At 39.3% G+C, this 288,358-nt stretch overlaps 5 protein-coding genes across 17 annotated transcripts; 1 reads left to right on the top strand and 4 right to left on the bottom strand.

Moving 5' to 3' along the window:
- Nucleotides 1-34,533: 34,533 nt before the first annotated feature.
- On the bottom strand, nt 34,534-66,677 carry LOC149312251 (glucoside xylosyltransferase 1-like). 4 transcript variants are annotated; one of them, XR_016281237.1, is made up of 9 exons: nt 65,827-66,279; nt 57,055-57,147; nt 49,959-50,133; nt 47,739-47,864; nt 46,091-46,342; nt 42,635-42,758; nt 40,238-40,410; nt 39,090-39,203; nt 38,239-38,322 (listed from the first exon to the last, which is right to left on the bottom strand). XR_016281237.1 is itself a non-coding variant. In XM_089524285.1 (8 exons), exons 2-8 carry the CDS (start codon nt 57,105-57,107, stop codon nt 38,161-38,163), a joined length of 1,065 nt encoding a protein of 354 aa, XP_089380411.1. In that variant the 5' UTR covers nt 57,108-57,147; nt 66,372-66,677; the 3' UTR covers nt 34,534-38,160. The 4 variants fall into 4 exon arrangements, 3 of the variants coding, with proteins under 3 accessions (XP_089380411.1, XP_089380409.1, XP_089380410.1); XM_089524285.1 differs by lacking the exons at nt 39,090-39,203; nt 65,827-66,279 and adding an exon at nt 66,372-66,677 and having other exon boundaries at nt 34,534-38,322; XM_089524283.1 differs by lacking the exon at nt 39,090-39,203 and having other exon boundaries at nt 34,534-38,322; nt 65,827-66,278.
- An 8,452-nt stretch (nt 66,678-75,129) lies between these two features.
- On the bottom strand, nt 75,130-108,691 carry YAF2 (YY1 associated factor 2). 3 transcript variants are annotated; one of them, XM_089524279.1, is made up of 4 exons: nt 108,252-108,691; nt 107,784-107,909; nt 83,155-83,307; nt 75,130-76,824 (listed from the first exon to the last, which is right to left on the bottom strand). In XM_089524279.1, exons 1-4 carry the CDS (start codon nt 108,275-108,277, stop codon nt 76,587-76,589), a joined length of 543 nt encoding a protein of 180 aa, XP_089380405.1. In that variant the 5' UTR covers nt 108,278-108,691; the 3' UTR covers nt 75,130-76,586. The 3 variants fall into 3 exon arrangements, with proteins under 3 accessions (XP_089380405.1, XP_089380407.1, XP_089380408.1); XM_089524281.1 differs by lacking the exons at nt 107,784-107,909; nt 108,252-108,691 and adding exons at nt 101,773-101,914; nt 105,615-105,734; XM_089524282.1 differs by lacking the exons at nt 107,784-107,909; nt 108,252-108,691 and adding an exon at nt 105,615-105,734.
- A 29,590-nt stretch (nt 108,692-138,281) lies between these two features.
- ZCRB1 (zinc finger CCHC-type and RNA binding motif containing 1) lies at nt 138,282-146,004 on the bottom strand. Of its 2 annotated transcripts, none has more exons than XM_089524277.1 (8): nt 145,877-146,004; nt 143,885-143,975; nt 143,693-143,721; nt 141,862-141,973; nt 141,665-141,772; nt 139,874-139,986; nt 139,695-139,770; nt 138,282-138,683 (listed from the first exon to the last, which is right to left on the bottom strand). In XM_089524277.1, exons 2-8 carry the CDS (start codon nt 143,966-143,968, stop codon nt 138,555-138,557), a joined length of 651 nt encoding a protein of 216 aa, XP_089380403.1. In that variant the 5' UTR covers nt 143,969-143,975; nt 145,877-146,004; the 3' UTR covers nt 138,282-138,554. The 2 variants fall into 2 exon arrangements, with proteins under 2 accessions (XP_089380403.1, XP_089380404.1); XM_089524278.1 differs by lacking the exon at nt 145,877-146,004 and adding an exon at nt 145,230-145,558.
- A 1,618-nt stretch (nt 146,005-147,622) lies between these two features.
- PPHLN1 (periphilin 1) lies at nt 147,623-194,821 on the top strand. 4 transcript variants are annotated; one of them, XM_089524274.1, is made up of 12 exons: nt 147,623-147,705; nt 149,835-149,880; nt 155,783-155,868; nt 158,255-158,290; nt 158,850-158,906; nt 161,426-161,584; nt 162,770-162,831; nt 176,201-176,412; nt 178,265-178,347; nt 185,135-185,254; nt 186,476-186,616; nt 194,264-194,821. In XM_089524274.1, coding segments are annotated over exons 2-12 (1,149 nt in total). In that variant the 5' UTR covers nt 147,623-147,705; nt 149,835-149,879; the 3' UTR covers nt 194,456-194,821. The 4 variants fall into 4 exon arrangements, with proteins under 4 accessions (XP_089380400.1, XP_089380399.1, XP_089380401.1 ...); XM_089524273.1 differs by having other exon boundaries at nt 176,201-176,451; XM_089524275.1 differs by lacking the exon at nt 158,850-158,906 and having other exon boundaries at nt 176,201-176,451; nt 194,264-194,819.
- A 172-nt stretch (nt 194,822-194,993) lies between these two features.
- PRICKLE1 (prickle planar cell polarity protein 1) lies at nt 194,994-279,977 on the bottom strand. 4 transcript variants are annotated; one of them, XM_089524268.1, is made up of 9 exons: nt 279,898-279,977; nt 230,806-230,871; nt 206,936-207,121; nt 204,617-204,730; nt 202,741-202,878; nt 202,208-202,411; nt 201,787-201,973; nt 200,112-200,972; nt 194,995-199,563 (listed from the first exon to the last, which is right to left on the bottom strand). In XM_089524268.1, exons 3-9 carry the CDS (start codon nt 207,053-207,055, stop codon nt 198,722-198,724), a joined length of 2,466 nt encoding a protein of 821 aa, XP_089380394.1. In that variant the 5' UTR covers nt 207,056-207,121; nt 230,806-230,871; nt 279,898-279,977; the 3' UTR covers nt 194,995-198,721. The 4 variants fall into 4 exon arrangements, with proteins under 4 accessions (XP_089380398.1, XP_089380396.1, XP_089380394.1 ...); XM_089524269.1 differs by lacking the exon at nt 279,898-279,977 and adding an exon at nt 233,040-233,114; XM_089524272.1 differs by lacking the exon at nt 230,806-230,871 and having other exon boundaries at nt 194,994-199,563; nt 279,898-279,966.
- Between the last annotated feature and the right edge of the window lie 8,381 nt (nt 279,978-288,358).

Here is a 288,358-nt window from a genome sequence, read left to right as displayed (position 1 = left end):
GGACTGAAATTCTGTGCCTGCTTGTGCGTATGCATGCACACACACACATACATACACACAGGGTGAGACAGAAAGGGCGGAATAATTGTTGTAAACTTTTATCTAAAATAGGAACTTGTTCTTTCTGTTGGTTTTTAAATGTTGTTACATTTTAAATACATTTACAAATACAGTTAAGTTAAGCACATTTAAAATAAATTTTAAATCCTAAATACCCTAAAGGCACCAGATTCAGTCTGATCTTAGAAGTGAAACAGGGCTGGTACTTGGATGGGAAACCACCAACAAATACCAGGTGCTTTAGGCTCTTTTTCAGAGTAAAGGACTGGCAAAACCACTTCTAAGGATTCCTTGTTTAAAGCAATCCTATGAGATTCATGAGGTCACCATTAGTCAACAATTTGAAACTGTATCCAATGGGGTTAATCCATTCTAGGCCTTAGTGTGACCTTTAAAGGGGTTATCCAAAGTGCTGAACTCTAGCCCCAAAATAGGTTCAGCACTTTTGATACCTCCATTAAATACAGATTCCCATCCCAATGGCATGGAAGCCACCAACCCTTACTGAATGTGTCTCCACTCCCACTAATTGCAACTCAACAGGTAGTCACAATCCTAAGTATTCATATCAGGACATAAATCCTGTTTAATACAATACACATCCCTTAGGTGTATTGTACAAAGGAAGTGCTACAGTAGATAAATCTGGAAAGTGAGTTATTAACAGAATGTTTTTTGTTGTTCTTAACTGCCCTTGAGTTGATCTTGACCCATGGCAACCCTGCTGATGAGACGTCTCCAAGACCTTCTGTCCTCCACTGCTCTGCTCAACTCCTGCAAACTCATACTTGTGTCCATCCATCTTGCATGTGGCCTTCCTCTCTTTCTACTTCCCTGTACCTTTCCTAGCATTACTGCTTTTTCCAATGATTCATGCCTTCTCATGATGTGCCAAAGTACAACAACCTGAGTGTTGTCATCTTGGCTTCTAAAGAGATTTCTTGCTTGATCTGCTCCAGGACCCATTTGTTGTTGGGTTTTTTGTTTTGTTTTGTTTTGTTTTTTGGTTGTCCATGGAATCCTTAGCACTCTTCTCCAGCACCACATTTCAAATGAGTTGATTTTCCTTTTTTCCTCCTTCTTAACTGTCCAGTTCTCACACCCGTACATTCTAACTTTTGTGTTCAGTTGTATATCCTTGCATTTTAGGATCTTCTCTAGTTCTTTCATAGCTGTCCTTCTTAATCTTCTTCTGATTTCTTGGCTGCAATCTCCATTTCTATCAATATTTGATCCCAGGCATGAGAAGTCTTTCACTATTTCTATTTCTTCGTTGTCTAATTCAAATTTGGGCTGGTTCTCTGTAGTCATTATTTTCGTTTTCCTTATGTTCAGCAATAGACCTGCCTTTGCACTTTCTTCCATGAACTTTCTAAGTAGTTGTTCCAAGTCCTTGAGGTTTTCTGCTAGAATTATGGTATCATCTGCATATCTCAGATTGTTGATATTCCTTCCTCCTGTTTTCACTCCTCCTTCTTCTGTATCCAAGCCTGCTTTTCTTACAATATGTTCTGCATATAAGTTGAACAAGTAGGGTGATAAGATGCAGCCTTGTCTGACTCTTTGCCAATTGGGAACCATCCTGTTTCTCCATGTTCTCTTGTGACAGTAGCCTCTTGTACTGAGTACATATTCCTCATCAAGACTATCAGATGTGTTGGCACTCCCATGTCTTTAAGGGCATTCCATAGCCTTTCATGATCTGTGTAAGCAAAGACTTTGCTATAGTCTATAAAGCACATGCTGGTTTTCTTTTGGAACTCCCTACTGCACTCCATTATGTATGTTTGCAATGTGGTCTCTAGTGCCTCTTCCTTTCCTGAACCCTGCTTAGACTCCTATGTTGTAGAATTTAGAGCATAGTTTTGCTTGCATGGGATATTAGTGCTAAGGTCCTATAGCTGCTGCAATCTTTTGTGTCTCCTTTTTTGTGGAAACTTAGTACAGAATGTACTAAATCTTATGATGCTATTGTTTCTACTAAAAAGTTATTGTGGTGATACTGGTTGGTCTAAACAGTGTGGGAAATGAAAAAAGACAACGATTTGTTAGGAATAAGTCTAGACCAGACAACTCAGTAGGTACGAATGACCAATAGTCCTTGATGCTAGACATGTAAAAATCTCAATACATATTAGGAACCATATCCAGGGAGAGGGGGGGAGAGATCTAAGGAGGCCCAACATAAAACATACAACTCACTATGTATTGACTACTCATTGTGTCAGAGGTAACAGGAAATGTTTAATACATGGTAATTACCAGTGGACACTGTTGTCATCAAGTGTTACAGTATCACTTCTCCTCAGAATAAAAGAAGCAAGCAAGAAGAGGTAAAATAAATTGAATTACTTCAGCTGTCACCTACAGAAAGCACAATGGACTCAATATATCTTCCCTTTGACTAGAAATAAAAGGGATGGAAGAACATTTTCAACATGTGATTCTGCATTCAGCCAGTTACTTGATCTCAGGCAAACTTTCAAGGTAAGCTGATTGAAATTGCAATTGATAAAAGTATTAAAACCCTTTCTCATATTGATTAAACATATCCATAGTTGGATTGTGATGAATATTAAAAGTTGTGTAATTTTAATAAACTTTGCAGTCTGATTTCATTTTAGCCACAGATCCACTAACCACATACTCCTGTATTAACTTACCAATATATTCTACAGTGTTCAGTGGGATTTACTTACATTTCAGTGTATATAGGGTTGCAAGTTTATAATGCAGACCTATCCAAGACCTGGTGTGGTGTAGTGGTTTAAATGTTAGAATAGGACTTTGGAACATGAGGGTCTGAATTTTCACTCAGCCACAGAAACTCACCTTGGGCAAGTCACACTCTCTCACAGGATGGCAAGGACAAACATTCCCTGAATAAATAAATAAGGCTTACTGAACTAGATGGTCCATGGGCTCTCTTTGCAGTAAGGTTTTTGACAGGGTCTCTCATGATATCCTTGCAGACAAGCTAGTAAAATATGGATGTGACAATGTGACTGTTAGGTGAATTTTATTGACTGGCTGAGGGATCAAACCAAAAGCTTCAACTTCCTCCTGGAGAGAAATGACTAATGTGGATCTGTCCTGGGACTCCTGTCATTCAACATCTTTATAAATGACTTGGATGACAAAAATGAAGGTATATCTATCAAATTTGCAGATATCAAATACTGCACAGAACCAGAATTCAAAATGACCATAACAGATTGAATAGCTAGGACCTAACTAACAAAATGAATGCTGAGTGACACTTGGCTTTCTAACAAACATGAATCAACAGGTTGATAGGATCACCGAAAAAGACATGCATATGGAGTTCAGATAAAGGAAAATAGTAGTACCATTCAATTCTGCTTTCTTTAGACCTTGCCTGTAATACTGTCTTCAGTTCTGGGCACCACAATCAAGGAGGATATTAACAAGCTAGAATGTGTCCAGAAGAGGGCGATAAAGAAGGTAAAAGCTCTGGAAACCAAGAAACAGTTTAGGGAGCTGGGTATGTTTAGCTTAGAGAAAAGAAAATTGAAAGATGGCTCAGTAGTTAACTTTAAATATCCAAAGGGATTTCATGTAGAAGATTGAGTGAGAGCCAAAACAGATGGCCCTGAAAGGGCAGCTTCAAGCCCTCTTGGAGAAAGCTGGATTGGGGCCGTGGCAACCACACGCTGTGGCCTCAATCCAGCCAAGAGGCAGCAAAATGCTGTTCCTTTTTGAGCTGGCAAAAAGCCAGCTTTTCTCATGCTGCCATAGCTTTGCCGCTCCCGGGCAGTGTGCAGCATCTAAACGCCATGCCACCAGAGCACTGTGAAGCCAGCTTACATATGGGCAGGCGAGTGGCTTCCAGGTAGCGTCAGGGCAGCATCAGGGTGTGTGTCATGCATATGCCATGCCCCCACACTGCCCACAAGGCAACTCTTAGTCTGTACTGGCCCTGAGTTTGTTTTCTGCTGCTCCAGAAACTAGGACACTAATCATTAGATTCACAAGAAAGCAGATTCCACTTGGAAGAACTTCCTTATACTAAGAGTTTTTCAATGGTGGAATGGACTGCCATGGAAAGATGTATGCTCTCCCGCTTTGAAAGTCTTTAAGCAGATGTTGCATGGCCACCTCTCAAGAGTGCTTTAGCTGTGTATTTCTGCACAATGTAGGTTTTCACTAGTATTCAGAAAATATTACAGATTTTTTTTCATTTTTTGCATAAAATCCTCCAAGATAATAATGGCTATTCCCAAAGTGAAAGTTTAGAAATTGTGTACTCCTTCAGCTAGTAAATTCATCCTTAAAGGCCCAGCTCAAATTGATGATGGCACATCCCTGTCTCTGCCTCAACTCCTCCTGCCCATTAATCAGGGCATTCACCAATATCCTTTGAGGTAGGTTTCACCCCCAGGATAGATCCAAGTGCCTCTTTGAAGAAATGTCTATAATGAAAAATTCAAGTACATTCTAAAATGATAATAAATAAAACATAGTATTCTTCAGCTGGTTTATAAAATACCAAAACACAGCTCTATTTTACAAGAATATTGCTTCTTCCTTAATGTATTCACAGAGATTTCTAGTTGTTTTCAAATGCCACTTAGCGATCTCAATAAATAAAGGCAGTCTTTTGGGGGGTGGAGTGAGATCATACAGGAGAGACAATACAAGCTGGTTCCCTTCCCTTGTGCCATCTCCAAAGATTTTAGTTAAGAACATAAAAAAAGACCTGCCAGATCAGACAAAGGGTGTATCTAGCCCAGCAGTCTGTTAGCACAGTGGTTAACCAATTATATATGGGAAACCCACACAAGCAGGATGCAAATGCAACAGCATCTTTGTGTTCCCCAGCAGCTAGTATTCAAAGGGATAATGCTTATGATGCCAGAGGTAATATACAACCATGATGATTCTGATTACTAGTAACCACTTCCTCCTTGCTAATTAGCATTATTGTTTATTTAAATGTGTGGTTATTTATTCAATTTAAAGTCCACACCTTGACTTAAAATGGTGCTCAAGGAAGCTAATAAGAGTATAAGTAAAAACAAAGTCTCAGTTAAGATGATCAAGGAGATCAGTCAAAAATGCAGCAGTTTTCAGCCTTCTCTAGATAACAATATATGTATCTTCTAGTGGAAGGACAACAATGACAGAGACAACCTACCAGTAACTTCCTTTGTGAGGGAGCATTGGAGTAACTTCTCTTCATTCCCATCAAACATGAGACTGATGAGAAGGGCCTCCTCCAAAGATCATAACACCTAAGGATTATTAATCCATTATTTGTATGAAATGATGTACTCTTTCACACAAGTTTGACCCCAAACACAATAAAGAACATGATATGTCATAACTAACATTTTGGCAAGAAACAGGTCCAACAGGAGAATCAAATGCTCCCTGTAAGCAAGCCCAGTCACCAGTGTGGTGGTAGCATTCTAAATTAGTCAGATTCCAAACACTTTGAAGGAACAACACATGGAGTGGTTACATTAGCCCAAACAGAACGAAAACATGTTTCACCAGAGCCAAATCAGCCATGTCCAGAAATAAATGCCACTTGAGCACTAGTGCCATATTTCATAATCTTGACATTGACTAATAATGGTACTGGGGAGCCAATGTAGTGTAGTGGTTTGAACTTTGGACCATGACTTGGAGATCAGAGTTCAGTTCCCCACTCAGCCATAGAAACCCACTGGGTGACCTTGGGCAAGTCGCACACTCTATTTTGGGGCCTAAATTAGTTTAATTTATAATGTCTTATACACATTTGTTTCTCTACACTGGTAGCTGGATTGCAAATGTGGTTTCCATGAAAGCTAGGTCTTCCTCCTTTTGCTAGAAGAAATGAGTTCTATTGGAGGAAAAAGGGAAAGCAAGTTTTGATCATTCCTTGTTCCAAGCCATGCCACTTCCCATAATGCTTGTAGATTTACCTAACCCTATAGAGCACTTTTATACAGAGGGCTGAAGAGCCTAACCAGTGAAGAGGTGGGAATTGAGTAGCATATGGATTGCACAAGAGCCTCCAAAATCACTAATGTGTCCCCAGGACCAGAGTCCCTGCACAAAAAAATTGTGGAGAAAACTGTCATCATTTAGAGAATCACATTTCTAGAAACCTCCAAGGGGTATAATTCTCTATTTTAAACCTATTTATCTTCCTTTTTTTCAAGGCATAAGACAGCTTTTTCTTTCAGGACTGTGACAGTCTATAACAGATTATTAATGCAAAGGCACCTTGTTCAGTTTCCACATCTAAAAACAAAATATTAAATCAATATTTCAGCCACAGTATATAAAAAACATGAAAAACAGTGTGAACAATACTGCCTGAAACCCTTGATGAGGAACTGTTGTTAATAGTATTTGTCAGGAATTTCCTGAATGAAGTAATAGAAAATATCAGTTTTGTTCTTTACGTTGATATTTCAGATCTCACCAGGACATGTCAACAATGTTTTTTTTCATCCAGAGATAACCAGAAATTCCTTTAAAATAATTGACAGTATTCTACCTCTCATCCAAGCACAGACATATTCATTTTTTGTCCACCACTTCTGGCTTTTGTTTGTCTTTTTCACAACCAAAGCCTGTAAGGCATGTTAAAAAATGGTCTGTCTGGTATTTTAAAACCTCCATTTCACTTCTCATGGTTTTCAGGCTATTGGGGAATTTTCAAAGCAACATATTAGCTGGCTTATATTGAGCATAAACTATGGGAAATAGGTGGCAAAACACTGCAAATGGCTTTATTCGACTACCTAAACAATCACCAATGGAAAATTTGCATATTCTGATTGCCAAGCTACCATTACAGCTTTTTAATGAAGTCATAAGCCAGTTAAGCTTTGCTCTTCTGGTTTATTACATCATAAGAACAGACGATTTAAATTCTAATTGCATAAACCATGGGTATTAATAATATCCATGCTAGATAATAATGCCATTTCCTAGTTGAGGCAAAATTTATAGGCTTCAGCTCTTCATGATAATTGTTGTTGGTCATATTTCGCCCTACTATTTATATGATGGAGATGGATGAAGGAGCCTATTTTCAGTTGGTTTCATGTGCTTTCATTTATAGGTCTGTTATGCCCAATTTCCATATCAATCTGCAAAGTGAGCAAAATGTACAAAATGTATAAAACTGCATATGTATTTTGTGTAGTAATTTCTCGTAAAGTACACATTTCGCATTCCATTTTGTACAAGACTCTGCTTTCTTTCATACAGGGCTGGGAGCCATGGAAGGTCTAGAAACTACACTCTTTCTCCATACTCATACATTTTCCAAAAATCGGACATGACCAGATTGATTTTTCTAAAGTCTAAATTAAATTCAAAAGAAAAGTACCAGGAACCAAACTATCCTTTAAAAAGAGAACTGCACAGACATGCACACAAACACCCCAAGACTTCTGGGGATGCTATTCTCCATTTGGGAACTGGTTATTTAAAATTGGGGGCGGTGGGGATCTGAACACTGCAGTAGGGGCCTTGACCAATTTCACATACAGTTTCCATCCATCAATGTACACAGTATAGCACATATTTTCTTAGGAGTGGAATGAATATTCATTCCAATGTTGTTATTTTTTAAGGGGTTTCCTAACAGTTGGGAAACCATCTCAGGAAGAATAATAGATCAGCAAGAATATTGTCCATTTGTTCCTTGTATTCAAAGTCCCAAATTGTCGTGAAAGAATTGTTCTGTGGAGAAAAACATGTGGGTTTCTGATGCAAGAAAAAAGTGTAAAAAACAGGGTTTTGCAACAAAATCCTGTATTTTTATCCACAAAAAAATTCTTCTACAACAATTTGAGATGTTCAAATATGGAGAAAATACTATGGAATATTTGTTTTTTCTTGTACATAGTGATTCTCAGATGTGAGGACCTAATAGTGGAGGATTTATACCTCAGCTGACCTTCTTTATGTATATTAATTTCTGCAATTTTCCATAAAATAAACATCTTACAAGATCTCAAAATTCAGACATATGTGCACTCTAAAGTATAAACGTGTTCTCATTTTCATATTAGCTTGAGAAGTACAAAATACATGGGTCTATTTAAGCAGCAAGGCAAACAAATTTTTTCTGCATCCACTGGCACATTGTGCTCCAGTGGTACATCACAGTCCTAATATATAAATGCTATTGACAATATTCTGTCTCAGCTTCTTAGCTACGTAGCTGTGTGTGTGTGTGTGTGTGTGTGTGTGTGTGTGTGTGTGTGTATAACTCATATACGTTTCAGAGCATACGTGTTATGAATCCACACCACAATACATATATATAACTAGGGCCTGATCCAGACACGTGCTTTGCGCCAGCCTGGACATGTAGTAGAGTTGCCCGGGGGCAGAGTGACCACACTCCCTGCAACCCTACTACGTGGCGGCGGCATAACAATGGCAGCACCCCATGTACACAGACACCACCATTGTGATATAAGTGCCACACGTCATCCGCACAGCGCCGCCAGGTGCTTACATCGCAAGTGCACCAATGGCGCACTCGCAACATCACTGCAGCATCGCACAAAGAACCCAGAAATTCTGGGTTCTTTTTGCTCCACAGTGGCAGTGCACCATTTGGGGGCTGCACCATACCTGAGGAGCAAAAACGGGTGCCAGCAGACCACTGTTTTTTGGCAGTCTTCCCGAGCATTAGTAGCCTTAGTGAATATGGAGCAGCTGTGTATCTATAACTCAGGGTTATGATTCTGTAACTGTAATGCATATATGTAACTAAGTAATATCTCTTGGCCCAACCCCTCAAGCCCACCTTAACAGTCAGCAGCAACACTGAGAGAAGGAGGTCTCTTCAGTTGCTGACTGGGGTGCAAGGAGGAGGATATTTTAAGCCCTCTTCCATCAGCAAGTGAGGCTGTGACAAGGAATTGCAAGAGGGATCTGGCTTCTTATTGTCATAGCCTTGTTCATCAATCCTCTTCCTTACATCACAGTGGACTGCTGAAAAGACTTCCTTTGCTAGATGTGGCTGCTGGCTGTTAAGGTAGGCAGGGATACATTTATGTAGGGTAAGCTATATTTGAGAAGAAAACCTAATGAAATTCATGGGATCACCATAAGTCAACAGGCAACTTAATGGCTACAGTGCCTAGCTATAGTAAGACTATGTAGTCTTTCTGAATATGGAGCAGTTACAGATCCATAATTCTAATCCACAACTGCAGTGCGGAATGTCAAGCTATATTTTTAATGGGTGAAGAAAAAGACACACGATGATTGTCAGCATCTCCATTAAAAAGAATCAGGAAGCAGGTAATGTGACAGATTTCTGTGAAAAGCCAAAAAATCACTGCCACTCCAATGTACATATACATTGATGTGACTAAAGGAGCTTCCTCTTCTCATGTGATAAAAAGAGTTGGCTATACTTAGTTCTACATGATAAAGAAATTCTCAGGTTATTAGATTTCACATTGTTATTCAGAGTGAAATCCAAAAGGCTTTCCTTCAAACAGCTTTTTAGCCTTCTTGGGTGTCTCTCTCACAGAGAAAGGCAGGGAAGGTGTTTCTGTATCCAAGGAATTACAATCTGCACATGACCTCTTATCTGATAACACCCACTACAGTCATCCTAAAAGCCTGAAATGTTTCCATGCTTTCAGCAATTTCTTTGGTAGAGCAAGGGCAGTGAATATCTAGCTCAAGGGACTAATTTATCCCATGAGTGCTCTCAGTTTGAACTATGAAGAGTCCGTGGGATACCCTCCTTGCTCCCCAAACCCTACTCCTTCCTTGAAGCACCATTCTCTGGTGATTGCAACCTGCCCCATTCATCTTCTCAATTGAAAACATGGGTGGGGAGAAGGGAAATCCCATGGTCCTCTTCTGTCAGTGCTCAGAAAAATGAATGATGGTTGTCTCTCCCTCTCATATTACTTGTCTTGGTTTAGAAGGCCAGCTTGTTATTTTTGTCATTGCTGTTATGTGCCTCCAAGTCATTTTTGAATTATGGCAACCCTAAGATATCACAGGGTTTTCTTGGTAAATTTCTGCAGAGAGGGTTTCCATTGTCATCTTCTGAGGCTGAGCATGTGTGACTTGCCCAAGGTCACCCAGTGGAATATTATGCTCAAGGATGGAATCAAACCCTGATCTCCATAGCTGCAGGCCAACACTTAAACCACTATGTCATGCTGGCTCTCAGAAGGCCAGTAGCTACAGGGAAATCTGAAATATTATCTCTATCTCTGATCAGAAATAAAGATGACTTCTGTTGAATCCGGGCTTGGAAGTGGCTTCTCACATGGGTGTGAGACAGATTAAATCTTCATGACCCAGGCACTGACTTTAGAAACATTCTTACAGATAATGCCTCAATCTGGGAGCCAGCTTTGTCAACTCCATATCATTACTGAGGAGGAAAGGCATGGGGCAAGCAATGGGACATAGGCAAAAGCTGCATGAATTTGAGTCAGTTTCATTGGGCGCTGCTCTCCCAATTAGGGGGAAATCTGACTGTATAAGAGGTGTGTAAGAGGTGTGTAAGAGGTGTCTCATCCACAGAGTCACCATGAATTGAAGTTGATTCAAAGGCAGTTAACAACAATCTAATAGAAACAAATCTCTTAAATATGAAGTTGGGTGTAAGGCTAGTAACACTATCATGCAAAATCTGTGCCTGATATGAAGTTGAAATCTATAAATGACCATCTCCAGCTAAATGAAATTGGTTATCCATTGAAGTCAGCTAGCGATTCTCATGAACATCTCTTAGAATCTGGATCTAGGATGATGTATATACAGGATCCTGGATCTTGGATCCTGGGTGGCAATTATTGAACTAGAATGTAATAATTAATTCAAAAATAACTGATTCAGAATGATAAATAAATAACCCTAGTCAATTAAAGGTTGAGAAGCTAGTGTTCCCGAACAAAAGATTAATATGCTAAAACCCAAAACTATGAGTCACCAACACAGTCTGGAAGTTATTTTTTCAACTGCAGTTTCCAGAACTGTATTTTGTCCTTGCAAAGTAGAGGACTCTGGAGTTTAGCTCCTCAAAATAACTTTTCCAAGAACGGAGTTTGCCCATAGCCCAATTATTTAAATAGGAGAAGGACCACCATTACATGATTGCGAAGTCAAATATTTAACTTGCAACAGAAACAGGGAGCCCTTCATCAAAGGAAGGTGCTCATCATTGCAACTTTGTGGTGGTCTAGAAAGGAATCCAGTACATAAACTATGGCATAGGCTTGGAGTGATGTAATATTTTCAGTCACTTTTAGAATTTGAAATATATTAATCTGAAAAGTGCAGGTTTAAGACTTTTCTTCTGGATTCTAAATCCTGGTTTTGACACAGAGGTCTGAGTATTTTTGTACTACGCCATCATATTATATTAGGGAAATGAGCTTTGCTGGTGCAGAATAAAAACCGCTGCTATTAAAAAAAAATCCTATTATCAAGTCATCCCTTAATCATATTAGTATCTTTGTATCCTATTACCAATCCTCTTACAAAATACAATTTTCTAATGACAGGGATTTGACTAATATAGTGAGAATGCTGTTAATATAATTTAAAGGTTGCTATGAAGCGTGTGTGTTCGTAGATTACAAAATCATTTCTGTATGCTTATATATATAAAAAAGGAAATACTTGCAATCCGACCTAAGTGAAGATTAACTCTGACACTCTGCAGAGCTATTGCTCATGAAGAATTTCTCAAATAACTTTAAAAAGAAGAAAATTGGGGAGGCACAGGGATGTGTCAACAGGGGGAAATGGGGACATTGCTGCCTCAGTAAGAATTCTGTCCCTTATGAAATTTTCCTCCATTCCCAAAATTTCTAGCATTGCCATAACTTAAAACTTCAGCAAAGCATTTAGAAATACAATTTAGCCATCCAAAGAAAAAATGGTGGCAAAGTTACAAAGAGAGTGCAGGAAATATAAGAGTCCTAGGTATGAATCATTTTCAGTGTCTCACTCTCTGCAATTGGAGAATGTTGAAAAATTTCATGGAGGTGCAAAATTCTTGTTGGGTGACATACTCTCATTTTACTATACCCCTGGGTGGGACAGACAGAAAGGGTGATGAGCTGAGCCAGAAATGGGGAATCACTTTTGGCCTAAAGACTTCTTAGGGCCACATGACAAAGACTGGGAGGAAGTGGTGATGTGAGAAATGGGTGGGGGAGGAAGCAAAAGTGAGTGTGGCAACAACAGATATGGCCACCCTGCACACTTTTTCTCATATACATATTAATCCATACATAACACCCACTCTGAGACATAAGAGACATTACATATTAATATACAGATTCATTCATTTACGTCTTGTCTTTTTTCCAGTAATGAGACTCAAGGGTGCTTTCATTGATTAAAATAGTAAAAAGCATTTACAGAAACCTAAGTAAAATTGCATAAAAAGTTGTTGTCAAAATACAGTTAAAACAAAACTAAACCACAGAATTAAGCAATAGAATTAAAACCCTTTGAAACAAATCCCTCAAAAGCAGAAGAAAAAGATCTGTAAGACAGTACCCTATTAAAGCAAAATGCCAATAAAAAGGGTTGGTACTCAGTTCCTAAAATCTATTGGAAGAGGAAAGTTTTCACTTGCAAACAGAAAAACAACAAGGTGGAGCCATCCTAGCCACTTAGGGAGGAAGTCTCAAAATCTGGGAACATTCACTGATCCCCTTGTTTCCATCAAACAAGCCTAAGAAGGTGGTGGGACAGACAGAAGGACCTCTCTTGAAGTTCTTAAAACCTGAACAGGCTCATAGTTAGATAATGGTATTCCATATAGCCTGGACCCTGGACTTTAAAGCTCATAACTAGCTTTTTGAATTAAACATACTCATTCATTGACATTCATACACATGCATGTGCACAGACAGAGAGGCACACACATTTGCAAAAACAATGTGGATATTTCCACAATTTTCCTGAACAATGTCTAACCTAGAGTCACATATCCATAACAGATTCATATTCACAGTCCTAAGGTATTCATGATCGTGGTATTATTGCATGATCCTAAAAATCCCTCAACCCTGCTTTACTGGCAGTAGCTGCTACAAGTGATGGATGTGTGTTCTCCTATTAATCCAGGCATAGCATACTGATGTTTCCACTGATCTCTGGTGCAAGAAGAACCTGTAACAGCAAATATATTTCTGATTGTCATATTGGAGATCACTGGAGAGAAGATATTGAAATATAAGTCTGTGGCATGTCAATGAACAAGAGAACAGACCCTCATCATTCACAGCATCTGCTGCCCAGTAAAGGCCCTTACTAAAGGGTTTAGGGGGATGAATATATGCCATGTCTATTTTTCAAGACTTTTCTGGGAATTTTGGTTACTGTAATGGCATTTTACTTATGATATTTTAGTGGGAACTGTATCGTCAGTATTTCATAAAGGGAGTATTGATAATTGGGGATGATTTTTCTAACCTAGGCCAGTACTTCCCTCACTTGTCCCATATGCATCCTTCCCAATGCCGAGTGCTGTTCCAGTCCAAATGTTGCTATTATTATGTTTTGGTTAGATTAGTACTGACTTTAAATGTACCTGGAATATTCTTTGTATTATCTTAAACGTGTTTGTAAAAGATCTTATTCTTATTAAATAAATACAGAAACAAAGTTTCAAAAAGTTACTTTTGGAGAATAGAGTTCCCAGAATCGCCCAGTCAGCATGGCCACCATTAAAACCAAGCCTTGTAAACAGTATGGTACACAATGAAATGTCAGTCTATTTCTATATGGGAGTCCACACTTCTTTCCAAGTCAATGGAACTGAGTTGTAGGCTTACTGGGTTTTATTTTCCTTATGTGGAAATTTTCTTTCTTCTCTTTTGGACAGATATCTCCATCCCTTGCTGAAACACCAATTCTCAGAGGGCTGATGCACCTTTCAAATCCCATTATTATTATTATTTCTCCCAGTTCACTGAAAATTTTGGGTCAAATAATTATCAGCTGGAAATGTATTGTTAGCATCTAATCAGAAGTTAGAATTAGTAAAGATTTAAAAAATAATTTTGTGCAGGATAATCAACTTTCAACATGTTTGGGAATTAAAGATTCCAGTATCATATTAGGCCTGATTCAGTGTTTACAATTAATTAACTAATGACTGTGAGTAATTTGCAACTTAGTTTGATGTTGTAGATCAAACAGATTATAATGGATAATGATACTATGTAATTTATGTTTCTTTAGGGTTTTTCTCCCATGAAATATTTCAGTAGCTATATATTATTTATGCATGCAATGTTTTATATATTTATGGGGTTTGGGGAGGTTGGTGGAGTTTTTTAATTGTTTTTTTAAAGTTGGATATCTTCAAAACTCCTGGAATATGGCTTACTTTGTTTTTAAAGTCAGAGGCCTGAGGAGGAGAGTCAAGATCTGATCAGGAAAGCGATGATCATCCCTAAGGCTACACATAGATTTGGTGTTGACAGTAACTGGAGGCTTACACATTTTTATTGTGGACATGTTTTATTTCACAACACCACTAGCAATCAACACAAAGAGATTATGGAGAGTTCTCTGTGTTAAACCTATGAAAATTCTGTTCCTCTGAAACTGAAAATGGTTTATTCTATCAGTTTGGAATTTTAGTTTGGTGTGAAAGGCCTCCTAAGAAAAGAGTACAAGAGAGCCAAGTTCAAGCAAACATAGTTAAAAATTAACAGCCTGCAGAATTAAAATGTAATTGAACTAGCAAAAAATACAAAACCAATTAAAACAAACTATTAAAATACAAAAACAACACAAATGACCCGTTTCCTTTTTTAAACAATCAATTTTCAAAGGCCTGCCAGAATAAAAAGTTCTTCACCTGCCTGTGGAAAGACAGAAAGGGGGTGTCAATCTAGTCTCTCTGGAATTATGCGCTAGGATTGGCAGGTGTCCCTTGTGATAAGGGATGTCCCTTTTCTGAGGGTTGGAAAGCTTTTATATAGACTGAACAAGAAGCCAAAAAATCCCATATTTGGGGGTATGGGGCCTTCATAAAGACAGAAATGTGTGCATCGTGTGATTTATGAATGTGAACAATAAGTTAATTGAAATCAATAATTTAATTTAGCATCTATATAGATTACACACTTGGTAATTGCTACTTTCTGAATGTCAAACCTGCATTTCATGAATTCTGACTGTCCCTTATCACTATTTTGAAAATCTGGCAACACTACTATGTATTCTGTTATCTCCAGATGTTAGAGGTTCTGTACAACATCCCTGCCAAGCTGTACATGTATATGTTCTAAACTGGAACCACTCAGTAGCCAAGGACATAGAAGGGTTAGCTGAAAAGGTCTCTGGTCAAATCCTCTAGCCAGCATCCTTGCTGAACTCCCTCATCAAGTTTCTGATCAAACTATTGATATACTGAATATCTTCCAGACAAGGTTCTGTCCCTTCCAGCATGCAGCCCACAGTTAGTAAGTAGTGCATCATTGACCGGGGGGGGGGGGGGGCTGATGGGAAATGTCATCTGTGGGGTAATGGGACAACACTTCTGTGATGTCTTATGTGGGTGCATGTCTGAAACACTGCTAGAGTCATAGACTTATAAAGTTGAAAGGGGCCTCATTGATTATCAAACCCAGCCCGCTGCTCAGTGCAGAATCTTCAGCTAAAGCATCCCCACCAATCCAGCCTCTTTTTGAAGACTTCCAGAGAAGAGGATCCCACCACCTCTCTAGGCAATTGATTCTATTGCTGAACAACTCTTATTGGCAAGAAGTTTCTTCTAATGTTCAATCAAAATCTAGTCTTCTGTAACTTCAGACCATTAGAACTGGTCCTACCCTTTGAGGCAGCAGAGAACAGGCCTGTCCCCTCCTCTCTGTGACAGGATATAAAGTGATTGATTGATTGATTGATTGCCACCACTGACAAGCTGCAGTTGGGCATTCAGAGACTCTATTCCAATGTGATCTGCAAATGATGGAGTTCTGTGTAAAATGTACATAAATATTAAGGTCATAAGATTGGATCAGGGAAAAGAGTGCTATTCCCACATTTGTATTGTTGAGCAGTAGTGAAGGAAAGACAGTGCTTGCAAGGTTGCAGTGCTTGCTGAAACATTTTGATTAGTAGGGACAATCCCTTGATCCCTCAGAGATACCACAATGATAGTGGCACAATGAAGCATATGATTTTTTTTTTATTGGCTCTACAGTTATATCCATTCAATAAAAAAAATATTTTTTCACTTCATAACCAAAATATTTTTAAAACAACTATGCAGCACTGATGCCAACTTCAGAGTTGCTGCTGTCTTTCAAATAAAGAGGACAGTGAAGGAACAATGCAAAATACAAGACCATGGCACCTAAGCTGATGCAATTGTTGCCAGATGAGACGCTGCATATTACCTTTGTTTTTCAAAGCATGCATATTATGGCTGAGGACTTAAATTACAATTTCTATCATATATCCCAATATTGGTTTTCAAATGTATGTGACTTTATATGCTTATGGTAAAGGTGATGGTTGCATCCTACAATTATTCTTACTGCTCCAAAAGGAAAATTATAAATTTAAAAAAATCAATATTCAATTTACCGAGATTCTAGCTGTATTGAAAAAGTCACCTTCATTTGCAGAAGGATTGTGCAGATTTTATGTTCCATAAAGCAAACGAGAACACTTACAGTATTATTCCAAATGTATAACTTCAATTGTTCCACTAGCTTAGGCAGCACTGCTGAAGACTCTATAGGGTTGCTCTGAAAAGCTCTGCTAAGAATACCTTATTTCCACACTTTAAAAAGGGGAGGAATGGCGCCCTCTGCTGCTCATGTTCCATCACTAATCTTGACAGAGAACAGCACATTTATGGCTGAAATAAAATAATCAGTGATTATATCTATTGTGCTGTCGGTTGTACAAAACTAATTGCCTAATTTTCATTTTAATATAAAAAAGCCAAGTGATGCATAAAATGAAGAGTCAAAGCTGCAGTATGTTCCCCCAAAAAACAAAACAAATCCCAGCTTTGAAATTATCAGCATTATGTGCGTTGAGTTTGCATGCATCTCAAGGAACAAAACAAAATGATGACACAGTTAAAGAAAGGGGTATGTAAAAGGTAAGCCTCCATCTGCTGTTGGACTACAAATCTCTGAATCTTGAACATTCATTATGCTTGCAAGGATGATGTGATTTGCAGTCCAGTAACAACTAAAGAATTCTACTTTGTTTACTTTTTCTTTAGGACTGAGTTGGCAAGAATGTGGCCTCTGAAACCTCCCAGCAAAACCTCCACAATCGTCACACACCACAAAACTAAGAAAATTTAGGTGTGATTTGTTGGTAAAAACCACACTCCAGATGCTTCCAAATAGATGCAAACACCTACATACAGAAACCTACCCAATTCTCTCATCAAGTAGCTTCTTTTCCATTCATTTCTCCTTAAAAATACCAACAGGAAATGATGTGGAAATGAAGGAGAAACAGGGGCAAAGAAAGGTATTCTGGCACATGGGAAGGAGAGTGGCCTGTGGGATGGGAAAATTGGCCCTTGGCGACAAGCAATGCCTACCCCTCTTTAAATGACATTCTGTGATGACCATCCATGTTCAAAAGAAAATTGTTTTAAACATATATATTGTGGTGCATAATCTGCAGTTTAGAAATGCATTTTTCTGTAGTTCATATCCCCAAACACTCAAAAGTGAAAGACTAAATACTGAAACAGCTTTGTTACTTCCTAGACTTTCACTTGGTTCACCTCCTAACAACTGATGCTAATTAAAAGACAATCGATCTATTGGGGTAACCCCAGCAAATCCTTTCAGATCTCACAGATGATCTTAAACTTCACGAAGATGGAAACAAATGAGACAATTTACTATAGTGCAGAAAACATAATGTGGAGTTTTCCCTTGTGACTATTCAACCTTCATTTTATTCCAGGGGTAAATTTGCACCAGGCAAATATATCTATTAGGAAAACTCACGAATTAGTGACTTTCCAATTATACTTTGTTTCAGAAACTTGTCCACTGGATACAAGGATGCAATTAGAAAAAGAAGAGAGTGAATCAATTGATATGAGAGGGGGGGAAAAGTTTAATGTGGGAAAAGAAGGGCATGGGGTTAGAATAAAAGCTTGCATTTGAAATACTTGACAACATTTTAAACTTCCATTTGCAAATGGCAATGGAGAGGATAAATAGTTGACCAGTATTTGAGATTTCATTTGAATTAACATGTTATTTGTATACAGTGGCACACTACATTATTTTAGATTATTTAGGTATGTGGAATCTGTCAAACAAAATTGCCCATTTTAACAAGAAAGAACTTTGGCCTGTTACAGACTGCCAAAATAAAGCTGCTTTGGGTCTCTTTGGAGGTATGCTATTTAAATGATGCATGCATCCTAGGAATCTGGAAGCTGCACCAAAAGCTGCACTCCGGTGCTTAGGAATGGAGTGTGGCTTTGGTGCGACCTCCGGACTCTTAGGACCCATGCATCATTTAAATAGCATACCTCCAAAGAGACCTGAAGCAGCTTTATTTTGGCAGTCTGTAACAGGCCTTAGTTCCTCCCATTGTTCTGACACAGCCCTTTTAGGAAAAAGATATAAATTGTATAATAAAATTAAAATGTATAAAACCAGGAATCCAAAAAGTCTGCAAGAACCTATCTGGCAGATTCTACAGAAGGGGAATTAAAAACAAGAAACACACTAAGCAACCTCTTTTAATACTGTAATATTGTAGAACTGGAAAGTAACTGGAAGCCAGTAGAGTGATTTTAATATTGGTGTAATATGTTCACTCCTAGATGTCCCAGTAATCTACCTGGCTGCTATGTTTTGAACTAGCTGAAGTTTCTGAATTGGGTAAAGAGGTAGACCATTATACGGCACAGTGCAGAAATCCAGCCTTGAGGTTACAATTGCATGCACTACTATATTTAAGCCCTTCAACTCAAGGTAGGGGCACAGCTGGCCTAATAGCTGAAGCTGATAGTAAGCAGTCCTCACTGTCATATCTATCTGAGCTATCTTTGGAGCAATGGATCCAGAAGCACCCTCAAGCTGTGAACACAGTTATTCATGGGTTGCATAACCCGCCCAAGACTGATAGACAAATCTCCTAACCCAGTTTAGGACCCTTCACCTTTGTCCACCTTTGTCCACTTGACCTTTGTCTTGTCTGGATTCAGCTTCACTTTTCCTTCTGCTGCAGTTCTTCTCAGGTAATCACATGGTAGGACTGGCCATGCTTCTATTCCTCTCCCACTCCTCTCCCTTAACACATTTACACAGCAGCTGGCTTTCATAGGTATTTCACAGCCCCAATTACTTGTGCCTCCCTCCCTGCTTTGGGAGGAGAGAGAAGCAGTGATCACAACTGCCAACATCTTCCCAAAGCACAGCTGCCAACACACAGCAGTTGGCTTCAGGAGGAGGTTGGGAGCCCCAATAGCTCATTTCCCACCTTCCTCCCAGAAGAAAGAGTTTGGTAGTGTGGAAAGCAGATCACACGACAATGAATTGCCAAAGTACTATCATGAGGGAAAGTGTGATAAGAAATTATTCAAACTGGTATGTTTCAGTTCTTAAATGAGTGCAGTTGTGATGGGACAGCAGGTTAGTGTGATAAAGTCCTTGGTGTCTCCCTGGTAGACATCATCTCAAGATCTCAGAGCTGAGTGGGGAAACACACTCTGTTCTCTTCCTGAAAGCAAATCTGACCTAATGCCAAACAATGTTCTTACAAAGAGGATAATGCAGCAAATAGGGTGCAGATCCAACAACCATACTCTCAAATGTGATATTGCTATCTAGCTAGGATCAAACCGAAGGGAGTGGGGAAAGCCCACCAAAATCCAATGTAGATGGCATGGTGAGATGCATTTAAAATAGGGGTGCAGCATGTTTGGGAGACAACTGGGCCTTCCAGGGTCTGCATAGACCCAAAATACTGAAAACTAGAAAAAGAACTGTAAGTGGCTGGAATTTTGTTTCTTATTTGGAAAAACAAGCATTCAAATGACTTGTTTATTAAAGCTATAAATACAACATTAAAACAATTTGACAATACAAACTAGGGTAATGCACCTTTACAAAATAGGTATTTTTTAATGTCAAACAATAGCGGGAGTTGAAAACTACTTAAAAGACGAATTGACACTCTTGGAGAATTCCAGGTTAGGCAATTCAGCCTCTTTATAGCCAGAAACAGACAGTTAATCTGGAAATCTGCAGGGGTGAGAATTACAGAAATAAGTTTGACTGTCATGTGCAGCCACAGGGCCACACTACTCAACCCTGGTTTAAATGCTCTGTAACAGTGGTTCTCAAATTGTGTGGCAGAATTCCCAGGGGGAAGGGGAGAGACTTGGAGGCTCCATCCTTCTCCTCTTTCCATACTTTTTATGTGTGACATTTACACATGAATTGAGTTGAATATTGATTTTACTTAAATAAAACTGTTCTAGTTTGAATGATGTTATTTCCTTATAAAATGTTAAAATATGAATATACATAAATATGTAAATGAAAATATGCACACAAAATAAAGAAAATATTTTTATTCATATTCTACATCTAGAAGGGGGTGTGACATCTGCCTGTAGATGTAAAAAGGGGTCCTAAGAGTAAAGTATGAATCATAAAATCATAGAATCGTAGAATTGGAAGAGACCACAAGGGCCATCCAGTCCAACCCCATTCTGCCATGCAGGAACTCTCAGTCAAAGCATCCCCGACAGATGGCCATCCAGCCTCTGTTTAAAGACCTCCAGGAAGGAGACTCCACTACACTCCAAGGGAGTTTGTTCCACTGTCGAACAGCCCTTACTATCAGGAAGTTCCTCCTAATGTTGAGGTGGAATCTCTTTTCCTGTAGTTTGCATCCATTGTTCCAGGTCCTGTTCTCTGGAGCAGCAGAAAACAAGCTTGCTCCCTCCTTCAAATATTTAAACAGGGCTATCATATCATCTCTTAACCTTCTTTTCTCCAGGCTAAACATCCCCAGCTCCCTGAGTCTTTCCTCATAGGACATGATTTCCAGACCCTTCACCATTTTAGTAGCCCTCCTTTGGACACGCTCCAGTTTCTCAATGTCCTTTTTTGAATTGTCGTGACCAGAACTGGACACAATATTCCAAGTGGGGCCTGATCAGAGCAGAATATAGTGGCATTATTGTTTCTCTTGATCTAGACACTATACTTTTATTGATGCAGCCTAAAATTGCATTGGCCTTTTTAGCTGTTGCATCGCACTGTTGACTCCTAGATCACCTTCACATGTAGTCTTGTTCAGCCAGGTGTCACCCATCCTATATTTGTGCATTTCATTTTTCCACCCTAAGTGCAGGACCTTACATTTCTCCCTGTTGAAGTTCATTTTGTTAGCTTTGGCTCAGCATTCTAGTCTATTCAGGTCATTTTGAATTTTGATCCTGTCCTCTGAAGTATTAGCTACTCCTCCTAATTTGGTGTCATCTGCAAATTTGATAAGTATGCCCCCAATTCTGTCATCCAAGTCATTGATAAAAATGTTGAATAGCACTGGTCCCAGGACAGAGCCCTGTGGGACCCCACTGGTCACTTCTCTCCAGGATGAAAAGGAGACATTGTTGAGCACCGTTTGGGTTCGGCTGGTCAACCAATTACAAATCCATATAACAGTTACGTTTTCTAGCCCACATTTTACAAGCTTGTTTGCAAGAATGCCATGGGAAATTACAAATCCATGTAACAGTTACATTGTCTGGCCCACATTTTACAAGCTTGTTTGCAAGAATGTCATGGGAAACCTTGTCAAAGGCCTTACTGAAATCAAGATATACTATATCCACAGCATTCCCTTCATCTACCAAACTGGTAATTTTATGAAAGAAAGAGATAAGATTTGTTTGACATGACTTGTTTCTCTGAAACCCATGTTGACTTTTTGTGATTATGGCATTGCCTTCAGGATGTTCACAGACTCTCTGTTTAATGATCTGCTCCAGAGTCTTTCCTGGTATAGATGTCAGACTAACTGGACGATAATTGTTGGGATCCTCTTTTTTTCCTTTTTTGAAGATGGAGACAACATTTGCCCTCCTCCAGTCTGCTGGGACTTCTCCTGTTCTCCAGGAGTTCTCAAAGATTATTGAGTCCCACTGCACAATAGACAAACCAAATGGAAGACTGGGCTTCCTAGGTCTCTCCATGGACTTCCACTGAAAAACCCCAACTGCCTCCCCCTAATTGTATGAAGCTGGAGGAAGAAAGGTGAGTCATTCTGCAGCCAAGAAATCATGCCAGCACGGAGAAAATGGTAGGCTCCACTTCACTTTGGTCCTCCACTTGAAGACATCAAATGGGGACCACCAGTAAATATGGGGATCCATGCTACACCTTACACTAGAACTGCAGTGCTAAGAGGCACTGGAATCTGGATATATCATCACCGAACAATATATATATATTAACTTAGTCATAGGAGGAGCTGGAGCTTCTTGATTTAAATTGTACAGTGGGTGTCTGCTATACGAATCTGCTAAATTTCTCTAGAACTGCTGCTGTGATTTTAAAAATGAAAATAAGCAATGCCTGTATTTTAGTTTCCAAATTGTATGAGGTAACCAACATACCCTTCGCTTTGTGGGAAGTGCGCTGGGGGCTGTTGCTGCTGATGTATTCAGAACAGTCAGTTATGGGTCAAGAAATTGTTTCTAATATACTGGAGGCAAGTCAAGAATAATGTTTTAAGTAAAGGCTCAAAATGAAAGTGGAAGGTGGTTTCTAATCTACTGGTGTTTTCCAAGATGGTGGCTCAAAAGTGCACTTTTTCTAGTAGACATTTAAATGCCAGGTAAGTAACAAGGGTGCCCAAAAATGAAGGCCAGAATTATAAAGAACTAGACCACATTTGGGGTATTATGTTATTTACTTTACAAGCAACTTCTACAAAGTCCAAACCAGAACAGATGCTCACCCAGCAAGATCCAAGAATATTAAGACATCCTTCTTTTCCAGACAAGAATGTTTTCAGAAAACTGTTTTTCTGGCGAAGAGATAGCCCTTTATTTAAAGCAATGTAGTTACCAAGGGCTTTCTAGAGAAAAACACCTTATTGCTTCAGTTACAGAATCTCTGTCTACTTCCAAGTTTCTGTAAAGTTCACAGATGTACCTTATTGATTTTCAGTCCTCCGTGTTTTGCTTTCCAGCCCACAATATGCAGAGCAAAGAGAAACAATAACTATATATATATATATATATATATATATATATATATATATATACACACAGAGAGAGAGAGAGAGAGAGAGAGTTAATTGATGACCATTGATTCAAATCCCAAGCTATCAACAGATTAGTTACTTTAAAATAAAATATTCTTCTTGGCTGGATAAATGTTTTTGGTTTTTTTAAAAAATATGTTTAGTACAAACTGAATGATAGGCAGTATGAATGGCTTGCAAAAAGAAATAAAAGATTTGGTTTCATACACAAGGGATTCTGAGTTTTGAAGAAACCTGTACTGACTCATGTACATAGTTATAATAATGAATGAGATGGCAACTATGCCCTTTCCATTTTCTTTTCAGGAGTTTTGGTTCTTTTTATAACAACAGATTAAGCCAGCACAAAGAGAGAATGAAATGGAACTTTTGTCTGGTGTTCAAGAAGAAGAAAAAGAATGTAATCTAACAACCATCTTGAATTGTACACTACAGGCTGCATTACGTTACAATGCAATTACTCATTGGAATAAGATGAAAAATGTTGGAATGTTTGGGTTCATGGAACTGAAGAAAGTGGTTCAGCAGAATCACGCAATCCCAGGATATTTTGCTGTATGAAACCAAAGATAAGGTGGTGCCATCATTTTCCCTCCACTGATTCCATATACAGAAACCAGCAGACTGGCCAACATCTGTGATGGGAATGGCACTTTACCATACCTAAGGAATGCATGCTATCTTAACAGATGCAGGGCACATTGTATGACAAACACAATTCTGTCTTCCAGCAACTCACCATTACAGCAGGCAGTGAAGAACTCTTTATATATAGCCAGAGCAGGAAGCAATCCAGGGAGGCAGTCTAAAAGGGCAAAAGATGCAAATTAGTCCCAAAGGGGGTTAAGTAGAATACAGAGAATCTGAATGAATGGCTTTTATCTGGCTTCACTGCAGGAGATACAGAACAAGTACCATGCCTCAACTGATGTTTCTAAGTTGGGAGAATAAGCAGCTGTGGCAAATAGTAATGACAAGTGAGGTTTCCAGGTGAAAAATAGGACAAGGCTCCTGTTCAATGGTTGTGCAGAAGAGGAAATTTTAGGAGGTGGAACTTCTGTGACAAGCAGTTGTTGTTGTTGTTGTTGTTGTGTGCCTTCATGTGTTGTCCAAATTACAATGATCCTATCACAGGAATAATGAGAAAAGGAACCAAAATAAATGTTGCCCCCCCAATGCTGCTTAATAATCTAGCACAGCATTTCCTAATTTAGTGCCTTATAGTCCCTATAAACCTTATCACTAGATATATTATGTAAGATATGTGCTGGCCAAATGGCTGTAATAGTTTGTTGTTGTTATGTAAAATGTATTGGAGATGTACATTGTAATATCTGGGGAGCACCAGAGAGAGAAGCTGATCTAGCATTTCTGGACAGTTCAATGCAAAACAGCATGTTTAAACTCATTGACTGTATCTTTAACTTGTTTAAATCTACGTTGAATTTTCTGAGTCCAGAAGCACTTAAATAAGAACTTGATTAGGGAAAAAAACCTGTTTGCTCATTAAACATTAAGGCTCTAATCCTTACATAGGAGAAATCCCTATTGAACTAAATGCAACTTATGCCTAAATAAATATACACAAGATTATGTTTCATGTGGCTGTAATCCTATGCATATTTAACTAAAATTAGTGTTACTGAAAATAAAATTTTCTGAGCAGAGTTCAGCAGTAATTTGCTCCTTTTTTCCAATAATGAAGATGTAACAAAATTGGATTACAAATGTATTTTAATGAGGATAACACCACTTTCTATATGGTGCAACTGTAACTTCTAGTTATTTTTATTTATTCATTTATCAAAATATTTCTACTCCAACATATATTAAAAATATCTGGGTAGATATATTAAATACATGAAACAATTTAAAATAGTTTAGAGTGGTTGTTACCCCACTAAGGACATAACCTTTTGTGTGGCATGGTTAGTCTCTGCTTCCAGCAGAAACCATTTATGCCAAAACTGATAATCCCACAATTGGGGGTCCCTTTGATGGTGAATGTAAAACTTAGTAACGTTATGTCACAAGTAGAGTAGTTAGCATTTGCAAGCAAGTGGTGAGCAAATTCTACATCAGTCACCCAGTCCTTCTTCCCAGGTGATTGATGGCTCCCTCTGACCAGTGGCTGATGAAAATGTGGAAGAGGTGGGATGGAGGCAGCCCAGCAGGCCCTGAGTTAACTTTTTGTGTTCTTGGCAAGGCTTCTCTAACTTTCTGAGCCCTTGGCAGGGAGACAGGTAAGAAGCCCTGCTGTTCAAGGACTGACTGTACTTACCTGCGTTTTCCTATCTTCCTTTGAGCAGATGGCAGAGGGGGAGGAGGTGGGGAAGATGAGGAAGAGCAGTGGTGGTGGAGGGGGTAAGAGGAGGAGGAGGAAGGAAGGAAGGAAGGAAGGAAGGAACAAGAGAGGGAGGAGGAATAGTGGAGGTGAAGGCAGCGGTGGCAGCAGGAGGAAGAGGAGGCAGCCCACTGCTGCTCACCATTGTGAGTGTGGTGAGGCTGGCTTCAAGGAGCCCAGGGGGCAAAGTCCCATTGTCTCCAATGGTATCACGGCCGCATGAAAGCACAATAAAAACACTGGTAAACTGGACAAAAAGGACCTACAAACCCCACTTCCCAGAAGATGAATTGAAGCACCTGAACTGGGCTCTACAGGCTAATGGATACGCCAACTCAGACTTCAGAAAGGCTGCTAGACCTAGAAAAACCCATTGGTGTGAAGACAGACAACAACCCAACGGGAAGGGTTAAGGTTAGGGTTATTAGGGTTATGAAAGGTGTCACAGACAGAATAGGGAAACTGGTGAGGAAACACAACCTCAAAACAACCTATAAACTGACCAAGAAAATCCACCGAATGCTGTGCTTAGCAAAGGACAGGAGAGACCCTCTTATGTCCACAGGAGTTTACTGCATACCATGCAGCTGTGGACAAGTCTACATAGGGACCACCAAACACAGTGTTCAAACATGGATCAAGGAACATGAGAGACACTGCAGACTGGGTCAGCCAGAAAAATCAGCAGTAGCAGAACATGTTATAAACTATCGTGAGCATAAAATGCTATTTGAAAAATTCTGGACCATGCCAAAAACTATCAAATCAGAATGCACAGGGAAGCCATTGAAATCCATAAAAACCCGGACAACTTCAATAGGAAAGAAGAAACCCTTAAAGTAAACAAGGGCCTGGTATATTCGGGCCCTTTGTGATGTGCTAGGGTTGCCTGGGGGCGGAACATCCACAAGCCCACAACCCTAGCATGTGACGAGGGTGTAACAATGGTGCCACCATTGTTATGTAAGCACTTCACAGCATCCGCACAGTGCTGCGCGGCTATTATGTAACCAGTGTGCCACTGGCACACTCATTATGCCATGGCTTTAGAAGAACCCTTCGGCAGAAAAACAGGTACCTGGAGGCCTCCCTTTTGGGGTGGTCTGTACCACACCAAAGTTTGGCTACCAGTCCTGAAAAATGCCAAAATCAAGACTGAGCCCATGCAAATGAAAACCACCTAGAGTGAGGGGGATTTCCCAGCAGACAATGGATTATTAATTAAATTGACACCCTGAGGCCTTGTCATTCAACAACAGACCAACACAGAGATTAACATGTAAATCACTTCCTCTCAACCAAGGTTCACACAGTGGCCTGTTACAGACAGGCCAAAATAAAGCTGCTTCGAGTCACTTTGGAGGTATGGTATTTCAATGATGCATGTGTCCTAAGAGTCCAAAAGCCGCACCAAAGCCATGCTCCAGTCCTAAGGACTGGAATGCAGCTTTGGTGTGGCTTTTGGACTCTTAGGACTCATGCATCATTGAAATACCATACCTCCAAAGTGACTCGAAGCAGCTTTATTTTGGCCTGTCTGTAACAGGCCAGTGTGTGCGTGTGTGTCCGTCCCACTCTCTGAAGATGCCAGTCATAGATACTGTCGAAACATCAGAAATAAACTCTTTCAGAACACGGCCACATAGCCTGAAAAACCCACAAAAACTATAAACTATGCAATATTTGTGTGGATATTGTTACCTTAGCATTTGATTTCCATACACAATGGTGCAAAACACTATATGCATGGAAATTTACTAGCCAGAGCATTAATAAGAAAATATTCCTCCCTCTTCAAAAATATTCCCTCTTGCCATATTCCCGGCTAATGATATATATCCTTGTAAAAATGCTCTCTTGCCCCAAGCTGTGATGTAATTTTTAAAGTCATTCTCCATGTTAGTATGTTGAGAGCTGCTATGTATTCTACAGTACTTTTTCACAGCTAAATGCATTATTCATTGATGAAGAAACTTTGCTTAATGCATGTTCATGTTGAAAAGTATTCACAGCCTCTTTCATCAGACACCAACAAGAATAAATTATCCAGTTACAAGCTAGGCTAAATTGCCTATCCAACACTCCTAGATTTATGCTTGCTTTCCCAAACAATATACTAAGTAACATAAATCTTACCATCAAAGTCATAAAAACATGTGTGATCAAATATTAGCCTAAAGCCCTTTCCATCATTAGGCAGAGTATGAGCCAGGCCCCCAAAATCTCTAGCACGTTCCTTCCCACTGTCTATACCCCTTCCTCTAAGCTTACACTGGCTCCTGCAACCAAAAGACCTGATTGTTTTATGTACTGCCTGATGAAAGGGTGTGTATCATCAAAAACAATTCAACAAAACAACCTTTGCAAGCAGAACAGGTGACAGCCTTGTTATAGCTGAATCTAGAGTGTGAAAAATAGACCTTTGCCAGGAATGTAAGACAAGCAATGGGACTTTCATCCTAACAGGGCCTCCATTATTATTTTGCATGTGGCTGTTGCCTAAATACCCAGCAAAATTTTAACAGTATCTTGTTTTATTGTTATAATCCGCTTGGATTCCAAGTGATTAAGCAGATTATTATTATTATTATTATTATTAGATTTCTCGGAAGCTAAGCAGGATCTTGGAAGATACAGAACAACTGGACAGAATGAGAATATAAGGAGAAATACTTTTTCTCATTCTGATCATTTAATGCGCTGGTTCTTTCTTGAATCTATAAGAGAATAGTGGGGGGAGACTGTAAATTAGAGGATATTTTTTTAAAAAAAAATCAATAAAACTAGGGTGCTAAATTGCTGGTGCTCACCAATTTTGGTTGTATCCACAATGCAGTAGTAATCCAGTTTGATACCACTTTAACTGCCATGGCTCAATGCTATGGCATTCTGGAAAATGTAGGTTTGAGACATTTAGCCTTCTCTGTCAGAGAGCTCTGTGCCACAACAAACTACAGTTCCCAGAATTCCATAGCATGGAGCCATCAAATTAAAGTGATGTCAAAGTGAATTATTTCTGCAGCATGGATGCAGCCTTAGTGGAATGTACAAACTTTACCAGTGCTTTCACATAAGAGGAGACCAACTCAGCATTTGACCAGATGCCTTTGCACCCTTACACCCAGGTTCAATCACTGGCAAGTGAGATAATGGTTTTAAAAATTCCTGTCATTTCGTTAGCAGGATCAGATACAAGGGATGTCAAATATTGCCCCCAAATACTAGAGACAGATCTTCAATCTGCCAGATGAAATAAGAATTAGGAACAGCAGGACAAATGGCTGTCCCATACAACACTGCATCCTATGCTCTTATGAGCTTGAAAACTACATGCAATATTGAAATTACAGTAGCATTGCTGGATGTATGGATTTGCTGCATTTATTTGCCTATTAAGGTCCACTTCCAAAGTTTTGGGTACTAATGTTCTGTACTCAGAATCAACCTGTTTCCAGTAAGCTGAAATTTCAGGTTCTTTATGTTTCAGAATCTTCTACAATCATTGATTCTTAACTTTTTCTTCACCTTGGACCTTGGATATTTAATCTTTTGTTGCTGTGGACCGCCAAGACTTAAGTCAAGATTTAAAACCCTAAAGTGCATCACATTTTTATTTAAAGTTGCTCATCAAACTTGGAGAGAAGGGAGAAATAAGTAAATGCACACACTCCTATTATACTCTTTATTAGAATGATCATTGCAGAAACCATGATTTTATTTGCAGCAGGTAAAAACATTGCATTTTCATTCTTACAACCAGTTGCAGTCTCTTTCTCTCTCTCTCCATTTTTCTCTTTCACAAAGCTTCTGCTTCTTACTTTTGAAAAAAAAACCCACAATGTTTCTTGTGGCATGTTCTTTATGTTTAGTATTGAGATATTTTCACAGTTTTGATGGTTTTGTGGCTTTGTTTGACAATACATCATAATATAACATACACTGTAGTAGTTATTGGTTTTCTGGACCTGTATACATGAAGCCAAGAGACAGATACTCCTTGCTAGATATTCCTTCCAAGAATGTGGTGGCACAGTGTTGAAAACACTAGTTTTGTGCAGCTAGGAAGGCAGCTTCTGGATGTATGGATGGTAGCAAGAAATGTCACATGCTTTTTCAGTCTCTCAGCATCATCATTCTATATGCTTGTTCTCCTTGAAAGATACTTCAGTTATAATACGAGGAGATTCTGTCAGCAACCTATTATAGTTCTTTCACACCAAGCTATTTTCTGTTGGGTGGAATCCACTGAGCTGCTTTAGATATATCTGAGAAATATAATTGATTTTATGTTTTTAATCTGTGCATTTTCAATTGTTTCTAAAAACTTTATTAAGGCTTTAAAAATTTTCTTTCTTTGGGTGCTGCCTTGGGTTGCACTCTGGGAGAAAGCCAGTGAGAAAGCCAGCATATAAACAGAATAGAATAGAACAATCTTGTAAAGTATATTGTTTTCAATCACTTAACTAGAAGCATGTGGCTGAGCATGTTTTGATTCATTTACCACCCCTTGATTTTCTCAAGAAAGAATGAAGGCTGACTTTGAGGTGAAACAGATTGACCCTTTGAGCGTCAAATCAGGGGCGTGGTAACCGCATGCCACAGCCTCGATCCAGCATTTTCCCAGAGCAAAAAAAGTGGCAGAAAGCTGCTCCTTTTTGTGCTGGGAAAAAGGTGTGTTTGCCACCGCAGAAGTGGTTTCCCCACATTTTTGAGGTGTACAGCATCTATACGCTATGCCGCCATAATGTCACCTGCCTTATGATAGGGCGTGTGGCATGATGCTGGCTTGGGGGCAAAGTCAGGGCATGCAGGATGCAGATACCATGCTCCTAAGACGCAGGGAAGCTAGTTATTTTTGCCCATGTGTTTAGCCCCTTTGCTCCTTTCCTGCTTCTGTCAACTTCCTTGTTCACAGTAGACCTCTTTTCTTTATTTTTGTCCCCCTTTTTTCTTTACTTTTGAAAGTATGACCACAGATTGGTCAGCATTTTTTCTGCTTCTCCACTTGCAGCTTTGGCTACTTTGGAGGTGTGCTTAGATCCAAATCACTATCAGTGGGTCAAATTAATATCCTTTTAAATATTTTTTCATTATTAATCTCAAAGGTGCACTGTCTGCAGCCAACAATTTCATTGAATTTATTTTTTCTGGCCATAATCTACTGGGCAGCAGTCAATGGAGCTGTGTCTCTCACCACTTCTGCATCTTCTTTCTTTTTTCTAATGGAGGAATCGCTTCAGTATTAACTACTGTAATTCCTATTCCATTGGCTTTTCCCTCTTCTGCATGTTCTCCATTATTTAAATTTTTTAATCTGACTATGTGCATATGGGCAAAACATCATCTAGGCAGGAAATTTTAAAATGGATGTGAAGGCAAAGGAGTCAACTGTCATAACAGAAAATAACTTTGGACTTAAGGACTTGTGCTATATAAATTGGCATGGAGGGAATATCCAAACTGTTTGTGGATTTCTCCTTAATGCCATCCAGAGAATTACAGAATATTCACAGCTTTGGATGGGGATACAAGGAAGGGCCTACAATGCAATCCTCCTCAATGTTTAGCTTATTGCAGTTTTGAAATCTACAATGAGCACTTAATCTTTTACGATACTGTGTAGTTTTATGAATAAGAATTGTGCCACTTAACAAAACTGACCATGAATACACCTTCTGTCTTAGAACCACTTTTAGCTCTCTCCTCAAATGCTAGTACACTCATCCCTCCACGTTTGCTGCAGTTAGGGGCACAGGACCCCTGTGAATGTGGAAAAACAGCAAATAACAAACTACTAGATTTTTACCTGAGAGAAAGGTCAATGTCTGGCAGATGTCTAGGAATCTCTAGGTCCTCCAGTGCAACTCTGTGGTCAACATCTGCCAGACATTGACCATAGAAATGAACTGGAGGAGCTACAAATGCCTAGTGGAGTGTTCTCTTTAGGAATCTCTAGGTCCTTCAGTGCAACTTGTGGTTAAAGTTGACCACAGAGTTGTGCTGGAAGACTTAGATATCCCTAGAGAGAACATGTTAATAAAATGTTAATAATCAAATCTGCAAAAGTCAAAGCCGCAAATATGGAGGGACGAGTATAATAATAATAATAGTTGTGATTTTTCTATAACCATTCAAATGGATATTTACTACTGTAGTTTCAAATGTCATTAGCTACGCATTCCTTAGAAACAATTAAAAAGTCTACACAATTTACATGCCTAAACCCCTATTGAATGCTTTAAGCAGGAAGAGACATCAGTTTCTATCTCCTGTTCCATATGCAATCAGTTCTGATTCAGCATACTGCAATACTTGTGGGGACAGGGGAGACACACAGATGGGAAACATTTTGAATATGCAAAAGAAATATGAAGTCAAGGGATCTGCTATCTTTTACGCAGGAGTTCTAGTTTTCTGAGATTAGAACATTCAAGCAGCATGGGTCTCTAGATACAACTGCTCAGTAAGACATAGCAATATAGATAGCAATGTAAAGATAAAACATCCAGCTTAATTAATTTTTAATTTCCTACATTCCCAAATTAAGAGTAAAAACTGATTTAATATCTTCTACTTTCTTCAAAGATTAAAAAGTACCCTAAAGACCTGCGGTTTCAACCAGCTTTTGTAATTTAGAGGGATTTCTGCATACTTTTAGAGGTTTTATATATATATATATATATATATATATATATATATGCTTGAGTAAAATATAAATTGATTTACTGTGAATTGCTCTGTTAAGATGTGTATATGAATGGCTGACTGAATATTAAGATTCATAAGAGATGAACATAAAAGAAAAAAATGAATCCTTTGTAGCCAAGTCAGTAATTATGTGAATGAGATGATGTTAATGAACCAAAGGAAGAATGAGGAACAAACTGACCTCTGCAGAAATGAACATGAAGTGAAAATGCAATGGGCCAACCTCAAAAAGTGCAAACTTCAGCTTTCTAATTTTAATAATATGAAAAAACTAAGAATGTTACAAATAAGTAGAAACTCTGAGGAGGGGTGTGGCCAAGAAAGCTTTTATTTTCATTAAATATTGCTATGTCAGACCCAACAACATTTATTTGCTGGCATGAAAAAGCAGACCCATAATTTAGGGAAAGAAAGGCAGTTAATTGAGATTTTAAAGGCAGTTAAAGGCAGTTAATCCAAATATATACTGTATTCTCTGAGCCATGACACTCACCCATCTGATAACATATGTCACAGTTACTGGGAGGATAAAGTAGAGATGAGCTTATGGGGGAAAAGGATATAAATGAACAAATCTCACCTGTTCATATACATATGAATACTCTTGCATATACTCTACACTTCACAGATTGCAGTGTTGGCAAGGATCAAGTACAGTAGGGATTACCTGCACTTTTCCAAATACTCTGCTCACAATGTTGGAGGACATAAGAAGGGAAAGAGAACAGTGCTTGAAACTGGGAAACAGCAGTGAAGTATCCAGTGAGACAGCTTGCCCTGTGTTCATTGGGTTAGCTTGCTGTCTTCAGGTGCACCTAAAGATGTTATCCTATCACAAATGTTGATTCAATTGACAGTCCAGTTGGCTTTTGTATTGTAACGGGACAGAGCATCATCTTGTTCTTTATCACAAGCAGTCAAATTGTCTTGGAACAGCCAAATTACAGGCTTGATGGTAGGAAGAGTATCAGGTGGATGGGTGGAGGGTGTCACAACAAGATTAAAGTTCTGGGTTTGGCCTAAAAGACCTTAGTTAATTTGTACTTCTCTGTTCTTCATTATGTAATTTATACAGTGTGCCTTTCTCATAGGCAGAGATCCCTTCCGGACCCACCCCCCCGCATAAGGGAAAAAACGTGCAAAGTCAAGCCCCATTATACTTGGGGCTTATGCGCACACTGCGGGAACACGCCCATTACCTCTTCCTGGCACGCCAAGGTTTCTTCCAGCGCAGGCTTCAGTGTATGCCGAAAATTGTGGAAGCTGCGCCTGTTATACACGGGCACACTGTATATGTAACATTCCTTAGCTCCTAACTTGCATCATGTTCTCTGAAAACACTTACCATATATTACTCGACTATAAGTCGACCTCATGTATAAGTCAAGGGCAGGTTTTGGGGCCAAAATTATGGATTTTGATATGACTTATATGACTTATAGGTAAGTCAAGGGTAAGACTTAGGGCATGTAACAAAGAATGTAAACAATGAAGCCAAGGAAAACAATGCAAAAATAAAAAATCCAGGAGGCATAACTGTTCATGTCCACCATAAAGGCTGGATGGATAAGAGAGTAAAGGGGAAGTCAGTGCTTCCAGGACAGACTATACTTTTGTCTTTCACCAGGAGTGAAAATCATTTTTCTGATTTAAAGTACAGTACTTACATTGACCCGTGGATAAATCGACTCAAGTTTTTTGGGTCAATTTTTGACCAAAATTTCTAGATTTATGCATGAGTATATACAGTACTTAAAGCTACCATGACATAATTTGAATCAGAACAGTCAGAGGTAAAGGAAGAATTCAGTAGTCCAAAAACTGAAGTGCATGTGGGTGAGAAGGTTCAGACAGTTTGGATCGTCTTGATTTACAGTCACGAAGTAGTACAAAGACGAAAGAGCAAAATGCTCACAAGTAGAAGGAAGAACTGTGATCTGGTGGAGAACAAGAGAGTTGAAGTCCAAAACATCTGGAAGTCAACACGCTGGAGAAAACTGCACTAAAAGGTGTGGAATAAGTTAGTTGGACTTTTAACACCATACTCCATTCAGCTGAAACACCTTGATGCTTGCAACAAATTACTCTTTCTAATGATATCAGATACACTAATAGGGGTTAGGTCTCAAAAGAACAACAAGAAACAGGGCAATAGAAAACAGTTTATGTAAACATATTTGTAACAATGCTTTACATGGAAGTCTACAGGCTTCCCATTTTGATCCTTTTCTAACAGAACTGATACACACTATATTTAAGTAACAATACAGCATGTTTTCACAAGAACCAGCTTTTCAAAATTGAGACAATTTTTTCTTTGTTTCAAGATGTCAAAATACATTAAAATAAACAGGCTTTATCAGAGTTTGAAATCTGTATTATGGGGACTCAGAAAGCTGATAAAGTAATGTCTTTCATTGAGCAATGAGATACATTTCAAAATGTGAAAAGTGCATTACTCTAAGTGTACCATTCACTAGAACCAACATACAGTGTGCCCTTGGCTTACACAGGGAATCCATTCCGGACACACACACACACGCGTAAGCCAAAAACCGCACATGCTCAAGTCCCATACAAGTGAATGGGGCTCATGAATGCGGCGGTGCATGCCATGAACATGCACCCCATTCATCCGAATGGGACGTGCCACCCCTTGCGCCTCACGCACGGCTTTGCGCATAAGCTCAAAGCCGCGTATAGCACACCTGCGTATAACATGGCTACACTGTACTACAACATTTTAAAAGATGGATAAAGAGGATTCTGAGGTGATTTCCAGTCATTTACTAAGTTATTTTTTTAAGATAATGGAGTGTACTTCGATCCTTGCCTTTTAAATATTTGTGAAGCACGCACAGTAACTGAAGTTAAGTCATCCCAGCTTTTGTCAGCTAAACTCAGAAATAAATGTGGCATGAAATCTCCATCAGTTAATTAATAGCTATTCAACTGAGGTGATGAATGCTGGTTATCTTGGAGCCAAAAAAGGGTTACTATGGGGCTCAACATGATATCCTGCCTGTCTGCTGAGGCCCGAAGACACAGGCGGGTTATAGACCGCCGCTTTGAGGCAGTCTGCCGCCGCCGCCGTTTGCTCCGTAATGGAGCCGTCGCAGCCACACCACGCGGCTCCCTTGCGGAGCAAAAAAGAAGTTCCAAAATGGAGCTTCTTTCTGCGGCGCCCTAATGATGTCGCGAGGCGCCGCTGGCGCACTCGCGACATCATTAGTGCCGCGACACGTTCAGACGCACAGCGTCCGATACATAAAGATGGCGCCGGCCGTGTGGAACGGCCGGCGCCATATTGTACGGACAGAGTCCGTATTAGAGCCAGGGGCGTCTAGAAGAGATGCCCCTTTTTTTAAATGGGACGTCCTGCGGACGTCCCAAGTGCCGGTCTGTAACCGGCCACACTCAAGAAATTACTGACTGCTTTAAAGAGTGAAGTGAATGAAGTTACTTAGTGGTTTAAAGAATGATCATTTTGAAATATTACTTTAAAAGGGCATCTGAGATACATTTATCATGATTTTTTCAAGTTTTATGCCTTTCTCTTATCAATCCTGAATGTTTTCTAAAAAACAAAAAACAAACAAACAAACAGGAAATAACGGAAACCTAATGAGCAATGCAACAAATAAAATAGCAAGTCACTTTCCCAACATTATAATGTATAAAAGCAAAGGGTTACTTTTAAAACTCTATACAGGTCAAGTCTCCCTTATACGAAATGCTTAGAATCAGAAGTGTTTTGAATTTTTTTGGATTTTGGAATAATGAGGTATCTTGGAGAAGGGACCCAGGTCTAAACATGAAATTCATTTATGTTTTGTGTACATCTTATATACACAGTGAGAAAGTAATTTAATGCATAATATTTTAATAATTTTGTGCATGAAACTAAGTTTGTGTAGCCTGAACTATTAGAAAGCAAATGGGTTGCTATCTCAAACACCCATGAAAATAGTTTGGATTTTGGAATATTTCAGAGTGTGGAATTCCGAATGAGTGAGCCTCAGCCTGTACTAAATAGCAGGAGTGAGTAACTTTCCAAATTCTGGATACAACCTTTACTCATTTGTTCTTGTTTTATGGCATAGCACCTAGAGCATACAAAATGAAGAATACATTACATATTTTTGAGTCCCAAGTTTTCAGCAGCTCTGAATAACTGCTGCAGAGGTGCTGACATGTCATCTTACATTACAAAATAGACCTTCTAGGCAAGCTGAATTTATCTGTAAAGCCCTCTATGCTCTGGCATTACAACATTATACTTATTATATGCAGAATTATAATAAAAGTTGCATTTTATGCAATAAAATATTTTGCAGTATTTACTATCAGAGCCCAAAATATTGTTCTAAACAAATATTATCTCAGTGTACCACATGTTAGAATAGCCACTATGGCTTCACTGAAATCAGAGGTTTGTAACAGCTCAAACTCTGGCAAATATTTTAAAGCTTTGTTGCCAAATATGCAAATCTATTTGGTAAGCAACCAATTGTCCAATAAAGACAAGTAACATAATATTCTATAAAGCATTAGCCTATGATTTAGTGGATTTTGGTAAATAATAAGAATGCATTAGGTTTTAAATATTAAGACCTATATACTAGCATAATACTTCATTTAAAAAAAAACAGCATATTTCACAACATGGGTTTTCCTTCCAGAATGGCCAGTAAAGTCATAGAAAATTCTTATTCAAATATAACTAAAAACAATATTCTAAGTATTCTTGATTATATTCCTCCTTAGTAAAATAAAATAAAATAAAATACAAAAATGAAAAAAAAAAATCTAGCCATAACATTTTGGCATTATAGTTCAATCATGCTAGAATACTGGCCAGAACCCAAAAGAACCATGCAAACTTAGTGAACCTAAAAGTTTCAGAGCTAGTAATTCTCAACCAATAATCAACCTCTTGTGATTCAGGGACTATGTGCCCAAACAGCTTGAACTTCCAAATTCAGTTTTCAGTATTTCAAAGTGAGGCATGGATAGAGAGGAAGAAGAGGCCACTGGCATGCCAACTCCAAGCTTTTCAGCATGCTTGCGTGGCTATTTACCTTGCAGTTATTCTGTTTATAGAAATATACAATGAACTACAAATGAAAAAAAAAGATTCATTTCCACTATATTTTTGCTTAGAGTGGAAGTCCTATGCATCCTGTGCAGTTAATAGCTATATAAACATGATTGTCAAAATACTTTAAAATAAGAGATAAAAAAGGCACATACAGATTGTCATCAGTCACATCACATTCCTTTGAAAACAGGATTTCTGAGCTTTGTAAACAACTTGTTGTCACACTTTTAAAGTGAGGTTAGTGCTGACTCCATTATTGCTACATTCACAGTTTAGCAGAATTTTAGATCAGGCATGACAAAGTACAGTCACTTCTGAATTATAAAAGCCTTCATTTTTATCCGATCCATTTGAGGTTTACAAACAAGTGAATTGTGCTGAATAAACCTGAATACAAAACTCAGCAACACTCTTATTCACTGTAGTGAATATGTGTACTAACAGAATTTCAAACACTCGCTACACTATGTTTTCTCCTGCCCCCCCCCCCAAAAAAAAGAAAGAATCTTCAAGATGAACAGCATCTTCACACTGGGAGGCAGATCTGAGCATATAAATAGCCACTTATTCAAGCAATATGCCATTATTCTTTTCACGAACATCCTTCAGGTGTCATAAATGCTGCCGCATATGTCCTATTTTAGGCAGAAATTTGGAGGGCCTGAAATGATCACCTTCTTTCCAATCTTCTGTCAACAGTGTCCTGTATGCTTTTCGTTAGCTGATTCATGAACACTTTATATATTCTTCCACAGTATGTATGCTGGGTCTTTTGTAGTTCCAGTTCAAGAGGTAGCAACAAGCCATGCACCAGGTCATCACCAAATGTATACTGGGGGAGAAGAAATTAGAAATACAGTATTAATAATGTCAAACCAACACTCAACCTTTTCTTAAACTGCTTTCCATTGTTGAAGTAAATACCGCTTTCTAAACGTATCCATCTAAACATGTCTGATAAATAGATAAGAACTAATAAAATGAAGACATTCATTATGCAGGCCAATACATAAAAATCCTCATCTGGCAAGTGTGCCAAGACATTTTGATTGCTCAAAATATCCAATTACTGTCAACTTAAGTGAATGCAAAATGGTTCAGCCCAGAAAAAGGGGGGGGGGGGTCTGAAAAAACAACAGAAACATTTTGGCAAATAAATTTAAAAATGAGTGTCAGACACATAAATTAAAGAGTTAATTTAGTGATCACATACCTGCCACATAGAAACTTTTTCCTGAAATATGTATAATTACCTTGCTATGCCATTCATTAAAATATGATATGGTTCTTATTGAGTTGAAACAGTACAAAAAGAATAATCTACAGTACCATTAAAAATGAGACACTTTCATTAAACTGAATTATGAACAAGCACACACAGTATTTAATGGGAACCCTTAGTAAAAACAGTCATTACTCCAGAGCTACGGGTTATTTTACTATATGAAAAACCAAGTGATATGCAAACCCAACATTTCAAAATAAAATAATTTTGCTAATATTGCTGGCTTTGGGTCAGTATTGATCTACATCTTTTCTGAACATTATGCATAAACTAAAACTAAACATAAATAATGCTGAGAGATTTTCTTTTCTTACTATTTTTCTAGCGATACTCTAAGGAACGAAGAAATTGTATTTTTATGAGACCACATATTCTTTTCGTGTAGTGTATTCTAATGCTCCCAATAGTACTTTTCTTCATTTTTATATCTACATGACAACATGCAACAAAGCACCATTAAAATATACTATTGATCTTTGAAGGTTATATACAAGATAGGATGAACATTAAAATAAGCAACATTGCCTCATTTTACAGCCCTTCAGCAAGTATGCCAAAATACTGATAAATAGTTTATTAGAAACCTTATTTGCCAAACAAGAAAGCTGAACAGTTATCCCAAGCATGAAGGACTTGCAATGCACTTATATATTATAAACTACACAAATTAAAGTAACTAAATTATACAGATATAAGACAGGAACAAATGTTGGAAGGAAATAAAATCTAAGCATCACTTAACTAGTTTCAGAAATAACAGTAGTATCACAGCATAACTGGTAGTCCCAGTGTAGACTGGAGTAACAAACTGATTTATTATAGCACTATATAACACTAAGATCGAGACCCTAATTTTTGATCTTTAGCCAAAAGTTACATACATCATTCATTACACTGTAGTTTAGATTTAAACCAATTTAAGACCATCCAGGATTTGATCCATATGGTGCAACACCAAAGACTATGAAAACATGCAAACCTCCCATCACTCTGCTCAAAAGAAATCAGTGAGCCTGAACCTTCTGTATTAGCGCCTATGCTAAAGCTAGACATTGCAAACTGTAAACCCATGCTCTCACTTCCTTTCAAAATTTCTCTAACACTATATAGTGTTCCTGGACAATAAAATCTTCTATAGATTGTCCATTAGTACTTACTATAAAATCTTTAGAATGTATACTCTGCATGTTGATACTGATAATTATGGGTAAAATACTGCTAAAACTGCAAGACATATTCTTATGCACATATTAATTTTTAAGTTAAAAGGGTTTTATTCATGAATTAAATTCCGAATGATTATTTTTCATCCCAGAATACAGATGGGAATCATACAGTCCCTCAGATGTTATGGGACCACAACTCCCAGTATTCCTCACTGTTACTTGTGCTAGCTAGGGCTTCTAGAAGTTACAGTCTTGGTTTCAAGTCCTCTCTTAGAAGCTAATGTTAAAATGCTTACATTTTTTATTGCATCATACACAGCTCGAAAAGCTGGTTGCTTATCATCATGGTAAACACCTCTGTTTCCATGAAGGATGAATATTCCTTCTTTTTCAGCTTGCTGGCAATTGCTCCCATAAATACAGTGGTCAGGCCGATAATTCCATTGACAAGGAAAAACAAAAAGGCTTTCTGAACAGACGAACGAAAACAAAACACAAAATACATACAATACAGTTATTATAGAAAAACTGAACTGGTTGCATGCTTCTTTTTGTGACTTGCATTTATACTATATAGGCAGGGTGAAGTAATGTTTGGTCCACAAGCCAAATTCCAATCCACAGAAGTGAAACAGGTGTGGTTCACCACCCAACTCTTTCAACTGAGGGACTGAGGGTTCTTTCTCATTTGTCAGCTCCCTCTTGTCACCTTCTGATTATCCAAGCTCCCAGCACATGAACAGTATAGCTCCGTGGTGGCAAACTTATATCAAGCGTGCCCTCTCTAGCACACAAAGCTGTCTCTGAGGGCATGCAGAGACAGTTGAAGGCACAGGAGGGCAAGGGAAGAGGAGGAACATGCCTGTTCCTCTTCCTCTTCAGCCCTCCCATGCCTTTAACTGTCTCCGGGAAAGTCCTGCCCCTGGAAATCTCTGTTTCTGTGGAAGTCCTGCCCCCAGAATCCTGCTCCAGAAGACCCGCCCCTCCCCCAAGGCTGGGTGACACTGAGTTGGGCACCAACACTTCCCTTAAGTACTCTTATCTATTGGACATCCAGGATACTTTTGCAAAAGAGAAAGAGTGGGCTGCCTAATAATCTTTTAGGCTGTTTTATCAAAATGGGCAAACATTGATATGCACACACATATGTCCAGTCTACTGCCTTTGGGAAGGAACACAGATTTCTCATTGTCTAGACACATTGGTTATATGGGGCAACTAGTCGCCGAAGTCCCGAGGGCAGCTGCTGCTTCGGTTCCAAATGGGCCACAAAAAGGAGTGATAAGAAACTGCTTCTTCTGCAGCTGGGTTTGGGCCACGTTAAGAGGGTCCTGGCATGGCCTCCATGCACCCTCTGCACAATCCAGAGGCTTGCATCATGTGCATGCCCCGTGCCCCCAGATCGGCCTGATGGCGGCCCTTTTGGGCTGTCTGTTTGAGGCCTATATTGTGATTTTGCCAATCATTCAAGTATTGTCTTTGCAATCCATATAGAACACTAATATACTCATTTTACAGCATATTAGCATCTTCATGGGAATATTTCATATTCACTTTAGGAAACATTTATTACGAGGCAGCTATATTGTCTAACCATTGAAAGTAACTGAACTTTCTGTGTTCAAAAACACACAGGTATGTGTATCACTGCAGATATCCATGGAACATAATATTCTTCCACAATCACTTATCTATTTAGATAAGAATTATACCTTTACTATAACCTATTTAATACTGAAAACATATGGGCATTTATCCACTAGGAACAGCATCAACACAGCATAAGAGCTGCTGGAGACAATTAGATTCACCCTTACTGGAGACTGTTGTAAACAGCCTGATTTTCATGTCTTTGGAGACAGCTTTTATACTGTGGGACCTTGGTATTGGAGGACTTGCCATCCATGGATTTAAGAATCCACTGACAGCAAGCTGAGGCTGTCCCCAATGGTGGCACATGCATGTGGCCACACCACCATTAGGGACAGCCCTTGTTGTTTTCAGTGACGCTACGTGCATGAGGCTGCACTGCCATTAGGGTCAACAGGATTTCACCTGCTATCTTGACATACTGTATTACTTTTAAACAGATACATTTATTTCTTTAATATTCAGGCTTCAGGGGCTCAAACTTTGCAAAATACATTTCCAAATAGTACTCACCCTGCATTGGGGGTGGAGGGCAGACATTTGTGGACAGGAAAGGAGCTAAGGGCATGAGAGTTAGCCATACAAAGTACAGCCCAACTCTGTGCAAGTTTACTCAGGGGCAAACCTAGTGCAACAGCATCCCAGATTACAAGTCAGTGTTCAGTTGACTGTACCAGCTTGCCAGGCCATAAATAGCCTCTTATTTCCAATCCCTGAAGATAAGGTGCCCAATCTGTTATGACTGGAGCCCAACAGGTTGCATCTAGCCTGGGTATTGGACATTCTTCATTTCTGACATACCTGACACATTAATTAAACATATTAGCATCATAAACAAAAATATATATTTATTAAGCAAACAGTAACATTCAAATTATCAGAACAGGGAGCAGAAATGATGGTTCAGTCAGGCTGATTAGCATTATAAATGTTCTTTAAGAGCATACAACCCCCACCCCCAATTTGAGATAAAAATATTCTATGATTCAATAGCATCCCTTTTAAACACACACACACGCACACACACAGAGAGAGGAATTTACCTGGATTATGAAAAAACATAATGTTCAGAAGATCTTGATCACCCCAAGTTATATTCAACTTATACTTTTTCAGCAGTGGCATGAGAATTTGTTCCCATCGTAACCGAACTGTCGTCATATCATTCTACAACATCCAAAACATAAAAACAATGTTGGCAATATTAGATAATACCCAGGAACCTTCTTTTAACACTGAAGCACCATAATCCCAAAGCCTTTAACTTCATTTTGGGAACATAAATGTCAAAAACAAGAGTTGAACAATAACCTAAGAAAGGCTGAATAAGAACAAACATTTAAAAACTTAGCCTTCTCCCTTAAATAAAAGAATGCTTGAAACATTCCCAACTAAATGCATCAAGTACATACCCTCAATTGTTCCAAACCGAGAGCTCAGAACACCCATGAATCTAAAAAACACCCTTTGGAACAGTGCTATTCAAAGTGGTATCCTATGGACTAGTGCTGATTGCTGAACCACTGATTGCTGGTTCCTAGTGAGTTTTCAGGAAAGCAAAAAACGACTGCAGCTAATGGGCACAAATATGGTTTTCCTGGCAACTGGAAAAAAATAATTGCTGCTTCCCACACCAAATAGTTGAGGATGTACTGCTTTAGAACTACAGACAATAAAAAATTAACTACACAATACTTTGCCAGTCACCCAGTCACCATATATTTCCAAGCCACAGGCAACATAAGCTGATGGCTGGAAAGTGACTCTTTTGGAAGCAGCTGTCATTTATGTCAGGTAATCAGATCACTGCAAGATCACTTGTGAACTTCCCTGGACCCCATACTGAGAGTAAGTCAGGGATTAAAATAAATGAATAATACAGAATAGCAGAAGGCAATATCTACCCCTCCAAGTGTTCAAAGACATAGTCATGTTAATCTGGAAAGAGAAGTTGTAGCATGAATTTTCATAGACTTGAGCCTACATCTTCAGATGCTAACAACTTCGTTCAATTATGGGGGAAATAGACAGGATGGAAGGGGTGTCATGAAGCTGCCCCTTCCGAAGACGGATTGGGGCTGCACCAAACACATGCCGCAGCCCCCAATCCGCCTTGAACCCAGATGGAAAAGAAACAGCCCCATGGTGGCTTCATGATGCTCAGCGGCATGCAACATGTAAACACTGCACTGCTGGAGTGTCATGAAGCCATCCACAGCTGGGCAGCTTCATGCTGGCTTCCTGGAATCATCAGGACATGTGGTGTCTAAACGCTGTGCGCCGATGATACCCAGAAGCCGGCTTTTTGGGGCTGTCTGTTCCAGTTCTTAGTCTCAAAAATGCTACAAGATCCCTTTGCCTCCAAATGTTGCTAAACTACAGCTCCCATCAATCCTAGTAGCACAGTTGTAATTCATCAACAACTAGAAGGACACACACTTCCCCATCCCTGCATCAGAAGATTAATTATATCTATGTGTAATTACTGCAGAGCCCTAAAATGCTGGCATAAGGACTTAGGCATGAATATGTAGCACCAGATCTTGCATATTTTGGCTTACGATCTTCAGCCTCCAATACATATGCTGATTACCACCCATAAAGCCAAACATAGTCTTCTGCTATTTTGTCCATAATGGCACTGTCCCCATATGATGCTGCAGGGACACATCACATCTATTTAATACTTAGATTGACAGGAATGATACCTACCCCGTGAAACTCTCTTCTAATTAAGAACAGCCTCAGGCAATCTCTGATCACCTTTAGGAGGCTGTTAAAGACTTTCACCTTCAGGCAAACTGGAAGGCTGTAAGGACAATGTTATCTATCCCAACCAGTTTTTAGGGTTGTTTGTTTTTTTAAAAAGAAACTGGGCATGGCTCCAGGAAGTTTTTTTTAAGAGACAGTTGCTTTAACCAAAAAACTAAACAAAACACACACATACACCCTAGGCATTCTTTCACCCCATACTATCAACACACATATATGATCCACTCAATCACTCCTCTCTTCCACCCTCCGCCCCCCTCCCACACTTTCTATAGGGGCCTCCTTGACTACTTTTGCTTGTCCCCACATCTCTCCTGCTCTTCATTGTTCTCTCCAGTCCTCAAAGCTTACCAGTAAACAAATTTTCTCCCTCCTTCCCAGTTTTGGTAGGAGGCTAAGAAGCAGCAGAACTATAGGTGCAGTACCTACCACCTGAAAAAGGTGGGCTGGGGCCGCCTCTCTTTGCTGCACAGCATTACCGCAGCAACCAAATGGCACGGTACCACTGTGCAGCAAAAAAGGAGCACTTAAAAGCAACTCCTGTTTGCTGCGCAGTTGCAATGCAGCAAAGCGCCGTAACGCGGCGCGGTGGCATCGCAGCTGTGCGGTGCCATTTGGATGCAGTGCAGCTGCAACATCACCGATGTGTGCAACATGTGGGCGGGGCTGTGCAATCATGGCAGCCCCCACACGTACTAGGGTTAGGGAGCATGCAGTTGGTGCACGTTCCCTAACACTAAAATTGGCGCCAGCACAGCACAAAAGGCCGGTCTGTACCACGCCTCTAGTCGCCAGCTGTCCTGCCCTTATCCTTTTCCTTCTGAAGAATGTTCTGGGTCCCCATGGGGTTCACAGGCATGTTGAGAATAGGAAACAATAATAGCAAAGTGCTGGACTTCAGCTGTATTTTAGCCACCAAAAGTTAGAAAATCCTCATTTGTTTTTAACTGAAAACAGTCAAGTCGGGAGGTTCTGGCAAATGTCACAGCTTGTGTCCAGGTACACTGTGGCAGCCATTTTGTGACTGCCAACTAGAGATTTAAAATTAATCAAGACTGAAGAGCTGTATTAAATTGTCTGCCTGTGGAATGAACAATTTCAGAATCTATTCATCACTTAATAATCACACTGTACTCAGTAATGTTTATTAACAACCATTTAATTGGATGCTGTAAAATATGTCTCTTCTTGCCAATTTTAATTTTTCAGCGTAACTGTAGAACTATAGGATATAAACAGAATACTTGAAATGAAAATATCAGGTTTTGATCTTTAAGAATGTGGCTTAAAAACCTTCATATACACACACATGCAAAAGCAGAGGGGATTTTTCTTTCAACAAAACTGGGAACTTATTAGATGGTCTTATAGCACCACCTTCTGGTTAGTGTGGAGTCCACAACTCATCTCAAATATAACCTACTTCGTCTATTATATATTATTGATTCCACAGGATGTTATATAATAAGAGACAACTGATATTTTATTTACTATAATAGTGAGATATGAGTGAATACTATAAAGAAGGATCACTAAGGGAAAAACTAGCTAAAGAATAGTATGAGAAAGCAAAAAGGCATTCATCAGGACAAATTAAGGGACATGATAGGAAAAACATTTCTCTGTCTCTCTATCTAGCTCTATCAATTATGAGGTCACAGTGAAATATATCAATTTTTATCTTAAAAAAGTAATGAGAAACTGTGGGAGGGTGTCAACCTTCATACCTTGAAATATTTTCTTCTTATGCGAGACATATTCATCAACATTACTCCAGAATTTATTCCAGTTTTTCCATAATATGGGTGTCTAGCAAAGCGATTATACCACCCAATACGAGGTTCTTCATGTTCAGGTGCCATTGCAGCAATTTGAGAAGAATTAAATTTTTTCAGGAAGGACCAAATATCATCAACAGGTCTTAAGAACAAGATGTCTGTGTCAACATACAGCAAAGAATCCACATCACTGAGAATTAGCTATAAAGGGAAAGAGGTTTTACAAACAGTATGTTAGAGCAAGCATTATTTTGATTAACAAGTTATTGCGGTAAGTCCAATATCCATCCATCACTGTTTTGTACAATATATAGCTATTTAGACAAGTGTTCTTTCCCTATTTTTTCACATTTATGAATTAATTGTTCAGCATAAAAAATAAATACAAGCTGCATGAGTTTACGATAATTTACTATGCTCCAAAATTTATTGCTACCCAGAAATAAAAACAAGATAATTTGATGTCATTTTCCTCATTTAGTTATGTTATACTGCTAGAGATTTTATTAGTTTTCTGTTTTATTGTTTTTAATTTTGGAAGCTGCTAAGAATTCCAGGAAGAAATAGGGAAGCAAACGCTCCTAAATAAGTTAGTAAATGTTTGTTTTGTTTTACATGAAGCACAAAATTTAATTTAGTCTCTTTTGGGGAATCGTGAGAAAGCATAAATACAATATGGAAACAACATGGCCCCTTCCATTTTTGTTTTTATATACTGTATTCCTTGCATCTGCCTCTTCATCCTACCACAGACAATCATATATACAGTATGCCCTTGTACATATACTGTACGTGTACAAGTGCATGCATATAGTCCCTGCATATCTACTTCAAAGCTTTCAGACACCTATATTTCAACTGATATGAAAAAAGGTGCAATATCTTACTTAAGAGCCAGACTGACTCGTGCAATGTGCCTTCCCTTCAACCAAGTCAAACAACAGTTCCCACCCAACTACAAATATGAAATAAATCAAATTGCTGCATTTGGAAGTAAAGTTCTGTTTACTAATACAGGTTAAATGCTGTGAAGGAAGTGCTAGGAAGACCAATCATAGTTCAGAGAAACTGTGAAGAGGTCCTGTGGAGGATGAGAAAGTATTAAAACAGGACTGTGTGTATGAAGGAAAGGAGACAAGGTTGACAGTTGATCTGGATGAGACAGTTGGACGAGTCAGTAAGGAGTGAATGTGTACTGAATGACTGAATTGATTGAACAGCAAGATTTTTCATAACGCAGGTTGGATATCCTTATATGGTTGGAACTAAGTACTGGAACATGTTACCATTCTACAGGATATAATAAACCACATTATCTTGTTAGTTTGTTAACTCTGACTGTCTTCTTTCATCCTTAATCAAGAGGTGGTCACATCTGCCATAAGGAACACAAAGTGAACACACAAACCTATCCACACTAAGGGTCACTCTGAGACCCAGTAACTCAATCCAGAAAGGAAGGAATTGGGGGAACAAGGGCAGGGTGAGTGGCAGGATCCTTAGAGATTACAACTACAGAACCAACTCGGGAGAAGGGATCTGTCACAATTATTTTTAAAGCATTACAAATTTTGCTACAACTATCATTACCACTTACCGGCAGGAAAAGCCTTTGAGAAGCACAAGGTTTGAACAGTTTCTTCCATTCTGCTGCATTCTCAGTTGGAAATGAGATGGGATATAAAGTGTAGTTAAACTTTTCTTGATATGCCAAACTGTCAAGCTGAAAAATCATTATTACAAATGTTAGCATCTTATTAAAGAGATAGGACAAGAAGAGCACAAAAATCCAACTACCGTATGCAGTCCTACAAACCTACTTGTCACTTTGGCTATAAAACAGTAAAATTCTGAAAACTATAGCACTAATTAAATATTTGTTAAAGAAAAAATTACTTTACAATAAGGGGATTTATTTATTTTATTTCCTGCCTTTCTCCCAGCACAGAATTCAAAGTGGCTTATAGTGTTCAAACAAAACAAAGTTACAAAGTACTAATACAAATGTTTCAAAATGATTACAGTCCTCCCTCCGTTCTCACAGACTTGGGATCTGCGCCCCTTCATTATCTGTGGGGGGGGAATAGAGGGAGTTAAAATGGGGCGTGCGCCTATAGTGCACATCTACATGCCCCTGCAGGAGCGTGCCTCCATTCAAGCCAATAGGGCTTGAATATGTGCAGTTTTCCATTTATGCAAGGAGGGTTGGTACAGATTCCCCGTGAAAACAGAGGAAGGACTGTAAACAACTTTTTTTTTTAAAGGCAAAGCTTAAATTTGTTTTTCAAACCCATTTAAAACGTAACAAAAAGAATCAGGCACATCGCATCCCATTAGAAGCTCTAGCTGCCGCTAATAAATCTGAATACATTTACATAATTAAACAGGTATACAGGTAGTATTCCCCCCCCCTCTTTTTTTCTCCAACATAGATAAAGACAAGCACAGTGAGATAGTCTAATAGTTTCAGGGTAACATTAGGTACATTATTTATGAAATTTTGATAAACTAAAAGTTTAGAAAGCAAGAGACTTTAGGTACAGTGGCTAGTGAAGATGTTATACGTAATTTTTGTATTTTTTTCTTTTCCTATTTCCAGTTCATGAATTTTATATCTTACTATGATCTTGAGTTAAATAATTCATTTAACACACCCCAAACCTGAGTTGGCAAATGTTCTGATGAACTATGTTCTTTAGAGAGGTTTATTATACTTGACTACAAGTGAAGGAGAGAGATAGCATGGTGTAGTGGTTTCAGCATTGGACTATGAATCTGGAGACCAGAGTTTGAATCCCGGCTCAGCCATATAAACCTCCTAGGTGACCTTGAGCAAGCCACACTCTCTCAGCCTCAGATGATGGCAATGGCAAATAAGTCAGAAATGAGTTGAAGGGACACAACAAGAAAAGGGATGAAGAACATTTTGGAGCAACAGCTTGCAATCAATGGCACATATAAGTGAAATGGAGAAAAAGCATAAAGCAAGGACCACCCAAACCTTGTGTGCACACAAGTAACTGGGAATACCAAACAGTTAGACAATCTATTATTGGTTAAATTACTGGAAATGGAGCCTGCCTGTGTTTTTCCTCTTTCCCACAGGGCAACTCCTTGTGTAAGTAGTCTTTTACACAAACATCTCATTACTAGATAGGAAATGTTATCTTTAAAACTGCCAGCATTAATTATAAAAAGTACTGAAATTACAGCAGAATTGTGGCAACATGCCTATTCTTCTCTGTACCAACTTGGAAATGGATACAGTGAGGAAAGTTAGCTTTTGCTAGTACTTACAGCTCCTGATGAATACAAAGCTAAGATGAGACTGCTTCCCCATCATCTCCAACTCAGACATGGGTTGGTAGGGCGGAAGGAGTCTAAGGAACTATCTGGATAGGGGACCAAGTCATACATTCACCAAGCCACCAATTACTTTTCTCTACATTTTGCAGTTGGCAAAAGATGAAGATTACTCTACAATCTCCATCTCTGGAGATTGGATTCCTATCCACCTCTAAAACCCCAGGTTGGGATGAGTTCTTGGACTGTACACATTCACGAGAGGCTGAGTACAGGAAACCTGTCAAAACACCTAGATTATAGGCTTTTTGCTCAACTGAGATATCCCTTATCACAACTAGAAAAAAAGAATGCATTCACATGCAACCATTTTCAGTTTTAGATTCAGGTGTGAGCAAACTTATGTTATCCCAGACATGCAGACAAGGTAGCAGATCAAGATAGTCAAAGAAGTAAAATTAACTTTAAGCAATTGTGTTAGTAATTAATGGTACACTACCAACTGAATACTTACTGTTTCTCTGAAGCCATGATGTAATTGGTCCTCTGCAAAAATATGAAACTGTAGAGGTTTGATGCTGAAAATAATGGCTGATCTCAACATAGTAATAGTCTCCTCCAGCCGCTCACCACAGGCAACCACCGCCAAATGCATTGCTTCAGAAGGGTGAGTTTTCAGGATATTGTACCTAATATAAAAAATACAAATGGTACTGCTTTCCAAAGAGTCAGTGCTAAATATAAGTATTTTACATTATATTTTAAGGGTAAGATAATTATTTATATACTGTATTTGTGTTATGTTGCAAACACTTGTAATATAAAAGAAATTTAGAGATGGTATCTGACAACTGAGAGAAATGACAAAAAGAAGGATGTTTTCAACTGCTATCAAGTAAAGTTTATTTTGAAAAAAACACACACGCTGTAAAGTCAAAATAATCTTAATTTTTAGTTTATACACTTGTTTTATAGAACCATCTTTATTTTCCCCCTAAAAAACATGAACTCACAATCAGATTTCATTGAGAATACAGCCCATTTTAAATTACAGTCACCCCTCCTAACTCATGGATCTGAGATCCGTGACTTCGAATATCCGCGGAATATCCGCAGAGGGGCAACCTCTGCTATTTCCAATAACGTGGCTGCATGCACTTGGGGGGGGGGGGGGCATTCAAGCCTATGAGACTTGAATATGTGTGAGCCTCCGTTTTTGCAGGGGGGGGGATGGATCCCCAGAAAAAACAGAGGGCCAACTGTATACCTAAATATCCTTTCTAAGAGACAATGTAATTTTTATACCATAGTTACAATTTCATTTCTTACTATTAAAAACAATTATATCATCTTTGGTACCTGGAAAATGGACCAGAGATTTAAAAATATGATTTTACAACAGTAACCCTGATAATTATGCTGTATAAAATTTGTATGAACAGGCTATGAACATACACACTTCTGTGATATATGTAGCTTTCCTGTTTACACAAGAATTGTAAGGGATTCTTGGGGCAGCTTCTGTTTTATCTCGCCTCTTCTATGCAGGCAAACACAGCTAAAGGAAGATCATCTACAGCAGGACCTCATTCTTTGCCAGGTCAAACTGTATTCACTGCATTGTTTACTGCAGACATAGTGCTCCAATCCAGTGCCTAAAGTCTATTTCCCTTGCCCTGTTTCATTACCCACCCTTTGCTAATGCAGCTCAAAACTTCCAGCTAGACAGAAAATGAGGAGAAAATGGGAGCTAGGTGTGCAAAAAAGACTTTGTAAATAGGAGCTTTACTGTCAAAGAGGTTTTGTCAGAGAAAAGGGGAGAGCAGATATGCCTTATCAGCTACCTGTGTGTGTGTTTTAAAAATCGAGGCCAACATCTCTGAATGCATTTTGGAAGAGGGCTTCAAGTGGTCTCTATAAAGCTTAAAATGTTTTTTATCTACTTGTACAAGGCTTAGATGACCTGGTTGTTTCTTTTTACATGTGCTTAATGATAGTTCTGAATAAACTACTCTTCCTTTGGGAGATATAGGAACCTATCTTTTTTAATGTTATTTCTGCCTCTGGTACCAATTTTTTGGTTAAAGAATTAATATTGTGGAAACACCTACTTCATTAACTGAAGTGTATCTGCAGCAGGAAAAGCCAGGAAGAAGAAATGTATTCCATATTTTGAAGTTGAAGGCTTTCATGGCTGGAATCCATAGTTTTTTGTGGGGTTTTCTGTCTATGTTGCCATGTTCTGATAGAGTTTATTCCTGATGTTTCACCAGCATCTGTGGCTGGCATCTTCAAAGAATGCTGGCATGGGGGTGAGTGGGATATATATATATACCGTATTTTCTGGCGTACAAGACTACTTTTTAGCCCAGGAAAATCTTCCCCAAAGTCGGGGGCCGTCTTGTATGCCGGAACGCCACTGGGTCCTAAAGAGAGCCCTCGGCAGGGAAGCCTTCTCTCAAAGGCAAAGGAGCGTCCTCCTCCGTTCCTTCCCTCCTTTGCTTTTCCCCCTTCCTCCTTTCCCTCCCTTTCTTTTCCCCTCCTTCCTTCTCTCCCTCCCTCCTTCCTTCCCTTTTTCTTCCTTTTCTTCTCGCTCCAGCCTGAGAGCGAGCCTGGCTACAGAGCAACCAATCCTTTGGAGTCACACACTCACAGTTTTCAGCCAATCAGAGAGAGGGTTGGAGAGTGGTCACCACCCCACCCTCAGAAAAGGGTCTCTCTCTCTCTCTCTCTCTCTCTCTCTTAGCCCCTGAGTCCCTCTGAGAGCCAGGCTACAGAGCAACCAATCCTGTTTGGATGGAGTCACACTAACAGCCAATCAGAGAGAGGACGGTGGTTGCCCCCCCACCCTCACAAACTACAATTCCCAGGATTCCCTGGTTTTTCAAGGGAATTGCCTCCACACTTCCAGATCCCAGCCCCAGAGAATGAGTCTACAGCATATCAGTGTTGCCAATTTAAGTCCACTTCTGCAGGTGCATTTGGATTTAATAATGATAACAATAATAGTGATAATGATGACAGAGAGAGAGATCTTGTAGCACCTTTGAGTCTCACTGAAAGAAAAGTTGGCAGCTTTCCTAGACTTAAGCATACTTCCTCAGATGCATGGGAATTGTAGTTCATTGTGGCACCAGAGCTCTTTCTCACAAAACTACAATTCCCAGGGTTCCCTATCACTGAGCCAGGGCAGCTAAAGCGGTCTCAAACTGGATTATTTCTGCAGTATGGATTGGACCCTGAGCATTTTTAATAACCAAGGTCCAAAACACACTGCAGAAATAATCCAGTTTGTGACCACTTTAACTCTCCTGGCTCAGTGCTAGGGAATCCTGGGAATTGTAGTTTGTTGTGGCATCAGAGCTCTTTCTGACAGAGAAGGCTCAATGTCTCATAAAACTACACTTCCCAGGGTTCCCTAGCACTGAGCCAAGGCAGCTAAAGCAGTCTCAAACTGGATTACTTCTGCAGTGTGTCTTGGATCCAACTCAGGCTGCATCTTCATTCCAGAGACAATCCAGTTTCGTACCATTTTAACTGCCATGGCCCAGTGCTATGAATTCCTGGGAATTGTAGTTTGTTGTCACACCAAAGTTTCCTGAGAGAGAAGGTTAAATGTCTCAGAAAACTAGAATTTCCAGGATTCCATAGCACTAAGCCAGGGCAGTTAAAAGGGGTGTCAAACTGGATTATTTCTGCAGTGCAGTTGCAGCCGAACACATTTCTATTTGGCACAAAGCTTCCTGGGCTTTGATTCCAATAGGAGCCTCTTGAACTGCCACAGCTCCATCCATACAGAATCCCTGGGATTTGTAGTTTGGAGCAGTGCCCCCCCCCGGCATTCTTTGGGCAGAGAAGGCAAAAGACCTTATAAAACTACAAATCCTAGGATTCCAATAGGATGGAGCAACAGCTCTTAAAGTGGTGTCAAACTGCATTAATTCTAAAGTGTAGATGCACCAAGAGGAAGGGCGGGAAGAGTTGTCGAGGTGGGTGAAATAATGTTGTGTATGCTGTTATTTCAAACGTGGAACACACTCCTTCCTCAGAGTGTAGTGGAGTCTCCCTCCTCTTCCCCTCCTTTTCTTCTTTCTCCTTCTCCTTTTTTCTCCTCCCCCCTCTTTCTCCTCTGTCGCTGCTGCTGCTGTTGTTGTGTGCGCCTTCAGCTCCTTTCTAACTTATCATGGAAGAGAGGGGTGGTCTTATACGGTGAGTATATCCCAAACACTCTATTTTAAGTTGTAAATTTGGGGGTCATCTTATACGCCCAGTCGTTTTATATGCCAGAATATACGGTACTATGTGCCCCTTGGCTGGGAGGAAGTGATTTACATATTAATCTCTGTATTGGCCTGTTGTTGAATGGCAAGGCCTCAGGGTTTCTATTTAATTAGTGATCCATTGTCTGCTGCGAAATCCCCCGACTCTACTTTAAGGGTTTCTTCTTTCCTGTTATAAACCATCCTGGGCATAAAATGCTATTTGAAAAGACTGAAATTCTGGACCATGCAACAACTATCAACTATCCCAGCAGATAAGCCCACAAAAACTATTCCCTAATTGCTTAATTTAAACATCTGGACATATTGGAACTAATCCAAGTAGAAAAAGCAAACAGTTCCATAGTGTAACATGAATTAACTAATTTGTACTCTAACTCTTGTTTAAACACTTGCTATTTCACATTTGGATAATAGGAATCTTAAGAATGGTTCAGTAAGGAGATTGCTGCAAGGCAGAGGAGTAAATGAACAACTGTAAAACGTACACATGAGTAGGACAGTGTTTTGTTTAATTCTGCCAAGCTGTGGTGAGTATTTCCTGGCTTTTGTTCTCTCTAGCCTTCCTTGCTGCTGCCAGCACACGTCTGGCTAGTCGTTTGTCAGATTCTTTCCTCACAGCCAGAATAGGATGCTTCTGCCTCAGAAAAGGAAAGCAAGAAAGCTCACTAGTGTGGCAGGGAAATGACTACTGGGGCATCAAGGAAATAGCAGTAAACAGATCTTTTGTGGCTCTCACTCTGTATCTACTGTATATACTCATATATAAGTCTAGAAATTTTACTCAAAAAATTGCCCCCAAACACCTGAGTCGATTTATCCACAGGTCAATGTAAGTGCTGTACTTTAACTCTTATTTTTCAAAAAAAAAAAAAAAAAGGAACCATCCCCTGGTGCAAGAGAAGAACGTAGTCTGTGCTGAGAGCACTGACCCCCTCTAGTGTCTCATCCATCCTGCCTTTAGCATGAGCACAAACAGTTATTTATTTATTTATGGTATTTATACCCTGCCCTTCAGCCCTAAAGGCTATCAGAGCGGCTTACAATTGTCATTTTTAATTAGACGGTTCCCTGCCCTCAGGCTTACAATCTAAAAGACACGACACAAAAGGAGATTTTGTCTAAGTTTGGCATTGTTTTCCTTTGCTTCATCCTTTAGGTCAGAGTTTCTAAACTTTGGTCCCCCAGGTGTTTTGGACTTCAACTTACAGAAACTCTAGCCTGTTTGGCCAACAATCAGAAATTCTGGGAGCTGAAGTTCAAAACAACTGGAGGATCAGAGTCTGGGAACCACTGCTTTAGATCCTTTGTTCCATGGCCCTAAGTTTACCCTCAACATATCCATGAGTCATATCAAAAGCCATAATTTTGGCCCCTAAACCTGCCCCTGACTTATACACGAGGTCAACAAAGTAATTGTCTGCTATTCTCCAAATAGGGCTAAACATGTGAAATGCAATGAAGGAAGGAATACTTCAAGATTTCAATGTCATATGTATTTTTGAATATCCTTCAAAGGATAATATTTTATTAACTCAACCAATTCCTGTTACTTCAGTACAACAGTACTGTTGTATCCTCGGCTTATTCAGTACCACAGTACTGAAACAAAGTAGAAAAATCACAGTCACTGAAATGGTTCAAGGCATAACACCCAAAAAACATTTCAGGCAGGGTCATATAATTGGTCACAGCACGTCTGGTTTACAGACTATGTGTCTCTGATATTTGCACCCTAACCCCACCTCCCAGTAACATGTATTTACCATGTATACTGCTACATAAACAGGTATCAGAAAGTACAGTACCTGTCCTCTGCCTCCTCATGAAGAAGTGGCTGTATTAGCAGCTGTCCCTAGAAATGGAACATGAGCTTGTGCTTGTTCTGTGTAATTTTTAAGTATAAAACCAATTGCTACAGCAGACACATTAAATCAACAGCTGAATGATATGTCATCTCTTATGTTTAAACTCCTATCCCGCAAACAGCAGGATTTGCTGTCATATCACAAACATCTTCTGAATGTCCACTCAGTTTCAACAGCCATTCGCTTTATACATGGTAGTCTGCTGGCAGAGAATCACAATGCAAGCCCTTTCACTAGACAGAAATATTAATGCAGTACTTTGCATCTCAGCCTAGCATTCTTTAACCTGCAGCAAATTGTATTGTAGACTGTGGTGCATAGTATAATCAGTAATAAGAAACTAAAAGGAACACTTTTGAGTTTAACTGCCCCCCCCCCCGCCCAAAAAACCTTCACTGTTATATCAAAAACATTGACCAGCAAATAATTTAAGACGTTCCCTGGTTATGTTTTTCCAGTATGTTCCACTCATACACATCTTAACCAAGAGTCCCATGCTACAGTTAGAGAACACACTCCATAAAAAACAAAAACTGTCTCACTGAGTGCCTTTAAAGTTCTCGCAAAAAACACAGATCTGCCAGATCTGCATTGATAAATTTGTCACTATATTGAAGGCAGAGTGTTTTTTAAAAATCAGATTTTTACAAAATCTGTTAAGCAAACATTACTATGCCTCTTTGTTTTCTCCTTAGAAAGTTTAAAGTGAAATGTGAACATATTTAAGCCAACTCTAATAGCACTGTAAAACTGAACTGCATGCCTCTGTCAAACACATTGGCCAGTTCTGGCAACAATCTCTTAGTTTAATAACTTGATAATCACACAATTTTGCACATGTGTCCTATCTTCTTGTTAACACTTCTTTTCTCACTTCTTAGCTCAGAGCAACATGCTGGGAAGCCTTTAAATAATCATATGGTAGTTTTTTGTTACATCCAAACTGGAAAGCTATGATTGCCAAGTTTGGAACAGTAAATCTTTGTATGTGTCCTTGACATGCAAGCTCTTCTTTTTCTTGTAAACCACCTCCTCCCCATATCAATCTTCTGCTCAAAGTTCTAAGCTCCACACAGAAACTTTCCATCAAAAATGTTAATGAAAACAGTTGTGTCAAAGAGAGTAGCAAAAGAAATCTGCCCATAGAATTTTGTAGTGCATGGAATGAAAGAACAAAGATTTAGGGTCATTTTTTTTCTAATTAGGTAAAGGCTCAGTCTGATTGCAGATTAGTATGTTTGACTTGCTTGAGCAGCCAATCTGTATGCATACTGGATCAGGAATATATGCATTTCAAAATGGGAACCTTTTATAAATGAGAAAGCCTAACAGGAACGATGCAAAATAGGTGCCAGGGATCTTCCCCAAAATTAGTATTTTCTTCAGCATTTCATATATTTTCTGACACTTATTAACATGTCTAAAATGAGCTACTTGAGCAGTTAAGACTGTCAAAGCCTACCTACAAGCAGCTTCCCAAAAGCAGTTCTTTCCACAAACATCAGGGGGCAGCATCCAATAGGAATTCCAGTAAGATAGAGACACATTCTTACACCTAACAGGATGAGACAGAAACAATCCTTTGTGAATATTATTTGTTTCATTTAGAGGTCGTAATGGAGTTTTTTTCTGTTTGCTCATAAAAAGTCATCCAGTTATTTACTACTGATCAGTGCCTGAAGGTAGCATTTCATACACTAACATAAATCTATATCATATCAGGATAAATGTTAAGCATAAACCCCAAGCACAGGCCCACTGATAACTGGCATGTTGATAACTGGCAATGCTATGAAAACATATTCAGAAGGAAATCTTTTAAGTGCTGTTTAAGGTTTTGCAATGGGATATATACTTCCACATACATGTGCATAGAATGGGAAATAATACTTGAGAGGTGTTTGTTTGTTTTAAATCAAAGTTTGGGAGTTTTATGTATTTTTTTGTGTCCTTTTGTTTTTGCAGTGCAGACATTCATTGTTAATGGACATGATGGCACATAATGTTACTAGGGACATTGACTCCCTAAAGATTAAGAACCTGGAGATCAACATTTAATTGAGCTAAATATTTGGAAGGAACTGTGATAACAGCTGGATGTTGTTTTGACACCAAGAATAAGACCTCTACTGAAATTATTCATCTGTATCTGATAAAATGCAAAATGAAGATCTTTTGTGTACTGTATACAACATACAGTAGACCAAACCTTAGTCTCTGTTAAAGTACTTTATCCAGAAATTTTTAAAAATGGATCACTCTAAAAGAAATGGAAGTGCCATAACATTTGATTGTTGTGATGCATATAACCTATATTATCAGTGAGGGACCACTGTTAGGACAGAATATCAAGAAACAGAATGGTTTCCTATTAGCCAAGTGGTCAAACAAAGCTACATTTTATGACCCTCTCTCTTTAATTTATAGAGCGAGCATACTATGTATGTGGAAAGCAGGATTAAAGGAAGGAGATGTGAAAATTGGAGTAAGAAACATCAACAATTCAAAGCATGGGGATGGCAGCATATTAATAGCAGAAAACAGCAAAGACTCAGAACAACTACTGATTAAAGTTAAGAGAAAATATGCAAAAAGAAAGTTACGGTTGCATATTTTTAAAACCCCCAGAAAGTACAACTGATTATATATCTTTAAATTGGGTGGTGAAAACATCCAATTTGTTAAGGATTTTCAGTATCTTGGCTCAAACTAGTAATCAAGATACAGACTGCAGGGGCTGCGCACACTGGCCATAAAGGCCGGCCTGGGGACAGAGTCGGCGCATGGCGTCCACATGATGCACACACTGACTCCGCCCCCAGAGCAGCCTGATGCGACGTGCTGCATCCAGCACTGTGGCTACTGCACCCTGGAAAGGCCAGATTATTTTATTTATAAATATTTATGCCGCCCCTTAAGGGCAGTCTGCACAGCTTCTGTAGTCAAGAAATTAGGACTCAGAACAGCAGCTATGAAGGAATTAGTTAAGATTCTCAACTGTAAGGATACATCACTGCATACAAAAGTGGGGATCAACCATGCCATAGTATTTTTACTTTCTCTATATAAAAGTGAATGTTGGACAGTGAAGAAAGCTGACAGGGGAAAAAATAATCTCATTTGAAATATGGTGCTGGGGGGGGGGTGTTCCTATGGGTATTACAGACCACCAAAAAGACAAAGAAATGGGTCTAAGAGTAAATCAAACCTGAACTCCCACTAGAAGTCAAAATACTAAATTGAAGCTTTCATACTTTGGACATATGAGATAACATGACTTGATGGAAAATATAATAATGCTTGGTAAAGTTGAAAGCAGTAGGAAATGAAGAAGATGCCCTACAGATGGATAGATGCATTCAAAGAAATCATAGTCCTGAGTCTACAAAACCTGAGCAACACCACTTGAACACAGGCTTTGAAAAAGAAAGAGTTATCATTTCTTAAATCACCATTATGAGAATCTAATAGACAATCCTTCAGTCTTCTATAAGCTGAAATCAACTGTAATATACAGTACTTGACTTGACATGACAGTATCACTACTATGTGATAACTCGAACAAAACTACTGTACTTCCATTAAACAGTTAATTACAAAGCTGCAAGCCTCATCAAGAAATAGTGCTGAGAGCTTAAAAAGTAACTAATCCTTGCTCTTCCCACAATTTAACTAATCTAATAGAGAGAGACCAATTGGCACTTGCACACTGAATGCCTTTCATGATATTAAGATATGACTCTCATGACACAATTGATGTGTATTAAACTGAAACTCCCTTTAATAAAAGTATTTGCAGCAACACCTGCACAGGTAACCAGGTTGCACCAGAGCTGATACAGCATCTCATTTCCAGTCATATGAGCTGCCTAACCCTTGCAGCAGCTCATTAAATCAACCTTTTAAGATGAAAAATGACAACAAACTTTCCTGTTTAAAACTAACCTCCACCCCTTTTAATTACAGATCTTGAACAAGTCAATACGAGGCTACTTTAAAATAGACAAATGAAGAGGTGATGCAGTAGCAGAACTTTGTTTCATGTCTATTCTAGAGCACACTGTATTGAATCAGAACAACCTCAGGCAGGTTTCCTGCTTTCATGGTAAGGTTTCTGTAAGAGCTTGAGTCCTACCTGCAAGAATAACTAGAACAGCAGTAATAATATTGCATCACAACTTTCATCTTACTAGGAAGAAGTGACTCAAAAGATTTGTATAGACATGACCAGATATCTTAATGTACAAATTAAATCCAAATCTTCATATTACTTACAGATGTTGAAATCATCAGTTATCTGATGATACAAAATCAGTTTCGTGCTCAGCTTCCAATATATAGTGGTAACAAAGCATGAACTAAGCTCATGACCAACAGCGCTGGAAATCAGCCATTCTTAAAATGAAATAAAAAGCAGAGATGGGCTTTGATATATCCATTTTCAGTCCTGATGCAACACTTTCTTTTTTAATGCATATGCTATATATGTAATATTTATATCCTCTGAGGTGACAAGGGAATGCTCTTGAACCCATCACTGTTCTTAGAAGGACAAGTAACTATTGTAGCCACAAGTTGTTTTACCTAGTTTTGGACTCTTTCATAAGGAAAGGCAGATGTGCACATAATAATCCACACTATAATTTCCACTTAGCTGGACTACTATGATGTACATTAAATGAATCAGCTCTTAAAAAATGTTCAGAAGCAAAGACTACAGCAAAACATGGTGGCCAAACTGTTTTCTGACATGTGCTTTAGAGACCATATGCAACCATGCCTGAAACAATTTGGTCTCAATTTGCTTCCAAGCACAATTCAAGGTGGCCAGTTTGTCTAAGCAAATATAGGAAAGGTATTTGTCAGTCCAGGAGAACTGTGACACCATAAACAGGCAACAGTGATCACCTCTCCTGTTTGCCTTTACCAACTAGATTGGACAGGGACCCAAACTGGTGCTTGCTACCTGCAATTCAGGTCAGTATTGTATGCAAATGATTTGTAATTTGTACAAAGCTAATCTTCTCATATCCTGAGCTGCTGATCTAGGATAAGAAGCTTTGCATCTGTCTATACAATGAGGCTTTCCAAGCCATTTAGGGAATAGAGCAGTGTTATATTTTGAGCCCTTCAAAAAACAAATTCAAGTCTTGGAGAATTTCAAGATAGTTCTTGTACCTCCTGTTAATATTCATTGTTTGTTCTCTTGGCTCCCATCTCTGTGACCAGGGCTTGCAGGGAGTGCAGTGGCTACATGGTTGTGTCAGCTCCAGCAGAAAACTAGGGCCTCATAGTGTGTTTCCCCATTTCCTACCTCTTATTTCTTAGAGTAGAAGTACCGGAGAACAGGATATTTTAATTTGTCAAAAGCAAGAAAGTATTTTATATCCCTTATTAGAGGTGATGAAAACAATTAAACTATTAACTGTTTGATTAACTACTGCACAGGGTAGATATCACTATTTTGGTCAAATGAACTAAATGCAATTAACTATATAAAACAAATTCCTAATTATTTTACCTTACCAGATCAATCTTTTTTTAAAGAGAAGGATTATTATGTGAATATGTAATAAAATTTCAAGACCATGAAGGATGATGTTGGAAGCTGCTAGTAGAAAGCACCAACAGCACACCAACTGGCCCTGAAACATTTATGCCAGGAGACAGTCTAAGTACAGTAAAAGTGCAATCTTACACATGTTTTATCTTAAGATGTAGTGATTTTTAGTTAGTGCAGAACTCTCATTATGTTCAGTGGGGATACCTTCACATAAGTCCCATTAAATACCATGGCTTACAGGAGCCCCATTAATTTCACAGGGTTTTTTCAGGCAAGGAATACTCAAGATGTGGTTTTGCACTGCCACTGAAGTGGTCTTCTGTTACTTATTATTACCAGTAAAAGTTTCTGCTTGGAGACCTTATTGATAAGATGGAGTCCAGAGAAGTCAGTTGAGTATGTAGATTGACACTCTGCTGATCTCATTAACTCTGCAATAGTCCATAAAATCTAAAATTCTGAAAAATGCCAGTTAGCTCAAAATAGGAGTTTTAGGTTATTAAATGGAATTGGACACAGGGAATATAAATACATCTCTAGTGATTAAAGGACTGCACTGGTTGATGGTCCATTTCTGAATACAATTTTGACTGCTGATTCAACATTTAAGTTTCTGGAACTTACATGTAAAATTCCATGCTGTTTAAGAACTGAGCAGCCAAAGAAACACCATACAACCTTCCTGTTCACTGAAATCATTTCATCATGTGAAATAAAGTGGGTGACAACCAGAAATATAGCCTTCTCAGCAACTGAGCCCTGTCTGTAAGTTTCTCTCATATCTACTTTCCTATCATTCTAATGGTAGATAACACCTTTCCTGTTCTTCCAGGCTGTTTTATTATTATCTAGTATTTTAATCACTATTCTATTTTTGTAAGCATTTTCATTTTACTATAAAATCAGTGTTGACTGACTGGTGATATAACATGTACTAACTATACAAAATAATAAAGCAATAATAAATGAAGTCCACTGTTTTTTCCCAATTAATTTATCGGCCAAACAGCCCATACCAATGTGTCAGTTAAGAAGATCAATTACTACAATTTTAATCAGTATCCTACTTTCCAGCAGAGATAGTTATTGGTTCTTTTCTTTGTACCACTAGAGTAATAGGCCTCTGTCTATTTGCTCCTCTTTTTGAGCTTCTCCAACATGGTCTGTGTTGACTACTATGCAAAACCTACCGTAAGTGATCAACAGGAAAGTAGATATCCCAATCTGGCGGTGGAGCAAAAAGTACTTTATTTTGGCAAGAGGTATGTTTTGCATCTACACTATAGAAATAATGCAGATTGATAGGACTAACTGCCATGGTGCCATCCTACAGAATCCTAGGATTTGTACTTTTGTGAGTCACCAGCGCTCTTTAGCAGAGAAGGCTAAAGACCTGGCAAAACTCCAAATCCCAGGATTCCATAGGATGGCACTAAAGCCCTTCAAGTGGTGTCAAACTGTATCATTTCTACAATGTAGATGCATCCTATGTGTTCTTCTGGCTGGAAGAAGAGAAGCAACCTGTAGACATTAACTCCTGTTCTGGCTGATAAATAGGAACATGCCAGCCTTCCTGTCTGCTGCAATGTTCTTTCCAGGCAGGATAGCAGTTCACTTCCACCCCCCATATTCCATGGTCCTTATTTATTAATTAAGTTTATATCCCATCTTTCCTCCAATGACAAAAAGGCAATGTACATGGTTCTCCTTACTTTATCCTCACAACAGCCCTGTGAGTTAGATCACAGAGTGAAATAGCAACTGGATTAAGTTTATACAGTGTATCCTCAGTGAATTTTGGCTCAGTAGAACTCACATCTCCCAAATCTCTGTACAAAATTCCTGATCTCTGCACAGCATGAGGATGCAAATATACAACTTTTGTTCTTCAGAAGATGCCTGGTCTTTCCTGAAATGGGTTACCATTCAAAAGTGCATTATGTGAAACAACTGGGGATACCTCTGACTAAGCCAGTATGTTTGTTCCATTTGCTGCTGAAAAGTGTCCAAATGTGAAGTGAGCAACAGTATTTGCTGATGGCTCTTTTGTGTGTGTGTGTAAATTGATTGAAGCCAGCAGATTCCCCATGTGAACATTTATGTGCCTTAATGTTGCCTGTCGACTTATGGCAACCCCATGAATTTTATAGGGTTTTCTTACGCAAGAACTACTCAGGTGTGATTTTGCCAGTTCCTCCCTCTGTAGCACCTGGTATTTGTTGGTGGTCTCTTATCCAAGTATTAACCAGGGCTGACCCTGCTTAGCTTCCAAGATAAGCCTAGATCGGGTGCCTTAATGTTTTTAGGCCATAGTATACCATCACCAAAATGCAATGTATAAACAGAGGTTGATCCACTCTTCACTGGGGCCTAACTTCTTGTAAACATTTTTGATTGTCTTAGAACATAGGTAAGAATTCATTTACATTTCTTCTCAGAGAGCTTCTTCTTATTTGATATTTAATAATGCATTTTTAGTGTCTGATACTACATTTAATAATGCATTTTTTAGAGGCTGAGTGATTCTAGAAAGTCAATTTGAACAACAGGGTACAGTATACATCCCAAAGCCACTCATCCTCTGTCATCAGGGAGCAACTCAGTAATTTTTGTTTTCTCAGTTTAAAGGAAATTCTTTCTACTGTGGAAAATACTTATGACCATTTCCAATAACTGATTCAAGCCAGCAGATTTCCCATGCGAACGTGTAACAAAAAGGAGTCATCGGGGCATCTTTATGGTGACCAGTTCACATTCTTCAGTATTTCTACAGCATTTCTTCAAAGGAACAGTAGCTTCTAAATTTTAATACAATGTATTTAACAACCTTTAGCAAATTATTCTCTCATACTTAAACGTGTGGAAGGAAAAGATGGGTCATCTTAACTCTTTCAATGGCTGCAACCTTATTACTATGCATGCATCTCAGGAAGCTGACCAAGGCTGCATCCACACTGCAGAAAAAAATCCAGTTTGACACTGCTTTAACTGTCATGGCTCAGTGCTATGGAATTCTGGGAATTGTAGTTTGTTGTGGCCCCAGAGCTCTCTGACAGAGAAAGCTAAATGTCACACAAAAGTACAATATCTAGAATTCCATAGCATTGAGCCAGGGCAGTTAAAGTGTTGTCAAACCGGATTATTTCTGTAGCGCGGATGCAGCCCAAGTCTACTAAGGTTTATGCTACACCCTCAGTCTCAAAGGTGCTACAAGATCCCTTTGCATACAAATTCCAAAAGGAAAAATCCCCTTGAACTCAGTGGTCCTCTTCAGAGTAGGCACATATAGGATTGTTGTAACTTATGGCTTTTGTACTAATAATTACTTATGCACTAGTAAGAAATAAACCTGTGAAATTCATGTGGTCACTGTAAGTCGACAAGCAAAAGGAAGGTGCACACAAACACACACACACATATCATCTCAGTTTTCCAAGGAGATATATATATATATCCTTGGAAAACTGAGATGATATGTGTGTGTGTGTTTGTGCAGCCTTATACACACACAAAAAGGATACCAGGATGCTCAGTGGAACCCAACAGTTGTCAAATGTTTGTATGGAAGTATGCAAAGGAAGCTATATTCCCTGATTTCTGCGATAGCCATTGTTGATTTGTTTAAGGCATGTTTTAATCTGTAAACTGTTTAATTGTATTTTAGGGGAGAGGGGGGTTATTGGGATATGGGATGGTGTATTTTAACGTGTAAGCCACCCCAGTTATGTTGCACAGAGTGGCAGGCTATAAATATTAGTAATAGTAGTAGTAGTAGTAAGTAGTAGTATATCCTTGTGAAGCAGACCACTGAGGTGGCTAAGTCATGCTGGCTGGAAAGGAGTACAGAAAAGGGACAGTTGGAGCAGCCCCATATAATAATAAATTATTATTATTATTATTATTATTATTATTATTTATATGCTGCCTCTTCCGCAGGTTTGAGGTGGCTTATAATATCAAATGAAACACAACACAAAATACAACATATGTAAGCATGACTTACTTCCATCCCCCTAACAATACTATAATAAAATATCATTTTTTAAAAATGGAAATGTGTTAATTTTAATAGGCTTTATCTCAGTGGTCCCCAAATTGTGCTCTTTAAGGGGATTTGGGGGGGACTTCATCTCCCACAAACCCCAGGCTATTGGCCAACGTGGCTGAGGCTTCTGGGAGCTGAAGTCCAAAAAGAAAAACAAAACCCCTCTCAAAAAGGGCACAGTATTGGGAACCAAACTGAAGGGAGTCTGGCAGGAGCCAGCCTAGTGGTTTCAGCATTCTGACTCTGGAGGCCTGGGTTCAAATCCTGAGCCGCACTCTCTCAGCCTTAAAAAAAAAAGCATCCCTGAAGAAGCCTTCTAAGAAAGCACTCCATGACAGGGGTCGACTTGGGTCCAAAACACGGTGGAGAAACAACCCAGTTTGAGGCTGCTTTAAGTGCTCTGGCTCAATGCTGGGGAATTCTGGGAACTGTAGTTTCGTGATACGTTTGGCCTTCTCTGTCAGAGGGAGCTCTGGCGCCACAATGAACTACAAGTCCCAGTACTTCTTAGCAGTTGAAGCAGTCTCAAAGTCTTAAGTTATCCTCTCTGAGAGAGAGTTTGGCGGGCTTTCCTCCTTCCCCTCCTTCAGTCCGCATCGCCTCAGACTCATGGGGCCAGTCCATACCTCTCCGTCCTCCCCATCATCCGCGGCCTCCCTTGATCGCGGGCCCAGCCCGCCTTCTCCTCCTCCTCCTGGCCCAGCTGCCTCCGGAGGGGCAGAGCCCCGTTGCCCCGGTGCTGCTCGAGCGAGAGGGCCAGCTGGCTGAAGGCGTAGAGGAGCGAGCAGAGGCCGCAGCCCAGGCAGAGCAAGGCCACTCGCACCAGGCGCCGCATTATGATTACTCTCCTCCTCCTCCTCCTCCCGCAAGGCCCCGGCGGCTGCGCTGGGCAACGGCCGGGGCCTAGCCGGGAAGAGAAGCCCCTCCTCAGCCGCTCACTAGGCCGCGGAGCCGGGCTGGAAGGCTGCGGAGGGAGTGAGAAGGAGGAGAAGGGAAGGAGGAGGCAACTAGGCCCGGTTAAGGAGGAGCCCTGGAGGCGGCGAAGGAAGGAAGGGGTGGAGAAGATGGCGAAGAGGAGGAGGAGTAGCCCTGAAGGAAGGCCCTGAAAGTGGTGCATTAAAAGGCCGAGGCCTTCAGTTCATAATGTGATGAAAATGGTGCCCGCTTTTACCTCAGAGAGACCAAGCGCCACAAAATGGAGGGCAAGAGGGATAAAATAGGGAGGATAAGGGACCTCAAAGCGACCAAGATGTAAATCTAGCCGTGCTCAAAGTGGGGGGGAAAGGAGGCCATGATGACCAAACGAAACCAGATCATGTGAAAAGCACTGACATTCAGGCTCCTGCTCAAAATGGAGGGCGAGAAAGAAAGAAAAAAGGGAGGATAAGGGACCAAATAAAAGCGACCCAAACACTTCATCATGTGAAATGTAAATCCAGGCTTCCCTGCTCAGAAGGAAGGCGTTCAAGAGAGAAAAGGAAACCACGATGACCAAATTAAATACACAAAAGCACTTTTATAAAATCCAGGCTTCATCTTTAGCCGTGCTCAAAATGGAAGGCAAGAAGGGGAAAAAAGGGAGGACAAATAAAAGCTCAAAGGACTCATATAAAGTATAAAGCCGGGTTTAAAGTGGAGGGCGTTCAAGAAAAATGGCAGGGGGGCATCATGGCCAAATAAAAGCTCAAAGCACTCCTATAAAGTATAAACTCAGGCTTCCTAGTCATCCTCAAAATGGAGGACATTCAAGTGGAAAAAAAGGGGGGACATGACCAAATAAAAGCTCAAAACACTTGTATATAAATTCAGGCTGTTTGTGCTCAAAAGGGAGTTCGTTCAAGACAAAGGGAAGACATGGCCAAATAAATATAAACCCAGGCATATTCATGCTCAAAATGGAGAATATTCACAAAGAAGAAAGGATATGATCAAATAAAGGTTCAAAGCACTCGTGTAAAATGTCACTCTGGGCTAGATGTGCTCAGAATGGAGGGCATTCAAGAAAAAGGGAGGATATGACCAAACTAAAGTTAAAAAGACATATATAAAATATAAATCCAGGCTTCCTAGGTGCGCTCAAAATCGAGGACATTCAAGAAAAAATGGCAAACATGACCAAACAGAAGCTCAAAAGTCTCATCTAAATATAATTTCAATCAATCCATAGCCTTTATTACAATTGACAAATCATCAGGCAAGTAAAAAGGATTAAAACACATTAATACTATAAACACATTACGGCACATAATGTACATTTAAATGTAGGATAAAACTGCATTAAAATTTCCCAGTATTTATATAAAACTATTCACTGTGTTTGTTAAAATCAAAGTCAGCCTAATGGTAAATCCTGAATCCATTTACATCACTCTTTCATATTTATTTAACTGCATGTCAAGGGACTACTTTAACCTCTTTCTTTGTGAACTGAATTTCTGACCCTTCCTTTCCTCAGGGGCCTAAGTATCATGAATTTTGTATGGTGGCTTTACAAGTGTTTATTGCTGACACTAGGAAGTTTGCCACTTCGTCAGTAACTCTTTTATATTTGTCATCTAAAAGGAGTTGTTGCCACCAGTCCCAGGAATTTCCAGGTTAATCTTTTAATTGGGGGGGGGGGGGTTCAATCTCACTCACTCATCTTCAAATACAAGATCCATGCTGGTTTGCCATGCTCAAAATGGAGACAATTTTGAAATTCCCACTGAACAAAAGGTTGAAATGGAGGACATGTCCTGCAAAAGGAGGAAATCTGGTCACCCTGTGAAAACCTTTGTGGGAAGGGGTTGCCATGTTGTTTTTGTTAAGTGCCCTGCCTCAAGTCATCTTCAACTGATGAACCCTGTGGATGAGACATCTCTAAAATCCCTATCCTCTACCTCTATGCTCAGACCCTATAAATTCAGGCCCATCTCCTCTTTAATTGAGTCTGCCTGTCGTGTGGTATTCCTCTTTCTGCTGCCTTCCTCCTTTCCCAGGATCATTGTCTTTTTTAATTATTCTTTTTTCCTAATGATGTGGCCAAAGTAAGTAACTGTTACATGGATTTGTAATTGGTTGACTGGCTGAACCCAAAGGATGCTCAACAATGACTCCTTTTCATCCTGGAGAGAAGTGACCAGTGGGGTCCCACAGGGCTCTGTCCTAGGGCCAGTGCTATTCAACATCTTTATCAATGACTTGGATGGCAGAACTGGGGGCATACTTATCAAATTTGCAGATGACACCAAACTAACAGTAGCTAATACCCCAGAGAACAGGATCAAAATTCAAAATGTCCTAAATAGATTAGAAAGCTGGGCCAAAGCTAACAAAATGAATTTCAACACAGAGAAATGTAAGGTACTACACTTAGGGCTGAAAAATGAAATGAACAGATATAGGATGGGTGACATCTGGCTGAATGAAACTACGTGTGAAAGGGATCTAGGAGTCCAAGAAGACCACAAATTGAACATGAGTCAACAACAGTGCGATGCGGCAGCTAACAAGGCCAATGTGATTTTAGGCTGCATCAATAGAAGTATAGTGTTTAGATCAAGAGAAGTAACAGTGCCACTCTATTCTGCTCTGGTCAGGTCCCCCCTTGAATATTGTATCCAGTTCTGGGCACCACAATTGAAAAAGGATGTCAAGAAACTGGAGCATGTCCAAAGGAGAGCAACTAAAATGGTGAAGGGTCTGGAAACCATGCCCTATGAGAAACGACTCAGGGAGCTGGGGATGTTTAGCCTGGAGAAGAGAAGTTTAAGAGGTGATATGATAGCCCTGTTTAAATACTTAAAAGGATGCATATTGAGGAGGGAGCAAGCTTGTTTTCTGCTGATCCAGAGACTAGGATCCGGAACAGTGAGTGCAAGTTCCAGGAAAAGAGATTCCACCTCAACATTAGGAAGAACTTCCTGACAGTAAGGGCTGTTCGACAGTGGAACACACTCCTTCAGAGTGTAGTGGAGTCTCCTTCTTTGGAGGTCTTTAAACAGAGGCTGGATGGCCATCTGTCAGGTATGCTTTGACTGAGAGTTCCTGCATGGCAGGGGGTTGGACTGGATGGCCCTTGTGGTCTCTTCCAACTCTACGATTCTATGATTCTAGTCATCCTGGCTTCCAGGGAGAGTTCAGGTGTGATCTAGAACCCATTTGTTTGTCTTCTTGGCCATCTACGGTATTCTCATCTCTGGCACATCTCAAAAGAGTTGATTTTCTTCCTATCAGCTTTTTCTATTGTCCAGCTATCGCTTCTGTACATGATGATGGGGAATACAGTGGCTTGGATAATCCTCACTTTAGTGTCAAGACTTATGTCTTTACATTTTAAGATCTTGTCGTAGCTACCCTTCCCAATCCTAGTATTCTTCTGATTTCTTGAATGCTGTCTCCATTCAGATCAATATTTGATCCAAAATATGGGAAATCTTTTACTATTTTAATTTTCTTGTTAGCTAGGATAAATTCTTGTAGATTTCCCAGGGTCATTTTTTTAAAAAAATGTTGAGCATTAACCCTACCTTGGCACTTTCCTCCTTGACCTTCTTGAGTAGGTCAAGGTGGCAAAATCAAGGTTTCTTTTTGAAATTTATATATACAGTATAGTAAAAATATTTTCAAGCTGTGGATAGTTGAATCCATAGATAAAGAATTCATGGATACTGAGAGCCGATTGTATTCTACAATACAGCAGCATCTAGACAAGTAAAATATTTTGGCCATCCCTGTGAATATAATTGCTAACTTCTCATTTGTTTTAAGCATGCAGTATGGAAGCTGCTCCAAGTAGAACAGCCTTCAGTGGGATGGAGAAAGTGCAGGATATATCTAGCTCCCAAGGGCTGTTTTGTGGTCTATTTTTAATTTGTTTTTTAACCATATGGCTCTGCAGGGGTTGCCTGCTGGGTTCCCTGGGCTGTTTGAGGCCCCAAAATAAGAAGTGACTTTAAAGTTCACTTATACTAGATATCAATAGCCATTTGGTGACATTTCATGAGAGGCAGGCAGCCTGCCTGCCTGTTCTTTCTTTCTTTCTTTCTTTCTTTCTGAGAGGTCTGGGCAGCTTTCCAGGATTCCTTGGGCAGGGCAAAGTAGCTCCCTAATCCCTCATAATTGCCAACCTGGGGACTAAAGGCAGTTCAACATGACAAGTTTTTCTTCTTCTCAGATGTGTCTTCCATAGAGGTACAAGAAACAAACCTGGGAAAATGGAAATTCAAGTTAATAGTAACTATGCACAACTTGCAATGTATTTTGTTACATACTCCACCTCACTAATCTTTGTTGCTGGTTGGAAAGAAAGACCAGCTGGTCACAGTGATCACATTGCAATCTTCCCTCCTTGAAGTCAGTAGCAGAGACAAGTGGTAAGATGCTACTTTGAATTTAATGCATAAACAAAAACAAAAAAGGGATGAATACCTCTTTTTAATTTGATCACTTTGTGGGATGTCTATGGCCTGAAACACACAGGCCAAATAAAGCGGCTTCTGGACGCTTTGGGGGCTGGCATTTACATGATGCACACCCCCAAAGCGGTGAGAAACTGCGCCGAGTTTCTGGCTAAGGCAGGCTTGGGACTGTGGCAGCGGCCCACTTTGGAAGTAAGCCTTCCAGTCACTACGGTCCCAACATGATCACAGCCAGAGGCTGCTCTTTATTGGCCATTTGCTTCATGTCTAAGATGCATTAAAGCTGACCCCTTCATTTTATAATATCATCATGCAAATAGAGATACAGGTACCATATTCTACATAAACTTGTTCAGTAATGCAAATCATTTGTATTCTTACAACATATAGATAAATTGGTGAACAGTACCTTTTGGATTAACATGCCACAAAATAGATTTTATTCCAGAAACATTTCTAAGTATGATGAGTTCTGCTTATTGAAAATAATTGTTCCTCTCCAGTAAATCCAGACTTGCTTGCGTCATCTCATCAGACTGGCATGCTGTGGCAATTAGTCAGATTCACAATTAAAAAAAGACTACAAAAGAACTCTTTCTCCACATCCTTGCTCCACTGAAAGTTCTACAAAAGAACTCTTTCTCCACATCCTTGCTCCACTGAAAGTTCAACTACCCTTCAACACATTCTGAAAACAAAAATATTTTTTAAAATGTATGCACTTCTCATATATGCTAGGTGAAGATGTTTGCGAAAAGCAGGCCTCTCCCTCTGATCCCCTGATAATGTAGGTTCACATGCTTTCTAGTAGTGAAGTTCCTGAAGTGAACTAATACCCCTTCCAACAAAAATGATACTTATAATTCCCGCTTGTATACTGCATAATTTTCCTGAGATATTATTCAGTGGTCATTTGTCACTCTAGACACTGCATATATCCATAAACTGATAGCTATGAAAAGCAAATAGACCTTTGACAGAAGGTCTTTCAACAGTGGTAAACATAATGAACACAAATGTATGGTATGCAATGGCAGGGCAATTCTATACTTACCACTGTTGTAAACTTTAAGGCTGGAATCCTCTTGCCAGCATAACTCTCCTTTAGCCAGTGTTAAACATACCTTGGCATCATTGTTTCCACAGAAAGCTGTTCTATCTGTCACTGGATGTTTTGGAAGCTGCAAGCAGGGCAGCTTTCTGTCTTGATACAGGCAGCTTCCTATGTTATTCCCGCTTCCCTACCACACTACGTATTTTCAACCATGATATGTCTATTACTATATTACTGCTACTTATGCCTGGATGGTTACACTGGCCAACAGGATTATAGCCCAAATCTGTTTTCTAACTAATAAGACTTTATTGGGCCAACAGCCATCCATCATCATCATCGTCGTCGTCATTATTTTACAGCTTTATTTCAGTATGTACCAGCAAATGATTTACTCCATTTGGTAATCTTTGCTTACAAAAATATTTAAAATCTATAATTTGACTGATTTCATCTCCACAGTATATATTCTTACAACACTGAATGGCCGATGGTGTAGTAGCTTTGTGTCTTTAATTCAACTGGAGGGGAAGGGTGAGAATGTAGCAGCACCTTTACGATAAACTGATTTTTATTTTAATGTGAGATTTTGTGGCTATGAACCTAGTTCTTCAAGATACAGTACAGAGTGATATTAAGGACTCTGCTATAACGTATATTTGTTCAGTTGTGGGAGTGGGATAGAATATAATAGGATCCAGAAAGGTCCAAATCAAGCCCCTTGCCATAAATTTTCAAAGGTGATACACTATGGTTAATACAGTATGATTGCATCTTTCTGGATCTTATTAACATTCTCGAGATTGCATGTAGAGCAATCCATTGTTCTTGGATTTAACCCCATATGGTATCTGTGAGAACAGTGGATTGCTCCTCCTGCCATTCCAGAACTTCTCATTCTATCCCACTCTCACAACTGTATAAATATGCTTTTTTAACCTGAAACTAATACTCTGAACTGCATTGGAAGAAGTGGTTTTATATCAATGAAAGATCATGCTAAAATTAAAAAAAAAACACTTAGTCTTAAAGATGTTGCTATATTCCCAGTTCCTTTTTATGCTGCAGATTATCTAACCAGCATAAACTGTACTCCCACCTCCAAATTACTCAGAATCACAGGCAGTTCCAGCTGATTTGATAGCCTTTTGCAGTGTACCTTTAACACTGCTATGTCAACAGCAATACAACTCTCAGATAAAATGTCATTAGCATATTGAGAAAATAGTCACACTCTAACACATGTTTTATTTAGAATCATGGCATTAGTCAAATTCTCCTTCCAAGGAGTATTTTTTTTTTAAGACTGGGAAATACTGTAACACTATGGAAATATTTTCAAAAGTTCACTATATTTAATATGCCACCATTCTTCTTTAAAGCGTATTAAAGAATCTCATTATTTCTTCAGCATAGTTTGCCTTTAATATATGTTTTCCCTTAGGGCATGCAACTGGGTGGTATGTTAAAAGGTGAAATTAGACTCCAATACAAAGATTCATTGGGAAATTATGTTTGCTGCCGCTTTCACATTTAGTTACATCCTTAAAGTTGCTTGTTCAGATAACCTGGGTAGTATTCATGATTGGGGAGTGCATTAATGATGGTCATTATAAAAATAAAGAAACTGTATTCTTGATTTTAAGAAATCAAGATAAAAAAACCTGCCATACCTTAGTGTTGCAGCATGTGTTTTGCATGTCCAGGTTTCATCTCTACTATTTCTAAGTAGGGTGAGAAATCCTGGGGAGCCACTTCCACTCAGTGTAAACTATACTAAGCAAGACAGGATGATGATCTTAATGTGAAATGTGAGTTTCCCAGATGTTTTTGTTATATGCCTTCAAGTTGACTATAACTTATGCAACCCTATCCTAGGATTTCTTGGCAAGATTTATTCAGAGGAGGTTCGCCACTGCCTTCCTGAGTGTGCTTACCCAAAGCCACCCAGTTGGTTTTCCCATAAACATGAAGAAAATATAATAACTGGATACTCTACCCTTTTGTCTGCGAAGCATGTAGAAGTTACTTTTTTCCTTACTAGACATTTTTCAACTAGCATTTTTTCCAATGCATGGGATAACTGTGAGGCAATTCATTTTTTAAAAAACCCTAATATCCTGATTATTAGGGGGAAACTAATTTTTGTAGTTTCTGTATTGTTCTCAATGTTGCTTTTAAAAAGCAATAGTAATATTAACACATATTATTTAGAAGCTGTTGAAATCCAAGCAAGAAGATTCTGTTTCATAGCATCTTATTTTAACAATGTCAGTAGTAGTTTGTTCAAATATCCTTGTTAGCATTGGGTGTTTTTTGGAGAGTAACACCAAGAAATGAGGTATGCAAGTTTTAGATATCACATCAGACTCATTTTATGCAACTATGTGTATTTTACAACTAACATCATACAAAATAGACAGTACCATTGTGCCTGTAGAAGTACTGCAGTTTAAAACAGAAAAATACATTACTACAAGAAATCAGCAAACATCACAATTGTCAGGGGCTACAAAATTCCAATATTCTAGATGAAAGGCTGTTATACTTAATATTTTTAGGTTAGAGTTATTACCAAAATTTCCACCCTATTGTTTTATACTGGTTTCAAAATAAACACTTTCAGAGAGGAAAAGTGAATTCTTTGCTAGAATGGGAATGGTGCTTCTTGCACCAATAACTGGATGACCTGTGTAGAAACTTTAACAGCCCAATTCTACCCATTTAAATTCCACTGACTTCAACAGGACATATTCCCAGAATAGTAGGAATAAGATTACAGCCTGAAGTAAGAACCTCAAATATATAATTTGACTAGATAACTTCTCTTGCTCTTTTAGTGTCCCTACTGCTGATGGCCCTATAGTAAAGGGAGCCATTCCTGCTGAGTCAGTCTGCATCTTCAAGAATGGTTATATGATGCTGATGCGAGCAAGTAACGGAGCAATAGGAAGACATAACAAGTTTTAGAGGAGAATGAATTAGGACGCTTTCATTATTGATGCAAATAATAATTGTGTGGTGCAATTTTAAGCTTGTTTACTTAAAAGTCAGTTCATAAGCACCATGGGGCTCATACCTTATAAAGGCTGTAGCATCAGGTTGCAGATTCAAAACTTTTAAAAGGATTACAGTGAGAGACTGCAGTCGCATAAAATTTTATCTTGCCATCTCACTGAACCAAATAGGACATTTTTGACTAAGCATGCATAGGATTGTGCGGTCAGTTATAATAAATGATTTCTGAATTGTTAGGACAGCAGGCCAGGAAACAGCATCATTTTAGAACCGAATGTACATTCTGAGCTGTAAGCACCCTTAATTTGGTTGGCACACTTATGTATAAAAACACTTTTTAGTGTTACAAACCATCTTCCCTCCTAATGTATTTCTTATTATATTTCTAGTGAATGAATGGTTGTTTAATTTGTGCATCCAAACATTTAAACTGATTGTAAACAAAACTGGAAAACCTATACTCATAAAAATATTTTATTGGAAAGTTTACATAATACCGAAGGGGACTGTAAATCTTTTTTGTTCTGTATCTATATATTGCTAAAATGCATAAATGTTCACAACTATATCAAAAACAAAGAACTGCATTTTTCCTATGATTTATTCTATAATATTTAATAAAGGATCTTTTATTTAAAAAAAAAAGGCTGATATAGGAGCAAATGTTATATATACACACTACTTGCTTATTTATTCACTCTGGTGCAACATTTAATATCATTGGCCTGGATCCAAAAGGCTGCACAGGGAATTTCCACACACACGCACACATGCTCACGCACAAACTCGGCTTCCAAGGCTTACCTCTTCTAGCTGCAGTCCTCTGCACTGCCCACTTCCAAGACTCAGGAGATCTTTGGGAATGGTCTCTGATGCAGTGCAAAGAGACATGGCTGAAGAAGAAAAGGGAAACCGCAAGCTTGCACTAAAACTCTTTTACAAATGTAAGAGCCTCTTTGGATCCCAGCCTGCAGCTGAACTGATATATCACTTTAACACTGAACTACTCTTGGTGAAGGAAAGATGGCTAAGCCTAGTGGAACAGTATTAATTTTGAATTTTAAGGTATCAACAGTAGTTAGGTATAAAATCCAGATTATAAGAGGAAATAAAACAAAAAAAGCCTAATAACTTGAGAACAAATTAATGTTCCTTAACATAGAATACCAGTGTATAAGGACAAGGTAGTACTATACTTGAATTATAAAGCTAAACAGTTAATGCTTGTAACAATTTACTCTTTTTTTTTTGCTTGTAAACATTACAAGAAATGTTCTAAATGTGTGAGGAAAATAATGGAGAAGCCAGCAATATAATTTGTAACAGTAATCTAGTAAAGTGTGTCAGACATTGGCAAAAATTCATACAAACGTTTTATTTAATAACATTTTTCCTATTCAACCACACCAAGTACCAGCAGGTGTTTTAAAGATAATCATTACGAAAAGTCTTTTGCAGCAATAGTTGATTAAGTTGATCTTTGACTTGCATACATATAACTATGTTTCACAATTCTCAAATAATACATATTTAGGCAGTTTGAACTATGTTATAAAAATTTAATTCAGTACATGCCAATAGTATAGAATCCAAGAGCTGTGTTAGAATTCACTAAACTAAATGTGAAAATGGACTTACCAGTAACACTGCATCAAGAACATTCAAACCACATTTTCATGGCACTTTTTTATATGCAGATTAAAAAGTTGATCTGAAAATGTTTTTCATATGGCAGTGAAATTTAATTTCACTGCTGCACTTTACTTGTATAAAACAGCATAAATCATACTGGAGTAAACATACAAATCGTGCATGGTGGGTAACAAGTCATGAAAATGTGGTAACTGTTGGCAGAAGTTGTGTATATTTGCAAATTCTGGAGAGGAAAGACTAAAGAAACTGCAAGAAATAAATTTTAATGAGATTCTCCATTCAATGACGAGGCTTCTCCTCTAGGTGAAGACGACCTGGACATTCCTCTCTCTGTATTGTCAGAACTAGAACCACTCTGACTGTGCTGATCTGCAGAAGCTGCACTGGAAGCAGGTGGTGGCTTAGTTTTTTCTTTAAAGTCTGTAATAATGACTGTCAGATCACCAACAGTAACTTCCAAGTGTTGGGCACTACTTCGATCCACGTTTTTCAACCTGGGCCTAAAACAATATAAACAATCAAATTAAGTAGGTAATTAAAAATAATAACTCATCTCCTCTTTTAAAGATATTTTTAGCAGCAAACAAAGAGGAGACGAGCTCCATGTGCTCTTAAGATGGCCAACTGTTTATTCAGTGTTTAAAAAGCCCAACATGTTTCAGCCACACCAGGCCTTCTCAGGGGCCTTCAAAAGAAACCACTGGAGTTGTGAACACTCCAAAATACAGGCCCATAGAGATAAACTTATCTCTGTCTCTATGGTCCTGTATTTTGGAGAGTGTTCACAACTCCAGTGATTTCTTTTGAAGGCCCTTGCGGAAGAAGCCTAGAGTGGTAGAAATGTGCTGGGCTTTTAAAACACTGAATAAACAGTTGATCATCTTAGAGCATGTGAAACATGTCTCCTCTTTGTTTGTTGCTTGGTTATGTGCTTTCAGTTCCTTACCTATAAACATATTTTCAGATCTCAGACGGATTCAAAAAGCAGCCTTTCAGTAAGATCACTCATCTAGTATGACATTATCTACAAGGATCATGAGCAGCCCTCTCATATCACAGGCAGATGATGCCTTTCCTGGCCTTGTTCCCAGAAATTTTATAACTGAAAAAGTCAAGTACTGATCCTGGGATCTTATATATGCAAACCAATGAGTTACAGCTTGATCCTCATAGCCTATTAAAACATTGTTCATCAATATTGTGGATATAAGGAAACAGATAAAATTTTCATAAACAGTAAAATATTTAATAAAAACAAGTACAATCCAAATAGGCATTGTGAATTGTTCTCAAAACATGGGGATAGCACATTTGATGGGCATAGTGGGATGAAGAATAGGTGTGGTCAAGAGACATCACATTAAAGAATACGGGAGGGACATCAAAAAGAGAAAACGGGGGAAAGAACATGGTATGTTTTCTTTAACCTTTTTCTTTTCACAACTTGCTGCTATGTTACAGTTGTAGCTGCTGCCACTGAAAGTTATTTTCATGTGGGGAAGCTCCAAGTAGGGTCATTATTATGATATGTAGTATCTATAGTCCAGTACTGATGGCAAGTCCCAGACTATGGGGCTTGACAGACGGACAGCTCAACGCCGTCTGTTTTTGCCCCGGATTGAGGCAGCCGAAACCAGATGCCACGGCCTCTATAAGGACGAAAAAGAACCCGCTTCTCGGCGGGTTCTTTTTGCATACCCGAAGAGGTGCCATTGGTGCGCTCGCACACCATGATGAAGCCCTTTGTATGTAGTGCCATTTGGGTGCTGAGCCTGAGGGATGTCATCATAGCGCGCCCCGTGTGTACATGCACGCTCCAAGATGGCACCCAGGCAGCAGAACTAGGGCTTGGAGCGTGTGCATGCTCCGCCCTAGTTCAGCCGTAGTTCGCCTGCAGGCTGGCACAAAGTGTCAGTCTTTACAGGCTCAAAGTGATACAACTCTGGAGATGAGATTGTAAGAGCTCTGTTGTATCAAACCATAATCCACCAACTAGCATCGTGCACAATGATCATCTAAATACAGTGGTCCCCCGGGTTACGAAATTAATTCGTTCCGCTGCCCTTTTCGTAACCCGGAAGGCTTTCGCAAGCCGAATTGCCATAGGCGCTAATGGGGAAAAGCCGCGATTTGGTGCGAAATAGCGCCGAAAAGCACCAAAAGTTTTTTCGTAACCCGAAAAAACTTTCGTAACGCGGAACAGTTTTTTTAAATAATTTTTTTTCGTAACCCGGGAATTTCGTAAGGCGGTGCATTCGTATCCCGGGGTACCACTGTATTTCTTTGGAAAGCCACAGGCAAAGTAAAATTGAAAACTTTTCCCTGATGTTGTTCTCCAGAAATGGTATTTAATAGCTTACTGCCTCTGAACATACAGGTTCCATATAAAGCCATTTTAGGTGTAACACTTCTCAGTTTATTAAACTAAAGGCTTGTTGCCTGTATTGTTCTTCCACTCTTGTTTCTGGCATATTACAATTGAAAACCTTCTGAGTTCATTAACCAATTTCATTTCATGTCTTACTTGGTTTAGATTAATTGGGCCAGAACATTTTTAATTGTGGCACATGAGAAAGGAGGAGAGAAGCTGCAGTGGGGGAGGAACAGACACAAGGCTGGTGTACATTTTTGCTTAAAAAGCCATGTTACATCTGAACCAGGGTACTGTCATTACTAACAGCTACTGATAAAGTTATCCTCCATGAATCCATGAAGAATAACTATCCTTCTTTAAAGTCATCTTAGGGGCTCTCCACACCGCCCCAAAGCCAAACTGGGCGGCGACTCTCCGGACCAAAAAGAACCTGGAAAAACTGGGTTCTTTTTGGTGCACTGGGACAATGTCACCAGTGCGCCATTAGTGCACTGTGATGTGTCCAAGATGCAAATGCAGTGCCTGGCGGCGCGGACACAGCACCACGCTTGCATCACGCACCTGGTCTTTGACCGTAATAAAGAATTTGAATTTGCATCACGTATATGCGCCATGTATGGACGGCACCACATAAAGATGGCGCCATCCATATGTATTAGGGTTCCAGAGATTACAGTGCTGGCACAGCGCTTTTGGCCTGCCTGTTTTGGGCCTTAGCTACTTATCATAGGACCTTATCACCCACAAATGTGGGAAGTTTATCACACGACATTACTACCAACGTGAAATAACGTGAAGATAAAGCGAAAGCAAAAGGGGCAAAATGGCAGCTTTTTACTTTCAAAACTTCCCAAAAGTAAAAAAGTTGCCGTTTTTGTCCCTTTTGTCTTTGCTTTATCTTTGCATTATTTCACTCTGGCATTTGTCGAGTTTTTAAAATTTAAATCTACTTTAAATCCCATTTCTTAGTGAGATTTCGCTAGTGTGATAAGGTCCATACTATCACCTTATGGCAGTGAAATGTATGAATTGACTTTTAGTATGTAAAAAATTTACCAATGAATTTCAGTGGATGAACCTGAGTTCTAAATTATTCAAGAGAGAAAAAAATGTCTTAACTATACCCTTGCACAATTGAAAAAATTCTATAGCACTTTCTATTTAGTCTCCCTAGCTTTCATCTTAAAAAGGGAGGGAAGAATGAAGGTCACAAGTGGACCTTTGGGGCCCTCTAAGCTCCTTGGTGAACCTCAAAGTTCCCCAATCCTTTAAAAGGATTTATTAAATTGCTTCTGCTGATTTTTGAGCATCTAAAATCAGACTAAAACTACCCAGGCTACTTCAAATGCAATGATTTACCTTTACCATTCCTCAGTCCCAACACAAAAATCAGCCAAAATGTTGTCATGATGTCACTTCTGGTGCACTCAAAACATAATTACGTGGCCCATGGAGGGGCCTTACACATAAACAAAGCAGTTGCCCATACCTGGATTAAACTAAATCGCCCCAATAGTTTGACCTTTAATTATAATGCTGTCCTCCATGAAGATAAGTGTAAGGGAAGTGATACTGCTGATCATTTTAGTTTTACTTTTCTGTAGACTATATGATGTACTCTATATCTGGTCACATCAAAGGTTTGTATAAATATGCTGAGAAATTACCAATATGTACCACATGTTTCACCAACCCCCATAGCCATTTACATATATGAAAGCAATTGCACAAAGTTTATAGTAGCCACCAATGGTATATAGGCCACTATCACTTATGTAGCAGCCATTATACAGTGTTAGATGTCATATCAAATATTATTTTCTTTAGAAGTCCCTTTTCCTGTGTTGCACAGAGAATGCAGAATTAAGTAATTCCCTGAAGCTGGTGTTAGAATACAAAAACAGCTTTGTCCTGCCCATTTAGTTTGCAGCACGTAGTAAAGAGCTCTATGCCCAAAACAGATGGACCAAATTAAGTGGCTTCCAGTTGCTTTGGAGGCATGGTGTTTAGATGATGCACACCCCCAAAGCAGCTGCAAGTCATGGCAAGGTAACACCAAGCCAGCAAGAGCCAGCCCTTTCAGGAGCGGATTTAATCTGCTCCTGCCGGCTGCCAGCACCAGGACTATGGCAGTGAACTCGTTTGAGAGCATGCCATGCAGTCACTGTGGTCCTGGGCCGGTTGCAGCTGAAGCAGCCACAGGCCGCTCCTTGCCACCTGTCTGCTTCACCCACTAGTGAATATGGAACTCAAGCATCTTCTTTAGGGCAGTTACTATCTTATTCATGGCTCTCTCAGGTAGTAAACATAATCTCTGGCTTTCAGGATGAGTCCCTAGCAGAACCTCCAACTCCCCAGCCTTGATGAAGACTAAGATTGCAAAATCAGATAATGGTCTTTAAACAACAGTTCAGTCATTTCCTCTAAGGAGTGTAAGTGAAAAATGCATGTGACCTGACATTGAATGGGAGGTAAGAATGACCAATTTCTGATAAAGTGGTACAGTAATAGTGCTTACCAGATAAAGTGGTACAGTAATAGTGCCTACCAGAAAAAACTTGTTGTAGTTTTTTCTGGCAAATATATTAAATGCACTTAAAACTGATGGTAGAAATTCATATTCCAACATGGAGTCAAAACAGGCTACTTAGCTGTAAATGTGATCTTTCCAGGCAGTCATCTGTGAACTCACACAAATGGGATGTGTGTCATGGGAGACCAGAAACAATATATAGGCGCTGTATAGACGGACCCTATTGGGCGGCGTTGTTATGCGCAAGGGGTGGCGCTTCCTGACGCGTCTTGTCCCTCGCACGTAACGAGGGCGTAAAAATGGTGGCGCCCTATACACATGGACGCTGCCATTTTGACGTGATGGAAGCCTAGCATCCGCAAGTCTCGGCACCATTATGGCGCTGCAAGTGCACCATTGGTGCCTTGTGGCGTCATAATGGTGCCGCAGAAAGAAGCCGCTTTTTGTGGCTTCTTTTTGTTGTGTGAAGGAGCCGCGCGGTTTGTCCACTGCGGCTCCCTCATGCAACAAATGAGGGCGGCAGGAGACCGCCCTTTCGGGCGGTCTGTATCCCGCCATAGTTATCAATCATAGTTCATTAGCCACACTAGTGTGTTGTTTCATAATATCTAACTGGTGGTCTCAGAACAGTATTGTCTACTGTGACATGCATAAACTCATGTAAATTTAAGGGAGAGTGGGCAGCTTCTGAGGAACCAGGAATGATTTTTGTCCTTAGTGGGCCACCTCAAAATGTCATCCTCCAAAGAGCAAGTTGTGCCCGCAGGCACTATGGGAGGTACACAATTTGTCACTGAAATGGACTTTTGCTTCCCCTTTCTCTTCCTAGCAAATGCTTTTTTGACGTAAAATAGGCCTCTCCCAATTATATTTAAATAATGATTTGAACCACCTGTGGTGGTGTGATCTGTCACTTGGGGAATTGCCACATGTGGCTTATGTACATCAGTGTCCCTTGTCTAAGACAGTGATCATTTCCAGCCCATTCATCTGGGATCATGCACAATACAGAAAATAAAATAACATTTTTTTTCAATCCTGGTGAAACTGGAATCTTGTTTACACCATATATACAGTGTATACAAATACGCAAAATTAACATTCTGAAATTACAGATACATTCTAGCTGCCAGTTGAAATTTTCCCCTCATCTGAGTATATCTGAATCGTGTAAAGAGCTGAAATACAAGTAGAAACCATCCAGTTTTCAGATTTAATTTGTAAATAACTTTTTCCTCACTCTGAAACCGCATGAAAAATGTGAAGAGAGAGATCCAAAAACTATATTCCATCTGTGACTTGGTTTGCTCTTTGTTGAAATGGTCACTGTTATAAGGCAGACTTCATGTCCTGAATTTCAAGAGAAAGGTAAACATGTCCTGGTTTTAGATGTTTCTACAAATCTATGTTAAAGTTTATGAATACTGGATTTCACGGGGGGGGGGGGGGGGGAGGGGAGGGGAATTAAAAAAATCATATGTGGAATACTTTAAGAAATCTAACAACATAACTATATATACATACATTTTTCCATGTATAGATAAATGCACTGTGTGGCCAGCAACAAATACACGGAGCTGGATATCTGATTCTCTACAAATCCACGCAGCTATGTGAGAACTACTTCCACATGTTACAATCCATTATTACTGACACATGCTTAAATATAACAGCAATGAATGTAGGGCAAATTGAGTGGATCTTTCCCATATGATCATTAACCATGAGTCCTAAAGACAATAATGAAACAGTATTAATATTACACACACTTCCTCATGATTGGTCAGGATGTCATACCTAATGTCATAAAAATAAATTTGAGTAACAAAATATTTAATACTCTTTTCTAAGAATTTTACAGGTGGATGATGATCACAATATTGTAATATTTTCTAAACAGTACAAAACAATCTCAAAGTTTACCTGGTTTTCTTATGACTGTTCTTTTTGCTAGCAGTTTCCTTTTCATTTTTTTCCTTTTCTACTTTGTCTTTTTTCTCTTTCTTTGATTGTGTAGGGGGCACAAACTGCTGGGTAACCTGCTGCGCAACGAGCTGAGAGACAGGTCGAGGTTTCCTGTGTATACACATATATGAAAGCTTAAATGTTGAAGTATTTAACTGCATTCATTTCTCTAAATAAATCATATAGTTAGCAGTACATCCAACTCAACACCGAACCATGATTATATTTTTGTATACATACACTTCATTTTCTAAAGAATGCTAAGATTCTGAAGCCAGGAAGGTCCCCTAATGTCTACAGGTGTAAGAAGGTGTAAGTGTAGAAGACCAAAGTGTGTTAGTCAAGCAAGATCAAAATGGAATGATGGCAGAAGTTCCAAGGAAAAACCTGGACAAATAATGTCCCAGCATTCTCCTAAGGGATATTTAACTTACGAAGCTCAGAGGACTGTAACAATGAAAAAGTATTAACTATCAAATCAACAAAGTTCTTGTGTAGTAATCGTGTACTTATGCAAATGCCTGTTGAGAGGAGTAAAGCAATCCTGACCCCAGATCTTCTGGCTTCAAGAGAGATTAGGATATGGGGGAAGCAATATCCCACTAGCAGAAACAAGCTCTACGAGCTATGGAGCATGCATTCAGTCCAGTGCTCCAACTCTGTCCGCCACTGCTAGTGTTTCCATTAGCAGAAGTACATGTTAATACTCCAGCACACAATAAGGACAGAGGTTTTGGAGATAGTTTTGAATATTCTGGACCTAAGGTTACTGTCTCCACAGGGGAACAGATTGGGCTCCTTAACTATGCCAACAACCCAGTTCTTCTCCCAATGAGAGAGCGCATTTAAAATTTTAAAACTTTACCAGGCTGAAAAAGCTAGCAAAACTTCCCACACACCTTTTGTCTTGACCAGTGTGAGCCAAGATCTGTTGTTTCACTCTTTACCAGCTTCACTTAATATAGTACTGCTGCTTTGTCTTCAGTTAACTGAAGGGGCAGCCTGCACCAGCCCCTTTTCGCAGTGGACTGGGGCCAGGGCAACCTCAGCAGTAGCCCTGCAGCCCCAATCTACTGTTTTTCAAGGCCAAAAAGAAGCGGCAAAATGCCCCAGCACTGTAAGTAAGTAAAAGTTTATTTATATACCGCCTTTATAAGACCAAGGCGGTTTCCAACATACATACAACAATACAGCAATATAAAAACATCAAAACATAGCATTAAAAATCTTTTACAATAAAACAATAAGCACCACAATTCGTGCCAGCTTGACATGCTGACGAAGGGGGCGAGGAGAGAATACTTTAGGGGTCAGGGAGTCAGGGCTAAGCTTGCTCAAACAAGAATGTTTTTAACCCCTTCCTGAACTGGGTAAGGGAGGCGGCTGAGCGGAGCTCAAAGGGTAGCGCGTTCCAGAGGCTGGGGGCCGAGATGGAGAAGGCCCTCTTAGTGGTGGCAACTAATCTGGCCTCTGGAACCCTTAACAATTGCTGCCCAGTTGATCTGAGTGTGTGGGGCGGAAAAGAGGTGCCTGGAAAAGAGGTGCCCTTGCGCCTTAGGCACGAACAGCACCCCGATGCTAAAGAGGAGAAACCTCTGCATCGTTGGCGTGGCCATTTGGTTGCCACATCAACCATGTGTGGGCCCAAAAGGAGTCCGTTTCGGAGCTCCTTTCCGTACCTCCACTAAGCCACCATAAGCGGCCTGGGGCAGGACAGACACATCACATTGGGACACGGTGCATGCATGACATCATCGTTACGTGTGCCATGTGGACCACGCTGCGTAACAATGGCCCTCCCTACACATACTAGGGTTAGGGACCGTGCGGTTGGTGCATGGTCCCTAACCCTAGTATAGCCAGGAGTACTCCGCATTTGGGTGATTTAGAAGTCACCTGAACTCAGCTAAATTACTTCTCAGTGAAGAGACATAGGATTTCATTATCAGGCTGCAATCCTGTACACTATTTCTAAGTAGACATGCTTAAGATTGCATTATATATCTCTAATATCTCAGAATAAAACTTACTTAGACTTATTACAGACCCCAAAAATAAATGGAACCAAACTACATATTGGTTAAATCAGAATAATACTTTCTAGGAAAAAAAACTGAAAGATTTTCCAGAAAATGTTCAATATCCAATATTGAATCAAGGGATCTGATTTAGCATATATGACTTATATACAGCATACATCATGTTAATTTTGAATGATATATAAATAAATCAGGGTATCTCTATTACCTCAAAGCAATCAATCTGAAATATGTGATGAGGAAAAGATCAATAAAAGAGTGCAGTACTATATGTAACCAATCAAAATTAAGTCATACTATGTTTAAAGGAACACACTCTCAGAACAACTGGGAAGAATCTACTAGATCACACAAAAGTTAGACTAGTAACTACTTTCCAAAGAGCATATTCAGTTATGACTCCCACGCTTTGGAACAACCTTCCAGAAGAGATCAGACTGATTCCAACCTTAGATGCCTTCAAGAAGGCACTAAAAACACATCTCTTCCGGCAAGCATATCCCCCTGATCTTCTATAAAGATCTGAAGAAATTTCACCTCAGGAAAAATAAGATAACCTTACTGCAGGATGCAATGTGGTTTTAATATTGTATTGTTACATTTTGATATTACATGGTTTTAAATTGTTTTTAAATTGTAATTTTAGACATTTTGTTGTTGAAATACTGTTGTAATCCCACTTTGATCCGTTGGGAGAGGCAGAAAATAGAAATAAAATTTATTATTATACTCCCAGGTAAATGGATTTAGCATTGCAGTCCTAGTTTGCAAGCCTACATGTAATAACTGATATCTCCTCAAACACAGCAGGCTTCATACAATGGGACATTCTTGAATGGACTGCACTGTTACTGTATTTTTGTAAATAAATAAAATTTATCTAGATATTTATTAATTTATTTCGATATATATAGTTCAGGGTGAATACCTATGGAGACCCCAAGAAACATTTTACATGTCCCTGACTCCATTCAGGCAGCAGATCACTATTTCTGTTGAATTGGAAATGATGTTCTAGTAACTTATGGCTGCTATTTCTGACACTTTTTGGCTGTTTATTATTTATTTATTTTATATCCCTCTCTTTTCCCAGGAATGTGACTCAGAGCGGCTTCACGGCATTAAAAAACTGAACAATTTAAAACATTTTTAAAAAGTATATTAAAAAGAATTTTTAAACTAGTCCAACATCCCAGCCTGTCTTTATAGGAATTCCTTAAACACCTGTGTGAACCGGTAGATCTTCGCCTGCCAGCAGAAGGCCATCAAGGAGGGACCCATTCTGATCTCCCTGAGCAGGGAGTTCCAGAGTCTAGGGACAGCCACTGAGAAGGCCTTCTCTCACATCCCCACCAACCATGTTTGTGATGGTGTTGGGACGAGGATCTCAGAGTCTGGGTTAGTTTATACTAGGAGAAATGGTCTGCCAAATAGTGTGGACCTGAGCCATGTAAGGCTTTGTAGGTAATAACCAGCACCTGGAATTGTGCCCAGAAACAAACTAGCAGCCAATAAAGCGGTTTCAGCAGGGGCATTGTATGATCTCTGTAGTCTGCCCCTGTTAACAGCCTGGTAGCAGCTCTTTGAACCAGCTGAATTTTCCGAACACTTTTCAAAGGCAGCCCCATGTAGAGCCCATTACAGAAGTCCAAACTATTGGGGGTGGGGGATGGAATACCCGTTAAACACTTCCTGGAGGCATTTTTTGTTGAAAATTGTGGTATATGGGCAATAATTATTTTTGAATTTGAGAGCTGGGAGAGGAGGTTGGTGTTAATGTCTGAAGATATGACAACAAAGTAGCATATAAGAGAAGAAAAAAGATGGAACTGAACGCTGATGACACAGTTATTTTAGAATGCTTAAATATGAGTACACAAGGTTAATCTGAAGAGTAAATTACAATGCTGAAATTGTCCACTCTAAGTAGTAGTGTATTCATTCATTGTATTGCTAACTAATACAGTTGGTCCTTCTTATACACAGATTTTTTATACACAGATTCAAGCATCCATAGTTTGAAAACGTTAAAAAAAGTATAAATTTCAAATATCAAACCTCGATTTTCCAATTTTTATAAGGGACACCATTTTGCTATGTCATTATATTTAATGGGACTTGAGCATCCACAGATTTTTTTTATTCACGGGAGATCTTGGAACCAAACCCCAGTGTATAACAAGGGTCCACTCTACTATGAATTACCATATATACTCGACTATAAGTCGACCTTATGTATAAGTCAAGGGCAAATTTCAGGGTGAAAATTATGGATTTTGATATGACCCGTGGATAAGTCAAGGGCAAAATTTAGAGGCATATAACAAAGCATCTAAAGGATGAAGCAAAGCAAAACAATGTCAAAGAAGTTACAAAATATCAGCAGAAATAATTCTTTGTGCTCACTCTTAAGGCTAAATGTATGAGAAAGTGACAGGGGTGGCAGTGTTTCCAGGACAGATTATACCCCTTTCACCAGGGGATGAAAGACTCCTCCCTCCATAACTGTCATCTTCCAGCCTATCAGGGAGTGACCAGGCACGCCCAGCTCCATCAGGGCTAGCCTGGAAGAAGGGACTCCTCCCTCCATAACTGTCATCTTCCGGCCTATGAGGGAGTTGACCAGGCAGGCCCAGCTCCATCAGGGCTAGCCTGGAAGAAGAGACTCCTCCCTCCAAAACTGCCATCTTCTGGCCTGCGAGGGAGTTGACCAGGCAGACCCAGCTCCACCAGGGCTAGCCTGAAGAAGAAGAGCCCTCCCTCCAGTCCATCTGCCTTGGTCCAGGCCTCAGAGGGAGAGAAGAATGCTGGACCTGATCCCCTCCCTCCCCCCCACCATTCCCTTCTCCTTTTGTGTCATGTCTTTTTAGATTGTAAGCCTGAGGGCAGGGAACCGTCTATTATACCCTCTGTTGTAAGCCGCCCGGATTCCCAGTGATTGGGTGGCATATACATAAATCCTATTATTATTATTATTATTATTATTATTATTATTCCTTCTTTTAAATAAGAGTTCAGATACAGCACTTAAATTGACCCATGGATAAGTCAACTCAGGTTTTTTGGGTCAATTCTTTGACCTAAATTTCTAGACCAGGGGTAGGCAACCATTTTGAGCCAGGGGCCGGGTTGCTGTCCCTCAGACAACTGGGGGGCCGAAGCCAAAAAATAAATAATTAAATAATTTTTTAAAAAATTAAATAAATAAATAAACCGGGACAAATGTAGGACAACATTTTCAAATGGTGGACACTTTTTTTTAAAAAAGTGGAGGACACGCAAAAAAAATTGATGATTTTTTACAAAATGTTAATATAAATGCATGTTTCTGAGGCATCTATAGACAATTGCCCCCCTTGCCCCTGCGCGCGAGAAGCCAAAGGCCCCGGCGGCAATCGGCGGCAGGACCAGGCTGGGGCCGGTCCCAAGGCCTCGTGGGCCACATCCGGCCCGCGGGCCGCAGGTTGCCTACCCCTGTTCTAGACTTATACATGAGTATATACATCATATATGTTTCCATGCCAAATTTTGTAGTGGAAATGTTTCCATATTGTTACACACAAAGGAAAATTCTGTGAAAACTAAAGCAATTACTAAAACAAAACAAAGAACACGAGATACATTGGTCAAAATATTTTTAAGAAACAAACCAAAACCAAGTAGTTTAGCCAGATTCTATATTTATGACTCTTAAAAAAAGTTCAAGATTATTCTAACTTAAAGATGCACATACTTCATTGTACAGTGCAATAGTTCAGTTATGTCATTATCATTTATGAAGAATGCTTCAATCCTAAGCATATGGGCAAGCATGTTTGGAAAAGCAGAGTATCATTGCAATCCTAGCCCATTAATCATTTACCTCAACAGCACACTATTGGTACATCTGATCTTGAATAATTATGTACTGCATCAACAGTTGTCACGATTGGGTTGAGCCTGCCATGATTCCATCATGATATGCTACCATGACTCTGTCCTGACTGATATGCTACATGCCATATCTGTGCTGTGTGACTTAATATGGCTATACTGTGATATCAAAAGGCTTTTGTATGCATTGCAATGGAAGTGCTTAGTAATATGTCTCTGGCATTTCATTGATGTGTTTGCTTGCTTATATTTGAATATAGTATGAGGGGGTATTGTAAAGTTTTAATTATCACCTTTTAAAAAATTGACAGAACATTTGTTTTGATTTGTAGTTGTTAACTTATCTCTACGTAGTGACCATCCAGATTTACACATTTTCCCAATGTTTCTTGAGCTTCCAAATGCCTGATATTGTAGAAGTTTGCAGATTGCACCTTACATGGGGGTATCATAAAGTAATAATTATTACCCAGAAATTATTATGGTATATTGATGAAATTTTGTCAGTGTCATCATTGGTCCCTAAGTGCATGATGTTGAGAAAATCAGCTCATTGTGTTCTTTAGTTCTATGTCGATGGCTAAAAAATGGCTAAATAAATCAGTCCTAGACCAAATCAAGCCTGAACTCTCCCTAGAAGCCAAGATGACCAAACTGAGACTGTTATACTTCAGACCTATCATGATAAAGTCATAATTCACTATAAAAAGCAACACAGTGAGCCCATGGTATCTGTGAAGATTTGGTTCCAGGACCCAGCATTCAGCATCGATGGATGCTTAAGTCACATTATACAATGGTATAATAAAATGTTGTCCCTTAAATGGCAAAATCATGGTTTGCTTTTGAGATTTAAAAAAATATTTTCAAGATGGTTGAATCCGTGAAGGCAGAATCCATGGACCTGGAGGACCGACTGTATTGTTTGCTAAGGCAGAAGGCATTAGAAAAGAGGAAAAACAAAATACAGATTGATAGATTCAATAAAACCCTAAGTCTTCAAGACCTGATGATAGGATATGATGATAGGAAGGTCTCCCATTCATAGGGGCGCCATAAGTCCAAATCAACTTGATGGCAGTTAACAACAAAGGTGTTCACAACTGTTTACAGCTAGGATGAAAAAGTATGGGAGACTAGGGGGCCGCATTGTTCCCCAGGAGACCTTGGAGTGTCTGATCCCCAAATATGCCCACCTCTAAAAAAACAATCAAAAAGATTTTTTTCCTCTAAGCATAAGTTGCATGTTCACCATGTTTATATGTCTTCTTGGGCCATTTTAGGCCATTTTTTAACAACAGGAAGTGAGAGGAAGTCTCTTTCTGTTTAAAAAATGGCTTCTCTGGGGCCTAAATTAGCCAATCCCCCATGTCATGGAGATGTCCTCCATGCCCACTAAACAACATTTTGGAACAAAAAATATTCAAAATGTTTTTTGACCTTGAGTTGCCCAGGGGACCTCCAAAGGTGGTGGAAATGCCCTGCAAACTCCTTAAGGGACATTTTGGAGTGAAAAAAAAGTTGGCAATATTTTTTCTGGCAGAAAATGACTCCTGGGGGTCTTGGAGACTGCATACTACCCATAAACTACACATTGCTCATCTCTGGTCTGCAGGATTGTAAAGTGAATTGCAAGTAATTAGATATTATTAGTAATCACAGGCATCTCAGAATATGTCCACTAGTCACTATTCATGAAACCTGATTATATTTGGAGGTATGGGAGAAATACTTAGCTGCTGCTCTATAATGCCCAACAGTACAGACACTGGAATACTTTTTACCTGGCAATGGATACATTTTAAACCACATCCCTGCATGTATAAGCACTAGATTTTCATGATAATAATAACTAGCTAAATCAGCCAGATATCCAACTTTGACATTTCCAAAATACATACTAATGACATTTACATACATTACCACAGAGGCCCTTGTTTAAAGCTCTTTGAAAAAAAACAAACCTCATCCACAGAAAAGCAGCTGGCATACTTTCTGTATATTAGGTAGGTTTAGCACTTCTGTCATCAGTAATAAGACCACAGCTTGCAAAGTTTTAATAGTAGTTTTATTTCTTGCTATATTATTCAGTAAGCTTGCCTAAATTTATTATCAAATTATTTATGACACGAAGCATTATTTTATACTTCATTACCTTGTAAAAGTACAGCCGCATGGCCTTGGTCAAAAACAAAAGTGGCGATATTTATAGGAAGCACACCAGAAGAAATGAGATTCAAACTTGTGACTTCCTCTGCCTCACTCAGGGAATATTGCCCTAGGACAGACTGACAGACACACACAGACACACAGAATAGGCTGGGTAAATTTAATTGCCAACAAATCTTTTGGTTTCTCTTAACATAAATTAAATGAAAAAGAAGAGACTATCCTGACATGAAAGCATAGAATGGCAAAATATGGTTATTTAAGGGGGTGGGGGGGGGAAGACCTGCTCTAAATTACTTGTAGAACTCCAAAGATGTCAACTGTGGAAACAGTTGTATTATCAAATTAAAATAATGTAACTACTGAAGTTTGACATGATTTCATAAAGAGAAAAGATTACAGTTCTGTTTATTTTCTAGTGTACCTTTGTTGTGACATCCAAAATATACTTCCCCTATCAATAATGAATACTCAGAAAATGTAGTTTTTATATTTCATAATTCTTATATTTCAGATGCCTTGCTATTTTAGTTCTGAAGACTCTGTAAGTCTTGTTAAGGAATAGTACAAACAGAAAAATCTGTGCACTTCAAAAACTATGTTCTGTAAATATGTAGCTCTTTTTTCCAAATTAAAATAACTATATGGAGATGGAAGGAGCAGGGGAAGATGGCTTATGCAGTGCTATGATACCGACTGAAAAATTATCTGCAGACATACCCTCTTAAGTTCTGTGCTCTGGGGAAAGAAATAAAGGTTTTGACTGATTAATCGTGGATGTCCCAAAGCCTTGCTAAACAAATTTGGGGAAAATAACACAAGGTGCCAAATATAATGTTTTTTTAGCACTAAAATCAGAATTGTTCAGGCCACTGTATTCCCAATTACCATATACAGATGCAAGAGCTGGACAGTGAAGGAAGCAGACAGAAAGAAAATCAACTCATCTGCAATGTTGTTCTGGAGAAGAGTACTTAGGATACCATGGACAGCCAAGAAAACAAACAAATGGGTTCTTGAACACATCAGATCAGGGCTCTCCTTGGAAGCAAAGATGATCAAGTTGAGACTATCGTACTTTGGCCACATAATGAGAAGGCACGGATCATTTGAAAAAACAATAATATTGGGAAAGGTAGAAGAAAGAGAGGAAGACCTTACACCAGATGGATAGACTTGATCAGGGGGGTTACGGACAAGGGCTTGCAGGATCTGGGCAAGGCAGTGGAGGATAGGGATTCTTGGAAATGTTTCATCCACAGGGTTACCACAAGTCGGAACCGACTCAAGGGCAGCTAACAACAACAAAGAACATATAGAGAGTAACTAATAATAATATAATGAACTAAAATTACACAAACCAAAAAAAGAAGGTAACTACCATATATACTTGTGTACAAGTTGACCTCATGTATAAGTAGAGGGAAGGTTTTAGGTCAAAATCATGGATTTTGATATGACCTGTGAATAAGTTGAGGGTGGAACTTAAGGGGCTATAACAAAGGCTGCAAAGGGGAAAACACCACTTCCTTTCCCTCCTTCTCTTTCTCCAGACCTCTCCCAACACCTAACACCACTTCCCTGCTGCTGGAGGAGAGGTTTAAAAATCAGATTGGGTAGAGAAAGAAGTAGAGTTAAATCAGGCTTTATAATCTGATTGGGGTGGGAAAGAAGTGGAGTTAAATCGAGTGTTTGTTGATGAGGAGAAGGCTTTAAAACTGGATTAAGGAGGGAAAGAAGTGGAGTTAAATCAGGTGTTTGATAGGAGGAGAAGGCTTTAAAACCAGATTGGGAAAGGAATGACCTCTTTCACACACACACATACACACACACACACATATTCCCCTACCTGGGCAGCTCAAGGCACGAGGCACAAAGAGTGGGGCATTGGGACAGTGCTTCTTTCAAGACTTTTCTAAGTAGTATTGCCATAATGACCCATATATATATATATCGATCCAGGATTTTAGGGTCAATTTTTCGGCATAGATTTCTCAATTTATTGTCGAGTATATACGGTATTATATCATCATCATATACAGAAATTAGCAATGTTTTGCAAAATAGACTTTACTAACAAGCAGTGCTTACTATACCAGTACTTCACTAAATTGCTAAAGTGCTAAATGGAAAATAGAAATGAAAAAATGACAGACCATCAGAGCACATTGGGAGTGCGATGTTTAATCCTCTGGCTGCTCCTTTTGCCCTGTCTGCTTGAGGCCTATCACATCAGTCCTATATTCTGGATTAAACACAACTTCACTTCTTCAAGCATGAAGCTGTTGTAGTGGAAAAATAAACCAACTTCACAGATAATTGTTGCAATTGCAACAACTTCAAGTCTTGTATTGTGTACCACTTCACTTCCTCAAATGTCAAGTTTGAATAAATCTTTATAACATACATCCTTTTGTAATGTCAATGGGAAGTTTATGAGCTTGCATGAAGTGGACATGCACTGAAAAACTGTATTATACAACTATCTTCAGAGTTCTGAAGTACTGTAGTTTCAAAAATATCTTCCTCAGTAAAGATAACAGGTAACTTTTTTCTATTATTTTCCATAATGCATTCCAGGCTTCAAGACTCATTCATGGGTAGAAGTATGTTCTACATGTTCAGATGTGTCAGGTTTGAGAATAAACCAATATAAAACCTCATTCATAACAAAAAACTTAAGTAAGGAAGAGAACATGGAATTGAGCAAGATCTCTGGATTTAAAATTAATAATAAGACTAAATGTTTAGGAATTGTCATAACAAACAGAAATATAGATCTATTTCAAAATAAGTATAACAAGCTTTGGAATGATATAAAAAGAGACTTGGCTTCCTGATTGAATCTTCCTTTTTCTGGGAGGATTGCGACTATTAAAATGAGCATCCGTCCATGCTTTTTATACTTGTTTCAAAACATTCCAATCATATCAGATATGAAATTCTTTACAATCTCGCAAAAGGAACTTTCTAAGTTTCTATGGGAGGGAAAGCGTGCCAGGGTAAAGTGGAAGATCTTAACAGAGGAGTGTGATAGAGGAGGATGCGCTCTTCCCAATCTTAAACTGTATTATTTTGCCTCATGCCTATACGTACTGGTTGGAAAAATGGTTTAAATTGGATGATGACAGGCTATTATCTTTAGAATGTAATGATTTAAGATTTGGTATACATGCCTATCTTTGGTACAACAAATTAAAGGAAAATAGAGATTTTGAACATCATTTTATTAGAAAGTCTTTGTTGATGACCTGGAACAAAGTTAAGATACTTTTTTATAGGCAGATGCCTCAATGGGTCTTGCCACAAGAAGCGTTTTACAAAAGTTCTAAAGATAAAAATATGACTTGGCTTAGATATAAAGATTTAGTCCTGTGGAAAAATAATAAAACTGTCTCATTAAAAACGAGAGAACGGTTGCAAATGGAAAATATTAGATTAGACTGGTATTGTTATTTTAAAATTGTGGAAAGATTTAGATCAGATTATAACAATATGGGGATTACCAAGGAATTAAATGAACTGGACAAAATTAGAGAATGTAAAGAGAAATGACATCTCTCAAAATATAGATATGGATTTATGGGAAAGATCATAGAAAGATACAAAAAAATTACTTTATGTCAAAATTATAAGGAGAACTACATAAAGATGCTGTTTCAATGGCATATGACTCCTGTTAAAATTAATAAATTATTTAAAACGGTGAGTAAAAAGTGCTGGAAATGTGACAAATATGATGGCAATTATTTCCATATTTGGTGTACTAAAGCTATGGAATTTTGGGGGAGCATACAAAAATTAATGACAAATATTTTACACATTGACATCCCAATGGATCCCCGTTTGTTTCTGTTAAATATGACCTGTTCTTTGGAGGGTAATAAGGTGAAGGAAGCATCTCATTTAATTTTGTATATGATTACTTTGGCTAGAATTCTCTATGCCCAACATTGGAAAAGTCCACAGATACCAACAGAAGAGAAATGGTTGGTTAAGATTAGAGAGGCTAAAAGCCTGGATATTCTTACTGCAAGCCTAAGAAATAAGATTGAGTCTATTAAAGAGGAATGGGAGTGTTTAGACATGTATGATGGAGTAAAAGTGTCATAATGACAATATAAGATAAGATATATATATGATATAATATATTAATATAGATAAACAAAAAGGTATAATGGATTACTTTTCTTGATTAAATTTGGGCAAACTAGTGAGGACCTGTAAGGGAAAGCTAGTGTGTTTGCTTGTCTTTTCCTTTATATACATATAACAGAGGTTATATATTTAACTATAATTTAATGTGATTACCTTATATTAAATCAGACAAGAAGGTTATCATTTGATCTACTGGAAGTGCTGAGAATGAACCTCTGTATAGTATTTCTGATAATTTGTTTATAGAATGTGATTGGTTTGTTGATCTGTTGTTTATATTGTTTATATGTATTATCTGTATGTTGTTTATGATTATGTATGCATTTTTGTATAATAAAATTTAAAAAATCAATTATGGATCCATCTCATAGTGCTTCTATCCACTCCATATTTGGTCTGTTTGGTAACCAAAATATCATGGGGTACCTTATCAAACGCTTTGTTGAAAACCAGATGAATGGCATCCACATCATTTTGATGATCTACTAAACTAGTGGCCCAATCAGAAAAAGATATAAGGTTAATTTGCCTCCTTGTGTTTGCGGTGCAGCCACATTGGCTTTTTCAGTAGTTTCTCATTTTTCCTCTTAAATGGAATTGTGATTGTGCTTTTAGCACTTCTTCATAAATTCCCACCCTTGCTGTTTCCTTTAGCATCTCTAGGCATGGGATTCCACCCAGTAATTCCTTGAGTTTGATAAAATCAGCATTCCTGAAATCCAGGATCAATGTTTAGACTATATTCTTCTTTGGCCTGTCCCACAATCATGAATTCATGGTCACTTCCTCCTCAAGTGTGAACTGCTTTAATTTCAGTGACCAGCTCCTCCCTAATGTTTAGGATCAAGTCCAGGATTGCTGATGCCCTTCTTCCTTCCTCTACCTTTGAATGACAAAATTGTATGCAAGACAAATCAGGAAATTGTGGGAGAGCATATGCTTACCAGAGTTAATCTCCCAGAGGATTATCAAGATAACTGAAGTCCCCGAATAACTACTAATGTTTGCATCCTGCAGATTTCTGAGGTTTGTTTGATAACCAAGAAGCATTATTGTCTTGACAATGAGGGAAGATTGGAAGCAAGGTCAATTGATGATAAACAAACAAACACACAAACAAAACCAGCAGGTACTGGGAATCAAAGAGATTAACCATGTTGAAAGCATGCCTGATTGGGATGAGAAAACTAGACATAATGGAAAGTATTCTGAGTCATGACTGGACCAAAGTTATCCAAAGCCTGTAATTAGCCTCTGTATCACTACATCATCATCATCTTTATTTCTTATCCACCTCTCCCCGTGGATCTGGATCGAGGCAGGACACAACAACAGACTAACAAATACACAACATCAGTTAAAAATACTGTATAATCTCATTGTATGATCTCTCACTGTATTATTTCTTCAGAAGTATGGCAAGGGACAAGAGGTTTAGATTCTAGCTGTTGCCCACTTTTCTTTCCATTCAAAATCATGTTGGTAGATACAGTAAATATACCAAAGATAAGTTCTGTTTTGCAATTGTTATCCAGTGTTTCCCAATTATCTCCCACCTCTACTAAGTCACCAAACATTTTCTGTTGCTGACCCCTGTGGACAGTTACAGTTTCAAATTTTCTTTTGCATGTTGTCCCTCCCCTTCAATAATCACTCCACTCACATGGCTAGTGACTGCATAGACCAGGGGTTCCCAACCTTTTTGACTCGCAGAGCCCTTACTTCTATGGAGAAGCCCCTAAGAGGCCTACCCTATGTCTAACAAGTTTATGGTGTTTAGGTGTGTATATAAGAATATATTCTTATTCTTTAATTTCACTCGGTTTTTATTTCTTTCATTTGCCTGGAGCAGGCACAGAGCATCTGGGAAGTGCACCCGGGGCCCTAAGGGCTCTAAGGGCTCCTTGGAGCACAGGTTGGGATTCTTGAGCACTGGAGCTGGTATAATATAGGTGTGATCCCTTTATCAGCATGCAGCAAAGTCAAGAGTACAACAGTATCCATAGAAACAAGCACTGACAACAGCAATGACAGACAGATACACACTGTCCTGGTTACACCACCACGAATCAAAGCACAATGTGATGATGATGCCCATATTAGCAATGTGTGAAAAAGCACCAGATGCTCAGCAGCAGCTGAACAGACACATGACTTAGTCTTAGTAGATATTCTCCATACACAGTGCAAAACTGGAAACTAGAAAGAGAGCACAGTAGCTTTCCTGTTATAAATTACTGTGGTACAGCTGTCAGGAGAACAGCAACTGGCATCTGCAGCTATAACCACTATAGCTTTCTAGAGATAGGGATTGTCTGTAATCAAGACTACATAGCAATAGAAGCAATGTTATTGGCAATCACAAAAAATTGCCTACTCCATAGTTTATTGTGCAGAAGGGCTTAAGTCCTGCTATGGGAATAATACTTCCCCATCCTTTCATTTCTTACACATGACTCTTTTAAATCATGACTCATCTGCAGATTCTTTGTACATCACCCTGGTTTCTTTAGACACCATCCATTTTTCTTTCCCATTCACGTTCTTTGCAACTATGTCTTCAATATTACGTTTAGCAAGTTCCCACGCATTATGAACTTCCTTCCCTTTAAGCATTTCTGACTATAGGATCCCACCCAATATTTCTGAATATTATGAAAATCAGCATATTTGAAATTGAGCGTGTGTATCTGATTATGTCTGGCTTCCCCAAATGCCAACGGAATAAATACCAAGAGGACAAAATAGGTGATCACCTCCTCCATCTTTTAAGCAACAAGGTAGTTTGTATTTCCTTGTATTCTTGGTAGCGCTTGACTTCTAACAAATATGAGTCGTTGAAGTCTAATTACTAAATCAATTACTAAATTTCTATTCTTTAAATGTTTGGTCATTTGTTTTAGGAAGGCATCATCCAAATCGTAAGTCTACAGTAGACTCGTCAAAATCATGTCACTGTTGTATCTTTCTTTTAAATTTTACCCAAATGCTCTCAATCTGTTTTCCATGCTCTAAGTGATGTGTTTCCTCATGGGGTACACATCCTTGATATACACTAGCCCACCTCTTTTCCTGTTTGTTCCATTCCTCTAGAACAGGTTTACCCCTCCATTACTGCATTCTATTCATGACTATCATCCCACTAAGGATAATATGACACTTAATCTATCCAATGCACTTTTATTTTATTAATCACTATATAATTAATAATAATAAATGTTTAACCATTAATTTCAAACAAGTTGAATAGCCAAGGGGGTTTGGTATACATTTTAATCAAAAACTTAAGGGTCAGTTCCTCCTTCGTTAACGGCAGCTACTACATGTTTAGTACACACTGACATTAAGCAGTATGTGAAGGAGCCATCTCAGACAAGAATGTTCTATCATTTTAAATTAATTGAGATAAAACAGTGACACAGCTCATGTATTCAGTTGAAAAAGACCTTTTGGGTTATTCCTTACTTCATTATTATATATGAGAAAAGACTGCAAAAGAGTTTTCTGATCTGCTTAAAGTAAATGTAAGTAAAAGCAGAAAAAACAGAGGAATTAATAAACACATATTAATAAATACATAATAAATTGAAGCTTCACATTTTTGAGGACACAGTCGTTAACATTTTTCAACAGCAAAGGTTTAACAGATTGCTATGTAGCACAGTGCAGTATTTGGCAAAGATTTTACAATGCAAAGCAATCCCCTTTGGGAACCATCTGAAGCTATCATTTCTACACAGAAAGCATTTATCCTCAAAAACATAAATAGCAAGGGAATGCATGCATTGTATCACCTGGCAGTTATGGCACCATATATTTTACAGAACAGTTCTTACATTCTTACATTCAAGCCCAAAATCTATTTATACTTAGTCTGAGTTGGATGGATTGTATCCTTCAAGTAAAAATTTAGAAGAGGCTGTCAGCATATCTGCTAAAAACCTAATATTACAATTCTATAAAGATGCACTCTAGAGCTGTGCATGGCTACCAGATAATTGCCTGAATATGTTATACTTGACCATTTCCATATTAACTATGCTCCTCTTCAACTTTCTTAAATTTACAGAAATTCTGTATATCAAATGTACCTCTCAAATTCTACATATAAAACACGTCAGATATATGAGTCCAATTGAGATTTATCATTCTAATAATTGAAATATAGGCTATAGAGATCATGGTTTATCACATTTTAATGTATTCATAACTGCATTACTTCAAAATCCACATGTGTCTATGGTGATCTGCAAATTAATTCAAAGTGTAAAGGTTTATGTTATCAGTACAAATTCTCATCTTCATTCATTTCTGAGCAATCTCTATACAATAAACAACTATTTTATCTCCTTATTTAGACTTAAGTTGTCATTATTATTTTTTAGAAGTATATCTTGAAAATTGCTCTAAACCTACATGAGCCACAAAACAGATTATCATCCACACATTTCCAAACAAAGCACCTTTAATAAAGTCTCACTTTCCCCTGCCAACCATATGGCAGCACAAGACAAAGACCGGATACCATGAACTTTATATCAGCACTCCAAACATATGTTGAATCAAAACACGACAGATCGGTGCCAACTGCTTTTCATTAATCAGCTTTGGTGCATGATAAAAGTGTAACAAATTTGAATGTACAGAAAAGCCAGATAGGCAAAATGAAGAATTGATACAGTTTTTACTAACAGACTACAATTGGACCTTCATATTCAGGGGGAATCTGTTTCATAACACACCCCTCGCAGATACAAAAGACCACTGGACCTCAAGTCCCATTGTCCCTAATGGCAGCATGATGTGTGTGCAGCCACTACCACAACCGTGTCCATGCACCACCACTGGGGACAACAGGGTTTGTCAGCTGCAGATGCTCAAATTCACGGATGGCAAGCCCACAGATGGTGAGGTCCCACTGTATTTTGTATTTCTTTTGTTCAGAAACCTCCCCTTGTCTCCCCTTTGAGACCACTAAGACTTTATTTGAAGTTTGCAAATATAATTTAAAAATATGTTTTCACCATGTATATGTCAATATTTTTCCTTTGATTTAAATTATTAGAAGGTGTGATGATATACATTAGGTCAGTTATAGTTTTAAAAACCAACCAGGATAGCTAAAGACAACCCAATAGGCGCAGGACAGCTCTGACAACCCAGTCTTGGTTCCAGTCCTGGTCCCGATCTGGGCCACTGCCATGGTCCCAAATAGGACACCGATAAAGAGTGGACTTTCTCTGATCCTTTTCCAGCTGGCTTTTCCCAGCCGGAAGCACCCTTCACACTGCTTCCAGCTGCTCTGGAGACATGTGCCGCCCAAATACTACGCCCCAGAGCGGCCAGAAGCCACTGTTTCCTGCTCGTCTGTTTTGGGCCCAAGGCAAACTAAGGACTTTATCGTACTTGGCTCTTGTACTGGTACAACAGTGGGTTATTAAAAATGCTATTGAAGCAGGTTTACTTTCTTCTTTCACACCTTATGGGTCATGCTGAGATTGCAGCGTTTATTTGCAGTAGAGGCTTATCACACACAGAGCATTTGGAACAAGATGTTATCCCTGGCCCTTTTTCTAGCACACGCACACACACACACCACTGGCACTATGAGAGAAATATAATCATAGATGAAAACAGTATTGGGGGGTGGGGGGAGGCAGGAAATCAGACTTCTAATTCAGACTTAAGTAATTGCTGCCAGAAGCTAATGATCGATCTGTCTGATCTACCCTGATGCTGGTTGTCATCTGTCATTGCTCTGTAATGTCTTAACGGATCTTAATGGATTTATGGAATAAATGCTTTTTAAACCAGTAAGACTCTTTTCTACTTATATTTGTTGGTGTATGCCAGAGAGAGAGAGAGATAACACCATAGCATTATAGCCTTATAGTACTGGAAAGAGAAAGATTCCTAAATCGGGGTGGGGGGGGGGGGGGTTAGTGAGGAAAGTTTTGGCTTCTCTGGAAATTGATTTTTTTCCTATAAAGGGAAAAAAATGTCTAAAATTTTAGGAGGCCGTTGCAGCCTCTCCTAGCTGTTCTGTTGTCCCTCGTTCCTTTTGCCATCTTGAACACACTCTGATGTTGCTTGACTGCATATGCCCTGGTTATCATCTGTGAAATACTGGAAGATAAGGGATTTGGTTTATAAAAGAAGGGCCTTGCTTTGCATTACAGTCCTTCAGTGGTGGAAGGAATAACAGCAGAGAGAAAACTAGGTTGGAAGAGAAAGAACTTCCATTGGCAAACCAAATTGATATTCCTGCCCCTTCTCTTTCTCCATTGATCTTTGGAAGTAAACTGGAGGTTTCCCCACCCACAGGACACCCACTTACCAGCCCTGACTTCCCCAAATCGTCATTTAAGCACTACTGACTTTCGCAGCACAAATCATAGAACAACAGAAGCAGGAAAGGGAGTCATTAACCGATTTTTGTTGTTAATGTTATTAAAAAGATGCACATTTCAAAAGATCTCCTACAGGGGAAGAACAGAATGACAACAGTGTCACATGATAAGCTCCTTCCAGAGGCACAATTATCCAGATGTTATTGCACTTTATGTCTCTAGTGCGATAAACCTCAAAGAAGGAACAGACACTAGAAATATCAGGGTAAATCAAGTTTTCCTTAAAACACAGACTGCCTAAACAAATAAACTGCAAAAAATTAATGACGCAAATAATTAGGGCATATATTATGAGAAATATTAAAAGATTATGGAAGCATCTGTGTAATTCATTCCTGAGTATTTAATTTAATACAGTTTTAACGCATCAGTTTCAGTGAACAGAATATTCATTACAGCATAATGTGAAATGAAGAAGGGAAGTCTCTACAGAAATACAATGTGGAAAAATTACAGATCTTTTTAACTTATCTCCTTATATTCTAAAGTTCCATAGGTAAGAAATAATTAGGAAATATAGTCAAATGACTGTTTAATGGAGTGTACATTCCACTAATGTTTATGAGATTTGCACTGGATCAAAACAGAAATCATCAGTCCAGCACATGCACATGTATTCCACCATGAATGCATTATGTGTCCATGACCTTTTCAATCTGGCTCACTGAAAATTATGAGAACTATTGGGTGCTGTTTTATAGTACTTAACCTTATGCTGATATATTCTTAATAATCTAAAATAAGAATAAGGCTATATCAGGAGTTAGTAGGCCACATTGCCCATGCCATGGGGCCTGAGAGGACCATCCTACATTTCCATGGGGTTGAGCAGACAGAGAAGAAAAACTGGGCTGATCCCAGTTTTTTTGAAAGCAGGTGAAAACACCACTGTCCACATGGCCCATTCCCAAGTCGAGTTGAATACCCAGTCAGTCCGCTATCACACAAACACACCAGCTGAGACCAGCACAGTTGGCCCTTCTTATACACGGATTTTTTATACACGGATTCAAGCATCCAGTTTAAAAATGTTCAAAAAAAGTATAAATTTCAAATATCAAACCTTGATTTTCCATTTTTTATAAGGGACACCATTTTGCTATGCCATTATATTTAATGGGACTTGAGCATCCACAGATTTTGTTATCCATGGGGGATCTTGGAACCAAACTCCAGCGTATAACAAGGGTCCACTCTAATTACCTCCCTCATCGTGCTCAGCTGCCATCCTATTGGATGTCCCATGTGACCAGCCACACAGTCACATGAGTGATGCACCATCCATATAGTTAACCAGTGCACTCACTGACACACTGGCGAAGCACAATCATGGAGGCCCCCGTACACTTCCCTCCTTTTAGTCCATGCTCCACTGTTTGACTGTCTGATCTGTGTATGTTTTAATTACATCCATTGCATTATTGGTGACCTACAGTGTTTGTCATACAGTGGGACCTCAGTATCCACGAGGGGATTCATTCCGCCCCCCTACAGATACCAAAATTCACAGATGCTCAAATCCTGTTCTTCGCAATGGTGACACGTGCACACAGCCATGCCACTATTAGGGCCAACAGGACACAGTTGGCATTGGCTCCCTGAGCAGAAGTACTGGAGGAGAAGCCCCCTGGAGAGCAGGAGTGTTGCTGCTGCCAGAGCCAGGGCCCAGGACCAGTGCTGCTGATGATGGCGCATTGCTCCCTGAAACCAGAGCCCCTCCCCAGGCCCAGCACTCAGGATGGAAGCCCAAGGCCCCAAGACCCAAGCCCTGACTCCCACTCCAGCTTCCTCAAGCAGACGGGGCTCCAGCATCCTAAATGTCTCTGCCTTTGAACCGCCCCCGAAGCCAACCCCAGCCCAGAACTCTTGGGGGAGGGAGTGGGGAAAGAGAAAGGAAGACTTCAAACCATTGTCCTCAATGGCAATGCTGCCACATGCACATGCCACCACTGTGAACAACACAGACTTGCCGTCCGTGGATGCTCAAATCCGCAGATGGCAAGCCTGTAGATACCCAGGTCCCACTCTACTTTCACATCATGCAGATACCCAGGTCCCACTCTACTTTCACATCATCACAAATCAATGGTGCGATGGATCTATGGTGCAGCTTGCCACTCATGCCCAAATAGAAAACCTGTGTAGGGAGCAATGGCGCCAGCTGCAGGGTCTCACTAGTACAGCTTTCATACACCATCTGGGCTTTCCTGCATTCCCACACTGACCTGGTACTATTTATATGTTGTTGCAATAATTCCCATTTTCTGCATTAAGGTGGAGTATTGGAGCTTCTTTTTGTTTCAGTTTTTAGCCCTGGACTGCAGCTTCATGTTTCTACCCCATTAGGTGTCGTACATCATCTGAACAGGCAGGCTTCAGGTTGGTTTGAAGCCAGTTTATTTTGCCAGTGCAGACAACCCCCACCTTTCCTTTAAATGGACAATAGTAATCCCAAGCCTTGTGGGGGTTGTGCTGATCATTTCACCATATTCTCAAGCTTTGTTACTCCCTGTTTTAGGGGAGTGCAAGCTTTAGCAGGCCTACAAATACCTTACAACAAAGGGAAATGGCGCAAAACATGGATGTTTTGTGGCTGCTACTGGCTTTTTAAAATAAAACAAATCAGTCCCCCAGATCTGGGGTGTGTTCAACTCTGATCTAGAACTCTGGGACCTGTCATCAACTAATTCTAGATTTCTTTAACTGAACGCCTAGTGGCTTTAACCTCTGTCTTTGGTGTCTACATGCTGTGATGAAATGGATGGAGTTAAACAGAGTAAAACTGACTTCAGATAAGTTAATAGAGGAAATCTCTAGTGGTTGGAGGAATTTAGTATGCCTGGGATAGATCATAGCAGAAATACTTGTTTGAACATGCTCAAGTGCCTCTCATAGAATTGGAAGAGACCTCGAGGGCTATCAAATCCAACTCCCTGCTATGCAGGAATACACAATCATTCTCAATCCTGCCTCGCTTTCAGGTAATGACAGTTGTCATAAACACTATTATAATCTTCATGGGGCCATACTCTCAGGTAAAAATGGAGAAATTATTGTATATGCCAATTCATGTTTTTGTTATCTCCAGGAGTGACTACTATAATGTGCCTTACACTGGCATTAATTTGAATATTATCTAGTGGATGGCACAAAACACTACTATATATCGAATACTGGAAGTTGCAATTGCACATAACAAAGGTTGCATTAACTGTATCGGCTACCAATTTGTTTACTTCCTCAGGATTCTGTAGAATCCTGAGTTCTACAGAACTTTCCATGCACTGCAATGTATCTCATCTATAAGAAGTATAATAAATGTCTTGCTTTACCTGTAAATGAGCAGAAAATGCTGTAATCATTGGGAGACAAGATTTAAACAGCACAACAGTTTAAAGTGCTGATAATTACCTCTAACAATCTTTGTGGACTGAGACTCAGAGAGATATGGGCAGCAATCAGGCCTTTAACAAAGTTGCTCTGAGGCTATGATTGTCTTCTTTATTGATACTAGGATGAGTCTTTTCTTCTCTGTTTTACATAAGGTTTATAAAATACCTGTTTTAGTTGACAGGTAAATTTAGGTTTTACAATATTGTTTTATTGTTCATTGTTATTACTTTTAACTTATTATTTAACTCCTCTGTCAACCACTTTGGGCAAAGGAAAGTTTACATTAAATAATCCCAGCATATCTTCCAGTGAGGTGGTGGATACTTAATGAACGTGTAACTGATAGCATGATTGGATTCTGAGTATAATTCAGTACCTTAGCATTTTCCCCCTGTGATGCTAGTGTGCAACAGCCTCCTGTTTCTTCAGAATCTCTACAGAATTTTCCATGCACTGAAATGTATCTCATCTATAACGAGTATAATAAATGTCTTGCTTTACCTGTAAATGAGCAGAAAATGCTGTAATCACTGGGAGACAAGAAAGTAAGCAGGGCTTGCTTAGCAGTGCACAAGGGCTAGGGAACTGATTGGTTAGCAGCCCTTGTTAGTATCCCCAGGTTATGCCAGGAGCCACCAGTCAGCAAACTTGGGCTTGCAGGGCACTATAAATACTTCCTGCCTCTACTTTTGCTTTCCAAAAGTTCCTAGTAAACATGCTTGCTCTTGTCCTCATGATCATCCTTACAGGAGCAACCTGATGTTTTCACCAGTTGACTAACAGTTCTCACCAACAGATAGATACCCTCCAAGAATGGGTCTTCCCTTCCCCACAGACACACAATGCCTCACAGCGATGGACATCTTGCTGGCACGGGAAAGAGAAAGGTCATAACTACTTCAAAATTAGCCTTTTAAGCAAACAAGGGCTCAATCCCCTCAAAGATAAAATTAAAAGCCTGTCTCATATCTGTCCTTCCTGCAACAAAAGTTGAAGTACCTTTTTAAAACAATAACATTTGATCAAGGCAAGAAATATTATATATCCTATTACCAGCAGGTTAAAAAACCAAAACCAAGACAAAACTGCTAATTACTTCAGAAAGCTGATGCTGTGATCACAGACAGCAAAGAAAGAAAAGAAGAATCTGTAGAGGAAGAGTTTATGTCATATACCCCCTTTCCAGGCCAGGGTACTAGAAATCTGAATTACACAGGAGTGTGTGTATGTGTTTCAAGCAGACAGTCAGTCTATCTATCTATCTATCTATCTTTTCACCTAGGTGAAAGAAAGACCATTTGCTGGTGGAAAGAGCAGAACAGAGCAGGGCTGACCATTCACTCCCTGCTGTCACGCTCTCTAGAGAAGGAAGGAAGGGGCTGAGGGGGAGGAATAACTAGCCTGTGACCTGCCAAGGAGGACAAGCCACTGCAAAATGGAGGATGTGCAAGAAAAAAAATGGAAGACAGGCCCAAATAAAATCTAGAAATCACACACATAAATATAAATCCATGCTTCTTAGTCATGCTCAAAATGGAGGACATTTTGGAATTCCTCTTGGACAGAAGATAGGAATTTTGGACATGTCCTGGAAAAGGAAGGCCTGTCTGGTCACCCTTCATACAGCTTCAAGCATCCCCTTGTATTTTGCCACAGGGTGACCAAGTGTCATAACCGACAAGGAGGACAAGGCACCACAAAATGGAGGACAGTCCAGGGAAAAAAAAGGAGGGGGGCATAAAAGCTAAACACCCTCATACAGAAATATAAACCCAGGCTTCTCAGCCACGCTCAAAATGGAGGGCAGTTTGGAATGCCTCCAGGACAGATGGATGAAATGGAGGACACATCCTGGAAAAGGGAGGACGTATCTGGTCACCCTGGCATTTGGGAATTGCTCCTGGATAAAAAAGGTTGAAATGGAGGATGTGTCCTAGAAAAAAGAGTGCATGTCTGGTCACCCTGACATTTGGGAATCCCTTCTGGACAGAGGGCTGGCATGGAGGCCAGGCCCTGGAAAAAGAGGGATGCGTCTGGTCACCCTGACGTTTAGAAATGCCACCTGGCTGACGATGGAGGACAGATCCTGGTAAAATGAGGACGCGGGTGGTCCTCCTGACATCTGGGAACCCCTCCTGGACAGAAGGCTGAAATGGAGGACACGTCCTGGGGGGAGGGGGGAGAGTACATGGGTGGTCACTCTGACATTTAGGGATCCCTTCTGGCCAGAAGGCTGAATGGAGGGCACATCCTGGAGAAAGGAGGGCAGGAGTGGTCTCCCTGGCCTTTGGAAATCCCTCCTGGACAGAAGGCTAAAATGGAGGACAAAATGGGGGGAAAGAGGACGCGTCTGGTCACGCAGCAGCGGTGTGTGTCTGCTGTCCTTTCCTCCCGAGCCTCTCCTTCCTTTCTGTCCCCAGGAACCCTCTCTTTCTCTGTCTGCTGCCAGCCCTGGTGTGTCTGTGTGTGTGTTGCGCGCGTGCTGTGGGTGTCCCCGAGGCGTCCCGGCGCTCCCTCCTCGGTGGCTCCTGGCTGCCTGACTCACCGGGTGGAGGTGCCCTTCCTCACATCGCACATCATGCACTTGAAGGCCTCGGCGCTGTTGCGGAAGGTGCAGACGCTGCAGTCCCAGTAGCCCTCGTCCGAGGAGGGTTTCGGCTGCCGCTTCGGCCTAAAGGGCAGCCCGGCCCCGGCACAGGAAGAAAGAAAGAAGGAAGGAAGAAGAAGAATAATAACAATAACAATAGTAACAAAAGGGGGCAGAGAAGGGGAGGCTCTAAGGGGCGAGAGGCACCCCCGAAGCCGCCCTCCGGGCCTCCTCCTCCTCCTTCCTCCTCGCCATCGCCGCCTCAGCTGCGTCGGGGGCGCCAAAGGCTGAGAAAGAGGAGGAGGAGGGAAAGGGGAGGAAGAGGAGGAGGAGGAGAGCCCCTTCACAACGACAACAACAACAACGCCCCCCCTCCGCAAGCTGCCTGAGGCGGCGTCTCCGTCTCCCTCCCTCGCCGCCTCTCACCTTGTGGGGCTCTTCTTGTCTCCCATGCCGGCTCCAGAGACGCCTCTCCTCCAGCCCCGCGCGGCCCTTTGTGTATTATTTGTCAATAAGGAGGAGCGAGGCGGCGGCGGCAGCAGCAGCAGGAGGAGGAGGAGGAGGAGGAGGAGAAGGCAGGGACGACGATGATGATGATGGAGGAGGAGGAGGAGGAGGAAAAGGAGGAGCCGCGGCCGCCAACACAACGACTCCGCCGCTTATTGCGGTGTTAAGCGGGGACGACGACGATGATTCCGCCGCCGCCGCCGCCGCCGCCTCTGCTTCTCCCTCCCGGGGCCCAGCCTCCCCTTCTTCTCCTTCGCCTTCTCCCTCACGTGTCCCCCGGTCGCCAACCAGAGGCAGGCCGCAGCCAGGCCAAGGCCTAGGCGCCCCAGACAGTGGTGGCTGAGGCGACGACGACCGAGGCCTAGTCTTTTCCCCTCACAAACACACACGCTTCATGGAAATGGAAGTGTGGCAGTTCCCACGCAAAAACACACTCTCTTTCACAAAACACACAACCTCCTTGTGAATATTACGTTGTTGTGACACCACACAACCCTGTTTTTTCCCCCTCTGCCTTAACGTTAACCCCAGTCACCTCCACCCTCGCAGCGTCCTTTCGCTTGTAATAACGAAGAACGCTGACTGCCATTTTCTCCTGTCAGGCACTGATCCCTCAGGCCTGGTTGTTGGACTTGTGACCAAAGAATAAAAAGATTGGGTTTTGTGTGTTTGTTTGTTTGTTTACTGTGTTTATACACCAGACTCTTCACCCTAAAGGCTCTCAAAAACTCTTCTAGAAGACGTGATAGCCCTGTTCAAATATTTGAAGGGATGTCATATTGAGGAGGGAACAAGCTTGTTTTCTGCTGCTCCAGAGAACAGGACCCGGAACAATGGATGCAAGCTACAGGAAAAGAGATTCTACCTGAACATTAGGAGGAACTTCCTGACAGTAAGGGCTGTTTGACAGTGGAACACACTCCTTCCTTGGAGTGCAGTGGAGTCTCCTTCTTTGGAGGTCTTTAAACAGAGGCTGGATGGCCATCTGTCAAGGATGCTTTGATTGAGAGTTCCTGCATGGCAGAATGGGGTTGGACTGGATGGCCCTTGTGGTCTCTTCCAACTCTTCTATGATTCTATGGCCGCATAGCCTGAAAAACCCACCCAAAAAAACCAACCCTATGGATGCCAGCCATGAAAGTCTTCAACTTCACGCTCTCAGAGCAGCTTACAGACAGTTATTCAAAAGGTTCCCTACCCTCTGTTTGGTTCCAGGATCCCCCATGGATAACAAAATCCATGGATGCACAAGTCCCATTAAATATAATGGCACAGCAAAATGGTGTCCCTTATATCAAATGGCAAAACCAAGGTTTGCTATTTGAAATTTATACTTTTTTGGAATATTTTCAAGCCATGGATGCTTGACACCGTGGATAAAAAAGATCCATGGGTAAGAAATGTCGACTGTAATTTTAATTATTTTACCCATATATACTCAACTATAAGTCAACCTCATGTATAAGTCGAGGGCAGATTTTGGGACCAAAATTACAGATTTTGATATGACCCATAGATAAGTTGAGGGTAAAACCCAGGAGCATGTAACAAAAGATCTAAAAGATGATGGAAAGGAAAGTAGTGCCAAAGAACTTACAACATTTCAGCAGACATAATAACCATTTGTGGCCATGCTAAAGGTTGGATGGATGAGAGAATAGAGGGAATCAGTGCTTGCAGGACAGACAGATTATGCTCTTTCCTTTCACCAGGGGATGATTTCCCTTTCTTTTATAAGAGTTAAAGTACAGGACGTACATTGACCCATGGACAGGTCGATCCAAGTTGTTGGAGTCAATTTTTTGATCAAAAATTCTAGACTACATGAGATGAGTATACAGCAATACTTGTATTTTCCTTGTATTATGTCAGACACTTTTCCTGTAAGCAGGCTGGTAGCATGTTGTATTTTTATAATTTTCCAGCAGCGCTTTTGTAACATTTTGTCATGAACGTTGTGCCACAGATAAATAAACATAATGATGATGAGGAGGAGGAGGAGGAAGATGGACTAAATTTTGGGTCTGTGGACCATAATAAATTGTGACTGACTGATATTGATGTTGCTGTTTTAAGATTTTCTTTGGTTATGTCTGGCATATTTTTTTCTTTAATGTCCTATGTTTTGCAGTGCCTTATCCTCCTTTGCAGTTAGGACATCTGGTCACCCTGTTCTTTGGACAAGGAGATGGCTGGGAACATGGTGTGGGCGGTTGGAGATCATCATGGACAAGACAAGACCAGCCTCTGCCACTGAGTGATTGACTGTGAACCCATTAACTTGTGCTGTGAAATCATAGCACTCTGATTATTATTATTATTATTATTAGGGATTGAAGTCAGTGATGGGCAATGAATTGTTCTGAGGTAAATATAGCATGTTACGGCAAATCAAGCACACACTCAGCCCACTCCATTATCAAGGTGTTAAGACCAGAATTGGAGAGGTAATATTGGAAGATACCCATTATTTGCTGTACCTGCTGCTCCTTGTCAGGGTTGGGGTATCAATTTATCACATATGTTCAGTTTTCAAACATAGTTTTTAAACATTTTCTTTTAGTTGGGTATCCTCAGCCAAAATACAGCATTTGGCACTGAATACTAGTAGGCTGTTGTTATTGTTGTTGTGTGCCTTCAAGTCATTTCCAACCTATGGTGATCCTAAGGTGAACCTATAATGCGGTTTTCTGGGGCTAAGAGTATGTGACTCACCCAAGACTACCTAGTGGTTTTCCATGGCTTATCAGGGAATCAAATCCTGATCTGCAGAATTGTAATCCAATGTTTAAACCACTACACCACAGTGGCTCTCCCAGTACAGTATCTCAGAATCTCAATATAAGTCATGCCTTGCTGATTTATTTACACATCCAGAGAGATCTTCATATAGAAAAATCCATATGTTGTATTATCTGAAAGGTAGCATTATTATAAAAGGACTTGCATTCCAAAACTTTGTGTTGTTTTTTTTTAAAGTGGGTCATACTTTGGGTCATTAACTTTTAAGTTTTTCCTTCCTCTCTTAAGGATCTTTCCATCTCTGGAAATGTCTAAACTAATGGGAAAATGGTGAAATGACAAAAAGAGGGCTAACATAAAATGACATTGTGAGATGAGAAGTGTGATGAGTGACTGGAATTCATTCATAGAATTCACTTGTAAAAAGAGGTGCTTCCCTCCTCCCCAGTTCTCAAAAGGCATAAAGAAAGCTCCAACAACCATCTTCAAACTTATCAGGATCCAGTTTCTTTATATACGTCACTTTCACAGATGCAAGATCAAGACACACAACATGTTACATTTTGTCTATACATTTAGGACTATAACTCTCACTGTGTCCCCAGCAGTGGTCATACTGGCAGAATACTTTAGGTTCCATAGGCAAAGAAGTCATTTTCTGAACTGAAGAAGGCAGAAGAACAATGGCCAGTAATAGAACCAGTTTGCTCTTTCTAGCTTGCAAATCAGGCTCTTCACAATTTGTACTGTCCATAAAAACTTTGTTGTCGGTTTCTTTCTTGCTCCCTTCATATTAGGAATGTAGCCCACTGAAGTGCTTGGGTGAAACACTTTTGGGGGGGTAGGGTCGGTGGGCTCTGTATATTAATGAGCACAAATGTCTCCAAAATGGTGAAACATACTACCCTATCCAGCATAAATTGGAGTCACATTCCCATAGTTCTAAATCTTCAGCAATTTTCTTAGAAGGCCAGCCTAGTAGGGCCCTTTCACCATACAGTCAGCTCCCCTTAGCCACTGATTTTTCTTAAGCATGGATTCAAGCATCCACAGCTTGAAAATATTCCAAAAAAATATAAATTCCAAATAGAAAACCTTGATTTTCTATTTTATATAAGGGACACCATTTTGCTGTGCTATCATATTTAGTGGGACTTGATGCTACAAAATAGAGGCAGATGTAGCAGGAAGGGCTTTACAGAGTAAAGGAAATCAGAGAAAATAATGTCCCCAGCCATTCCACCTGCAGAAGCATTTTAAGTGCAGTTCACCTCAAGGAATCCTGTGGAAGAAAGTGGGAGAAAACCTGGATCCAACTTATTTAAAAGAGATCAGAATGTGGTCTGAGTAGATTAACCTGAAGACATCTGCTTATGTGGAGGTGAAAAGGATGCTAAGGGAAAATATGCTAACATCTCTGTTTTTTAATTAATGTGATTAATTGACTCATTTTTTTTCACTGGAAAGATGTAAGGAATGCTCTCCATAGAGAATGAAAAACGAGTAGACATTACTACATTTGTCTTGTCACACATTGTATCATGACCAGTTCTTTTTCAAAAAGGTCCTTCTGTATGTCTTCTCTGGGTGTCAATAGCAAAGGAGGAGAGAGAAAATCTGTGTGCCAATTCATCTTAAAGATACATTAAAAAGTAGGTTTGGCTTGCAATCCTCCACATTTCTTTCCCTCAGGTGAGACCTGATGAACACCATGCCTATTTACTTCAGAGTAAATAGGCACAGAATTTTATTGTGCATCAAGATGCTACAATGGTGACAAATACACAGCTATTTATTTGTGGGTGTGGCTGATGATTTATTTTAAAGATGTGTATCCTTTGCCTGGTTGATGCTTAACTGAGTGCATTGCCTTTTTTTTCTTTAATTAGAAAGAGAATGGAAGAATAAGACAAACAAAAGCTGCAGACAGATAATATTAATTAAAGGATACAGTAATCAAAACGAAAAATGAGATTCTAAATTTCCTTTATAGCTTATGGATGCCTCTCTCTTTAGCTTTGGTGTACCTCTTTAGCTTTGTCTGCACTAGTAGCTTAATTTGAATTAGTGGTACCTTTTAAAAAAAAGTACCTGACTCACATCTTCTGCAAATGTACTTGACTAGCATATTGCAGCCTGCAATGGGACATGCAAAAAATATAGATTTGGAGAAAGGAAACATCCTTACTTTGTTCTTACAGAATACAGAGCTCAAAGAAGTTATCTTTTCCAACTAAAATTCTCAGAATCTGCTGGTCAGTAAGGCCACTGGATATGCTGACTGGGGGATTCTGGAAGCTGAAGTTGAAAAGTAATTTTTCTGGGCCCAAATTTGTGTGAGTGGAAAGTCCTTAAAGAAAAGATCACTACTGGATAATGCCTCTCCTGTCCTTGTCCTGCTCATCTGTAATTCATTGTTGGCAGGCTGCTGTTGAAATAAAATGTTGGGCCATATTGACCTTGAATTGATTCAGCAAAGCAATTTTGACAGTGCTGGCCTCTTGTTGCAACATGATTGCACTGTTTTGTGCTGAAATAACACACACTGTAATAGTGAGAATTCTTAGACGTTGTAACTGGGCAGAACAAAATCCAATGCATAGCAGACCAAAACAACACACATAGTGATTAATAACATGCGAGGCCAAAGAAAAAGAATGAGAATCTTCAAATAGCTCAAAACATATTAAACTGGAAACCAAGAACTTTTCAAATAAGAATATTACATTTATTTATCTATGCTCAGAGAACTGTCTTAGTAAGTCATCAGATTTACTTGCAAAAAATAGGCTTTTAGGGCTCCATAGACTTAGTTTAAAGTTAATATGTAATAGCTCCTTGGATTGAGCCTGAAAAGGAACCAAGATTTAGTGCCACTGTTTTAGACTCGTGAAATGCATTTTATGTTCCTGATCCCAGTTAATAATCTAGTTTTTTTTCAGCACTAAAGAACTGTGAACAGCTTTTTGGATCAGAGTGAATTTATATATGAGACTGCAAGAGGAAACCAAAAGCACAAGTAAAGCAATATGAAAGAGACTGAGGCTGAATCCACACTTGCAAAATATTTTGTCCTTATCTTGATGCTGTTCCTGTTTGAATACATGACATTCATCCAGTTTCAAAGTACCTGTTAGATGCCTAAGGGTTTTAATGCCTTTTTAAAAATCTTTTTTCTCTGCAATTTCTAGGAAAAACCCAACTTTTCAAAATGTGTGCTCTGCCTCCTGAATCTGGATTGGGGTGGAACTGGAGGGGGATGTTGGAGTGCAGGGCAGGTTGGTGGGCAGGTAACTAGGTCTGGCAAGAATGATGCCACCTTTTTTTTTTAATGTTCAGTGTATGCATGGGAGGAGGTGGGCAATTTTCACTACATGAAGGATCCCAAAGGGAGTTACATTGGCATCCATGTCTGGCAAACAGAGAAGCTTATCGCATCGCGTTCCGAGAACGTTATTGGAACCCGATTGGAACAGAACACTTTTAACTTTACCACACGTTTATGTCCCCATCGGGTTCCCATCGCGTTCTACATACCCCTCAAAGCATTCCATATGTGTTCCTCGGAGGGAACGGATGAGAAAGTGATCCAAGCTTGTGGAAACGTTTTTAAAACGGTCCAAGAAATGTGAGAGCGGTAATGTAACCGTTCTTACTTCCGTTCTCATGATCTGCCTTGTTTTGATTGGCTGAACGGACTTCCCTCCCTGCATTCCTCCCCATTCCTAGAGCGTCGGTTTTCTTGCTCTCCCTGGGACTCATCGAGTAAAATAAATAGAGAAAAAAAATCAAGCCCCACCATTTGTGAGGGCTATGTGTAGATAGATGTGTGTATAATTATGGTATTATATATATGTATATGGAAAACTCTCTCTCTCTCTCGCTCTGTCTCTATCTCTATATATATACATACATATGTATATACAACATATATATATATATATATATAAGAAACATGTGAAATATGTAATAAATAGAAAACATGTTTTATACACACACACACACACACACACACATAAATGACATCTATATAGATTAGTAATATCAATGTTTGTATATATAGATAACTGGCAATATATATGTATATTTATATATTATATCTATATTACATATATATGTATATGTATATGTGTGTATGTGTAATATATTATATATATATATGTGTGTGTGTGTGTGTGTGTGTGTGTAATATATATATTATGTATATATTACATATTTATGTGTGTGTGTGTGTTTGTCTATATGTGTATATAAAAAATCAAGGCAGTGTTTGAAAACAATTTTTTTCTGGGAAATCCTTTCCTTCTGTGCATGTGGTACTCATGGACAATAATACACTGTATGTCATCTTTATGTATGGTCATAAAGATGACTGTAGTAGTTTTTTTGCATTAATGATTAGTTGTCACAATACATGATGGACGAGATAATAAATAAAACAATGTGGTTGAGGTATCATTTCAGTAATAATGGGCCAAAACTTAGTACTGCAGCAAATAGGTCCAATACGATCAAAAGCTGTATTACTGGTATGTTGTACGTGGTGCGTAAAATATGTAAAGTGTTGATGATTGTTGCCTTCTTATCTTGCACCTTTCTTAGATTTTCATGTCATCCATAATATGTAACCTTATCTTAGTAGTTAAAAAGATCCTGACATGGAGCTTTATTTTAGGAAAGTGAAATTAACTAAATTTATCACAACAATCCTCAAGATGAATTGTGTGTTAATGGATGGTCATGACCACGGTATTCCCTGATGACATGGATCAGAATACTATGCTTTCATTGTAAAAATGGAGTTTTTTGCATGTCGAGGAGGTAATATAATAATGTAAGGTTGAAAAAACATGAGCCAGCAGAGGCTGGTTACAACAAAATTGTATGGGGACGTTATATTTTGTGTCTTTTTAATTCTTTCTTCACATCCATAATGAAGCATTTTCTAGCATCATGGAGTAGGAAGAGTCCACAAGGGCCATCCAGTCCAACACCATGCCATGCAGGAAATCACAATCAAAGCAATCCTGACACATGGCCATCCAGTCTCTGTGGGAAGACAAAAAGAGTTTCTTTGGGCATGCGGAAATTGGATATCCACATTTCATTATCCCAATTTTGGAGGACTTCTGTGCTCCACCAGTTGGAACGCTCGCGGGGTCTCACCCATCAGCGAGGGATGCGAGGCCAGGTGGACATCCATGCGAGACAAGTGGTAATATTTACATTTCCACTGCCAGCTAAAATTAACAATTTTCTTAAAGCAGCTTTTCGTCGCTTCAAGAGAAATAGAGTTTTTGCAGTGTGACTTCTTCTCCTCCGTCTTTGCTCTTCATCAATCTTTATAATACTGCACAGTAGCTCCAAAAACACTTCCTTAGACGCCAACTTTACACCCCACAAAAGGTCACCTGATTCAGTTCCGGGTGAAAAGGAACAGTAGAGTGATTACGTCATCATTACAAGGTCCTCCGAAATAAATACGCATGCGCGAATATTGAAACGTTCTCATACTTATCACGCTTCCTATAAGGACAAATGCGGTAAATTGTGTTCCCGTTACGTTCTCGGAACGCTTTACATTTTCGAATGCGATAATATCCGTTCCCATAACGACACATCTTGAAACGTTTTGGGAACAGAATAGAAATGTTTCAGGCACTGATGTGATAACCTTCAGAGTGTCAATTTTTTCCCCAAAAAAATCAGTGTATGTATGTATACAGATATTCACAGATTCTAATATCTGAAGGGATGCCTTTATTCAGAAGCTCTATGAGCCTTCACATATTTAAATGCTTCATACATATATACATACACTGAACTTTAAAAAATATCGACACCATGCTTGCTGGGCATGGATTCCCTTTGAGACTCCTGCTGTGAACTTTGCCCACCTTCAACCTTCCAGACTTAAGATGTGAACAATTGGGATTGATCCGCTCCCCATTCTGAAGCCTCCCCTGAACATTCTTCTTTCCTATTGTTCATTAACAGTACGACTTTATATGTTGCTATACAGAAATAAATACAATTGAGTTCAGTTTTTCCCAGGTAAGAGGGCAAAGGATTAAAGCCTTACTGGAGAATAAATTCCTTTGGACCTAGCAGGAAACAGATTCAAAGAAACATGGAAAAGATCAGACTGTAATTTTTGCTGGACTAGGGCTGATAGGTTTACAAACTAGCTGCTCCATTCTGTAGGTGTTTTTTTTTTCTTCAAAATCCTGTTAATCTTGAGGGAAAATTGTATGTGGAGCTTTAAATGTCATGGTCTAACATGGTCTTTAAATGTCATGGTCCTCCCTGTGGGAAGGCATTTAATTCTCCAGACAGACAGACAGACAGACAGACAGACTCACACATGTATACACACACATGGGATGGAGAGGTTATGGGGTTACAGAGGGAAAAGAGAACGGTTAGAGAGCCTGGCTAGGGAGTCATATATAAGCCATCCAATGGGAGTGCAAGTGGGAAAAATTACTGAGAATCAAGAAACGCTATTGGTTTATATAGATGCCCGAATACATATATCTGCATGCATGCCAGGAAGAAGTAAAAATATACCTGCTAGAGCCGTCTAAGCTAAAATAATCCAGTACAGTGAAAACATGAACATGGTAGAAATTCCCTTTTGTACTGAGGTGACTTTAGGGTGGGAGAACTATCTGGCCTTCAACACTGAGTTCGAGTTCAGATTAAAATAGCTGAGTGAGACAGTAACATGATCATACCATGGCAGAATACTGGAGCTGAGATATAACCCTCATATGGATTTGGCCTAAATATACAGAGATATCCTCAAGGCTAAACATGATCTAATACAATTGTCTACTTAATTCAGTCAGCCCTCTGTATTTGCAGGTCCGTAGCTAGGCTGGAGCAACCAGGGAACTGCCCCGGGGCCCCCAGTCAAAGAGGGCCCCAAATGGTGGTGCACCAAGATAGCGCCCGTGGCACACAGTAGGACTTGGGAGTGTGCGAACGCTCCCCCCTACCAAGCCCTACTTTCTGCCCCAGGGCCCCTAAAGGCCTAGCTATGGGCCTGCATATTTGTGGGTTCCTCATCTGTGGATTCAACCCAACTGTGGATTAAAAATATTCAGGGGGAAAAATCCAGAAAGTTCCAAAAAGGAAAATTTGAATTTGTAGTGTGCCCAACATTATGCTGAATCCATGTGAATGAAGAGCTGTGTAGGCCTACCGTGTTATTGCCTCCTGCTGTTTCACGGATCCTCCATCTCTCTACAACACTCATTGTCTGACCATTGTTTGCCTTGTGTCTCATTCATTACCAAATACTATGCCATTTTGTATAAGGGATTTGAGGATCCACAGATTTTGATATGCACAGGGGGTCTTGGAACCAATCCCCTGCAGATATCAAGGCAGTCAACTCACCCCTCGCTTCTGCTCTGTCTTTGGGTTACAACAGAATATAAACTAATTTATATTCACAACAGGTAAAATGAGTAAGTGATAAATATACAGAATATTTTTGTAATGATTTAATATATATATTAAGCAGAGGAGTAGAGAGAGAATGCTTAAGGGTTGTATGCATTAAAGGTATTGTAACAAATAAGTAGTAAGGAGATACAGAAAGGAATTATCTAAGAGGTGAAATAATCTTTCTCCTTACCATTTGGAAGTACTCACTGCATAGATCAGGGCTATTCTGCTGTTCATTTTCATGATATTTGCCTGGTGTAATAAAATCCCAGGACTCTGTAGTCCTTTGATAGGACCCTACATTCATATCTAAAGTCAATTCAGCATTTCACAGTATTCAAGAATTAACTGTGCTTTCATTTTGTCCTCATCCAGCAAAAGAATTAAAGAAGCTATGGTACACTCTAGCCATATGAAAAACATTGGAAATCTGTGTTAAATGTACTCAGGGTTCTTGTGTCTCTGATCTGTTAGCGTACCCTATGCTCCTCCTGTTGGATATGTGGTTTCATAAGTAATATCTAGAGTTGGGTACGTTTCATGGTTGCAATGAACCATGGAAACTAGGGTTATACATATGTCAAAGTCACACTGACTGGAGACCTAGATAAAACTAAGAGAAATATTAATGGGTTTTCTGATCACAAGTAATATCTAGAGTTAGGCATGTTTTGGAGACACTCCCACCAACCAGGCTCTTTGTATCTCTGTTGGAAGCAAAGGGAGTTGTATTGTCAATCAGTGACCAATCCTTTTATCCCACCTTATGATGTTCCTATACACCCTTCCTGCCTGACCATTAAGGGATTTTCTCAGATTTAATCAATGTCTTGGCACTCTGGAGCTAAAGCCATCAGCCATTCCAGATCTTTTTGCTAGTCCTCTGGGAAAGCCATTAAGATCTTTGTGATACCAAATATAATGCAACACATCCCTCAAATCCATCCCATCCCTAGCCACATTCTTCACAGACCAGGGCTCCATTCACAGACTAGGGCTCCCCCTCTGTAGCTCTCAGAAGTGGTCTGACCACTGTGTGTTTTTCATGGACCTCTCTTCAGGACCTGTAATTATCACCTTCATTAACCCCTGACTTCCCTCTGTCCAGCATTCCAAACCTTTCTTTCCAATAGCCTTGTATGATTCTTAAGGTCTCCTTGGTGCTTGTATGTCTGCATGCAGCCTTGCACATTTCTAAACCAAACACTTTATTTACTAAACTGGGTTCTCTCTGTAGTTAATACTGGCATACATAGGTGAAAAGATCCCCACTGTTACCCTCCTCTCATTTGAGCTATAATTTCCCCAAATTTAAAGGAGATACTGGCATTATGGGTAGGCACCTCCAATGTCCCCCACCTTTTAGGGTCACAGATCAACTATTTCTACCATTCCAAACATCAACAATGGGCAAGAAAGTATCAACATCCACTCTGGTGAAATGGATAAGGTCCTGTATTTCTACATGCTACAGAATCTGGGGGCAGTTATCACTCATTCCGTACATAATGCTGCAACCTCCACAGCTTTAGCTGCAAGTAAACTTATTGTAGACATCTCAATAATGATAATAATAATAATAATAATAATAATAATAATAATATTTATTTGTATACCGCCCTATGGCAAACCAATCCGGGCAGTTAACAACAGTAAAATATAAAATATAACAATTAAAAACACTTTATCCCTCCCCCCCACACTTTATCTCTCCCCCCTCTATGACTACAAGTTGGGTTTCTCCTGCTCCTTTTATGAGCCACTACCTATTAGATGCCTTTGAATATGCAGAGGCCTTGTTTGGAAGACACATACCACAATCAGTTGTGTCCATTTAATTAATGTGCCTCAGTTCACCCACCCATTGATTGGGAAGCTTTGATACATCCTATGACCAGATGTTTCACTCTGGAAAAAGGAATATTTGTTTTACCTGAGAGATGGTTCTTTTCAGCAGTGGAGGTGGAAACATCTTTCCCATCTATAACTGAGGGAAGCATTTACCCTTGGGGATGAATGGAGTACAATGCGCTCACACCATATGCGGGTGGCTTTAACCTTACGTGGAAGGTTAAGCTGCCATAAGAAGAATGGCACATGCGCCTGGAAGCATGTAGAGATACAGGACCAGATGCTCCCCCATTGAATCTAATAGGGTTTGAGATTACGCATTTTCCCCCATATGTGGGGGGAGGGGTCCAGAACAGATTCCCGCATATGGGAGGGCCCACTGTAATTAATGTTTGTTTAGCTTTTATCCATAATGTTAGCTGGGAGTTCCCCCTCCCCTCTGTTTCTGTTGAGAAGGATAAGTTTGCTACATTTTTCTCCTTGGCTATAACATGGGCTGAGGGCTTTTGAGGATTGCTCCTCTGGGTGATGGATCCCTGGAAATCTATGGCTCACCTACCAGTCCAATGAGGAGGAGCAATCCATGACAGCATGTTTCCATCTCTGCTGCTGAAAATAAACGTCTCCCGGGACCAATTTTCCTGTCTACCATATGCTAATGCAAGATTTGGAGAAGAATTCATAAAATTTGTATTTTCATTTCTAATGGAGTTCTTGGGTATTCTGCTTTGTTTTTTTAACTTATATGTTCCTGCATTTAGCAACATTCTTGGGTACTTGAGGTACTTAGTAAAATGCACATCTGAATTGTGAGGTTCCACCCCAACAACACAATCCTGTATCTGTTTCTACTCAGGAATAAACTTATTTGAATTCAATGGGGCTTATTACTTCCAAGTAAGTGGGTATAGATTCCAGCCTAAATCTGTTTACTTGGATCTTAATCACATGAATTAAACTGCATGTTCCCTTCATTTACCACAGTGGTTTTTTTTTTTTTTTAATAAAAAAAAACCCTTTATTTATTTTGTAGGGTTTAAAACATTTCACATGCTTAACATGTTTTCAAAGAAAACAAAGTTGATGGTGGTGTCTAACTGGCTTGTCCTACTTCTAACCCTTATATAGGTCTCAGGTCTCAAATCTGAACATTAGAAAAATCTGTAGGAAATAGAATCAAATACTTAAAATTTGATTCTATTTCCTACAGATTTTTCTAATGTTCAGGAATTTGAAATATTTTTTCTTCCCCAATGATAGAAAATTGCTTTCAATAGACTCCAAATATTATTTCTGTTACAACACATTTAAAAAAAGGAAAGGTGCTTTTATACATAAATGTTTAACATGGGCAGAGTGTGAAAATTAAATTAATACCTCCCCCTCTGAGTGTGGAATAAAACAATATGAACTATTCAAGCCAGTAAAATGTACCATTACTTTAGACTCTTCCTCCCCTATGTATCTGATCCTATGAGACAGGAGTGTTAGAGAACTACAAGTTATATGCCAAATGAATGAAAAACAAATCTTGAAAAATGAAATTAATAAGGTGACCAAAAGTGCAGCCAAACACTGAATTCACATCCATTAAAATGTAGGTCCTGGTTCCTATCTAAACGTAGAGTTTATGTCTTTTTCAGAATCTCCCTGGAATTAAACTCAAATAGCCCTGCAACAACAATCTTCTAGCAGCTGAAGTGCTTTTGCTATGACAGCCTATTTCAACCTGTTCAACAAATCCAGTTTTCTCTTTTAAAAAAACAAACACACACACACACACAACTAGACCTGCATGAACAAACAAGTGCTTTCAAAGCATCATTTTTTTGTTGTTTCAAGAGTTGTGGCCACACCAGGACTGCAGTTTAACAGAAGGATAATTTCAAAATGCAAATTTGTGTTATACCCATGGAAGAATTATTTCTGACTGATTCAATAACAGGACTGTGGATGGTAGTGCTCCAGAAAATCAACCTTGAAAGTATTTTCTATGGTTTGAGAGACTAATAGTCATGCAAAATGAAAGGTCCTCTCTCTGAGTAGCCCATACAGAGTACAAATACAGTGATTATATAAACAAGATTTATTTCTATTTCCACATCAAAAGTGTCAAGTTGTATAAAGGGAGAAACTGTACTCTGTATGGGAAAACTATATGAAACATTTGCATGGTTTTATAGTGGTCTGTAGTCCTACCTGATACTTTGACCTATATCACCAGCTCTTAGGATGATGTACAGTTACAATTAAAATCAATTCAAAACCTTAATTTAACTTAATCTGTTAAAAACCTTAACTTATTCTAAAAGTGTATTAAACAATTTGACAATCAAAATGCATTCATATTGTTGAAAACCATGCAACTGTACAGATTTGAGCAAATACATTGGACACACAAAAGCTTTAATAGAAACCTATGTTTTATCTGGGAGTGAAGGCAGCATTGGGATCAGTTGGGCTGTCAAGGGAAAGGCATTTCAAAAATGGAATGCCAGAGCAAAGAAAGCTGTCTTCCATGTCATACTCTCCATAGCCAGAAGCTAATTTTATATATAATATTTTAAATACTTTTGTGCATGAAACAAAGACTGTGTACAGTGATCCGTAAGAGAGCAAAGGTACCACTATTTTAGTCACACATGTGGACAATTTTGGATTTTCGGGTATTTCAGCTTTTGGAATTACGAATAAAGGAGACTCAACTTGTAATGTCTTCTGTGTCAGTTCTAACATTGTGGGATGGTGTCAGTCCTCAAGCCATAGGTTGCTAGTTCTCAACAAGTTTCCAGGAAGGAAAACCAATGGGCACAAAAATTATACTTGTCCCTGGCACATTGGATGGTGGTGAAGAGTCCAGCCTGCTGGACTCCCACATCAGGGTTCATCTAGATGGGCCAAAAGCCTTGTGATTTGACTAGTGTTGTTTCTGTACATATCAGGATTTTAAAAAATAATCTGCACAACATACCTATTGTCTCAGTCTATTTCTCATGAATTTCTAGGACTACTGTGACTTTTCAAACCCAGGGTAGGGTGGTGTTTATTTCCCCTTTTTAAAATGTTCTGGGAGTTTCTGATATTGCCAGTGGTAAATTCCCATGACTACTTCCATTGTCTTTTAGCTTACTACATTACTGATTCTAACTTTCTTGTCGCTTTGTTTTTTAGCAATAAAGTATGAAGCTAGTGGTGAGTGAAACTGTGAATGAGAAATGAAGATAGAGACAGGATGAAAAGCAATCATCTCTCAACAATCAAATAATTTAATGGGATGATTAAAATGTTTTGCTTTTCCATAAAATAAAATATATTCTACTTAAACATCATTCACAGTAGTGGTATCCAGTATACAGACAAAAATAATGAATTGATATTACTAGGAATGCAGACAAGTAGAATCTTTATTATTAAATTCAAAAACAGAACTTGTTTATCATTTTTGTAATAAAACTACCATAACTTTTAAATGCAGCAGTAAAACCATATATAAAAGTAACTAGCTACATTAAGGAATCTCAATGACTGAGACAAATGTTGGCTTATTATCATTCTCACAGCATCAATTTAAATTTCAGAAAGCTTCATATACTTACTATTATTTCAGCATTTAATTTCTACATTGGGGAGACACAAAAGTGTCCTCATTTCATGTTATCAACAAAAGTCAGCCTCTTGTATCTATTTGTTTATTCAACAAATGGCTAACTGTCTCATAAAAGAAATTTTATCAAAGTGGTATACAATAAAAAACCTAGTCGTATTCATATAATGTACAGTATAAAAACTATAGGAAATATCAACTTGATTATGATATAACCAAGTGACTATTTCCTATGATTTTAATGTTGTATATTATGATTTATGATTTCTACTGTTAATGTTGTATTTTATAAGTACAGTCACCACTCTGTATCCATGGATTCAATCATCCATAGCATGAATATGGCATGATTTTGCCATTTTACATAAGGGACACCATTTCACTATGCCATTGTATATAAGGGGACCTGAGCATTCATAGATTTTGGCATCCATGGGGAGTCCTGGTGTTAGTACACCCTGCACTGCACTGTATTTAGGGTGCCCATATTTTCATATTTTCACGTCTGAAGCCAGCATTTTTTAAGAGGTCATGATAACCTTTGGAATACTAGGTGAATTTTTCCCAAGGAAAGAGTGAAGACCCAGGCTATGTGTACAATCCATGTTATGCTACAATAAAATAGATGTACCAACTGCACCTTCCTTCCCCCAGACATTTTGCATTTGCTATTGCACCAAGAGACAAAGAACAATGCACCAAATCAGTAATCCAGCTCCTTCTGTCTACCCCCACCATATTTCCAGCCAACTTCCTTCTCCATCTACCCTGGATTGTACTCATCAAATCACTGTTTTTGTTATCTTAAAGCCATAGACTAGTCTGGAATTCCATTGTCAATTACTGAGAAAACAAAGAATGGCGTGTAGACCATGTGCAACTCCTGAAGGCTTTTTTTTAATGGTCTGAGAATCTCTCTGCCATCCAACCAATGTTCCCTGTCTTCAAACCACATATTTATTGGAAAAATACTGTATGCTGTTTCCAACTCTGCAATATTTCAGGAGGGATGTGGTGGCTTAGCAGTTAAGACATTGATTCTGACGCTTGCATGATCAGCAGGTTGGCATTTTGAGGCCCAAGTGCCACGTGATGAAGTGAGCTCCAGTCATTAGTCCCAGCTTCTGCCAACCTAGCAGTTTGAAAGCATGTAAAAGTGCAAGTAGATAAATAGGGATTATTTTGGTGGGAAAATAACAATGTTCTGTGCTGTCAAGCTGGTCACATAGACATCGACTTGTCTTTAAAATGCTCTTTGGCTTAGTAAAGGAGATGAGCACTGACTCCTACAGTTGGACATGATATGATAACCTTGCCAAAGGGGAAACCTTTACCTTTACTAGTATTTCAGGAATTGCAAGCTCCCCAAACTACCCCCAGCCCCCTAAAACCACAAAAGTTGAAAGTGAAGTGGGATGGAAAATATACTTTTTAAAAAACAACAGCTTTGAAAGAAAGTGCAGTGAGCGTCTCAGAGGCCTACCCCATCAGCTTTCCATGATTCACAGCTCCTAACTGATAACTATGAATTGCATAAGTAGTATTTTTTAGCCATTAGCTACTTCAGTGGCATCTCCTTAAAGCTCAACTGTACAACTAGTCTAAGGCTGTTCTGAAAGACAAGAGTTTTTGCTGAGCTTATGGGGCTTTACTGTTCCATGTTTACCAACAGTAAATATCCCACTAATATGTGCTATTTAGTCTTAGCAATAATAATTTACAATACTCCATTATTTCACATTCATGAATAAAATATAGTTTCAAATATTTTCTCCAGAATAAAAATTAAGTTATCACCATCTCATTTGGTGACATTAGTGTACTTGGGAAAGTCACATTCTCTCAGCCTCAGAGGAAGGCAAAGGCAACCCCCTTCTGAACAAATCTTCCCAAGAAAACCCAGTGATATGCTCACTTTAGGATAGCCATAAGTCAGAAATGATTTGAAGGCACACAACAACAACAACAAGTGAAATTAATCCATTCTTCACAATAAACCCCAATGAGTAAAAAGAAACATGGATGATCTTGTTGAAACTCAACCCTCCCAATTCTGCTTTGGCATGTTTGGCTTTTGTATCATGTCCTGGGCCAATACTTGAGTTGGTGACTCTGGCTTAAATCCAGTTGCTACCTCCAGCCAGAGCACACCTATTGGATGAACTAAGGAATGGTAAATCAACATTTAAGTAAATACCATTGATTCAATAGGTCTACTTTAGTTGGTGCCAACAGTTGTATTTAGGCCTGTACAGTTACATTACTTGTTTTGTAGCTTCACAAGACCGCAGAGACAGGGATATATTTTGTGGGGGATTTCAGATCCTACATGAAGTTCAGCTAGAAAAGTGGGGTGGAGGGTGCCACAATTTTTAGATCCACAAAAATGATGTAGAAAATATTAAGACTGTATTTAGCATCAAGGAATTTTATTTATTTTATGTATTATTTAGTTGAAATGATCTGTTTACCAATTAAGTTCATCAGCAGGGAGACATAGCCTTTGCTTCTCACACATCCATTCAGCCTTCTGATGTCGCCTGGAGCGATGATGATCAATTATTCAGCAAGGCATTTTAAGCGGCATCCATCCCTTCATACCATTTCATCAGCTGGATTGCAAACCACAGCAAAAGAAAGAAAACAATATGATATTTCTTCAGCCTGTCTGAAATTTCAGTTGCTACAGAAGCGGTTTGACTGCATCATTAACAATGCTGGAAGAGACGCATTCCCAGTTTTTATAAATTATTCTCAGAATAAAAGGAAAGTCTAGTTTCCAAACATACAGGTTCATCAATTAAATAAACAAATTTTCTTCATTCACTGTGTATATCTTTGCCACCAGATAGAACAGACAGCATACAAATATAAGAAAAATTAATAAGTCTCTAACTTGATCAATATTTTCATCTGGATGTACAGAAAGTCAAGACTTATAAGTTTGCTGAAATAGCATTCAGTTTAATTCTACAGTTTCTTCTAAGATTACATGTTTTCCCAAACTTGGTTTGTTTTCTGTTTGCATTAATATGAATAATAATACTATAAGCTTAACTTAATTTATGCATATATGGAACTGTAAACTAAAATAATCTCAGTAGGATTGTCCTATTAAAAACAACAACAACAGATGTCAGAATTGCTGTACAAATGCTAAGAGTAGCACCAGTCCTCATATGAAGATTCCTGCTCAGGGTCTGCTTTATAATATGACTCTCCAATTATGAGGAAACCTCTAAATATACTGAAGTTAGGTATGTACACAATGGCCTAGCAAGATACCTAGAAATTGGGGAAACAAGAACACTTCTAGTGGGGCAAAACAGATTTCTAGAGTCAACACGGTGGTTTAGTTGGAGTATTCAACAAGGATTTGATTTCAAAGATCAATTTGCCATGGAGCTTGCCGAGCACCTTTAGGTGTCACTTTCTCTCATCACAAGGGCCTATAACCAATGTTGCACTAGCAGATGCCTACTAGTGTAACATCTTTTTTCTCTCCCCTCCTTCAGTCCTCCATGCTACCCATAACCAACACCAGAAAGTTCCCCAGCACTTCATAACCAGTTTTGAGGTATGTGGGGGCTGTAGGGGGAGAGACTTGTTTCCTCCTTGTTTCTCTAATGGAAACAGTTCTATAGGCAGAAGCATCCTATTGGATTTTGGCCATGCTTTTTCAGAAAATAAAACTGGGATAGAGGGAGAACTATCTAGGGTTCCCTGTACTCCATGCAGAAAGAATGGATCAATACACTTTAGCTATACACCTAGCTACAGAAAGGTTAGGAGATAATAGACTATATGCTGGCTATCTGGAAGTTGGAGGGGAATTATTTCAAATTGTATCCAGGCAGGAGAACTTCAAAGACCCGCACTGCTTTTCTAACATTGTCTTCTCTTGCGTAGAACTTCCACAGTCCACTTAGACTTTGATTGTGCCAATCATGGGGAACCTCTGGACCTCTGGATGTTGCTAGACTACAATTCTTGCCATGTCTGACCACTGTATTTGCAAGCAAGGTGTGATTGGAACTGTAGTCCAGCAACATTGGGACGCTACAGGTTCCTCATCCCTTTTGCACAGGGAACTCATCTGGTTTCATTAGCCTATAACACACTCCTGTAACTGGTTTGAGTCTTGGCTTGTTCAACAATGAATATTAACATAATGAATAATCCTTCTGTGTTTATGGATGAAGAATTAACAGACAAATCTTTTGTGAGAAAAGATGGGAAAATATAGACATCAGATAAGGTGAAATGGGGAAAAAGTGGAAATATTTAAGCAATACAAAATATTATGAGGAAGGGCAAAAGATAAGAAATGTGACTGTGTTTTTTCTTCTTCAGCTGATAGCTATCTTGGCTGCAAAGGTCAAATTTTGATGGTACATAAAAGGAAGGATGACTAAATAAGTGTCGGGCAATTTGAGATGAATATTTGGGCAAACATAGTTAATTCAGATACTATGGTCAAAAACTGTGCGTCACAGTTGCCTTATCAATAGCACTGGAAAAAAGGTCAGGAAGGGGGTGAACATCAGGACAGGCAGGTAGCTCAAAGAGAATGACAGTACAAAGACTGGCTATGTTCTGAGTTCTTCAGACACAGCATATATGCAGGAAAAACACACAGGGAGTATGGAAGCGCAGCACGAGCCCCCCCCCCTGTCCTATCTATATTAGTTTTAAAAAGCTATTTCTCCTCACATGTTCAAGCAGTGTGTGTGTGTGTGTGTGTGTTTGTGTGTGTGTGTGATGTTAGCCCTCCATTTGATGAGAAGAGGCCATACATCAGTACTGACATTTTGTAAACTCTTTCATGTGAGGAGCTTCCCAATCAGTACATGATACCAACCTACCTGATCTGGAGGTTTTCTGTGAATATGTTTAGGTATACATCCAAATATATTTTACACACCAAATGTGAAGCCAGCATAGAGTGGGCTTAGTGGTGGGTGAATTGCCACTGTGACCCGACTGTGACCTTCTCACATGTATTTAAAATGTATGCAGTAGGTCACCCAAACTTCTTTGTGTGTGCTAAATGTTTGTCAATAGTCTCTAAGGTTTGGACTCCATTTGAATGTTCTCTTTGCAGTGATGTAGACTCAAGTCGATTCGTCTTGGACTGGACTTGGTAATAAATGACACATTCACTTGACCTGGCTTGTGACTTGTATATTTTTAGCAACCAACTTGTTAACATAATTCACTTTAAGCAGCAGGCAAGACCTGCCCCCAGAGCATGGGGCAAATTTCTAAGAAGGGAACAGCAAATGTGTTAGGCAATGAGTAGACCTCAACCTCTGCTTCAAACCCATTACTCAACATGCTTGCTCTTTCAAACACCCTGCCTCCTTTTTTTCTGTTAAAAGTTGGCTCCCAGACTTGACACTCAAGTTGAAACGTGACTTGAAAGTATCTTAGAATGACTTAAGACTCAATTTGACACTTAAAAGTAGAGACTTGAGGCTTTGAATAGTAGAAGACTTTGAATACACCAGTGTCTCTTTGAATAGAAAGGAGTGTAGAAGTCGTAAGGAGTATCTTGTTCTCATGGAGCTCCACTGCATAATGGGATATTCCATTGGGCAGTGCCACAGTCCTCACAGTTCCCTGTTAATCTGAGCCTTCATGCTATGTATTCTGCCTAATGTTCACAAAATGTAACTGAATGCACTGAAGAGAAGGTTTCTTACATTTTGAAAGTTTAGCAGTAAATATCCAAATGGTTGTCCAGAGTTGACTAAAGGACAGTATCTGTCTACAGTAAAATTACATCATTGTCCTTATAGTTCAGATGATGGCATGCATTTTCTCATCAACATTATTTTACATGATTCATTGCTCTCTTCTTGGCAATGATGCTAACAATTGCAACTGCATATATTTTAAATTTTTTATGAAGTTTGGTACAAATATTTTTTCATGTAGTGGAACTGCTATCTCTAGGTTTTAGGTCAAGGAAGGACAGCACTGAAAGTACAGAAAAAGGCTGATTCTTTAAACTAAACTTAGAGTGGTCACCGTTTTCCAAATAGATGGTATTTTCACTGCTGAATACTGTCTTCTGACACCTCTACAAACAATGGACTGTTTTCTGTTAAGTAGGTTCAGCACCTTGGATATTTCCAAGGTGAGTTGGGCGGAAACTCAAGGGATTCACTACCTCAGTAACTTGGAAGCTGCCACTGATCCCCTTTCCACTCACTAATCTGTGGAGGAAACAAAATCCAAGTCACTTCTAGTAACTACTGCTCAGATTATTATTATTATTATTATTATTATTATTATTATTATTATTATTATTATTATTAACCTTTATTTATAAAGTGCTGTAAATGTACACAGCACTGTACATACAATCTTTTTAATTGGACGGTTCCCTGCCCTCAGGCTTACAATGTGAAAAGCTACATTAGACGTCTCTAACTCATAGGCCTATCTTTCCCCAACTATGAATAAAATCTCACTAGGACATGCACACTACATTGTCAGGCATAACAAGAAGCATCTGTTATGATATGTTAAGATATATATCCTGCTTTCCATTCACCTTGCTACCCCAAAAGATCTGAAGACCATGCCTAACCATCTGCTGAACCTTTCTCTGCTCTTATGTAATGCCAAGTCAGTGAAGAATAAGTCCCGTATCATCTATGACTTACTGATAGATCACAATGCTGACCTGGCATGTATCACAGAGACCTGGCTAGGAGCAGATAGCAGATGTCTCGGACTGATGCAATGACTAAGGATGGCATCTCCCCTCTGAATGGCTGTCTTGGGGCAATAATGGACTGGATGAGGGAAAACAGACTCAAGCTGAATCCAGGTAAGACGGAGGTACTTGTTACAGGAAACCCAAGCCCGGGAATGGAGTAATGTCATCCAGTTCTGGATGGGGTCACACTTCCCCTGAAGGACTCTATCTGCAGCCTGGGGGTGCTCCTTGACTCGTCGCTTCACCTGACAGCTCAGGTGGATGTGACAGTCAGGAGCACTTGTTACCAGCTTCGGCTGATACACCAGCTGCGCTCCTTCCTGGAACCGGGAGACCTTGAAACAGTAGTAAATGTGCTGGTCACCTCTCAAATGGACTTCTGTAATGTGCTCTACATGGAGCTACCCTCGTGCCAAGTTCGGAAACTTCAACTTGTACAAAATAGGTTAATTACAGGTACTTCTTGTAATGATCATGTAACAATGGTTTTGAAATCCTTTCACTGGCTGCCAGTTTAGTTTCCGGGCAAGGTACAAGGTGTTGGTGATTACTTTTAAAGCCCTACATGGCTTGGGTCCAGAATACTTAAGGGAACACCTTCTTCCGTATTGTCAGTCCTGCACTCTAAGGTCCTCGGGGAAGAATCTACTTCAGCCAAAAAAAATCTAGATTAACCTCAGTTACCCAGAGGCCCTACTCCACCGCTGCTCTGAATATGGAATGACCTGCCGAAGGAGATCCATGACATTTCTACTCTTACAGCCTTTAAGAAAGCTCTTAAGACGGATCTCTTCTGGCAGGCCTTCCCTCCCTAGTTCCTCTCCCTGTTTACTGTGACTTATGTCGCTCTGTCCAAGAATTCTTCTTTTAAATTTAATGAGAAGAATTAAATTAAAATTAATTAAAATAAAATTCTTGCCTCAAGAAGAAGAACCCTCCCTCTGTACCTACTGTCATCATCGGACCTGGGAGGGAGTGAAAAAGACAGGCCCAGTTCCATCAGGTCTAGCTGTGAATTCTGTGACTTACATCACTCTCTTTTATCTTATTTTATTGTATTCTCTGTATTTTTATTGCTGTAACCCGCCCGGATTCCTTGTGATTTGGCAGGCTATAAATAAATCATCATCATCATCATCATTATCATCATCATCATCATCATCAGTTTGGCAAATATTTGTTCTTTGGAACCTGAACTACCTATGACAGGTGGCATGGTCAAGCATTTGCTTCAGAAAGTAGATCATCCTAACACAGTGGTTCCCAACCTGTGGGTCGGGACCCCTTTGGGGGTCAAATGACCCTTTCATGGGGGTCGCCTAAGACCATTGGAAAACACCTATTTAATTACAGTTATGAAGTAGCAACAAAAATAATTTCATCAGTTTGGGTCACCACAACATGAGGAATTGTATTAAAGGGTTGTGGCATTAGGAAGGTTGGCAATCACTGTCCTAACAGCTCTAGCACTCTTACTTTGTGGTGTGGCTAAGATCAGATGCTTCATAAGATAATTTTTGGGCCCTTGCTTCTCCAAGGGGCCCTCGCACAAGATACAGTTCAAGCACTTTGATTCCACTTTAAATGTCATGGCTGCATCCTATGTAATTCTGGGATTTGTAGTTTGATGAGGGACTGGAACTGATAGATATATAGAAATGTAGTACATATAGTGTGAACACAATGGCAAAATGAAAGGTGGTAATATGAATACAATGCTCTTGCCTTTCCCATGCCATTGACACAACTGGACTCAAACTATTCCATATTTATGTGGTGCTTTGTCAAAGCCATAGGTACTTACAAGGACTACTATTAAAAGCCCCTGAGTAGCTGGATCCAATTCATAAGAGTAGCTTCATTTGGTGAGTTTTTTGCTCATTCTAACTGGGCTGCTCATGCATTTCCTCATGGATTGTTCCAGAGTGCAGCAGTTTGCTGTACTGAATCTTTTATCTGTTGCCTTGTGAATTGTAATGAACGAGATCATAGTTCCAATAAGCCAATCTACTGCTTGCAATGTACCGCTGTTGCTATGATGATATCTAAACTTGGATGTCCTCTAATTTTCTTAAACTGCATACTGATAAGAATGGGCTATTGGGAATTGGTTTGCTACCGCGCAGGCTTCCTTCTCCACTTCGCACTTCCTAACAGTTGCCTTTGATGGTCTTATAACCTTGGAGATGCATTTGATCTGAAACTCTCCAGAGGAATCATCGTATTAATCAGACAGGAAGATTTCTACATTGATGTCTCAGGAATTGCTTCAAGCTAGTATGACCTCTATAGTCTCACCAGGGACTAAGCCTTTCATACATGCTTTTATCTCTTCCTGTTGACCTAATTGCTATAACTCTTTCTTTGCTGGTTTATCAACTTCTTTATCTTTTCAGGGGGGAAAAGAGAGAGATAGTACCTGTACAAAAACATGGCTGCTGAGGATGCACTGCACAGCCCAGCTATGTGAATATTTAGTCCAGAAAGAACTTCCTTCACCACCACACTCCCTCTGAAGATTTCAGTGCAGCCAGGGTTTCTCAGTTCTCAAGAGCAGGTTTGTGGCATTACAAAGAGCTGAAGGAAGGACAAGAGGGGGTTGAAAGCCAGGGCTGGGCTCATGGAAACAGCAGATCCAGCTGAATTACACTCTTGGAATCCGTTCACAGTGTTTGACTTCATATAGGCTGCATAGCTATGGTCCCTTGAGGGTCAAACTCAATATTTAATTTGTTTTTGGCAGAGGTCCTCCCCCATGTGGTGAAAGACATCTGTTTATCCTGGCATGTCATTTTCCTCATCTGCTCTTTTAGTGTGCTGGTCATTAGATGATAAACATAGATTTAATCTTCAGTCCACCCATGGGAGGAAAAATGGGTTATTTTTAGTGAATGTAATGGCCTTTAATATCTAGTTTGATCTTGAGGAAACCTACCGGGGACGACTGGATTTTCCGGATTTACTTTCAAAGGGCATGGGTGAAGTCATGGAGGGTGGATCCACTCTCAAGAACCCTTTCCAGCTACTGTGGAAACCTCTACAGCCCTCTACTCTCCAGCATTAGGAAAAGAAAAGGGTGTTTTCTCTGTGTTTTGGAGGAACACTTGGATCTGCATGATTGATATCTTACCCTTTCTCTAAGCAAATCTACTCCAGTCTTGGAACTCCCACATTATATTCTCCTCCCAGTGGATTCAATGAATGCAGACCGAGGTAAAATGGTCCCCAAAGAGGGGAAAAGCCATAAGCAGAACAACATTCATTCTTCATGCTCCATTCCTCCTACATGCTTGGCATGCAGAAATGTGACAGATTTTGGATATAGTAAGTTCTCCCCTTTTGATTTTTCTACATGATAGGATTGCTCTGCCCATGCTATAAAGCAAGGATGGGCAAATGACAGCCTTCCATGAAAGTCTGCCACTCCCATCAGTCCTCACCATTGGAGAATTTGGATATGGATGGTGGGAACTACATTCCAACAACATCTAGAGGGCCACATGCCCCTAACACTTGTTATAAAGGATGGTTCAGGCAGTTACAGAATATTCATGAAAAACCAATGTGTTTAACACATTAGGTTGGTTATCAGTAATTTCCTAACAAATCTGGGAATAGGGAATAGCCCACTGGGAAAAGTAGACTAGCTCCCACTTGCCCTACTATATTTATATTTCTGACTACTATATGTGAATGTATGCATATGTGCATATGTGAATGGGACCATTTGTTGGTGTGTGTATACATATGTATATGTGTATGTGTGTGCATTCATCCTGTTTTCCTGTAGATGAGAATGTATATCTATGTGTATGCTTGCCTCTATACATGCCTCCATCCTTTCTACAGTGTGTGTGTGTGTGTGTGTGTGTGTGTGTGTGTGTGTGTGTGTACTGCACAAACACCGGTGATATGTTGCTAGAAAAATCCATTTCCCTTCCCAGTATTGTGAGGATTTAAACTATGCTCAGCAGAAAGACGGATGCTTGAGAGGCCTGGCAGATAACATCATCATCATAATGATGATTTTAGAAATGGACTGGCACTTTGACCCTGTGATTATGATCTCCACTGCACCACTGCTCACCATGTACTTAAAGCAAATAGCTCTTTTGAAAGCTCACTGCCATTTGGCTTTGTTTCCCAGGGCCATGGGTAAACCAGTGGTAGAATAAATGTGAAAACATAAGGTTTATCTTGTCTAATTGTATAATGTATGCCTTATTTAGGAAGGCCAGTGTAGTGTAATGGTTTGAGTGTTAGACTAAGACACAGGGATACCAGTGTTTGAATCTCCACTTCGCCACAGAAACCCACTGGGTGACCCTAGGCAAGTCACACACTCTCAGACTCAAAGGAAGGCAATGACAAACCCCCTAGTAACAAATCTTGCTGAGAAAACCCTGTGATCGGTTTGCCCTCGGGTCACCAAAAGCTTGAAGGCACACAACAACAACAATAACAACAAGTATAACAACACTTTATTTAAAGTAGGGGTGGGAATTGTGCAGCCCTCTAGAGGTGTTAAACTGCATCCCCAACATTCCTCATCATGGGGATGCTGGCTAAGGCTAGTGGGAGTTGCATTCCAACAAGATTTCATGGGCTGCACAATTCCCACCTTTGAGTTAAAAGAACTGCTGCCCTTTGCACTCTATCTGGAGTGAATTTGCAAACAACAGCAACAACATATTAATTTCCATTATATGCCAAACAAGCCTAAATACTCTGAAGGCACCAAATCATGTCTGATCTTGGAAGCTAAGAAGGGTCAGTTCTGATTAATATTTGGCTGGGAGACCGCCATGGAATACCAGATGCTGTAGGCATATTCCAGAGGAAGGATCTAGCAAAATCACCTTTGAATTCCTTTCCTAAGAAAACCTTATGAAATTCATGAGGCCACCATAAGTCAACAGGCAACTTGAAGGAACATGCACACACACATCCAGCACAATGAGGAATATTAGGTATTGAATGTAAAAACAACATGCTCGTTTATTAAAATAGTAGCGTGAAGGCATAGTTATATTTTACAGGACAAATGTGAAATTTTGATAGTGATATATATGGTAACTGTGTGCAGGACCAGCATTCATGCTCCCAATCTATGATCTTTCTTTGTCTTGAAATATACAAATGCACGATTTATTCTACTTCCAATTTGTTTTTGTTTTTTTAAAAATGTAATGGAATAATGTGGCAAAAAAAAAAAAAAAAGAATGGCTATGTATGGCTGTTGGATGAGAGAGAGAAAATAGCATGTGCTATTGAAATCCCAAGTTTTTCAGCTAACGCTTTCTGTAATCTCTCCTCTAAAGGTCAGTTTTGATCTCATTTAAAAGCAGTGGAAGCATTCAGTTCTGCATGCCCTATAATAGCCGTTTGATATACAGTGGGACCTTGTTATCCGCTGGGGTTTGGTTCCAGGATCCCCCACGGATAACAAAATCCTTGGATGCTCAAATCCCATTAAATATAATGGCAGAGCAAAATGATGTCCCTTATATAAAATGGAAAATCAAGATTTGCTATTTCGAATTTATACTTTTTAAAAAAATATTTTCAAGATGTGGATGCTTGAATCTGTGGATTAAAAATCTGTGGACAAGGAGGGCCGACTGTACTAAAGCATTTCAGCAAATGTTGATACTGAGAGTTTCAGACACAAACAAATATAAATTAATTACAATTAAGTAAGTATTTAAAATTGTAATTAATTTACACATGCCAGTGTTTGAAACTCCTGTTAAAATAGAACCAGCATGGTGTAGTGGTTTGAGCATTGGACAATGACTCTGGAGATCTGGAGTTGAATCTCTGCTTGGCTATGGAAATCCACTTTGAGTGTGTGGCAAGTCACATACTCTCTGCTTCAGAAGAAGGCAAAAGCAACCCCCTCCTGAACAAATCTAGCCATGAAAATCCTATGATAGGTTCACCTTGGGGTCTCTGTAAGTCAGAAATGGCTTGAAGGCACACAACAACAACAACAACAAATATAACTATCAGAACTGGAAACTGTGCTCAGATGCCTTTTGATGGATCCATGACCACTGGGTTTCACTACTCTGGTTTCTATATCACCCGAGAGAAGAATGAGCCCACTTTACATGGAGGGAGCTTATCCCACACAAGGCATCCATATAACTCTGCCTCTTGATTATGTTTCCTCTCATAATCCTATGTACTGGTAAGGAAAGTGTACCCTCCAGTGAATAAAGTTGATACTGGGAATTTCAGACACAGACAAATATAAATCAATTACAATTAAGTAAGTGTTCTAAATTGTAATTAATTTATATATACCAGCGTTTGAAACTCTTGTTAAAATAGAACCAGCATGGTGTAGTCTGCTTTGAGTGTTGGACTATGATTCTTGAGACCATGGTTTGATGAAACCCAGTGGGTGAACTTGGGCAAGTCACATGCTCTCAGCCTCAGGGGAAGGCAATGGCAAACTTCCTCTGAACAAATCTTGCCAACAAAAGCCCATGACTTATGGCCATAGGGTCGTCATAAGTTGGAACCGACTTGAAGGCACACAGCACACACACAAGTATTTAAAAAACTGAGTGGTTCACATCCTCTCGGGTCCCCTAGCTTCAGGGTTAAAAATGTTAATTTTTTTGTTTACTTTGGATCATCACAACACTCATTCATATTTCATTTTTTGTTTGATATTTTCAGTAGATAGGCAGTAGACCAAGTATAAATTATGCTACAGTTAGAAAAAATGTTCAAAAGGATGGTGAGCTTTAGGTCTGCAGAATCCCTGTTCTCCCAGCCATCCAAGATATGTTGGACAGATCAGTAATCAGAGCTCTTGCTTTTTCTTCGTTTAGTAAAAAGCCATCATTGAGTGTCAATTTTGATCAGAGCTATAGTTTTAAACAATAAGGGGGGCGGTCAACTCTCTGGGTTTCTGCTGTGGCTCTTTCCAAATTATTGCCCTACAAACGTCTTTTAGCCAGAAAGTAGAGTTAAAATACAGCTATAATACAGGAAAATAGACATCTCAATAGTAGAGGGGAGAGGAAGAATAAATTTGGCTCCCTCAATACCACACTTCTGACTGAAATTGTTTTTGCCACATGGTTGTTTTGATTAATGAAATAAGAAAGGACACTTTACACATCTAGCTTAGCACTCACATTTTAGTTATCTTCTCCAAAATTGTAGTACCTTATAATACAGATCTTCAACATGTCTTGTGATATTATGTGTCATCTAGTGTGCACTTAATGAGGATACATCTCAGCTCCACTATTTTAAACCTTGCACAAAGGAATCTAGTAGCGCCTTTAAGACTGAAAGAAAGTTGGTAGCATTAGCTTTTGTAGACTCAAGTCTACAAAAGGTAATGCTGTCAACCTTCCTTCCTTCCTTCCTTCCTTCCTTCCTTCCTTCCTTCCTCTTTCTTTCTGTTAGTCACAAATGTGCTACAAAATCCTTTTGCATACTGATCCAGACTAACATGGCTATGTCCTCAGCATGGGGAATCTCTTACCTGTACCTTAACAGACTTCTTATGGCTATTTTAGAAATAAAAACAAGTTTATAGAAATATATTTTAGAAATGAAACCAGTTTATTGAAATATATTTACTGAAATACAGGCAAAATGTATTTGAAAATAAAATAACCAAAGTAGTCCATGATTTTACAGCAACTATCATGAAACACTCTACTTTCCCCCTTTTAACTTGGTTACAATATTATAAATATCAGATTTTCTTTGAGTAATATACAGTACTTTTTATTTACAAATGACAGAGAAGTCTTAGCAGCAACACAAGTTCCAATGAAGTTCAAATTTCATAAATTTACATAAGCTATAATCAGTCACTAAGTTCTTCTTCATCACTAAAATATGCACTTTTTTTGATCCGTGGCCGTCTCGAATCGGATGTTGAGGGTTCTCCTGCAATCTGTGTTGACCTTTGCTGCTCTTCTTCAATTTTGGCTTGCTGTAAGATGATTGAATGAAAACAAAATGACTACAGAGAAGCCCTGTTGCCAGAGAAGCCAACATCCTATTCAAATGCTTGGGGGCAAAAATGACTGTAGCTCTCTTCTAGCCCCTAGAACAAAATCCGTGGTGGCAAAAATATTCTTTGTGGAAGAACTGACTCATGGATGTAGCCTATCAGCAGCCTGCCTCTCCATTTCTACATGGACTGTCTGTTTTGCATACAAGTGCACATATACACACATACAGCATTTTTCCTGCCCCTCCCTTCAGAAGACACTGGTGCCATTGTCCCTTACCAGTTCATATAGCCACCCACTTCCTCCTCCATAGATTAGACTATTTGGCTGTACTAAAGACTAAGGGAAAGTAACAGTAGAATTCTGAATGGAGCTAAAAAAACCTGCCACTCCACAATGCCATACATCAGGCTGTAAGCCATAAAAAGGGTACCCATTTAAAAAATAAAAATAAAAAACAAACAACCCCCCCAAACATTTAGAATCATCTATATACAATTTTAAATACTGTTTCAAGGGCTTTGCAATGTCAGACATTAAAAACCCATTTAAAATGATCTCTGATGAATAAAATGATGACTACAAGGGGCCCCTGATTTTTGGAGGAACCTGAAATGCTAGTGTAGCCCTCTCGGTTCTGGTTCATGCCTACCCTTGGTTTAAAAATGTGGCAGTAGTCATCAGCCTTAATTGGACTCCAGTCACTAGTGATGCACAAGAACTGATGACCCCAGAGGAAACAGCCCATCCATGTAAATAGATTCATCCAATTCAATGGAGAACAGATGAGCATCTTGATGTGCATCATAACACATTCAGATGTGCACTAACTGGGTGTGCAGCACTCCCTTGATAGGGAGGACAAAGCTTTACATCATATGGAACCAAAGATGCAACCAAAGCTATCATTTGCTCCATTTTCTTCTTTGCTATAAAAAGAACAGAGCATCAGAAGGAAAATATGCCTTTGAATACATGTCTTTTAGTACCTGAAAAGCTATAGCTTGACTGAGGCTATCAAGAGCAGGGTCTTCTCCTTCTTCTTCACTCTCTTCTTCTTCCTCACTGAACAGCATACAAAGAAGGCAGAAACCCACATTAGGCTCTGGGCACTTACTATAAGAAGTAGGTATGTCAAAAGTTGTCTCAGATATATTCATGCACTTACATTTCTTCTTCTGGCTCAATTATTTTCTTCTTTTTCTTCTTTTCTTTCTTTTTGGGTGGTTCACGCTCTCCTAGCATATTCTTAGGACAAGCATAGCTTAAATGTCCTGTTTCCTTAAGGGGAAAAAAGAAAAGGGGGGGGGGAATGGTGAACAGAACTCATGAAGAAAAAGTACAGCCCAGAGAATCAACATATAAACCAATAGATTGATATTTCATTTTTAACATAGTACTACAATGTTATTCTTTCCCTTATAAATTCACAATGTAAGTGAAAGTGTACCTTAGTTACAAGTTAGTTTTTGGGAGTAACAGTGTAGCACCTGGAAGTACTATAATGAAGTAAAAAAGAAACTGCAGTACTTGCAATAGATTTTGCATTCCTTATGAGACTAACATTAGAACTGTGGCAATGTAAGAAGGGTGTGCAATATTGGAGATAATTTATTAAGCCTTTTCAAAATTACATTCAATGATAAAAAATAATCCTGACAATTACCTATCATGTTACTTACCTGGTAACCCAAGAACATGCTTTAACATGAACCAGGTTAAGCAACAACCCAACATTCCTACCAGTGACACTAAATTTACTGTATATACTCATCATTTATAAATTTAAAAATTTATGCCCAAAAATTAACCCCCAAATCCTAGGTCAACGTATTTATGGGTCACTATGGAAATGTGATAGCAGCTCCTTCAGATTTCCCCATGCCGCGCGAAGAGGAGTTTAGCAACAAAGAGCCAGGGTGAAAGAGTCCTGGGTGAATGATTGATATTGCTGTTTAAGAGTTCCCCTCCTACCCATGCATCTGGATGAAATGAAAGCTGAAATGATGAAGAAAAGGCTCAGTGAGTCTCTCTTGTCATACACACTGAAGTAGTCTCCAAGTTTTACCCTCGACCTATCCATGGGTCATGGCAAAATCCATAACTTTCGCCCCAAAACCTGACCTCGACTTATACACGAGGTTGACTTATAGTTGAGTATATATGGTAGTATGCAAAGAAATCTTGTAGCATCTTTGAGACTAACAGAGAGAAAGAAGTAAGGTGGCAGCATAATCTTTCCCTGACTTAAATCTACTTCCTCAGATGCGTGGAGTGAAATGCCTAGGAACACTTTTATAAGTAGGCTGTGTGTGTGAACAGCAACAGAAATGCAAAACTTGGTATGGTGATGAGGTGACAAGTTCTATCATTGGGGGACACACTACCTAACAATAATTCTTACCACCATTCATGTGGTGATCTACTTGTCTTGGTTTTAAGCAACATCTTTCCTCCTGTCTTTGGATGCACCTGCACTGCACAAATAAACTGGTTTGACACAACTTTAACTGCCATGGCTCAATGCTATGGAATTCTGGGAATTGTATTTTTGTGAGACATTTAGCTTTCTCTGTCAGAATGTTCTGGTGCCACAACAAACTACAATTCCCAGAATTCCACAGGACTGAGCAATCACAGTTAAAGCAGAGTGAAAATTGATTATTTATGCAGTGCCTTTGTCTCCGAAGGACAAAGCTAAAGTTGGTTAAATCTGAATTTATCACGTCATCACCATATCTACAAGTTTTGCACTTCTATTACTATTCACACACAGACTGCTTATAAAAGTTTGTTCTTAGGCACTTCACTCCATGCATCTGAGAAAGTAGACTTAAGTCAAGGAAAGCTTATGCTAGCAACGTCTTTCTTTCAGTTAGTCTCAAAGATGCTACAAGATCTCTTTGCATACTGATCCACACTAATATGGCTATGTCTTTGAACTGTAAAATTTACTCACTCCACATTCATAACACTTTGATTTGTCATAGTAGTTTCGCCTCCGGATAAATTCTGCAGCTCTTCCGTTGTCAATAGCAATACTTGCTTTTATTACTCTTCCAAACAGCTAAATGAAAAAGAGAAAAAACTTAACAGTACAATCTTATGTTTCTGAATGCTTTGAAAGCTCTCTCTCAGCAGTGAATTGTCACTTACTTGTTTATTGTTAAGTGCCCGGGAACAATTCTGCGCTGATTCTTTATCCAAGAACAAAATAAATGCAACACCTTTACTCTTTCGGGTATCTTTGTCTTTCATAATTGTAACTCTAAAAGGCAATCAAGGAACTGATATGAATAAAAAGTGTTTTGTTATAGTATCATTCATGATAAACCTCAGCTTTCTGTAACTGTTTTATTCTTGAACTGTAATAGCAAATTTTACATGTCAAAACTCTCTGACAGAAGGAAAGGTACAGTTCACATACTGTTAAAGCATAGAGTGGAGATGGAAAACTTCTTGAGTAGGGCCACTCTGGAGCCTCTAGAACCCATTGGTGGCTGTATTGCTCCTGGACCTGCTGCAGTTCAGAAGGCATTACTAAATTTGCCCACACTGCAGTTGCCACCAAAATCTTAGATCGCCGTCTGCTCACTGGTTCATTAGTAGAAGCTATCAAGTTGGTAAATATGGGCCTGAACAGACAGGCCAAAATAAAGCTGCTTGATGTCAGTTTGGAGGTATGCTGTTTAAATGAAACACACATCTTAAGAGGCCAGAAGCTATGCCAAACCTGCGCTTCAGTCCTTAGCATTGGAGCATGGCTTTGGCGTGGTCTTTGGCCTCTTAGGACACATGCATTATTTAAACAGCATACCTCCAAAGTGACCCGAAGCAGCTTTATTTTGGCCTGTCTGTTTGGGCCCTATCATAGACAGGGCATTTTCAGCAGTGACTCTGCAGCTTTGAAGTGCCCTCCCTTAGGGAAATTCATTTGCTCCACTGCTGTTATCCTACAGACAAGTCCTAAAGACCTTTAACCAGCTTTCATTGTGCTGTAACTCTTTTATTTCTGCTGTTGCTCAAATGTTTTTATTTCTGGTTTTGGTTCATATTTCATTTTATTTGATTCATGTGGAGTCATTTATTGATGTAAACTCATTATATTTCAGTATTCTACTATTGTTTTTGTGTGGTATTACTGTGCTGTTTTACAGTTTTTTGTAAATCAACTTGTGGGGATAATTTATATTGAAATGTAGTTTGAAAATCCAGTTGGTTACACTACTTTCTTCTTTGATACTTTCCACTTCATTTTCTTAAAATGAAAAGCAGCAGTAGCAACAAAACATGCATGCACACACTGGCACAGATGCTTCAGTCTTCAACAAGACAAAAGAAATTATGCTTTCATACAATACAGAATGATTATTTTAAACTTTATTTATATCATACATTGAGATCTTCTTCTTTTTCTGTTTATAGAATTCTTGATTATTAACTAAACAGAAGTGCTTCATTGAAACCACTCTGTCATTAAAATCTGAATCCAAGGGCCCGAACAGACAGGCCAAAATAAAGCTGTTTTGGGTCACATTGGAAGTATGCTGTTTACATGATGCCTGCATCCTAAGAGGCCAGAAGCTGTGCCAAAGCCACGCTTCAGTCCTAAGGACTGAAGCACACCTTTGGCACAGCTTCTGGCCTCTTAGGATGTGTGTATCATTTAAACAGCATACCTTCAATGTGACCCAAAGCAGCTTTATTTTGACCTGTCTGTTTGGGCACCAACTCTCATACCTCAACCAAAAACTATTAATGTTTGAAACACTGCACAATAATGACAATGATAATCAGGAGCAACATACACCTTTTGGGGGGATGGCCAAACCACCATCCATCAAGAAAGAATTGCCAACTGATTCTTCTCTAAATCACCAAACAATTATCTTTCCTACAGTGTAGATCTTGGCTACCCAAGAAACAAGATCTTAACTATCAGATTCCACATTTAAAAATATACAATATATAACATCATCATACTCACTTAACCACTTTGCCATATTTGGAAAAAATCTGGAAAGATACAAGAATGGATTTAACTGTATAGATTATATACAGAAGGCATGTTTTTTCAGATATTAAGGAATAAATCTAATATAAGGACTGATATAATATTATGTGGTTATACATATGAGAAGCCAAGTTAAAATATTTCTTTTAAAGTGCATTCACTTACTCTGTATAAGTCATTATTTGTCAACGAGAAGGGCAAATTAGACACATAAACTGTGCTTTTGCTTGGTGCTAACCCTCCACTCATTTTTTTCCTACAGAGAAATAAAAAAGAAATAGTGAACTTTCATCATAAAGTAGCAGCCATTTCAGTCAATGAATTTATGTTTTAATAATAATAATAATAATAATAATAATAATATTTATTTGTATACCGCCCTGTGGCGAACCAATCCGGGCGGTTGACAACAGTAAATATAACAAGAGTAAAATATAAAATTAAAAACATTATAATCCCTCCCCTCCTTAAGAAAGTATTAAAAAATATGACAGATTAAAAACACAATATCAAAGCATAAAACATAATTAAAACAAACTAAAAACCCTGGTGTCCCTCATAAATTACTCAATGAACTAAAATTTCAGACAGAAAGACCTTGGCTTCCTTCAGATGCTCACATAACCTAATGTTCATGTAAAAATCCAAAATACTTAACACCCCGGATGTTTAAGTAAATGATGCAGCCAGGAGACACAACCATCATGTCCAGGCACACTTGAGTCTGAAAAGTTGTTTTTCCCCCACAAGCTAAATGTCATACTAGAAATTGCAGGGGAGAAACGTGCCTCCTGCAAAGACTACGACCATTCCTAGGACATAAGTTTCTGTTACATCTGATGGAGAGACTGAGTGACGATTCTTATTCTTATTATATTTATTTGTATCCTGCTCTTTTCCCAGGACTGGGACTCAGAGTGACTTCATAGCATTAAAAGCAGTACAATTAAAAACATTAAAAAAAACCCTGTACATTAAAAAGGAATTAAATTATTATGGTATTAAAATAGATAGTTATTAAAAGAATAAAATGTATTTTAAAAAGATAAAACTATTTATGGAGAAAAAACTGTATCAAATTTTTAAAATGGTCCAACATCCCAGCCTGTCCTTATAGCAATTCCTTAAATGCCTGTGTGAACAGGTAGGTCAGGAAGGCCATCAAGTGTCTGTTGGGCAGCACTGGCAGTATTATTTCTTTCTTTATGGCATTTATACCCTGCCCTTCAGCCCTAAAGGCTAGCAGAACGGCTTACAAGTATTATTTTTAATTAGACGGTTCCTTGCCCTCAGGCTTACAATCTAAAAGACACGAGACAAAAGGAGAAGGGAATGGTGAAGGGAAAGGGGTGAGGTCCAGCAGTTCTTCTCTCCCTCTGAGGTGGACTGGAGGGAGGGCTCTCTTTCTTCAGGCTAACCCTGGTGGAGCTGGGCCTGCCTGTTCCCTCCCTCGCAGGCCGAAGGATGACGCTTATCAGTAAAATTAGTAGCTTAGTTTTGATACACAGACCTCCAGTTTTGAGCCAACAGATAAGAACGTGTGAATCACAGCTGAGCAGCGATCGAGGCTGTCATTCAGTTCTACTCTAGGCAACATGAGGATAAACTGAATGGCACTTATCAACGCTTTTATAAACATAACCAGAGCCCAGTTCTTCTATGTCTTCTCAGCAGTCGTGCCAATTTCAAAAGGAATTAATGCTTGTGAAATGCACCCAGAACTGCACCCTCCGTACCAGACTTTGGATGCTTCTTCAGCAGAGAGGTGGGAGAGCCTGGGGTGCTATATTGTTTTAATGTATTTTAAACTTAGCAGTGAACTGCTCTGCCAATGGATTCCTGGGATTTGTAGTCCATCAGAGGAGCCAGAGAAGAGACTAAATACCCCACAAAGCTACAGATCCTTAAAAATCCCATAGCACTGAGCCATGGCAGTTAAAAGTGGGGCCAAAGTGCATGAATTCAGGCCCAACAAAATGTAGGACGCTCAAGCAATAATAATAATAATAATAATAATAATAGATAAAATTGTAGGACATGATGACCAAACACTCATAGAAATATCAATCCATGCTGAATCTTAAGCCCCTGGCTCAAAATGGAGGGCATTTGGGAACTTGGGAACCGAGGACATGGAAGGCGCCAGGCGTCACTAACCGCAGTCACTCAGAGGCCCAGCTCCTCCGCCATGATCCCGCTCCCTCTCTAGCTGTCACTCTGGGACTCCGGCGCCTCCTGATGACGCAACGCAGAGGGAGCACTCGGCGACGGCCATGGCGATCTGGGACAGTGCTCTTTAAGGGATGTTGGACTTCAGCTCCCAGAATCCCAAGCTATTGGCCAACATGGCTGACGCTTCTGGGAGTTGAAGTCCAAAATCTCTTAAAGGGAACAGTTTGGGGACCAGTGATCTGGGATACATACTGCACAAACACAAACATCATCTAGTTGGCTTTTAACGGATGCTGTATCTACCTTAAGTAATCCTTCATCATAAATTTCTCTCTCTATATAAAGGTTCATGGCAAATGATTGGGCAGAGTTGGAGCTGAGGAAGATATATATATATATACACACATACACAGTACATGCACATCTTCCTCAGTATATGTGTGTGTGTGTAGATATATATATATATATATATGGCTTTTAACTGATGTTGTATCTACACATATATTCATGGCAAATGATTGGGGAGAGGTGAAGCTGAGGAATATATATGTGTGTGTGTGTGTGTGTGTGTGTATACATATACTGTACATACACACATAATCAAGTTGGCTTTTAACTGATGTATCTACACATATATTCAAGACAAATGATGGGGAGAGGTGGAGCTGAGGAAGAGATATATATACATACAGAGATATACATATTTAGACATACACGTGTGTGTGTGTGTGTGTGTGTATGAGTATACACACAGACACACACACACATTTTTTTTGTATGCCTCCAAGTCATTTTTTTTTTTTTTACTTATGGCGACCCTAAGGCAAATCTATCATGTGGTTTTCTTGGCAGGTTTCTTCAGAGGTGGTTTGCCTTTGCCTCCCTCTGAGGCTGAGAGGCTGTGACTTGCCCAGGATCACCCAGTGGCTTTACATGGCCAAGCTGGAATCTGAACCCTAGTCCAACGCACAACCACTACGCCCCACTAGATCCCTCTCTCTCTAAGTGTGTGTGTGTGTTTGTGTGCACACACACAATCCAGTTGGCTTTTCACTGAGGCTACATCTACACTGCAGCGTTGTTGCAGTTTGACAGTGCTTTAACTGTCGTGATTCAATGCTGTGGAATCTTGTGAACTGCAGTTCTCTGAGACGTTTAGCTTTCTCTCTCTCAGGTGCCACAACTACAAATCCCAGGATTCCATAGGACGGAGCCGTGAGAGTTAAAACTGCGTTATTTAACTGTCATATATATTGTGTTACCTCTGCAATGCAGATGCAGTCTTATTAGACGTGATGCCCTATGAGAAATAATCCCGTTTGAGACCGCTTTAACTGCCATGGCTCAGTGCTAGGGAGTCCTGGGAACTGTAGTTTATTGTGGCCCCAGAGCTCTCTGAGAGAGAAGGGCTAAATGTCTCACAAAACTACAATTCCCAGAATCCTCTAGCATTGAGCCAGGGCAGTTAAAGCGGTCTCAAACTGGATTCCTTCCGCAGTGTGTGTGTGTGTATTTGTCTTTTAAATCCCTCCCCCTTTCCGCCTTCACTTCCGGCTTCCATTTTAACAGGGTTGTCCTCTCTAGCCTTCTCGTTTCTATGGTTCGGAGCCAAAAGGAAACCGCCTTCACTTCCGGCTTCCATTTTAATAGGTGTGTCCTGTCTAGCCTTCCCTACTCTATGGTTTGGAGGCCAAAGGAAAGAAAGGAGGGAGCGAGGTGGGGGAATAACATACGAAGCGGAGCACTTCCGGTGTCGTAGGTCAAGGTACCGGAAGCGGCCTGCGTCTTGTTCCCCGTGCTTTGATTTGTGGCGGGTGAGTTCCCTGGGGTTTTAAGGGAGCCTTTCCTGACTCATGGCGGCCCTATCAGGGAGGGTTGGCCGGGGCTGGGAGTGTGTGGCTCGCCCAGTGGGTTTCCAGGGCTGGATCCCCAGAGTCCTACCCTCATGTTCAGTCTCTTTAGGCTGGCCATAAACCGACAGTTGGAGGCATCGAGGGCCGAAATACCCCAAAGGCAGCGCATCCCCCCTGAGTGGAAGCTAGAGATGATCCAGTTTGAGACCTCTTCAACTGCCCTAGCTCAGTGCTGGGGGATTCTGGGAACAGTAGTGTCTGTGAGACATTGAGCCTCCTCTGTCAGAGAGAAAGCTCTAGTGCCACTATAAACTATAACTCCTAGGATTCGCTAGCATCGAGCCAAGGCAGTTAAAACCGGTCTCAAACTGGGTTATTTCTGCAGTGTGTTGTCGACCTAAGAGGCTGTACAGACAGGCCAAAATGAAGCTGCATTGGGCCACTTTGGAGGAACGCTGTTTAAATCATGCATGAGTCCTAAGAGGCCGGAAACTGCGCCAAAGCCATGCTCCAGTCCTAAAGACTAGAGTGCAGCTTTGGTGCAGCTTCTGGCCTCTTAAGGTGTGTACATCATTTAAACAGCATACCTCCAAAGTGGCCCAATGCAGCTTTATTTTGGCCTGTCTGTTTGGGCCCTGTGTTAACCAGAACTGAGTATTTAAATAACCCCAATAGCATATATACTGTGTCAGCCCTGATTGGTACTTAGATGGGAGACTGAACAAGGCGCTGTAGTGTATATTTCATGCTGCCGCTACACTTTAGAATTAATGCACTTTGATGCTGCTTCAGCTGCCGTGGCTCAGTGCTAGGGACCTTGGGATTTGGAGTTTGCTGCGGCGCCAGAGCTCACTGACAGTGAAGGCTGAACATCTCACAAAGTGACGTGCCTCATAATTATGTAACGTTGAGCCACAGCAGTTAAAAGTGGCTCCAGAGTGCATTAATTCTGTAGCTGCGCCTCGGAGGAAGGAACTGGCAAATCCACCTTTGAGGATCCCTTGTCTAAGAAAGCTCCGTGAAATTCATATTGCTGTGGTTCCAAGCAATCGTAGCAGCCCTTCCATTTTCAGAATTGAGATTGGTAATAAAGGAAAAGTTAATTGAGTAGCAGGGAAAGGAGAGAGAAACTTGTTATTTCATTTCTTCTCCCTTAGGTCTTCCTTGCTTTATATATAGCTAGCAGGGGGAATGTAGAGATAATTGAATGAACATCTAAATATGGGTCTAAGATGGCTGAAATGCTTTGCATTCAGTGATACACATATCCAGAATATATGCAGAGATGTGGACTTGAATAAGTGTCCCAAAACTGTGTGGATAGACTTCATCAGTGCTGCAGTTATTGAGAGTGAAGGAGGATGATTTAATCAGCTCTATTGTTCATTTGCTTTTTCCCAGCTTTAGTCAAATTATGTTCTCCTATGTGTCTTTCTAAAACAGCAGCTAAGGCTCCCAGACCCAGTTGCATCCTCCTGCAACCCATAATAATCTTGTGTAAACTTTCTTGTAAGCATTTGTTTGTATTTCCTGTCTGGTCCAGGAAGTGATGTAAAGAAGCTTATTTTCTTTTGTTAGTGCTATTACTTGCACGGAAACGCCTGTTTTTTGTGAAAGTTGAGCAACTGGCAGGGCTGAAAGCAACACTTTCACTGCAGCACTCACTGTGTCAGGGGAAAAGGCAGCTGAAAGAGTAAAAAAATAGAATCAGAAGGGACTAGAGGTCCACTTCTGTTTCCCATTTTCTTAACATAGGTCACATAAATAAAAAAGCTGCCACTCTTGGAAGCTATTTTGCTCACACACCCATTTAAAACAAATCCTGAGTGGGGCTCAAAAATGGTTTCAGGCTGTATTTTGGTTGTCCTTGTTGTAGCAGTTTTGTATGAACTGAAAAGCAGAAAGTCTGTGGTAAGATTCCACAGACCTTGCTCCATGGATTGAATTCCTGTCTAGCTGTAAAAGAAAAGTATTTGCATAAGCATTCTTATGCCTGCAGTTTGTTGGCTCTAATGCTCTAACCTTTTTAAATCTGTGATTTGTAATTAATGGTCCCCCCCCCCCAACACATTTGTTTTTATAACATGCAGGAGCTAGTTGATCGGGACGGAAGGAACTGTTGACGTAAGCCAAAAAGTAAGTAGTATTTGAAAATGCTGTGTTCGTTGGTGATAGAACTAGAACTAGTCCTGTTAAAAGTTTTTAAAAACTACTGAACTAGATTGTAACACAATGTGTCCGTGTTATACATGGGGACAACTTATACGGCTTTCAGCATACACTGAAAGCTGCGTCGGGAGAAAGCTCGGGGTGGCCGGAAGGGATAATGGCATGTGTGCCTGTGGCGGGCGCTCCGCGCCATGGTCAGAAGCCCCATTCTTTTCAATGGGGCTCAAACATACACAGAATTCCCCTTACATGGGGGGGGGGGGTCCGGAACAGATCCCCTGTGTAAGGGAAGGGCCCACTGTAGTAGTTAAACTAAACATAAACATATTGAAGTCTACTCTGATAATTTTTTAAAATTATTATTGAATTTTTATTGATTACAACAGTTACAATATCACATAAAAAAGTCTTGACAGTACAGTACATATATAACATCATACACAACATGTAAAACAAACACTACGAAACAAAACTCTAACTCCCACGAAATTGACAAAACCACACCTCATTTCCAACAAAAACACCACTTCCTGAACTCCAGCTAAGTCATCGTCTAAGTCAACTTGATCATTCCTGATTTTATTCCAGGTTAAAAGGAAATTACTTCTACATTTTTATACATTATCTAAATATCATCCTTCACCTATCTACGCTGTGTTTCATATCAATTATTATCTTTAACCTTATTCTTGTCTTAAGTATCTGTCAAAAGGTTCCTAAATTTTTCCATATATTTCCCAATCCTGTTCTCTCAAAAGGCAAGTAAGCTTCTCCATTTGTATCAGATCAGTTAATTTATTCAACCAGTCTTCTAACGAGGGGCATTCTGTTGACTTCCATTTACTGGCATATACAATTCTTGCACTTAATGTTATATAAAATAACAATTTCCCATATTTGTTTTCTATTTCCTCATTTTCACATATGCTTAATAGGTATAATTTTGGGTCTAGTGGGAATAGATTCCCACGATTCTGCTCTGATAATTTTTAACTAATTCAGTAACTGTATAAGAGCTTAATCATAGAGTTGGAAGGGACCTCATGGACCACCAGGTCCAACTGCCTGTTAAATGCAGGATTTCTAGCTGGAGCATCTCCAGAATTATAGCTGTCAAGTCTCATTTTGTCTCATCCACAGAAGGAGACCCCCTTCTAATGTTCAGTTGACATCTAGCCTACTGTAGCCTAGAACCATTAGCCCTAGTTCTACTCTCTGTGGCAAGAGAGAACAAGCCTGCACCCTCCTCTTTGTAATGGCCTCTAAGGTATTTGCACAGTACGACCATGTCAGTCCTCAGTCTTCTCTTCACAAAGCTGAACTTGATGTTTTATTTAAAGAATACAACCATGTTACTCCTCAGTCTTTTCTTCATCAGTCTGAACATGTCTGGCTCGTTCAGCTTCACTACATATGTTTTGTTCTCCATGTTTCTTATTGTTGTCCTTCTATGAACCTGCTCCAACTTGTCTATATCATTCTCAAAATGAGGTGCCCAAAACTGAATGCAGTACTCCAAATGAATCCTTTTAGAATATAAGTGTGAAACAGACAGGCATAAAAAGCTGGCTACTGGGCATCTTGGGGGCATGGCGTACAGATGGCACACGCCTCATAAGACGCCTGGAAGCCAGCTTCAAGCTGGACAGCCGCCCACACGTAGACTGGCTTCCAGGTGCTCCGCACGATGACGCACATCACTAGAGTACCTTAACGCTGGCTTCTGGCTGTGACAGCAGGGAAGAGCCAGTTTTTCGCTGCCCAAAAAGTGGCTTCAAGGCAGACTGGGACTACAGCATGCAGTTGCCACAGCCCCACTCCACCTTTGGGGCAGTTTGTTTCGCTCCATAGTGGGACTATTGCTTTCCTCAGAAACTGTTAATGCAGGCAAATACTATTTGCTATCTTTGCTGCAGAATCACAGTCAATTAGGTTTGTGGTAAAAAATTTCCATTTATTGCTGTTGAATTTCAGTTTATTAATTTCAGCCCACTTATCAAGGTCCTTTTGAAATTTGTCAAGGTCCTTTTGAAGTTCCCTTCTTCCAATGTGTTGGCTACCCCTGCTAGTTTTGTGTTATCCCCAATCTGTTAATGATTCCTTCTACCCCATCATGAATTTTTCGATGAGCATTGGCCCCAGGACAGAGTCCTGCAGCACTCCACTTGAGACCTTTCAGTCTAAAGCACAACCACTGATGACAACTCTTTGAGCACAGTTTCCCAGCTGATTATGAATCCATCTAACAATGTATCTATCTAAATTCCATATAAATGACATCCATAGCATTCCCACCATCTACTAAACTAGTGACTGGATCAAATGGTTAGTTTGGCAGATTTTTGCTTGAGAAGCTCATGCTGGCTCCTACTAACCACTGCATTGTTATTGGGATACTTGCAAACAGACTCCTGTTCTGATATTTTGTGTGGTATTGAGGTCAGGCTGACTGGTCTGTATGTTTCTGGACCCCCCCCCCCCCCCCCCGGTGCTTTTTTTTAAAGAGGGACATGTGTGCCAGATTACATTTCCTTGTATCTAGTCCTCTGGCACATTATATCCAGTTTATTCTTTTGTGATTATGTATTTGTACGCAGAATTATATAGAAATTTTAGTGGAATCCTAAATATGCTTCCCAGAAACAAGTTCTGTTGACTTTAGGAAATAAATCCCATAGCGTTTATTTTATACTAACTTTATCTATGTATTGCTGTTCAATCTGTGTTTACTATTTCATTTGATTGAAACTAATGAGGTTAAAATATGCCTACTTACTGCTTTATCATACTAGGGGGCAAATGGGATTTAAACGAGAGTTAAACTAGAGAAAACCAGGAAATGTCTGATGTTTATCACACGACATTTCTTGATTTTCTCCAGTTTAACTCTCATTTAATTCCCGCAGTTAGATGTGTGTGATAAAGCAGTTAGACAGGACTGGACTGTTATGGCTATCTCTTGAAACTGCTTTTTACAGGTCTGTGGCCAAAGGCTTAAGTGGATTGATGCTCGATAAGATGCTGTTAGAGAAAATGCAACTAAAAGTACTTGCAGATTTGCATCTGACAAGTGGAAAGCTTGGGAAATTATGTGTGCATGTGCAGGACGGTCTGTTGGGAGTTTGTTCTATGTAAGTGAGGATCAGACTGTGCTTTTCCATATCATGTTGAAACTTGGATGGAATGAAAGAGGTTATTTGTAATGCTGAACTTCATCCAAGTACTCTAGGATGAAATGATTTCTGGGAAAGTAACAACCTCTGCAGAAGATTCCATTATGTGTACCTCCCTAAATTATGATGTGTTGCTGATGAATCAGGATAAGTGGATATAGTAGGATCTTCGGGGGAAATGCCCATTTGCCTCTGTGTAAGAGAAAATTAGTTTCTTGAAAAGTGATAGGTGCTGTTCTAAACTTGAAGTATTTGGATATAATCAAAAACTCAATTTGATACTGATCATATCATAACTGTAAGTAAGAACCTGTGTGATCCTGGAGGGGAATCTATAGAAACTCTAGCTATACAGGGATCAGGACTTGCATGAGGGGAAACTCTTTCATTCCAAGCAGTGTCTGAAGATCCAGTGCTCACAACTGGTTCAAGAGAACTACTGTTGCAAGAAAATAAAATTAAGTAGTCTTCAATGGCATAGGTCATGAAAAGATGTGGAATGGTAATAAAAACATGGGAGTGACACCACATCTGATTGTCCTGATGAAAAATCTGTACTTAGGACAAGAGGCTACTGTTAGAACAGAATATGGAGAAACAGAATGGTTTACAGTTGGCAAAGGGGTCAGGCAAGGCTGCATTCTCTCACACTATCTGCTCAATTTGTATGCAATAAATATACAAAGAGTAAGCTTGGACACAGAAGCAGTGAAGATAGGGGGAAGGAATATCAACAATTTAAGATACACAGATGATACCATATTATTAGCAGAAAACATCACAGACCTGGAATTACTAAAGAAGATCAAAGAAGAAAATGCAAAGGCAGGCTTACTGCTGAATATAATGAAAACAAAAATAATGACTGTGGAAGATCTATACAAATTTAACCTAGACAGTCAAAATCAAAACAGTAAAAGAGTTCCTGTACCTTGGATCAAACATCGATCAGAATCGGGGTTGCAGTCAAGAGATCAGAAGAAGACTGAGAATGTGGAGGACAACTATGAAAGAACTAGAAAGGATCCTAAAAAATAACTGTATACAACTGAGCATGCATTGTATTCCCTGTTACCACGTATGGATGTGTCAGCTGGACAGTGAGGAAAGTGGATAAGGGGGGAAATTTATTTGAAATGTGGTGCTGGAGAAGACTGCTGAGGATCCCATGGACAGCTAAAAAGACAAACAAATGGGTCCTTGAACAGATCACGCCTGAAATCTCCCTGTAAGTCAAGAAGTTGAGGTTGCTGTACTTTGGCCACATCATGAGAAGACATGACTCACTAGAAAAGACAGTAATGCTAGGAAAGGTGGAGGGATGTAGATAGAGAGGAAGATTGAATGCTAGATGGATGGACTCTATTGAGGAGGTCACAGGTTTGAATTTACAGGACATGAGCAGAGCAATAGAAGATAGGGAGTCTTGAAGACGTCTCATTCATGGGGTTGTCATTAGTGGGATCGACTCAAAGGCGGTTAACAACAAGAACAAATTACATTGTTCCTTCTAGACCTCCTTCTGCCTAGTGACACCATTACTTAGGCGCGGGACAGACTGTCCAAAAAGGACGGTCTCCCTGCGCCTAGCTTTGGTCTACGGGGAAGCTGCAGCCTCCAGACGGTGGGACTTCCTTGCGGACCAAAAAGAACCCGCAAAAAGCGGGTTCTTCTTGCGGTGCGATTATGACACTGCAGTGCGCCAATGGCGCACTCGCAATGTCATAATGGCGCCGTGACATACAGACACTATGCATCCGTCATGTAATGATGGTGGCACCCATCTGTATAGGGCACCGTCATTTTGATGCCTTCATCAGGGACGAGGGGCATCTAGAAGCCCCGCCCATTGCACATGACGAGGACATCCTATTGCACCCGTCTGGACCGGGCCTTAGTTATCTGTCTCAATTCAAAATATTCTATAGGTTGAAATGATTTAGTATATCGGTCTTTTAATTTGCATTAGTAGGATAAATCAATGTGCGAGAAACACTGCTGGTTATGTTTTCTGTGTGAAACTATTTGCTGCAGCCCTGGTGCCTCAGTGGTTAAATGCCTGTACTGCAGCCACTCACTCACAAACCACAAGGTTGTGAGTTCAATACCAGTCAGGGGCTCTGAGTCAACTCAGCTTGGCATCCTTCTGTAGGTCGCTAAACTGAGTACCCAGCTTGTTGGGGCCATTAGCCTTTACTTCGTAAACCACTTAGTACATCGGTAAGTGGTATAGAAATGTTTTTGCTATCGCTTGCTATTACTAACTCATATTAACCAGGACTTACTAATGATTTTGTATGGTATTCTTGCTATTAGCAGTGGTTTGAAGAAGAATATTCCAATGTTTGCTAGTTTGTGTTCATGATTTCTGACTTTTGACTTATTCATTTTACATCGTTACCAAAGAGTTTTATGCATTTTAATTTTAAAAATAAATGGTTTAAACAATATGCAGTAAAATTTGGATTTATTTATGATTTCAGACATGTTTTTCTCTGACAGTATTTTAGATAGTGCTTACTGAAAGAAATGTTAAACATTGACTTTAGGAATGTTTCATTAAAATCAGTGGAAATTATTTTTAAAACAAATATCTGACAGTCTGCCATTAATACCTTGAAGGTTTTTTTTGCAGTGCAGGATAATATACCCCTCATCTTTTGCCAAACATAACTTCATCAAACTTCTATCTTTAGTGGCATACCGAAGAGGTGAAATGTGGTCTGAAGAGCATTTTGGATATGAAAGACTTCCACGGGAACGGCTTCCTCCACGTCCTGAGGTTAGTAGATTGTTCTTAATGTACATTCTGTAATTTTAGCTAATAGTTCTTTATCATTTTATTTTCCCATATATTATATTGTCTTGGAGCATAGCTCAATTACATACATTTAAGATACCAGTGTTTTACAGGCACAAGATAGTCCATAATGCCCATATAATAATAGGGCTAGGAGTCTTGATGGTGACTCGATTTGTAACTTCTGTCTGTTTTCTGTTTGGAAATTCAGTAGACATGGGTTAGTTCAGTGAACAGAAAATACAAATTGGAGAAAATATGTTTTATTAAATAATGTGCATTATTCCTTCGGTAGATTTTAGAGAAGGCAGAAATGGGTTGTTCTTTAGAAATAGTTAACAAAATTGCTTTAATTTTTTAAAATTACACAGAACTTTGTTTCTAATAAGCTAATTCTCGAATATCTGTGTGAACTGTCAAGCTGTTAAATAATAATAATGATGCTAACTTGATAGGCCTTTAGAACTTGGACAGATTCCTCCATTTCCTTCTGTACTGTGTTTCCTTCACCTTTTGTTATACAACTAATGGTGTGAGTTGAACCATTCTTTGGGACTATAAAACACAACATCTGATGCATCTTATGCATGATCACATTCTGTTTCATTATTGGAAGCAACATGGTTTCTTTATCTGTGTGCATTAATACTGATATTCAGCATAAAGCAGTGTTTCTATTTGTAATCATTAGCATATTTAATTTAAGTGTTCTAAGGGCAGTTTCTTTCTGATCAAATAACACATTGAAATTAAATTTGCTCCTCAGTTCACTGTATTTCTAAAACCTGATGAGTTCAGTGTTAATGATTTCCTAAGTGAATGATGTTTTCCAGCTGCAGTCCTGTGCAGAATCTAGGGGACTGAGCAGACTGGCAGGAAAAAGCAGCTCAATCCTGGGTTGTAAGAAAGCGGGTGGAAACCCCACTGTCTGTATGGCCAGCTCCAAAGGCGGGCTGAACACTCACAGGCAGTCCACACCGCGTGGTGTCAAGCCGTGCCACTTGTTCTTTTTACCTCCCCACCATGCATGTGGACCATTGCACGAACACACCACCTTTAACCTCCAGTTACCTCCCTCCTGGCTAGCTGCCATCCTAGTGGACCCCCAGATGACTGTGTGTCACACAGTTGCACATGTGATGCACTGCATGTACCATATATCAGTGCATCAATATGTCCTGAGGACAAAGGACTCATTCTAGTTGTTAGTCCCAACTAAAGTAGAACTTTATCTATATTCTATTAATTCATATGTGCATTCTGTTAATTCAGTTATGCTTACTTTATCTTGGACCAACAATTAGGAAAAATGGATTTTGCATAGGTGTACAATATTAATTTACAGAACCAAAATTCCATTTTTGTTCTGATGTCGGTGTTCTTTGCTTTCTTAAATGGGATTCGGCTGTAGAACCTAGGTGAAGCCAGCATATAAAAACATTTGATGCAAAGTTTAGATGAGAAATCAGGGACAGTTAACTGCTAAGCTTCAAAGTACCTTCTTGGTGTACAGGATTTGTGGACTAGATGTAGGGCTTCCTCAGCTATGTGTCAGACTAGCATTTTGCTGTTTTGATGTTGCTGGGATTCCTACCTTTTGCTTTCTTCATTTGCTCCCCAGTTTTCATCTTAATCTTAATGGGAAAAAAGGTAATGATAGAATTGGTTATTATACAGAGACAAGTCAAATCAGTGACTACAATTCAGTAGTGTATTTCTGTGGAATACCATTGCTTCTGTCAGAATTGATAACACCCATCCCCATGGACTGCAAAAATCAATTATTGGTGCAGTGGAGGACTGTTGCTGGAGGAGCAGAGGAAGAAAGATGAGGTTCTCCTGGTGAAGGTTACAAAGGATAATTGTTGGATCACAATGGATTCATTTGGATTCAGTTTTTTCCTGGACTTCAGTAATTGGTCAAAACTCTTAACATAAGAGTCTTTTTGACTATCCTTTAAAATGGGTATTGTCAAGGCAAACCGAAGCCATTTCAAGCAAAAGTTTTGCTGCTTGACTTTAAATACTTATCTAATATGAAATCTGGGTACATCTTCCCATTATAACTGACCGCTTGGTTGTGATACTCTACCTTTGAAATTGTGCCTTGAGCTAACTCCTTGGCCACTTTCTTTGTTATCCTTTTTATAGCAGGAATAATGTACATTCTTTCTCAAGGCTCTGACAGTGTTTGACATGGTGTTTGAATTTGCTCTATCATTGTTTTATGATATTGTAGTGTTCCTTTTCTGAGTGCTTTTGTTGAAAGTGCAGTATAGAAATATTCAAAATATAATCCTTTAAGTTGAGCCCTTGTGGTTATAAATAGTATTTTTAAAAAATCTCTTTGAAATTATTTTATTTGCAGGGCATGCAGTATACAATTGGCAGCATAAATTACCAGGTATTAGCATTTGTTATCTAGGTTGACTTCTTTCCTTTTTATTCAGTCTGGTTTTGGGTAAGCTTTTATATCTCCTTTTCTGCACCAAGCTTTTAAACAATCATAGGTTGCAGTGTTTCTACTGATAACTACATTTGAGTACTCTTTCTTTTGTCAGACATATCATCTTGGGATATGGACATACTAAGATTCCTATACAGCTTTCTAATTATTTGGCTTGACATGAAAACTCTTTACTAGATTCATAACTAGAATAGCTGCTCCAAGCTTCATTTTCCAAATGTTCTGTTTACTCTCACTGTTCCCTATATGCATTTCTTATGGATAATATAATTTTATGGTTAATTTGAAATTAGTGTCCTGTAATTGCTAAGGACAGTGAAACTGCCACAACAGCAATATAACTAGATTAGTATGTTTTGTGCTGTGAAAAAGCACAATGTGTGTTTAAAAAAAAACATGATGGGAGGAATAGCCAGATTTTTTTTAGAAAAAAAGTATTTACTCACCCCAGAATAGATGTTGTCTTATTCATTTTATTTCTTAATTCTTCTTTCAGGAGCCAGAAAGCTCTCTTCATTGTCAAGATGCTGGATATGAGAGGAGAATGATTAGGGTATAGTCAGACAGACAGTCAATTTTACAGCAGCAAATTAGCAACAGGATGCAATGAAAGGCAAAACTACCATTTGGCTAACAATTTTCTAATGCATTTGTGAGAATTATTGTGAGAAGTACCAGCGTATTTCAATTTCCTTTGAAGTAATTATTGTGGGATTTATGCAGAATATTAACAAGTTAAACTGCCTGTTCTCAGAGGAAGGCAAAGGCAAACCTTTTCTGAACAAATCTTGCCTAGAAACCTCTATGATATCTTCATCTTAGGGTTGCTATAAGTAAAAAATTACTTGAAAGCACACAACAACAACAAAGTTATGGTCCTGAAGGAAATAGACTTTCTGTCCTAGTCTTCCTAGCCTATTTTTCTGTTCTCATTTGTCCACCTAGCTATCCTGGCGCTCACAGTCCTGGCACTGTAGGACCCTTCCCCCCAAATCTACCCTCTTTTGGAGTGGGTGATCCAGCCTTGGATGCATCCTTTGTGCCACCATGGAGGTTCTCACTGTGGCTTCCTTCCTAAGGTCAGGAGTTTTATCTCCAGGATGGGGAGGGGGAAGAGACATATTGTATACTGGTGGGCAAAGAGGGAGCCCACCTGATACAGAGTTTGCAGCCCTCAGTGACATGCCAAACATGGTGATGCATTTAGACTTGCCCTACATCTGTATTTAAATAAATTTATTCCTAGTGTTTGTAAGGGGAAAGATACCTGCTCCATAAAATAAAAAGTCGTATAATTGACTCTTTCGTCACTTTTCCATATCAGCAAGAGCCTGGCATGGCATAGTAAAGTGGAGGCCTGTGTAAGAGAGCAATCTGTCAGAGCATAGGATTTCTAACTTTCAACATGTCTTCTGCTTTTTCCTAAGTTTCTATTCTTTGGTCGCTGATCTGCTTACTACTAGACTGTATTAACCACATATACCCATGCTCTTTTATACTGTCTCAGTTCATCTCTTCTGATGAAGAGTATACAGGTACATAATAATTCATGCCAGCTCACTTGTCTATAGCAGTGAGCTAGTGAAAGCCAATCAGATGTTCACGAATGGCCTGTTAGAAATTTATCTTTTGATTAACCTAGTATCATGTGGAAGCTGACCTGTCTAACTAAATTACTGGTGACAGGGTGACAGGCTCCAAAGGCTGTTCTTGCAGCCTCCAACATTCTTCCTGATTCCTCTGGCCGTTTTTTATGGAAGAAAAAGGGAAAGGGAGATCTCCAGGAGTTGTGATCTGTCTTTCTTTGAAATAGGTCACAGGACCCTGCTTCACTGTTGAAAAATTCTCATACTTCTGGTTTTATTTTGGGAAGGTGGGATTTCTGACAGTCCAAGGATCTTTGCAGCATCTCAGAGCAGGAAATTGGCCCTAGGCCCACAACAACTGCCCATTATAGCATCTTTATAGGCTTTGTCAGTTAAAGAAAATTTGTAGTAATCTTAGGCCTTTACTACTAACTCATGTAGACCTGTTAAATCAGTTGGAAAGTCAACACATATGTAAGTTTCATTGGTTCAGTGGGTCTTCGGGACAACTCTAGTTAGGGTCAGGCCTCAGTATACAAATAGCAGATAGCTTATCTTTCTAAATTTTAATGTTACTTAAATATATGCTGATTTTCAAAACCCAGCTTCATCTTTAACAGTCATTTTAACCAGATTCTCAGAATTTTTTTATTCCCCATACCTATAGTGGTGTGTCACATATAAGGAGTTACTAGAGGTTAGTTTGGCACGGACATGTCTAGTGGTTTGTTTATTTGTTTATAAAAAACTTTTATCAGGATTGCCTCATGTATTGTAAATTGCCTTCGGAAGCCCTTTTGAAACCATAAGTAGATAGGGTGAAAGAAGCCCAAGGCCTTCCTTAAATAAATCAGGAATTTATTTTTTTTGCTTGACATTATTTTATTAAGTTTGACACAATTTTGAACTTTAAACAGAATTAGTAATTTTTGTTTAAATTTCATTTTTTTAAAAAAAAACATTGAAAAGGGAATGTAATGGAAGACGCCAAGATCCCTCTCCCATCCCATGAATCCATTAATCCCTGATTAATTGGTGTTTTATGTAACTAGGCTGGTTATTCTAAAATGATTGAATACCTTACCTTAAGTATTTATTGGCAGGGTTTTTTTAAGGTATTCATAACAATTTACAAATAATGGCAGAGTTTTAAAAGAATGATGGGAAAACTGGTGTGTGTGTGTGTGTGTGTGTGTGTGTGTGTGTGTGTGTGTGTATATATATATATATATATATCTAATTCAAATATGTGTTCACTTTTAAGGATTCTTACATGATAACCACAATCTACCATGGAATCATTTTGTACTCTTTGTGGCATCTAGGCTGTTTCATTAGTCTTGTTTTCTTTAACAGAGAATGTATCTTTACTTCCCTTGGATTTTTTTAAATGGAACAAGTTAAAATGACTATTTATTGGTCTTTCAGACTTATTATTTTGTACTAGATTTCTTAAAAATAGGATGTTGCATATTTCACTGTTTAGGATGACTACCATCGAGTAGTTAACTTTGCACCAAAGAAGATTTCAGAAAGACCTGGGGAATACAGATATGACTATGGGCATTCTCCTGCTGGCTATCGAGACTATGGAGAAGGTCGTGGCTTTGCCTATGAAAGAAGAAGTGGACCACCACAAAGAATTGTAAGTCTTATAATTTATTTTCTCATAGGTACAATGCTGGAAGCTATATGTCCTAATAAAAACTGAGATTCTGCATTAGAGGTTATGAATCATAACTTTATGAAATCATAGCTATATCACTCACAGAACATGAAGCATTTCTAATGAATTGTGACTGTGTGTATTGGGGCCTGCTCTGTGGTGTCCTTTTGCACAATGGAAGCTCTCATTGTTTAACAATTCCCATAGTATTCTGGTGCCTATTGCACAACGCATCCCATAACATTCTGAGTTTATGGCAAAGTGAGACTTACAGTATAGTGGCCATGCTGTTGTCTACATTTGCATGGTAGTACTAGAGGCATAACTATGTCTCTGCTCTCCTCTTGAGATTATGAGTGTTGTGCAATGTCACAATCACGATTGTAAGTCATTTTATCATGATATAAATACAAGCTGTCCTCTGGAAGATCTACAGTGCTTATGGTGGCTAATTCAGATAGCTATCTGAATTAGCCACCATAAGCACTGTAGATCTTGTGTAGAATTCATAGATTCATAGTAGAGTTGTAGAGTTGGAAGAAACAGTAATAAAACAGTCATGGGGCCATGTCCTCAGGTGTCGAAACTTGATACATGGCATTACCTTTAGGTTGGTGCATTGCCTTATTACTTGAACAGCCCTTTTTGTGCTCTTCTCTCTTGAATATGTGTACTCCATTTGCTTACTGAATGCAATCAATTGAGGTGTTGTCTGTTAGACTGAAGAGACCACAAAGCAGTTTTAGTTGGTGTGCCTAATAATAAGTGTTCATTTCTTGATGCAACAACTCAGCAAACTAGTCCCAGATTTTTCAAATTAAATTTTTCCAGTTAATTTTTTCATTTAATATTTTTTAAAAATTTTGAACAAGTGTGGTATTGAAGGCTGAATAGCTGTTCTTCAGGAGACCAGGTTCAAATCCACACTCAGCCATGGAAACCTCCTGCGTGACCTTAGTCAAGTCACACTCTCTTGGCCTCAGAGGAAAGTAATGGCAAACCCCCTCTGAATAACTCTTGTGAAGAAAATCCCATAATAGGTTTGCTGCAAGTCAGAATCAACTTCAAGACACATAAGCTACTGTCAAATTATCTGTTTCTAAAGTATAATAGGAAAGTACTATATGAAATGATAATCTTCAGGTTGTTCCTTTTATTTTATAGGATGATCCAGGATATAGATGGTCAAGGGAAGAGCACCCACCTGGTCGTCAACCTGAATATAGGTATTGTAGATTTTTAAAATTTCTGAGATCTATAGAACCAACATTTGTTTATATTGAAAAACAATTTGTGAATAACATGTTTGATGCTTTCTTTACTAAAAAGCCTTGAAGCTTTATTAAAAGGTTGGCAATGTGAAAGCAGTTCTGTCTAGTCATACTTTATGCCAGCTGTAGTTGGAGGTCTGACCTATAAATACCTGAAAGTACTTGCAGGATGGATTGTTTTTCAATAAAGTTCATTTATTGTTATCCATTTGCTTGGGGAGGGGCATAGATAACTGTTTGATATTAGACCAGTGTTTGTTCAGTTGTATTTATAAACATAATTGCCATTATGTATGCCTACAACACAGCATGAAACCAGGTAAGTTCATTTACCTATGAAGACACCATATTAAACATAAAAGTATAATAAAAATGAGGCCTGCTGAACATTTTTCTGAGACTTTTTAATGGTTCAAACATTTAGCAAGGTAATGTTTTGATCAAAATTTTAGAATGCATTTATGCTACACGGTCTTAGTAGCAATGATCAATCATGTTTATCTATTTATATCCTCTGTATCGCAGAGGTGCAGTGGCTCAAGTGGTTAAGATGCTGACTCTGTTGATTGCAAGATTGGCAGGTTGGCAGTTCGAGGCTCGGGTGCCACATAATGGGATGAGTTCCCATCATTCGTCCCAGCTTCTGCCAGCCTATCAGTTCAAAAGCATGCAAATGCAAGTAGATAAATAGATACCATTTCGGTGGGTAGACAGCATTCTGTGCAACCATACTGGCCACATGATCACAGAGTAGTCTCTGACAATGCCAGTTCTTTGTCTTAGTAACAGAGATGAGTGCTGCCCCCTATGGCCGGACACCTTGTCATTGGGGAATACCTTTACTTTTATCTATCACAGGGCATATGGGATACCATACAGATAAAATAAATTTAAAACAATTTACATAATTTTTAAGATAATGAAAAATAATTTAAACAATCTAAAAACACATTGATCAGTTTAACTATTGAAACAAATCAAAACAGTTAAAAACTGTACAGATTTAGACAAAATTGTTACCTCCAAAGTTATTGATAAAAAGCCATGTTTTAACTTGGTGTTGAAAAGAAGCCAACATGGAACCATTCAGGCTTCCATTGCACAGCCTGGGCACCACAGCAGAAAATACCTGTTTGACATCCTCACACATTGTATTTGTCCTCTTTGGCATCCTCGCACCTTGTATTTGTCCTTCTGCTGGGACACAGAGGAAACTCCCTCAAGGCCTCAGGCATTCAGCAGGTATATTTGACAGGTTTCTTTCTTTCAAGTGTCAATGTTCCAAGCCATTTGAAGCTTTAAATGTCATCATCAGCACCTTGGAAGCAACCGGTGCCATTTCTTTAAAACTGGTATTACATGGTTTCTGTGCAGCTGCAACTTTTTTTCCTATAAGTAGTGATCTGAGTGTAGTAGACTCGGTTGCCAATAACTGTGCTGTAGACTTGATTGTCAATAATTTCTTTGTTTCAATTGTTGCCTTTTCTTCCTTAAAATCTGAAAAATATAAAAGCTACGTAAGAAATTAACTGAATGGTAGGCAGGGTGTTTTTGAAGAGTAATAGCGGCCTCCAGTGGTCAAATTGATTACTGTTAAAGTTGAACTTGCTTTCGTCATAGAATCAAGTCACAAGGTTTTTGGAGGGAGATTTTGTTTTTAAAGGTGTGTGCGTGCCTTCAAGTCACCTATGGACTTATGGCAACCCCATGAATTTTTCACAGGGCTTTCTTAGGCAAGGAATACTCAGAGGTGGTTTTGTCTGTATCATTCTCTGAAATATAGCTTACAGCGCCTCTTGTTCTACTGGGTGATATTTTATTTTTATCTTAGTCCTCTTTATCTTTTCACTGCTTCAGTTTATCTGTATAGATACAGAAATTCTTTGGTACTGGGAAAAAGGTGGGACATAGATTAACTAAATAAAAATAATTGGTAGTTGACATATCTGATTCTCCAGCAGAGTAGTGAAACTCAGAGTTCAATATGGATATCCTAATGAGTCAGTAAGCCAGACTGATATGCAAACAATTCCTAGTTCTATTAAATTTGAATACTATTACTATATATTGTATGTCTCTGTGCGTGGGGCTGTGTTGGTATTTTTTCCTGAAGAGATGCTGATAGAATAAATGTTTCATACAGCAAGAATAATTACTAAACAGAGTTAGTCTCTATGATGCAGAATTCCAAAATCTGAAATATTCCAAAAATCAAAACTTTTTCTGTGGATAGCTGAGATAGTGACATCTTTACTTTTTGATGGCTCAATGTACACAAACATTTTTCAAGCATTTCTAATGTTATTAAGAAATATTGTCTAAAATTACCTTCAGGTTATGTGTGTAAGGTATATAGAAACATACACGAATGTTGTGTGTTTAGACTTGGGTTTCATCTCCTAAATATCTCCTTATGTACATATGTTCAAATACAGGTATTCCAGTATTGAAAAAATCCTAAACACCTCTGTTTTCAAGCATTTCAGATAAGGGAGACTCAACCTGTCTCTGACTTCAGATTTTAAAGTAATTTAAGTATATTTCAGTAGAATGTGGATGATACCTATTCAAATTAGCATTCAGTAACTTGTATGGATTCCTTTACAGTTATTATATATACTCATGTATTAGTCTAGACATTTACCATATATACTTGACTATAAGTCGACCTCATGTATAAGTTGAGGGTAGGTTTTGGGGCCAAAATTATGGGTTTTGATACAACCCGTGTATAAGTCAAGGGTAAAACTTAGGGGCATATAGCAAATGATCTAAAGGATGAAGCAAAGCAAAACAGTTTCAAAGACACTTCAAGATAAAACAAGATGGAAGAAAAACTTCAGAACAAGCCTCAAGTAGTATTAGGAAGCTCAATTTATGTTATATGTAGTTTTAATAATGACGTTTGTGTATGGGGGTGGTTTATTGTCCAATGTGTAATGTGTGAAATGTTTTGTTCTATGTGGAAAATTAAAAATAACAATTAAAAAAAAAACAGTTTCAAAGAACTTATAAAATTCCAGCAGACATAACTGTTTGTGCTCATAGTAAAGGATGGATGGATGAGAGAATAGAGGGGGGTTGGTGCTTCCAGGACAGATTATGCTCTTGCTTTTCACCAGGGAATGGTTCCTTTTTAAAATAAGAGTTAAAGTATAGTACTTACATTGACCCGTGGATAAGTCGACTCAGGTTTTTGGGGTCAATTTTTTGACTACAATTTCTAGACTTATATTCTATACTCATGTTTATAAACAGTAAGTCAAAAAAATTGACCTAAAAAACCTTACTTATCCACGGTCAATGTAAATATTGTACTTGAACTCTTATTTAAAAAAAACCCAGGAACTAACCCCTGGTGAAAGGAAAGAGTGATATCTGTCCTGGAAGAACTGACCTCCCTCTTTTTTCCTATCCATCCAGCCTTTAGTTATGTCTGCTTGGATTTTGTAAGTTCTTTGGCATTGTTTTACTTAGCTCCATACTTTAGATCCTTTGTTACATGCCTTTAGGTTTTACCCTTGACTTATACACAGGTTCTATCAAAATCCATAATTTTGCCCCCAAACCTTGCCCTCAACTTATACATGAGGTTGACTTATAGTTGAGTATATACGGTAATGGCCTAAATCCAATTGCTTGTCTCAACTAGACTAGACTCATTGAACTAATGGTGTTTATGTAAGTGTGGAGTTGATTTGATGGGTTTGTTGTAGCTGGGACTAACAATTAAATTTAGGGTCACACCTCTGTCTGTTATTTAGAATTTGTCACCAGGTTAAAGAAATCTTAGTCAATGGTTTGAATTTGACAACAGTCTTTTCCCTATATAATCAGAAGTAACTATATTTCTGTATAGGGCCAGTTATAGCTTTTTACAGTTTTGGATGTAGAAAAACAAAAGTATAGCCTGTACTTACATTGAGCTCATTGCTACTATAGAAAGCATGATTACTAAAATGTTTGAGAACATTCTTACCAGATGGTATTTTGTTTTGATAATTCTGTTATTATGTGGTATATGTATATGCTAAAGCATTGAATGTAGAGCATTTTGCTTATATGTCTAAGTATAGTGGTGATTTTAAGAAAACAGTCTCATGATATGTCAGTGTGTAATAACAGGGTGCCTGGAGGTGATTGTCTTACTGTAGCATGTTAGTACTGTCACAGAAATAATTGCATGAGGTCCTACAACAAGCTGCTATGATTACAGCTTGATTATGTTAGAAATCCTTCTTTGTGACCTTATGGGAAAAGAAGGAGCCAGGCAGATTCTTTTTGACCCTCTGTCCAGCCTCAGATTATTGTGACTGTGATTGGTAGATTATTCAAGATAATGTGCATATGTGTGGCACCAGTGATTTGTAGCAGAAGGAGTACTTTTCTCATGAAAATTTCATAATGTAATTAATTTATTTGTTCATTTGTGTATTCCATTTGTATGCTGCCTTTCTCCCAGAAGGGGGCCCGATGGGGCTCAGAGATAAAAAATGTTTTAAAAACTTTACAATAAAAACTTAAAAACAATTAAAATCATCTAATTAAAAACCATATAAAATTACATTAAAATATACAACAGTTTTTTTTTTAAAAAAACACCATAACTAAAGTTCACACCCCATCTAAAAACCACCCTGACATGATTATATATTAAAAGCCTATAGCATATTGGAAAACGATCTTAGACATAGTTTAGGATTCTTGGTCTATAATGACTTTTTAAAGATGGCTGTCTAACACTGAACTTATTTTAACATTTTAGGGGAATCTATTACTTTTTTCTGTTTAGAATAGCTTTGTATTTAAGAAGGGGTTGGTTTTGTCTTCTGCCTCCATGGCCATCATGGAATCATGGAATACTAGCAGAGGAGAGATGGCCATAATAGAATCCATTTAATAATAATAATAATAATAATAATAATAATAATTTTTTTTTATCCTGCCTCTCCTAAAAGATCGAGGCGGCATTACAGCAATAAAAACCACACAATACAATAAAAATACCATTTCCTCTCCCTCATTAAAACAAATCAATACAATAATAACAATTATAATAAAATACAATTAAAATCAATTAGAACAAGCAAAGATAGGGGCGGATATCTTGGGGGAGTCGTTAACTAGACCATGTCATAATATATCAGTGGGAGTGAATATGTCAGTTACTCAGGAAAGGCCTGTAGGAAGAGATCCATCTTGACAGCCTTTTTAAAGCCGTCAAGATTGATGATGTGTCTGATCTCTTTCCCCTCACAAGTGAGATGTGTGTAGGAGAGACAGAGAGAAAGAAAGAGGCAACTATTTAATATTTGACAAAGTTTAAAACCACAATTTCTCTTATTAATCTGGAAAGAAGACTAAAGCAGAAAGCGGGCATGTCTGCCACAGCAAGAAGTGTTTTGCTTGATGGTAAAATAAATCTGAAAAGATTAGCATCACTCACTTCTACCTGCAGATGTGAAATGTATATTTGACAGCAGTAACACATTATTATTTCCTTTTGTTGGCTTTAGTTGACTAATGTACCTTTCCAAAGGAACAATATTGAAAGGAGGCTTAACTACTTGAAGGCACACAACAACAACACTGTAGAGAGCAGTAACGGTCTATCAAATGATCTGTTAGCATTTCTAGTTGAATCTTTTCAGCCTCACAGTATAAAGTTCAACTGTAAGATCTTGTTTAGTCTAGTAACTTGGCAAAATGGTATATAATTCTTTCTCCTCTATTTCATCTACCCAGTTTATTTTTAAACAACAAAAAAATGGTAATATACAATTTTTCGGCAAAATAGATTAACAGAATGCAATATATCTACTGGAAGAAAGCTTTCGTGTAAGATACATGTTTTTCATCATTTATTCCTCACCAGATACGTAATACAGCGAAATAAGCTCCTTAAATACATTTATTTATAGAGTTCTGTAAAGTTTGCACAGCGCTTTACAGTAAGGGTCAAATAAAAAGAGAAAAGAAGAAGAAAAAGAATAAAAACCTGCCAAGCGGCATACAATCTAAAATAACAACATTACATGCCTAAAATATCTCTAAACTAATTCTAATTAGTACACAATAAAAACAAAGTAAGTGTCATATTCATAGGTTTCCCATTTTGCATTGTATCCTCTGATGGCTTTTGCAACATCTTTTCTTAGTATGAAAGCCATCCCGGTTCCTCTTGTCTTTTCATTCACTGAGTAGAACACTGTGTGGTTGTCTGATTCAAAGTGGCCCATTCTTGTCTATTTTAACTTCCTTACCTCTGCATTATAGAGACAGAGAGCATGGCCTGTTAAGCCAAAGTCTTTTGTGTCATCAGAACTAGGAAAGTGCATTTAGATTCTGCTTGATTCCTATTTTTATATTCTGGTGTTGAACAACGCTAGTTATCCAGTGGGTCTTGAAAGCAACCTTGCAGGTTTTTGGATTCCATTCAGAGTGTCTGGGATAAAAATAAAATAAAAGATATACCAACTCTGGATAAACAAATGATTCATAAAATGCAGTTACCCTGGTGTATTTCTGTTGTTTCATGTTAACAGTAAAGCTTCCTCAGTGTTAAATACTATAGACAATTCCTCAGCTGTAGGCAATGAAAACCAAATGATATTTTATTTATTTATTGACAATTGAGCATTTATTTGCAGTGTGTCGTGAGTTCAAATAAAGTTCATTTGTTCCAGGTGCATTTTATTTACACCTACAATAGTATTGTATTGTATGGTCTTAGCAGAGTGAGATCTGGATGGAGCTGATTAGGATCTTAAGGGAAAGGGGAGCTAATAAATGCCACTGCATGATTTACTGACATGTGGATTGGCCTGGTTTCTCATCAAATGAATAGTTTAGCAAGTCTTTGAGAAGTGTTTTTACTGTCTGAAGCCCACTGAGACAAATGAGTCTTTTGTGTGTTTATTTGTGTGTTTATGCCTCCTTCCCAGGCCTTTGGTGCTCAGGAAACCAACACCTCTGTTCTCATCTTGTGCATACCATCACGAAGTCTGAATTTATAGAATGGGTTTAATGCTGTACCTCTTCAATGATATAGTCAGTAGATTAAAAGCATTTAATTGCTCATGTTTTGTATTTTCTGTACTCTCTAGTTTGATTTAAGCTTGTCTGCTTTTGGTAAATATTTGTTGATCCAGAAAGATTTTTTGAAACGTTTAGCCAGTAATGTGAGAGAAGTAGATTTCTAAAGTTAGGTTTAATAAACATTTTAAAAAAAGATAAATTCAAGTGAATGGAGGTCACTGGTACTCAGAATGGAAGATAGTGCTGTCCTGGCCAAAGCGTCTTTTCATGGCCTAGGATTGCTGGACTTATGACAATTTGCTGTCTATCATGGATATTGGGTGGCCGTGTTAACAGCAAAATACAACACAATACAAAACAAAAAATACAACAGAACGATAAAGTTATCACTGTTTTGTGGTTTTTGGATTTTGTTGGTCATGTTGTAGTATGGAGTTGAGAGCTGCTTTGAGTATGTGAAGCTGGGCAACATGGTGGTGTTTCAGTATTTTCAAGTTAATTTTCAGGTCTCACAAAACCATAATATGACTTGCATCTTAAGTTTTTCTTTTGTCCATAGGAGGAGCCTATTGCTCAAAGAGTATGTTAATACAGCATTTTGTAAATATTTTATTTCTCTGAAGTTTAATGGCAAGTCTTGTTAATGTGCAGATATCTTGAGCAAAACAAACATTGTATGATGTGGACACTTTAATTAGAGTCTTAGCTCCAGTATAGTACCTCTGCCGCCTTACATTGAACCCCCTAATAGTATACATATAATTCAACAAAGATCTCAGGTGTTTACATTTAATGGGTTGCTGTAATAGTGACTTGCAATTAGCTTTAGGAGGCGCAAACAGTATTATTGGTATTTGAATGTGTGGAACATGCATACATAGATAGCTGATTAAGAACCAAATCTCTGGTTTCTCACTGTTTAATACTGAGATACTATCTCCTTCAGACATTTTGGATGAAAGTGAGAATTTCTGGATTTATAGACTTTAGCCACATGACTTCACCCTAGAGGATAATATCATCATCTACTGAAGTATATTGAAAACGATGTTCTAAACTGCACAGTTTAGTTTCACATTTTGCAACTGATAAAGGCAAAAGCTGAAATGTTTTGCTCATTATACATTCTTAAAGTTTTGTTTATTATTTGCACAAACACACACACACATGAAAGTTGAGTGAGTATCCCTTATCCGAAATGCTGGAATCTGAAATACACCAAAATCATTCACATGAGTGGCTGAGATAGTGGCACCTTTGCTTTTTGATGGTTCAGTGTACACAAATTTTGTTTCATGCAAAAAAAATATTTAAAATATTGTGTATAAAATTACTTTCATACTATGTGTATAAGGTGTATACAAAACATAAATGAATTTCATGTTCTGACTTGTGTCCCATCTCCAAGATATTTCAAAATGTGGAAAAAAAAGTTCCAAAATCCCAAACACTACTGGTTTGAAGAGATTTAACCTGTATGTATGTACAGTGGGTTCACCTCATTGATGGGCTAGCCATGGATTAGAGTTTCTGCGGTTTGCCACACCCATATTATTCAGTGCTGGTGCATGTGTGCTGACACAGACATGAACTCATCACCGACCACTGAATTATATGGGGCTTGAGCATCCATGTTTTTCCCCCATCAACTGGGGTCCCAGAACTGAACCCCCACAAATGTTTGTTTAATTTGTATCTTGTCTTTCTCCTGACATGGGACCCAAGGTAACTATAACATGTTAAAACAATTCATTCATGTTCATATTACTTAAAAATATAAATTTATGAAAATAGAAATTACAATGGAAGACATCACTATATTGGATTAGCTTTCAAATTTCAGTATTAGATATAATCTTTGAAAGGCTGACTTAGTTTTCATATTATAATTAAATAAGTTTACCTCTTATAAGCAAGCGTGAGATGTTTTGTTTCAAAAGATAAAAATGTAAGTTGGCTTCTTGAAATTAAGCAAAAGTGACCTAAAGGTGCTTATTCATACTTAAGGGAAAACATTCTGAAACCCTTGCTAAGGTCTAGCTGCAGTTTAGGCTGTCAGTGGGCAAGGTTTTGCTTCTTTGTTAACTATATTGAATCTACTGTATATACTCGACTATAAGTCTACCTCATGATTGAGGGCAAGTTTTGGGGCCAAAATTATGGATTTTGCTATGACCCGTGGATAAATCGAGGGTAAAATTTAGGGGCATATAGCAAAGGATCTAAAGGGTGAAGCAAAGCAAAACAATGTCAAAGAACTTATAAAATTCCAGCAGAAATAATTCTTTGTGCTTACTCTTAAGACTGGATAAATGAGAGAATAGAGGGGGTCAGTGCTTCACGTATTATACTCTTGCTTTTCACCAGGAGATGGTTCCTTCTTTGGTTCCTTACACTGACACGTGGATAAGTAGAGTCAGTTTTTTTGGGGTCAGTTTATTTCTAGACATATACATGAGTATATACAGTAAGTACATTTGAATGCACTGATCTCTTCCTTAATTTAACATATGGAAGAACCAAATTTGAATTTTTTCAAATGCATTAAGTTTGCAGATTGCTAAATATACTGTTTATTTACCCAATGTGTACTTTATAAGCTCTTCTAAAGAGATGCTTGTTATGAAAATGATCACACATTATGGATGCCTATAATAAACCTTTTATATCTGAGAAAGATTGATAACATTACTTATGAATATACTATTGTTGGCTTCAGAATGAGTTGGGAAACAAAGAACAATAAATAACGGATGGAAGAAAATCAGATTATTATTAAAATGGGTAGCTTAATCATTGTGTGTTTATTTCCTCAAATGACTTTTCCAGACAATAGCTGGCATTTAGTGTAGATGTTAACAGCACTTCAGTGTAATACTCTGCTGTTTTATTTTGATACAAATTCATAGCTGGATTTTAGCATATGAAATTTACATAACAGGGTAGCCGCTGGAAAATAGATTTCGTTTGCAAATGTAATTAGCTTCGTAAAAACAAAGGTCAATGTATATGCAAAACTAAAAGCTCACTTTAGTAGTTGGGGGCTGGGAGGATGTGTGTGAGATTATATTAACTGTCTTCTTTTGAAACCAAACTGATGAAAAGTCCTAGCATCTATTGCTGCTCTCAAGAGCATCTAAGTTATAACGTAAAAATTGAACTTCATAACAACAGACTTGTTAAAATGTTCAGTAAACAAGTTTGAGTGTTTCCTTCCAATTAAGGAAATCAGTTTCTTACCTAATGTTCTCAGCAATTTGAAAACATTAGGTAAGTGGGAGAAGGCAAACATTCAGCCTTATGAGGGACTTCTTAATGAGTTTGTTAGTGTTTCTAGATTATTCCCTCCAGCTCTGTAGCAGGAATCTCAAAACTCATCTGCAGGATCACTCATATTCAGTGGCCTGAGGCTGTCTCTAAGATTTCCTTGATGGTAAACCTGTACCTGTCAAGTTGATGGCTGCCAGTCATCTTCTGTCTTATCTTCAGTGTGTTGTGCAGATCTTGCTGATGTTCTTTTGTTTTCTTTAGTTATTTTGAGCTTTACATAAAGCGATTCAGTGCTGTAACCTGTCCTACTGTCTACCTAAAGAGCTGGGTGACTCTTTCTGTGCCTTTCCAGGTAGAATGGGGTTACATCTTCTGTCATGCTTTATTTGTAAGTTGGCTTGACTGGATGGAAGTTGAATCTTCATTCTTGCCATCCTGCTTTAAAATATTGTTTGTTTGACATTAAAAAGATAATATGTAAAGCAGTCCAGGGAATTCCAAACTCTTAGAAATGTAGTTTTAGCATGAGTTGAGTTGGAGTAAAAAGTGTCTAGAAAATGCAAAACACAAAGAAAGCCCTGTTGGTTCATTAGAAGGGGTGGAAATTCAAAATCCACAGTTGTGCATTGACAGGATCATTCAAATTATCAGAGAATATTGATTAAGGTTTTGTGTTCTTCAGAACACTTTATAAGACTAGACATTGAACAAACGGGGAGAGGAAATACTGACTTGATGCTGAAGCCTCAGAGTGTTGTGATGAAGAGGATTAGAGTAGATTACATCCCTGGTATTTTTTTAAATGATGTAGGTAGATACTCACATACTGAAATACAGTACTTTGAAAATCAGAAATATGCATTTCTTAGCTTATACATGCTTCTAAACTTGTAAATCAATTACACATTATTTGATATGTACATGTTTTTCAAGAAGGAAATGTTCTGTACTGGCATAGAGTTACATTATCCTTGGGAATCCTTATAGTTTTCCAATACTATAAGAGTGTGCATTGGCAAACTGGTACAGATATTTTTATACCAGAGGTTCTTGTGTATATTGTTAGCTGTGTTCCTCCAAAAAAACCTGAAAGAAGATAAGCTTGAATTCAACACTAGAGGGCTCTTTTTCTCCATTTATCTTTAAGTCACCAGTTGCTTTTGTGTGTATGTGTCTGGTTCTCTGTAGGCCCTGTACTTAAAGCATTTATTACCAAAGAGACAACTGAAGTGGCAAAAAACCTGTGTTTCAGTTTACTTTAAATAGTTTACCTTTATTGCATGGTAATATAATAGTCATAAAAGTCTGGTGAAGAGTTGAAAACTGTTCATTTTGCCTTCACCTATTTCCTGGTTGATATGGACATTCCTAATTTAGGTCTAGTTAGTGTCAGTTTCCACACTTGTTAACTTTATGAGATTCTTCATGCTTTCAAACTTTGGTCATGATTTTTGTGCCTCTTTTCCCTGTGGGTTGTGTTGTAATGACCAGGGATAACATTGTTTTCACTTGTTACGTCTATTAGTGAATTTTCCTTTTGTCATTTTAATATTCATTATCATGACAGTTTAAAACAATCGATTGCATCTTGGGTTTCTTCCCAAGAAGTCTAGCTTTTAGAAGGGACAAATACAGATGTCATATGAGTTTGATATGCAGTTGTGAAGCAACTATATCAGCACCATGCTATGCCATATAATACACACCGGATCCCATCTGATTTTGGAAGCTGAACACGATTGTCCCTGGTTAGTACTTAGATGGGAGACCACCAGTGAATACCAGGTGCTGTGGATTATACAGTATTTCAGAGGAAGGAACTGGTAAAACTGCCTCTGTGTATTTCTTGCGTAAGAAAAACCTAGGAAATTCATGGGGTCGTCATAAGTTGACAGGTTATTTGAAGGCTATACACACACAAACCTACTATAGAGCTACTGAATCATCCACCCACAGTGCTCATTTTTACTGGAAGAGAGACTATGGAAATTGCCATTCAGTAATATGATGGGATACATTCCTTTGTTGTTGTGTGCCTTCAAGTCGCTTCCAGCTTATGACAACCCTATTATGTGGTTTCTTGGCAAGTTTATTCAGAAGAGGTTTGCCATTGCCTTCCCCTGAGGCTGAGAGTATGTGACTTGTCCAGGGTCACCCAGTGGGTTTTATGGCTCAGCTGGGATTTGAACCCTGGTCTTCATAGTCATAATCCATCACTGTAACACAAGAAACTGTCAAAATATTCAAAAATTTAAAAGAAAAGATTTACAGCTATGAAGTTGATAATTTCCTATGTGGGGAAATACCCCCCTGCTTTAAAATTAAAATTAAAACAAAGGTTCTAGGCCCTTGGAGACATAAAGTGGAGCAAAAAATTAGCAAAGTCCTAAGCAGTGACCTACCAAATGGACAGTACTTATGCCTGAGGCTGTTTATTCAAAGCTTTGTCTTTCTCTCTTGTGTTGCATTCCTTCATTCCATGCACTTAATTTGAATAAACTCCACTAGCCCTATTGAATTGTTATATCCCTGGTTTGTATCATTATATGAATCTGTTGTTGCTTTCCTTGTGTAGAATGTGGCAAGTCTGAAGAGGAGAAACCTTTATTTGTAAATAGACTCATTTTCTGTATGAATGAAAATATCATAAATGTAGAATTCTTGCTCAGATGGACACTTCATGCAAACAGGAACTTCTCTTCAGAACCGTTGTTTTCCATCTGAGAAATGTCATGATGGAGGGCTACATTCAGTCCTATTTGCATGCTGATTCAAACTGAATAGGTAATAGCTGAGGAAGAGTTTGGATCACTAAATAGTAAAATGTACAGATAGTGCTGCTCAGTCTTTTGTTTTAAGCACGTTTACACTGTGCCCTTGATATTTTTCTTAATGATACATGATGGAACTTAATTTTCTTTAGAGAAGAAAGTTCAGTAGAAGATGTACCTTTGGATTTCTCCAAACTGATATATGCTAATCTAAGCTATTATTATTATTATTTTAATATTAACAGAGATATCAGAGATGGCATTCGACGGAAACCTGCGTACCCTCACTATGCAAGAGAGCGATCCCCACACAAGAGAGACTCACCTTATTTTAGAGAATCGCCAGTTGGAAGAAGGGATTCTCCTCCTAGCAGATCTGGTTCTAGTGTCAGCAGCAGAAGTTATTCTCCTGAAAGAAGCAAAGCCTATGCATTCCACCAGTCCCAGCATAGCAGAAGTATGTCATCTTTACATAAAAGAAATATTTCCCAGCAAGGTAAATCTGCTCCAGAGGGTTTAGGGACCCTTTGGAACAGTGTGGGAGGGAGAAAAAAATAGGTTCTCATTGTTTTCAACTGATGTAAACTTCTACTGGTTGAAGAGTCTGCTGTCAGTGGTGAGATATACCTAACTCTTTATTTTTCCTTTAGTGGAAAGCTCACTTCTCATCTAACTGAAGTCCTTTTGCATCCTTCAGTGGTCCATAACATTGCCTTCTCCTTGTCCTTATCTCTTCTGGAGGCGACAACAGGGAGAAACATATTGTATTTGGACTTTTGGTACTAAATAAGTGAAACTCGAAATTTGATTTTGAGATTAAAGAGAAGACTCTTTTCGGTGCTGCTTTCTACCTGTGCTCTTTGCTGCAGAGTCTGATTGTTTTATAAGTCTTTTATGAATAAATAAAATAAAACTTTAATTTATATCCCGCTTTTTGTTAAAAACAATCAAAGCAGCTTACAATAGTTAAAATACATCCATATATATATCCCCCTTTAAAAGACAATTAGACAATATAGAATTTAAAATTACATAAGAATTAAAACCAATAAAAGTGGCAGAGTCATAATATATATATGTGGGGGGGGGGGGGCAATCACCACATGGCCAAGTAGTTTATTTTGGAAAGCACTGACTGTTACTGATTTTAGGCAACACCACTCCTAAACATTTTAGATACTGTAATTTTTAGGTAAAACAATTGTGTAAATTTGCGAATGGTAATTACACAATTAGACTTTGGTTCAGATAGATATCTTGGGGTTCTTTCTTGGAGAAGCTGCCTTGCTTTGGCCAAAAAAGGAAACGAACTTCAAAGAGATATTGCCAGTTTACAGAACACAGGGTAGAAACTTGATGGCCCGTATGCTGAAAATACTGAAGGGAATATTAAGTGGGAATCATATTACTTGTCATATTGTTAAATTGCAATGCCTAGCAGGCATAACTAACATAGACGTTGGCAAGGAATGCTGAACTGCAATACAACATATAGAAAACCCATCATCACCTTTACAGGGAAATGTAGGCACCCATTTAGATCTGTGCTGTCTTTACATTTTGGGGATAGTACAAAATAAATCCCCATGTTCCTATAGCTCTCCTACATTTTTCTCAAAGAAGCAAAGATTAATACATACCGGCACAAAGCATTTTCAAACAAAATGTTAGAGCTAGAGGGAACTTAAGAGGGCTTCTAATCTCTAAAAATGTTTGCTGAATGGCAAACATCCATTTCCTTATGAAGGAAGCTACCTAAATCTGTCACTTCCAGATTTTAAAAGGGATGCCTCTGGATAAAATGTGTTAGGTGGACTAACCACCTAATTGTGTAACTCATGCATACTCCAGTGTAGTTTATTATCTATTTTTCTATTTTTTTCCCTTTTAACTATGTTCATAGAAAGCTTCATAACATAGTTTTTTGTGTATTTTTCTGGCTATGTGGCCATGTTCTAGAAGAGTTTCTTCCTGACGTCTCTGAAGATGCCAGCCACAGATGCTGGCAAAACCTCAGGAAGAACTTCTTCTAAAACATGGCCACATAGCCTGAAAAACCCACAAAAAACTATGGATGCCGGCCATGAAAGCCTTTGACTTCACTTCATAACATATTTCTGCAGAAGACAGAATTCATCTTTATTTGTTCTTCCATTGATACAGCAAATTGGATAGTTGTTCTGTACTATGCAAGTTTGTTTGAAATGTTTGAAAGTTGCTAAAATACTTAAGTACTTCCTTACTTAAATTCATATTTCATTTAACATCCTGTCGGATTACAAAAACAGTTTATGCCTTTGTCTATTTAGATAAAGAGAGAGCCCCATCTCAGTCTTTGAAGACCTCAAGAGATGTATCCCCCACAGGAACTGCAGCAGTGACACCTTCAAAGGTAGGTTTAGAAAATAGTGTAGAAAATAGTAATTTTGATGCAATAAATCAAGCTTCCATTCTTCCTTATTGAATTTTCACAAATATTTGTTCTTTAGGTCACATACCTATTCATCTGTAATGTGGATTCTGAAAAATTAAGCTTGTTTGCATTGTCTTGAAGATATCCTGGACCTTCAAGATGGTTTAAAATGCTATTTTACACATATTCTTAAATGATACTAAAATTGTACATTTCAAAGCGATAGAGGGGGAAACATCTTGATGTGGGTTGCTCCTCCTCATCTCTCCAGCAGATAGGAAGTAGAGTTTGAGCGAGCTACTAGCAGGAGGAAAAGTTTCCATAGTCCTCAGTTTAATTCCTGCTACTGCTTCATGTAGGCTGCTCTTGCACTGTTATCTTTAATCTTATACAGTACGCCCTTGGCTTACGCGGGGGATCCGTTCCGGACCCCCTGCATAAGCCAAAACGCTCGTATGCTTGAGCCCCATTCACTTGAATGGGGCTCGTGCATGTGGCAGAGGCATGGTGGTGCATGTGCGCCACAGGTGCATGCCCCATTCATTTGAATGGGACGCACTGCCCCTTGCACCCCGCGTGCTCCTGTGCGGCTCTCCGCGGGTTTGAGCATATGCTCAAACCTGTGTATAGCGTGCCTGCATATGATGTGGGTGCACTGTACTAAAACACTTTATTCTGCTTCTTTCTCTTTATTCTCTTTATTCTGTTTCTGCTTTTCACTATGGCTATGTGTGTGTGTGTATGTGTATGTGTGTATAAACTCTTATATTCTTTATTTTTATATCTAGCATTTCTGAGGGACTAGATCTCAGTGCTAGAATGGCAGAAAGGAGTTCCCTTGAAGACAGCCCCAAGAATGCTGGGGGAGGACAATTCACCTGCCTTTGCCTGTGGGCGTGGGGATACCAGGACACATGCAGCTCACTCTAAAGGCTAAAAAATAAAGACTGCTTGGTCAGAGGAGGGAGAAAACACCCAGGATGGGTCTAGAGATGCAGCAAATGATGAATCTGAGCAGGGAGTGAGTAGCCATTTCAAATTCCTCTCAAGTAACAGTGGGCCAAGTAGGTTACGCCAACTTCTGTGCTTGGCTGAAGGCATTAATAGGAAGTGAAACAGCAGGTGCAAGTGCATGAACAGCTACTACCTGCCAGACATCTCAGGTTCCCCCTGTTGCTCCAAAGTGAGCAACGCTATAGTGTGCTCAGCAAAATAATGAAACTACAAGCTTACCTCTAAGGAGAGAGTCATCTTCTTTACCACTATCCCTGATGGGAAGGGTGATGCCACTCTCATTATTTGTATAGCGACCACCATGTTAATAAAGGGGCAAGACATGAAATGGTATTTGCAGTGGCCATTTTGGTGAAAGAAGGAAGGAGAGAAAACAAAAGGCTGTTGACAAAATTGTTAGCTCTCGTGGGTGGAAGAATAAAAAGGGTAAAACTGTGGAAAACCATTCTTTCCAGGATGAATGTGATGCTGAATCACTATTCCCTGCCACTTCTGGCTGGAAGAGGGGGAACTGTCAGAAGAGGAGGAAGACCTTGGTCCATGAACCCCTACCTCAGCTAGACTGTTCCATACTGATGACTTTGTGATATTAATGTGTAAAGCACTCAGTATTGGAGTTGTCTGGAATAGACTATGATTTGGACAATGATTTGCCAAAGGATAAAGGAGATTCTTTCCCTCAGCTAGGTCATTTGATCTTAGAGATTCCCTTTACATCTGACTTCATGAAAATAGTCAGAAAGGAATGGACCAAACCAGCCACAAATCAAATCCCATGTTAGTTAAAAAAAATTATAATTCGTTGCAACAGATTTAGGCAAAACTACACGTTCCATTGGTGGATTTGGGTACCCTGTTTCGGCCCTGATGTACATGAAAGATGGAGAGGACACTTTAAAATACCAGAGGAAAAAAGAGTTGATATACCCTTAAGAGAGCCTGTGAAGCATCTTCTCTGGCCATCAGAGCTACATCAGCAATATCAATCTTTTCCAGAGCTGCCTTTGTCTGGGTGAAGGAGCTAATTGTGGAGATGCCTACTGGAAACAGCACACTGAGACAGGGTATTAACAAACTATTTAAAGTAGATTAACTATATCAGATGACAGTTTAGATATCATAGTTTAGTGCTAGGGCACAAGCAACTTCTGTCCCGTTTAGAAAATAGATCTGGTTAAAGAAATTATCATGTTGATGCATGTTCTAAACAGAACTTAGCCTTGGCTGCATTTACAGGAGGCAAGCTTTTTGGGGAATTATTAGATCCAGTATTAGTAGAGACCAAGGACAAGAAGAAAGCCCTCCCTTCTTCAAATAAAAAGGATGGCAGGAGTTCCTTCTGTCAGGGACAGTCTTCCTTTCAAGACTTCAAATATAGCTATAGTTCATTCCATGGCAGAGACACTAGGCACAGTATGGCAGACAGTAGTCTGAAGGTAGATTCCAACCTCAGCAGCAGTTCCAGACTCAGGGCTTCTCCAGATCTGCTAGGAATAACACATCCAACACATCCACTGGAAAGCAGGGAAGAAAACTGCCTCAGGTCTGACAATCCAAACCTAAAAGTGGGAGGAAGACCACAGTTGTTCACCCACATCTAGGATGAGACCATAATACATCAGTAGGTTCTCACCACATTAAAATAAAGTTATCTAATAGACTTTATGTATCACCCTCACATTTTTAATTGCCTCCCGAAGGTCCAGGAAAAAAGGGAAACATCAGCTGATGTTGGAAGCCATAGAGCACCTGATCAACATTGAAGCCATAGAAACATTACCATCTTCAGAAAGGCTTTTATTCTATCTTTTTTATTGTTCCAAAAAATAACAAATGATGGAGGGCAGTCCTGGATCTTAAACGAGTTACTCGTTTTGTGAGGAAGTGCAAGTTCAGGATAAAGAAATTGATGACAATCTTGACGGCTCTATAACCCCAGGATTTTCTTGTGTCCTTGGACTTGACCAAAACATATTTGCATATCCTGCTTCACCTGCTTCATAACAAGTTTCTATGCTTCTCTTACCAGGGGAGATATTTGCAATGCCATTTGGCCTATCTTCTTCCGTAAGGGTATTTACAAAAGTGATAGTTGTGTTGGTGGCCCATTGGCAACAGTAGAGATTGCATGTCTATCCTTATTGAGATGATGTCTCGATCAGATCTCACTCTTCTCCACAAGGTTAAAAAGATGTCAACCTTGTACTTTCCTCTCTATCCAGGCATAGTTTTCTGGTAAATCATGGGAAAAGCCACGGTTTTGTCACAGTGTCTTTAGCATCATGATGCAGTCATAGGCGGGATACAAACGGGCAGGGGAAGACGTCTTGGAGGTGTATTCTGCTGAATACGGAGCCTCCAGACCGCCCACCCTGGGGGCGTGGCTCAGGTGATGGGGCTTCCACATGGGGGGCAGTGAAGACGCCTCACCTGGGGCCGTTTCTGACCCGCAGTTTCCAAACCGCCGCCTCGGAGGACGCTGCAAAGAGAGAGGCAGCTTCCTCACGGGCGGCCAAAAACGGGGTTTTTTTTTTCCTTTGCCGGCTGGCGGATGCGCAGCTGCGGCAGAAAGCCTATGTGCACATTTAAAGTGCCCAAGCCCCTTTAAAACTTTTTTCCCCGCTCTGCCCAAGAACAATGGTGGTCTCCTGCCAGCTGGTGATCAGCTGGTGTTGGCATCCTTGCCCGCTTGCACTTTGCCAGTGTCACCAGCATCATGGATGCCTCCTCTCCTTTGGTCCCCGCGCTCCTGCTGAATCTGCAATGCGCAGCCACAGCTGTCGCCGCTGCCACCGCTGTCCCCCTGCCATCCCCCATCACCTCCCTTGTATATATGTAAATATTTACAGTTTTAGGGGTTTTTATTGTTAGGTGAAAATGGCACAGGAATGTGTGTAGGGGCTCACTTTAAAGTCCAAACTTTCCAAGCAGCGCATGCGTACATGTTGCTCTAGGGTTAGGGTTAGGGTTAGGGTTACGAGTCTTAAAATGCGCTGCAGCTGTGCTGCAGCTTCCACACCTGCATGGCAGCTGATGCTGCAATTAAAGCCTGACTGCAAACTGCGCATGTTCCAGGACCCCGACTTATTATGCGACGCAGCAGACACGGAGCTTTTAAACGGGCAACTTAAATTAGCGGCGTAGCAATTCTGACGTACCGGTGCAGCAGCTTACAGACGGAGCTGCGCAGCTGCGCATCAAACGAAAAAGAAGCGGAGAAAAGCAGCACCTTTTTAATGCTGCCTCTTCCCGCTTGGGGCGTGCGGGGGGCGTGTTCATGGCGGCATTCAGGTAAGGCCCGTCTGAAGGCTCTACCTTCATGACGTCATGAATACACCCCTTTTTGCCCGTCTGTATCCCGCCATAGATACCTTGCAGAGGAGACACTTATGAAGGAGAGGGTAAGAGTAAGTCAGGACACCGTCATACAAGTATGCCAACTTCCAACTTCAGGCCTTATATGATTGGCACTTCTGCAGGGACTAATGGTAGTGGTAATAGATTGTGTCCTGTGGACTCACTTTCATGCATGGGGGTTACAGTGGCTCCTCCTTCCGTACCAGAAATATATTGCTCAACTAAGGCACAGACATCTTTACTAAAGTGGTGGGCACATAGTCAATGCCAGATGTTGGTCCAATGAGGAGAATATACAAATACACATTTAATGCATTTATTAGATTGATGAAGAGAAAAAGGCTGAGCTGCGAGTTGGTAACGATGAATACCAGTACTCTGTTGTTATTCTTGCAAGATGGTCTGGATAGAGGGATCCGCCTTAGTGGAACAGTAGAAGCCTTTAAAAAGGCATTAAAAACCCACCTCTTCCTACAAGCCCACCCTCCCAATTCCTTCTAAGATTATCTTTCCCTTATTGACTCTGACGTATTGATATTTATGATTTTAACATTATTACTGTATATTTTTAACTTTATTACTGTATATTTTTAACTATGCTTTTGGATTTAATTCATTTTAATGTGTATTTTTAATATGTGAATTGTGGTACTGTTTTTACTGACTGTCTTTACTGACACTTGTACACCGCTTTGATCTTGGAGAAAGCGGTTAATAAATAAACAATTTATTATTATTATTATTCATTAGAATACTCTAAAGACAGGTAGCAGCAGTTTCTTCTGCCCTTCCATAAATGAAGGCTAAGAAAATATCTACATACCCATATGTCAGACTGACTCTTAGAGCATGTACACTGATAAAACTGTTGACGATACACAGGTTTACAAATTGGACTCATAGCAAGTGTTGTTAGCTTTGACAATGAGTCCATTTGAACCATTCAGAGAGCTCTCCTTGAGGTTCCTGGCATGGAAAGTCTTTATTTCTCATGGTGATTATATCAGCCAGAAGAGTATTGGATTTGGGTACCCTTTCACTGAGGAAAGAGGTTTGCATCTTCCATCAGGACTCAGTAGTGTTACAATTAGATCTCATGTTTATGCCTATGGTCAATTCAGTTTTGCATAGGGTGCAAGAAATTGCATTATTGTTTTTTTTAACCTCGTAAAGGACTTGGAACAGTGCTAGCATGCATTTGATATATATTAGTCTTACAAAGTGACTTAAAGTATTGGATATGTTTGTCTCTTGCCAGCCTTCATCAGTGGGAAATACAGTGTCCACATCAACATTGTAATGGTGAATCAGAGCCCATATTTCACTATGCCTCATTGTCTGGGACTCACTGTTGGGAGCAGTTGTCACTCATTCCACTTGTAGTGTTGCAACTTCGGCTGCCCTGATAAATAAATATTTGGTGACCTTGGGCAGGTCACACTCTCTCAGCCACAATGAGGCTGAGAAGGCAATGGCAACCCCGTCTGATAAAACTTGTAAAGTAAACCCTATGATAGGCTCCCTTTAGGGTCTCCATAAGTCAGAAACATAGGCATCCATCCACTTTTGTGTGCCACTATTGATTGGATGCCTTTAATCCTTTTGGTAGATGAGTGCTACAAATAGTTCCAAAATAAACAATATACATCAGTTAATCCATGCTTAGAGGAGGAGCTATGGTATTTCCCACATCAGGATGTTTTTCTCTCCATCACTGGAAAAAAGAACATTGGTCTTACCTGTGAGATGTTTCTTTTCATCCAACCCAACCTGAACTAAGGAACAGAAAATTCCTCACAGAAGAAGTGGATGCCTGTGAGCAGGTTGATAGTGTTACTGTTAGGCACCTGTTGTGTCCTCTTTCTCTATGTTCTCATTACTTACCTGTTATATATTAGAAAAGTATGTTAGGGGAGTTGGGTATTTGGGTGTTAAATAAACTAAAGGATATGGAGGGTTGCTCTCCCTACAGGTAAGCAACTCCCTTGAAGTATATTTCCTGCCTACTGGAGTGATGAGGAGGAGCAATCCGCACCAGGATGTTCCTGCCTCCATTGCTAAAAAGAAACATCTCACAAGTAATGCCAATGTTGCTTTTCCTAGTGAACAAAGTACTTTTATCTGAAGTAACAGTAAAGAAACTTATCACGGTGTATTCTGATATACAATGGCCATTGTATCTGTTTAGGTTTCCTGTTTCTGTAATCTTAAAATTTTATAATTGTCTTGATTATGCTTAAGATAATTTTTGTAACACAGAGTTTCACTAACGTGCTTTTTAATGGTTCATGAATTCTTTTAGTGTTCTTCCTGAAACTACCATTCATCTTCTAAATGTTTTTTTATACACCTTTACCTTAATAACCAAAGTTCTGGGTTTCTTTTTTCTTACCAGACCTTGGACAAAAGTAGCAGGCTATCAGAAAATGAGCTTGCGGAGGCTGCAAGCAGGTGGGCTTCTGAGAAAACTGAGAAAACAGAAACCAGCAGCGTACCTGAAATTTCAGAATATGAAGTAAGTGAGAAGAAAACACATATAGGTATTTATACAAAACCATCTAATCTTCCCATGTCCTTTTAAATTAGTGACTAGGAAAACCTCACACCTGTGTAATAGTAGAGGTCTGTTATGCTTTGTATTTTGGCTGAAGATGACTGTGTTGTTAACCAATCTTATTTGATGGTTTATACACACATTTGATGGTTCAGAATTTTGCAGATACCTCTTTAAACCAACACTGCAAACACATACAGTATTTTCTTTTCTGCTTTTCTCTGGCTTTTTGTGGCTTTTTTTTTGTGCCACAGACCTGCTGTGTTGGGGGTATGGTGTGCGGTTGCCGCATCCCCAACCCAGTGATTCAAGGGTTGGCACAAAGCCACCTCTTATGGGAAATCTGTCCAGCCCCATAGTCAGATTTAGAAATGCCTTATGAAGTATTTTGTGAATAGTGGATAAGCCAGTTGAATTCAGGGTTACATAGCTACAGATAATTTGAGCGGCATACCTGATGCAGTACAGCACACTCAGTATCTTGGTAACATATACTATCTTATTCTTTACCTAAGGTTTGAGGGAAGTGCCTCTGTTTTTCAGCAGAAGCTAATTGGCTGGCCTTCAATCAAAACTACCTGCCCTCCATCTTTGAGCTGGGCTATGCTCCTAATTTGCTGGCCTTTGTATGGATTAGATACCCAGCCATTCAGCCACCTTTCTTGGGCCAGGTTTCAGAGTAGCTTTTAAAATTTCTGTAAGTGCTGCCCATATGTTTGATCAGGTAAGCATGCAGACCTGTATCATGGGGACAGCATGATGTACCAGGAAATACTGATTATAGAGGCTGCACTTGTACCTTTACAGGAACTAAGACAAAAAGAAGTGTGGTTACACTACGGCAAACATTTTGCCTTGAGTGATGGTACAGTTGCATATGCTTATTTTGCTGTAGCTACAAAATCCCATTGCTGCCTGCCGTGCAGTGGTGTGCGTGGCGTGTTTGGCTGCCATGCCCCCACTCTGCCCTCACGCCGGCATTTCTTACCAGTCTGTTGAGGACCTTCATCACCTTTATTTGTCCTTCCAGTGATGTAGCAATTTGGGCATTTATTTTGCAGCATGTACTATGGAAGTTTGTTTGAAATGTGTGAAAGCCGCTAGACTAACCACTCATTAAGAAAATAGTATCTTTTTATATATCTATTTTAGCCATACATTGCCACTATATCTTTTTTAAAGGCAGCAGCTTCGGAACCATTGTATGCGGAACACCATGAGGAACCCGCTGCTAATGTAGCAGACAATAATGAATTGTTTGAAGACAGCCAGCTTGTTAGTCGTGCAAAGGCAATTACTGCAAAGACGAAGGAGATAGAGCAAGTAAGTCTCACTTTTCTTGTTTACTCCTCTGTAAATATTTTTAAATTGTGTTTAAAATAGAATATAAGAAAATTCAATACAGCATTTTTTTAAAAAAAACAACCCTAAAGTTGCAACACTTAACAGTTTATCTGCCTCTTAATTTTATAATCTGGAATGAACTGCCGTATAACATCTTTGGAGGCCTTTAAGAAGGCAATAAAAATGGATCTCTTCCGGCAGGTATTCCCAAATTGACCTCCTTGGAATGTTCACTCTCCAGTTGTGAATTGTCGTTTTTAATGGTATTTTAGGTGGGAGGGAGATAGGGAATTGGATTTTATGTTTTCCTATGTTTTTACTTGTGGTTTATTGTGTTTTATTTTTGTTCTTATGTTTGTTGTTACCTGACTCGATCCAAAACAGGGAGAGATGGGATACAAATAATAATAATAATAATAATAATAATAATAATAATAATAATTATTATTATTATTTCCAGTCAGTGTAAAAACAATGGTTTCAGAAGACTTAAAGTGATATAATGCTAATTATTGGGTTGCTCCTGTGAATAGAATCGTCTTTGCATGCTGTTCCATTAATGCGTATAGGAGCCATGTGGGGAGCACTCAAATTAGAAAGAGAGAGAGAGAGAGAACTTGTCAAATGAATATGAAATCTACTCTTAGAACAGTACTGTTGGGTATGCTTTTTCTCTTAGTGTAAGCCAGACTTCTTAGTTGTTGTTGAGAAGTGTAGGCTGTGATGTTAAGGTGGCATTTTCACAGCACCCATGCATTCTTATTTTCTCAGTACCATATTCCATGGTGCATTCTCTATTATAATGTCTTTCCTATGGATAATATCAGGTGTTTCTTTAAATTGGTTATTTACCAACATTTATGAACTCATTACATTAAAAAAATAATATACAAGCAATGCAGGATGACATGTGAGCAATGTAGATTTCAACTGGCCAATTTGGCTAGGGGATTCTGGGAGCTGTGCAAAATGTAATAGTGACAATAGCATGACAGCAAGGGAGAACATAAAACCATCACCATCAGTAACAACATCTGTTTGTTGGATCACACAGTGTCTTAAGTGTTGTAGTAGATATAGAACTTTGTGGGTGAAGAGAGTAAGATACATTTCTTCTACGGTCTGTTGCAGCTTTCCTTAACTTTCTACTTTTTAGATCTTTTGGATTACAATTGATACCATTCTCACCATTGGTCATGTTGACTTGGGTTTGTGGGAGTTTTAATCCAAAATATCTGAACAGTACAAGATTGGCAAAGGCTGGTCTCTTGCATTTAGTGAATCATGTGACATCTCTTAAATCAACTAGCTTTGTACCTATTCTCAGGACCTGTTACTAGCATGGTAGCATTTCATGTGCAAGTGGAGAGTGATTCTTGCAGCATAGCAAGCTAATTAGAGCTTAAAAGTAAGTGCAGATTATAAGCAGCTGCTTTTACACTGTTACAGAACGAACGAGTGTGGAGCTAGATGAGGTGTTTAGTTCTTCCTGTGAAGCTGTAGTAACAGCTGCTTAGAAGCCACATCTATTTTTACATTACACTGAATATTATTATTCTGAGATCCATTTTTCATTTATAGGGAATACTTGCATCATAGAGACTGAAAGCTACACACATTGTGTGTATATAGATGCATTCAAGTCTCCTATGAACTGGTAGTGGCACCATGGATCTCATAGAATTTTCTTAGGCAAGAAATATTCAGAGGTGATTTTTGTTAGTTTTTTCCTCTGAAAAATACAGCACCTGATAGTCATTGGTGGTCTCCCATTCAAATACTAACCCGGGATGACCCTGTTTAGCTTCCAATGTGAGATGGGATCGGGTGCCTTGAAGATCTTTAGGCCTGTAAATGTATTGCTTATTTTTAAACTACTTCAACTGATTAGTCTCAGATGGGAAGAATTAGGACCCGGAACAATGGATGCAAGCTACAGGAAAAGAGATTCCACCTGAACATTAGGAGGCACTTCCTGACAGTAAGGGCTGTTTGACAGTGGAATGCACTCCCTCGGAGGGTGATAGAGTCTCCTTCCTTGGAGGTCTTTAGACAGAGGCTGGATGGCCATCTGTCAGGGATGCTTTGATTTGGATTTCCTGCATGGCAGGGGGTTGGACTGGATGGCCCTAGTGGTCTCTTCCAATTCTATGATTCTAGGAAATAGGGAAGTTAATTAAAACATCACCCATTGCTAAGTGTGAATGGCTGTGGGCTTTTTTTTTAATCTTCTCCCTTTTAATTTTAGCTTCATATTTGACCTGGCCTACCATCTTGACTAGAGCAGATGTGTAAAATGGTATGACAGGGGAAAATGTAGTGTGTTAAAAGTTATTCAGTGCACAGTGGGCCATTACAATTTTCTGAGGTTTGGATCTAGGATACACACAGCATGGATTCCAAAATACCCAGATGCTCAAGTCTCATGTTATACAGTGGCATAGTAAAATGGTCTCTTCCATAAATGGGCAAAATCAAAGTTTGTGTTTTGGAATCTATACTGTATATACTCATGTACAAATCGACCTCATGTATATGTCGAGGGAAGGTTTCAGGGTCAAAATCCTGGGTTTTGGTATGACCTGTGGGTAAGTTGAGGGTAAAACTTAGAGGGCTATAAGGAAGGATAGAAAGGAGGAAATACCACTTCCATCCCTCTGTCTCCTTCTCTGGACCTCTTCCAACTGATTCCCAGATGCTGGACGAGAGTTTTTAACATTAGATTGAGAAAGGAAGCAAGAGGATTTAAATGGAGAGTTGTTTCCTTAGGAAGCAAGGTCTTGCAAAATGTACTGGAGAGATGGTTTTAAATGGAGAGGTTTTTTTGATAGGAAGCAACATCTTGCAAAAGGGACCAGAGAGAACAGCAAGTAGATTTAAATGGAGAGTTTTTTTCCCCAGGGGAAGCCAGGGCTTGCAAAATGAACAAGCAAGAAACAAGTGGGTTTAAATGGGCAGTTTTTCTGAGAGGAAGCAAAGGCTTGCACAACAGAGCAGAAAGAGACACAAGTGCTTTTAAATGGGGAGTTTTTCTGAGAGGAAGCAAAGGCTTGCACAACGGAGCAGAAAGAGACACAAGTGCTTTTAAATGGGGAGTTTTTTCCATTGGAAGGAAGCAATGATTTGCAAAACGGACTGGAGGGGGAAAGAATTGGTCATTAGGCTTACTTGCTTTAGCACCCTTCTAAGCACTACTGATGTACTGACCCTTATATAAGTCTACCCAAAATTTTGGGGGCAATTTTGAGGCATAAATTTCTCAACATATAGTCGAATATATATGGTATATATTTAATATTTTCAAGATGTGGATGGTGGAATCCATGGATAAAGAATCTGTGGATAGGGACGGCTGACTGTAATTCCATATTCTGCTTGAGTAGAAACAGGCCTTATTAAATTATTGTGTAGGAATGAATGCATGTTTTCAGCAGAAAATTGCATTCCATTGCTACTAAAATATGGCTATGTTGTTCCCATGCCAGCGCAATGAACTCCACCCTCGCTTAACCTATGTCCTCTTTAGAAGAAGTCTTTATTAAAATATCTTCCTGTGTGGGCCTATAAACATAAAACTAGAATTATTAATGCATTTCTAGCTAGCAAATCAATGCTAAGCAAACAATTTTTGTAGTAAAAACAACACCCTTCCTGTATCTGACAGAGAAACAAGTTTACTATGGAACTTTTTTATTTTATTTTTAGGAAACAGCTTTCAATTAGCTTTTTGCTTCCATAATAAATCACTGAAGGGTGGGTCCTTCCTGAAGTGAAAAGTTATTTACTTCCCAGTTGCATTGGGGGATATTCTCAGTGATAAAGTTTAAAGTTTTGATAATAAGTTAACGTTTTAAGGGCTATATCGGGCTGTAATGTTACTCTTGAAGTAATCCTCTGGAAGAACTTAGGTAAAGAGTTTCATGAAGATGAAATAAAAAATAAGAAACTATATAAAGGTCTCTTGCTATTGCAGTTCTAAATTTCTTGAGTGTTGTCTTTTTCTATTCTACTTTTAACTAGACAAGGTAGTGTTATGAGAATCCAGTGGCCCTTGAGGTTGTAGGTCATATTTTTCTTTCTGAGTGTATCAGAAATGTGAAAAGGAAGCATATTATCCCACTTCAGTCACATTTTGTAAATAAGCAAGTTCAAAAACAACTCTCAGGAGGCAGAATTGAAACTGTAAAGCCTTCAGTGCAACAAACACTTCAATAAAATCCCAGTGCGGCCAATCGGTGACTTTGAGTTAGTTACTGTGTTGGTCTCATTTCCACAGCTGTAATGGTACACTATTAATAGTCACAATCCTTCGTTCAGATTTGAAATCTTTAAGAACATACAGCAGTTTATTTTGTATGGGTTAGGACTGCTTTCTATTAAGTCCAAATACAGTGGTACCTCGGGATACGAAATACCCAGGTTACGAAATTTTCAGGATACGAAAAAAAATAATTTAAAAAAATTTTTCCGGGTTAAGAAAGTTTTTTCGGGTTACGAAAAAACTTTTGGTGCTTTTCTGCGCGATTTCACACGGAATCGCGGCTTTTCCCCATTAGCGCCTATGGGGATTCGGCTTGCGAAAGCCTTTCGGGTTACGAAATTGACAGCGGAACGAATTAATTTCGTAACCCGAGGCACCACTGTAGTACTATTTACATACCTTATTGTCATGTGGCTTTACTCTCTCTGATTTCTCTCCCTTGTTCTCTTTCTCTTTGAAATGGGATGGAAATAATATTTGCTGTATTCTGGTTTTCAGTACATGGATTCTCTACAGCTCTTCCAGACATAAGGAATTATGTTTAAGGCAGTACTGCAAATGTTCAGATTTTCTATCCCCCCCAAACTTTTGTGGTGTGAGCTGACAGTATCAAGTGTAACCTTATCCATGTTTACTTGGAAATTTATTCATTGAGCTTTATTGTTATGTAGTAAATGTGTTCAGGACTGCAGCCTTACTATTCTAACTTCAGGTTTCAGTTTTATTTTCCTGTGAATTTCTGCTTTCATTTTTGTAAGAAGGAAAAAGCCAACATGGATTTGTACCTATGAAAGTTCAGTAAACAGTTTTTAACCCCATTTAAATTGCTCCAGAGGAATTTTCAATATTTATCTTTTTTTAAAAGGAAATTGCCACTTTGTGTCTGTTAGAAATTCTTGACACTTGTCAGTGTGCTCATTAAAAATATCTGAACTATCTGCATTTAGCTCCATTTTCTTCACTTGGTTTGTTTTGAGCCCTTGTCTTCTGTCTTCAGGAGAACATGGCAGAGGCTGTAAGAGGGTGCATGGGGAGACGTGAAACTTAAAAGACTAGCTTTTATATTTCCTACAACACTGATGTGAAAGCATGTACAATAGCTGTATAGTTTATGAAAGATTCCACCTGCACTTAATTTTAGAAAGCATTTATCCACTCCTGATATATAGAAGACTTACAGGAAGGGAGGGGGGCACTTGTGCAGTTTGGCAAACATACATACAAAGGTTTTTCATAGTACATGTAGTTTGGCAGTATGAAATGGCCTGCTGTAATCCACAAACGGAACAGATTATTTAGATACTGCTAGATTATCTTCATCCAGACCTCTTTGTGAGAGAAAAATCATACATCTCTATACATGGATCTTTGTTGAAGATGTCGTAATTTATACCTGGTCAGCCATCTAATTAATCCAGAACCAAGCAGTGTTTGAAATTACCAGTAATATTTTGTTAATAGTAGATAAGGTTTTCATGCTAGGCTTTTTCCACTAAAGGAAAATAAGGCTATATTTAACATTTGACCAGATGGATGCTATAGTGATATGACTATAAATCTGGTGTGTACATCTGGCATGTGAAGTAATGTTTATAATGGTCACTGCACTTTCTCATAAGGGTCACTGAGCAGATTGCAAGCTTATAGTCAGCTTTGTTTTAAACCTATTTTTGTGCATTTTGGCCTACATCCAATTACTGATCCTAACGAGTAGAGCTGGTGATTTAGTGCTGTTTACGTGTTTACTTACTATTTACAAGTAGAAGTAATGGGTATCTTCTAGTTCGAACTAGCAATTGAATTCAGGTTTAGGCAACACTTCCTAGAAAAACTGGATGTTTGCTCTCCTTTAGATTTTGTGGTAGGTGTCTGGTAATGTGCTATACAGGTTGGAATTCTTCATTGAAAAAGGATTTTGTACCAGACTGACTTGATTCAACCTCTTGGAAGTAGTTTTTGCATTGAGATAAATAACTCAAAGTTGATGAAGGCAAAGGAGAAAATAAGGAGAGTATCAGTCAGTTGCTAGTGACAGAACATGATCAAGGTAAATGTAATGTAATGACAAAGTTTCCAAGTCAATCTCAGTCAGCTAGCTGATTAATAAGGGACAGTGTGTTGTAGTTTGAGTATTGGCCATGAAACCTGCTGAGTGACCTTGGGCAAGTCACACTCTCTCAGCCTCAGAAGGCAATGGCAAACCTCCTCTGAACCAATCCTGCCAAGAAAACCCTATGATTAGTTTGCCTTAGGGTCACTGTAAGTTGGGAACAACTTGAAGGCAGACAACACACAAAACTATTCATAAATTTTCTTTCCAATGAAGAGAAACAATTAGAAGTTACTGATAATGGCTCCTTATTCTTTAGTCCTAAGTCTAAAAAAGAAACAGCTTTCCTGAGCCACTAAGTAAATGTAATGGACAATTTTGCTTCTTAATATCAAAGTTTATCAACAATTTATTTATAAAATAAAATAATGCCAGTATGTGACATAGTCACAGTGCTTTCATCCATGCTCAAGAAGACTTACAGGAATCCAATGTTTTTACACATCATTACGAAGAAAAAAGAATATCCTTAACCGGGACATTGCTAGCTGGAACCTTGAATATGGTTTGAGTTGGCTGAAGTAGAAAATGGAGACAGGAAATTAAATGGGTTTCTAGCCAGAATTGGAAGTGAAGAGAAATTTGTGGCTGCAGCTATCTGCAGGCTTCAAACTGCAGCTGACCAGCTCAGAGAGACTAGTTGTGAGTAAAAAAAAAAAGTAGGGTGTGAATGTGGCTGTTCTTTCCTCCATTTCACCTTTTTTTTCTCCCTCAGATCCAAAGAACAGTGACAACCATTTCAATGGAAATACCTTTTCCTCTTTCATAATGAGAAGCTAGGGCCAGAAGTAAGGACTATGCAGAAAATCCTAAGAATAGAACCTTGACAGTCACCTGTGTTCCTCCCTCGTGCCCTAAAGGGAGAAGTAAAGGAGGGAATTCCTGCTTTTTCTAACATATAGTAAGAAGTATTAAAAAATTAGCCCTGTTAGTGGTCATCACCAGCATTCAAGCTGGTTCTTTTCTCTTATCAGCTGAAGTGGCAGCCTAATATAGTGAGTGTCTCAGTAATACATTCAGAATGTATGTAGATGTGTAACTGAAGCCAGGTCTGCTTTCTCCTGATAGTCACAACTTGTAAAGTATACATTGCTGGCAAAATGTACTCCTGGTTACTGACATCTCAGTACAATTGGTACTTGAGAAAGCATAAAGCTCAACTTAGCATATTGCTCTTTACATGATGCAGTTTGAAGTGGAACATTAATCCATATTGCTACATTTTAATTCATTATTTTCTCAAAATCATTTCTAGGTGTACAGACAGGACTGTGAAACCTTTGGTGCTGTAGTGAAGATGCTGATTGAAAAAGACCATTCATTAGAAAAACCCATCCAGTTTTCCTTGAGACAGAATTTGCATGAGATTGGTGAGAGATGTATTGAAGAACTTAAACACTTCATTGCAGAATATGATGCCAGGAGTCAAGAATTTGAAGAACCCTAAAATCATTTCTGAATTGTTCATATGTAAATACTGTATGTTTAATAGATGCTAATGACCTTCTCCCAATGACTGTATTGTGCTACAGGAAAAAATCATTCTCTCAATAAATGCAGAATTCTTTAAAATGTGTTCCTAAGACAAGGTAATCATTTCATTATTCACATGGTAGTTATTGAATAGGCAGAATGTGCTTAAAGCAGTGTTATGGCCATTTTTAAATCTCAGTATTTCTACATTCCATTTGAGTTTAGATTGTAAAATAAGTCATATTGGATATTGGTCAGTCATATTGAATATTGGTCAGTATAGTACAAAATAGGTTGCCCCATTTATTGAAACAGGATGCTATCTGAATACAATTGACAATTTTGTAATTTTTATTAATACTGACTTGAAGGCTGTATATACAGTATAACTATATTTATGTATATTTACATATCTGTTGTCTTAGGAAATGTAGCCTTTTTGCATAAACAAATTGTCTGAATACCATCCTTAAACTAGGGTGTTATTTTTATAGTTTAGGATTTTTTTGTAAATTGAAATGGCCTCTAATTAAATTCCTTCTAAGTCATTTTGAGTTGGGATTTTCTTGAGAAAGATGTTATATAAACAGTATTCAATTTCAGTATGTATTTAATCCTAGAAGCAAAGGAATTGGAGAAAGTATGCACTGGTCTGGTTGTGGTGTGTTCGTTGTTTGCAGTATATTAACAATTAAAAAAACACAAAACAAATGGGTCTATGAAGACAACTACAGTATTTTAAGCAGGTACAAGTGGTATATTTGACATTGTACAAATGATATTGTGTCCATTGGTAATATAATGATACTGACCTATTCTAAATATTCATTGCAAAATTATGATGTGGCACTTTAAGCGCTCTAGTTTCAGTGTTCTAAGCATATGCATCTCTTGCAAAACAACCATGAGACTTGTTCCTGGAAAAACTGCCATGCTTGTAAGATATGTCCTTGTCACCCACATTTGGGAATCACATTAAATGACAGTGGACTGGTACCTGTGATTTCACTTACCCACCCAACCTAAATGTTCTCTAAGGCCCCATACAGACAGGCCAAAATAAAGCTGCTTCAGGTCACTTTGGAGTTATGCTCTTTAAATGATGCATGCGTCCTAAGAGTCCGGAAGCTGTGCCAAAGCCACGATCCAATACTAAGGACTGGAGCACAGCTTTGGTGCAATTTTTGGACTCTTAGTATGCATGCATCATTTAAACAGGATACCTCCAAAGTGACCCGAAGCAGCTTTATTTTGGCCTGTCTGTATGGGGCCTAAATGTCCTAAAAGTCATATAGTTGCTCTGAGGAGCTAGAAGTGGCTAGAGGGGTGTTCTCACTAGGAACCTCTAGGTCCTCCAACATAACTCTATGGACAACTTCCACTAGAAGTCATTCGTTTCAGTAGGGTTCAGCCTTATTCACGGCTTAACATTTCCAAAGTAAGTCTGGTAATGTACCCCTGGAAGATATTGGGGTCAGGCAGGATAAGGAAAATCATTAAGACTACGAGGAGCTCTGAAAAGATTTATCCCAAATAGATAACTTGAGAAATGATAAAATGGGTTGTATAAGCAGGAGGAACATGATCTTAACTTTACATTCCTGATGAATTTGGCAGTGGCGCTACGTAATCAGCAGAGATCTTGGGGTTCTGCTGGCTAGGCTAAACAAAACTGATCAACTCAAGTTTTGTTCTAGACAAGGGACTGGAAACAGATCAGGCCCTATTGTAATGCTTTTACAGAATAAATGGTGCAGCCGCATTTGGCCTGCTATAGAAAGGAGACTTGAAAGCAGCATCCTTCTTTTTTCAATTACCCCACAGACCAGTTTTCTTTTTACAGCCTAGAGTCGTATTTCCCTGTGCATAATGTCAGCTTCATTCTTAAGCTGAGGCAGAAGCAAAGTTCCATGGTGGTTCAATCATCTTTAGGTTTCTGCTACTTATATAACTTGCAATATTATGCTGTTGGTGCCAACTCCTCACAAAGGACTTTTTTTTCAATCTAGATAATGACTATTTAGTACTCTGTTGCATGTAATTCCAAACTGTGTTTTAGTAGATTTGTATGTACCAGGATGTGTGCGTGCACTACCTACACAATTTAGTTTTCTTGACCCATAAATAATTCCTTTAATATTAAGAACCATAGCTTAAACAGTATTTACATAGCTCCACCATGCGAACAGAGCTTTACTGTCAGAAATTAAACATGTCACTACTATAAATGTATGAACATTTAACAAACCCCTGTCTGACTCAATCTGATGTTAAACCTTCGAATAAAACTACTCTTTGTATTTTAAACATGTCTTTCAATTCAGGGATATAAAAATAGTCTTAAATTTTAACTTTACAATATGTACATTATTTGCAGTGTTATGAACATAGTTTCAGCTATGAAAAACTACATTATAAATATCAGTTGTTTCTAACTGCTGTTCATATACTACATTTGAGAGTTGGGATAATGTTTCGGACATTCAGAATTTTACAACAGTAAGCATACTTGCTAACTTAATACAATTAGCATCATAAGTGGGGGCTTTGGTTTACAACACAGTGAATAGTTGCTTAAGAGCAGTAAATCTGAGTGAAGACCACTCAGATAAAAATTAAACAGGGCAGTCAGTTTGATAGGCTTTTAAACACTTTAGTTATTTTCTGCAGAATTAGAGCATCTTGTTCATCATCAAAGTTGTTTGGCTACATTAATATAGATAATAGGATAAATAGGGATTCATAGTATAAATGAGACACTGGCTATGTTTGTTCATAATACTAAACCAAATTTGGTGGAGGACTAACCAGCATCCCTCTGAATATTTTTTAAGTCGGGCAAGCACAGAATGTCACAGGTTGTCCACACCTGCATTAGTACTATATCCACACACAGAAAGAAGGTGTCCTAGTCTTTATTTTATTTATTGGATTTATATCCCACATGTCTCCCAAAATGAGATCTTGAGAAGGGGATTGCAGTAGATTTTAGTTTCAAAGTTTGGTTTAAGGTTTTGTGTGGCAATAATGGTTGGCATCCAGTATTGTGGTAACAGATCTGTAACTGATACCTTTGAATATGCTTTATATTGAGTGCCATTATTGCCGCAGTTGTAAATACCTCCCAGCCTACCTTACCAGACAGCAGCCGTATTGAGACATGGAAATCTGTTCAGATGATGATCAGGGCTTGGGAGGAGGAGGTTTCCAGCCCCTTCCTGCCAGTGAGTGAGGATGTGACAATCAGAAGCAGGATTCATACTGCAATCCTTCACTGCAGCCTTACTCACAGGTGAGAGGAGACTGGAAACATTCTTCTCTGTGTTGTTAGCAGCTGAGCAGACTTCCATCATGCAATGCTGCTGCTAGGCTTGGAGGACTGGGGCAAGAGACATTACCAGTTCCGCATTCTTAGCTAAGTAGGTGATGTAGACAAACCTGTTTACTGATCACAGTTAAAATTCAGCTTTAAATATAACTTGTTTTGATAGTGAGCAGTTAGTTTTAAATCATGGCTCTCCGTTTGCACCCAATAAACTCTGGTCGGTTTGACATTTGCTTGTTTTTAACAAGCTTCAGTTTTGTTAAATATTACTCCTGATTTGCATATGACACTTTGAGAGTCAATGAAAATGAAATCAAGTGTCACTATGGTCCTGCTAACCACACCAAGAAAAAAGAAAAAGAAAGGGAGAGGTGTGTACCAGACTAAGACATCATTTGGTCTCCTTTCAGCTCATAAATGTAGCATTAACCCAAGGCTAAGTAGTATGTTGTCCTCCAGAAGTTGCTGAACTGCAACTCCCATCAGTCCAAGACAGCATAGTAAATGGTTAAAAGTTTATGGGAGGTGCAGTCCAGCATTGCTGTGCTGTATTCTGTTGTACAGTCCATATTCTGAGGTCAACACATTACCCACATCTGTGCTAAATGAATATGAGTTTAACTAGGCAACTGAAGTAGGAAAAGAGGTCTTAACGAAAAATGTTCATTTTTGTTTCGTAGTGCACATTTCTTTCTCATTTTATTCAATTTATCTTTAATTGCCAGAAGGGCCTTTTAAATGCTACAGCTGTATAGAATCAAACTTCTTATGTCCCTCTTAATTCTGCTGATTAACTCCAGGGGCTTGGTAAGAACATGGATCAACTGTCCATGCTATAGGCTTTATTTAAACCATTTATCTACATAAGATTTGAAAAACAGTGTAGGCACAGAGTCCACCATTACTTCTAAAAACTTAAGAAATTATACAGTTTTTGCCTTTGTGTGCTTTTCTCTTTTTTGATTTTGTTCTCTGTCCAAACTGAGAACTGGGGAGCTCAGCAGCGGGACTAGAAAGCACATCTGTATAGTAGGGGTATCTCACTGATCTGGGCTGTGGAATTGGCTGGCCTAAGAAGTATCCTTCCTCTTCAGAATCAGATGATGATGAAGATGAACACCAAGAGTCTTCCTCCTCACCAAAGAATCCAAAAAACTGATCTCTTTGATTCTCCATTGCATAATTGGAGGCGATATGAGTATATTGACTGTATGAGTTTGGGGTGTATGCCCGAATTGCATGAGGACTTTTATTTTGTATAAACTTGCCATAATCCTGGGGAGAATAAAAATTAAGTCTCTCCTTTTGGGAGGGTTTTCTTTCTGCAACCAAATGAAGTGCATTATCAGAACGAGACTTTCTACTTCTCCTGTGACGATGGTGATGCCTCTTCCCATGGTCTTCAAATTGATAAACACGTCTGCGAGTCCTTTCACTCATGGGAGGCTGACGTATGTCAAGATTCTCATAATTTCCATTATCAATGACATCATCTGAAAACTTAACCTGCTGAGGCCTACTCTGTGATTTGGATCTTCTTAGTACTGGAACATGCATCGTTTTTTCTTCTGGTAATGTCTCACCTTGACATAATTCAGAGCTCAAACTTTTTAGGGACTCTGTGCTCCTATGAAGCATTGAGGAATTCAGAGTTCCCATGTTGCTCATCTTCTCACAGTCCTCTGCCTCCAGTTCCTGATAAGTTTGTAATGAATACAAAGAAGGTCTTGGCTTGACTTCTGCATCAACAGAAGCACCTAAGAGAGGAGGAAAAAAAAACACCCTGTAGTGTAATATGCTTAATACCTCACCACCACCACCTCTCCCAATTCTGTTGCAAAATCATTTATTCATTTTCTCTGTGGAAAGTATAATTGAATGTAATTTCTATATTGGAAAGTCAAATTTTAGTTTCAGAAATAGTTTAAATTTTACCTATACCATCTTTTCTCTGTTATTAATCTCTTTAGGTGATACTAATTATAGGGCTTTCACACTTTGAAGTTTCCTCTATCTGGCTCAGCTATAGAAAGAAATGTATATGGGTTACACACTACAATTGCTTTCTTGTTTCACAAGAAATGGCTCTATGCAGTGTTAAACTGACCAGTAAGGAAAAGAAGTTGGATCTAAATCCCTCTGAGAAGTCTTCAGCCCATGAGTGACGAGGAAACACAGAAAACAAGAAATATAAACACACCTCTTGTAGGATAAAGGTAGAAGAAAATCTATTACCATTAATGCCTGTTACAGTCTAAATCACATAGATTTCTCCAAATAGATTGAGTCTCATTAGTTGTCTTACCTGTGATATTAGATAAAGCAAGGGAATCCATTGAATCCCGAGCACATTGCTCTTGTTGTTTCAGGTTTGACAAACATTCTAGTGAGTCATCATACCATTGCTTTTGGTCATGTTTGTACCTAGTTGCACCATGTTCCATGTCCAACTCTTGGATTTTCCTGCTGCTTCCAGGTCCTGGGTGGCTCCCATATGCAGAATCCCCCAGTCCATCTTGGGATTGTGCCCAGTACATATCTGACTGGTATTTTTTACTTGCTAGGCTTTGACTGTTTTTTTTCAATTCTGATCTTCCCTTAACCATGCTTTCACAGATCCACTGTTCATTTGATCTAACATCTACTTCTACAGGCTGCTGAAAGAGGCCTTTATCACCAAATTTTAGAAGCAGCTGAGTCATGTAGTCTTCATGTTCAGCCCACTCCTCTGGATCATCAGGCATTTCCTCTCCCCTTCCTTTCCAGACATCTTCATCAACAAAACTTCCTCCTTGCCTTGACAAACTTAAATCATCCAGTTTTCGAGAAAGTGTATCATCAGCAGTACTGGAAAGACCAGGGAATTTGTAGTTCAGTGCTGGGGATAAGAGGAGAGACTGCCGGCACTGATCAGCTGACCGGCTGCTTTTCCCCATGCGAACGCTTCTTCTGGAATCTCTTGAGCGAGCAGACTGGAAGGCAGAGTCAGAAGAGTCTGAAGCATGAACATCCTCTCCAAGACTGCAGGATTTGGAACAATAAATCTGCCCTTGCTTGGGAAGGAAAGGGCAGCCGAGTAGGGAAACTTTGCAGTGAGCGCAAGAAAAGCAAGTTTCTGTTGCATGCCAGTGCTGTCCATCATAAGTCATCTGAGCATGATCAACTCCTATTTGGGAAAAAGGGGGATAATGTTTAAAGGAGTTTGTACATGATTAGAATTTTTTTCTGTCTATTCTTTGTTATCTACAATAGATAAATTTAAAAATAATGACAAACCCATAACTATAGATACTAAACTAAAACCACAGATATAATTTAAATTAAGCACATTTAGGTCCTAACTTGTCAACAAAAATTTTATTGCATGTTAAAGGCTAACAAATTTTCTGTGGCATAAAGTCTTCTGTAGGACTAGTACCTACTGCACTGATGATTGAAATGTGCTCTAGTCTTATGAAAGTATCACAGATTTCAGTAGGCCAATATCCATAGTGGGGCCTAAAGAAAATACAGGTTTGAGCGCACAAGTATAACCCCCCCCCCCGAGAAATCACAGCAGCAGTTGGTGATTATAGTACCCCCATCTACTGGGTGCTATGCTAATTTAATAGATCAAGTAATAAAGAAATGAACAGTTCCAATTACAGTACAATGAAGAATTAAATATACTGGCAGAATAACTCTGCAAACACGTTATTCCCACTGAAGCCTTATTGACATATGGCGACTTTGAAGTCAGCAGCAGAGTATTTTGAGAGACTGAAATTTTCTCACACCAGTTTTTAAATGCTGGTTTTAAGAAATCAGACACAACCCATTAGGGAATAGGCACTGCAAGAGGACTGGTTGCCAACGCTGCCACCAACTGGGCAAATACAGCTACAATCCTTGGTCATTGAAGAAGGGGCTCCTTCCAGCACATCAGATCAGAATTTTGATTTGTGGGTTAGTTTGAGATGTAAACGTGTTGGGATACTCACCTATGTGTTCCCCACAAGTCTCACAATATTCCGCATAAAGGGACTCAAAGCACCCACAGCAGAATGGCCGTCCATCCTTCATTATGTATCTCTGCCCTCCAAGTATGGTTTCACACTCAAGGCAACAGAAATGTTTCATGTGCCAATGGCGACCTTCTGCTTCGGTGCACTCATCAGCAAAAATAATCTAGGGGGAACAAATAGTTTAGACAAAGGTTTAGAGATGCCCTGGCTACTATGTGAAATCTATCAATATTTTTTCAAGATACATTTCTTCGATATACTAATGGAGCAGTTAATATGTAGAGATCACAAGAATGTTATTTTTCAAATGCCTATCAAAAATGAGTCACTTAATTGAACAAGAAATACAAAGTTCATCACCACTTTTGCCTTATATATTGTGTGAATGCAAGATTACCTCATCACATGCAGAACAGCGTGGCTTGAGTAGCTCAGCATGGTGTCTACCACAATGGATTTTCCCATCTTGGTAGAAATAGATTAAGTCAACAAGAAGTTCGTTGCATGTAAAGCACACAAAACAGGATGGATGCCAGCAAATCCCAGGCCCAGCTCTTGAAGCAAATACTGCAACTTCACCTCCACTTATCTTTGTACCACACTGCAAATAAAAACAGGATAGTTCAAAGATTGTTTTCCATAGTTCCATTTGACTTTCAGGTGTGCTTCAGGCATCATTTATTTGCTTGCTCTTTATGAAATTGTAACACAGGCCAAAGGAAATGGTTTGACCACATAGCAATCTAACACAGGTGAGCCTTGTAAATTTTAAGTAGTCCTATTACACACACACACCCCAAAACCGAGCTGCTATTTGTTTCTTCTTACATAGTTTTTGATACAGTTGAATTCAAACAGATGGAACAATAAATTATCCCAGTTCCACTTTGGGGAGGTGAGACATAAATCTAAATAAAATAAAAATATTACCTGTTCACAAAGAGCATGTGTTACTGATCTAGGAAGTAATTTGACTGTGCCTCGTCCCAGTGCTTCCTTCTTTCTTTGTGAACTAAATATCTGAAGCTCCTTCTTCTCTTCCTCACTTAAAGATTGGCAATATCTCACCTTCAAGAAAACAAAGGTCAGATTATTTCTGAAAGTAAAATGCATATTTCTCTTTAAAATGGAAAAAGCTCTTCTACTTAATACTAAAAGCCTGCGTTTATGGCTGTTTTAATGATGCACAGAGTGTTTTATTCTTTCCATTACTACTATATTGCTTTATTTTTGCCAATGAACTGCTTCAGTAACATGAAACAAACATCAGTGGCCATGTGTACAGCTGTGTTCTGACTGCACACATTGCTTTTGGTGAATGTGGCCAATGACAATTTATGGGTCAATACAATATAGAAGAGTTCTGTCTCACTTTGAAACACATGGAACAGCAGAGTATAGGAAATCTTACCATTTAAAGCATTGCTAGATAATCTGCACTGAGACAACTTTTCTAATTTTAAAGTAATGTTCTCCTGCTCTACATAAATGTAGTGCCCACCAAATGTGTTACAACTTTCATCATTTCTAGTCAACAAACATTTTTGGTCAAAACTGCAAACTTTTGACATGTTTTGATGGAAAACCTCTTGATCTGTTTTAGGCTGGTTTGTGGCCTTTTCCCAAACTGCAAGTAACTTTCAAACCCTTCCTGATTTAGAAAATGATCTCTCCCAGGCTTACACAGACCAGCGGACCTCTTCAATACATGGCAGAATTGTGTCACACCTCTAGTAGGCAAAGTGGAGTCTTTTCAGCAAGAAGTCTCAGACCATGTAAGGCTCCTGGACTATTCTATTGTTGTTGTTATTCACTTCTTTTCTACTTATGGTGACCATAAGGTGAATCTATCACAGGGTTCTCTTGGCAAGATTTGTCCAGAGGAGGTGTGCCATTGATTTCCTCTGAGGCTGAGAGTGTGTGACTTGCCCAAGGTCATCCAGTGGGTTTCATACAAGCTTCCAAATAATCTTCAAAGACAACCCCTACATACAGTATGTTACAGTAATCTAATCATGTTAGTCAGCCCTTGGATAACTGTGACCAGGCAAGACAGTTCTCCTAAATGTAAACTGCATGTAAACTATGCTGTTTACAAACTGGGTGCATATCTTTCTGCAAGTGAATTTATGACAACGCCTTGTATTTCCAATGATTTTTATTAGGTAAAGAATACTTAGAGAGCTGGTTTACCACTGTCTCCCTCTGAAATACAGTCTACAGCAGTGTTTTCCAAACTCTGCTCCTCCAGATGTTTTGGACTTCAGTTCTCAGAATTCTTTTTTATTGACCAAACTGACTTGGGCTTCTGGAAGTTGAAGCCCAAACCACCTGGAGGACCAAAGTCTGGGAAATACTGGTCTACAGTCATGGTTCTCCTACTGTGGCCCTGCAGATATTTTCGACTTCAAGTCCTGGAAATTCCAGCCAGCCTGGCCAATCCTCAAGAATTCTGGGAGGTAAACTCCAAAGCATCTGGAGGGTTACTGGCCTACAGCACTTGGTATTCTTTGGCAGATCCCATCCAGGTACTCATTAGGCCTGATCCTTCTTAGTTTCCAAGATCAGATAGGTTATGATACCTTCAGGATATTTAGGTGTAAAGGTTTATAGTTTATTGCCATAATTTTTGAAATAGGAAGACTCAAAGCAGCTAGGGCCTGCCTCATTCAGCATTTTGTTTTTACAGTAGCCAACACATGCTAAACAGAAAGTAAGTGTAATAGCAACCTCTCATTTAATTGCATCCAAAAGTCTGTTCTTATGGTAAAGCTCAGTAGGGTATGAAATATTTATCCATATCTACCTCATTATCATGGGGTGGTAGCTGATAAAGAAGCTGTTTAATTCGGTGTTTCTCTCCTGGACTGTTAACATAAGGAATCTTCTCCTCTGACAGACAAGCGAAGTACAGCTGTACCTAAATTGGAGAACAGAAATACACATAATAATAATAATAATAATAATAATAATAATAATAATTTTTATTTATATACTGCTTTTCCAAATTAGATCAAAGCGGTGTACAACAGGAAGTACAATACAAAGTCAAAATAAAACATAACAGGCCTCTCTCCCCCTCAAGATGGTGGTCGGAAGGAGGGCTTTTTCTTCTTTCAGGCAGGCAGTTGGAGCTTGCCTGCCTCTCTCCCCCCAAGATGGTGGCCGAATGGTGGGCTTTTCTTCTTCAGGCAGGCAGTTGGAGCTTGCCTGCCTCTCTCCCCCCAAGATGGTGGTCGGAAGGAGGACATAGTCACTCCTTTGTAAAAATCCTCATCTGCTACTTTATCTTGGGTTTTGTTTACAAGGCACACTACATTTTCTGCTTTGTACTTTCAGCACCGTTTGCGTACCTCCTGCAAAGACCAGATGAGCAAACTCAGCAAAACTAGTTTGCCTCAGATAGCTAGCACCCAGCTGTTGAATTGCTGCTCTGGAATGCAATTTCCAGTAACAATTAGGTTGCCATAAATTATGTACATCTAGTTTCCACCTCTTTCAGGGATATTCAGTAGGTCTGTTTAAGTTCCATGTTTTCTTTCTCTGTATTTTATCACACAATCTGTGAGGCTCTCCACAAAACAACTCTAACAGGCAGCCTGACTTTCTCCCAGAATTGAATAGACTAAAGCAGCAAACCTTTCTGGAAACCTGTGCTGATTTAAATTGATTTTTCCCCATCTCAACTTTGGTAGAAACATTTGAATTGTTGGATACAGCTGTATTTCCTATCTGATATGAATGGGAAGTCATTCAGAATTTGCCTATTCGGTCCCATGCAGCACACAAAAAGAAAATTGTGTTACAGCTTGGAACTTGCTTCTAGGACATCTACAGGTTATTCTTGTTGTTGTTTAAACTAGGATTACAGAACAGGAGAATTATTTCTGAACAAACTAACAAAATCCCAGTATAAAAGAAACTTCTTTATTACCATCAAGAGGATTCTGTTTCCAGATTGCTTAAAGGGCCACAATAAATTACTGGCAAAAATGCAGCTTAAATAGACAATAGATATTCTGCAGTTGGGAGTCTAATGTACTTAAATTACATCAACTTGATTCAGTGGTCATAGCAAGTAGAATAATTCAGAATTCTGCTTTATTGTGAATAAGCAAATATGCTGGTACACAGCCAAGAACAAATAGTGGTATATGGTTCTAGTTTAAGAGTGCAACAAGCCAGTGATCTCATTTCAGATATAACAGAAGCTTCCTGGTTTGTTTAGCTGCTCCTTTTGGCAGGAGAAGCCAAGGAGAATCAAGGAGCATGCACCAGTACACTTGCTCATTCACAAAGAATTCTTACTGCAACATGAGAACTAGGCCACTGGCTTGAAAACAGCAGTAGCCTTATAGAATGGTTTAAAAATAAAAAATAGAAGTCATTCACAAGATGCCACAGCTAAATCACATAACAAGCATTCATTCCTGCTTGTGATCAACTTTGCAGACTAAATTAGCATAACAATCTTAAATCATATCAACTAGTAGATACAGAAATAGGCATTCCTACAGCAACGTAGGCTGAGATGCTATGCTTACTATTGTAACTAAAGATGACCATATTAGTTTAATTAGATGTTCAACGTCTCATAAGTCTGGAATGGATTATACATATTTCCCTAAATGGAGAAAATTAGCTTCATTATTTTGCTCTTTGGTTCAACATGTACAGGCACCAAAGAAGACCTAAGGGTCAACGTTGTGAACTCCTGATGGAAGAAAAATATTAAAACAAGGCTGCAAAGGAACATAATTACTTGTTTTTGAGAAGCTTGAAAGATACGGGCTGGAATCCCCTTGGGGCATTACACCAACATAATTATTGGTTAAGTCAGTGGTTGTGCAGTTTAAATACTTGTGTAAGGAGGTATGCAATATCCCCTTATGCAAACCATTTCCCCATTCAACCATAGCAGAATAGCAGATAAAAATAGCTGTACTCCCACCCTCACCTCACAACCAGTATAGTCAGTGGAATATCCCCAAAACATCCTCTACAACAGCTGGGCTGCTACTAACTACATTATCCCCTACCAACACCATCACCAATTGCATAAGTACATTGTCAAACTTAATGTTCCATTGGCATATAAACAGGATCTCAATCATCCATCTCTCACCTGTTCTGGTCTAAGACCTGGAGGGACCCATGCAAATTCTTCTAAAGCACATCCAGAGTCATCGTCTGATGCTGAGCTTCTTTGAAAGCTAAATGTAAGGTTGCCAACTTTTGGCTCCATTTCCAAAAGACACAAGTCAGTGTGGGACTGTCAGGTTATTCAGTTCCAGTTCATCAATTAAGAACTCTAGACAGAGAGATTAAAAAGTCAGATTTGCAATTTAAAAAACCCGTAATTGTCATTTGCAAAAAAATAAATATGTCATTCTTTCTCAGGTGAATTATTTACATTATGTTACATTATAACAATACAAAAAGGTTTTACTTCCCATTTATAGTTACTTTACAGCCCAAAACACACAGCCTAGATAAACAACAATGAAAAAGACCTACTTCTAAGCAACAGTGCCTTTTCTTTTCTTTTCTTTTCTTTTCTTTTCTTTTCTTTTCTTTAGGCTCTTAGAGTTTGTTTGAACATGGTTTAAGATCCTAGTTAGTAAAGCAACTATTAAATTAGTTCATATTTTAGATATGAGAAATTATCATGAAGGATAGTGTGGTCTCTATCCTTTCTAACCAATTGAGACATACACATCTGAAGTGGGTACTGCCTCATTAAAAAAAAATGCTATAAACAGTGACAGGAATTGGCATACTAATATTGTGAAATCACTATTGACTTCAGATTTAAATATTTCACAATACAGCTGCTTCCAAACGGAAATATACAAAGGCAAATCCATGGCCATAGGGAAAGTTGTGGCTCATGGTACACAAGCAGCCCTCAGATCCTCACTTTCAAAACTCACAAAACCCAGTGCCCCAAAGTCCACTGAATCCCCATTTTTTCTCTGATACATCCCAGGCCCCCAAAATAAACTAAAATCATGCAAAACACCCTCCCAGCTCCCAAAAGATATCCTTTGCAATCAACAGAAAGAAGTATGTGGAGTGCATGGGGGAGCAGGCATAGCCCCTGGGGGGGGTGAAACAGCCCATAGCCCCTATGTGGTTGTCTAGCCTGATGTAGAAGGAGTGGTATGCCATGAACCACTGGACACTGAACAGTACAACAGCATTTTCTCTTTTACTTCCCAAATCACAATGGTCCGTTTAAAGATAAATTTTACTTCTCTAAAGATAAACCTTTAAACTTTCCTTAAGCATAAGACAGAATTGCTTCATGAAGCTTCTTAATAAAAAGATTCTTAAAATACTGGACAGGATGTACACTATTACAAAAGCTGTGATACTGTGCCTATTGCTTTGAAGTTCATAAGCATGGTGAAGTATGAAAAAGCATATATAATATAATATAATATAATATAATATAATATAATATATTTAATTATTTTGTATGCCACCTTTCTTCCAGAATGGGACCCATGGAAGCTCTCAGAGAATCAAGTTAAAAATCTTCACAATAAAATCTAAAAACCTTTAAAATCACCACATAAAACAGTATAAAATAATTTAAAAGACATGCAAAGGTTTAAAAAGATAAATAAAACATCCCAAGAAGCTCCCCTGTTTACACATTAAAAGCTTGCTTAAACAAAAACCTCTTTGCATGCCAGCTAAAGGAAAGCCAGTGGCCAGGCCAGCCTTCCATGGAAAGGAATGCCAGAGGAGGGAGCAGCAACTTAGAAGGTTCTCACTCGTGTCTTCACCAGCAAGTCTTTGATAGTGGCAGAATCTTCTGGTCATAAGCCATATAGAGCTTTAACTCATGACCAGCACTTTGAATTGTGCTGGGAAAAAACTGGTAGCTAATGAGGCTGTTTCAACAAGGGAATTATGGGCTCCCTATAACTGACCCCGGGTCAGCATTCTAGCCACCATATTTAGAATCTGATTAAGTTTTGGGACAGTTTCCAAAGGCAGCTCCACATTGAGTGCATTACAGTAGTCAAAATGGGACGTAATCAAGGCATATTGATTACGACCAGGCAGACCCAGCAACATCGGGGACTGCCTGAAGGAAGAGGCCCCTCCCTCCTCAACTGTCATCTTGGCCTCAGAGGGAGCGATCGGGCAGACCCAGCAACATCAGGGACTGCCTGAAGGAAGAGGCCCCTCCCTCCTCAACTGTCATCTTGGCCTCAGAGGGAGCGACCAGGCAGACCCAGCAACATCAGGGACTGCCTGAAGGAAGAGGCCCCTCCCTCCTCAACTGTCATCTTGGCCTCAGAGGGAGTGATCAGGCAGACCCAGCAACATCAGGGACTGCCTGAAGGACGAGACTTCTCCCTCCTTTAACTGTCACCTTTTGTATTGTATTACAATTTTTACTGTACACCGCTATGATCATTCGGAATAGCGGTCTATAAATAAAACGTATTATTATTATTATTATTATTATTATTATTATTATTATTAGCCACCACAGCCAGATCTGATGTGTGTTAACTGAGGCTAGTTTTAGCTGTGCAAATGGCTGCTGCTGAAACCTGGGCATCCAGGCTCAGAGCTGAGTCCAAGAGAACACCCAAGCTGCGAGCATGAAATTTCAAAGGGAGTATAAATCCATCCAGGACAGATGGAGTCCCTATTCCTTGATTGCTTTTCAACTGACTTGGGGCATCTCTGTCTTGTCTGGATTCAGTTTCAATTTGTTTGCCCTCATCCAGTCCATTACTGACAACAAACATTGTTCAGTACAGAGACAGCTTCCTTGGAATCAGATGGGAAGGAGAGAGAGAGCTGGGTGTCATCAGCCTATTGATGGCATCACACCTCAAAACTCTAGATGACCTCTAACAATGGTTTCATGTAGATGTAGATGTTAAGCAGCATGGGAGGGAGGGCAAAAAAGAACTCTGTGGGACTCTACAGGTCAACAGTCACAGTATAGAACAGAAAACCCCCAGTACCACCTTCTGACTTTGCCCCTCCAAGAAATAACGGAACTACTTCATAACAGTGTCTTCAAGTCCAATCCCAGAGAGTTGGCCCAGAAGAATACCACTGCCAGTGATATGAAAAGCCATTGAGAGCAGCAGACTAACAGGGATGCACTCCCGCTTCCAGTTCCCTGTACAGATAATCCACCAAGATGACCAAAGCTGTCTCCATCCCATAACCTGAAGTCAGGTTGAAATGGACCCAGATAATGTCTCATCCAGAAATCCCTGGAGTTCTGGCCTTGCCCTAAAATGAAATATTAGAGACTGGCCAATAATTATTCAGAATGATAGAATCCTGGGAGGGCTCTTTTAAAAAGGATAGAAACTTCTTTTGCTGTAGTGAGGTTTACCCATTTGGCAAGTGTCCTTACCCACTTGGCCAGTCTCCCTCTAACTGTTTTCAGAAGCCAGGAAGGGCAAGGATCCATGTGGTGGCTCACATCTCTTCAACTATGCTGTCAACATTCTCAGGCTCTACAAACTGAAATCTATCCAATAATACAGGACAAGCAAGTACCAAGATTACATTCACTGGATTTGGCTGAACTGCAGCATCCAAATCAGAGCTGTTGTGAATGATTTTGTCTGCAGTACATCTTACAAATTTGTCACAGTGGGTTGTCAAGTGGATTTTGTTTTTCTTTGTGTGAGTCAGAGTGTAAAAGTTCCTCCACATCCTTGACTACTCGAGACAGCTCTGCTGGACAACACTATGCAGAGGTGGCAGAGAAGTATAATTTCTTATATAGTTCTGCCACACCCAGATCACCATCATCCTGCCCAGAACGGAAAGCCTGTCTGATGGCTGTCATGAGAGACATGAAGTCCTGAGCTTCACCTGACAGAGCAGTATGCATGGACATTGAAGTCCCCTAGTGCAACAAGGCAAGGGGACTGCAACACAAGTGAACTAAATGGTTAACCATCACCAAGCCAAACCCTATATTGCTTATAAAGAAATGAATAACCACAGATTTTTAGTAACCAGTCTGAATTTCAGAGAGATCTAAAATTATTGTGTTTATTTCCAGGATCAGTGTGCATCATTACAGATTACCATTAATTACAACTTCTAAAAGTGATTGTCAGTGTGGAAACTGAGTCACCCCTTTACCACAAACACCTTCTGCAAGGTAAACCCATGCCACAAAATGACATCTGTGATAATGATTCAAAGTATGTCTCAGTTTGAATTTGGCTTAACACTTTTACATCAATCACTACATGCTTTCCTACGCAGCAATCTGCGCATTTGAGGCAGTAAATGCAAGTCAAAACTAATGTCATACTCAAAAAGCTTGCCAAGACTAAATGTGGTCCATGTGTGCTACAAATAGCCCCAAATTGTTCTCTCACCTCCAACCCCGCCTTTTCCTTTTGTTTTCTTGTGGGAATTTCCTGTGCAGACTGATGTCTGCAGTACAATCTTACATTTGAACAGATTATCTTATTTCATTTCACGTTAGCAGAGAAGATTTTTTAAACCCAAAGTGTCTCTTGAAACCATTCACAGAAAGAGAGAATGAATGTTAACAAAAGCTACAATCTAACTGTATAACTGGACTGAAGAGCAATTTAAGAAACTGAAATATTGTAATTTAATAGAAATTGTTCTGATCAAAGAAATCTTGCATAGAAGTTACAGAACACCCAACTCTTTCTTTTTAAAAAATGTATTATTTTTCTCTATGCAACAGTTGAAGCCTTGTGTGAAAACTAACCCTTATGTTAGGATTTCCAGTTCGCTGAATCTGTTCTGTGGTCACCTCTGACCAGATCAAAGAGGTCACAATTCATAAGGCCAGTTACACAAATATCCTTGCCTAGCCCCTGCTGTTTAACTCTGTCCTGCAGGGCAAATTGTTTAACAACTTTTTGTTAAACTGCTTGTTAACATGGCTATAGGGAATACAAGATGCATATCACACATCCCATTCACAATGGGCTGCAACTCCAACCCTAGAGGGTCAAGGCTTGAGGTTAAAAAGCAGGTGTCTGTGTCACTATTCTAATATGCATGATAATCCACTCCCAAGAGGACAAGAAGTGATGCCAAACATTACCAAATCTGAACATTACTTTTGTTCAGTATATCCCCAGTGCATGGGAGTGGCTATGGTTGGAAATTGTTTTGTTAGAATTCTACCCTAAAATTTATTTAATTGTTTTACTTTTATCTTACCTTTCCCCCAGAACTGTGATTCAAGGTGTCACTGAAATCATTACTTATCATTAAGAAAGAGTAAGATGCACCTACTTTTGACAAGAAATAGAATAATATTTTAGAAAGCTTTCATGTTCTACTTTCTTCAGACAACACAAAAGCGAACCACAGAGGCATGATTCATACAAGATGCTTTTGACTGTAGTAGAAGAGATTACTCCATATTTGTGTTCTACTGAAAACCAATGAGATTTTAAAGCACTCAGCTTTGGCTGTAAGCTTGCAAATGAAAAGCACTAGCATTACATGCTAATTAGGACCATTTGCCTGCATATGAGGCTAGAAAGACGTTAAGACATGTTGTGGTTCAATGGAAATATTGAATAGTTGAGGACAGAGAGCAATAGAAATACTAAATAGTTTAGGCCAGAGAGCAATATTCCAGAGAAGTCAATGTTCCTATTAGTTTTTTCTTATGAAATCATAATATTACATTTTAAAGATTCCCACTAGCATATATTTTTTATATTTCTTATAAACAGCCAAAGGAAATGGCAGCCAAATTTTACTCCAGTGTAAACATATACTCAGGTTTCACTCCATCACCTGTTAGCTCTTGAACACCACACTTCTTTGTTAAAATGTATAGCAGTTAGATTGGAAAGACTTCTACAAAGAAAACATTTAAGGAAGTCATAAAATAGTCATAGTTCTGTATATTTAAAAACATCACAGTTCTGATTATCTTTACTTTTTAAAAAGCTGGCATTTAATTTCTTGTAATAAGCTGTTACAACTCTATTTTGCCTTCCTACATATTAAAAGTTTAGGAAAGAAAAGATTAGTAACCAATCTCACACTGTCCATGCTGCACATTACATTTATCTATCTATGCACACAGCATTCAGATGCAGAAAGAATACAACCCTCTAACTGTGAGATAATTATGCTTCACCAGGTTTTCTCTGACATTTATATGTAATTTTTAACTCATCAGATGTAATTCTATGTATTAAATATTTCTACTTAACATCAATCTCTAGGCAATCCCCAACAGAAATCTACATTCCTGTGAAATCTACTGAATTCTAATCCAGAGCAATCCTACCTAAAATTAACTACAATTATTACATTACTGTTTTAAAACAAAACAATCCTGCAAGGATGGGAAACCCATGCACACCAGGTACAATCCTTCAGCTGTGTTTGACACAATCACAAGATAAAAGACTCCACCACTATTTTAACATTCCTCACTAATGACATAGTCTCCTTTAAAAAAAGTTAAATAATATATAGATAGAAAAGCTAACCTTAAAAACAGTTATTTTGGTAAAACACTGATTATTCAGAAGGTGGCACTCACCATTACACAGGTTTGTTGCAGTCTCCATCTGCCACTTCTATAGGAGCAAAACTGCCTAACAGTGAAGCCAACACAGCAGTAAAAGCAATAAAACACAGGGGGAGGGAAGGAATCACCAGGAAGCCCTTCCTCTCTTTTCCATCCTGCCAGCATCAGAAGAGCAGGCAAGGAGGGAGGATGTATGAGATGGAAGCAAATCCACTCAAAGAAGGAGATGAATGAAAAAAACACACCAGTGTCAGTGTCATTATAAAAGACACTTGCTATTCATGCCAGCATCTCTATTTTCCTTCTAGCACCTGAAACAGAAAACCAAACCAAGCCCATTCTTTGATTTTTATGTTTACTCATAGATCATATAGATCTTTTCACTTAGGACAACTGCATGTCACCACTTTATCTGTGTACAGACACCTTACTAGTATTCAGAGATGCAGCAATGTTAAGCATCAGCATACAAAAGAATCTTGGAGCAGCTTTGTGACCAACTGGGAAAAACAGTTTTTAGCATAAGCTTTTGTACTCAGTGTACTTTATCTCGAATGTGCTACAAGATTCTTTGGTGTATGATCGCACATTTTAAAAATTGCCAGTTTCAAGCAGACTTTTTAAAAAATCAATTTATATGCTTAGCCTGTGATTATTGTGCACAATCTTGTCCTAATTCCAACTTGATTCAATGTATTAGAGTAAGCTCAGAGAATCAATTGCTAACACTTACATAAATCCTGCTGATTCAACAGGTTTCCTTCGGTTACGTAAATCCCATTGATCCAAGTGAAGGATAAATATCTCACAAAACTACATATCCCAGAATTTCACAGCATTGAGCCATGGCAGTTAAAATGGCATCAAACTGAATTAATTCTGCAGTGTTGATGTAGCCCAAACCATCTCTGGCATAGCTGCTGTGATAGGAAGACAGACTCTTACACAGTTTGCTCAGTTTAGATTTTAGTTTTTCCTTGAGGACCACATAACTGTTTTAAAAAATATTATTTACCAACTGCGGGAAGTTGTGGATGAAGAAGAAGGGCAGTCAATTCAATGGGGGAAGGGGGAGACTCAGAGCCCAGGGTTCCTAAACCAGCATCTATATTGCAGAAATAATCCATGTTGACACTACTTTAACTGCCATGGCTCAATGCTTGGAATTCTGGGAAGTGTATTTTGTTACAGTACCAGAGTTCTGCTGCTGTGTGCTTTCAAATAGTTTCTGACTTATTGCAACCCCAAGGTGAATCTATCATGGGGTTTTCTTGGCAAAATCTGATCAGAGGAGGTTTGCCATTGCCTTACACTGAAACTGAGAGAGTGTGACTTGCCCATAGTTACCCAGTAGGTTTCATGGCCAAGTTGGGAACTGAACCCTGATCTCCAGACTCATATCATTTGCAAGATTTTTTTAAAAATCCTGAACAGAAGCCTTCTCTCCCCTCATTCTTCTTACAACTGCCTTCTCTTCCCCAAACTTCCTTAAATGGCCAAGGGGGATTCAAGCCCTGGTCTCCAAAAGTCATATTCCAATGCTCAAAATACCACACCATGCTGGATCTCTCCATAATTCTTCTTGTTGTTGTGTGCCTTCAAGTTGTTTCCAACCTATGATGACCCTAAGGCAATGGGGCAGTTTGCCTTTGGCTTTCTCTGAAACCAAGAGAGTATGACTCATCCAGCCATGCAGTGGGTTTTCATGGCCGAATGGGAGTTGAACCCTGGTCTCCAAAAGTTATATCCCAATTCTCAAACCACTACACCATGCTGGCTCTCTCCATAATTCTTATGGGAATGCAATAACCTCATTTTGCCCTTCCCCTGTAGCTACTCCCTTAAAGTTTAGCTAATGGGAACAACTAGGGAGATTTCTTCATTCTCTCCTGCTAGCCTTTCCTTTTTAAAGATCAGCTGGCCTCTCTCTGGCTGAGACAGACTGATATATTGTATTTTCTTAAGGGGAGGGATCTAGATTCCCTTTCTCATTCCAAATAAATGATTCAAAGCAAGCTTTTTTCAGGAAGTGGGTTAGTTTAGGTGCAAGGACAAGAGATTCTTAGGCTTTGGAAAAGTATTTTCTTGTTTGCAGGCTCCCTACTTTAGTTGACGTAACCCCAACTCCACCTTCTATTGTGTCTAAAAGCCCCCCTGGCTACATATCAGGCCCAGAGAGCTGACCCTTGTGCAGTTTCTGATTCCTTAAGCACTAGTCACAGTGCAGATCAATCACTGCTGACCCAGTATGAACTATAAACTCCCATAAAGCAACACTTTTCAGGGAGAAAAACACCAAGTGAGTGTTCTGGCAGAATGAATGCATAAAACTAAAAAAGAAAGGAGTTCTGATAAAACTAAAAAAGAAAGGAGTCCTGATTGTTTTCTCTTATTCTTCTCCAGGCCCAGCACTATCACAACAAGGACATTAGCAAGTGGATGTCACTGGATCAGAAAATTAACAAGTGCTACTATTCTGGGGGAAATTCATTTCCATATCAATGGCCCAAAACATTCACTGCTATGCAAACCAAGAAAAGTTAGGTATTTCTGCAAGTGATGAAACCATTACTGCACCAAACAGAAGGAACAATAGCTTGGAATCTTATCCTGTTACCCTGCTTAAGGTTCTATATTCAATACACAGGTTTTCGTATTCATGGCAAGGTTAGAGAACTGGATAAATCAGGATTCTATATTATTATTAATATTACTAACCTTTATTTATGAAGCACTGTAAATTTACACAGCGCTGTACATGCAATCTTTTTAGTTATCATACCCCTTCTCTTATTATGCAGGATGCGTCCCAATAAAAGTCTAGGCTGATCTTCAAAATCCATGATGTTACTATCCTGAAGCAAAAGAGGTCTAGAAAACTGGAAACAACCTCTTTCAGGCAGCTTTGAATTTTCTCACACCAAACTTACCCCAGCAGGGTGCTACATTGTAAGTAGACATAATAAAATAAGTACCTTCTTTTCAAAGCATAACTCTCATGACCAGGTCATAACAGCCTAATAATCTTCTATCTCCAGGGGCTACTTCACAGTGAAAAAACTTATTTTTCAAATTTTAGAAAGGTAGCCATGTAATTTTTTTGTGGGTTTTTCGGGCTGTGTGGCCATAATAAACTTTTCTAGAACATGGCCACATAGCCTGAAAAACCCACAAAAAACTATGGATGCCAGCCATGAAAGCTTTTGACTTCACATAGCCATGTAAGGTAGTTGTAGCTGTTTGTGAGCTGTAGTATGTGAAAACTCCTGCCATAATGCATTTATTAGTATTTATTTATTAATATTTGAGGTGCCATGGGTACCTTCATGATTTATATTTTCAATATTAGTTTATGGCATTATGATGTTATATAGATTAGGAATCTGCTTTAGACATTTGTTAGAAAGATACTCTTGCTACTATTTCTGCACATTTAGTTGCAATAGAGGAATACAGCAAAACTATCAGAAATCAGTGTAAAATTAATAAAACTTTATTGTATTACAATCTAAATGTATAAACTGATGACATGACTATGAACTACAGTTATTATTGTTGCTATTTGCCTTCAAGTCACCTCAACCTTTGATGAACATACAGAAATGGGTCGGGGTGGCAAAATTTAGTCAAGGAAGGTTTGCCACTGGCTTTCTCTGAGGTTGAGAGAGTGTGACTTTCCAAGAACACCCAGTGAGTTTCCATTGCTGAGTGAAGATGTGAACACGTAAGAGTCCTAGCCCAGCACTATAATAACATCATCACATTGGCTCTTTGGGAACTACAGGGTGTTGGTGCTGTTCTGTAGCTTCAAATCAACTCCAACTTAGTGCAACCTTACTATAAGGTTTCCCTGGCAAGATTTATTCAGAGAAGGTTTGCCACTTAGACTGAAAAACTATGACTTGTCCAGGTCACCAAGTAGGTTTCTGTGGCTAAGTGGAGATTTGAACCTGGTCTTTTGGCATCTAAGTCCAGTCCTCAAACCACTACTCCACACTGGCATTGTGAATGACAGTTATTGTTGTTCCTGTGTCCCTTCAAATCATTTCTGACTTATGCCAGCCCTAAGGCAACCCTATCACCAGGGTTTCTTGGCAAGATCTGATCAGAAGGGGTTTTTCTGTGCCTTCTTCTGAGACTGAGAAAATGTGAGTTGCACAGGTCACTCAGGAGGTTTCCAGGGCCAAGCAAGGATTCCAACTCTGGTCTCTGGAGACCACCACTCAAACTGAAGTTTGAAAACAATTCAAAAATGTCATTCAATAAGGTGGGTGAGTAGCTATCTAAACAAACTATGTCTATTCAGTGAACAACAGACCTCCATGTAGGCTTTAGCCTAACATACACATTCAGCTGTGAAGAGTTTAGTAAAGCATAAATAGCTTTGTAAAAGAAATGGGTTTCTTGTGCCAAGTTACAAGGATAGGGAGAAAGAATGTTGGAAACTGAGTGCAGATAGCTGAAGGTTAAGTTTTTAAATGCAATAGCTAGGGAGACTTGGCTGTGGTCAGACAATAGTATTTATAATTCAGACATGCCTGGCCAACAGCCAGCACTGAATCAACTTGATGGATTTTCAAAGCAGGAGGAACTGTTGACATGGCTGTTGCTTCCATTTCCTTTGTGCATTTTTAGGTAGAATCATTCACCCCGGTTCTCATTTCAGATATGATTTCAAGGCATCAGTGCCAGTTTACCCTCCACAGTTCCCATGTGGTTGCCTCTCGTGAACTTGGAACAGAACTCTGGGAGGACAACTTCAGTGCTGTAAGTTTTTTTAAATTCTGGTACAAATTCAACCAATTCATGCCATGTGTCATAATCTGGAAACCATAACATACCTGCTCGCCTATTATGTTTTTTCCCCTGACTGGCTGTAAAGCAGTTCTCAGGCCAAATATAATAATAATGCATACTTGGGAAGAATACATTCACAAATCTGTGTGCCTCTCTGTTGACTGTCAAAAATGTCAGCCTAATGGAGAAATAGGACAGAAAGGGCCTATGCGTAAGTGAACACATACAGAAATGAAACTGGCAAAAATATGTTTCTTTTGTCTACATACAGTAACTTATACAAGCACTTTCACATTGGTATGCATACATTTGCTGTGTACTAATAACTGCTTCCTGAGGAAAGATCTGGTGTAGTTTATGAGATCCACTGTGATGTAGTGGTTTGAAAGTTGGACTATGACCCTGGAGACCAGGATTCGAATCCTGGCTTCATTATGTAAACCCACTGGGTGACCTTGGGCAACTCACACATTTTCGGCCTCAGAGGATGGCAATGGCAACCCCCCTCAGAAGAAAATTGCAAGGAAAAACAACAACCATGATACCTTCACCTTAGGGCCACCATAAGTAGGAAATGACTTGAAGGCACAGAACAGCAACAGCAAATAAATGCATATATTTAGTCAACAGTTTTGCAGCCACACACACTATAGCTTTAAAATTATGACTAATTATTTAGGACTAATAATGGATATGATAGGTAATTGGACATTATTGGATCCATTCTATGCACAATGACACTACAACTTTACAATCCATTGTGGCAAATGGGTTGAAAAAGTGTGAAGTAATGAATGATTTCTACAAGAATTACATCTTAGTGGTACAGACTTATCCACAGGGTAGTAGTCAATCATGTCTCAAAGCTATTGTTATTTCCAAGAGTGAAGCCATAGTGGAAAGGAAAAAGCATGAGTCACAAGTCCAGGGGAAGGAAGATTAGCTGTCTCCAAGAAAGCAATTGGCAGCTCAGCAGAAAGCATTTTGTTTTATCTAGCTCCACCTATTTCCTTATCATTTCAGCCTGTTGCAGTCAATATTAAGTGTTTGCCTTATAAATTAGACAAAGACAGTATCATGAACACAACAGGTGATGTTTGGCAGGCAGAAGAGGTTTTAGAAGGTGTGGTATAGTCATCTGAGTGTTGGACTAAGACTCCAGGAGAACAGGGTTCAAATCCCCATTCAGCCATGCAAATCCACTTGGGCAACTCACACTCAGTCTTATCTTTGAATAAATCCTGTCAAGAAAACCCTCTGATAGGGTCCCTCTGATAAGTCAGATTTGATTTGAAGGCACATAACAAAGTTGTTCTTGTGTGTCTTCAAGACATTTCTGACTTATGGTATCCCAAAGGCATGGGTTTTTCTTGTTCAGAGGGAGTTTGTCTTTGCCTTCTTCTAAGGCTGAGAGAGGGTGATTTGCCCTGTGGGTATACATACTTTTTACTGTATGTCTTGTTCAGTTTTCTTATACCTATAAATAAAATTATACATGATAAGTATTTTAAAAATAATTTATATAATTTTAATGGGCTGCAAAGCAGTATCATTATGACATTATTATGCTTCAGAAAGCACATGCAAGAAAAGAAATAGAAAGTGATATCAAATCTCCTTTTCATAGACAATAAGAGTGCAACAAGAGTGCATCCAAATTACAGGGGGTTTCTGATAATGGGTTCCAAAGCATATTGCTATGAGGCCACAATTTATGTGACCCCAATCATAGGTTTATTTTTCTCAAAGATACACATGGTGATAGGAAATTAATCCTCGGGACTCATTAATCACCAAACTGTGGACAAGCCATTTTTATGACTAAAATGCTATTCGCTTTTAAAGAATTTGCAGTAGGTTATATAATCTTGTTGTATTCTCCTTTTTATTATGGCTATCACCATATTTTTATTCATCCAATCCTTAGTCGTTTTCCTGGGAAAACTGATCATCTTTTTTCTGTATCCCCAAATTTGAAAGCTGAAGTCAAGCCTATTATTTAACACAGGAGTAGTAAAGAGATATAAGGAAACATAAAAAAGAGTTTTATGTGCTAAAAAGGACACGTAATACTACTACTGTTCTCCTCTGGGATTTCCTAAAAAGCTGTTATTCAAGGACACTTCATAAAAGAAGGTTCCTTCATGGAAAAAAAAAAAAGAAATGGAGAAGCTTAAATTAAAATTAGAGAGGCAAACACAAACATTATTGATGAACATTAAAAACCAACACTCAGAAATATGAGTGTTTCAAATGAATTTTCCCAAAGGAGAACTGGAAGCCCTAGAGTCAGATAGACTATTTCAGATAGAGTCAGATAGACTATTGCTTGTACATTTTGTTCTAAATTGCTGGCCAGGGCAGTCACTGAACAACAGGAAAGAGATGAGTTAATTTTATCAAGTATGAGGTGAGCTACTTTGTCCTCTTTTCCAAGGGAAATTTGTAATGTATTTTTAAAATATATACAGTGAACCTTATACCGCTGAGCTTTCTGGTATGAAATGTTTATAAAATTTTATTAACTTTTCCAATTGAAACTTTGGATCATAACCAAAAGGACTCACCTACATCTAATCAGGAAACAATTCCAGCCATCAAAAGGTCAAATGTCAAAATTTCTGGAATGTCAAAATTTCTGGGTATGATAGTTTTAATGCCAATTTCTATTAAAAGTTCCATTTGGAGATGTTTCCACATTTATATAAGTTATATAATGACATTATCATAGGAAATGTGATCCCAGACTCTTGGAAACATGCTTGGATCATAGTCATACCCAAGTCCAATGATAATTCACGTCTAATAACAGCCTACAGATCAATTACATTCTTGACTCAAGGCCATAAAATCTTTGCCACAATCAGTAATAGGCTCAAAACTTTGATACATCAGTTTATAGACATCACTTTATACAGAAGAAATCTTGCTGATGCCAGCAGATAGGCTTTAAACATAATACATTCTTGAAAAAAGAGACATATCTTAGTTGCACTAATTGCCTTAGATGTACTTAAAACTGTCTTGACTGGCAATACATATTTGAATGCCTTAGGTGCATGGACATGCAGGAGTCTTGAGAATATGATGTAGAAACTCTACAAAGGTTTGTTAGCTATAGTGATCATTACTGACATTGCATTTCAGGGATTTTTGTTGTCCTGTGGTACTAGGCAGGCAGAACTTCTTTCACTATTGTTGTCTGTCATGTCACTGAAATCTCTACCTGAGCTTATTTGTAAGAATCTAGACATCAAAGGTGTGACATTTAAAAAGAAATGCTGAAAATAAGATTAGCCTTAATGTAGATGATGCCCTCCTTTTTCTTTCTGAAGCTAAATTTAGTACCCTAAAACAAAATAATCCTGACAGGCTTTTGGGCTGAAGATAAACAAGTCTAAATTGTTTTCAGCATCTCGGCAGAGGAGCAAGAGCAAACCCATGTAATTTCAGCTTTATCTCTTAATTACATTTACATCTGATACTAATGTGTGCTTCCAACAAAAGATTTCAGTCTGCTGGTACTGTGAAAATATAACAGCTACTGTATATTCATATGTCAGATGGAATTTGAAAGAATGATCTGACTTAAAGCTTTCATTGGCGGGTTACAGACAGCCCTCAAACGGCCATTCTCCCGCCGCCGCCATTCGCTGAGGAGGGAAGCCCCAGCGGCCAGACCGCGAGGCTTCCCAGCGTAGCGAAAAAGGAGCGCCGAAATGGCGCTCCTTTTCAAAACGTGGAAGTGGCACCGCGAGGGGCGAAGCGCACCCTCGCAGCGTCGCTTCCGCCGCGACATGTCTGGACACTATGTGTCCAAGACGTCAAAATGGCGGTGCCCATGTGGATGGGCGCTGCCATTTACGACGCGCTCCGTGCGTGTTGGGCCTGGTTAGGAAGGGGCAACTCTTCCTAACCCTAGCACACACGGAGCACGTCATAAGTGGCGGTTTGTAACCCGCCATTATTTGGTAAAACAGAGTTGTTAAAAAAGCTTGTATGGCTGAGCATATATTCCTATTTCACATTATTGCCTCAAATCCTGGTAGAAAAGTTTATCACAAGAGGGAAGAAATTAAAAATTATTAATGGGATGAAATAAAATCAAGATAAAATGGGAGGGTTTGAAATTTAGAAACAAAATATTATTTGGCATTTCATCTGGTGCAGCTTATTAAACCCATTAAATCAAATGGAAGAGTAGCATAAGTAAAAGTAAAAAATGGAAAGGAATGTTATCTCAGTATAGCCAATAGCTTTATCTACTAGCTCAGGACAAAGCCTGAAGCAAATTGAAAACCCTTTTGTGACTGTGATGTTTGTGGTATGGTTTTAATGGTTGTAATATATTAAATTGTACACTGCAAATTCCCTAGTGTCCATTTTTAATGCACACTTGTTTTCAGCAGGGTGATAAATTCAATCACTTGGCCTCTTGGAAAGAAAAAGGTATATATAGGTGTAAAGATCTGTTTATAAATGAAAAACCTTTCTTAGAAGGGCAATTAATAGAACTATTGGAAAAATACACTCCCAGCTGGTTGAACTCATGTTTGCTACAGATGGACTCTATTCCCTTACAGCTTTCGAAACATACTGTCTTGACACTTACAATAGAATTAAGGGACTGGCTTCTGAGATTTACAAAATGATTACACTGGTCTGGTACAGACTGGCGCAAAGCGCTGGCCTAGGACCAATTTTAGGGCTCGGGAGAGTGGAGTGTCTACACGTTCCCTAGCCTTACCGCGCCATAATGGCTCACCTCATCCACATGGGGGCCGCCATAATGACATATGTGTGGTGCAGCATCCAAATGGCGCCACAAGGACATCATCAGCGCAAGCGAGGGTGCCAAAGGCGCCATATGCACACACTCGAAGAAGAACCTGCCGGGAGCGGGTTCTTTTTAGGGCTCCTGGAGGCTATGCCATTTGGTTGCTGCAGCCTCCACTGGGGGCAAAAAGAGATGCTGTCCCTTTCCCCCCATCTGTATACCCCCACTATTCACAAAATGACCTAAGGGCAACTGAGAAGCTGAGCTGAGGATATAAACTGAAGATAACAAATGGGGTAGAACACCAGAAAAACATATACACAGTGCTAAAGGAAGTAATCATTAAAGTGGCACATTGTTTTTCTCAGTGCCCCTAAAATTATGTAGAATTAGGAATGAGCTGTCAGGTAAATGTTGAAGAGGCAGTGATACTGTTGGCACACTGGAGCATATGTGGGTTTGCTGTCCCAAGGTAATTTCCCTTTGGTTAGAGGTTATGAGCTGGATTAACAAAACAGCTAATCAGAAAATAAGATTCTGAAGTTCTGGTGCTGTCGATTTGTGCATGCAATGAAGGTAAATAGCATGGACCAAGAATAATTTATAAAGTTTGTTTATCTGCCAATGATTAGACAGAGTTTGAATCTTTGCACTATTAGAGAAATTTACATTTAAATTTTGCCTTGCTAGGAATAAAATAGTTGAAGACACCCATTTATAACATGTATATTCTGAACATGGCCCACGGTCATGCTTTGGAAGCTACCACAAATAGCATCTTTGGATATTGGATGTGGTAGGTTGTTATTAGTTATTTTGCTTGTCCCCATCTGATTGTGTTTTGCACCATGAAATGTTGCCTGCAGGATGGGCAAGGAAGGTGGGGTACAATTTTCCCTTCATATTACATAAATCCTTATTTAAAATATATATATATATTTAAAAAGTTACACATGGCAAAAAGGATTTGACAAAAATCTGTTATATAAGTTCTGCTGTTAATGGTATCTTAGTTGGCAGGCCACTCTATTGTATAATAAGATATACTTTTGTCACTACCTAAAGTTACATCCTCTTGGCAACAGTTCTGATATTTAGAAGAAAAACTCTTCCTGTTTCTCTTCTTTTAACTGTTATCCCTCTGGAAAGGGCCATGTAAATTGAATGACATTATATTACACATAACAGGTGTATTGCTTCTGGCAATCATGTATTTTGCTATCTAACAGCAAACTTTAAAAGATTTAATAATTTCTTTATGTTTAATTTGCTTGTGAAAGTCCATTCTTCTCATAAAACAGTGTGGCAGAGAACAGTGAAGCCCAGCATCCTGCTACTGAAGTTAAAGATGGTCAAAGTTATTTATCTTTATATTTTTCAGTATTTTTTTTTTAAATTGGTGAGAGAAAATGCATGTGCACACCCATTTGTCTTCAGCTCACCTTTTTTTAATCCATTGATGCATATCAAAGCTAGGAGGAATATTTCTGTAACAGTTTATGGGATGACATTAGATGTCAGTGATTTTGAGTACAGCATGTTCATGAATCCTCAGTTAGACTAATCACCTCACTATCAGACATGTAGCTTCGGGTTAGAGGGATAACTATAACTCTTTCAAGATAGCTATCACCTTACATTTCAGCTGACCTATTTAATCCCTTCATACATATAATCCAGGTGTGAGCTTTATAAATCAAAACACTTCGAAAACCATAATCAGATACTTTAGGATTGAAATTGCTATACTTTAAGTCCACTCTTAACCTTTTTATTTTAAAAGGACAAAAGATGTTTTAGTTGCATCTGAAAATGGCTTGTTGATGGAATATACTGCAAAAGCGCTAATGACCTTCTGTAATTGTACAATTGTTCTTTCAATGGATTTGTGTTAGTCAAAAGTAGGTTTCAGATCAATATTCTTGGGCAAAGAATACTCAGAGGTGGTTTTGCCAGTTCCTTCTTCTGAAATATAGCACACAGCACCCAATATTAGTTGGCCGTCTCCCATCCAAGTACTAACCAGAATTGACCCTGCTTAGCTTTCCTAGATCAAATGTGACATGGTAGTTTTAGGGTGTGTAGTCACTCAAATACAATACACTGCCCAATTAGTTTTCATCTCCCTACTTTTAGCCTTTTTATAACAGTTCATTTTACTACCATGTACAAAATGGCAAGTTTTTAGATTACACGACCTTTGAAATTTCTTACAGCTCCACAATTCTAGGAAAATTAATACATTATGCAGATTGTATTTGTCCTCCAAATATTTAGCATGCAACAGTCAACACTGTAAATTACCATTCTTTTTGCTACCATGTTTTTGTATACATATGCAAACACGCATGGATTCAATTCAAGCAATGATCCTGTAATCCCATTTATAAAATTCTTATTCTGTCTTTCCCAAGGGTCTGATGTAGTCTAGGACGCATCTTGAATGAAATAAACTTCCTACATCTGGTTTACATTTCCAGCACACAGACCTGTAGTTTCCATCATGTAGTCTGTCAGGAGTAATACATTACCCAGTAATTAATTTAATGCACATCAAGAAGCTGCTACATGTCCAAATATACTCCCATTTGTCAAACAGAAGTGGCCTTTTCAAATCTTGACCTCATTGGACTAAATCTGAACCTCTGACCTTATGCTTCACATTTAATCCTGATTCTAGTTTTATATCCTGGCCTGAAGAGAGCCCTTAAGATACAGTTTCCTAATTTGGGTGTAATGGAAAACTCTGTTTTAACTAAGAAACCAAGAGGTAAAGCCAAGATTAGTCCTACTAAGAGCAGACCCACTGAAATCAATGAGACTTAAAAACTAATTGCCACTAATAAATTCCATTCATTTCTGTGCATGTAGTCTAGGTAGGAAGCATTTGCTTTTGCTACAAAATAAGGAAGCATCTCATTCCTTGTAATTGGAAATGTACACATACACGTACCAAAGAATGAGAAGGATGAAAACAGAGATCTGTTATTCTCTCTGTGGGATAGCTCTTTGTGTGCTTCTACCTGCATGAGGAAACATTGTACCTATTATAGTCGAAGAAATTAAAAGCTATTGCAATTTAAACTTTTTAACATGATGCTCTCTCAAGCAAACAAATTCGTACTGGCTCACACCAGGCAGTATTTACCTTAAACTTGGCCTGTCTGAAAGCTTAATGCACAAATCTGATATAGAATCAGGCATTAATGTGTGGGCGTTGCATTCTCAGTTTATATTCTGTGATAGTAATAACAGTAATGCACATTGTCTACCTATTTAGTAAAATGGAAGTGTGTGTAGGGATTTTTCAGGGAAAAATCACCTCCAAATGGCCAATAGCATACCATGTTGTTTGGCAGGGGTGCTACCAGCTATTTAGTCAAATTTTAGGCAGTTTTGATGGCCTGTTTATAGATGCTTTGTTTCAAAGAAGGAAATCATTGGATTTCCTGCTGTGATGACTTCCTGCTTTGGTGGAATAAAAAGTTTATATACCGTAGGCTCTACAGACCTTTAAAATGTAAGGGGGAACCCTATTCCCCCAATGTGTCAGAATGGCCAATAGCCCTCCAGAGGCCTGTCTGAGATTTCGTAGCAAAAATATTTTTTCAGCCCTGTTTTGGGAAGCATTAGAGAATGCCAAAACAGTTGTGGGGGCTGTATGTGGCTAACAGGCAACAGTTTGACCACCCCTTGTTTACAATGACTGACAGCTTCCCTCCAAAGTCCTTCCCAACCTTACTTGGTGATGCCAGGGATTAAAGTCAGGTTCTTCTGCATTCAAAGTATTGCTTTACCATTGATCTCTTCAAAATGAAGAACGCAATCCATTCAGGAAATATATTCAGTTGATGACCTGAAGCCTATTATACCTTTCTTTTGTTCCTTTTGATAGATTCCCATTCATTGCTTTGTGTGTGTGTGTGTGTGTGTGTGTGTGTGTGTCTGTGTGTGTGTTTCATGCCTTTAAGTCCCCTGTCAACTTACAGTGACTCCATCAGTTTCACAGGGCTTTCTTATGAGAGGAATGCTCAGAAATGGTTTTGACAGTTCCTTTATCTGAAATACAGCCTACAGCATGTAGTATTCATTGGTGGTGCAAGTACTAACCAGAGGTGATCCTGCTTAGCCTCCAAAATCGAACAAGGTCTGGTTCTTTACTATTCTCCTATGGATGTATGGTTGATACTACTTCAATACTTTGTTGCTGCCCACTCCATTCTGCATCACTCTCATCTTGGCATTCCAATATTTCCTGTTCACAGTTCTTTCCTCAAAGCTCTTTCCAAGGCACGACCCATGCCAGATTGGCAGGTGGGACCCGTGGGCAAGGGCTGATGACTGCTATCAATGCTCTCACCCAGCTCTCAAACACCTTCTGGATTCTCAGCTGTTGTATATTATATTACAGGAGGGAGCAGAGGAAGTGACTTTCCCACAATGGAGGTGGTAGTTTTTGTGGTCTTTCCAAGGTAGGGCCAATAAATATATGCCTTTGTTTATTGAAGGGGGTTAAGCTCTAGCAACAATACAGTCCTACTGAAAAATGGACACTTCCTTAACAGAGACAGGCATGACTTTCTCTCTCTCTCTTTCTAGAAAACCAATTTATTAGACTGAACCAGTACACAAGAACTATAAAATAAAAGAGAAGGTTCACAGTTAGAATAACTGAAAAAAGTCAACAATGTTCCATAGCCCCAATAAAGTTGTCAAAATTCTGCTGACTCCGTGAGAAGATGGCTTTTATGCAATTGTAAAGGGATACATACATGGACACCATGGGCCTTTTCACACTACACAATTATAGCACTATGGCGCCTTACAGACGGGCCTAAGCGGTGCCGTCGTTACGCCAGGAATACGCGCGAGGGGCGGCGCTTCCAGACGCGCCTTGCCCTTGCGCGTATTCCGTACGGCAAGATGGCGGCACCCTATACAGACGGGTGTGGCCATCTTGACGTAATGGATGCGCAGCGTCCGGATGTCTAAACCCAGAAGAGCCGTCGCGAGTGCGCGCTCTGGCACTTGCGGCGGCTCTTCCGGGTTGCCGGAAGGAGTGCGATTTCTGCACTCCTTTTTTGCAGTGCGGAGGAGTCGCGCGGTTTGGCTGCTGCGGCTCCTCCGCGCTGCAACCGGCAGCGGCCCAAGACCGCCTCTTTTGGGAGGTCTATAACGGGCCTATGATTCCCCTTTGACTACCATAGTTCTGTCCTATGGAATTCACAGGATTTGCAGCTTAGGATAGGATGTTTAGAATTCCCAGCCAGAGAGTTCTAGTGCCTCACCAAAGGATTCCACAGGATGCACCCATGGCAGTTAAAATGGAATCATAGTGCTATGACTGTGTAATGTAAAGAGGCCCCATGACAGTAATACTATGATAAAATTGGATATAAGAGCCATCTTGAACAGCACTGTCGGAAATAGTTTTTCCTCAGTCCTTTCCGTATGAAGTTAACAACTGCTAAATGACCATTTTATTGTTAAACCTAGGTTCTCATTTATCACACATACAGCTCTGAAGAAGTTCATCAGAAAAAGTGCTAATAGATAATAGAAATACTAGATATGGTTCCACTTTAACAGATGATGACTACCAGTAACCTTCTGTTAATTAAAATTGTCTACATATCTGTCTGGACATTTTTTGGAGAGAAGAATTGTTTTTCAAATATCTTCCCTGGCTTTTTGAAAGTTCCATAGGAGGAGAAGAAGGTCATTTGTCAGGAGCTACAAAAAAAAAATATATACAAAAAACTCATGCTGTCCGCACAGACATATTTGACAGCTACATTTTAAAACAATGTTTCAGCTGAGAGCTATGAATCTTAAAAGTAAAGCAAAAACTTTGAATGAATACTCCCCACACTTCCACAAAAAAGACAAAAATAATACAATTGTTAAGAAGAAAGTTTCACCTATCCCTGAACCAAGTTCCAAGAATAGCAGGTATTTATATTCATGGGATCACAATGATAAGTGTAAACAATCTTCACATTTCACATATTGTTTCACTTTCCCAGTTCCACCAATGAACTAGACAGCTTCCTTTATCATTCTTTCCCTACCTAAGATATGAGCAATAACTTGTCCAGTTGTGGAACATGTTTCTTTGATAAGCTTGAAAAGTGAAGAGAGGTGAAGCTATGCATTGTTATTACCTAGGATTACCATATTTCAGTATACAGATATAAGGTATAAACAATGGAGTGGATAGCGTGATTTTTTTCAAATTTACTTAGAAGTAAACCAAGGGAGTTTTAATAAGCCTGACACACAGGTAAACGAGTACAGTATGTCTCCTGTCTCTGCAGGACTGCAGTTTCACTTAACCCATATCAGGAAAAATATGTTATCTCTAGGCCTTTTCTAGGTCCTCCAGTGAGATTTATGGTATTGACCAGAATCACATCTACCTAGAAATGCCTAGAGAGGTTTTCTCTCTATGAATCTTTCAGTCTTCCAGCATAACTCTGTGGCCAACCTTCACTGGATGTCATTCAATTCAATAGGGTTTGCTATTACAGTGCACCTTTCTTTTATGTGTGGATACGTTCCTGACAACCACCACCCCCCCGCATAAAAAAAATTGTGTGCATGCTCCAGCCCCATTATAAATAATGGGGCTTTTGCTTGTGGTGGTGTGGTAGCGTGCACGCACCATTGTTCCTTCTGGCATGCCGCCACTTCTTCCAGCACTACTTTCAGCATATATTGAAAGCAGCATATGATGTGAGTGCACTGTATCTACCATTTGGCATTTCCATGGTAAGTCCAGAAATGGAAGTCATACTGTATAAGATTGTAACTTCTGTTATTTGAACCAATGGGACAAATTTGTCATGAATAATCACATCCAGGGCCAATCCATAAGTAATTTTCATCATGCACCATGTGATCAGAAGGGTCCAAGTGGGTAGATGCAGTAGTTCTCACAAGAACCTGAGAAATCTTTCTCTGTGCTAAAGTTAATCCCTATCAGGAGTTCTCCATCCCATTTCAGTAGTAACTAGTCTCATTTTGAACCTACACAAGGAATTGGCAAGAAATTTTTGCTTGTTCTACTATTATTGGTGTAGAGTTCATCAAAACCTGTCTGAAACTGCCTCATCTTGCTCCCTTTTCTTTAGTAAAGAATACAGTCAGTGGCCTGTTACAGACTGCCAAAATAAAGCTGCTTTGGGTCTCTTTGGAGGTATGCTGTTGAAATGATGCATGCACCCTAAGAATTCAGAAGCTGCACCAAAGCTGCCCTCCAGTGCTTAGGAATGGAGTGTGGCTTTGACGCGACCACCGGACTCTTAGGACCCATGCATCATTTAAACAGCATACCTTCAAAGAGACCCCAAGCAGCTTTATTTTGGCAGTCTGTAACAGGCCAGTGTTACCAAAGGTCAGATACTTTATTGTTGGATGTCAAATGCTGTTACCTCCTACAGTGAGACCTTTAATCTACTGTTGTACAGGTTACAGTGATGCTGTTGCTAGTTTTGTCAGTATATATATGAATCACTGTGTCCGTTAATATTTTGAAAACAACCCTTTTCATTACAAGACCAATTAATCCCTTTTGAAAAATATAATAATAAAACACTTGACTGAGATTCTACAATGGTGGTGCAGTGGTTAAACACCAGTGCTGCAGCCACAATGTTGTGAGTTCGATCCCAGGCAGAGCTCCAAGTTTCACTCAGCCTTCCATCTTTCATAGGTCAGTAAAATGAATACCCAGCTTGTTGGGGGCCAATTGATTTACAGATTGTAAACCTCTTAGAGAATGCTGAGTTCACTGATAAGCGCTACAGAAATGTACATGCTATTGCTATAAACAATTGATTTAAGAGAGCATACTTCCAATGCACAAACTTACATGTTAATATTTCACTGACATGGCCACATGGATATGTTCATTTCCTGTATACAGCCTGTTGAAAACCTGAGGGAGGAAAAATCTTCCGTTAAAAAGTTAGGTACTCATCATAGATTGTTCCATTGTTTCAACAAGCATGTTCTAATTTCTCTCACATTAACCTATTTTACATAGATTGGAGCAGATAGGAGTGAAACAACAACCACACTCTAATGCAAAGCAACAGCATGATGCTTTCAAAAAAACCATGAAATGCTTATTTCAGAAAGATAAATGAGTACTGATATACAGTAGTCTAATTCTGCAGAACTGCTTCTGGGCACAGACCATGTTTCTTGCCACAGATTATATACTTATAGTTCAGTATAATTAAATTAATGCATCACTCTTATTTTGAGCCATTTCCAATTTTTTTTCTTTTTTAAAAAAGCACCATGTTCTTCAATTTCCTCAAAGCTAGTCATTCAAAAGACACACATCCTCTAATCTGCAAATTTTATATTTTCCTTAAGTCTTCCCAATTATACTCTATCAGACCAACGCCCTTTCACGTTAGTTGAAACAAGATTCAAATTATGAGCTCAGAGAACATTTCCCAAGGCTACACTGGAATGTGTTAAATGGAGAGGAGTTCTGTCACATGCAGTGACAGCCATGCAAAAGACAGAGCGCTCTTGGATAAATTGGCATGCATAGTTTAGGATACATCTCATTCTCTAAACTTTTGAGAGAGATCTAAAGAAAATAACCTGAAGGAATAGAAGCAACAATTCTCAGCAGTACAGAGAATGCCTCCCTTAGGTCAGGTTAGAGTATTTTTTCCCATTAAGCCTAGTATTGTTCACTCAGATAGGCAGTGGCTCTCCAGGTTTAAGCAGAGAATTTTTGTTTTCCCTTTATATATCATCTGATTTAACTAGAGGGGTTTGGACTGGAGCCTTGGCAGGAGTGGCTTACCATATGGGCAGCTAGAGCATTTTAAACATCTCACCAACATCAACTAGCAGGGGTATATTGTATGATATTGCTTCCTTTATACCAGGGCCAGACAACTGCAAACAGGGCAAAGCCATTTTCCCTCCTTATACCTGCCTGGTGGCCCACAGCAGCATGTTTCAGCATGCTTGAAATGTTGTGATGTCACATCCATCTGCCATTTTAGCCAATTTTCTGTTTGTGTTTGAGAGGTTGGGAGATTTAGGGAAGCAAACTGCTGTCTTTTTAGGTGGTTTTGGGAGATTTGGGGTGGCTTGGGGACAAAATAATTGCCATAAAATCAGCCTGAACATTGTAAAATATTTTTGGGAGGATCTGGGGGCTCTGAGAGGCAGGTCCCACAAGACACAATTGGAGCCCCAAGGGCAGCATGCGAGCCACAGGCCATACTTTGCTCACGCTTGCTTTATATGCTGACTTCTCCTACAAATGGCACTCGAGATGACTTACATGATAGAAATACAGTTGCCCCCTCCATTTTCATGGATTTCAGATCCGCAAACCTCACTTACTCACGAGGAGCAAACTGAAGGGGTTAAAATGGGGGGGCATGCCTGTGGCTGCTTGCGGGCATGCATCCCCATTCAAGCCTATGAATAATAATAATAATAATTTGTTTTATTTATATACCGCTATTCCAAAGATCATAGCGGTGAACAGTAAGCTAATTAGCAAGTAAGCTAATTTGCCCCCAACAGTCTGGGTACTCATTTTAGCGACCTCGGAAGGATGCAAGCCTGAGTCAAGCTTGGGCCCTTTTGCTGGTCTTGAACTCGCAACCTTGTGGTTTCGAGTGAATGGCTGCAGTACAGGCATTTAACCACTGTGTCACCAGGGCTCCATGAAGCTTGAAAATCTGCGAGTTTCCATTTTCAAAGGAGGGGGGGGGGTCCCAGAACAGATTCCCCGCAAAACAGACAGCTGACTGTAACACACCTAGCTAAAAGGATATTAAAAAGTTATGTTTCAAATGTCCATAGAATTCAAACCACTTAAAATATCAATTTAAAAGGAAAGGACAAACCCAGTGCACTACCCTAAGGAAAGCTCTTTCCTTGTAAAACATGCAGTTCTCATCAAGCTTCTTGCAACAACAAAGTCTTCATCTGCCAACCAAAGGAGAGCGAAGAAAAAGTTCCAGAGGAAAGAAGTTCTGAAGCCTAGAAGTAGCCATGAAGAAGCTCCTATAACATCCCTGACACACATGACTGAGCAGGTGATGGAAGAGAGAGAAGTACCTTGAAGATTTTAGAGTTCTGACAGGTTCATATTGGTATGCAAGATATAATTAGATCGAGTAAGGAAGGACAATGGGCAACAAATCTGAAGCAGTTGGCTCCATCCCTGCTGACCTCTAGGCTTATCTTCACAACTGCTTATGCACCTTTAAAAAAAAAAAAAAAACCCTTGAGTTTGAAAGCTGATTCAGAGATACACATACCAGTCCTATCCCATGCTATGCCTATGGATACAAACTTATATACTTGGGCAGGAAGTGCAGGATGTATAATGTACACTGCTTATTATTATACCTACCCTTTCCATGGAAAAGTTAGAGGCCTATGATTATTTTAAAAAAAAATCAAAATAAAGTAAAAACAAATAAGTAAACCAGTTCAGTCACAGATACTAAGAGCAGTAAAGTAAAATAAACTGAAACAGTGAAAGGGCCAAGAAAACTAAGGCGTTTTACAGACCACCCAAAAGGGCGGTCTGCCACTGCTGCACGAGGGAGCCACAGCGGACATACTGCTCGGCTCCCCCGCGCAGCAAAAAGAACCCGCAAAAAGCGGGCTCTTCTTGCGGTGCAGTTGTGATGCTGCAAGGCGCCAATGGCGCCCTTGTGGGATCACAACCACGCTGCGCAGACGCTAAGCGTCCGTCACATCAAAATGGCGGCACCCATCTGTATAGGGTGCCACCATTTTGACGCTCTCATTACGTGCGAGGGGCAAGGCGCGTCAGGAAGTGCTGCCCCTCGTGCATAACGACGGCGCCCAATAGGGCCCGTCTATAAAGCGCCTAAGATAAGATAAAACAAAATATCACAAAGTATAATACTAGGTGCTGTAGGTTAAATTTCAGAGACAGAAACTGGCAAAATCACCTCTAACTATTCTTTGCCTATGGGGTCACTATAAGTGGACAGACGACTTGAAGGCACATACAAGCTTACAGTGTCAGAGTAGTGTTACTGTATTGTCAAAGCCTACAAATTTGAGTATTCTAAGCAGCACACTTGTTGCTTTGAAAAGTTGTGCTTGTGTCCCATGCGTCAAAGACTTGATTAAATTGCTCTGCCTTATGTATGCTTACCTGGGGAGATAAATTATTTTCTTTCACTTTGTTCCATCCCATAGTGGAAAACACTGCAATTCACAATGGTACTATTCCACCACTACTGCCCCAGGAAATTGCAAGATAAGCACTAAGACAGCAGTATAACAATTTGACAATGTTATTTCATTTAACAAGATTAAAAAGCTCCCTTGGCTTAGTTCTAAGGCTGACTTAAACCAGTTCAGAAGCCAACTTAATATATAAACTCAGATCGAATCAGTATAAAACTCTGAACAGGATTACTAGCAGGGATAGAATCCAAATAAAGAAGGTTTAAAATTAATGTTATCTGGGAACTAAACCACAATGACAGAGCTTTGCATCTGCAGCCCATTCAACTTATATAATATAGAACAAGGGGTGGGGATTATTTTGGACCCCAGCATACTTACTAAGGACTATGGGAGCTGTAGTCCAAATCATCTGGAGGACTAAAACTTCCCTAGGACTCATGTAGAAAGAGGGAAGCATGTGTACATCCTTTGGAATGCCCTTCCACAGGAAGCCAAGCTGGCTCCCTCCCTGCTTGCCTTTCGTCAGCAAGCAAAAATGGTTTTATTGAGGCAAGCTTTTAATATGTAATAATGAAATGGCTTTTATATAGGGTGTTTGTTATATGGGCTGGGTACTGTAGTTTTTAAAGTATGTAATTTTATATTGGTTTTATTTGATGTTTTTAGTGTAATGTGTTTTTATTTGTCAGCTGCCGTGGATCCCTTTCTGAGAGAAAGGCAGCAATGAAATGAAATAAATAAAATAATAAATACACAGATGTAGATATGTGCCTTTGATTTAGGAAACAAGAAGAGCATATGCACAAAAGAAGCTCCTCTCATCTCCTCCTTAAAATTATCATCAGAATCTTCTGTCCTGAAGCTTACCTCTGGATACTTTTGGAATGTAGGCTTTAAAAAATACCCAGGAAAAGGTACTCTAAGGAGGCATGTTGTTGGAGGAAAGACTCCATAGTTGGGATACACACCCTTTTCCCACTACCATCAATATCAGTATAAACACAAAGATCTGCTGCTGTCTTGTCTAGTTTGTCCCCAATTAAATTTGTTATTTTTCCAGCAGGCATCTAAGATAAAATCCAAAATCTGTTTTAATTAATGAGATTATTTTCAAAGAATCTTAGCAATACTCATAATAATTTTCCAAGCAATTGGGCCCTCTCCCTTCACCAAGCCATGTTTTTCATTTCTCTTGAAGAAAACTAGTTCTTAAAGTTTCCTGGATTTCCTTATTGATTTCAAGAAAAAGAGTCCAGGCTTGTTTTTAAAAACAACAACAACAACATGGGGAACAAGGGCTTAACACTCCCTCTGTGAGAAGGAACATTCCTATTTAACTATCTCATAAGACAAAAAACTTCCTTAGAGGAAATGCTCATCACTTTACGAGACCACAATTCCTTTGGTAGCACCACCGTAATTTCTATTCTTTGAAAGGCAACACTGATTCTGAAGAATTGAACCACACTTGTAACTCTTGAGTTACAAGGTGGACACAAATGTTTTCTCTCCAGGTGATGCTTTTGTTGCCAGGGGCCTATCAATAAAGCCAGCATTTTAAGAAGCCCTGCCAAGTTGCAATTGTTCCTCAATTGGGGCTATTCACACTCCCATGTTAACCTGGTTCTGTCTGTCATACAGGAGACACAATTACCTCCTCTCTTGGAAAGGGACCTCCAAGAACTACCAGGTGTACATGTACACACCATCTCCAAACAGATATTTAGTATTGTTCTGTCAAAAAGCTTTTTCCAGTGTTTTCATCCTCACTCACACTAGGGCACAGATCTCTGGCATAAACAGGGTATCCATATGAAACATATTCCATTCCCAATTATATTTGCCCTGATCTTGCACTCCTGAAGACAGAATGAGGGCTAGAAGCAGCATATGCTTTGGGCCAGCATGGTCCCATTAAACCACTGTGCTAAGAACACCCTGTGTAGAAATGCCAAGGAATGCAAGAAAACGGCCAATTCTGCAAAATGTGTACTCTGATAACTGCATCCCAGGAGAGGTGAGGGAAAGACACTTCTTAAGTAAGCAGCTTGGATGCTAAATGATCCAAACACACCAAACAATAAAAGTTTGGCATTTTTACCACTGCACTTGTTGCTTATCTAAAGCAATTCTTCTCAGTTCAAAGGGTCAATTTCACACCAGGATACCAGTATTTATCGACCTGCTCTGCTAGGCCTCACAATTGTAAAGAAAAGTGTTGCTTCCAACTGGTTTGACAATGGCACAATCAAGCAGGCACTTCAAAAGATACTATGTAGATACTTTGAATTGACCACAGTCCCTATGCTAAATTCCAAGAGACTTTTTTTATCCACACAGAAGGCTGAATGTAAGGCAGGATGTAAAAAGTCAATGTCACGAAGCTATGTCAAAATGACCACCCATTCACACAGGCAGAGCACTGAGTGGTGAAATGCAGAATCATCATCTCAATAAAGGTTAACAACGTTCCTAATGTAACCCCACTGTCAATAAACCCTGTTTTGTGTATCAAGGTCCTTTGACCTTTCTACTAGTAAACACCTTGGACACATCAACTTCCATTAGCATTAGCCTGTATGAACAATGGAGATGGATGATAGGGTTTGCAGTCCAACACATTCTGAAAAGCCACCAGTTGCCCACACCACTGAGCTTCAGCAGCAGAGAAAAAGAAGCAGTCAGCCAGAGGTTTTCTAACCACACAGAGAAACTCTTCTGTTACAAATCAGGAGAAAAAGAACCACCAGCTGTAATTCAACTTGCTGACTACTGTTACTTCACTTTTTCCCATTAGTGACACTCAGAATGTCACAGAGTTTCAGAGTATTCTGGTTGTTTCTATTTTTTCCGTTTTATACCGATGAAGGAATAACTATAGTGCATCACATGTGTAACTTAACAAGTTCAACCACTTCACCATGTCACTGTGTTAATTACTTTAACAGTTACAGTATGATTTAGCTGGGAATCCTGCACTGAGCTGGTGGTTGGATTCAATGTCTCTGAAACCTAATCTGTGATTCTGACTCTATGACAAGGTGACCTCGCTAAATGGTAGAAAGAAACAGCATATGGTTCCAGTGCTGCATCATGCTATAACTTGTGGTCTAGATGTGAAAGCTGCAGTCAGGTGGATGAGAAGACAGTGAGTATTCTTTTAACATATGCTAGTGCTTGTAGCATTCTTTTTTTCTTTTAAAAAAAGCAAACATACAAGAAATAAAATAAAAAACAAGAAATAAAAAAACAGAAATTTTACAAAACTGTACTGTTAAATCACAAACCAGTTGTTGACAACTCAGAGCTTTTAAAAGTGATGTTACAACTGAATGCAACTCCATTAAAATTACCAAGTAAGTAATTGAAAAACTTTCTAAAAAGATTGTGGGTTGTTTTGTTTTTGCCTTATAAATCAGAATCAGGTATCACCCAAACCCTTCTCACCCTCCCTTCAACAACAAAATCATGACCTCTATTGTAACTGCTACAGTAAACATCTCTTGATCTCTCCAGAGTAGTCTACTTAACAGAGATGCAAAGTGACTATAAAAAGTAAGTGCCAGAGCTTGGCTATTTCCCTTGCTGTTTGCTTGCTTTGTTTAAACAAGAGACTCCTGTGTTGAGCTTTCCAGCAAACAGAGCTCAGAAGAATGCCACTTTGCTCTCTTCCCCCTTCCTTTTCCCTCAAATGCCCTGCTTTTTCAACTTAAGTTTGACCACTAAGGAACAAATAGCATCACAGAGAAGGTAACTTCTCAATCATGCCAGTAATATGATTCAGCAAACCACAATAGGTAGGTTTTTACTAGTTCACCCTTCTGGGCTCAATTTAAACATTAACACCATAACCTACATTCATCAGATATCGCTAAAAGAAAGAACCTGATTTGCAAGTTAGTGAATTTTTGTGCTATGAAAATACTGTTTGTCACTCTTCATGCCATGAAATGGGATGTTTGTGTCTTCAAGTGATCTGTTTCATTACCATGGATTAATGGGATTTCCCCATGAATGATTTGTTGCTGGTTATTGCCTGGTTATTTCTGGGATAATGATTCTTTAACTGTGACGTAGTGTGAAAATCTTAATCGTGATTGCGTGATTTTCATGGGATAATCACTGTTTAAACCCCCGATTTCCCCATGTGATAAAGCCCTTAGGAATATCCCATTAGTTTCAGGGGTCTACGCAGGGACGTAGCCAGGGTGGGGGAATCTTGGGGTCTGGACCCCCCCTTCCATTAGAAAAATGAATGGTGTGTGCTGCTGCGCTGCCGCACCCAAGCCCCATTATAATGGTGGCACTTAGTCTGGACCCCCCCCCTTCCTAAAATCCTGGCTACGTCCCTGGTCTATGCTAGTTGTTCAATGCATTCAGCCCTGTGTCTTTACATTATAAGACTACTTTATCACTGTAATTCAACTATATGGCCAGAAGGCAGCTAACCTCTGATTGTTCCTTTTTGTATTTTAAATGGAAGCAAGTAGAACCCAGATGCTTTGTAGAGTACCCCCGAGGAAGGCTAGTTTTCTGAAAGACACACACGAATAAATTAAAAACCTTTAGTCTTGGGGTTCCAGATGGAACATATTTCCCAAGTTATGTTGGGCTGAAATGGCAATAAAACACTTAATGAGCATACTCTTTTGGCATCAAATATTTAAGATTTTATTTGTAATTAAAGTGTTCCATAGGAAACATTTACTACAGCTTTAATTGCACAGTTAAACCTGTTTTTGTACATATTGAATGCAAACTGGTAGAAGAATCATACACACTTAGGGTTGCCATAAGTGAGGACCTCCAAACCGGGACAAATGTAGGACAAATGTAGGGCAACATTTTCAAATGTAGGACACATTTTTATAAAAATGGAGGACGCGCAAAAAATTGAGTTTTTTTTTAAAAAATGTTAATATAAATGTATGTTTTTAGGCATGATCAAAATGGAGGACATTTTGGCATTCCTCCTAGACAGATGGCAGAAATGTATTTGCCCTCGGGTTCAACTGTACTTCTCAGAAGTGTGTACTTGGGCAAGGGACTGTGGCTTTTCTTCACTGCGCATGAGTTTGTAAAAATCACAGCAACTTACATTGGCCGTGCCTCAGAGGCTTGTTGATATCAATATCACCATCATCACCATCATCACTATCATCATCATCATCATCATCATCATCATCATCATCACCACTATAATTGGCCAAGAAAGGCAGACTTGTTAGCATTCAAAGCACCATAAATACACAAAAAATGCACTTGCATATTTTTAATAATAAAAAATAATGAAAAAATAAATAAAAAACAAGGCAGGGGTGTATATATTTGATAATAAAAATTAATGTAATAAAATAAAAAACAAGCAATAATAAAAATTAATAAAATAAAACAAAAACAAGCAATAATAAAATAAATAAAATAAAACAAAAACAAGCAATAATAAAAATTAATGAAATAAAACAAAAACAAGCAATAATAAAAATTAAAAAATTAAATAAAATAAGTATTTTATATTTTTAAATATCATTTTAAAACCCCAAAAAACCAAGGCAGACCTAATGGCCACTGACTCAGCTCTCCTCCTCCTCCTCCTCCTCCTCCTCCTCCTTCTCTGGCCCAATTCTGCCCTGGCCTTCAGGCACCCTTCCTCCGGCTCCTTCCTCCTCCTCTCCCCTCTCCTCCTCCTTTTGATGGCTAGCGCAGGGGGGGGGGAGGAAAGTGAGGCAGGCGCGTGCGTGCGGGGGAAGGCAAGCAGGGCAGGCGCGCATGCGCGCACAGAGGGAATCGGGGCAGGCGCATGGGGGGAGGAAAGTGAGGCAGGCGCGCGCGGAGGGGAGGAAAGTGGGGCAGGCGCGCGCGCGCGCTGCCACTGGCCCCTGCTGAGGCCTGGGCGGCGCGCAAGCCCTCCCAGTGGGGGCGCGGTGGTGGTGGCGCTTCTGCCGCCCGCCGAGGAAGAGGAGGAAGGCGGAGCCGGAGGAGGAGGTGGGTTGGCGCCGCAGCAGCCGCATTAGCAGCAGCGGCAATGGCCGGAGCGGGCCCCCAAACTGGGAACAAGGCACGGGTGGGGGCCCAAACCGGACCGGGACCGGGAGGGGCCCCCCGAAACCGTGATTGGCATGGGGCCCGCCGGGTTATGGCAACCCTATACACACTGCAATGGTTTGGAATTGGTAATTTTATACATAAACAGCTAAAAAGAAGAAGAAGAAAGAAATCCAAATGAGAAATAATTAGCATAGGATTTTTTTGAAAGTCAATGGTGATAAGAGAGATTGGTTTGCCTTATTTCCCCAAGTGAAATGATAGGGCACTATTCAAAGGTAGGGTTTGGGCCAAGTTGTAAAGCCATACAATAACACTCTTTTTAGTTACATGACATGTTTTCCTAGTATGAACAAAATAATCTCAGACTGGTACAATCTGAGAGTGGGGCAGGGGCTGCCATCTGTGATGTAGATTCACAAAGAGCCAAAATATACACATTAAGTGAAACATGTAATTTAGCAATTACATATGGCAGCACACTTGGGTTTGGCAATTACATGTGGCAACACATTTCAATTTGAGGTTTTGAAATAGCAGCTGCAGAGGGATGCAAGGACTGAAGTATGGGGCAGTTAACACTTCCCCATGTAATGCAATCCCAATGGAAGTCATTTCTTTTTGTTATGTGCCTTCAAATTGAGTCCAACTTAGGGCAATCCTATGATGAGATTTTCTTGGCAAGATTTGTTCAGAGGGGGTTTGCCACTGCCTGAGCCTGAGAGAGTATTACTCGCCCAAGGTCATTCAGTAGGTTTCCATGGTTGAGTGAGGATTCAAGCTCTGGTCTCCCAGAGTCCTAGTTCAACGACTACAGCATCCTGGCTCTCAAAGTCATACACACCCTAAAACCGCTGTACAACATGATAGAGAAGGTGCTATTGGTGTAAACAACAGTTTCTGCCTGTGCCAACTAGAAGATCCATGGGACGATTTTTATAAAAATCAAAATATGTTTTGTTGCAAGAACTCCTTCCTCCCTGAGGATGCACTCTCCAAAATCAAAACAAAACATTTTTAAAAAAGGCAAGGAGGCATTGCCAGCCATTACATTTCCTACAATCTGTAGTTTAGCCTTGAGCAGCACTGAGCTTTTAACTTGGTCTATAAGTCCCACCTATCTAGCAGGGCCATAGCATGGAAGCTTCTTTTGTACTATAAATTGCAGAATCACCAAGTTTATTTTTCCAAGTTTGGGCAAGCAAGTTGCGTACCAGATGCTGGTGTGAAGATTAGGGAAAAATAAAATGTATTAAAACCTTTGCAATGAACCACACTACATAAAATCTTAGCAGTAATACTAGCTGCAGGAGCAATAAAGCTGAACAATAATCCAACAGACAAGACGCATTAAATGTACAATACTACATCACTGTAGCTGGTACAACATTGCTTTTAACTTCATAGATAGGATAATTATAGCACGTAAATCCCATTGCTGGCCCAACAAGAGCATACTCCTCAACATTTCACAATGAAAACTAGGGCATGTGTGGCTAAGCAAAATCAAGAGTGTGGTCAAGATGGCAAAAGGTAATAAGGAGGAAGAACAAATCAGCTAGGAGAGGCTGAAGCAGTTTACTTGTGCCTCAATCTATTGGGAAGGGCAAGGCTCCAGCTGCTTCCTCTCTTCTCCCCACTGCTGAGCTAATTGAATACAAACTACTTTTGCACTTTGAACTCAGTTTACAGCGACTGAAGCAAACTGGGGATTTAAGGTCAAAGTGGGAAAAAGAGGAAGAAACTGGCACAAAGCAGCTGAAAAAGTAGAATAGCTGAAGATTAATTGGGACTGTTCCTGCCACATCATCCTCATAATCACCACCATCATCACCATCACCATCATAATATTTTCCCCAACACTGTGACCCAAGGTGGCTTGCAAAAGTTTAAAAAATACAAAAAAGAGAAGTAAACAGATTAAATAATACCTAGAATTGACTAAGAAGGTTCCAATCTTCCTGTTCACTTTTCAGTCATTAAGGCAGTAATGACAGTTGCTTTCCCAAATATAGGCCAGAAGCCAGACTGAAATGAATCTTAAATCATCAATGACCTCCAAGATTGCCAGGAACTTATGAACCACTCCCCCTGTCCCTTGTGCCCACACTGTAGAACTTCAGCAAGTAATGACTAGAGAGCGGGCATTATTTTTCCCAACATCAGACACTAGATTTAGCTTTTTCGGAATTGTTTTCACCACTGCCACTTCAGGACAGTGGTGAACTGACTATATACATTCAGGGTTGGACTTATCATTAGGCAATGAAGTAGCAACTTCAGATGTCAAATACGATTAGAAGCAGAAGTGGGGCAAGGTGTTTGGTGAATAAAGGTGTGTGTACTACACAGCCTGTCCTAGCTTCTATCCCCAACTACAACAAAGACCATGGTCCTATTGCCAGTATTTCAGTTCAGTTCAGCCTCTGTCCAGAATGATGGAGCATCAGCTTGTCCATTACTGACAGAAAAACCTCTTTGATCAACCCTGTTTATACATACCATTATGAATCTGACAGAGTTCAACCGCACTGAAGGACTGCCTGAATTAATATACACACTAAAAAAACAGTACTAAGGCAGCTGACCTGGAACCGATCCAGTACCAACATAGATGGGGTGAAGTACCATGTGTGCAAACCTATAGATTGTTTTTTAGAGATCCTTCTTATGATTTCTGCCTCCCACAGGAACCTGGCACTTCTTACTGAACGCCCATCAGTTTAGAGGCAGAATGTGTGGTGTGGTTTGTGCAAACAGCTGTCCCACTTCTTCCCAGAGTACAAAGTTTCATCTCACACTGAAACAGGAGAATGGTTTAGTCTGGCATCATTCAGTACAGCTACCCACCACATTTTCTGTTAGGATCTGTAGTGGAATGTGCACAAGCCTACTGTAAACCTCTAGGTAATGTTACACATAATGTAAGCAGAAGAAACAGCTTCTATACATTAAAAATTGAGTGGGTTAAGTAAATACACCAGTCCATACTTTCACACTGAAACAAAAATGTCAGCTAGATAATGCCATCAAAGTCTGTCCAGTCTTTCAACACCGGCAAATCAATTTAAAATGTTGCTCTACTCTCAAGATTTGGTGACTTCCTACAGCCTTCTATAAACATTAGAATGTGCCAGCTTTAACTGAGATTAGAAAAGGGTTTGTTCCTTTCATTTCATCACAAACTTTATGGTTACTTAGAATGAACAACTTAACAGGGTTGTCCCCATGCCTACCTTGAACTAGCAGTCCACTGAACTGCTTCTCAGCTTTTGGCTCTAGGCCTCCAGAGATCCCGAAAGGGCCAGGGCATAGGTATCATCCAAATGCCTTTTCAGTCAAGCATTTTAAATTCAGGGATAACAATCCATGCTTATTTAATTCCTTGGCAACTATTTTTTTAAGCATTTCTGTCAAATAATTAACCTCACTAAACTTTGGGCATAGGCTGAGATAAATTCCAGCAGAAAGGGCCTATTACAGAGTAGTTTTCAGAAAATAGAAAGCTCACAAAAGAAACAGGCTCAAAACACAGTGAATAGATACTTTGTCACCAGAAAGCTATGCAGCACCTTAGATATTTTATGTACTTCACTTACAATTAGTTTATAGCCATATGATACCTTAGCTACTGAATCCACTGAATAATTCCTCTTTATCCGGTTGCATGTTTTTGAAATTAAAAAAGCATAACAGCACAGTAATAGTTTATTAAACAAATGCAAATTTAATTAAATACAAAAAGGTACAATGTTCCCTTTAAGATTTACTACCATTTTTCTGAAGACTAAGCTTTCTGTAAAATTCCAGATGCTAAACTGCCCCAGGAAAATTCCAGTATTATTTTCTCTTGTACAAACTGAAGGAATTTTGACTGCTTGCACACAGAAGCCTTTTTGTTTGATTATTCTGTTAATTTCTTTGCAGATACACTGGTTGATCAGACACTTCTGCCTTAGCTACTTTTTTGGACATTTTCCAATTTATAGAGTTAAGTGTTACAACACACTCAATATCTACCCATATAGCCCATAATGTAAAGAGCACTTTTCATACAGCACATATCCTAACTTTCCACCTGACACCCGATTTTCCAAAACTACTCTAACCATTCTTGAGACAAACTACAAGCTAATAGGCTGTCCCTCAGACTCCTCCCTGTCATCCCCTATGTACTGAACGGCTGGAGAGATGTCCATAGGGTATCAACTATGTAACTATGCCTGGGAGAACTTTATGATCCACCAGTGTGATTTGAGGTAACAGCCAACTATGGGCTGTAGAAACTGCTCTGAAGGGGCGGCCTCCAGCCACCCCTTCTTCAGACGGATCAAAGACATGGAAATCTCATGCCGCGGCCCCAATCCGACCTTCCGAGGGTGCAAAAAGGAGCCTCAAAAAGTGGCTCCTTTTTGTGCCCTTCAAAGGTTGGTATAGCTGTGGCGGCACAGCTATATGGTGCCTCTTTGGGGCTGCATCATCTGGACGCAGTGCCGGGGGTGCGTCATGATGCCATGCACCATATGAAGCAGCGCACAGGGTCAGGGTGCCCTTGGGGGATGGAGTTGGACGTGCGTCATCAGCAAACTACGCCCCAACTCTGCCCCCGGCCGGCCTTTCAAGCTGGTCAGTACAGGGCCTATGTCTGTCGTTGCTGCTGTTATTGTTGCTGTGCACTTTCAAGTCATTTCCGACTTATGGAGACCCTAAGGTGCACCTATCATGGGGTTTTCTTGGCAAGATTTATTCAGAGGAGGTTCACCATTGCCTTCCCTTGAGGATGAGAGCATGTGAGTATGTCTACTTATAAGCAAAAATAGGGAGAGGGTGAGTCCTGGTGAATCTGTGGCCTTCTGTATCCACAGATTTTTTTTTAAATGTGGTATTCAATCATTCATGGCTTGAAAATGTTCAAAAATGTTCAAAAGCAAAACTTGATTTTTCCATTTTATGTAAGGGATACCATTTTACTATGCTATATTATTTAATGAGACTTGAACATCCATGGATTTTGATATCCACAGGGGATCCTGGAATCAAACCCCTTGATACCAAGGACCCACTGTAACACCTATAGCGTCATCATCAAGAATGTCTCTAAAGATATCCCCAGAGAGCAGGGCCTTCTGTGTTTATGGCTATCCTAGAGGTAACTTGGACCTAGGTCATTTAAAATTTAGCATTTTTAAAACTATGCTCAGAAACATACAGGAGAATAATACAATTGGTGTAGACTAATTTTGGATGAAATATATACATCCATTATATTGTGTTACATGTATTTTGTCCCTGTTTTGCAAGCTCCTCAAAATAGCTCTTGCATGTCTGTTGCTTTTTCGTATAAAATAAGAAATATTAATTTTTTGGAATACCACACACAGCCCAGATTCCTTCAAATGAACAACATGTGCATCTAAAATACTACTTAGTCTCTAGAGTTTAATGAAAACATATTTTTTCATTGCCTGCATATGTCTTCAAAAGGTGTGTCACAGAAGACATGTGTTCACAAAGGAATGTGTCATATAATGATGTTTACAGAGCTCTGAAATTGCTACTTCTGCGTAAGTCTTTGCATAGGTCCCTCAAGGCATGTCATACAGCCAGACAAAATTAGGATGAGAAGTGAAGAAGGGAAGGGGGAGGTGAAGACTTTTGGAAAATATTAAGAAGTTAGAGTACTGTAAAAGTAGGCGTGAAGGGCTAAATACCATAACAAACAACATAGTGCATATCAACAGCAACCATAGCAAACTTTGAGTCCTCCAAGGAGAGCATACAGTTGGATAAACTTGTTATGTGCCTTCTAGTCAACTCAGACTCATGGTGACCCTATCTTGGGGTGAGGGCAATTTCGCAGATTTACTCAGATTATGTTTGCCGCTGTCTTCTTTTAGGCTGAGAGAATGTGACTTGGTCAAGGTCGATCACAGAGTTTTCATGGCTAAGAAGGAATTAGAACTCTAGTCTCCCAGATTTGTACTTCAACACTCAAACCAGTTGTTGTTGTTGTTGTTATTTATATAGCACAGTAATTTGCATAGCACTGTTCATAAAAACAATAAATATAAAAAAGTAAACGTGCCTATGGCGTACAATCTAAGAAATGATAGGATAATACATATAAAATACATAGCAATGCAGGAAATGGTTCAATAAAACAGGCAACAAAAAGAACATCAAATAGCAAGTGACAATCAGTTCCCCTAGATTTGCTGCATTGGATAAGTAATGTTTAATAATTCATGTATGCCTATTTCTATGAATTGGGTCCCTTTATTTTAAAAAGAATGCTAAAGTTGAAATAAATTTTCAAATATTAATATTTGTAAGGAACAATCAAGCCAAACTTGGGAAAAATTAATAGACAAAAAATTAATATTTTAAATGTGTGACCGATCTTACAACTCTTTATTATTTGGATCTGCAGAGAAGAAAAGGGGAAATCTCTTTCTCCTACAATGTTTGTCTCACTGAAATCCCCCATAAGGTAATTCTTAGAATCATAGAATCAGAGTTGGAAGAGACCACAAGGGCCATCCAGTCCAACCCCCTGCCATGCAGGAAATCTCAATCAAAGCATCCCCGACAGATGGTCATCCAGTTATTGGAGACAAGGTACTAGTTAGACCTCTTCCTGACCTCTGTTCTATGGTAAATAGCAACTTTGGGAGTGTGATTTTTTGTTGAGAAAACATGGCACAAGGAGGATATGTTGCACCTGTTTGGCTCTGCATTATGGTCTTAAACTGTGTTAAATTATACCTGTGTGTTGCAGTGAATGATACATGGGCCACCCAATCCAATATCCTGCCATGCAGGAATATACAATCAGTGTATTTGTGGTTTGAGTGTTGGACTAGGACTCTAGGAGACAAGGGTTCAAATTCCTCCTTGTAAACCCACTGGGTGACCCTGAGAAAGTCACATCCTTTCAGCCTCAGAGAATGGAAAAGGTAATCCTTCTCTGAAAAAATCTTGTCAAGAAAACCCTGTGAGATTGCCATAAGTCAGAAATGACTTAAAGGCAACATGAAGGGTCTAGATTGAGGGAAGTAATAGTACCACTCTATTCTGATTTGGTCAGGCCTCTTCTGGAATACTGTGTCCTGGGCACCAGAATTCAAAAAGGATGTTGACATGCTGGAGCATGTCCAGAGAAGGGCGACCAAAATGGTGAAAGATTTGGAAACCATGCTTTATGGGGAGTGACTCAAGGAACTGGGTATGTTTAGCCTAGAGAAGAGAACGTTAAGAGGTAATATGATGGCCCTGTTTAAATATATGAAAGGATGTCATTCAGAAAATGAAGCAAGTTTGTTTTCTGCAGCTTCAGAGAATAGGGCACAGAGCAACAGCTGCAAATGACAGGAAAAGAGATTACCTCTAAACATTAGGAAAAACTTTCTGATAGTAAAAAAGAGCTGTTCAACAGTGGAACACACTCCCTTGGAATGTGGTACAGCCTCCTTCTTTGGAGGTTTTTAAACAGATGCTGGATGACCACCTGGGACTTAGGACCATTTCTTCATTCTACCACTTTCTTAAGAACAACAATTCTTATATTTTGTTTAGAAGTTAAATTAGAATGGTTTTACAACAGTGGCAGCTACTGGCATCCATGTTAGTAAAGTGGTGAATCCACTCTGAGTCTTAATCCAAACTAAGTTTGCAATCTACTCCAAAATAAATTCATCCTCTTGGATAGCTTCTATAAGGTCAGACCAAAACATAGAGTTGATTCATTTACCACTGACAAAGAACCCATTAGCAGGCTCCTGGTTTATACTATATGCACAACATCTACTACACTTGGGCTGGTGGGGGAATAAGTCATACTCAGTCAAGAAGTGACTATAATTACAATACACAAAATAAGAAAATTCTTAACAATCAAGGCTAATAAACCAATGATACAACTGAAGCACATGAATATATCAGACAATTAAATAGTACACCTAAATGCAATATACTGAATAATTCACAGACAGCAAATAATAAACATGAAATAAACATATAAATTAAATCCATAATATCTTCATGCATAGGCCCTTCAATAATAGGAATAAGCAGCTGTTAAGAGATTGCATGAAGGACTGTACATATTGAAAGGCTGTAGTAGTAACTTTTAGTTGAAAGGCTGCAGTAATTAACAAATTTTCAAAAAAAGTTGTTCCTTTAATATTTGGAATAAGATGCTCTAAGTGCTTGCATGATGAGCTATAAACAATCTGTGATGAGAAGTAGAACAGGCTTCACTGTGAGATAGCCTTATAATAACAAATTTAGCTGAAAAGCTATAATAGTAAAATACCTCTGGACTATGAATTCATTTCAAAAAGAACTTCAGTAACAATGGACAGATAATATTTTCCAATGATTATTCACGGTATTTTCCAGATTCCAAGATGCTATTTCATACCAAAATTCCACGTAACTAACAAACTGTAACACAAATAAAGTAACCAAATATAAATGTCAACCAATAGATGAAATTTACCCTCATATATAGGGCTGCCATATCCCTCCTGGGGGCAGGACTTTCCCGGTTTGGGGCGGGTCCACACCGTCCCGCCCTGGTTTGGCCCTGCCCCCGGGATTCCCCCCCAGTGAGGCCCTGGAGATGGCTCCGCGATCCCAGAGTCCTCCAAGGCCTCTCTGGGGCCTGGGAGATGCTCTCTCCCAGGCCCCAGCGAGGCCCTGGGGGCGGCTCCGCAATCGCGGAGTCCTCCAAGGCCTTCACGGGGGCCTGGGAGGAGGAGGAGGCCGCTTGCCACCGCGGCGATGGCCGCAATGACGGGCAGCCCCCGCGCCCCTTCCCGGCCTGAGAGGAGGCCGAGGCTTCCTCCCAAGCTGGGAAGGAGGACAAGGTTTTAAAATGTAGGACCTTTTTTAAAAATTTCCTGGCCAGGAAATTAAAAAAAAAAAAGGTCCTACATTTTAAAACCTTGTCCTACATTTTTCCCGGTTTGGTGGTCCTCAGGGATGGCAACCCTACCCATAGACAAAACTAACAGCATTAGCTTTTCATTGAGTTGCACATACAACTGTGAGTAGGGTTGCCATAAGTCAGGACGTCCAAACCGGGACAAATGTAGGACAACATTTTCAAATGTCAGACACTTTTTTTTTACATGGAGGAACCCCCCCCCCACTCCTTCCCAGCCTCTGTGGAGGCCGAGGCCCCCCTCAAAGGCCGGGAAGGAGCCCACGGGGCTGCCCACGCGGGCGCCCTCCTCCTCCTTCCCGGTCTCTGATGGGACCGAGGCCCCCTCAGAGGCGAGAAAGGAGCCCGCGGGGCGCACGCAATCGCAGTGATCATGAGCAGCCTCCTTCTCCTTCCCGGCCTCAGAGGCCGGGAAGGAGGAAGGAGGCCATGGGGAGGCGGGGAAGGTGGCGCGGCCGCGCGCAGGAGGCACCGCCTCCACCTCGCCTCCTCTGCCCCAGGCCTTGCTGCCCTCCTCTTCCTGCAGAGAAGAAAAGGGGAAATCTCTTTCTCCTACAATGTTTGTCTCACTGAAATCCCCCAATCCACAACTCATACTCACAACCTTGTCTTCCCTATAAACATTACATTACATGCAGATCACACTTTGTACACAAGTTAGAGTGATCAGATGTCATCACTGCAAAGAAGGACAAGGCTCTGCAAAATGCAGGATAGTCAAGTTATTTCTACTTGTACAAATGATCACAACTATTGTATAAATCACTATTTTAATTATTAATAAAAATAGAGAAAAATGCAGGACAGTCAAGAAAAAATGTAGGGTAAAAACACTCACATAAATGTAAATTCATGCTTCTTAGTCAGGCTCAAAATGGAGAACACTCTGAAAGTTCTCCTGGGCAGATGGTGCAAATGTAGGACATGTCCTGGAAAAGGAAGACGTCTAGTCACCCTGATACTAGTTTTAGTCCTGTTTAATTGTTTGATATATATAAATCTGGCTACATGCTTGTTGTGGCATTCCATAAGTACACTCATTTTTTAGCATTCACTTAAATAAGACAGATGCTTCCCTTTGTGACTGGCTTTTTATTAGCCTTTGTTTTTTTAAATGCAGATTTGCATGGATAGCGCATCTATACAGTCTCTCTCTCTCTGTATATAGTGTAAATTATGGATGCTTTATTGTAATTCTGGGAAGCCAGCCACCTTGAGTGTTACTTCATGGTACAAGAAGTGATTTTAATAAATAAAATCAGCATATTTTGTCACCTAGAAAACTTGGTTGAAACTCAATAACCCTATCCTGTTTTATGGCTGCATGGAGAAAGATTTCAAAATGAAATCCCGTGAACCTATGATTTTGCAACAAGGGTCATGATTTGACTTGTTACAAGAGCTTGTTAATTATAAGCATGGATGTTTGAGAATCAGCCAAAACAGTAGCAGCAAGAAATAGGATGTCATCATTTGGCTTGTTACAGTCATTCTATTTTTCCCCCAGCACTATCTAAATTTATTTTTTTAATTGCTAACTAAAAGGGAATGTCTTGTAAACCACAGCCTAGATTTGCCTCTTTGGAGCAACTGTCTGTTGCCGGTACTTACTGAACTACCATGCACCTACCCACCCATTAAATTTCAATTCTGGCAGACAAAGCCTAGCCATTCATTATTTATTTGAGCATATTTTATACTTCAAAAGAAGCCATCATAGCTATGTAGGAACCCATATGCAATGCAAGGCTTCTCCCTGTAGCTGCCCACTGCATTTTGGTATAAAGGGTCACTGGGAGGACCATAGCAGGAGGAGAGGGGAGAGAAGTTCAGGGGATCTAGCATAATATTGGCTTTTAGCTTATATGTGTGTATGCGGCTTCAAGTCATCTGTCTACCTATGGCAACCTCAGGAATTGTATAGGATTTTCTTCAGCAAGGAATACTAAAGAGTTGATTTTGTCAGTTCCTTCCTCGGAAATATAGTTTACAGCAGCTGGTATGGGTTGGTTGTCTCCTACCAGGCATTAACCAGGCCTGACCCTGCTTATTTTCCAAGATCAGATGGGATCTGGTACCTTTAGTGTATTTAGGCTATATGTTCAATAAATAGTCTTGGCAGAGCAAATATGATTCAAGCCTTACAATCATCCTATTTTTCTTTATGTATCTACCATGGTTCGGTCCGCAAGAGCCAATGTTTACTGTATAACTATCCTTTTTATCTCCTTGAATTTGTATTGAACTGGGAATCCGAAACAGCCACCTGAAGTAAATCCATATCCAAACCTGACTGTCTCTAGTAAAAAAAATAATGGGAAATTTTGCTTGCCATTAAAGGCAAGAACCTGCTTGAAAGCTGAATATCTTTTATCCATATCTTAAGTTTCTAAATTACACAAAACAACTTGAGAACCTACAAAACAACCTGAGGACAATTGTTTTTCAAGGTGTTGCATCCCACTGTAAAGCCCTACCTACCTTGAACAGAACTTACTTCTGAAAAACTGACAGTTACACAGAAGATTAACTGCAACTAAGAGCAACAACTGAAGTTGGGTAAGACATTTGGGAAGACCACCAAAATGTTAAGTGAACCATATGTGGTGCAAGCATCTAGGTTCTCCAGGGATCTTTTCATACTCCATAATTATAGTGCTATGATTCCATCTTAACTGCCATAGCCATATCATATGGGATTTGTAGCTTGGTGAAGCACTGGAGATCTAGCATGGTGCAGTGGCTTGAGCACTGTACCATGACTCTGAAGCCCACGGTTTGAATCTCTGCTTGCACATGGAAACCCACTGGGTGATCTTAGGCATATTCTCTCAGCCTCAGAGACAAACCCAGTCTGAACAAATCTTACCAAGAAAATCTTGTGGGATCCACCTTGGGATTGAAATAACTTGATGGCACACAACAACAACAACAACAACAAAGCATTAGAGGTCCCTGGCTGAGAATTTTAAACTCCTCTCTCTAAACTACAAATCACAAGACTCCAGAGATGGCACCAGGGCAGTGACATCATATCACTATAACTGTGTTGTCTAATGGGGCCCCAGAATTTTTTTCTCAGGCATAATGGTATGAGAACTAGCGGCTAAAAGAAGAAACAGTAATTTCAAAATTTGCCCTGCCTGACAAGTCGGCCATTGTGTGTTGTCTCTCCGGCTGCCAGATTGATATTGTAGGCTCGGTGTAGACAAGAGGTGATGAAATACCAATTTTCAACTTTCTGGGAAAGACAGTTAATGGTTTTTCTTCTCTCAAGTACTGGAATTCCAAAGCCGTTGATTATTTTCAGAATGTACTGACTTTGTGGAGAGAATAATGCCTTCAAGCTAGAAAAAAGTAATGTTTAGGAAACATTTTCCTACATCTATTTTAACCGGAAAATGAAGGAGCCCCTGAAAGGGGATGGAAAATGTATGTGTTAAGAAAATATAAAAAAGACAACTTCAGACTGAAAAAACAGACACACTTTAATGTTATTCTGTTTTGGCAAAGGATGCATCAGTGAGCTTTTACATCTGGAAAAGTAACGATTCAAGTAATTTAATTATGCCCCTGCCAATGCAAGCCTTACAGCTGTCAACAATTTAAATACACAGGAATTAAAATTATAAATACAAAATAAAAAACCCTACAGTTAAATAGACTTTTTAGTTCCAGCCCATCATTTGTTTGATAGCTTTAATAAAAAAATTGGCTGCAGTTCTGCTAGAGAAAATTAAATCATTCCCTTCACATATGCAAGTCACTGTATTCCAATTTGTTACTTTATTGTTTAACTCAATAATAACTGAATTAAATTTCAGGTGAATTCGTTTGGTAGTCCCAAGTAGTTTAGATCTGTTGAATAATGAACTGTTGAATTATACAGCATCATTTAACTAAATCCTATTGATTCAATGGCCTGTTACAGACTGCCAAAATAAAGCTGCTTCAGGTCTCTTTGGAGGTATGCTGTTTAAATGATGCATGCATCCAAAGAATCCGGAAGCTGCACCAAAGCCGCACTTCAGTGCTTACGAATGGCGTGTGGCTTTGGTGCGATCTCCGGACTCTTAGGACCCATGCATCATTTAAACAGCATACCTCCAAAGAGATCCGAAGCAGCTTTATTTTGGCAGTCTGTAACAGGCCAATGAGTCTATTCTAATTGGGACTACCAACTGGACTGAGGTCAGAGTGGGAACTGTGCAACCCTCCAGATGCTGAACTACAAATCCCAGCAGTGCTAACCAGCATAGCCAATGAAGAAGAAAAATGGGTGTAACAAACAAAAGGTTGGATGTTTAAGCCCCCTCAATGTAAATATCCAACTATATTATTGAGTTCAGGTGACCTAAACTTCCTACCCCAGCTCCACCCTTTCCACATCCTCCACTCTCCTAGTTATCCATTCAGCATAAGATTTGAAAAGGGATTTGGTTACATTGTGCCACGTATACTCAGACATAATTTCTAAAACTAAGGCACCTTCATACTATACAATTCTGGCACTATGATTCCACTTTAACTGCCATAGTTCCATCCTATTGGGATCCTGGGATTTGCAGTTTAGGGAGCTGCTTAGCTAGAAAGGATGACAATGGCAAACACCCTTTGAAGAAACTTGCCAAGAATATTCCATGATATTCTTAGGGATGCCAGACATCTGAAAGGCCTTAAGGCACACAACTCACACAGCTAGAGAGCTCCTTAACTACAAACCTCAGGATTGCATGAGATGGAATCATGATAATTAAAGTAGAATCATAGCACTACAGTTGTGTGATGTGAAAGGACCTCAGCAGTACACACTGAGATACCAGATGCAGGCCAGCTGAATGTTCAACAAGAGGCAGTGAACTTTCTGAATGCTCAACATTCACCTTGAAAAGGTGTCTCATTTGAATAATCTTTACACTTACTTTTTAATGATGTTTACATACATAAAATAAATAACATACAATTAAAAAATAGAAGAAAAGGGGGAGAAAGAAAAACAGATTAATAGTTAAAAGAACAGCAGTAAGAAAAAGATAAGGTGACTTCCCATCTTCTTTTCACCAATTATAAAGATATAATCCATTTATACCTCTCAGATCCATTCCAATTCTCCTTTTTCACATAAAATTTACCTAATAATAAACACAATCTCAGCATGTTAAAACATATTCTTAATTTCTACATAAAGCCAATAATGGTTTAATAATCTTTATATTTATTGCATTTAATCAAAGGATCATTCTAACTCTAATAAACATTCTTTTAACCTCTTCCAAATCTTTCTCCCAAGGGATAAAACCTCATTATTTCCCACAACTACAGCATTCATGCCAACCAACTTTATATCTTTTAACTCCTTTCATATCTCTCTCTAACTTATCACATTTTAACATTTAACACTGTCTTAACATTTATTAACATCAAGAAGCATCTTGCATACTAATTTCTTTTTGACAGATCATACATCTAGTATCAGATAATAAAAGACTGTGCGTATTATTTCAAAATCAGATTAAGACCCAGTCATTACTTTAACTCTTATAATTGTTTATACTTAACATGAGGTTTCTTTCTAAATGTCAGCCATTGTACAAGTTGAGCATAATTCTTCCAAACTAAAAATCTCTGGGATAGAAATATATTGTCTCATTAATCTTAGATACTGTATCTCTTTCCATGTCTATCCGCTTGGATTCCAAGTGAATAGTGGAATATAAATAAATAAATAAATAAATATTATTATTCCTGGACAGGCTGCCCCAATTACTCTAGACTTCTCCCCTTTTACAGTTCTTCTAATCTCCAAAATGACCACCACTTCTCCACTGTAGAAGTCATTGCTTCAAATAGGCTTTCTCAGCAACTTGTTATGTCACCCAGTGTTAAGATTTTCCATCTCAACAGTTTTTTCATGTTCTCCTCCAAACTATATCTTAATTTTTATTTTATTTTCTCTACATGAACAGTTTCAGCAACCCCCATTACCTATTTTAGAGACACTTTTAGTTTGAACTTCCATTTTGTCTACATCCTCATCTTTCATAAGCATTCCAGCAGTACTCACTTCAATTTCCTGATAATCTTAATCTACAGCCATCTTTCCTTATCCACGGATTTTTTATCCACGGATTCAAATATCCATGGTTTGAATATATTTTAAAAAGTGTAAATTCCAAATAGCAAACCTTAATTTTTCATTTTGGGATACCATTTTGCTATGCCATTGTCGCTAATGGGACTTGAGCATCCATGGATTTTATTATCCACAGGGGATCCTGGAACCAAGCCCCAGCCGATAATAAGGACCTACTGTATTTCACTTTTTGTCACTCTCTGGGCTAGCTCTTCCTTCATGATCTCACAAACGCAAATAATTCAACCAAACTATTCATTCCTCTGTGATGTCTGATTCCTCCAAAGGTGCCTCATTCATTTCTTTTAAACATTGGCATCTTTAATGTGAGGCTAATTCAAGCTATCATCATGTATGGATGTGAAAGCTGGATAGAGAAGAAAGCTGATAGAAAGAAAGTCAACTCATATGAGATGTGGAGCAGTGGAAGAGCACTGAGAATACCATGGACAGCCAGGAAGACAAACAAATGTGTTATAGAGTAGATCAAGCCTGAACTCTTTCTGGAACCCAGATTGACTAAATTGAGATTGTTGTACTTTGGCCACATCATGAAAAGGCACAAATAATTAGTAAAGGCAATGATGTCAGGAAAAGTGGAAGGCAGTAGAAAGAGAAGAAGACCACACACCAGATGGGTAGACTTGATAAAGGAGGTCACCAGCTATGAGGCTGTCAGGGATGGTATAGGGTGGACAAGGGATTGTGTGGGATGCTTTAAGACTTTAGTTGATTCCACCTTCGAACCTCAGAAGGGACCCTGTCACTAAAATTTTACCTTTTAAACACTATCATTATCTGTAAAGGGATTAGGGTCCCAGGTGTCGTCATAAACCAGTTTCAATATTTTAGGTAGCATGTTCTCTATTCTTTCGTTTATTACAATCCAGTCAAAATCACCACTATACTTAAAAATGTATAGAAATAAAGTATCTTATGTGAGTTAAATTTCAAGCTCAGTATGGCTCCATATTAAAATCAAACACCTGGCTGGCTTTAGCCACTTTTTATCCAAGCCACTTTTTATCCCTTCTTCTAGACCAGTGGTTCCCAAACTGTGCTCTAGGGACCCCTTAGGGCTCCGTGTGCGCTTCCCAGGTGCGCTGCGGCCACTCCAGAAAAATGAAAGAAATTAAAATTGAATGAAATTAAAGAATAAGAAACAAAAAGTAACACTACTTCTAAACACCATTAACTCGTAAAACATAGGGTAGGCCTCTTAGGGGCTCTGCCACAGAAATTGATTCTAAAAAGGGTTTCTCAAGTCAAAAAGCTTGGGAGCCCCTGCTCAAGACCAATGATTCCCAAACTCTGATCCTGCAGGTGTTTGGAACTTCAGCTCCCAGAAACTTCAGCCATCTTGGTCTGGGATTCTGGGAGTTGAAGTCCAAAACACCTGGAAGGCCAGAGTGTGAGAATCACTATTCTAGACACACATCTCTATATCAGATCATCAGCAACCCCACCCCCACTATCACAACCACCAACCAGAGCAGCTGTCAAAACTGAACTCTGCTTTTTTAAATGCCCTTCTCATCATGAAGCCCTTCCCATCCAACACAACTGGGCTGGATTTTGCTCCTCCTGTGATGTCCATTGCGTGCCAACCAGTTATCAAATTGCACTTTAACCAAAATAGCCAGAGTTTAAAGCCACTTCATCACAGGGATGGAGAACAATTCAAGTTGACAAGGGAAAATTTCTTAACACATGGTTAGTGCAATGTCAGTGTGGCGTAGCTGTCTGAGTGCTGGACTAAAACTATGGAGACCAGGGTTCAATTCCCAGCTCAGCCATGAAACCCACTGGGTAACTTTGGGCAAGTCACATCTCTCAGCCTCAGGGGAAAGCAAAGGCAAACCTCCCCTGAACAAATCTTGCCAAGAAAACCCTATGATAGTCTTAAGGCCGCTGAGAGTTGGAAATGACTTGAAAACACACAAAAACAACAACAACAACTAATTCATCAATTTTAGTGAGAGGAATTTAAGAATATTGTATGCAATGCTCTCTAGAAGAATAAAGTTTCCTTTTATTCCACTGAAATTGCTAAATACATCATGACGGAAAGATCAAGGGCTCCTCCACACTGCACAGTTATAATGCTATGATACCACTTTAACTTCCACAGACTGCTTCCTACAGAATCCTGGAGTTTTTATTTAAATATTACCTCTTAATCTGCCACCACCACCCCAAGGCATTTTATCCAAGGCAGAGTGGATAAAATTTTTAAAAGCATTAAATAAATAACAGAAAGCCAATTAAAACACTGCAAACATCTCTACAAAAAGTTTTAAAGCCAGACAGACAGTTGGGGGAAAAAAAACCAGCCAGCACACACACCTCTTATTTTTAAGGTCCAAAGGATATTTGTTGTTTGTTGAGGCACAACAGCTCTTTGGCTGAGAATTCTAAATTGTTAACAGGTAAGCAAAGGAAGACAGTATTCTGAACTCAGCCCCTAGCCATACTGTTAGTACTACAAACACCAGAAATGAAGGCACCATTAAAACCAAATTAAGCAGATCGAGCTGGCTTTCTCTCACATTTAGGGTTGGAAACACCCTTGGGCAGGGCCTGATGAAGTCATAGGCAGTAATTTCCATCTGTATTTTACGTTACCGAGACACACCCTCCTCTCATTCATTCCCCTATAAACAGAAAATTGTTTGAATTTGAATAAAAGAAGAAAAGAAAGGGGGGGGGGGCGGTGGCAAGTACTGAGTTTGTTTATTTTTTCTTTATTGGTTTGTAAGCTTTTTCCCTTCTCTTCTTCTTCTTCTTTGCTATGAAAGGTCAAAAATAAAACCTCACACAGTTGGAGTGAGAGGGAAGAGAGCAGCAAGAATGTATACAAAGCTACTCTAAACAAAGTTAAGCTCTCATAAGTCAGCCAGCCACAGGATGGGTGGGTTGCTATTTAGTGCCAAAATGGCACTCGTGTCCAGTGTTGTGCTGCATATGGAATGCAGCAGTGCTCATTAAAATGCCAGCCATTTTATCCCATCACAAGCCATGTGTCTCCAGTTAGTGGTATCATTACATATACAGTATTGGTGCAAGGAGTGGGGGGACTTGGGCAGAAATTTAGGTATACCAGCTACAAAAGGAAGGAACAAATGATAGCATTTTCTTATACTTTGCACTATGTCAGTCCTCTGTCGGTCTAGCTCAGTACCGTCTATGCCACAGATGGCCCTGGGTCTGCATCTATTCTCCAAAGTTGTTTGTGCAGCCTTCCACTCTCAGACTTACTTATTTCTTTTATCTACAAAGAGGGCAAAGGCTGAATAGCTTCTCTTGGAAGCTCCCAGAAGCAACAATTTATAGCTTGTACATAAGTTGCAGGCACTCTGCCTTACTTTATAAGCATCCACATTTATTTAAAAGTGAGGTCCATCCACATTACACAATTATAATGTTATATTCCATTTTAACTGCCATGGCAACATCCGATTGGCGGTTTTAGGGAGAGGCATTTAGACATTTCAGCCATGAAACTGGGATATAGCAGTGTATTTGTGTAGTGTGAATTGAACCCACAAGTGGATTCTGGTCATTTCAATGTTTTGTTTTCAGCATTTTTTGTGTGTGCAGGCAAATTACTTTCCCCATCCATTCTCACTGAAATTTTCTTCAGTATGAAGACTCTTACAAGTATAATGCTTAACTATAATTGCCCTCCATGTGTTCAGTGTAGCAGACTCCCAGCTTAAGTGTGCACAGGACAGATTGCAGGCAGCCTTTATTAGTCCTGATGGGAATCAATGAAAACGACAGTCTTACTATCTCTTAGTGCTTGATCATTTAGTACATTTGTAATTAATAAATCCTGAGAAGACTCAACAACACAGGAGCCTTGGGGTCCAATTTTGCCACATCATTTCAAGGCACTCAGCCTACCTAACCTAGGAGCTTATCGCATTAACAAATAAGCCGACTTACCTCTTCCAGCTTGAACTCAGGATCCAGGATGCCCTGGATGTTATCATACCTAAATCGTTACCTATCTAGGGGCATCCAGGGGCATCCCAGATCCTGAATTCAAGCCGGAAGAGATAAGTCGGCTTATTTGTTAATGAGATAAGCTCCCTAGTCTATCCAAGCCCCCCCCCCCCCCCCCCGGGCAACCTCTACCCCCATTCTAGTGTCTATGCCTGTTGAAGTTGGTGATGGCACCTGAGACCTTCTGGCATGCACTCTATTACAATTTCTTAACCTTAGTTGTTCATGGGCCCCTTGGGGAGTTTGGTGAAGCTTATGGACCACTTTCCTTCCCTAGCAGTGAGTCTAATAGCCACAGAATTTCAATATTCAAAGGGATCCTGTAGCACCTTTGAGACAAACTGTGTAAGAGAAGTTGTAGCATAAGCTTTTGTAAACTCATTCATCTGAGGAAGCAAACCAAGTCTAGGAAAGCTTATGCTACAACTTCTTCTACACAGTTAATAATAATAATAATAATAATAATAATAATAAATTTTATTTGTATTTCCCGCCTCTCCCTGAGGATCGAGGCGGGATCACAACAAAAATCAACAGTGCAAAATATAAAATACAAAATAAAAACCAATATTATTAAAATATCCAAGTTAGTCTCAAAGGTGCCAAAAGATCCCTTTGTATACAGAATTTCAAAGCAGTGATGAGCTCACACCATATTTTTGCAACATCTGCAACAAATGTAATGTGATATGAAAATATTTATGACTTCTACTGGTGACAAAAGTCACAGGCAGTAGTACAGCGCGCCCGTGTTATACGCGGGCGTGCCTTATGTGGCTTTCAGCATAAGCTGAAAGCCATGTGGAAGAAGGCTCCACTCGTCCCAGAAGGGATAATGGCATGCGCGGCTGTAGCGCAGGCGCTCTGCGCCGCCCGCACTGCCACATGCACAAGACCTATTCATTCTAATGGGGCTCGAGCATACGCGGAATTCCCTTTACACGAGGTGGTTGTCTGAAACAGATCCCCGCGTAAAGGAAGGGACCACTGTAATCTTATGTAAATTGTTTACTACATTCACAAATGAAGAAAATACAAACCTTCACTTACAGAAGTTAGTAAAAATAAAGGTGTAATCCCCTCCCCTCCATCCAAGTTCACGGACCCACTGAAACTTTTTTGCAAACCCCTCAGAAGTCTGTGGATCCTACATTAAGAACCGCTGCTTTATCTTGAACAATACTTCCTGACCAAATATTATAGTCATTCATGACATAAAATTCTTATGCCACAGTTAGTACAGTACAATGGTAGCACACACTCATAAAGCTTCAATTGGTTTTGAAATGACAGAAGCGGGGGGGGGGGGGGGGGACAAGCCCTCAGTGCTTTTTCCTGGACTAATTCCATGTGCTGTACCACATCTTTAAAAAATATTTTATAGTAGCATTGTTGTAGTCAGAGAGCCAAAAGTTTTGTTCATACATGAACTCCAATCTATTCAACACTTTCAAGCATAAAATATTTACACATAAGGATAATATTTAAAGAAGGGAGGTAACAGCCCAGTTACATAGTGCCACATTTTATGAAGTTTTATATGCTACTACATCATTCCATTGGGATTTCCATTCATCTTGCCTGATAATGCTTCTAGTCTTATAGAGCAGGATATTATCTCTTATAGAAGATACAAATGACAATGATATCCGAAGCCAAAATTTGAAGCTAGAAAAGTTCAGAACAGTCTGGTGCCACTTTTATTATCAGTGTCCTATCTAGACAAATGACAGAGCTACAGTAATCAAAGACCAGCATGCCACTACAACAAAGGAACTTTACTGCTACTCATATTAAATCTCACATATATGTCCAGTGGTGAGGTAAGACCAGCATGCTCAACTTTCTCTCTGTCGGGTAGTATTTACGTATCTGGAGGCTGCATCATACATTACCTTTTTGTTCTTTTTGATTACATAGGTGGTAGATGTGGGTAGTCAGCCTGAGTTTCATCATGCAAACAAGAAAAACAGACCCGTGTGACTTGGGACAGAAATGGGAAAAGCTCAGACTTCCCAGTTGTTTTGGCCTTCAAAAAGCCAAGCCAGCATGGCCCATCTGGATGGCCAAAGGTTGCCCACTTTTGCTCATAGAAGCTTGAAGAAGTAAATTACATCTCTTTAGGCAGCTTGTTCTGTTTATGAACAAGTTTTGATTTCTCATAATGCTTACAGTAAGACTGCTGTTAATTTAAACTCACTGCTTCTTAGTCTATGCTCAGCAAAAGAGGAACTGATTGTTTTTTCCAAAAGCCTTTTAGATATTTTGAGTACAGAGAATCTAACTTGTACAGTGTCTCCTGTCTTGTGTTACTAGCAACTATGGGGTATGTGGGCAGAAACACAGCTGAATCAACATGACTAAAGACATTTCTACTCACAGCCACCAACATTTTCAGGTGTTCCAGCACAAATCTGTGTTTCCTTGGAGACCATCTGAATATTTTATTCCTAAGACTGGGATCTGGTAATCACCAAAATGTTAAACTTGTATCAGCACTGCCTCCTCTGACAAAAGGTAGGAATTCATGTGATTGATTACTCCATTTAAAGAAGGGGGGGGGGGAAATCCCATACACAGTAATGTGTCCAAAAGAAATGTTTCCCCTGATATGCTCGTTCTAAAAATGCAGGGGTATATATTGTAGCAATAGACAAGGAGGCCAAAAAGAATAGAAGAAGCTGTCCAGACCAGTGAAAAGAACTAAAGTCTCTCACCCAGGAATTATAAAATGATCCCATTCATGCACTTCAGAGAGCATGGCAGTGCCATTTCTCTGGAGGACTTGCAAATATGGAATCTGCACCATCCATCTATTTGTCTGTTTATTTTTACTTTGAATATGAAACTCTAACTTAATTGTTTCTGAATTTTTTCTGTCCCACCTAGCAAAGAAAACACCAAGAATAGGTCATCATAATTAAACGTTTAAGAGTGCCATCTAGTGACTCCCCTTTCTGCTCCTTCTCATGATCAAAACTTCTCCAATATTGCACAGACATACATTATTTACCCTTAACAACAATTAACTGACACTGGATTGTTGAAATTCTTTTAAGGGTAAACATTTGCCCTTAGCTTGCACAAGAAACAATGTCAGTTAAGGAACAATATAGCTGATTGTTGAGCAGCCTTCAGGCAGTGGGGATGAGAAATGGAAACACATCTATAACCGTTAATGTTTGAAGCTTAAATTAATTTTCCCTTGCAATAAAGCAAAACTCTCGAAGCTAACATCTCAGCCAGCTACAATGATTACACCTAAAGTATTTTTAAAAAATCACCACATATTTATAATTCAGGATTCAAAGAATTCCAAAACAACTAGAAGAGCTGTATAACCAAGTCAAAAGAGCAACCTTTTCAAGCTCTGCCCAACAGAATGCTGCAGGGTATGTAAGAGCATAAATGTATGTATGTTTATCCATCTGTCCATATGCAACAAAAATAAATAGCACAGCATGAAACGTATGCATTCCTGACTCTCAGATGGCCTGTGCCTGGCTCCATTTAAATGAATCTCTACGTGCCTCTACAAGGGGGCTTTGAGAAACACACTGACTGCCAAAAATCAGGAAACACAGTCAAGCCTACCTATAGGGTATCTCCATCCCTTTGGCAATTCTGAGAACTCTCTCCCTAGAGAGAGACACATCCAACTGGGCTAGATGCTCCCTGGATTGACTCAGAAAGACCAAGATGGCTGTGATTCTTCATCCAGGAGCCAATTGTGGAAATGAACATCAAGTGTAAGGAGGAGGGAATACAGTTAAGGCAGAACCATCAACCAACTACGGAAAGTGGCCTCTGTGGCCTGTAGAGAGTTCCAGACACTGAAAATTATGTGCTGCATCTGCTTCAATTGCTGCATCTGCTACCATTGCCAAGTCCTGCTCTAAGTGTTAAACAGAAACAATAAATTAAAAAAAAAGATTAAATGAAAGAAGTTCTTAAGAGGGATTTTTTTTTCAATAGCCTCAAAGGGAGTGCATGTCCTAATGATATATACCAACACCAGATTTTTAAAACTTGGACGGTATGCTCCTCCAGACTCTGGACTACAATTCTCATCATCCTTCCCAGCATTGATTATGCTGGCTGGGGTGGGGATGATTAGACTTCTAACCCAACAGCATACATAATTGTTCCAGATGAGGCTCTTAAGCATGTGTTTGACATGCCTCATTCACTGAATTTTGCAGAATCTTCAGATAGCACTGTCCTCCACTTCTAATCTTTCCAACTTTCTCCACCACGTCTTATGCACTCTTTACAACAGAAACTTCAGATTACAGTCAACCCTTCTTATACACGGATTTTTTTACACACGGATTCAAGCATCCGCAGTTTGAAAATGTTCAAAAAAAGTATAAATTTCAAATATCAAACCTTGATTTTCCCATTTTATATACAGTAAGAGACACCATTTTGCTATGTATTTAATGGGACTTGAGCATACACAGATTTTGTTATCCAGGGGGATCTTGGAACCAAACCCAGTGTAGAACAAGGGTCTACTGTAGTTCCAAAGCTCTTTCCCATAGTTGTTAGTATGAAGAGGGCTTAGAAGGATACATGTTGTTGCTCTTATTGTGTGCCCTCATGTCATTACGGTGACTTATGGTGAACCTAAGGCAAAATTATCATAGGATTTTCTTGGCATTTCTACCCCTGCTTTTGAAAAGAAATGTACAGAAAATATACAGAGATTTTATTGTCATGATTAACAGCCTCTAAGGCCAGCATAACATTTAATGGGTGAGTGTGATCCAAAAGCCAAGAAGAAAAAAAATCTTTTAATCACAAGGCAACATCAATCCCTCCTGTTTTTTTCAGATCAACAGACAATTCTTCTTACTACAGGCAAATTCCATTCAGGTTTAATTTAGCAATGGAAGTATCTTAGAAACTGGCAAACAAGTCTTCAAAAGCCACTATCTCAACTACTTATATAGTTTATGAAATATTGCATGTAACATGGTCTGCAACTGACTATTTCAAGTTATGGAGAGAAACCTTTGACAAATCATTTTTATTCCAAATTCAAATTAACCAATGGAGCAAGGTTATTTTTCAAACAGAATGAAGGGGGGGGGGGGAATCAGTTAGGATTCCTATGTTTAGGGCTACTTGTTTTTTCAACTGTAACTGGTGGGGAAGGTCACTTCTGATGAATAGGGAGACTTGTATGAGGGTGGGAAAACAAACTCAGAGTTAATGTGGATTTTTTAAAAAATAGCATTGCTGTATAATCGGAGTCAGTGATTTGAGCACAGATGCCAATTAAGTACCTCCACATATTGCCAAGAAGTACACATGTACCAGTATCCAGCAAGACTTGTAGCAACACTGAGGTTTTTTGTAGCTGTTCAGCAGACACTTCCCTAGGATTAACTATTCAGAGAAGACCTTTTAAAAAAATCAGAACAAGTTTTCCATTTATGGAAAAACCTATGCGGCTAGAAAGGGCAGCCAGGCAATGGTATGGAGACAGAAATCTTTCAGAAGATTAATTTATCATCACCATTAGCTAAATCTGCTTTGAGAAAGATGTGAACAAACTGAGTGAGAGAACATTAAAGATTCTAGTCATAAAGCCCTGATCTCATACTGTTATGGGCCAGAGTTCCAAAATTGGGAGTTTAAATGCACAGAATTCATGTCATTTATGCTCTCCATATTTTCTAGAGTTATGTTTACTTGATAAATAGGGGGATTATAATACACAATGCACTATGCATCACTACACCATCGCAGCACAGTATGACTTTGAGCAACAGAAGGATCAGGGAATTAAAGATGCAGAACTGCAGCCATTTTAGATTATGTATATACTTACAGTTTATTTATTGAAAGCATTTATATCTAACCTTGCAACTTATAAGATAAATGTAGTTCCTGCTCTTAGATTTACACTTGAGTATAAATCAGGGAGGAGGAGGGACAGACTGATAAACAAATTGACCCCAAAAACCTGGGTCAACTTATACATGGCTCAGTGCCGGTATAGGAACCCAATGCAAAGACAGTGACAAGAGGCAGAGGTGAGACGTCCCTCTTGGCATGGTGGGCATGGAAGCAGTGCTTCCACCCCATTACCCATCACTTGCCCAAACCAGAGAAAGAAAGGGAACACTGAGGAATTTCAAAGCAGGCAGAGGCCACCCCCAGTCTTGGCCATGTGAGGACTGGAGACAAAGAGCAATACAAGACAGGTAATACAATTTCAGCGCCATTAGCAACAGAAAAGTAGCTTCTCTTGAGATCTAGCTACAATAGGCAGTTTGATTCTCACTAAAAGACAATGCAGATTCACAGGAGAAATGTAGCCACCTTTTCACACTCTCAGGATTGGTGTCCATGTGCTGCTGCTGCTCGCTCATTTCCTGGACTTGGACAAATTATCTAGGCAGACATCCAAAGCAAGCATTAGAAAGCACTTTGCATATAGCCAATATGACTTTTAAACTAGACCAAAAGGTTTCATTCAGGTTAACCTTTGAGATTCTGCAGTTAAATATCAGTAGTCATTTGTCACTGCCTACTTAGAAGTAAGACATTCTATGCCCTATCATTTCAGAATAATGTATCATTTTCATTGAGGTCAAAGAATGGAAGCATGAGAATGCAGCTTGCATCCTTCAAAGGGTGGGATTTCAAAATTACGCTAGATAGTCTTGGCTGATCCTTCTTAACTTAGAATACAAGCATCAAGTAATTCTAAAGACTAACTCTAAAAGTGTAAATTAACACTTATGTTATTATTGATGACCAGTTAAAATTTCAAGGAGGAATCCCAAAATGCACCCCTCCACATGTTGTTGGACAACTCTCATCTGGCTTAAGAGTTGGATAACTCTCATCAGCCCTAGCCAGTACAGCTAATGGTATGGGATCATGGGAAATACAGTCCAACAAACATGAGACCACACATACCTCACTTCTGTCAGAAGGATACCATTACAGTCCTGGAACAGTGCAAAAGTACTGAAAATAATCTGCTAGCACTAAATATAAATAAATTATTATTATTATTATTATTATTATTATTATTATTATTATTACCTAAATGGAACAGCAGAACACATCAAAATGATTTTGCATAGATTATACTTCAAGCTCTTACTGCAGAGTTCTATTTGGTCAAGAGGTAGGAGATCACATCATTGCCTGAATTCAGAAAAAGCAAATTGTGCCAAGGACTCACAAATATAAAAAACAACTGCATGCATTTAACAGTCTTTGGACTGTACCAACAAATTCCTCTAATGGTCTTAAAAGGAAAGAAAACAACAAACAAGGGTTTGATACAAAGAGCCACTGAATTGGCACTCAAGCGCAATGTGCCTACGTACCACAGAAAGCAAGTCACCTGCATTCATTTAAATAAACCAGAATTCTGGAGAATCTTGACTTGTCACTTATATGCAATCATGCTAATCATGCATCTACTTGGATTCTCCCAAAAATGAAAGGTGCTACAGTAAACCAGATCTCACTGGGTGGAAAGACTTCAGTGGCATATCTGAAGCCAAATCCTGTCTCATTTCTCCCCAACCACTCTAGAAATTGTAAACCAATGTCAAACTCTATTTTTTAGGGGAGCACCAAACCAATTTCTAATTCTGATACAACACTTACCCTTTTTTTTTCTCCCAAGTAGTTCCTGGCTACTCCTGGCTGGAGAAAAGAGGGAGCAATTGACCAACATGCATTAACATGCTTGGATGTGAATGACAAACCAGGAATCTGTGGAATTCCAACTTATTATTTGGAGTGAATGCAGACATAAGTGAATTGCCTAAAATCACCCAGTGGATTGCCATAACTGAGTGAGGATTTGAACCCTGGTCTCCAGAATCATGCATAGTCCAACACTCAAACCACTACACCATGTTGGCTCTCTTATAATTAAGTGCGCATAACACAGACTACAGGCAGCCTTTGTTACACCTGGGAGAACTCCATTATAACTATTCTTAGTGCTTGGTCATTTGGTACATTGTCTCTCCCAGTGTAGTCTTAAACCTCCTACTCCCCCATTCCAGGGTTCACACATTATAGCTGTTACATCCACTTCTTTAGGCTGGTTCTATAAGATTATTTTCTTGACTGCCCAGCATTAGAGTAGTCTGTCGGTCCATGGCAACAGTGGTTTCAGCTGCAGAAAGCTCCCTCCTCTAAGAAAACCATAAGTCAAGAAGAGGCCTTTTGAAAGCACAACAGAAACCTATTGAGATCTGGCCTTCTTGCTACTTAGGACTTTGCTCTCCTGAGCAAAGCAGCTTCTGATTTAGTTTCTTTTGTAAATAAAGGGAGAATTTATTTCTCGAGTAGGCGGACAGTTGTCTTGTTCTTTCGAGCACACTGGGCAGTGAGCAAGGACATTTTGTTGGCTTTTTGCCCAAACTGTCTAGACTTATAGAAAGAGCACAAAGGAATTTATAGGGTTACATTTTACTAAAATAAACAAATGTGCACTCTATTATTCCTTTCTTCTGTATTCATAAGAAACAAGATCTAAATCACTCCAACAATCAGCCAGAAGTTAAAACTATATTTATTACTCAAGAGCTTCTCTTTGTGCCTTGAACAAAGTTACCCCTATGATAAACAGACTAACAAAGTGATAGAAAGCATTCCAAAATTCCTATGTTCTCTTGTATGTTTCAGGAAGTATCTTTGAAAACATATGATGAATTTCAAGCTCAACTTAAATTCTACATAAGTAGAATATGTATATTATAAACAGATACAGACACATTAATTATTCATTCTAAACCATATAATATAAGCCAGAGGCCAAACAGTTCAGATGTGTGTCAGTTACTCTTTCTCTAATAGTTTCCTTGTAGTATACCAAGTGTTTTAAATTTTACAAAGGAAGAGCAGGATCTCTTAAGAAAAAAAGCATAACTAATCAGTGTTCAGTGATCCTGAACATGAACTCTTGATCATCATAATAAAAAGTGCCTGGCCATATAAAACAAAGTTCCAAGTAAACCTACATTAGCTGTGAGAATTTTAGGAATCGAAAAGCACTCAACAGCCTCATTGGAACATTAATGGACCATGATTTACCTTATGGGAAATCTGCCAGAAGCAAATGATGATGTTCTAGTCATGTAGATTTTTAGACCACTGTTAATAAACACTAACTATAACTAGTTGGGACAAAATAAATGTTTGAAATGGATAAGAGCCAGTATTACCACAAAGCTCTCATTCAACTAAGGAGGGAAACTAACAAGGTTGCTTAAGATATCTTGTGCTGCAGATCACAAATGCCAGACAGGAGGTCACTGATTGTGCCCCAGTTATCTAGCCCTTCTATTCTGGGACTTTATTCTGTCCCACCACAAAGCAGAAAGCTGGACTACTAGAATGATTCACCCCTGTTCTAATTTAAGCTCATGGTTGTATGCGTTCAAGTCATTTACAACTTAAGGTAACCCTAAGCCAAACATATCATGGCATTTTCTTGGCCTGATTTGTTCAAAGGGGGTTTGCCATTGGCTACCTCTGAGGCCAAGAGTGTGTGTTATTTACTCAAGGTCACCTGTTTCCATGCCTGAGGGGGATGTGACTCTTGGTCCCCAGAGCCCTTTTCCAGCACTCAAACCACTACACCAGGCCAGCTCTCTAATCAAACTAAGGGTATGTACACTTAAATGGAACTACTCAACACATAAAGTCAGAGATCTGGATTAGTTGTGCTCTCTGATTTAGTTGTATGTTGTGAGTAGGTGGATATGTAAAGGATACACCTTCACTGTAATCAATAAAAAACTTTACATTGCTTTGCAAATAGACATCCCTCCTTTCTTCTTTCCATCTTTCTCATCTCATTCTCTGATGTAGAGTGTAGACTCTTTCAGAAAGTTACTTGTGCATTTTGGCCTATGTAGCTCTGTTAAACTAATAGCACTACATAAAAAACAAAAATGAAATCACACCAAGCCATGATCTGCACTAACCACACTGCAGAGATGAGCATCTAAACTCAGAACAACTATTGTTTGAAGCAGTTTTAACACAATTTTCTATTTCCATCTGCACGCTAGTCCCAATGGTTTGTCGTCAAACAACATGCCAAACCAGATAGCACAAGTCATGTCTTATAAAGCATGAATTCTCCTTTACATCTTGTTTGGATTCCAATTATGATTTCCTGCTAGATCACAAAACTTGATTTGTCAAGTCACTTTTCCAATCTGAAGGGTGTTCAGGACCATATAGGTTTCTGTAAACTAAGGCCTGATACAGACTGCCAAAATAAAGCTGCTTCGGGTCTCTTTGGTGATATGCTATTTAAATGATGCATGGGTCCTAAGAGTCCAGAGGTCGCGCCAAAGCCACACTCCATTTCTAAGCACTGGAGTGCAGCTTTGGTGCAGCTTCCGGATTCTTAGGACCCACGCATCATTTAAATAGCATATCTCTAAAGAGACCCGAAGCAGCTTTATTTTAGCAGTCTGTAACAGGCCTAAATGTCTATTCCACTGCTTAAGCATCTTCCTTCCTGACCTATTAAAGACAAAGTACTAGTGTTTCCCTAACTTCTTGTGCTGGTGAAGTTCAACAAGCATGGTGATGCTGTTCTGTAGCGAACAGCTAAAATTCCATGGTTTCTAAGGCAGCTATGGGTGTGTTCCAATTGGCATATGGCACTACACATTCTGCATTTACATCTGGTTTTTTTCACAGTGGGGCTGACTGTGGAGGAAGCTTTCAGTTGCTTTGTACAGATCACTACCAGGTGGGGGTTTGGCTTTTCAAGACCTAGGGCCTCCAGGTGGGTGGGTGGTGGGTGGGATGGCTGGGGAAGTACCAATTAAGATGGTTTCTCCCAGAAGACTAATAGATCTGCATGGTTTCCTGACAGTTTTGCAAGTTCTCCTTCTCAGGCCATTCTTTCATGGCTTTGGTTGACTTCTGAAAATATCCCATATGGATGCCACAGTTGCTCCTAAGTGCCCTCCTCCACTAAGCAGAGCACAACAAGCCTCACAATTTACAAGGAAACAGGATGATGAAACAGGTAGGACAAGAAATTGATTGATCTAGCTGAAATGCAGGGCAAGACTGACTGAACATGGTTAGAACCCTTCTGAAGGCTTATTCTGTGACAGTGAGGAAATTATTCAAAGTTTTCAAGGACCTATTACATGTGGGGGAAAAAGTGGACCACTCAACCAGTCAACAAATTACTATAGTCCATTTTGACATTGATACAATCCATGGGCGAGATCCACCAGATATAACTTCAGTGTCTGCTTTTCCAATTAAGAGGCACTTACAAATGTATACAGCCTGAGGATTAGAGATAAAATTCCTGGAACGATGAGCCAAATTATATGACCCTTATCTTTCTTTCTTTTCTAAGATTAATTTTTATTAGTTTTTAGTACAGTCTAGTTTATAATCCAAATAATATACAACCAAAGAAGAAAAAGAAAGGAAAACATTAAAAGAAAGAAAAAGGAAATCTTAACAATCTTGACTTCCAATCTGGATTCATTGCCAAAGTCTCTGCTGATCTTTGCTCATCTCCAGTCCTTTGGCAGCTCACCTGTTCTCCAAGATTTATTTTGGAAATTATGGCAAGTGCTTCTGCTAGTCTGAAGCTGGAAATAAGCTTAAAGATGCTGGGGGGAGGCACTGCAGGAAAGAAGTGGGTTAAAATAAGCTGGATGTGTCTTTCTATCCTCCACTTGTAATTAGCATTATCCACCCTCTGCTTTACTTTTGTTTGACAGCCAGTCATGTTTGAAGATATGGGCAAGCTGGTATCCTTTGCTTCAACAACCGAGTCACTTCAACCGTATTCGCTGTGATATTTTAAAAGCAATGAATCTAAAGGGAAAGCTGTTTACAAAATGCACAACAGCCAGAGGAAAGCAAGTATCCCTATTTAAACTAAATACAAGCACAGTTCCATTCTTGAAATGCACTTAAAATGCTTTTGTGTGCATGTGTACAGGTGGTTTATGTTGCCAATATTGCACAAAACTGGCAATAGTTCAAACAGAATTGTTACTGAGCTCAAAGACAACAATTGTGAGATAAGGGACCCTCAGCTGATATTCTAAAAAGGACAGCTGGTTGAAACTTCAGCACATAATGTTCTTGTAGATATGCTTGAATTTCTTTCTGAAGTGCATAGTCAAACAATCATTCACCAGACAACCTGACCTAGAGAGTAAGCAAAAGGCAGCAAAAATCCAAAGAAGAGTTAAAAAGCAGAAACACAAAGCTTTCATACACTAGGCAGTGTATCTTAGACCATGCATAGCAAACTGATGGATCATAAAGACTTCATCCAGGCTTCTTGCATTACGTTAGACATCTGTACTGCTCCAAATCCAGAAAGCACCCCACTCCACATCAGCAGAAACATTCTTTCAGAAGCCCAATGCTGGCACAGTGACTGTAAGCTCAGAAGAGTCCTCCAAGTATTTCTTACACTGTTTTTTTGGTTATTTTTTGCCCTGGGAGTGCCACTTTTTTGATCTAGTCCATCAGTGAACAGGTCTGTAACCTGTTCTCTGGAGCATACACTCTCATTCTTAATAACAGTGTTTTATATCTGCATAGTACTTTTCAGTGTTGAAAATGTTGCAAGTGCTTCAGACACCTCTTATTGTAATTATTACAATAACCTTGTAAGTTAAATCACTCTTTACTCAAAAACACAGCTGTGTTAGTCTGGAATACCAGTATGCAACGGGATCTTGTAGAACCTTTTCAAACTGAGAGAAAGAAGCTGGTAGCATAAGCTTTCATAGACTTGGTCTACTCTTCCATAAATCTGAGAAAGACCAAGAGGAGAAACAGACAGTCATAATAAGTAGGTTTCCATCTGACTTCGAGGCAAGACATAAATGACGTACGCCTTGAAGCTGGCCAAAAAGTGTACCCAAGCCACACTATGGGAAGAAAAGTCGGACTAAAAAGGAGCTTGATTTTCCCGCGTCTTCTCGGAAAGTGCGCACCTTCGCATGTACATATAAATGCACTGACACCAGGCTGGCTCCAAAGGAGCGCTCTTTCCAAACCTCAACCCTAACTATGCATGTAAACACCCCATTGCAGGACCACATTTAAAAGGGGCAGAGCTGCTGTACCCAAGCTGTGAGGGTGACAATGCCCAAAAGAAAAACCATGACACCTCTCATGGAGATGAATACAACAAAACAGACAAAGAGGTGGCATGGTGTGATGGGGGACATGATTGTACCTTGCCAGTATCTGCATGGGCACACTTCTGTTCTGATGTCATGTCCCTGTGAGGTGTTATACATGCAAATGCGTGCAGGTTCACAGGGATGGCCATCCAATGGGATGGCAGTCACCAGTGGTGAGGGGAACAGTAAAAAAAAAAAAGTACCTAGAAGCACAGCTTGAAGCCACACCATGTGTCATGACATGCCCACTCCAGTTGGCTTGGGAACAGGTAGGTGTGGTTGGTGCGGTTTCAATGCAGCTTTGGAAAAGGCAGCTTCAAGCCACTTTTTCCTGCCTGTCTGTTTCACCCCCATGTCTACGAAAGCCATGCTACCAAATTCTTTCTCTCAGTCAGTCTCAAAGGTGCTACAAGATCCCTTTGCATACTCATTCTTTGTTGTTGTTGTTGTTGTTGTTGTGTATTTTCCAAGTCATTTCCAACTCACGGTTACTCTAAGGTGAACATATCATGGGCTTTTCTTGGCAAGATTTGTTCAGAGGGGGGTTGCCATTACCTTTGCCTTCCTCCAAGGCTGGGAGAGGGTGACTTGTTCAAGGTCATCAAGTGGCTTTTATCATTCCCCATAGCATAAAAGGGGAGTAGGCAAAGATGGAAAGAATTCGATTTTGATTTTCTGCAGGGCAGGGGATTGGATTGGATGGCCCTTGTGGTCTCTTCCAACTCTATGATTCTAAACTCATAACAGAGATGTGAACCAAACCAGGGACGTCAAGATTCACTGTTCAGTCATTTAACACCATACAGCTCTCCTTTTTTTCCTACTATCAAATGGACTACACAGGATGGAAGTAACTCCCCCACATACAGTGGAAGGAGGCAACCCTTCCCCTTGGTCAGTCCACAGGCTTCCAGTGGAGGTCAATAATAATTGCTTGCAAGAGAAGGGATTCAATTTTATCAGAGCTTGGAGAGAGGAGTGTATGGCTTTCAAAAGACCCTCATGGTCATCTTAGAACAGGCTCAAGGGAGATACGCCATGGGTTAGTAATACTTATAGGACCATGGGCCACTTTTCAGGTTGCTCAAGCACTTGAGTGCAACAGGCCCAAAAAGCATGGCCTAAGGGGAAAAGACTCAGTGGAGTCTTTTTTAAAAAAATGAAAAAATAGATAACATAAAAATAGACTACTTATTTTATCTTTTAATTATTTCAATTATTAATAAAATTAACCCAATTTATTAACAAGAAACATTTCCTCACACATACCTCCTTATTATAAAATTTATATTTCTGTATAAATCAGCTTAAATGTATTTAAACTGACTTCTGAATGGGATGGTGACCATGATATTGACTATCCCATTGACTACAATGTGTTTTCATTAAATGTAGCTGACACTGTCAATTTGTATCCTAAAAAAAATATGCAGAGAATCTGAGTCACCGCGGGCCTACAAAAAAGGCACAGGGAGGTCTCATGCAGCCTGAAGGTCACACTTTGCCCACCCCTTCAATAAGTTAACTGTATATCCTCATGTTTTTGCTTATCAAAACTCCAAATTATGATGATAATCCAACAATTACCTGCTCCTAAACTCAATTACGTCAATCAGTTGTAGTGTATTTAAGTCTGTGATGACTTGTAGCCCATGGTGTTTCTCCAAAAGGTAGGAAAGAAAGAACAAATGAGAAGGAAGCAGCAAACTGATCTTCTAGGCACTATTCCAAGAAGAGGTAAATGACAGCAGCTTTGGGGTCGGTTGCCTTCTTTGTTTTTTAAAGAAATATTAAATGTTTATGTTGGCTCACACATCCCTCTTGGCATCTTAATTATTGTGCATATTGTGGAAATTCATTCTGCAGAGAAGTGATAGTAAGGGGGAAAGCTTTAATGAACACACACTGGGTTGCTTTACCATGTTCCTAAAGCGACGCTAACAAGAAGATTAATTCATTTAGAGCAAAGTCTAAACATGAACACAATATAATGGCAAAGACAGAATTATTACATAGCCCTTGAGAAATTTTTCTCAAGAACTGGAAATACCCTTTGACAATCGACCCAGAACTAAGGAAACTGCATTTGGAGAAACTGTCATCTTGGCAAGGAGGAAAGTGATCTGATTGGTCTATCTGCGTAATGTTGCCAGAAGTGTCATGACATCAGTGTGCTATAAGTTGTAAAACATGTTGCTTCTCACCATTCTTCATCTGAATGGGAAAGTAAGAAGAATCTAACATTACTTTTCTCCTGCTCCTGTTACTGCCTAAAGCAAGTAAAAGGTGCTGATCTGTATATTTAGAATGGTGATGGTGACACTGTGTTCATATCTTGTACTAATGTCACAAATACATATTGAACAATCTTACATAATTCTACCACTGGCAATAGCCCCTTCATTTTCATTAGCTTAGCTGTTGTAATATCACAAAACACTGGAGAACATTTCAGCTGCTGAAAGGGGAGAGTAATAAGGAATGATATGTCAGTTGGACTTAAAAATGAGAGTACAAATAAGCTTACACCCAAGCATAAAATCTAAAAAGTTTGTGTCTAGTTAGTGCGGGTAAAGGTAATGCATGCCACACATCTTGATTTGAGCTGAGTAACTGTCTTGGCTATCTTCACATGGCCATATGAATGGACCTTTTGTCCATTCATAAAGGACCTTCACTCTTCCCTTCATGCAAATCCCACTTAAACCAGGAGATCTCAAACTAACTAGTTACACATTGGATTCAATTGGTTCTAATCTCCAGAAGAAGCTAAGATCCTAAATCATGGTTTAGAATCATGGCTTATTCTGAAGCTAGTAACCAGTTTCCTGGTTTAAATACAACTTGCTTAAAGGGAGAAATGACACACTACACACACAATCCAAGTTTTTTTCTTCTATCTCTGTAAAGATGTTCATAGTGTATTGGTTAATAAACCAGAAGATATAGTTCAAGATCATATTAGGCATGAAAATGTTCTACATAATTTAGTTGAGTTATAAACTGGCCAGTAGAGCAGAAAAGTTCAATTCATAATTTAAATATAGGGTCATAGAGGTTTTGGTCATGTAACTGGACAAAAGCATACTCTAGGAACATAGAATGATGCCTTCTAGCAAAAGGACCACTTAACTAGTAGCTCACTATTACATATATTAACTTGCATTGCCTTTGTAGCACCTTTATACCACCTGTTTCCCACCCTTACAAGATGCAGAAACTGAAGCTGAAAATGTTTTACATATAAAGCACATGCTCTGATCCTGAACTATAGCCCTTCCTCATGTCTATGGTTCTTATTCATGGATATGTCAATTTTATGTCTGTGAATAAAACTTACTCATGACCATACAACAGTTGGAAAAATGAGACACAATTTGGTCTGCCAATTAAGCAAATTGACTGCTCCTCAAAAGAAGTATTACAAGCTGATGTCTAGTGATCATATTAAATATCACTCCAACTATCCCTTATAGGGCTCTGTTTCCTGTAGAGCAGGCAAGAGAGATTCCAATGTGCTGAGCCAACACACATAAAACTAATGTATTTTCTAGGACAACAGGGGGAGACAGACCTAACAGAAGAGTACAAAGTTCACCAAAATATTCCTTTACTATCCATGCCACAGCCAAGAAGCAAGAACAAAATATTTCATTATCTCTAACAAGCAATATTTTGTCAAAGCTGTATATCCTGGATATAATCTAGAATAACTATTTCTGAAAGATACAAGATGGCATGCTAGTTTTCTTTTCTTTTAAAAAGATTTCTCCACATTCTACCATTTAAAGAGAAATACTCAGATTACTTCTATTTCTGTATGGAAATCTGTGCACTTCACGAAGTTTAAATCAAGGCTTATACTCCAAGCACAATTTGCTACTTTGTATTGGAGGAATTCTGGCCCATTTGTGCTGTCTATGGGGTTTTGTTTTTTTTAAAAAGAGTCCTAAACAGCAACAGTATTTAAAAAAAAAAAAACTTTAAAAATACAATTACCTTTTCAGTTATGCCACAGGATATTAGGGAAATCCAGACTCTCCTGTTGCTTTTAGCCACATCTGACTCCAATCTTAATAGCTCAGCTATTAACCCTGTAAGATTTCCTCCCCCTCCCTGCCCCACAGCTGATGTTAAAGTTTTCCTAGGTAACTAAGTCTGACTGAGTGTAATATCCATGACTACAAAGAGAAAAAGCATTATAAGATGTGACTTTGAATGTGATCATATGCAAACTGACTTAGAAGTCTGCCTTCTTGCATCCAGTGAGATTTATTTCCAAATAAGGGTGCAGAAGGTAGTAGGTTTAAGGCCTGATATAAGCCCCTTCAGTGCAGTGAGGCTTATGTCCAAGTGAACACTCATAGGATCAAGCAGAAGTATCTATTTTCAAGTAGTATTTGTTAGTGCAATGGTTTCCTTTAAACTTAAGCATCTGATGAGCCTATTTCCCCCCCTTTTGCACATAGTTAAACCTATCTGCTTGTTAGTAACATTCTTCCACATTAACTCTCTCCCAAATATTTCAGCAGAGCTAAAGACAAGGAACATAATTCTGGGAGGAAAAACCAGATACATGATGCAAAATTCCTGCAGGCAAAGAGTATGTGTGGGAAGAAACACAACTAAGTAAAGGTAAGCATTCTGAAGCACATCTCAAGCTATGGGGAGAGATGCATGACAGCCATTTATTTCTGTCACCTTTGTACATTAGGATGTGGGAAATATATAGGGTTGGCATTTAATCCTTTGCATAAACATTGAGCTAGGACCTTATAAAGACTTCCCCACTGTATTTCAGCTCCCCAATGGTTGGTATTTAAAGGCACTTAAACTAGCCCCCCCCCCCCAAGAAAAACAACCCACAAAAAGTTGCATTTTGCTTTCCTTTGCCCCCAGCTGGGGGAAGAGTGACAGACAAAACCTTTAAGGCATCCATCCAGCTTTAAGGTTCTGGATGGAAACACTCTCCACCCCAGTCAGCCAAGATAAATGGTTGCTGTATAAGTTTGAGATCATGATGGAAAAGTTTGTCGTCATTTGAAAAGGAGGGGAGAGGGATGTGCGCCACACTTCAAAGAGGCTCTCCGAGTGCAAGAGGAATCCGTACCCTTGGAAAGTTAAATGCAAGCTGATTTTCCAGAACAAGGGGGTGTGAAGCATTTCTTCCTTCAACCTTAGAAGATTCTTAGGTCCTGACAAACAAAACCATACCCCCTTCCCTTGGGGCTTCCCAATCCACAAAATAAGAGAAGGGAGTCAAAACATTTGACTGCTGGGCTGAGGATAATGGAGAAAGCAAAGCGTTGCAGGGGGAAAAGTCAGTTGTCACCCAAGTGACAGACAACAGCTGAGCTCACACATCTGGAGTCCAACTCAGGCAGGCATGCTGAAACTCACACCCATCTATAGCCATGGCCTGTGAGAAAGACAGATGGAGTTGTCTTTCCTAGGAGAGTTAAAATAATAAATACAGCCAGATACTCTGGAGAGAATGCCTCTCCGGCTGCGTGTGCTTTACCAATCCTTTCGCCGCCTGATTGCAGTCTAACAGTTCACCAAGGGCTTAAGAGATAAATACCGCTTTTTCTACGTGCCAAGAGTTTTAATTATACCCATGCCCTGACCTTGATATAATAAATGGCTTCAGATATATCCTAATTCTATGTTTCGTTCTGGGTGCTTCTACCTCTCCTTGTGAGTGTGTGTGTGTGCAAGCTGTGTGCTCAGAAGACACAACCGTGCAAAGTCCAAAAAAAATCCAGAGGTTACAGTTTTGCACCATACCCATCTTTCCTTCGACGTCTCTAAGCAAATCCTGGCTTTCTATATTTAAAAGGGGGAAAAAATGAATTTCACATGCCAGATTCCTTCTTCCTCTTGCAGGGTTTTGCAATCTGCCCCAGCTTGGATTCAATGAGGCTGACAATAGTATTTTCATAGCATTGCCAAGCAAAGTCAGTCCACAATCTAGTTGCATCCACACTGGAGGAATAACCCGGTTTGGTACCGCTTTAACTGCTCTGGCTCAAGGCTATGGAATTCTGGGAGTTGGAGTTTGTTGTGGGGCCCAGAGCGGAGCAGAGCAAACTCCAACTCCCAGAATTCCATAGCCTTGAGCCAGAAAGAGTTAAAAGTGGTGCCAAACTGGGTTATTTCTCCAGTGTGGATGCAGCCTAAAATTCATGGCACCACCTTATACTGGACCATTGAGCCTTGAGATTCGAGAAAGAAAACATTGCATGGGATGCTTCAGAACTGAGACCAGGGACTGTCCCATGAGGCCAGGCAGTGGTCCCCAATCTGTGCCCTTGTTGGACTCCAGCTCCCAGAAGCCTCAGCCATGTTGGCCAATACTCTGGGATTCTGGGAGCTGAAGTCCCAAATCCCTTAAAGGGCAGAGTTTGGGGACCACTAGTCTCAGGCTTCACCTCTTATGAAGAGGGATCCCAATTCCAGCATTTTAAAGGCAGGGAAAGAGGAATGACAGAGACAAGTCGCCAAACACATACCTAGGAGTAAACCACGAGTAGCTAGCCCTCGAAGCCCCGATTGCATACAGAGGAAGAGCTCAGGGTTTGGGGGTCTTGCAAACGTAAAAACGCAAGATCGGTGCAGTCCCATTGAAAAACGTCACCTTTAGGTGCTCAGTCCCAAGCAAAAGGGGCAAGGAAGGGGTGGCCAGCAACATCAAGGTTGAGGCTGTCCCCAGAAAATGCGGGACGCCGCTGGTCATTTCCTGCAGGAATCCTTGCTTTCTTTCCCCTCCCTCCGGACAGCTGCCCCCCCCCGGCCCTCTCTCCTCCCACTCGTCACCCGGGGGAGGGGCTGCGTCCGGACTGCAGAGGGGATCCGGGCTGGCACCGTTTTAGCTGCCGGGGGGGGGGGGATTCTGGGAACGGGAGCATGTGAATAAGGACGCTGCACCCCCAATAAAAACTCTGTAGTTCCAAAGGAGGACTCTGCATCCCCAAAAGAGGACTCTACACCCCTCCAATATGGACCCCATACCTCCCAGTGAGGACTCTGTACCCCCCAAATGAGGACTTTCTACTTCCAAATAAGGACTCTGCAAAAATTCATGACTTTGCACCTTCAAAGAAGGACTCTGTACCCTCAAATGAGGACTTTTCACCCCAAAGGAGGACTGTGTACCTCCAAAGGAGGACTCTGCACACACACACACACCCCTGACATTTCCAGTTCCCCGGACTCTGGGGGCCAGGAAGCCCAAGGAGGACTCCTCCCCCCAAGCCCCCAGTCCCAAGACTCCCTGGCCTTGGCCCCCGTTCCAAAGTGGGCTGGAACTGGATTATTCCCCGCAGTGCGGACGCAGCGAGAGGGAGAAGGCGGCTGAGGCTGCCTCCCTGGAGCCTTCTCCTCTTTCTCCTTCTCCAGGAGAAGCAGGAGCCAGGGACTCACCGTGGAGCAGAAGAGCCCTCCAGGCAGGAGCTACGAGGAAGAAGAAGAAGAAGAGGAGCTGGGGACTGGCTTGGGCTCCTGCTGCGGCTGAGGCATGGCTCCTCTGCTCTGCTGCATCCCGAGCCCGCGCCAGAGGACTGCTCCCTGGACCAGCTCTGGGTCGCCCCCCACTCTGGCATCCCCCGAAGCCCATTGGCTGGAGCAGGGCGCCTTGGCCAATGGGGTTGGGGCTCTCCGGCGCTTTGGAAAACCCGGAGGGGTGGATTGGGAGGAGGAGGGGTTTGGGGAAGGGGCTCCGGAGTGTGCAGCTGGGGCTGCTGCTGCTGCTGCTGCTGCTTTGGGAAGCAAGGGAGAGGCAGCAGGGAAAGCACCCAGGACCTTGTCTTTCATTTCATTTCATTTTATTATTTTTTATTTTATTTTATTTTAATATTTTTATTTTAATATTTTTATTTTATTATTTTATTTCATTTTATTATTTTTATTTTATTTCATTTTATTATTTTTCATTTTATTTTTTATTTTGTATTATTTTTATTTTATTTTTTATTTTTATTTTTATTTTTTATTTTTTATTATATTTTATTATTACTGATGGGAGGCGTAGGGTGACAATGTTATTATGTGACATTGCATTGATACTGTATTTTATTGGTGTATTTTAACGTGAGCTGCTTAGATCATTCAGAGGAGTGGGATATAAATACATTTTATTATTGTTGTTGTTGTTGTTGTTGTTGCATTATTGCAATTATTATTGCAGGAGGGCTGGGAGTCCTTAGCCTAAAGCAGTTCTCTCCCCCCCCCCCCCCCGACACATCCTCCATCCCCAGCCTTCCTGTCTGGGGAGGGAAGATTCCAAACTGCCCTCCATTTTGAGAAGCTTGGATGGACATATAAAAAAAACTTATTTATTTATATATTTATTATTTTTACTTGATCCTGTCCTCCCTTTTTTTCTGGAATGTCTTCCCTTTCACCTTGGCGGAGAGAACATCTGGACCACCAGGTGCCCTCCTTCTTCCAGGACCTGTCCTCCATGTCTGCCTCCTGTCCAAGGAAGAATGCCAAAGTGCCCTCCATTTGGAGTAGGGCTAAAAAAAAAAGCATGAATTTTACACTTGCAGGAGTGTTTCTCACTTTTATTTTGGGATGTCCTCCATTTTCTCCTTGAGTGCCCTCCATTTTGTGGTGCCTTGTCCTCCTTTGCAGTGAGTCACCCTGGGGAGAGGGCAGCGCTATATAAAAGGACTGGGTGCCATCTCCTCGGGTCCGCAATCAGAGTCAAGGTGGTGCAGGGGTTTGAGTGTTGGATTGTGACTCTGGGGACCAGGGTTCAAATCCAGGTTCAGCCATGGTAACCCACTGGATGACCTTGGGTGGGTCACACTCTCTCAGCTGCAGGGGAATGCAATGGCAAAACCCCTCTGAACAAACCTTGCCAAGAAAACCCCATGATAGAGTCGCCTTAGGGTCACTGTAAGTCAGAAACAAAGGTACACCGCACACATCATTAGCCAGGGAAAGGCAATGCTTTACCTTTGCTATTTGAAGTTTTTAAACACTAGATTGTTTTTCCCCTCACATGAATGGCCTGAAAGCCAGGAAATGGGTCTACCTTCCCAATTTCCTTCCACCAAAGTGGACAAATTACCTGCTTTGCTGATGTCTGCCTCCAAGCCCTATGGCGACCCTGTCCTGGTGTTTTCTTGCCAAGGATTTCTGCAGACAGGGTTTACCATTGCCATCCTCTGAGGCTGAGAGAGTGGGGCTTGCCCAAGGTCACCCAGTGGGTTTCCATGGCTAAGCACTGGTCTCTGGAGTCTTAGTCCAATGCTTAGGCCACTACACCACACTGGCTCTGCTCTTTCAAATATTCCTTTCAGGGAGGGAAAGGTTGGTGGCTAAATCCAGTGGCATCCCTAGGGTTGGTGTCACTCGGTGCAGTTACTCATGGTGTCACCCCCCTCATTGATCGCCTCCTCCCATTTCATGTCATATAGAATCCTTAGTTTAAAAAAAAATTGCACTAATATTACTCGCCAGTCACAATTCCCATATGCCACCAAATGTCATGCTAATAGTTCTGACATCAACAGCTAGCAAAATTAAAAATTATACCTTCAAATTACAATATCATATGCTTAACCTAAATGCATTTACATATACATAGTGAAGGTTAGGTTAAAATGTAATGTTTTTAAAGAAAATGTTAAAAGAATATTTTCTTTCAAAAATTCATTTTTTTAAATGAAAATTTTGAAATTTTAATTTTAAATAATCCTAGGGCCCCTCCTTTCTTCTCCCACTGAGGTTCACCTCACTTCCACAATCTCTTAAAGCATTTTAAAGAGATACAGGCAAATGCCACAATGTCAAAATACAGGTGCTTGGGCAGAAGTGGTATCACTCTCCCTTAGGGTCTCACCTGGTATGGTCCGCACCCCCCTGGTCATGCCACTGGCTAGATTTGATTCCTTATTTGCCCTGGCATCTCTCTCTATGCCCCAGGCACCATGCCATATCTGTAGCTCTTCCATAAGCATGCACCAAGAATACTTGAGATGCCATCATCTTTGGTTTCTCCTTTGATGTGTTTGCCAGTTGTGGGCCAAAGCACAAAATATGACTTTTTATTTGGAATGGAAGTCCCATTTAAGACAATAGGGTTAACCTCTGTGCAAGGGGGCTGAGTAACTGCACTCCCAAGGCTTCACATCATTATGTAATAAATGTATTTAAGGGACTTTCCTTCTCTTCAGTAATTTGATAACTTTATTGAATGGACAGTATTCATGAGTGATGTGTGCATGTCCAAATGACTGACCAGCTGTTGCCTATTACATGTTACAAGTGTAATTAAGAAGTCTGGCAGATACATCTGAATAAATGTCCAATTCTCCCTTCTTCCATATGTTGAAGCTACAAAGCTGGTTCCCTGCAAAGCTGATACAATCATGTTCAGTTGTGAACCTTTTGTGCATGAATTAGTTGCATGTACTTGAAAAGTCCACACGGGGTTGTGCACAGAAGACTTTTTGCTGGTGAGCTCAAAAGACAAGATGGTGCCCCAAATTCTAAGAACAGAAGAGAGTCCCTTACTGTACCTGGAGGCCATAAACTAGTTCATGTAAGGGGTGGATAGATTCTGTGGCACACAAAGCTATCTCCTCCAATACCTTCTTTCAACCGTCACCATCTACTGCTTGAGCCAGCTGCCTACTCTGCCTAATGATAGGATCAGGCCTGGGAAGAAACATAAGAAACTGCTTTAGAGCTTAGGAATGCGGAAACCACAACTCTCAATGGATATGATGGCTGGTGGATTTGGGGAGCTGTAGTCCAAAAATACCTTTCCCAGGCTCTGAATCAGGTAATTTGTTTATCTAGTAAAGATTTGCTCATCGCACACTGAGTGCTCAGGGGTCTTTGTCAACCATTCCTATTAATGGCCACATTGGTATCTAGTACCTTCTGCATTCAAGACTGATGTTCTAGCTTTGAGCCATGGCAATGTGTCTGAATTAGTTTGTGCAACTAAAACATACTCTCGGAAGGCACATATGAACATTTCGGTTCAAATTGACATGTACTGTGAAACCTGAGAATTGACAAACTACTTGTTTTGGGATTTATATTTTTTTAAAATAAAGAAAAATACTGGTGTATATCAAATGTTTTGAAGGTGCAAAACAGACAACAAAACTAAACCATTTTTAAAAATATACAATATATAGGAATCATTCCCACTACAAAATAAATAGTTTTGGGAATCAGATTGATAACACAATTTAGCACTGAATACACGTTCACACTATTCAAGCCTTTGATTCACCTACCATTACACTTTAATCCACTTCTCGTTCACATTCGGCAATGGACTGATTTAACATGGAGTCACCTCATAGGGGTGACTGCGCCACAGGAACCGATTCTGGTCTGCAGCCCGTTCACACTAGTGCTGAATTGATTTATCGCAAAAGATGCAGGGAATTTAGCGGATCCAGAAGAAGCACTTTAAACAGGTCTAGCACCGGCCTCCCTTGACAAACTGCACCAGGGATTTGGCACAAGTGTGAACAAGGGACATTTAAACCACTTCAAACTGGTTTGCAAACTGGTATATTATGTAGTGGGAATGGGTCACCATAAACTGGAATTGACTTAAAGGCACCCAGCTACAACAAATAGTGTACAAAGAATTTCACAGTACAGAGAGACCATGGTTACTATTTTCCAATAACTATAGTGAAGAATCAAGCTTTAACATGACACCAAAATGAGACTGCTATCAGAATCAATTGGACTTCCAAGCAGAGGGCATTCCACAACTGGGTACAAGCCTAATGAAGTCCAATGGATTCCTCTAGATTTTTGATTTTCAAATATTGTTTCAAGTTTTATTAGTTTTCCCTGTTTGTTTAAGTTTGTGTTAAGTGGCCAATATGTTTGCAAATAAAGCATGGAAACTAAAGACGTTATCCAACAAGGAAAATTGGAAGCATAATCCAATGGCAATCCGAAAGCAATCATGGTGTTTAACGTTAAATTAGGGGAGAGATGGTAAGCGGATGGTTGTTGGGCTAATTTACTGAGGTTATATTATTGTTAAATGTCAATAAAATAAATTATTTAAAAAAATAAAATATATATATTTTAAAAATGTGTTTTTATTAGTTTTGCCCAGGGACATCACTAGATGGGTGCAGAGAGTACGGACAACACAGGTGACAGCCTAAGGGTGCGTGGCACCGCTGCTCCATAAACCTCTGCCTTTGGGCAGAAATGGGCTGTGGAGTTCAGCCATGGCTCTTTAAAATGCTGAAGAGATGGAGTGAGTGGGATGAGGTTCAATGGGAAAACAAAAAAGAGGCTGCAGGCTTTTTTTAAAAAAATATTTTATAATTACAATTTTTATTTTAAAAAACCAACAATAAAACTTTCTTTAAAAACATCACATCTGACCAAATTTTCATTTTAAATACATGAAATTATATACATTTAAATCCATTTAGACTTTGAATATGATACTATAGTTTAAAGGTATATAATGAATCTGCACCATACACGGGCGTACCATACACGGCTTTCAGCTTACACTGAAGCTGTGTAATGGGAAAATGAATGGCATGTGCACTCTCCCGTGCCGCAAGCATGAGCATCATTCTATCAAATAGGGCTTGAGCATACACGTTTGTTCGCCTTATGCTGCAGGGCGGTGGTCTGGAATGGATCCCCCGCATAAGGCAAGGAACTATTATAATTCTAATTTTGCTACTCTTTTTATGTCACAACTATTACTGTTACGTTCAGTTATATAGGGGAATTACAACTAATGTTATGAGTAAGTACAAAAAACATTAATAAGGATCCTGTATGGTGTTCTTGGGAGGAGGTCAATGGGGTGTGCGTGACACCATGAGTTACCACACTGGTTGATGCCAACCCTGGTGATGCCACTGCTAAGGAAAAGGCGGTTGAAGACCGAAGGAAATGGTATGTTGCTAGGCAGTAGTATCAAGCAGAAGAACTGGGAAACAATTGAAGAGATGGGACTGGAAAGCAATTGAAGAAGTGGAGGGGGGAAAATATTCCTGATATGGAATGGAATCGGGTGGGAAACTGACTTGTTTGCATTCCTGAAAGTCTACAACTGAAAGTCTATGGGTTTTTCCTTATTGACTAATAACCCCAAGAAACTGGACTAATGATTTTTATTTTTAAAAATCCTTGGCAATATTGGAGAAGGGAACTATCTGAGAAAGAATGGATTACGTTTCTTTCATTAAATTAGTTGCATGTGGGTTGCTGTGAGAAAAAATATGTGTAATTGCTTAAAGTCATAGTCTAATAAGCTTCCTGTATATTAAATGAATGGAAAGAAATGAATGCCCTAATTTTTAAAAACGAACACAGCTTATTTCAGTAGAGAAATAGGCTTTTGTTTTTTTAATGGCTGAACAGAGGAACTAGGTCATCAAAAGAGACTAGAAAATGCATTCTAATTTTTATCAGTGCTACTGGAAAACTTAGAAAATCACCACCTCTGCTGAGATTTTCAAATAGCAATGATATACTCATTCCATTTAAAATTCATTAGGATGTATAGTGGTGATTTAAAATGGGCATTTAAAGGGAAAAAAATGAAAGATGACAAGTTAAAGGTTTAGGCTTAGATTCCAAAATATTTTACTCTGGAATGTCTAGTAAGGGAAATAGATTGGGGGGGGGGGGGAGGGGGGCCTGAAGGAAACCTTATCAGAATCATTCTGCTCTGTTTGCTCCTAATTTATGCCAAGCAGATTGCGCTATGTTCTTTTGTGTTGTCTATTCAAGCATTTCTGAAGCTCTTATCACTGTAGTATCTAGGCACCTTCAGATCTACATTGCCACAGTACATTATTTCCTTCACTTGTCTCAGCTCCCATTGATCTTGGCTAATAAAGGAAATTAGATGTTTATTTTGAGCACTTTTTATGTGGTTTAATATATGAACTGATCTATATCTGGGGCTGAACTGTTTGGCTATCTGATGCTTTCCATACATATTTTAAGTAGTTTGTCCTTTAAGGTTTTAAATTGTGTGTGTTTTTAAAAGCTGAGACCATTTGCAAGTGCCATTCATCACTAATAGCATCCCAAAACTATTATGAACCATCTGTTCAGAGACCATAGTGGATGCTTCCAGCTCCTTTGAACTTTAAGGTATAACCAAAATGCACCTTAAACCTTAGATTTACAACAAATAATTTATCATTCAGATTTAAGTGAGAATGGAATGTTGAGAAGAGAAATGAAGTAATCCAGTCTCTACCTCCAGTTTATCAAATATTATGTACGTAGGCAAAAGTTCTACCCACAAACAAGAGTTGGTTACTATGGAAGAACTGAAGTAAATTGAACAACAAAATAGGGCAATCAGAATAAGGTAAGCAGGTAGGTAGATGGATAGATAGATAGATAGATAGATAGATAGATAGATAGAATTAGCCATCACATTACCATGCCATTCTTCTTGATGTTGCTTTTAATGTCAAAAAGGAAAAGGCACTCTGCCCTGTAGTCTTACAAGGTTTTATGATGCAGGAGACTTCTCTGATAATTTCCTCTACTACAAACAGTCACCATAGGTATAGCCAAATTTTGCTAGCAACATATTTGGTAACAGTGCAACATCCAGTACTCAGTGGGGTCCATTTCAGTCCATATTTCCATAGAATTAGCTTTGCATAGATGTGTCTCTTCCATTGTCTTATAGAATTTTATGGGAAATTCTATGGGAAATGCAGTACTAAAGACAAAATGCTATTTTAGTTCTTTCTAGGGAAGACCCTTTCCAATGAACAGAACATTGCAGCTAATCACACCTAACCTCAATTGATGAAAATGGGTTTGTTCTAAGTAGTACTAGCATTAGATTTAACTTTAAGACTGTAACCTTAGACCTATTTTTTAAAATCTTCATATTTCAAAGTATTTACATCTATGGCCCATACTTTCCATAACAGAACTGAAGACAGTGTACATGGGATTCCTAGCTGATCTCCTATCTAGGCAGCTATGTCATTTGGTCTCAGACAATGCCCAGGGAATTAACTCAATTGAACTTGATGGCACTTACACTTGAGTAGATATAAATTACTTTGTACAGTGTATGGTGTTCATTAATTTAAATTTGCAAAGGGACAGATTTTGAAATTTTGAAGAAAACTTAGTTATGTATTGGTCGGATCTTACCTGGAATACTGCCCAGTTTGGGACACCACAATTCAAGAAGGATGTTGACAAACTGCCAGATGTCCAGAGGAGGGCAACCAAATGGTGAAAGGTCTGGAAACCATGCTCTATGAGAAGAGGCTTATGGAGCCTAGGGAGGAGAAGGTGAATAGGTCATTAGGTGACATTATAACCATGTTTAAATATTTGAAAGGGTGTAATATTGAGAATGGAGCAAGCTTGTTTTCTGCTGCTCCAGAGACTAGGACACAGAGCAATGAATTCAAACTATAAGAAAAGAGATTCTGCCTTAATATTTTGTAGAAATAATGCAGCTTGACACTATTTTAACTGCCATGGGTCCATCCTACAGAATCCTGAAATTTGTAGTTTTGTGAGGCACCACCACTCTTTGGCAGAGAAGGCTAAAGACCTATAAAACCACCAATCCCAGGATTCCATAAGGTGGAACTGCAGCACTTAAAGTGGTGCCAAACTGCATTATTTCTACAGTGTAAATGCACTCAGAGTGGAAATGGGCAGCAATGATCTCAAAAATAGAAGCCAGGTTAGAAGATGAAAGATGAACAATGCAATCTTCTTTTCTCAAATGTAAGTCATATAGAGTACAATGATATTAACTCCCATTCAAATAGATATAGGATTACTGGTTCACAGAATTGTTCCCCACAACATTATTCTACTGCACAAAATAATAGAATGAGGAACAAATCCAAAGCTTGTG

The sequence above is a fragment of the Sceloporus occidentalis genome, unplaced genomic scaffold (assembly GCF_023333645.1).
Source record: "Sceloporus occidentalis isolate IW3139 unplaced genomic scaffold, rSceOcc1.0.p SCAF_5, whole genome shotgun sequence".
NCBI classification, from domain to species: domain Eukaryota; kingdom Metazoa; phylum Chordata; class Lepidosauria; order Squamata; family Phrynosomatidae; genus Sceloporus; species Sceloporus occidentalis.
The sequence above is the reverse complement of the archived record's forward strand: the minus strand, read 5'-3'. Positions and strand labels throughout refer to the sequence as shown.

What these genes read in the sequence shown, in the direction of transcription:
- LOC149312251 (XM_089524283.1), bottom strand. Translation starts at nt 66,035, where the DNA reads ATGCGGCGCCTGGTGCGAGTGGCCTTGCTCTGCCTGGGCTGCGGCCTC. An exon ending in ATCATGGCTTCAGAGAAACA is followed by an intron (nt 47,865 to 49,958) that starts GTAAGTATTCAG and finishes ATGATTTTTCAG; the next exon opens with CTTGACAGTTTGGCATATCA. An exon ending in TATGTTTTTTCATAATCCAG is followed by an intron (nt 40,411 to 42,634) that starts GTAAATTCCTCT and finishes TCGTCTGTTCAG; the next exon opens with AAAGCCTTTTTGTTTTTCCT.
- YAF2 (XM_089524279.1), bottom strand. Translation starts at nt 108,277, where the DNA reads ATGGGAGACAAGAAGAGCCCCACAAG. An exon ending in GACAAGAAGAGCCCCACAAG is followed by an intron (nt 107,910 to 108,251) that starts GTGAGAGGCGGC and finishes GCTGCCCTTTAG; the next exon opens with GCCGAAGCGGCAGCCGAAAC. An exon ending in AACAGTCATAAGAAAACCAG is followed by an intron (nt 76,825 to 83,154) that starts GTAAACTTTGAG and finishes ATATTGTTTTAG; the next exon opens with GCCCAGGTTGAAAAACGTGG.
- ZCRB1 (XM_089524277.1), bottom strand. Translation starts at nt 143,968, where the DNA reads ATGAGTGGAGGGTTAGCACCAAGCAAAAGCACAGTTTATGTGTCTAAT. An exon ending in ATTGAGCCAGAAGAAGAAAT is followed by an intron (nt 139,771 to 139,873) that starts GTAAGTGCATGA and finishes TATGCTGTTCAG; the next exon opens with TGAGGAAGAAGAAGAGAGTG. An exon ending in GTCAAGCTATAGCTTTTCAG is followed by an intron (nt 138,684 to 139,694) that starts GTACTAAAAGAC and finishes ATCATCTTACAG; the next exon opens with CAAGCCAAAATTGAAGAAGA.
- PPHLN1 (XM_089524273.1), top strand. An exon ending in ATGAGAGGAGAATGATTAGG is followed by an intron (nt 158,907 to 161,425) that starts GTATAGTCAGAC and finishes TTCACTGTTTAG; the next exon opens with GATGACTACCATCGAGTAGT. An exon ending in AGACGAAGGAGATAGAGCAA is followed by an intron (nt 186,617 to 194,263) that starts GTAAGTCTCACT and finishes AATCATTTCTAG; the next exon opens with GTGTACAGACAGGACTGTGA.
- PRICKLE1 (XM_089524268.1), bottom strand. Translation starts at nt 207,055, where the DNA reads ATGGAGCCAAAAGTTGGCAACCTTACATTTAGCTTTCAAAGAAGCTCA. An exon ending in CACATGCTCTTTGTGAACAG is followed by an intron (nt 202,412 to 202,740) that starts GTAATATTTTTA and finishes TTTTATTTGCAG; the next exon opens with TGTGGTACAAAGATAAGTGG. An exon ending in GCTGTTCTGCATGTGATGAG is followed by an intron (nt 201,974 to 202,207) that starts GTAATCTTGCAT and finishes TGTTCCCCCTAG; the next exon opens with ATTATTTTTGCTGATGAGTG.